This window comes from Cyrtonyx montezumae, unplaced genomic scaffold, assembly GCF_038088225.1.
Source record: "Cyrtonyx montezumae isolate F1298 unplaced genomic scaffold, pur_monq_1.0 scaffold_12, whole genome shotgun sequence".
Classification (NCBI taxonomy): domain Eukaryota; kingdom Metazoa; phylum Chordata; class Aves; order Galliformes; family Odontophoridae; genus Cyrtonyx; species Cyrtonyx montezumae.
Genome location: NW_027071848.1, coordinates 12,873,676 through 13,085,305, shown reverse-complemented (window position 1 = coordinate 13,085,305; position 211,630 = coordinate 12,873,676). Strand labels below are relative to the sequence as shown.

The 211,630-nt window shown below is 40.0% G+C and overlaps 4 protein-coding genes across 7 annotated transcripts; 3 read left to right on the top strand and 1 right to left on the bottom strand.

Moving 5' to 3' along the window:
* The first annotated feature begins 4,458 nt into the window (after window positions 1-4,458).
* SLN (sarcolipin) lies at window positions 4,459-6,390 on the top strand. Its single transcript, XM_065730348.1, has 2 exons — window positions 4,459-4,541; window positions 5,767-6,390. Exon 2 carries the CDS (start codon window positions 5,873-5,875, stop codon window positions 5,966-5,968), a length of 96 nt encoding a protein of 31 aa, XP_065586420.1. The 5' UTR covers window positions 4,459-4,541; window positions 5,767-5,872; the 3' UTR covers window positions 5,969-6,390.
* A 16,878-nt stretch (window positions 6,391-23,268) lies between these two features.
* On the bottom strand, window positions 23,269-63,438 carry ELMOD1 (ELMO domain containing 1). 2 transcript variants are annotated; one of them, XM_065730074.1, is made up of 12 exons: window positions 63,360-63,438; window positions 48,904-48,996; window positions 40,191-40,336; window positions 40,008-40,036; window positions 38,432-38,529; window positions 35,650-35,779; window positions 32,688-32,821; window positions 31,368-31,436; window positions 31,058-31,081; window positions 28,660-28,710; window positions 27,312-27,445; window positions 23,269-24,793 (listed from the first exon to the last, which is right to left on the bottom strand). In XM_065730074.1, exons 2-12 carry the CDS (start codon window positions 48,918-48,920, stop codon window positions 24,621-24,623), a joined length of 1,005 nt encoding a protein of 334 aa, XP_065586146.1. In that variant the 5' UTR covers window positions 48,921-48,996; window positions 63,360-63,438; the 3' UTR covers window positions 23,269-24,620. The 2 variants fall into 2 exon arrangements, with proteins under 2 accessions (XP_065586146.1, XP_065586147.1); XM_065730075.1 differs by lacking the exon at window positions 31,058-31,081.
* An 11,473-nt stretch (window positions 63,439-74,911) lies between these two features.
* Window positions 74,912-119,108, top strand: ALKBH8 (alkB homolog 8, tRNA methyltransferase). 2 transcript variants are annotated; one of them, XM_065730072.1, is made up of 12 exons: window positions 74,912-75,049; window positions 77,146-77,289; window positions 79,928-80,168; window positions 81,274-81,405; window positions 82,070-82,165; window positions 83,197-83,301; window positions 85,619-85,689; window positions 104,188-104,294; window positions 108,278-108,432; window positions 109,160-109,425; window positions 116,769-116,918; window positions 117,956-119,108. In XM_065730072.1, exons 2-12 carry the CDS (start codon window positions 77,155-77,157, stop codon window positions 118,481-118,483), a joined length of 1,986 nt encoding a protein of 661 aa, XP_065586144.1. In that variant the 5' UTR covers window positions 74,912-75,049; window positions 77,146-77,154; the 3' UTR covers window positions 118,484-119,108. The 2 variants fall into 2 exon arrangements, with proteins under 2 accessions (XP_065586144.1, XP_065586143.1); XM_065730071.1 differs by lacking the exon at window positions 74,912-75,049 and adding an exon at window positions 76,101-76,165.
* An 18,041-nt stretch (window positions 119,109-137,149) lies between these two features.
* Window positions 137,150-199,207, top strand: CWF19L2 (CWF19 like cell cycle control factor 2). 2 transcript variants are annotated; one of them, XM_065730067.1, is made up of 18 exons: window positions 137,150-137,233; window positions 141,779-141,889; window positions 142,599-142,721; window positions 143,545-143,652; window positions 144,985-145,104; window positions 146,370-146,463; window positions 147,571-147,686; window positions 149,324-150,027; window positions 153,769-153,865; window positions 154,709-154,798; window positions 167,687-167,812; window positions 170,570-170,707; window positions 189,451-189,663; window positions 190,272-190,388; window positions 194,548-194,703; window positions 195,721-195,801; window positions 197,676-197,777; window positions 198,642-199,207. In XM_065730067.1, the coding sequence occupies exons 1-18, from the start codon at window positions 137,150-137,152 to the stop codon at window positions 198,780-198,782; spliced, it is 2,721 nt and encodes a 906-aa protein (XP_065586139.1). In that variant the 3' UTR covers window positions 198,783-199,207. The 2 variants fall into 2 exon arrangements, 1 of the variants encoding a protein (XP_065586139.1); XR_010621839.1 differs by lacking the exon at window positions 198,642-199,207 and having other exon boundaries at window positions 195,705-195,801; window positions 197,676-197,760.
* The last annotated feature ends 12,423 nt before the right edge of the window (window positions 199,208-211,630 follow it).

Sequence of the window (211,630 nt, the reverse complement as noted above, 5' to 3'; positions counted from 1 at the left end):
AGCAGTTAAAAGACAGTCAGTAACAAAAGACAGAAACTGAGGTCTGTCTCTCTTTCCTACTTCTTGCCTTCCCTGAAGTTTGTGGTGTCTTAGAAGAAATTTGAGGATGTCTTCTTTCCCCACTGCATTCAGGGCTGCATGCAGTCTTTTCTGGGACAGAAGCACTGATCTGGGCTTCCTGCGCTGCTCTGGGGGGTTGTATTCTAAGTGACAGTACTGCAGCTTTTATACAGCTGGAAACACTGGATAAAAATAACTGAAGAGTGTTTTCTGTCTCAGGATTTAATGTGAAAAGAAACCTAGAAATAACAAAGCTAAAAATGAAAATGATAAGCCTAATAAAATGTAATAACAAGTCTAAAAATAAATGAAATCTGACAGAGAACAAGGATCTGGCAACAATTATAAATGTTTATGGGACTTGTGGCCCACACTTTGACTATAGCAATCTTCTTGAAAGCATTTTTTTTCTTATTATCTTGGATTTTCTGCTCATATTCATCTCACATAACTGTAGAAACACAGCAGCTAAAAACTTTCCAGAGTGCTGTAAATATCTATTTTATGCAAAATAAATTGCCCTCTAGAGTCCTGTTTCTCCCCTCTGACTGTAGCGCGATATTTCAACTTAGAAGAGATGAATCCCATTCACAGACACAAAAAATAGTGATACTTCCCTGTTGTGTTCCTGCTGAGGAACAGCCTTGCTTGCAAGTCAGTGTGAAGTGAAGCTGAATATGAATGAATGAATGTGAAAGCATAGTGATGAAATTTGGAAGTTTTATGAACATTTTAGTAGGGAGAAGAGTTGTGAGCAACAAACATTAGCAATATGGGGCAATTCTGCTCTACATGTCCAAAATATAAATCATGAAGATCCTCACAGTGCTGCCATCTCATTCTGGAGACGCTATCCACAGGGGCTTTGCCTTGTAGATAGTATGCTTTGCACACATGCCCCGAGGATGCAGAGAACTGGATCCAGTTCTTCACTTCCCACAAGCACCTGTCACTACAGTAAATGGCAGCCCAGTTTGCTGTGCTTTGGAGAAATGGCACCAGTGATATCTGAAGAAAAGTTCAAAACCTCTGGCTTGATGGAGACAATGAGATAGGTGCAAGTGTAGTTGGGATCTCTGGGCAGGATCATGGCCTGCAGTTGGCTTTGGAAAATGTGAAGTTCTATTCTTCTCATTGGGGAAGGAGCTCAGCACTGCCAACACATTTAGCTTTTAAATAAAAGACTAAATGGGAAGGCTTAAGGCACTTGTGTCTAAGCAAACTGAGTTGTCTCTCTGCAGCAGCAAGACAGGTACCTGGCTCTCAAAGAATGAGCATTTCAGACTTGCATTGGCAAATGTGTACAGATAGAGCATGCTGCTGCAAACTTATCTTCACACAGAGTAAGGGATCAGTGTTATAAGAGGGTCTTCTAAGAACATACAATTACCCAAGAGAGTAAGTGCCAATTTAAAAATGATCTCATTATTGCCAGATTAAATATGAATCTACCCTGATTATGTAAGAAAGGCTTCAAAAGATTATGTATTGCTTGATTATTAGGCTAGGAAGAACTTGAGATAGTCACAGTGACTTTAAATATAGACTAGAGCCTTAAGTTTGAGTATGTGAGGCATGAGAAGGCAGCTTTGGCATAGGGCATGTGAAAGCTGAGAACATCAGATCTGTCAGAAAAAGAAGGAAAAATAAAAGTGTCAACAAGAAAAACATTCAGCACAATATTTAAACCTTTGGGGCAACATTAAAGTAGATACACTGAGTCCATTCTCCTATTTTCCTTCTTTCTATTTTCCTCCTTGGTATTACATCACTTGGCTCTCCTTTTGAGACACAGTCTTTAAAGCCTTCGTAGTTTCTGTTCATAAACATTAGAGATATGATTTGGGGGATGGTTCAGATATTTCAGCCTCTGTCAACTGCAGACTCTAATCCAGAGCATACTGGAGTTAGACATTCCAGGCACTGGTTGAATTGGTAGTCTATATACAGGCATGGACCATAGCTCAGGTGTGTTTATTGGTAACTTCTGTTCAGTGATATGTCTTTTTTTCCTCACAAGTATTTGTGAAGCACATATACATGTATATATGTATACAATCTGGCACGTCTGTAGTTACCTGGGACTAGCTTTGTCCGCCAGAAAGTGTTTCTTAGCTAGGAACATCTCAATTCTAGCTGTTTTCATGTTGCTGGTTGGCTGAGGAAAGTTAATTTCTCTGCTATATAGAATATTTCAGCTTGCTGTTTCTTTTTTGTAGTGTTAAAATATGCAGAACGTTGTGTAGAGAAGCTCAACTGTGAACAGCTTCTCTGGTCTGGGACAATTCCCTGGTGAGCTACAACAGAGGCAGGAACAGACCCTTGTGTCAAACGGGTGTGCTGACACTGAGCAGTGGGAGGCCCATAAGCACAACCCTGCCTGCAGTGCCAGCCTGGTATTCCCAATAGGCTGTATCCCAAATATGTGAAGATACTGTAGCAAAACCACTTTACATTTGCTCCGTTTCTATCTGCTTTCCCCAAATTTCACTACCAGGCATTTTGCTGGGTTAGATGAACTTTTGTTCTGTCTGCTGATGAATTCCTGAGATCCCATATACTCCTTTAGGTTCTGCTGTAAGATTGCAGCCCAGCAAATCTTTGCCTGAAGAGAAAAAGGAAGGATATGCAGGAGTTAGGGTGTTCACTGGTGGTGTTGATTCATGATGCTGGCAGGTTACTTCCCTGCTTCCAAGAAGGGAAGTGTTTCTAGCTGACATGGACAAAGTCCAAGGGGAAGGAGGTGTGCTCGCAGACCATGTGGGGAAGAGAAGGATATGGGGCAGGATCAAGGCAGCTGTGCTCCTGGCTGCCCTCAGGCTGGGGGGAGAATTTTCAATCCGGATTTCCCAAATCCCTTGTAAAGTAGGGGGACACCAGCAAAATGAGGGCACTGGCTTCATCCAAGTTTTCCCAAAGAAGTCAGGCACTGGTTAAGCCTTTGCTCCCTCCTTTGTACCGTTCTGCAGAGGACACCACCCACTGATGTTGGCTTTCGTGACCCTGCTGCCAGCGTGTCTCAGAGGGCAGGAGAAAGACAGCCAGGCCAACAAAAGGAAAGACTTCTGAGGTCCACTCCCTGCCCCCGGTGATTCTATTTATGGAGCTCACCCAGCAAAGCCCAGCCAGCCCCCTCCGCCTCCCTGGTAACCTGCAGTTATTTGTTGTGGTTTGTTTTCCCCCGGGCCGGGTTCCCGCCGGCCAGGCTCCCTCACCCTGCACGGCAGTGATGTCTGAGAGTGCCAGGGGATGGTTAAGCACGGGGAGGGGGTGTCACAGCCTACTCCAATACGCCTGAGTGTGAATGTTCTGAAGGCATGGGGATCAGCAGATAACCTCCATCCTGCGTGCTGGGTGCTGGCAGGGAGGGTGGGGGCCAGATCTGCAGCCAGCTTTGCACACTTTGGCATGGCTGGGACCCCCTATGGCATCAGATGTTGGTCCCTCTATGGAGATACTCAAGCAAAAGCTCCAAGTGGGAGCTTTTTCCCAAGGGGGGATCTTTGGCAGCACAAAGTCAGCTCCCAGCTTGGCCTAGCCTGCCCTGCTGAGACGCATTGCTTTAAAGGAAACAAATGACCATTTCCTGCCATTTCCTTTCGTTCATGTCTATAACAGTTTCTAGCTGTGCCGTGGGCAAAATTAAGGTTAGGGTTAAGCTACTTAGGCTGCAGAGCAGAGCGTTTTCTGGGAGAAAACACCTCAGGACCACAGAAACACTTCTGTGCATGCGGTGGCATTGGAGCGTTGATAGCAATGTGGAAAATCGCAGAGGGAATAGCACACAGGTGGTCGGGGACTCTTCAGTGCAAAGGGTGGTTCTTTCCAAACCTCTTTGACTCAGAGTTTTCTACTCAGAAAATGCTCCTTGAATTTGTTAGGCTGTGGTTAAACACAAAAAATATTTTGCTCCTCTTCTCTTTCTTTTAAACACATACGAACATAAGACTGTAAGAATTGCATAGATTTGTAAGCAGCAGACCAACAGCCATGCTGTACTGAAGAAGTTAACTGTGCAGCAGTTTGAAATGATCATCAGAGCTGCTGAAATCAGCGCATGAGCTCCTGCACTTGGCTCTTCCTTGCCTTTCCTCCATGCTGGGTGAGAAGACCCCCAGGGGCCATGAGAAATGCCCTTTAAAATCCCATTGCCTCCCAAGGGCAGCCTGCAGCCCTGCTCCCACCACAGCACGATGTAAGGAGAGTTGAAGTGAGTAAACCAGCTCGTAGACCCCACAGCTTAAGCAGCCTCAACCAAGCCCTGCAGCCCTGCTTAGCCCTTTTAAAATATTTTGGGGGTGATGTCAGCACCTGAGCTGCCAATGCACTTGTTGCTCTCCTCCCTCAGACTACTTCAGTTCCCACAGTGGGACAGGGCACCAGACTGAGTGAGAGATAGGCAGAAGCCGAGAGGGAAATTGTATCTGCAGTGCCACAAAGCCCCAGAGGGAGAACTGCTGGGATCCATTTACCTTCATAAGGTAAAAAAACCAACAAAACAACTTGGCTTACTTATTAGGTCAGATTTTCTCTTGCCCAGGGGTACGTGAGGCTGGCAGATCTGTTTGGGAATGGAGGAATTTGTTAACTGCATGCAGTAGACTTTTAATATTTAATCTGCAAACTCAAGCAGTTTCTATTTAAACCCTCTGCCTTCGTTCTGGTATGGTCCCAAGGCTTCTCCTGTTTGCACTGTAGGTATGACAGCCCAATCTAGCTTCTCTTCTCTTCGAAGATTTTTGCATGCTGAAATTCTTTGTTTGTCTAGAGCTTATGCCTCATTTGTATAAAGGTTTTATTTTATTTACATGGCATGCAGATAGAATTTGTGCATGACATTCCTCATAAAGCATCTTCATTTCTCTGTATGAACTTAAGAACAAGAAAAATTCATAACTTGCTGTGATAAAGTAAAAAAACAACCAATAACCAACAAAAGAACTTTTGAATATAACCTGAATGGATTGCTAGAGACCTGGAGAGGTTTGAAAGTGCAGGGAAGTCAGAAGTTGCTTGTGAAAATCCTATTTCATCCTCAGGATTAACTCGCAATATTTATGAAGTTCTTCAGAAATGAAAATGTCTAACCTTAAGTCCTCCTTGCACTTGTAGTGGTGCCATCAATAATTCACCGCTTTCTCTTCTAACTTTTACAGAAGAAGTTGAAATTCTTTTTTTTTTTTTTTCCAGCTGTAGTATTTCTGCGCATAATTTCATTTACAGCAAAGATTATTTTAGGAATGTTGGATAAGTGTCCGAGATAAAAACCCAAGAGATTTATTAGCTTTATTAGCTTTAACAAATTCCAGAGATTTATTAGCTTTTCTTTAAAATATGAGATAGGCAAACAAACGTAGGAGTTTAGAGAATGCTGAACAGAAGTATATTTATAGTGTACATCAACTTGAAATAACACATGGGTTCGGGTGTTACTTATTTGAAATGTTTGCACAAAGCAGAGCAAAATTCCAGGGACTGCTCCCCCTTGGGAGAAATGCTTCGGGGTGACACTGAGAAGGTTTCTTGTCAAATGTTGGCAGTCCCAGGAGGCGATAAGCTGCTCGAGATGGCCGGTGCTTTGTAGCACCTTGGTGCTAACTATCTTCTAGGCACAAACCCCAACATTTATTCATGCTGATTTAGACAGCTCTTAAGGACTTGCCTTCATGTATCTGTTCTTCATGTATTTTCCTTTTTCCTTACAAGAGCCTGTGACCTGAAGTCAGAGCTCAAGGACACTCCCCTGCTAAGCCCCTGCTGGCTTCCACTTGTTCTGCTCGCTGACCTCTGCTTACCCCAAAAGTCCCCCAGAATGGAGCGATCCACACAAGAACTTTTCCTCAACTTCATGATTGTCCTCATCACGGTGCTGCTAATGTGGCTTCTGGTGAAGTCCTATCAGGAGTAAAGGACAGTCACAAACTCTCGGAGCTGGTCTGGGTCTCTCTGGGCAGACACCAACACCACTGCACATCTCTGTTATGAGCTTTTGATCTATTCGAGATGCCGTGATTTTTTTTACTCTCTAGCCTCTGTTGCCTGTGTTCATGTTTGTAATGGGTCTGTGATGGTGTAATTATTTTATTCTGCACTGATCCAGCTGTAAAATGCAAGATTCTTGGAAAATGTCCTATGTGGCTGTAAGTCCTGTGCCCCTCTGCCCATGCGCCCTCTTCTTTGGTGTCAGAGTAGGGTATAACCCCTGCAGCATGCAGTGGGGCTGTCCGTTAGCCAGCATAAAGGGTACAGACTTGCTTAGCAGAAAGAAATGTGAAACCCTTGCTTTCGCTTGATCTTGTTTCACCTCAATAAAGAACATGTAAAACTGTTTTTTGTAGCTTGTCTGACTGCTGTTCCCTGGAAGACCCACTGATAGCTGCAGCATGGTGCATCACACAGCTCTGGTGTTTTGTTTGCCTCTCTCACCTGGATTTTTATTTGCACTTTTTATCAAAAATTGCTGTATAGTAACAATTGTGATCCTGCAGGTTAGCTGATGCTCAGCCATACAGGATGAGCCGATTCCAGCAATTTTTATGTCCTGTGTGACTTATGCTACCTGTGATGTGGAGGTGAACTTCCAAGAGAACCTCTATCTCATAGATAATTGCATTTTCTGAAGCTGGATTTTGGATGAGGATTCCCAGAGTCCCATTTAGGACCGAGCTGTGCTTGTTGGGGCTGTGCCTGTACAGAGGACCTGATGCTGCACTGCAAGGGAGTGGAACTAGTTGGTATTTAAGGTCTCTTCCAATTTAGGCCATTCTATGATTCTATGAACTTTTTAAGTCTTTTCCATCTGGACTACTCTACTCTACTCTACTCTACTCTACTCTACTCTACTCTACTCTACTCTACTCTACTCTAATCTACTCTATTCTGTTCTAAAAAGCACAGTTTTCCACAAGAGGGCAGCTGTAGAGGTGCCATGCTGCTGGCACAGATCTCTTAGCTTTGCAGGAGCCTGTGTGAGCTGGGAAAAAACTATGAGGCTGTGTTTAGAGCTACTGAAGTCAGCTCCCTGGGGTTTTTAGGTAGAGCTGTAACTGCTGCAGTAGCCTTAAGGAAACAGAAAAAGTAGTGTGTGATAGCACTTTGTTAAATGTGTCTGGTGCTTAGCAACAACTGGGAACTGCCCCATTGTCCTATTTTATTTTATTTTTTGTCTAACCCGGCGTCTACCCACTCCTCCAAGAAACTTTGTTGCTGGTGCAATGAGAAAAATCAACTGTTGTTTGTTCCTGGTTATGGCTAAGGATGAGGCAACCTCCTCCCAGGAAACAGTGAGAAAACTGAAATACAGAAATGATTTTGAAGTCTGTCTCTGCAAACCACCTTGCCCCATACTGCTGTAATTTAACTAATTTACACCGTCTGTTTGTGTTCACAGGCTATGGCATGCAGGAGTGGCAGGCAAAGGACATGGAAAGATCTATTTTTAAATATGGTGAATACTTGATAATTCAGCATGAAAGACTCTCATCTTTCATAAGCTGTGACTCCTTGCCCCTGCTGAACACTGAGTCTCCAGCCAGCATTGTCAGACCCTTCCTGTGGATTAAAAATAGATCCTCGGGTTCTCCCACACATCACAGCTCTCACCAGGGACCTTGCTACCACGTGGGAGGGCTGAGGCTTTTAAGCCAGTGCCAGAACATGAGAGCATTTCCCGAAGAGAGTGATGTTGTGAGCAAATCAGCTCACATTTGGTCTTGTCACAAGCTAGACATGAAAAAATGGAGGTATGGGTTTCCTGGCTGAGACAGCAGTGGTGGGGACTGCCACAGCTCTAGGTGGCTCTGGTAGTTTTCAGGTAGGAAGAAAGTCAGAGTATGGGGCACCCATAACTTTTAGCCATCAGCCTTTTCTGGAGGCGTCTGTCTTCAGCATGAGTAAGGGTAATTGAACTCGTTAGAATGTGGATGCTGTGCAAGTCATTTTCTTTTCAGGCACTAGTAATTCTTAGCAGATTTTGAATAATATGTTGGATTATTTGCCTACATTAAGTTACGTTATTGTCCTAAAACTGACAGAAAAAGTCAATTCAGCCAACAAAACTAGACGACCTGTTGTGACATAACTGCACTGGTCCATAGACACATGAGCGACAAAGAACATCATCCAAATCACAGAGTCATAGAATCATTAAGGTCAGAAAAGATCACTGAGATCATGCAGTCTAACAGTTCACCCCCCACCACCATGTCCACTAAACCATGTCCCTGAAGACCACATTTCATGGTTCTTGAATCCCCCTCAGGGATGGTGATTCCACCACCTCCGTAGGCAGCCTGTGCCAATGCAGTGCTTTTTTGGAGAAGTTTTTCCTAATATCCAACCTGCCCCTCCCCTGGCATAATTTGAGGCCATTTCTTCTCATCCTATAAATTTACACATACAGGCAAATTCCCCTGTTTGAGGACCCTGATGTAGATTTTGGAGTCTCAAACCCTCTCTGGTATCTTTCTGCTGGCCAAAGGTGTCCTCGAAGAGTGGTGATTCTCTGTGTTTAATGATTTTTCTCACAAGTCCTTTGAAGAATAAGGGAGATTGAGAACATCAGAGCAATTCTGTGCTAGTGGTGATTTGCCCTTAGTTTATTGGTATAATTCTTTTAGGCAAAACATACATTTAAATTGTTCTTACAAGGTGCACTCTGAGCAACCTATTCCAGCGTCTGTCCACCCCACTAGTGAGAAGGTATTCTCTTATGCTCAGATGCAATAGCAGAGGGGCAGTCTGACATGGAAGTACGAAGCAAGAAGTGTCATTGAATTCCTTCATGCAGAAAAATTGGCACCCACTGACATCATCAAGCAGTGCTATTGTGCTCTTTGTATCTGTTGTAGCTTCCGTTGAAATAAACAGGAGGTGTTACTTTTGGAGCAAATTGAATAGACAATGATTGGATACTCCTGAGCTGTCTCATCTCCAGGTTGAGCTGGCCCAACTCTCTCAGCCTGTTCTTCCACAGCAGCTACTCCAAGCCCTGATTGCCTTCATGGTCCCTTCTGCTGCACTCTCTCCAGTATGGAGTACTTGTACTGGGAAATGCAGCACTGGGAGCAGCACTCCAGGTGCAAGGGTTCACTGCTGGCTCATGGTCAGCCTGGTGTCCTCCAGAGCCTTCCCTGCAGAGCTGCCTTCCAGCTGGGTGGCCCCAGCTTGTCCTCATGCATGGGGTTATTCCTCCACAGGACTTGGCATTTCCCTGTATTGATCTCCATGCGGTTCCTGGCAGCCCATTTCTCAAACTAGTCCAAATCCCTGTGCATGACAGGATACCCATTTGGCATGTCAGCCACCCCTCCCAGTTTTGTATCATTACTTCACATCTTCTCATACATAAATTATTTACATACATACACTTATATACTACAAATCATTTTAATAAACCCATAACTGTTTTAAGTTACAGACTTCCTTCTCTTCTTTATGGCTACACACAATTTATAATTACGCACCACCTAATGTACTTATTGTGCAAGTTCTCATTTACATCTGCAAGCTTTTGGGGTTTATATATAACGTGTATACATAGATAGAAGAATTTGACCTGTTCTATGATTGATATAGAGTGCATAGGCACGAACTCAGCTCAGTACCTTCTCCTGGAGAGGACTGAGAAAGTGACGCTGTACTCACCCTCTTACCCCACCTTTGTCAGAAGGCATTGCTGAAACTAACAAATTTAAGCAAATCTGTACCTGCTCTTGAAACTGAACAAGGCACCTTTTAATTCTGGTATCTATGTACAAACTGATTAACCTCATCAAGAACCAGAAGTTCAGTAGTGGCATTTCCATTCATTTTACTGGGCTTTGGACTAGATCTCAACCATCATTTTTTAGATGTTTGGACTGCAGAAATTTGATTCAAAACCAAATATGGTAATACAGAATTGCTAAGGACATAGCACTTCACTCTGCAGAAATCAGAGACACAGGATGTGCAGTATGATCTTGGGAAAAATCAGACTGCTGGTTTGGGAGCCTGGGTAGCAACCCAAGAACCATACATTAGACACCAAGTTTTAAAATCTTTTGTTCACAATAGGATTTATGAAAATGCTTCTATCAAAAATGACTTCAGTCAAAACAGTTTTCTGTCCTGTTCTTTTTTTCTTTTCTTTGTCTTCTCTTCTCTTCTCTTCTCTTCTCTTCTCTTCTCTCCTCTCCTCTCCTCTCCTCTCCTCTCCTCTCCTCTCCTCTCCTCTCCTCTCCTCTCCTCTCCTCTCCTCTCCTCTCCTCTCCTCTCCTCTCCTCTCCTCTCCTCTCCTCTCCTCTCCTCTCCTCTCCTCTCCTCTCCTCTCCTCTCCTCTCCTCTCCTCTCCTCTCCTCTCCTCTTTTCTTCTCTTCTCTTCTCTTTCTTCTCGAATGGTGTTTTTGTTAAGGAAAATTGAAATTCCAGAAAAAAAATCACAAGTTTGGCAGTTCTCTGTCAGTGAAACCACATGCATTCCTTTTTGTGATTCTAACACAACTCTGTGACTCTAGAGTACATCACACACTGCTACCTGTACTGTAAAGGCTGTAAAGAGGAATTTTATTACCCAGAATTTAAGACTTTCCCCATCCTTGAAGAGTAAGACTTACCCCATTCTCTCAGTGGGTGCTGATGCATTGGAACACGTTGCCCAGAGAGGCTGTGGATGCCCCATCCCTGGAGGCATTCAAGGCAAGGCTGGATGTGGCTCTGGGCAGCCTGCTCTAGTGGTTGGTGACCCTGCCCATAGCAGGGGGGTTGAAACTAGATGGTCTTTGTGGTCCTTTTCAACCCAGGACATTCTATGATTCTACGCTATGAATCTAGTGGTAAAGACTGCCAGTTTCAAGCAATGCCATGTTTGAAAAGCAGTGGTGTTCATTTTGCTTCTAAACTAGGCTGCTGTAGACTGTGTGGTTCATGCCCACTTTCCCCTTTAGTTGCCCAGACTCCAAATCAGGGAATGTGTATCCTGGAAGAGATAACCAGCAACTCTCATGAAGCACTCATCACCTCTGCCCTGCAACGAGAGAGAGGAGAGGATGGAAAAAAATAATTGACACTGAGGAACCACAGGTACTGCGTTTCTAAGTGGGCTGACTGCAAACAATTATTTTCTTACTAACATTTTTAGCCTGTACATTCACTCAAAACTAAGTTTTCATAAAAAGTTTTCACAGTATGTGTGTGTTGGTGTGCTTAGAATGTGACAGAAAACAAGGGATGGAGAAAGAAAGGCAAAAAGAAGATTCTAGCTATGCCAAGATGACATTCCTTTGTACACATAGAAATTTTCTCTGGACCAAACCAAGAAAATATAATGCATAAATAACTTCCTTGCTACATAGCAAGTCCAGCACTGTTCTATTTATACAACTGCATTTGGCAGTGTCCCAAAGGCAATAGGCACCTTTGCAATTCAAGAACTTTGCACAGTAATTATCTATATTTTACTGGTGCAGCAAGCTAGGAAGGATCAAGAAGACTGACAGTTGATCACGCTTTGGGATTCCATCGCTAGGGCTCCTAAATCATTCTTCACCTACACAGCTGAGCTAGCCTCCCCCTTGTGAGGGCTTACCTCTCACAAGGCAGAGCTGGAAAAGCCTTTGGCATCCTTCCCAGGGCTGTATACAGCTGCTGCTTGAGCCAATCAACTCTGACCTCTTAGCTTAACAGTTCAGCTGTCAGCTTCTAAAGAGAGATGACAGTATTTTCAAGCAGACTCCATTGTTCTTATCAGCTAATGCTAATCTCTGCTTGCACTTGGCTTTTTGGTGAGGGAGTGTAAGGAAGTATAAACTTAGGCAGAATGAATGGTGACATTTGTTGACAGTCAGTTTGTGTTGATGTGCTGTCTGTATTGCACCAATACTCTGCCAGCTCTTTGCTGCAATGGGTGGGTGAGGGTGATGAGTGATAATAATTTGGCTTTGGCAGCCATTGTTAGCCAAATCACTGAGTCATAGAATCACCAAGGTTGGAAAAGACTTCCAAGATCATCCAGTCCAACCGTCCACCTACCACCAATATTTCCCCACTAAACAACCTGGCTGTACTTTCACCTGTGGACCAACATAAAGATTAAACTGAAACTATTCAATAAGACATAGTCAACTTTATGTCATGATGAGGCTAAGTAAAATTTTCCATGAGAACAGAAAGCAGGAACCTGTTGTGTAGCAGTCATACCCTTTACAGTCTTTCTCTGTTGAGGCTGTACTCAGCTGAACACAGAAAATACCAAAGACTCCCCTACAGGCTTAGGGAAAACTTGTCTGCATAAAAAGCAAGCCTCAAAGCTATACTGCTCATCTTCTAGATGCAAAGTCATGGAGAGATTTGGTTACTGATCCCCTCCACAAAGTGTGCAAATGTCATGCTGGGCTCTAATTTAAGCTCGTTTTTAAAAGAAGTTATCATTTCTTATGCAGTCAAACATCACAGTCATGAACAGCACACAAGACCAGAATAATAATGCTGCTTTTGAAACATGACAATGTGATAATGACCACAGTCCATGAGTGAAATGTTCTTGTGAGAATGTAGAGGCAAAATCTGAAAAATGAAAAAAAAAAAACTATCAGGAAATAATTACTAATAAAATACTGCTGTTCAAAAAGAAATCAGAGAAATTAAATACAGAATCATAAGGAGGGCAAGGAAAAGATGCTGAGTAACAACAGGACAGCTGCATTAAAAGCTAATAATAAAAGACACCAGAAACAGAAAAGCTGCCACAGAGACTGCAGGGTCTGCAAATAGCAGATACAGAACAGGAGTGCTCCGAGAATATAGGTTTACTACAGGAAAGGTATATTAATTATCTGCAGCAGTGCTCACTGTGGAAAGGCTCAGGAGGGTTTCCACAATAGAACTTATCTGCAGATGATGAGTTGGAGAACTGGTCTCAGCTGAAGAGCCAGAAGTCAATAGAATGAATAGTTATATATCACAAGGAGCAGATGATGTTCAACCAGTGATTTTTGAGGAACTCAGATATGAAATTGCCTGTCTAGTTTATGTGGAGTGTAATTTATTGCTTGTGTGAGACTGGTACCAGAGGAACAGAAGGTGATAATTGCAATATCAGTTTTTAGGAGGACTGCAGAGGAGAGCTGGGGATTTACAGACCAGGAAGTTTCATTTCCATATTGACCAAGCAACCAAACAAGAAAAAAAAAAAAAAGCCTCCCACAGAGAATGTATAGAATTCATAGGTATACGAGTGAAAAAAAATGAGCAAGGTTTCTCCAGAGGGAAACTGTACCTTCTGTATCTATTACAGCTCTGAAAGATCAGTGAACATGTCAGTAAAAGTGAACTGATTGATACACTTAAGAAAACCTAAACTTTCCTGAGATAGGAGAAGGTCTCCCTTTAACTGGCTGCAAGGCAGAAAGAAAGTGGGAATGAACCATGAAATTGCCTAGCGCAGGGAGGTCCAGGAGAGACTGTACTGGTTAGCACATTTACAGGAGGAGGAGATAAATACGAGATTGCAAAATTTGCTGGTGGCACAAATGTCATCTAAAAGAGTTTTAGTGTTGTCTCATTGCCAAATGATAAGTAGCAAAATGGTAGATAGCATTCATGATTGACAAATGTGAAGTAGGCCACACAAGGAGAAAATGCCTTTGACACACACAGTAATGAGCACGGCAAATACTGGAATACAGGAAGGACCAAGGAATAACTGCAGAGAGCTCCCTTATTGCATTGGCTCCATGCTCAGTGTTAGAAAAACTGCAGAGAGGAGAAATAATAACAATAAAAACCATTGTGACAACTTCAGTGTGAGAACAAAAGAAGCAGATGAGATCTTTGCTTGGAAACAAAGATGACTGATGAAAGAAAAAGAACAGTAACAAATAAGGCCGTGTGGACCAGCTGTTCACACTTGCTCAGTCCCTCAAATTAATATAAAATAAAGAAAGTCACTCCAGTGAGCAAGACTGAACTGTAAAACTCAAGTTCAACATGTTCTGAAAGAAAACAGTACAGATATGTTTTTAAATGTTTAGACAAATCTGTGGAAGGAAAAATATTACTATCAAGAGCTGTTAAATATGAGGATAGACTTGCTGGCTCCACAGGAATGTTAAGTCACAGACTATAAACACTGAGAAGGCATTTTAAAGATTTATTGCCCCTAGTTTACCTATCATCAGAGCACCATGGAACTGGCTGCAGGAACTGTACTTGTTCAGCCTGGAAAAGAAAATGTTGCAGGGAAACATCATTGCAGCCTTCCAGTATTTAAAGAGAGTTTACAAACAAAAGGGAAATCAATATTTTCAAAGTTAAATAGTGATAGGTCAAGGAGGAAAGGCTTTAAACTAAAGGAGGGGAAGTTTAGATTAGATGTTGGGGTATTTTTTACTAAGAGTGGGTGAGGTGCTGGAATGGATTGCCCAGAGAGGTTGTGAATCATCCCTGGAGGTGCTTAAGGCCAGATTAAGGAGGGTAGGGTCTGGAAGCCAGGGCTCTTCCCACCACTCCAGCCAAGGAAGATCAGGCCAGGAGCAGCCAACAACAGCTCAGCACAGGGCAGTGGAAACCTCACCGAGGATGGGACCACGCCAAACAGAAGAAAATTGTTAAGAAATGCAACAGTCTTTGAATACACATAATGTAACAGCAAAGGAGAGAGCAATAAAATCTTCTTCATGCAAAAATAAAATAAAATAATTATATATATACACACACACACATATAAATGGTCTTGAATGTTAGCAAAGATTTCCATGAAGTTTTCTTGAAGCCTGCCTGATATATGACAAGATACAGTTGAGCACTATGCTACACTGCTGAGGGATGTGAAGCTACCAGTATCAAACTATGCTGCCAGAGTTTTGAAGAATTGGTCAAACGAGACAAGAAATAAAGCTGTCCTTGCTTGGAAAAAGATACCATCTCTTGTGCCACCAAAGCAAGTAACAAAAACTACACTTCATTCAGTGCTCAAAAGGTCACAGCCCCCAGCCAGCTCAATGAGCACGAATGTATTTTAAAATGGAGATTAATGTTGATAGAAAGTTGCTGCAATTTGCCTCCATGAGATAACAATGTGTAGGTGAATAGGTCAGACTGCACTTTTCTCAGTGATATTTAGAAAGTGTTTCAGTGACTTGGAGAAGTGTTTCCCTGCATGGAAAATGTCTCTCACACGTTAAAGGGGCACAGCCTTGGTGTGATGGTCATACCCTGATTTTCACTAGAAACTCAAACATAAAAAGTAGCTTCCATTCTCCCAGCAGTCAACTAGCAGGAGGGGGCTGAAACAAGAGTGTAGATGGGAGAAAGATGGGCTGCTGGAGGGGGAGATGCTTCCTTTCCCGGCCCACCGGAGCCGGCAGCACCGAGCAGCATCGCCGCTCCCCGCCGCGCCTTGTGGAGCTGTCCAGGGTGCTGAAACGGCGCTCCGGCCGCCTCTGCGGTTGTGCGGCCTTGGATGGATGGAGCAGGTAAGGACGCAGGTGAAAGGAACAAATAAAAAGGCAAAATTCATCGAAGGTACTGACGATACGATGTTAACTCATTGTATTTAGGAACTGAGAAACGTACCAGGCATTAAACAGAGGAAGTTGTGCCCTTTGGCTGGAGTATTTTGATGCATTGTTTAATGGTCAGATTTGAAATATTGCAGAATGATGACATAAAAGGCAAGGCAATATCTTCCATGAGTTAAGTATACTGACTAACATAAACTTCAGTTATGTCAGAGAAGTAGCTGTTAAAGTAGATATATTAAATCCGAAAAATCCTACCCAAAAGTTTTACTCACCAACTAAAAAACATGGTATTTGGCTCTCAAAGGAAGTCCCACCTACTTGTTGTTGCTTTGAAATGGCTTTCTAATGGCTGAAAACTGGAAGAAGAAATTCAGGATTTTGCTCTCTCCCACATTCTAATGGAATTTCATTCATTGTTTTCCATTGCATCTCATCTTCTTCAAAGTGATAAATAGATGTTTTTCGTTCATTTATTGTGATTCTGTGAAGCTGAACTCCTAGTTTCTACATGCCTATGGCTATTTCAGACTCTTTTTTTTTTTTTAATTTGAGGACATGATCTTGCACCAAAAAAAAAAAATTAAAACTAAAAACCTATGCTCTGATCAGCCTCTCTGAATTTTAGGCACTTGATATTACTTCTATACTGTTGACTGTATTTTCAGTAGGAATTTAAGCTGAAAAATATTTTAATGTTAGAAATTATTTTCACTCGAGCTGGTTTTATAAAAGAGTACAGATAAAACCTAGTGTGCTTTTTCAAATACATCTTATTTCAGTTTGCACAATATGCACGTCAGAAGGCTGTGTTGCCATTCAGCAAGACCTGGACAGGATGAAGAGTTGGGCAGAAAGGAACCAGATGAGGTTTAACAAGAGCAAGTGTAGAGGCTTGATGCCTAGGGAGGAAAAAATGCATACACTAGGTTGGGGAATGACCTGCTGGAGAGGAACTCTGAGAAGAGGGACCTGGGTGTTCTGGTGCATAACAGGCTGGCCATGAGCCAGCAGTGTGCCCTGGAGGCCAAGAAGGCCAATGGGATCCTGGGGTGCATTAAAAAGAGCATGGCCAGCAGGTCAAGGGAGGTGATCCTCCCCCTCTACTCTGCCCTGGTGAGGCCTCACCTGGAGTACTGTGTCCAGTTCTGGGCTCCCCGGTACAAAAAAGACCACAAAGTCCTGGAAAGAGTCCAGTAGAGGGCTACAAAGATGATAAAGGGCGTGGAACACTTCCCTTATGAGAAGAGGCTGAGAGACCTGAGTGTGTTCAGCCTTGAAAAAGGAAGATTCAGAGGGGAGATCCACATCTATAAATATCTAAGGTGTGGGAGGCAAAGGATGAGACTGGACTCTTCTCAGCAGTGTGTGGTGAGAGGATGAGGGGAAATGATCACAAACTGATGCATAAGAAGTTCCACACAAATGTGTGTGGGGACTTCTTCACAGTGCAGTGACGGAGCAGTGGCACAGCTGCACAGAGAGGTGGTGGAGTTTCCTTCTCTGGAGACGTTCAGGACCCGCCTGGACGCCTACCTGTGCAACCTGGGCTAGGGAGCTGCTTTGGCAGGGGGTTGGACTCCATGATCCCTAGAGGTCCCTTCCAATCCCTGCAATTCTGTGATTCTGTGATCACAAGATGACCTAATTCAAATGACATAGGGTGAACTGCCTCTGAGCTGTCAGTGCTATACCTGAGAAATAATGGATTACTGTGGTGTAGAAGCTAATTACCATTATGCATGAATCTCATAGACAGTGATTATACACATCCAAAAAATAAAAAAAAAATTAAAAGATGACAAAAGATACTGCTGATAGACAGAGATGTTTAATCTGCATGTATAAATGCAAATTAAGAATATAGAATAAAACACTGAAATGACAGTATTTATCTCTATTATTTGCTGTTCAGGCAGTTCTAAAATGATTTGAATTGCTGCAGGTTCCCAAATGTACTGTACAACCTCCCCATAGCTTTTGGATCTCTACTGGAATTAGAAAGAAGTTTAGTACTCCAAAAGCACTGGTATTTCTACCTCATGACAGTCACTGCCCAGTTTTTCAAATAGGCTCCCAGGATATGAATGCTTAGTTTAGTTTTTAACACCAGGGCACTCACATCACTGATCAAGGGAGACTTTCTGACCCACTCAGTAGGTAGTTGATTTTCACAGCTCCCTCAGACCTGCCTTTTCATCCAGCAAATGAAAGGAGAACACTGTGCTGGGACTATAACTCTTTGCTAAGACCCGGGGCCCTCTATTCTTTGCTGTTGCTGAATTTACCGCTTCTGGCCAGATTTGTAAATTTACACAGCACAGCAGGCAGGTACAACTTTAGCTGATCTCAGACGTAAAATAAAATCATAAAGATAAGATCCATTCTGTGAGTCAGAAGAAGCTGATTCTTCATGGTAAGAGCCTGTTGGGAGCCAGAGTGTGCTTTAGAGGCAGAGCAATCCTATGTACCAAACCAGTAGCAGAGCTGGAGAAGGCCTGATTTCCTAATATATATAGCCATTCACTCATGTGTCTTCCCGACAGCTCTCATCTAAGAGGCAAAACAGTTGGAGGTAGCAGCCTTGAGATGGCCAAACTAAGAGCAACCTTCCCACCCTTTTGTCACAGCAGCATTGTGAGCTGAGGCAGGGCAGAATGCAAGGAGGGGGCTCACTAAATGGGCTGGTTCCTGGACAGACCTCTGCTCCCGGAGTTCTTTCCCTGTTCCTTCTGGGCCCCACAGCTTGTGGGAGGAACACACATCTTCCACAAAACGGCTGTCTGCCAAAAGTATGCAACAGAGGATGAAAGGAAAAGTTGAAGGGTCAGGGGGCCAGACACATGGAAACTGAACTCTATGTGAACTGGCTTAAATTCAAACTAATCAACCAATATGAATGGAAAGCTGGGAGAAAGCAGAGAGGCGGATGATGTTTGGATAATCACAACTGCCTAAAGAACCATGCAAGACTATCCAGAACCAAACCAGCATCACAAATATCCCTGGCAGAGAGAGTCTGATCACTACATTGTTCTCCTTGGCATACTCCTCTGCCAACACGTCAAAGCAGGGGAAGCTGCACCCAGGAAAAACAGGCAAATTTCATGGGCAGCATCAGGCTGAGATCTGGGGCAGAAGGTGCAGAACGCATGCCATTCCTGTTGGTAAGGATAGAATTGACACAATAGGGTGTAAAGTATGTAAAACTATCAGAGAGTGTCCAGAAGATGGCCACTATGAAGATGAGGAAGGGTATAGATGGCAAGGTGTGTGAGGAACAGCTGAGGCCCCTGGTGTGCTCAGGCCAGAGCAGAGCAGCTGAGGGGAGGCCTGATGGCGGCTGCAGCTCTCACAGGGAGCGGAGGGGCAGCGCTGAGCTCTGCTCTGCGTGACAGGCAGGCATGGCCTAGGGCGATGCTTGCCAGGAGGATGCTTTAGTTTGACAAGGGCAAGTGACAAAGGCTAAGGAGTTGAACTGATTCACTGCTGTTAGGGATTTTTTTTGTCAGGTTTTACTGGGAGTTCTCACTTCGGGTTGGTCTGTGGTGAGATGGGCACTGTACAAACGTTTTGGAAGGTGAATTGAAAGGAATCTGCTCAGGACAAAACACATCACCAAGAAAACATTAGAGCATTCAGCTGCTAAATGCCTTTAACCCTCATCACCATGGCTGTTTTCTCAATTCTGTGAGCCCTTAGTTTCTGAGGCTACATTCTCCTGCCTCCCTTCCTGGGCACTACAGACTCAAGTCCAGTGGAGAATTTCTTGTTTCCATGCAGCTCTGCTACTGTCTTTATTCTTTTTTCTGTAGCTTCAGCATTTTTTCCTTGGTTAACTGGCACAATCTTGACAGTTGTTGCTCTGTCAATGAGCCATAGAATCCTCTCTGCTCTGAACTTCTGTCCTGATGTCCATATTACAGTTCTATGTTGCTTAGTTTCCTTACTCCACTCTCCTCAGTTTTTTAAATCTGGGCTGTGCCTACCTCTTGTTATTAATTCATGACTGATCTTTCCTAAGAAGCACAGCCTTTCCTATGCATCTCTAGCAGTTGTCCTTAATTTCTTAATGTCCTTAATTGTCCCTGGAACAAGCAGTATTGTCATGGTCAGACCTATTCAGGACACTGCCGTGCAACCCTTACAGTGTTCTCTGTGTCAGCCTGACCAGTCCCCATTAACCAGACCCACCTCTTTATGAACCCTTCCTTCAACACGTACTTCACATTGTGTTTCCTCTCAAGGACCTTCCATGTTGTATCCACCAGAGATATATCTGTCCTAATTTATAGCATGTTACAAAACCGTGCTCTGTTGTCCATTGGTTCAGTTTTTTCACGGTTGTGTCTGCGTGCCATCTTCCTGGTTGCACTTGCAGTTAGGAGAAGGATACCATAAGCACACATCAAGCCTCCCTGCGTCTCATCCTCCAGCTCCTCATTTCACTCTGCTTCACGGAGCTGGCAGCTGTGCTCACAGGTGCTAACCCAGTGCTCTCCTGTCTAGCTCACCATCTTTGTTTCAACATTATAAGCATTTTGGGGCACAGAACTCCTTTGGTGCTGTGGTTTTAAAGTCCTTCAGTACAATAGAGCACAGGTTTAAAAACACAGCACCACAGATAACAAATCCTCTGCCGTTCCCCATAGTTCATTATGATCTAAGCTGCTGTACCCGGTTCTTGCTCAGAGGCTTTATAGCTAAATCTCCTTTTCTAATTATAGTTCCATATAGAGAAGAACAGTTTCCTTTACTAGAATAAGAAATGACCTGATTTCTCCGCATGCTGCTCGCAGGGGAACGCACAAAGCCAATTCTACTATACTTCTACATGATCTTGTAGGAACACTCCTGTCTAATCTTTGGCAAATCTCAGAAAACCTGCACTGCTGCAAACCAAGGAAAACAATGAATAATTCATTTTCTTTTCTTTTTCAGGATTGTTTTCTGCAAAACATCTATTTTAATAATTCATGTGATTTTTAGCTGCACCACACTGTCAGTGCAAGTGCACAGAGAAGAGACATTTTGTTTTTCTCAGCATAGCCTGGAAGATCCATTAGTGCAAAATTTCAGTTTATATTGGACTAAAATCCAGGGGAGGAGTGAGAGGGGAAAGCCAAGCTGGTTTGCAAGCTGCAAAGGAAATAGGACAGTTATCTGGAAATTAAAGATCATGACAGCCAATCTGAGAACTCTTCCTGCAGTGCTCAGATGGTCATATATTGATCATACCAAGCACAACAAGAGCCGACTATAGGATAGAGAGAAGTATACACAGAGATCCCATACATCCCAAAAGCATCTGCCAAACAGGTGAAGTTAGTACGGATAAAGCTGCATGTGATAACAGTTGCAGCCTGCACCTGACTCCTGCCTTGGTCAGATCTGGCCTGGCAGCAGAGCTGCAGACTGAGGTTCCCTGTGGAGCTCACACAGGAGCATCTCCAATTGGCAGCACCCCACTCCTGCAATAAACCTGCAGTGTTGGCTGCACGCGTGGACAGAACAAAACCTCAGGTCGAATTATGACAAAACTGGAGAGGTCAGCAAACAGGACATTAAAAGCTAACCAGAGTTCATGAAGAGCAGAAATAAGAACTAATGATTTGACTGTATAAAGGAAACCTGCACTATGCTCCCACCAATCCTTTGGTTCAGCAGCAGCAGACCTGTGTTCATTTGCCCAAGCACCAGCACTCTGTTCACGTACCTCCTGACTCACCTAAAAGCAGTTATTTCACCTGGAACTGTGCTCACAGTTCTCTACTTGCAGCAGAGAGCCTCAGCCAGCACTGCCATGCAGAGCACACAGTGCAGGCCATAACACGGGTCAGGAGTTTATAAGGATTACTGTTCTATTAATGAGGACTAATTCCCTTCACACCACGGCAAATTTTCCAGTCCAGCTTCAGGAGACAAACAGGGAGAAACATTTCTTCAGGAATAATTGCATGAATTGATTTTCTCTGCTGCTATAAATAGCATGCAGATGTACACTACCACCAGCGTTTGAACAAATACCTTCCAAATGAGATGGTAAGGAGCTGGGCAAAAATAGTTCTTTCTGAAGAGGAAGAAAAAAGCTGCAAGTCAAAAAGACAGAACAGCACTTGCTGTCCTCCCCCCTGTGCCCATGAGCCCCGCGAGCAGCCCCTACCTGAGGTCGCAGCCCAGCCCCAGGGGCTGGGGGAACGTGGAGCTTACCGACCACAAATTGGTGCACATCTACATTGTCAAAGGAGCCCTGGCAAGAAGGTAAATTCACATTAGGTACGATAAAGAAAAGATCACAGGATAAACCATACACAGCTTGGTGTCACCAGTGATGCTATTTTCATCTGCCCACCCAAAGCAAGACATGTTGTGCATAATATATGTACATTATCTCATCTTATTATTAAGTGAACGAGCAGCTCAGACTTCCCTCCACTTTAAACCATTTTGCTTGGTGAATAACACAGCAAACCTGACTGCACTGCTGTGGTGCACGTGCAGATAGATCAGACAGCTTTGGTCAGCACTGATATTATTACAGAGCAGCTCTGCCTTCTTAAGGTGCTTGGGCTGCATAACAAGGCCAACATAAACAATTTGCCTCATAAAACTGCTTGAGAAACTTGTTCAAATTACCAGCATAAATCTTTCCTGTTCTGAATTAAACCCAAACCTGCTCCCTGCAGTGACTGCAAACACTGTCTACTTTCTTGAAACAACCTTTTACACTCTCATTTCTTTACCATTTCACTCAATTTTCTTTTCCTAGCAAAACCAACAACCAGCTCCTCACAGGTCACAATTCAGAGATGTACCAATGGTAGAATAAATTATAACTCTTAAAAGACACATTTCAGTTTCCTCTTTAGGTTTTAAGTTACATCTTGGGGTGCTGCCACGTTGGCAGTCACCAGGGGCAACCTCTTAACCCTAAGTCTGATGACAGCATGGAGAGCCAGGATGCCCACAGCTGATGCAAGAACGGGCAGCAAAATAAGCACCAGCACACAGAGGATCAACGGGAGAAGAAACTTCACACATAGCTTCATTAAACCCATCTCCCTGCAAGACAGGAAAAAAAACACCCACAGCAGCTAGATTGCAGTGACACAACCTGACATGGAGCCAGATGGCATTTGCTGGTTTCATTTGAAGTTGACACCTTGGAACGACTTGGGACAACGCACGGCAACTGAGAAGATCACTGCAGTGAGAAGGTGGCAGGGACCTTCACACCAGCTCCATTAACCCCCATGCAGAAGAATAAAAGTAAAGCAGTGCAGACTAAATAATGTGTCACAGAAGGAAGTTGAGTATGAGAGCCAGGGAAGGAAAGAAGGTGAGAGGCTAAGATTCGAAACAATGAAAACCACTGCTAGAAAATGTTAGAGGCTTCAAGAGTAATAAAAGTCACTGACATTTGATGCATTGTTATCATAGATTATTTACAAGTTAAACACATCTTTTATTCATTATATTTTACTCAAAATATGCAATAGCTAATATCACCAGTGCTGTATTTCTGAAGTCATCAGAGAACACTAGTTACTGCAATGCCTATAGAATTACCTCTGCAAAGAACGTAACTTTTTAGCCCTGCAGAGAAGTCCCGATTCCCAACTCACATTTGAGCTAAGAAATGAGAGCTTCAAACCAAAGCTTATTTATTTTGTGATGCCTAACACCATAACTAGAAATGCTGTAACAACCAAACCCTTCACACAGTAACTAGAAATGCTGTAGCAAGCCTGATCCACATAAATTTAGATCACTCTTCAGACTAAGGAAATACCACAAAGCTGTCATTCCCCTTCTGTCTATTAATCCATTATCTCCAAAATAAAACCCACAGTGCTTCCATTTAGAATGACATATGATTTATTCATATAATTCACAAGTAGTTGGACACTACTCCAAGTTTAATCTCCATATGCAAGTGATTTACACAAACATATAATACTAAAATTGCTTGCTTAGAAGGTAAAAAATACCATGGGTATGAAATGCCATGGTAGATGCTGTTCAATATACTACACATTCTTAGTGTCAGACACTTTCACTCATTTCTGATTTTAGAAAAAATGCAGTTTGCCATTTTTTGTTTTTTAAGTAGTCTGGGAAACTCAGGTGGGTTTTCTCCAAAGCTTCGAGTCAATTATTTCTCCCAGTCCTCATGAACTGAATTGACAAGTGAAGCTACATTTTGAGTAGATCAAAAAAATATATTGATTTCTGCTCCTCTGAATTCACCAAGCACAATGTAATCAAATCACATCGCCTTCCAACACGTGACACAGAATACCAAGCCCCATACAGTCAAAAGAAGGTGCAGGAATTTAAAGTGTGCCTCAGCATGGTGGTGTTGGTGCCGACAACCTGACAATAACATTTTTGGCCCCTACCAGTATCCAGTAGTTGTGAGTGATTGCACTTCACTGGGAATGCATTAGCATCACCAGATCATTTGGTATTCATGCAGCTGCGGAGCCTGATTGTAATTCTGCATAAACTTCTTACTGAAACTTGTATCTAGTAAGCCTCATTAATTCTGCATTAAGCATATATGGCTGCATGGAGGAAATTGGACTTTAATGTGTTTGTCTACACCAGATTAAGTTACACACATTATCTCCTAGACGAGGTCCAAACACGTATTTTGCTTGAAATGCCAGCAGTTATTGTAAAACATACCAAGAAGTTAAAAAGCTTTCACAATACAAGATCCAGCCACATATTCCACATATACAAAACACAGCTAGAGAAATACAATTCTATGTTTTGATGCTGAATTATGAGGAAAGTCTAAAAAAATAGAAAAACTCTGATACTCAGACATCGATTGAGAATGTAACACTGCATAATGCCGCAATATGAGCACCCATTTAAAATGAGAAATCCCCAAAGAGAAGCATAAGGGGATCTAGTACTTGTGACAAAAATAGATGAATATTGCACCAAAAACATGCATACAATTGCCATGGTCATTCAGTATGCGAGTGATGGTCTAAACAGTGATCTAACACAGGAGTGAAAGAGTGTTTCCAAATAAAATCAAGTGAGTAACTACATGTTGATTAAACTTTCTGATGCAGCAAAGTGAGGGCACAGAGCCATCTCGGGGTTCTGGAGCTGTTTCAAGATTCGCTTGTGAAATTTCTCTCTGACGCGGTTGAACTCCATGATATCCAGTGGATCCTCTTCAATCCAAAATTTGTGGAATTCATGCATTAAATAGCCTACAAAAGGATAATTAAATATAAGAGAAATGCAGTAATTCAAATCACATACAATTATATGAGAACTAGGAACTCATAATTACAATGCACACAAAGAATTCAGGTCACCAAGGTCTGACACCTCACAGAACTCTGCGGGGATAAGATTTAGTCCACCTGTAAAACTGTTGCAACATAAAGCATGTACAAGACTCAAGGCTTATCAAACTAAAACAACTGGCAGAGTTTGCTGCCACAGCACTGACATTACTTATGCTGGACACTCAACGTAGCAGCTGGAGATTCATTTCAGGAAAACATCTGATCACATGCTTAGTGAGGTTGTTTGACATAGGAATATTCCTCCTCAATTTCAGGAAGAGTTTTTAGAAGACTCACTTAGAAGCAAGCTTGAGGTTTGATGAACATCAGCAGAACTTCCAATAGCTGAACAAAATTAAGCATCTTGACACGGATGACGAGCTGTTAACTTCATCTGACCATGTTAAATAACACAACTAAAACATTAAATTAATGAGTAGGGGAAGATGATACTGATTACATTCTTGTTTCTATGATTACGTGAGCCATCGAGGATGTGCAACCTACCATTCCAAGGCAGTGAAACATGCAGGTTATGTGCGTCCATGAAGCGATGTCATCTGTAGCATAAGAGGCTTAGTTGCTTTTATTCAGTTCTTTCTATTGCATCACAGTCAGCACAAATATACATACATATTTCTAACTTAAATTTCTCTGTATGTTTGCAAAGTTTCTCATTATGGATTCGAGAAACTCCATTCGAAAGGCACTTTAAACATATTGAACCATAAAGTTGGAAAGAATCTCTAAGATCATCTAGTCCAACTGTCAACTCATTACCATCACACCCACATCGTCGGATCTATACATTCCAACAGCCAGAGGCTGTTTCATTCCAAGAGATGATTCTTTCAAAGAAAAGCTCTGTTAAAACCCTTTAAAAAATTACTATATAAAATGTAAAACATTGGATCTTCACCCCCAAAATCTCAGTTTCCAAAAGGTACCTTCTGTACTTCAGCCAACCATGCCACTGAGCCATACAGTTCTGTGCATAGCTTATACTTTAGTGCCCCATTATGTCACCAGAGACTTGTGCAAGTTTTATCCTACTTAATCTATATGCACATGAGCTGCCAAAAGCAGCTCTCCCTATGGTGCTACCGTGATGGAGAATGCTGTCCCTGCAGTGGACACACTGGTCCTGGGGACCAGACCTATGCTTGGCCAGCAGATCAGTCCCACCTGCAGCCAAGGTTTTGACATGAACTGCAAGACACAGTAGTGGTAGTAAAAAAATGTCTCTTCTCCTAAATTAAGTGGTGACAGTAGGGAAGGAAATAAACAAAAATAAAAAATGAAAAACAAAAAAACAACAACACAGAACCAATAATGTGATATGAAGATATAGGAGTCAAACTGATCATACCAGACACATCCATTCACAAGACTATGAGCAGGTTAGGGATTTGGTAAAAAAGACAGAGTAATCATCCTAATGAAAAATAACAATCTGAAGGTGCACAAGTGGATATTTAGGTAGGTACTTATCTGTTCCTCATTTATCAAGCAGACCACCACCAAAGGCAGAAGTGCAACCACTAAACTGCACAAGTTGTTACCAGCCAGTATGTTTAGGGCAGTAACCCAGAAATGTTAACAAAGGAGTATCTCTGCTACAGCATCTGCCCATATAAGATTTTAGATGAGCGAGTCTTATTAAATAGTGACCTTGAATGCCTTTATTACTTAATAAAAGATGCACAGTCACTAACACTTACTAGTTATCTAGTTAAGCAGTAAGTTTTATAGTGGCAAAACAAAACAAAATCATCTACCAAGACAACCTGCAGAGCTGGTTTTGTTTTGTTTCATTTTTTCTTCTTTTTTTCCTTTTGATTGGTCGGTTTCCATTGTTTTTTTCCTGAATTATCATAAATAGGGAAATCAGTGCATCTTGCCTTCTTGATATTAGTCCCTCGATTACGCTTGGAAGAACATTAGATGTGTGGTGCCTGCTGTTGTACCCTTCTGGCAAAGATGCACAATAGATCTGTGCTACAGAAGGAATGCTTGAATAGAGGGGAAAGGGCTGGAAAAAATAATTAGTCCTGAGGGTGGACAAGTCTACTGAAGGGTGCAGGGAAACATCTGTATCTAAATAAAGAAGTCTTAATATAGATGGATTTATGGGGAAAGTATCTATAGAAGCTCTTTAGAAGCTTAAGCTCTTTATTCTTATTATTTAAAATCAATTTGAGTAGGTAGGAAGGTCACCAGTTCAAACACATTTTTTTCTTGCACTTCGTTTCACTCCATGGTTCGATGGTGGCATGTGTTGCAACTAAGAACAGGATCACAAAGATAGGACAGCAGGACCAGCATGACAGTATCTGAACTGTGTCAGCAGACTTACTATACTCTGCTATCTGCAAGGGTAGATAAAATAATGGTAATAGGAACACGAAGCAGGTAGTTGTCCCCTCTCCGCACTTACAGAAGGTCTGCTGAAAGTGAGTGAGTGTCGGTGCCTCTGGAGCAACGTTGTAGAAATGAGTCTTCAGAGCTCCACTCACAAGCAGGTTATATGCAAGATCTGTTATGTTAATGCCCACAATAGCAAAAGAATAGCTGTAAAAGCAAACAAATGTTTGTTGAGAGCTTGTTTTCTTTCCACAGGCTGTAAGAAATTCTAACATTGACTCTGCAGATGTTGTGATACTGAAGTGTACTCATTCTCTCCTTCAACAGCTTTAAACGGAGGTGAAAAACTGGAAAAACATTTTTCCTATCTCCTTTGCACTCCCTAATGGCAGTGTTTCCCCAGTGAAACATATGGTCACAGTGAAAACAGGAGTTTCACAACTGTGCCAGCACTTTCAGTGGAGCAGCACTTGTTAATTCCTATGGAATAAAGAAACAGCATAGGAGTCCCTGATGTTTCTGACACAGAGTAAGCACTCCACATGGTGGCTGTGCCTGCAAGGTGACCTAATATTCACTATTTTAACCTTTTCTCCGAACTGGAAACCCACAGTTGGAACATCAGGGTTAGACAATTGGTTCCAAAATGATACTCATAAGGCTAAAAAGTCTGTGACAGAAACACAGCTGAGTCACTTCCAATTTCTTCCCAACAGAGAACTAGATATACAGGCAAAAACCTAAATCAGGGCATGCTGGGAAGAGAATTAAAATATCTGACCTATGAAGCAAAACTCTGTCCTGCTAAGAGCTCAACAAAGAAAGCATATTTACAAATTAGAAGTTTTTTCCATTTGTAAACCTGCTGTCTATAGAACTCAATATTTCTGGCAATGGCCATCTCCCATAAAAAAGAAGGCAAAGGAAACTGATTTAATTTTGTATGTTCCAGGAATAAAAAAAAATAAATCTCCTAAGTTAGCTGCAACATAAGGCCGGATGGCAAATCCCACAGAACAATGAAATACAAGTATTAAAAGATGGTATTGTAGATTCTCAGATACACTCATAATTATACTTTCTTGGAAGCAGATTAGAACCTGCCTCTGACAGAGAGAAGAGACACTTGATCATATTATGTACTAAGAAGAATTAAACAGACATTTATAACTGCACTATTCATAGCACATAGAAAAAGTCTTTTCTTTGCAACAAGATTTTGCCCATGCCTAACTCGTACTTCGAAGTAGGTTTATCTGGTAATCTTTGATCAAAATCAAGATGTAATTAAGACAATGCTAATATAGTATGTGTGCTGAAAATTCCTTAAAGAAGGAGCCAGACAACTCTGCTTCCTTCAAATACACAGCATCAGTGTTAACAGCTTAAAGTTGGCAGACACACAAGACTTTTAAACTTACCCAATTGCCTTATCAAACTTTTTCTTCTCCCATTCAACTTTGCTGAACTGACTGGAAAAAATAAAATAAAATCCAGATTAAATCCAGGAAAGTGCTAGTAGAGAAACACCTCCTTTGCATTTCTTTGCTATTGGGACGTTAACAAACACAGACTATATTTTATTCCTGTAGATACTGCTAATTTAACTCTACTTCTGACTGAATGGATTAGTGTGGGGAGACACTGAAATGGGTAGCTTGCTTTGTGGCATCACTGATATCCTTTGTCATCATTACAAAGAACATGACAGCATCACCACTCGTAGTAAAGCCAATTATTTTCTGCACCGACCGTAGACATGATCCACATCAATTAAGTCTGAGCTAAACAAAATAAATAAATAAATAAATAAAAGAAGAAAATGAGTTGACTTCAGCTTTACATATTCTCAAAGATGTACATGGTGACTATCTCAGGAGATGTGATCCACTTGGAGACAAAAAACTTTCTACTGGAAGAATGTTTCTCATGTCTAACCATGTTGGAAGCCACTCAACAGCCAAAAGCAAGGGATTACATTTCTTGTTGTTTAACACAATAGTAGGGAACTACTTTTAATTAAATTTACTTCGTTCAACATGTTCATTAAAACAAACAAACAAAAAGACCTGCATGATGCAGCTATCAGCAGGTGACATTTTACTGACCAGGCTTTAACTGTATCTACATAGTAAGTTTAGTAGAAACCACTGCATTTATCACCAGCTACAAGCAGGTAAGGGACTGACCCTCACCAACAGATTATGCTTTAGAGTCTGGGGACTCTACAGCACTGTTACAGTAAAGTAACACAGATCTTTCAGGTTTTAGGCTGCACATCATAGATAAGTACATGAAAGGGCCACTCTTGGACTATACTGGAACTGTAATAAGTTTATATTACACTAAAAACAATGCCATGGGCTTCACACAAGATAAGTATTTAAATATTTCCTGTAAGTATTAAAGATTCAGAGAGGTTCACACCCATCTTGACCTGTTACCAAGCAATGTGCATGGGAACAAAACTTTGCATCCTAAGTGGCTTGGAAGTATACACCAATGTATACTTATTCTCAATAAAAGTAGTCATTTTTGTAGGTTGTGGCATAAAATCGATAAAAATACCCAAGCAAACGTTTAACAAAGGCAGCACACTTAGGATGTGCACAAGCAATGTAGTTCAACAAAAATAGAAACTACATTGATCATTATCACGTCAGAAATCAGCACTGCTGCTAAGCAACCACACCAGGAAAACACCACAGGCACCATGAGGAGCATCCATCTTCTGCTGAATGCTCTTTCAAAGGGATACAAATCACACATGCTCACGCAGCACTGCAAGACTTGGTAATCACACAGTATTCCCAGCCCAACACTGAACACTCACTGATGGCGCAGCATTGTTCCATTTCCCATGTAACTCTTGTGTTCAGCCAAATTTTTGCTTAACTATTTTCTACGATGCCATTTAAACATCATGACAATCCCTGTTCATCAGCACACATTAATAAAGCATCCATGCACAGCACGATACATAAAGGGAAGACCAAATTTTGGGGGGCGAATTTGGTGAGAGAGTGAATGCCAATATATAAAAAGAAGTCCCAGACAAACTGAATGTGAGGATATAAATCAAAGCTCAAAAGCTATTGTGCTTCCACTCCACCCGACCTTTCTGTGCTTTTTGTCACGGAATTACCATTAGGAACTTCATCACAAAACAGTCAGTTTAAAAGCTTTACGAGATTCACAAGTGCAACTGCTATAGGGGTGTTCAACACTACTGGAAGAAAGAAAATAAATAAATAATAAATAAATAATACCTCACTGACAATACAAATTTTTCGTCACCCAAAGGCACCTGATCTCTCATAAGTCAGGACATTGGACTAGCCAGTTTAGATCAGTCACTACCTAGGGTAGTCACAGTATGTGGATACAAATGAGAGGAGAATATAATGAGCTGATCTTTTTTTTTTTCCAGCTGTGCTAACAAACTCTTGGCATAGACTACTTTTGATTACCAAGCCAGTCACAGCTACTATGAGCATATTTGGACTGCCTACAATTTCCTACTCCCCCTTAAAATTCACCTAAAATTTGTTAATTAAATTTGGTACTAAATGTGCCTAAAACAAAGTTCTTCAGCTACATCAAGCAAAGTTGGTTTCATTCTTTATATATTAGCATGCTCAGAAGGTCCCAGTGTTGCAGTCATATAAATGAATTAACACAACAGCATTTGGAGAAAGGGAATGGGGATCCCTTGGTTTTGTAAGAAAGGTTTTCAGTTTATAACACACTGCAGTGCAGTAAGGTTTGATCTTTATTTACATGTAGTCCCATAAAACTAAGAGAAAAGAAGAAAAATACCTTATTTCCTTCTTAGTGACTTCCCTTCATTATGAGAAGACAAAAAAAGAAAAAAATAAAACAAAGGTAAATAAAAATATAAATTCACTTGAAATTAGAAATTAAGAGAAAAAATTTAACAGTAGGTTTCACTATTTTGAAGATTTCAGTGTACAAGTTTGCCTCTTGAATTTGATCAGCTTTCATGATCAGCACTTGAGAAGAGGTAGCACATGCCAACACCCCACTAAGGGAATATGCAGCATCCTTCCCAGGCCCATAGCCTGCACAATATTCTCTCAAGTTACTCCTTGCTTGCTTCATGCATTACCTGTATTTAGGATGAAGAGAATCAGAAAGAACTTGTTGGGCTACCTCAGTGTCCCATTCAGCAAAATACCTGCAAATGTATAAGGGTAAATTGTTAACAAAAACGGCAAAAGAAATCTTAAGAATCTAGCTATCCAAACACACCAGCCCCAGCCCTTTTAAGTGTCACTACATGCATTATACAGTATGAGTAGCATCTAATATGTGGAATTCATTAAACTCAGATCCACAAAAAGATAAAAGCAGCCTCAAATGACAAGTGCAATTTCATGAGCTGCTGGTGAGCACGGGTTACCAGACTCCTCTTTCTGCCTGCCCTACATAAGATTTGTTGCTTACTGCTAGCACACACTGGCTGCTGAGCTCAAGATAGAGGAGATCAGACTTCTTGATCTGGTAGATTCATTAAGTGAGATAAAATTCATTACAGGAGACTATGAAATTAAATATCTGGGCAGGATTCCTATCCAGTTGGAGTTTAAATCCAGACTCAAGAGTTCAGATCCTTTACTGATCTTAGACACATAATAGCATAACAACAGATGGTAATTTTTTCTGCCTTTCTGTGCAAAAGCAGAAAGGTTTTTTTTTCTTTCCCTCTCATAGGAAGGGGTTAAAACATTTGCTAAAATTAAGTTACATTACTACCTGCAATAGATACGCTGGCTGAAAGAAATAACAGAACTGGATTGATTCCTAAATTGCCAGCCCCAGGTATTAGCAAACATCTGGCAGAAGAGAATACCTGTGTACATTCATTGCTTGATTTTGGGTACAGAAGAAATTTAAGTAGTAGTTCAACTACAGAAGTCTACCATCAGTGGCTGCATTTCAAGTGTTTTGTCTGAGAATTCCTCATGAAATTCTAAAACAAGAAAGCTGAGCAGTAACATAACCCTTTTACACACCCACTTCCAGGTCATTTTGCCTGAAGAGATGTAGATATTGTTGAAAATATACTTTACAGTTACTCTCTTGTGGGAAGAGAGTGTTAACTTACTGTTTCAAAGAGAAAATAAAAGGGGTTTAAATATGTATGTATATATATTTATATATAGGTCTTGGCAAGTGAGATATATTTATATATATATATATATATATATATACCTTGTTGAATGAGGAATACTGAAAGAAAGGAGAGACATTCAAAAAGAGAAACCTTCCTCCATAAATTTGAGACAAAAAATATTCTTTCAAGTTTTTGATATGGAATCCTTAATGCTTTTAGAAGTTATTACTTCAGAATTGCTAAAAGTCAGCACATAATGCTGCTTGTCACAGCTCCAGACACACAAATACATCTATAAAGGAGCATACTTACACCAAGTTATATAAGCCCAGGAGACCCATCCCTCTAAAGTCTGTTTTAGGATCATCACCTTGGAAACCAATTTCACACCACTGCTTCGAAATCCGAGCCTTCAGTGGTGAATTGGGCTTCAAGCATTTCCATAACTAGAAAGATCACAGGTAGAATATAATTACACCTCCACACATAAGTATGACTTTTTCTGCTCTTAAAAGCAAGGTAAGTTTTCACATAATTGTATTGCCATTCCAGCAACCAGAGCATAAGAACAAATGAAATTCCTGGGTGCGAGAAGGGGAGGAAGCAAACAAATAAATAAAATCTCCAATAGCTCTCAAATACCGTGGCTGTTTCAGCCCTACAAAGACCTTCTGACCCAAACATCTTGCACGAGGATTTCTTTTGTTTGTGTTTTGTACCTCAAACTAGAGCCTGCCTCCCTAAGCACTGAGAGGGGAATGGGCTGGAATTTGGCTGTGAATCAGTGTCAGAGAGGCAAGCCACCAGCCCTCAGGTCCCTGAGGCTCTGCAGCAATATTATCTCCAGCGTCTTTTCTAAGTCTCCAGAAGGGTTATAAATTTAGAGTGCTGACTTGGCTACCACAGTACTGAAGAGCAGATCAGACAACATAAAAACAAAAATCCATACAAGAAAAGCACATTCCACCTTCATATTTAACTGGGGAGTGAATCATTCATTGATCTCACATAAAAATTAAGTTAAAAAAAAACCAAGAAAATGATTTAAGCAGTCAGATCCTCAGCTGGAAAAAATCTACTTAGCTGCTCTGTCCCAGTGTCTTTAGTGCTTAAATATCATGTTGCTAGGCACCTAAAAGCAGCCTAAATAGACCTGCCTGACAAATGCATAACTTTCTTATGTGCTCTATCACAAATCCATGTCTTCTAAAGTGTACCGAGAAATCAACTGCTCCCCATAAACCATAGCTGGTGAGTAGGGCCTCAAGACACAGTTAGATGAAGCCTCCTCAGGAAAAAGAGCAGTAAGAACATTTCCAAATAATCCCCTCTGAATCTGTATTAATTCTAGCAATTCAAACTGAATTTTAAATTAAGTGCCTTTGGAAGGTTAAAACTTCTAATGATTTTAGTTTGTGACGACTATATAAAGCATCACAGGTTCTTCAAATCATGTTTGGCATCTTCCTTGTTCACTCCCTGACACTAAATGTAGTAGTTTTTATTAGTTCAATCACATTAACTTAATTTTCATCTCATTCATAAATTGCCCTCTTGGTAAGCATGAATAAATAATAGACATTAGGATCTCAAATTACCCATTGCAGAGATCACTCAGCAGAATACCTAGAAGCGATGAAAACCAACTGGCTTATTCTTCCCCAGTGTGAGCTGGAATCTGAATTAAACCCTTAGACATATTTTTGTTTGACAGAACAATTCATAAAAGCAAAAAGCCTGCTGTAAACAAGTGCTATTGCACAGGTTACACTGGAGACATGGAGTTACTGATACTATTTTCAACACTTAGAATTTTACAGTGTAAGGTACATGGCTTAGCTCCCCCTCCTCTGTCAAATGCTCAGGTTCCATTATGCTTTCATTCTGTTTTTAATACTACATGACTACATATCAGTTACCATTTTCAAAACATCTAAGAACGAGGTCCCCAAAGACCAGGTGGCCAGGAAAAAAGAACCAGCTCCCAGAGCTCCTCACACCCTACTTCCTGCTCTCCAAGCAGTGCAGATGCACAACTAAAGAATGCTTTCCTGGAGCCAAAGACCTTGACATTAGAACTGTAGCCAGGAACCTGGTATTTTCAAAGACCAAGATAGGCTGGCACCAGGATCTCCAATCTCCCATACGCGACCTTCCTCACTGGTAGGTCTGTGTGACCTTCAAGTTAAAGCCCTCTTCAGCCCCAGAAAATTACACTTTTGATTGCACAGCAGAAGAAGTCTATCTGCCCTATTCTGCCTTGTGGCTAGAAGAGGTTCTAGACTGACTCCTTCCTGGCCAGTCTTCCACCTCCCAGCAAGGAGCTAACCCTTGTAAGCTTTTCTGACACCTACAGGCATTCTGCAACCATTTGAGGATGCCCAGTGGATTTTTTGAAAGTGTCTGGAAACCCAAGTCACTACGGTGACATTTCCAGGAGTTTTCACTATAGCTTGTATAAACCACTAGATGACAAACTGTGATATGGAAGACAATAGAATTATCACATGCTGTTAGAAACAAAAGAAAAAAAGTTGTGGGAGCAGAACCAAAAGGAACTTCTCTCAAGTTTTCAGTATTTTTGTTTAAATAACAAAACCATAGTACCTTATGTCTTTTAAATCTCTGAAAATTCTCTCCTCAGTTGCTCTAAAATCTAAGAGCTCTATAGCTGTCTCCCTGCTTACAGCTTCAAGATCACCTTCCTCAAAACATATTTACTTTCATGCAATGGTTTCTTTAGATCATGAATTAAAACTCAGTTGGGATGGCTTTCTTAATTGTTCATGTATTCTGAAGAATGGTCTATTTTCTATTTCTATTGGTAAACAGAAATTTACCAATACACTCGGTATCTCCAATACACAGGTGTTACCTTCAAAAATTCAAGAAGCCAAGGAGAAGAAGTGTTTATTCTGGTTACAAGAGGTAAAAATACCCTTCTCATCTTGAAGGAAGTTGTACGTAAGTAGGACACACTGTTTTTCTAGAACTCACAGCACAGAGCTGTTATCTGCAGTAAGAGCTGTGCATCCAGTACCTAGATATAGTCCAGCCAACTGACACACATTCATCGAGAAGGAACAAGCTGCTTGCTTGGAAGGTGTTATACCCAGACTGTGCTACACCCAGTATGCTTTTTAGACTAAGTTTGAAGCAGGTACACAATGGAGGAAGGTGATAAAACATCAAGAGGTATTAAGGGGTTTATAGACCAGCCCTTTGGAGGTGGAAAGGATAAAGGATGCTCTACTGGTGTCTCTTAAGTAACTACCTTCAAAAGCATTTCCTCATGTTGCAGATTCTCTGAATCATACGGCTCTCGGCGCAGCTTTTCAACCTCTACAATCAGATTTCTGTACCCAACGATCTGCAGCAGGCAGGCCTGAAGAGATACTCCCAGCCTGAGGGTGGAAGGAGACACGATGCAGTTCACTCATGTGTCATGGCACTACAGCATACATACCTGTTTAACGCATGTGTAATATTACATCAACAAATTAATAATAATTTAATTACTGTGGGAGATTTTCAAGAGATGAATATTACATTAAACAAGGTTTTATGAAATGCCTAGTCTTACATAGCATGCTGCTTTGATAAAAAAAAATAACAATTGACTTTTAAACTGAAATGGCAAATTTTCACATACAAAAGTCTCATTATAACAATACACAGCAGCTTTCAACATCTGTTATAAGCACATCACTGGATCTTTCCCCTCATTCAAATGGCAGCTTCACAAACAATGCCCTGAGACCAGAGAAGTGAATTTAAAAAGGGCAGGGGGGAAACTCAGAAAAAAGCTAAAAATAAGCATTTTATTTCTATGCCACAAGAGCCTGTATAAAGAAGCTAAAACCCTGAAGTAACACAGTAGAAAGATCTGCCTGTAGGTACATTTTTTTCTTTTTGTCTCTTGTTAAGAGCCACAATAATGTCTCTTTCTTCTGTTATTATAATGGGGATCAACTTGATGCATCATAAAATAAAAATAAAAATAAAAATAAAAATAAAAATAAAAATAAAAATAAAAATAAAAATAAAAATAAAAATAAAAATAAAAATAAAAGCCAACATGGCTCCTAAGGCTTTAAATTACAATTTATCTAGTTTGAGGTTAAGATTTTATTGTCAAATACAAGTTAGTTAGTATACCACAGCCATGCTTATAAGAATATTTTATCACGTACAGGAATAAGCCTTTCATTTTTATTGGTGGAACTGGGCTGCACTGATGATACATGAGTATTGAGCTGTGCAGGTTCCTCATTTGTCCTGTGGTGCACTGAAACATTTTGTTTATTCCTTAATACTATTTAGATTTTTGAGCAGAAGGATTTTCACTGCTTATCTTTTGAGATTAATACACAGAATAAGGATGTCATCATTAGGCCCTTTCTCCTGCTTCAACTGCATGCTGTCTGTGCCTGTAACCCTTCTGGAACAACCTAAGCAGCATTTCCCCGCTTTGGTGTTTGGTTTTCACATGCTTCACTTGCTATACCCTACAGTTTTGTAGAAAGGCTGCATTTCAAAGAAAGATGAAAAGCCTGATAAAATTGCCAGAGTGCATCACTAAGCCACAGCCATCATGTTTTTAACTACAAAATAGCCAGACTGCATAGACTGCCACCTGGTTACTCAGCTTACTTGCTCCCACCACCGAATAAACACGCTTATTTCAAAGGTGTTGGTAAATGGGAGCTACTCTGGACCACCTCCTTTTCAGATCACAGCTGCCCACAGCCTTCAGGAACAGCTCAGTGCAAACATTCTTCAGATGCTAGCTCTGTTCTGTAAAGATGCTACGTGAACAAAAATGACTGCACACAGATTTATAGAAACACACGTAGTATGACACATGTCCCCTCGTCCTTACCCGAGGAGATGTTATGTCTCTGCCATGCAAGGGAAGGTCAGAGCTTCTGAACAAGACAGTTTGGATACAGGTTTTGTGATGTTTGAGAACAGGCAAAACAATGGATTTTCCTTAATCCTGCCTAAAGAAATACTTGACCTGCTTCTGCTGAAATTTCTCCAGAAGAGTTTAATATAACCTAAGTGTGTCACACATGAAAGTTCACTTCAGATTAATGAAGTTTAGTTATACTTCAATTAATGAATTAAGGAGCAATTTAGCGGCAGGGTTTGTGTCTATGTACACGGCACCATCCCAGCATTTCCTCACTGTTTGGAAAAGGTCTCAGCCAGGGAAAGGGAGCACAGGTATGAAGGACTCAGCCAAATACAATGCTGAGTACACAGTTTTTAGCCTAAACAATTCAGCATTTGTTCTTTGCTAAGTACGTGAACAATACCTGGATTAAATTAAAAATATTAAGGTTTTCTTTTCCTTATAGTAGGACCAAATCATTCAAATGTAATCAGGGCCCTAAGCTGTGGCACCCTCCTCCTTTTCCCACCTAAACAGAGTATTTATGACCACGTCACTACTTTGTAAACCAAGCTTTGGAATTACCAGATGCACAAAATCTCAAAGGCTTGGAGAGGTGCTGATCAACTCCCTAAAATACTGAGATAGAACTGGAAGTTTCAGCAGTCATTCTGGGACAGCAAGGATTAACAAGACACTAATAGTTCAAATCAACAGCATAAAAAAAAAAAGTGTACTGTTAAAGACTATGTTTGAATAACTCAAAGCAGTTTTAAAAATACAGAAATGATATACTGGCTTACTGGTTATGACAGACCGATTTCTTCCCTATAGCCTTGATAAGAAGTCATCACTGTCATTTCCATGACCACCTGCCTTGCCAGTATTTTTTTATCCCTGTGGATGTGGCCCTCATAAATCAATATATCAACAATATATGATTCAGGAAGCAGATACTCAGGACTTGCCTATTGCAGCCCCCATAAAAGGTCATTCATTTTTCTATTGTTTTTTTGACAGCAAAGCTTTACACAGAAAAACAGAATTTATCTTCAAATTGCGTACCAAAATAGCTAGGAAGAACTTGTTCTCTATGGACCTGGGTACTGAAAAGAAATCAATAATTCCCATTTGTTTCATAAAGAAGTCATGAACTTACTGTGGATTTATATCTGGATTAATCTTTTTCAGCTCCATGATGTCATCTATAGTTTTTTCAATAGCATCAGGGTGAACACTTACTGAAGTTTGCAGCCGCTAAAAAGAAGTTTTAGAGGCACATATTGAACAATAGCTTCCATAGGAGCCAGTAAGTTAACAACAGTAAACATGATACCCAACAGTTTCTATATTAACAGCCCAGAAGGGTCAACTCTATACACACACACACACACACCTTTCCAGCCCTATTGACTAGCTGAAGAGCATAATCACACAAGTCAATCACCCATGCCCATGTAGCCAGTCTGCAGGAGATACCAGTGAAGACAGTGTGCACGGAGTCTCCCAGCTGAACAGCAGCTTCAGACCACCAACCTAGTTACACTGGGATTGCTAGCCTGCATTCAAAACCTCTCTTTCCAACACGCTGCATTTACAAAAATATATTTTTTGTTCCTTTTACATATCATTGCCTTTTGAAGTTCAGTATTTCAAAGAAATCATCATACCTTCCAAAAACCAAGAGCTTCAACTCTCTGGTGCTCTGTCTCAAAATTACACAATTGGAATAGCTAAGATGCAGTCTTGTATAGGATCCTGCCTTTCTGATACAGCAAAAATACTTACAGCATGATAATAGGCAATGTGACATTAAAAAAAACAATGCTGAGGTAATCTTTTCACTAATACAGGTTCTCAGCATCAAGGAGAAATAAACAGTTGAGAGATATACATACAAACGCTCTGTTTCAGACGAGTGAGAAGCACAACCACTGTTTTAGTGAACGGATAAAGTGAAAGAGTCCTTCCCATTAGCGTATTTAAAAAGAAAGAACAAAGTTTTCTTTACTATCTTGATATTGCCACCTTCAACCTGTCTTAATCCTGCTTGAAAGGCAAAGAAACTGAGGCATAAAGCGTGTAAGTAACTGTCAGCAGATTACATAAACTCTAGGAAAGGATGAGTTCATATAAGCTTATAAGCAGGAGACGTACCAACTTTACACAAGCAGATAGTGATAAGACAAGGGGCAATGGCTTTAAACCAAAAGAACGGAAAATTAGGTTAGATGTTAAGAACATTTTTACTCAGAGGGTGGTGGGGCACTGGAACAGGCTGCCCAGAAAAGCAGTGGATTCCTCATCCCTGGAGGTGCTCAAGGCCAGGTTGGATGGGGCCCTGGACAGCCTCAGCTGGTGGGTGGCGGTGCTATCCATGGTAGGAAGTTGGAATTGGATTATATTTAAGGTCCCTTCCAACCTGAACCATTCTATGATGAGGAACCCACCTAAGAAACCCGCAATTCCAGAATACCACCCTTGTCTCCACCATGGTCTATTGCCCACTTGATTCCACCAGTGCCACATGTGACTGTCCCTGCAGCAAAGGACACTCTCTTCAGCTTTGCAAGGGCACCTACTATAGTGGGCACAGCTCACTCATTAGTTGGAGATGCTTTTGTGTGAGATTATATAATAACCTATAGTGAGTTTTATGCGGTGAGTGAACAGCCAAGTGAACAAAACCAGACAGGGCACAATAGGAAAGGTAAATTATCTGATCTTGCACTCACCTTACTTTTTGAACCTTTCAGTGATGCCTCTGTAAGAGAACAAAATTTGAAAGCAATGTGTCAGAGAATTTTAAATGAATCCAGTGTAAATGTAGCTTATTATTATTTTTTAAACAAAGTTATACTATTTTTAGCACATGCAAAAACGTACAAATTCATGCAGAATTAGGCAATTAAAAATACCTATTTTCATAGTTCTGGCAGCTCCAGGCTTGGTATTGTAACAGATCCTTTGCAATTCGCATCGCCCTGTTAGTTTCCTGACCACAAATTTCAGGCAGCGCCACAAGCACTTGCAGTAGAAGTACAGACATACCTGGATAAACATTCTGTCAAGAAAAAAAAAATTCTGAAAATAAATCTAGAGCAGAGTTTGTTTAAACAAGGTCACCACAGAGAATGAAGGGCCTTCCTCACCCTCAAAATGCCCATTTCCTAAGGACAGCTTTAAACCAAAACCAGTATTGACACTATAAACATTTATCCTGATGACTGTTAAAGGACAAGAGATCTCCTGAGGCCCCTTATGGTCTGAATTATCCTGTGATCCTATGAAAGTCAGGAAATAAACAAATACATGAGAAATGATCTATTTTCAAGTTGGGTTTTTTTTTTTTAAGCATTGCAGCTGCTATCATCCCCACACACTGCCGACTATTGCAATTACATAAACACACCCCAAAGGCAGGTTTCACAGGCTACAATTGGCTTGGATGCAATGTGGCTTTCTTATTTCTACAGCTATGAAGCCCTAGCCCTTGCCATGTTACCCAAATATCTAACTTGACTGAAAGCACCATGACATGAGATGCAGAACAAATCACATAATGACACTGAGGTCAGAAGCACATTTCAGAAAAGGCAAATTGTGAAGACCTGACAGTGGAAACATTGGCATCTGGACTGGTCTTGGAGATCCTCCTCTAGGTAGTTCCTGCTTGAACAGAAAGTTGGACAAGGCAACTTCTAGAGGTCCCTTCCAATTGCAATCATTCTGTAATTGTATTCCATGAAAGCATCTGTACAACTTTAATAAGCTAACTTGCTGTTACATGGTCAGAAATTATTCGACCCATTATGTTGTAAGTATATGGGCATTCATCATGAGTCCGTTATCTCTTCCACATACTTTTGACATTTTCAAATTAAATTTATTTGTTAAAAGACTCCTTACTATCCTTAATAGTGGAGTCAGTTATTCTGAAAATACTAAATTCCAGATAATTAAATCAGGATAGCTTTAATAAAGCTGGAAGAGCTCCATCATTTCACAGCACATTCTGAAGGGCACGTTGCAGAAGGACATTCAGGAAAGGAAAGATAAGTTAACTCATGTTAAAATCCACACAGGAGTTTAATCTGCTTTATGCTCACTTCAGCTTAATCTCCTTTGAAGAGGGATTAAACTAAAGGGAACTAAAGCCATTTTATGTCTAAATGTCTACTTGCATTCACACAAGTATTTAGCATGCTTTAAAAGCATCCACTTTATCTTCACACTTTTAGTTAATTCACTTAACACTCCTAAATGCCTGTGTATAGGAAACTCCCTTGTCTTTATGCAGCAGAGGCTTCCTGTTGCATAAAGATATGAAGTGAAAGGCAAAGAAAGACTGAAGACTCGAGTTTTTGGAATCGAGTTTTGGACCAGTAAAAAAAGTTTCAGCTGCTGACCTGGAAGTATTTGGGTCCTCCCATCCCAGAAAAGCCAGAACATGCTGTTGTGAGAACTTTGAAAATTTTTCACAGTAGGCAATAAATTCAGTATTAAGAACAATACCAGCTATCAGAAGTCCATCATTAGCTGAAAAGTCAGAAGTGTAAGTCATTTAAAGAGTAAGTCTCAGACTCTCTTAGCTCTATAGAGTCAGCTAATACCTTCAGCTGCAATGTCTAATAGTGGCTTGAAAACAAGCCCACAATGTCACACAAGGCATTTCAGATTTTCCAGTAGATGTTTGGTATCAACCATCAAAGAGTTGACTTAACAACCTATTCTCCCCCACCTAGAATCAAAACACAGCATGTATAGCCATCCCTCAGCATGACCCAACTCTGTGCTCAGGCTAAAGGTACAGAGAAATGCGCGCAATAATTAACATCAAACCAGAAGGTGGAGCATGTCAAAGTTCTGGGCTTTCATTTGTAGCAGAAATTAAAATTCTCTTTTTGGTCTGCTTTGCATTCAATTCATTATCAGAGAGCTTGTTTTTATGGAAAGAAGGAAATGGAATGGAAAGGTTTACTTAACTTCAGCCCACATGAAATTACCTTCTAATGAAAGAAATGAATTGCATTAAAAAAACAAACCATAACAAAACAAAAACTTCCATAAGTCAGCTCATGTCTACACTTAATTACCTCTAGGACTGAAACATCACAACCCACTGTGTATTGCTCAAAACTTTATTTCTTACCACATTGTGTGATGTGGTTAAATTCCCAATAGAAAGAAAAACAGAATGCTTAGGTGCATTTGAATTACACTTTTGATTATATATTGCTGCCTTAACATTCAATGGCAGATTAATAAATCAAAGGAAAAATTTAAATGGGATAAGCTGTGATATTTCATGGTTGCAATCACATTCAGAACTGAAATTTTGCTTTGGCTGAGGTCTGAACAAAAATTAGCTTAGTAAAAATGTATCTACTAAAGAAAGTCACTACAGCACACAAACACGTGAGATTCACTAAAACATACTTAGCAGCTATAGCAAATAAAGCAGACAAACACTAGTTCTGACTAGGTAACTTAGAAAGTTTGCTTTTGAAGATACCTTTAATTTTCTACAACTCATCCATCTCAAGATTACAACAGCTGAAATCTTCTGTTCATAACATGAACAGCACAAAATGTAAAACAAGCTTGTTTTCAAGGAGCTGCTCTTTACAAAAAGGAACTCTTGCTGGCAGAAGTCCTGTAACAAAGCACACTAGTGATTAAATAAGTTTTATCTTAGCTGTTTTGCAGTTCAGTTCAGTTAAGGCACTGGTAGCTATAATACAAGATACAGAATAGTGTTAAGAGCCCTCATAGAAGTCTTGCTTTAAACACGTCTGACTACTGTGGTAGCATTAACTTGTTTGATTAGAGCAAGTTCAAACCTTCCCTCCGCTGAATCTCAGTGTTTTTTGGCTTTTTTCCCTGCTTGGCCTTGAAGGTTTTCTTGGCAAGGAAAACAGCGTGCTTCCTTAGCAGTCTGTGTAGTCATTCACAGTTTTCAGAAGGGTTTGCACAGTGATGCTTCAACTCCTGAGGTAAGCTTCAAGTGCAGGAGCATTACATAAAGGAAGACATTCCTAAAAGTCTTGCACTCTGCCCTTACTCATTCTGACATGAGCTCCTCTTCCTCCCATATGCATGCAACAGCACAGGTCTACAGTTTGTGTTTATACATGGAACACACCTTCAAAGAGTTCACATGAATGTTCTCTCAGGTAAAAATTAAAAAAATCTGTGATGACATGCTAAAGCACACAGACCTAACGAACAGGCAGTTCCTGTGCTGAGGCTGCCATACAAGAGGAAACACACCCAACTGGCCCTCAAGAAGTCAGGTGAGACATTCCTAGTCATTGATGCCCAACACTTGGACATAAGAAGTTTCCAGTTAGGTCCTGAGAAATACCAACGGAGCTTGGCACAGCTCTGCCAGACTGTCTCACAAAAAGTGTCACTGAACTCTCATTTCAATACAGTGGAAAAGTGTACTAGTAATTAGGGTACCAAAACAAAATAAACATGAACAGAAGACTTTGGAATTGAATATGCATACTTGGAAGATACTTATGAAGAGCTAACCAATGTTTAAAGCCACCACCACAGTCTAAACAAGAATCATGTTTCCCTGACATAAGAGGATCACAGAATCATGGAATTGCTTAGGTTGAAAAAGACCTTCAAGATCATCGAGTCCAGCCACAACCTAACTGTACTACTCTAACTCTAACAACCCACCGCTAAATCATGTCCCTGAGCACCCCATCCAAATGGTTTTTAAACACATTCAGGGATGGTGACTCAACCACCTCCCTGGGGAGCCTGTTCCAGTGCTTAATAACCCTTTCTGCAAAGAAGTTTTTCCTTATATCCAACCTGAGCCTCCCCTGGTGCAAGGATATATAGAGAAGAGTTACTGTGCAACATTTTTGTAATGGATAAACACCTTCTATTTTATCCATTTCTCTTTATTTCCCCTTCCTTTCTGTTCCCTTCATTGGTAGCTTCCAAACCTTAGTATTTTCAGAGCTAGTAACAAACTGAGTAAATACCTTGAGTAAAATTAAAAAATGTAACTTAAGATGGGAAATCACTGGGGTTAGAAGGGACCTCTGGAGATCGCCAAGTCCAACCCCCTGCTAAAGCAGGTTCACTGCAGTAGGTTGCACGGAAAATTGCCTAGGGGGGTCTTGAGAATCTCCAGGGGAGGAAACTTCGCAACCTTTCTGGGCAGCCTGTTCCAGTGCTCTGTAACCCTCTCTGTAAAGAAGAGTTCAGATTGTCTCAATTTGTTCCTACCGTGCCTTGTTCCGTCACTGGGCACAACACCAAACCCAAGAGACAAACAAATTAGATAAAAACCACTAGGTCTGCATAAACATCCTTTTGTTTCCTTTGTCCTGTTTTAGGTCCTGTATGGATAGGAAAGGCACCTATGCAATTATTTTTCCTGAAAAGTAGCTCACTGAAGAAAGTGTTGCACAACAGGATAAAGTCTTGAGAAATCAAAAACAAACTGTTTAGCTGTGCACGGACAAGATGATCAAATAAGTGATTAAGCAAGTGATACTACACTGTGAGGATTTAATTAACTTGACCATCTTTAGCATACTTGTGTGACTAAAACTGTATAGAAGCTCAACCAAGGAGTAACTACCAGCCATCATTTCTGCCATACACAAGCATGCTAGTAACTAAAAGAATTTTTCGTTCTGTACTTTTTTAGATTTGACAACTGAAACTCATCTCTTCATAGAGAGATGAAAGCAAGTCACCATGGGAACAAGAGTGCATATAAAAGTAGTTTTTAAACAGCAGCTTTCCACACTCTCTTCTCTTGCTTTATATGGGCTTCATTTTCATTTCATCTGATGCAACTCCAAAAACAGAACTTGTGCTTAAAATTGCTGGTGCTCACTGACTGTTTTGCCATCAGGAAAAGTTTTTAGGTAAAACATCTGCCGCAGTTGGTTCTCCAAGTTGCTACTATTACAGAATTTTTAGGTAAGTTACAAGAGGGAAGTGTGCAAGTGTCACTGAGAGACTCCTCAACATTCTCTACAATTGAAAAATAAATAAATAAATACAGAAGAATTAAACATTCCACTGAGAAAAAAGTTCTCTCATTTAATAAATAATATTTTAAACTTCAGGGATAATTCAGATAAAAGCAAGCTGAAAAAGAAAAAAAACATAGAACAGCTGCTTTCATTTAGACATAGCCTTGGACTAGAGGTATAAACACGGTCAGGAAGATAAGAGCCCTGCAGATTACTGCTCAACGTGTGCCCCTGGGTTTAGCATTATTTTAGTTACTGGACTGCTGATTAAAAAAAAGAAGTTTTTCCCACTGGAAAGCAACAACTGTTGAAAAACAGTAAACAAAAAGGCAAGGAAACTGCAGCTACATTAAAGACACTGAAGTCTAAAAATGACAATCTTATAAAAAATACTCATAGAATATCTAGACATCAAAGTAGCTACCACTTGCATAAATAAGCACATTCTCTTCTTAGCTACGCAGATGTCCAACACTGGAAGTATTTCAGATTTGGGAAATCAGAGCACACAAGCATCTGAGTTGATTTATGACTCATTTTGAGGGTTTTTTTGCATTTTAATTGTTCAAGTGCCTTAGGACTTCAGTTTATTGGAAGCAGTCTTACAACATGGCACCAAAGCATGTATTTTCCTCACATCTTTAAGGCCTCATTCAGTGTCTGAATTTGGTGCTCATGGATTATGAGCCACATTTCTAAGCTACTTCTACACTGTCAAGTTTGCTTTTCAGTTTGAGCAGCGATGGTGACTGTCAGAGAAGATAAGTAACTTCAGAGTCAAGCCATTTTGGACTAGGTAAAGACTACATTTGAGAGGATATCTTAAAAGAAAACAAAGAAAACCAAAATACAGAACTCAACACAACCAAAGACCTCCAAAAAACAAAACCCTCAACTATCCAGCCTACATCTTGAGTAAATATATGAATCAGAAGCAGTAAAACAAAGTGCTGTATTTTTAAGTGATGCCATATACTTGTCTATTATTCTAAACAGAAGTAGGAATAGACATCATCTTCATATAAAACAATTTACCCATGTCAACAGCATAAAGCAAACAATTTCTTACTGTTTTCCTTTCAATATGTGGATGTATAAGTGTTATTTGTACCACACTAAGCCATTGCTGTCTTGGTAGAGTAGTAAACATTTGTTTTACATTTTCCATTGCCTTTCATGTGAGGTCCTTACAGCTTTATACATTTGTGGATCACATGTAGGAAAGGGATCCTTCCTTTCAGCTCAGCCTCGATGAGACATCTGGACTGCTGTGTTCACAGCTGTACTTGCCAGTACAAGAGACATGAACAAGTCCAAGTTGGAAAATTGAAGTTTCATAAACTATAGATGCCATTAGCATCAACTAGTTCAATTCCTGTTCCATATTGTGCACCAAGGAAAGCATCATAACTCTGAGCAGTCCTCACCAGCAGCCCATTGCATTTGATCAGCCCTGCATTTGATCTTAACAAGCAGTTCAGGACAACTGACCAATAGTAGCAGTCAGAGACCTTGCTAATAGACAAAACTACCAAGTATCAAACAATATATGTTAACTTCTTTATTTTCCAGCTCATTTCCAAGCAGGAAGACACATATCTTAGTCTTGCACAGAAATCTCCCTGCAGACCCAAACTTAACTGCTTTATTCATTTATCACAGAAGCCCACAGTTGCAGCAGCCATGCGCAGCAGAATTTGCCAGTAAGCACTCTTCTTGGAGAACGTCCATACTTCATTTTTTAACATCATCATATCTTAATAACATGTAAGAAATTTGAGCAGTATAATACTCATAACAGTCCCATGTTGAAGGATTAATCTCAAATACGGAACACATAGATTATTATAAGTAAACAGAACTGAGTTTTCCCATTTCAACCGTGTTTTCTTGTTTGAGGTACCATGTTTTACCACATGCCCTCCTCTCCCCTTAACCTCACCTTCTGTTCTATATTCAGAATACTGGACTTTTCATAATTAAGTCCTATCACAACTAATTGAACAAGAAATTGCTTTTCATGACCTATGCCACAGCTAATTAAGAGAAGATAACAGCATAAAGACTTCTCAAAACGTATAGAATTCACTTTAGAAATACCATGAAAAGGAGCTGGTTTCTTCAGATGCACCACAGGAACATAAATAATCAAAACCACATGAGCTCTCCTATGTGGAAAAACCACTATGCGATCAGGACAATCAAAGGAGAGCAAAACAGGTAGTTTTAAGGGAAATTTAAGTGTTAACAGAAGTCTTGGAGGCAGCTTGGATGTAGTCAGCAGCTCAGCTTCTCCATAGGGCAGTAACAAAAATACATTATGCTCAAAAGATAACATGCTTCGGAGAGAGCAAATTGTAAAATCCTCAGTGACCTCAGATGGAGGCTTCCACTGCAGCCATAGGGTGGTAGAGGACTATTTATCAATGACCATTGCCTAGATTGCATATGGCACCAATCTGTAACTGCAGGTTATGCTGCTTAAAAAAAATAATCATCATCAAATCTGTACAGAGAAAGAAAGGTAAAAATTACAGAGATAGGAGTACTGAGACAACAGTTGCTATCAGGACTCAAGGAGGAATGTCCCAGCATGGCTGTAAACCATCAGGTCACTGAGACAGCATTCAGAACTCAGGACCATCCAGAATCTGTGCCATAGAAACGCAGTGATCAACCCCCTCACCACACAGGTAAGGTCAAAAGGGAACACGCTAATGCTTAGCCTAATGGCTCATTAAATCTTAGCTGTCTTTTGTGTGTGTTAGCAAATAAATGACTACTTTATACTTTGAACCTGTACACATTCTGTGTACACATTTTTGTGTAGGTGACTCACAAAAAACCCTGATGAAACCAACCCAAACATCCCACAGAAATGCCTGGGGAAAGGCTGGCTTCACAACAGACATTATGGATGATCAGACTGGAGGTTACGATGCTGATATCCATAGCATGTACTGTAAACAGTCTAAAAAGAGAGAAAAACATGGTGACATGTGCTCTATACAGAAGCATATGTTTCCGTCCTCTTGAGAAAGGTTTCTCCCACCCAGACAGAATATGATTGCTTTTGTTTATACACAAATAAAGCTCTTGATATGTATTAATTTTTAGGAGCATTCAAGTCTGTCCACTGAGTGCAGAACAAAGATGGCATGAGTTTTCTGTAGTGAAAGCCAGTTTTGCAAGTTCCCTCTACTACTGCTAGTTTGCAAGTCATACTCAGAAGAAAATAATCATTAGACATTTCTCCCAAATGGAGCACAGCCAGCTTCAAGAATATCTGTATATCTTTACCACGCATCCTCCCTTCTCTGATTTCACAAATGGTTCTCTAGAATTCCAGGAAGCCAAAAACAGGCACACTGAGCACTAGAGATGCTCTATTAGTATGGAGCAATCCAAACCCATATGACATTTCCCACATTGCTTCTATAAAGTACTGAAAAGCAAAATCATTGGTGCAATCTAGGTGAACAGAAAGAAAATCTCATGTAAACTAGTTTACATTTTCTATACTCCCAATAACAGCTAAAACACTTGACTCATGGCAGCATGTAAGCGATTACTATCATCACTTAACACTTGAAAAGATGTAAAGAACAGTTACCTCAGGAAGTGTTTCATGATGGTGGTTTGTGTTACAGCAGCTGTAGTCAACTGATGAGCACCAATAACCTTTTCTTTTCAGGTGATACCAGTGCTGTAAAAATAGAATCGAGATGTATTTACTAATCGAGAAAAAGTGTTACTTCAGTTTTCTATGTTGCCCTTTAAAGAAGATCTTTCCCATGTTTCCACAGATATTAAAGAAATACCACATCAATAAAAACAAAAATTAAAATTCATCTCTTCAGCCTGAATGCATATTTTTATGAGAATACAACCCATGTTTATTTTCTGAAAAATCAAATGGTTTGTCAATGGTTTTCACATATTTGAGTAAGAGCACAAAGTAAGAACATTCAGATTTCCTTCAAGCTGTTTCGAACACCTCCGGGTTCACAGCAGCTTCCAAGCGGCAGTGTCAAGAGACATTCATATCTCTTGAGTGTTAGAAACCCTTTGCTCTCCAGAAGGTACAACAGTACTTGGAGACTTTGGGTAAAAGGAGCTTGTAAGCAAAAAGCTACTAGAGGGTCCAGATTTAATTCTTAGAATTATAGAATCATCTTGGTTGAAAAAGACCTTTGAGATCAATTCCAATCAGTCTGACCTATCACATTCCATCATCCAATGTGGGAGATGTCAGGTGATTGATTACCTTCTTCCCTGGGGTCAAATTTTATGGAATTTTAAAGCATAAGATGCTTTGAAATAAATACAGTTGACAAGGTTGACCATCCATTCTGAGACCTGGTGTGTTACAGTTTATTTAATTGTAATTACCAATTTGTTCAAGTAGGGAAGAAGAACAAAAAGAGTTGAGGTAAAATAAATTAATAAATAAATAATAACAGCACAAGAAAGGCCAATCAACTTAATAGATGTAACCTTGTCCATGTACTGCAGCTGCTCCCCAATCACCTCTGTCCCATTTAGGAAACGACAGTAAAGAATTACTTATAATAATGCTCATATGTGAAGAGATTCAGACTTCTCAGTTTATTAATACTTTATTTATATCCTGTAAATGACAATAAAACTTTTTTTTTTAATCAGTGCCAGAAAGCAAAGGAGTACAGTTTCATACTGTTGGGAAAGCTAATTCTAAGATTTAAAGTTAACAAGACCACATTTTCAATTTTTGTACTAGTACAAAACACACATGCAGGCTTGGATGAAGGCTGCACTGTTAAGAGGTGATTTAAGAGAATTCTCCATTAGCATTTCATGCAGCCCACTGCAGAGAATCTGAAGGCCTTCAAAAATCTGGTCTTGTTTGTCACATAATGGGAAGCTCTAAGTCTAAAGAAACTAATATGTATATATGTAGTATAGTAGATATAAATATATATATGTACACACACACACTTTTTTGGTTTTTTTTTGCTAGATCTATCAGCACTGGTGGGATAAAAATCTTCTTAGCCTACCCTGTTCTTATTTTCTTTCCATTTCACAGGTTTTACACTGTGCTGTTGCCTGTTGACAGGAACAGAAGCAGTGTTTAAGTTCACAAAAACGCAGCTATCTCGTTGGATTACATCACACACCACTTACTAAAAACATATAATCCCTGAACTGTGAAAGCTTCCTTCATTTATATTGTTTTTGACTGGCTGAATCATGTTGCTGTCCCCTGACTACAGCTGTAATTGGTGGTGGCTGCAGTGACACCTGCTTGCAAGGGAAGAGAGAAGCTGACATCAAGCTCCAGTTCTTCCATGAAAGCAGTAGGCAGGCTCCTAGCACCTCCTGATACAGCTTTTGATAGAACTTTGATGGCAGCAGGCACAGGGAACACAGGGGACAGGAAAAAACTGGAGGGGATGTAACCTGCTCCCCTTCTCCAGTCTAATAATTTGCTGTTTAAAAGATACTGTTTGTGAAAGATTCTCACAGCTGAGTCTCAGCTTTTTAGCATCAAAGGGAGGGTGAACAAAGGGAGCTTCAGCACAGCATTCGAACCATGAGGGCAGCAGTGTAAGGAAGACTCCAGAGGTGCCAGGAGCTGTTAGATCAACGCTTCCATGAAGGGTGCTCATCCTCCAAGGTCAGCTCCTTCGTCTTCCTGATCAAGGTCCATGCTGACAACAAAGTGAGAGTAAAGCAGCAGGATCAAGGGGAAAGGAAATCGCTTGCACTCCAGGGCTGTCTCATCCAAGTACATCATGGTGGGAGCTGCAAAGCACTCTCCCTTCAAGTACAGTTAACAGCTACAGCCAATTATAAGTTTGATTTGAATGCTCATTAAAAATTAGACTGTTTCAAAAATCAGCTCTTAAGAAGTTACTGGTGCTGTTCATAAACCTCTGCCTTAACCTAGAGAACTAAACTCAAAGGAAGGATTTGGTTGGAAAGAAAAAGCGTAACTAAGTGAGACAAGTATAAAGAAGTCTTAGAACAAACGCTTTTTAAAAACTCACCCGTAGCTTTATTCAAAAGAATAATTCTTTATTTAACTAAAAGAAAAAAAGTCACAAAAATGAATCATAGAATCATTAAGGTTGGAAAGACCAGTAGGATCATCTGTCCAGCCATCAATTCATCCCCACTATGCCCACTGACCATGTCTCTGAGTGCCATATCTCCCTGTTTCTTGAACAACTCCAGGGACAGTGACTCCACCACCTCCCTGGGCAGCGTGTACCACTGCCTCACTACTCTTTCTGAGAGGAATTTTTCCTTATGTCCTAGAGAAACTCTAGAGCTGAAGTCCTAATGCCACCAAAACCCACATCAAAGCTCTCCAGAGTGGAGAGGAACAGAAGTTCATCTTGCTGAGTTCTACAGTGAGTCCCTGACAGCATGGATCCAGCCCATAGCCACGTTAACACAGCTGCAAGAGCAGCTTCCTTCTCTGAAGCCCCAAAGCCATCATATTCCACCTGACCAGCAAGTAAGCTTTCAAGAGCTGGAGGCAAGACTTTCAGCACAAACAGAAGTACACAGAGCCTACACTGATGTCTTATAACCACAGAATACCCCAAGTTGAACGGGACCCACAAGCACCACTGAATCCAATTTCTGGCTCCACACGGGACCATCCAAAATTAATGTCCTGTGTCTGAGAGCACTGTCCAAATGGTCCCTGAACTCTGGCAGGTGGAGTTCAGCGAAGATTTTTTTTTGTTTGTGTGAAAAAAAACAATGTTTAAACTCTTAAAAATATATATATGTTGCCACGATTCACCGCTGAGTAACTTCAATTATTCATAAATCTCGCCAGCCATAACTCCTAGTTTCTACAAACCTTTTTCCACTTAAAATGTAATAGATTCCTTTTAACTGAAAACGAAAAAAAAATACAGTATCTCAAATAAAATTAATGACCGGTTTATTTTACTTCTGAAGTTGTTACAATACCTGAGCTAGTAAGAAAAACAGATACAGCTTTGGGTTACATTTACACTGTTTTAGAGCAGCTTTCCCCCAAAATTTCAGGCAATTGCCATTAGGTGTGCTTATGGGGAGAAAAAGTATCTGTGATCAGGCAGAGGAATTTAACTCTGTCTTTTATCTTCTTAAGGAAAGGTATACTAGAAGAATTTCCTCACAGATGTCTGTTGACCAGAAAGGCTTTTAAGTTCCACTTGCAGTAAAGGAAACACAGAAGACAAATATTCTGCAAGTGATAGTAATTGAATTAATGAACATTTGTGAGCCTGCAGAAAGAAATAGAAAAACTAGCCATTTTACCCTTCACTGAGAAGTTCACGCTGGTCATGGATTTGGGGAGTTTTGATCAGTTTCTCAAAACTCAAGATTCCTGCAGAAATACTTTTGTCATACTTAGTGGGCACCCAGCGAGGGCAGTCTGGTCACAGCACCCACCCAGCACCCCAGGAGCCATTCTGGCACTTGCACACAGTGTCATTCCAGCCACAGACTTGCATCTGTTTTTCCACAGCCTAAGAATAACATTCCTACTTTGAGCTATACAGACTCACATATGCTCATTGAGAAATCTGTGAGACACTTCCTTTCTTCTCTGTTTGTAGATAGTTTTTAAGTCTTTTGTCTTCCAGTCAGACAGAAAGGCTAAGTCTAAACACAGTCAGGTTTGATTTTGTAAGCTATTTTACAGGATATCCATACCCAAGAATCACCTTACACCAACAACACACAGATTCACCACTGAAATGAGAAAGCAGAATGGACATGAAAAAGGACTTGTGCTCTTAGGCTATAGGTGGGAGGTGACATGACAAGGACACAGGTTTGGATCTCCTATGTGCTCAAGTTTCTTAGTTTGTACAATTTCATCAACACCATTTACAAGAAATTAAACTCCTTTCCCCTCCCACAACATATACACATACTAGCTCACTGTAAATGGTTTCATCCAGTTTATCCTAGAAGAGACAGGAGTTTCCACTCCTAAAACTAGCAGCAAAATTTCTTGGCAGAGATGCAGTACTATTACACAACACAGCATAACTATTTCAAGTTCTTTCTCAAAATATAAATTCCTTAAACAAGCATTAACTAGTTGGACTCTTGTGGCTATTTACAACCTTCTAAGCAGCACAGCAAGACAAGCATCTATCTGAAAGGTTAACAGTGGCTGGAGGCTTAAGGAAGTCGAGAAAGACTTAAAAGTCACATCTTGCTCTGAAGCTGAGGGGCTGCTTTGTCTGTCTTTAAGACAGCTGCAGATTCAGTTGAGGGAAAAAAATGTATTATTAGAGTAAATCACCATATTTGCAGAATAAAATATAATAAAAGGTTCATATTCTAATTGCAAAGAAGGAATAGCTGTGCTGAAGAGATATCATGAGAACCATTAAGATGAGTAGGCTGAATATAGGACTTTGTTAATGTGGATCATTAGATTACCTTTCATTCAAGTTTCCCCCTCACAAAAAGAAAAAAAGAGCAAGGCATGTTTGAAGAAGGCAGTAATTGTACAGTCATCTTAGGTGTAGGAAAAGGGGCATTCATTTATTTTTAGTTATAGTTGCAGAAGAGCCTCCCTTGAACTGACTATCACCAGTACACCATCATGTTGTTGACTTCAGGTTGCACCTTTTGCTTCAAGTAGCATCCTGAATTGCCACCTACCCCTTACTGACCTCTTAAGACTAGAAATATTTATTTGTGAGGGACAACAGTTCCAAGTCCTGTGTCATCAAAAGCGTTTTGCCTTGGATATTATTATTTTGAGATGGAATTATTAATGCTTCTCTACCTCAAGCACCAATGTGTAATGGCTAGGATTAGAAAGGGGCAATTATCTTTGTCATGAAATGTCTCAGGAGGTCCTGGTGGCTAGCAAGCTGGCCAAGAGCCAGCAGTATGCAAAGTAAGCCAACAGTACATGAAGAGGAGCACAGTCAGTAGATCAAGGAAAGGAACTGCTTTCCCCTACTAAGTGCTTATTAGACCACATTTAAGGATTGCATCTAATTTTGGGTGCCAACAAAACACAAAGGACACCAATGAACCGGAGCAGGTTCAACAGAGGCCACAGATGGTGGGGGAGAGGACAAGGCCCTGAGCAGCTTGGTCTGACCTCAGAGCTGAGCCTGCTGCAAACAGGAGGTTGGGCCTGAGATCTTCTGAGCTCCCTCCTAGCCTTTGAAGGCCTAGCCTTTCCTACCATTCCTCAGTAGATGACAGTCACCTGGAAACTAGTGAGTAGGTAAGCCACATTTTATCACAGATAACATTAAACCAAAGCATCCTAGAAATTCATCAAAGGAGGCACACATGAATACACATCTATTTTGTACACAGAATTATGGCAATAATTACTTCTACTGATTTCCATTAGTTCTGCCCTATTAAAGTGTTGAAAGATGATGTGGGAAAAAGAAAATTAAGTCACTTCAGGTCAGTGGTGAAGACTTCAATGGGCACACTTTTTCTAATGCAAAACATGAAGTTAAAAAGCAGTTCTTCACACCCCAGAATACTGCAGTCTTCCAGAAATGCAACCAGATGCTTAAATACATTAATTCCTTTAAGCGTTGTTTCTGTCTTCAATGCTTCCATTCTTAACAATGGAACAATAAGTTTACTTTATTATTTGTTTGAAGAAAGTATACTTGATACAGAAGGGAACTGAGTATGTAACACTTCAGCTAAAAATGAAAAGTGAAATGAAAATGAAGTCTCATGCTTCAGAAGAGCTTTCAACACACAACAAATTGATTATTTATGTATCTGTTACTTCATGCCTTATAAAAAGGCATAATTTCTAGCCATTTCTAATAAACTTTCAACTTGGCCCCTGATGAGTTCACAGGAGAGCAGCAGCCGCATCCAGGTGGCTCAGGTCTGTCTATATGGCTTACAGTGCCATGGTTCTGGCCTACTTGCTCTGTTTCCATACATATTGTACAACAGCTTGTACTGTGAGGCAGCCTGTTCTAAATAAAATATCATACTTTGTAGCAACATTCCTTCAAGCCTAGAATAAATCATATGGGACTAGATGCATAAAATCCAGAAGAGACAACCTGGTTAACTCTATCAGACTTATTACTTCAGGAGCTCCAGGAAAGAAAGGAAAAATCAATTAAAAAAAGAAAACAAAACACAATACCAAGCCTCCCTCCATCTTCCAAAACAGCTGTTTTCAACAGGGAATAAGTTACACCCTCTTGCCTTTCCTGCTTCATTTCTACCTCACTATCTAGATTAGCTGAGGGTATAAGGTAAAGAGTAAAAATGAAGTATGGGCTTGCTTTCAAAATCAACCGAAGCTAAGATTTGTCAGATTTTTACCAATTCCCAGTAAACAATAGCTTTTGTAGGAAAAAAAAAAAAAGAAAAACAACAGAAAACATTCTATCAATGGGTCACCCTTTCTCTGTTCCTTACCCAGCATTTCTAATGTGTTATTTTTACCTGGGCAAGGTAGAATAAACACAGCCATCAGACTAATACTACTACCCAGCAAGTATCAGCCTGAAAGAATGTATAACCATAGACTTTCATATTTAGGTGATTAACTTACAAAAACAAACAAAAAGAAAGCAGAGATGTTAGCCTGAAAGCACCGTCTGATCTATAACCTATGGTAACACAAAGCGGTTGAATTACCCTGGAAATGGATGAGAGTCAAACAATTCATACTGGTCTATCAGAAAATTGCTGTATTTGATACCTATTTTCCTTATCACTGCACTCCGATTATTTTGACATACCACTGACAACTTTTCAAGGAGCTCTCCAAGGTAGACATTTAAGAGTAAAGCATGTGTAAGTTATGCATGTCCTACTATGAATTTATAGGAACAGTTTTCCCTAAAAGACAAATTGAGAGAAACCACTTCCTCTGAAGCAAATCAGAAGATACTGTCAAGAAGTAACTGTGAAGTATTTCAGCATCCTATGACAAGTGTTATACTCCAACCATTAGCTGCCCAAATTAGTGCAATCTGCAAAGGGACCAAATAAATGAGCAATATACTTAATCTTCAGTAAAGGTAACTGAAAATCCCAGTGCGTTTTTTTTTTTATTATTATTACTTTTTTTTCACAAGTTTCACGGCCTACTATTTCATCCAGGAGGTAGAAAACCAGGACAGTTCCAAGTATATGACCTTGCTAGAAGCTCTGGGACTTCTAGGCAGCAAGCACATAACTGGTGCAGGGTTGATTTCTCTGGTTTGACTAATTTTGGGGGCAAGGAGAAATGGAAGAAATAATCTACTTGCCCAAGTTTTCTAAAGTTGCTGCTATAAATAGTGCAAACTCCGTCCTTTGGTTGGAGCCAATCTTACAAAAAAAAAGGAAAAGGGTAACATGGTCAAAACTCACCACATGGGCATCTTCCCAAGTCTGCCAGTCAAACAGGTCTACATACTGGCAGTTACCAGTTGAGTCTTCAGCTTGAAAGAGTCACAAATATCTTTCCAAGTTTTAGTTTCCATTACCAAACACTAATACTAAAAAAACACTAATACTGGTTACATTTAGACTCATTTCACCCTTCTATTCCCTAAGCAAACTCCAAGCAGCACCAAAATCAAGCTCTGCTTTTATCAGTGGCGGAGAACGGAAGCTATAATGGAGTTTGATGACAGTGACATTTGCAGCAAAAAGGGAAACGGTAACACAAATACCCCACTATGATGACCAAGTAAAAGGAAAAGATCATGAGAACCTGCAAAACAAAGACAGAATACTTCGAAAGTCAGTACAGCTGAGAAGATGCTGGCAAGGATTTGATGACAGAGATTGGAAAAGGGGGATAAGACAACATGTGAAGATGAGAAACAAGAAACATGAAGAACAGAGGAAACTGTTCTTGCAATGTTATTATTGAAGTGGAAGAACAAAGCAAAGACAGGAAGAATGCAAACTAGGGCAGGATGACTGACAGCATTGCCGTAACACACTCAATTCTTAACACAGTGCTACACTGAAAGTCTTTTTTCAACATCTCTTCTTCAGCATCTGTTTCAGCTTAGGGCACATACTTTTTATAGTCCTACCCTTTAGCACAAAAGCAAAGTAATAGTTAGAAATATTATTTGAAGAAAATAAGTTAAACACGTTTCTAAAACATTTCCAGCAGACTTGTCTATAATAAATCAGTAATATGAACTGATATAATATCTGAGACGGTAACCTGTACGAAATAGCACAATGCACTGATGCAGATTTCCTCCAGGTTGTTTTTGTTATTATTTGTTTGTTTTGAGGACAGAAATGATGACCATGATTTTATTTTTATTTTCATGCTTCAAAGCTACTCTCAAATTGCTTAGTTTGCACGTGATGTTAAATGGACATTCAGGATGCAGAATACTCCTTGCTCACACTGTGCCACTCATGTTTCCCCTTTGAGAAAAGAAATATCCTTCAGAATTTCAAACCATTCCAGAGGGAGTGAGGGAAGGGAGGGAATGAAAAGCTGAAACAGACTATAGTATCAAAACTTAATGCAGAAACATTTTCCCTTCCAAAGGGAAATCTCAATCTAGCAGTTCCACAGGCATCTCATTTGCACACAGCAGCCTCAGGACACAGCACTGATCTCTGGAAAGACAACAATCTCCATCTCAAAACGCTTGTACTGTCACTGGCCAGGACAAGCAAGGTTTACAGAACATGACTATCTAAGATCCTTGGATGTTCCATTCTGGTCTCCCCACCAAATAGATTGCTATAGACTGTACAGCCTCTTAATTTGTGCCCAGGGTATATCCCACTTCCCCTGTTTTCCTCTGGAAGCACCCTTGCTCCTCCCCCTTCTGCAAGTGGTACAGCAAGAACTCCTCTTTTCCGCCTTCAACCCATCTGTTCTTGTCAGGCTGCCTTAACACTGACAGCATGAAGGCCTAGCAAGCCCAAATTTAACAAATCCCACATTGATCTTCATGCTTCCTAGAGGCACAGCCTGTTTGATGGTATGTATCCAAGCCAATGTTGATATGGATGCGGCTCTGTGAAGTTAAAGTGGGAAAGAGAATAAAAGACTTGCTCTTATAACTGCCTGTTAGAGCTACGGAAAGGGACTACAGTGTCCAGGAAGACAGATTTAGTTTGTACTAAGGTCCCCACTCCTACTACCTACCTGCCTACCAGATTGTGTAAGTATCAATACAGTAAATAAATTGTTGCTATGTCATGGATAAGTCTCAATATCCGAAGCATTCTGGAAAAAAGCAGAAAGTTTGGGTGTTGTTGTTATTTTTGCTTTATATTCTTCATATGAGGAGTACTAAAAATCAGTTGCAAAATTTCTACTCATCATCAGTGCAATCTGGTAATGGCCACAGGGGCCCATATTTAGTATTCTGACCCCAGCAGCATCATAGCTGTGGGGTCTCAAAACTTACCAGTTTACTTTTGTCAGACGGGCACATAATACGTAGTACAAGGAATGCACTATAGTGTAAGTCATGCCTGATAAATCTTGTTGCTTTTTTATAATGGTGTAATTGCATCAGCGGAGAACAGAAGAGCCACTGATGTTAGCTATCTAGATTTCAGTAAGGTCTTTGACACAGTCTCCCCATAACATCCCATAACAGGTGGACTATCCAAGGGAAGAGGAACTGGTTATAACATAGTACCCAAAGAGTGACGGTAAATGGCTCAGTGTCCAGATGAAGACTGGTGACAAGGGGTCAGTACTGGGATTGGTGTTCTTCAACGTTTTCATCAATGACATCAACAGTGGGATCAAATGCACCCCCAGCAAGCTTGCAGATGACACCAAGCTGTAGGGTGCAGTCGACACCCCCAGGGGACAAGATACCATCCAGAGGGACCTAGGCAGGCTTGAGCACTGGGCCCAGGTGAACCTCATGAAATTCAACAAATACAAGTGCACATGGATTGTGGCAATTCCCGTCATCAGTACAAGCTGTAAGAATGGAGCACAGCCCTGCCAAAAAGGACCTGGGTATACTGGTGGATGACAAGCTGGACTTGAGCCTGCACTGAGCCCTTGCAGCCCAGAAAGCCAACTGCATCCTGGGCTACATCAAAAGCAGTGTGGCCAGCATGGTGAGAAAGGTGATCCTGCCCCTCTGCTCTGTACTGGTGAGACCTCTCCTGGAGTACAACATGCAGATGTGGAGTCCTCAGTACAGGAGAGACACAGACCTGTTTGAGTGTGCCCAGAGGACAGTCACAAAAATGATCCATGGGATAGAACATCTTCCCTATGAGGACAGGCTGAGAAAGCTGGGGCTGTTCAGCTGGAGAAGAGAAGGTTCTGAAAACAGTCATTTGTTATCTAGGGGTGGTCATAAGAAAGAAGGGGACAGAGTCTTTAGCAGGGTCTGCTGTGACAGGACAAGGGGAAATGGTTTCAAACTAAAGGAGAGGAGATTTAGATTGGATATAAGGAAGAAGTTTTTTACATTAAGTATGGTGAGGCACCCGAACAGACTGCCCTGAGAGGTGGTGGATGCCTCGTTCCTGGAGACATTCAAACTTAGAACGGGCCAAGTATGGTTGAGCTATAGGTGTCCCTTCTCATAGCAAGTGAGTTGGACTAGATGACTTTAATGGTCCCTTCCAACTCAAACAGTTCTATGATTCTATAACTCCTTCGCTTGTGGCATTGAGAACCAGTTGTACACAGGCTATTTGTGTAAAGAATGCCTATTTAGGGCCTTATGTACCTTCAGAAGATATCAGCTAACTGTAAGTGAATTAGCAGCATGGTACAAAGAGATGAGGAGACAGGATCCTGCATGACTCATTTTCTTGGCCATGATACCTCTGCCTGAGCATCCATCTCTAGGAAGGAAAACACATACCACATGAGCTGCAGCTACATCAGCACTTAGCACAGACTAACAGAAATGGCTCCGCCAAGTTTAAAAAAAAAATAGAAATAGTGCCAAGCATTTGAAATTGAAACTACGTAGTGGAGAACAGGGGGAAAAGGTGTTTGTTTTTAAAACAAAGCACCTGATACTGACATTGGACAAGCTCCAGCCTTGTCTCTGAGACTGGCTGCCTGGTGGCAGGCAGGATGCAGTGGGACAGCTCCCAGAACATATCATCCCGCTTCATTTTCAGGTGCTCCCAGACTAGCCCGCAATATAAACTGAAGAAGGAAAAAAACAAAACAACACAAAAAGGAAAAAAAAAACAAAGAGACAGCTGGGACATTTGCTTCCAAAAGCTGTCTGAGCTAAACCATTAGTGTTTGCATACAGAGTAATGCTAGATGCAGAAACTGATATCAGAAAGAGGATAGCTCACAGGTACATGGCTTCCTGTGGTGACAGTGCTAATGACTATACCTCCCAAATCCTCTCTCACAAGCTGCCATTTCACCTGTTCAATCTGCAAATGTTTTTCAAGTCCCATCTTTTCACCCCCGCGTTTCTCCTATTCTCCATGCTTCTCTGTACATCTGTGACTGTAGCTGGCTGGAACATAACAGAGCACTCAGTCTAGGGACCTGCAGACAGATTAGCACACATTAAAAACACCAAGCCCAGGCACTTGGTTACAGTCAAGCACAATACAAGTACTGGAAACTATCCTCTCGAAGGGCCTCTCAGCTGCAGCAGAAAGCTGAGAAGTGCTTGCTCAAGTCTTGTTGGAAGCAAGAGAATGAACTGACAGCAGTGTTTTGAGCTCACCAAGCTGGTGTGGGGCTCTTAATTGGTTTTGTGTGTGGGTGCATGAGATCTGCTCACTTGATTACAGCTGTGTCTTGAAATCAACATCCTTTACAGGAGACTACATAACCGACTGGGAGTGCTCTTGGAGCAGGACTCCTGGTTTCACTTCTTTGGAGAGTTCAGTTCCCTTGTAGCAAGAATGCTGAGACCTAAACCAGCACAGGGCAACAAGAGAAAGTCTCCAGAGGGTGTTAGATATTCAAGCTGGCTACAAGCCAGCTTGCTACTGTAAACATATCCACAGTTTGTTTCAAGGCAAAGTCAGACTGGTTACCTTACCACCTTCAATGCTTGACTTCACCCTGAAAAGGAGTGCTCAGGGAGTGAGCACTCAGTGAAGTGACTCAGGAGTCTGCTCCTGCACCTCCTGCCATCATACTTCACTTTCCACAGCCTGGCAGGAGCAAGTGTTTCCAGCTCAAGCTTAGGCGCTGCCCAGCTCAGGCTTGGCACACAGCATGGACCACAGCTCAGGGCTCACAGATACTGAAGATGCTAAGCCTGAATCATAGCCTCAGTGCTGTGCTGCCATTCCCTGCATCTCTTCACATTAGTTTTATTGTTTCATTTTATTTTTCCTCAGTTTTCCCCCTTTTCTTACTGGGATTTCACCAGTTGGCTTCCTCCCCAGTATTCCAGCAAGACCTGCCCTCTTTAAAAGACCAGTGTCCCCTACCACAGCCTGCATTCAAGGGAAGTAAATTCTTCCATGCAGCCTTCTGGCCTACATCACAGAGCCGAAGATTCCAAGGGAATGTCACATAAAACAAGCTTTCCAATCAAGAAAGACAAAATGTTCATTAAAAATAAAAAAAAAAGCCTCATGACCCAGAGGACACTAAGCCACAGAAGATCAGATCTCCAGGCAGCCCTGGCTTGCTGTTGTAATTCATCACTAATGCTTCACATAGCCCCTTGGGAGAAATGAAGCTGCCCCAGTTCTGTTTACCACCAGTACCTGTCTGTACAACTGAACAGGTTTTGCTAACATTGAGAGACTTAATTCCAGGGCAAAAGTGACAGAAAGACCTCTGAGCCACAGAAGACCCTTGGGCTCACAAGACCCAGTGCAATTGCAGCCAGTACGATGCTATCCCACAGCTGTCCCCAGCAAATTGTCTGTGGACATTTCAATTATACACTCAGCCCTAGCAGGTTTCTTAGCAAAAAGTATGGTATTATTCATCAGCAAGCCAGCAGGAAAGTTAACCAATGTGTTTTTAGCTCATTTCCTATTGTTTTGTGCTTTCCTGGAGGTATTTTCCACTGTTTTTCTGTCAACAGCAGTACATACAGTATCTGGTGCTGTCACATGATTTCATTCCTGAAGAACCATAGGCTTCCTGTCTCCAAGCATCTATTAGCCCTGCTGATAAGTCTAGTGCCACAGGAATGTGGGTCTGCACTTGTTTCAGCTGAAATACTGCTGAAAGCAATACACAGATTATGAGAACTGAACAAGTCAGGAGATATTTCTAGATGCAGCTCCACCTGTTCAGTTTGGAAATGCAATGTTCCACATAACCAAAAAGTCAGAGGAAAGCAGGCTCTCCCCAAAAGCAGCAAGTCTCTTCCAGATTTGTGTTCCGCTAAAAATGTCAAACTCAGGTACAAACAGACTAACTGGTTTCAGGGAGAGGAGGCGTTCTCATCGCCAGCACACCGCTGCCTCAGCTCCTGGAGGCTCTCCCGCCACCAAACGCTGTTCTTTCGGAACGCGTAACTGTCAGAAGCGGGAGGCGAATCGCGCGTCAGCCGCGGTGCAGGGGGTGATGCAGGTTTAGGGAAGTGATGCCATTTCTCCTGTTTCACTTCGGGATACAGCAGGCTGGCCGGGGGCGGGGACAGGGGAGAGATGAATGAAAGCCCGGGTTTACTAAAGCGTGCGAGCCGCAGAATTAATTTATTTCCAACAGTTGCTAACATGGCTCCTTTGTTCTGAACGTCTTTGTCACAAAACCCAGCTACCTGCCGAGCCGGGCCGGCTCAAAGCGGTGTCCCCGCGTCCCCCCTCGGCCGCTCCGCTTTAACCCTTCTCGCGGAAACGCAGAGAAAGCGGCAGCGGGGAGGACAGATCCGGCACAAAGGCGGCGCGCATCGGTCCCGGAGTTAACTCGGGATCGCGCGGAACTTCGCCGCGCCATCACCGCTCGGCTGCACAACCCCGAGCCCCCGCGCTCCGCTGCCTGGCACGGCGGGGACGCCCCGCAGAGCGGCCTGCGGAGGGCACGGGGTCCCCCCGCGTCCCAAGGGGCAAAACTTCGCTCCCAGCATCGGACCGGGGCCCGGCCGCCCCGCTCGCCCCCCACCCCCCGGAGCCGCCCGCGGGCCTCGTGCCGCGCCGCACACTCACCGCGCCGCTACAGCCCCATGGCGCGTCCCGGGCCGCCGTCGCCGGGCGGTGCGGAGCCGCGATCCGGGTCGCCCTGCTCCGCTCCTGCGGCGCCCGGAGAAGGTGAGGAGGAGGAGGAGGCGGAGGAAGGCGGGTGCCGGTGCCGCCTACCGGAGGGCGAGGCGGGGAGCGCCCAGCCGCAGCCTGACGGACGACCGCACCGCGGCTGCGGCGGGGACCGAGCCCGCCCCGGGGAGGGGAAGGGGCCGGGAGGACGCTGCCGGTTCCCGCAACCCGCCGAAGGCTGTCCCTTCAAGGGCAGGGGCCGGCCCCGGGCGCGTTGTGCAGACGCGGGTTTAGGTGCAGATGGCATCGCAGCAGCCCGGCCCGCCCTCGGGCAGCGCGCGCCTCTTTCCCCCTCCGCCCACCCCCGGCACGAAGCTTTCCCGTCCGCACGCCGGGTACCCGCCTGCCCGCCGCGGTCCTACGGCAGGGCGGTGCCGTCCCGAGGCCGTGCGGAGGCAGCCGGCCGTGCCCCCGTACCCCAGCCCACAGTCCCTTCCTCTCCAGCAGCGTACCCTGCGGACCTCCGATCTTCAAAGTTGCAGTCTGCCCGGCACCCGCATCCGCACACGTGTGCGCTCAGGATGGGGCAGCCTGACAGGCCGCGATCCCATCCCCACAGCGTCCAATAGAGTCGTCGTTTTCAGATGTCCTTTGGAAATGCTAATTAAGGTCTTTTTCAAAGTGTTTTCCGTGTCTAACCTGAAAATAGCACTCTGCGTGACTGTTAAAGGGACATAGTTTAATTTCCTCCAAGTCTCTCTCCTTTTTTTTTCCAGTCATTTTAGTCACATCATCAACTGCAACATTCAAGAAGCACGGTGAAAACGTGAAGGTCATGAAGTTATGCATCTAGAGATGGCTAGGAAATGCTGCCCATGTCTCAGCACTGAAGGTTGCCCATTGCTCCTCCTCCACAGGAGGAATGCTGCCCTTCTTTCACCTCGTTGCTGACGGCTGTTGCCATCTGCAGAGCAACTGCAAGGCTGGGGCAGGCACAGCAGCCTGCTGCAGCCACGCTGTCCATTAGCAGCCAAGCAGCCCCACCAACCAGTGGGCATCAGGCAGCAGTGCTGCCTCACCTCTCACTTCAGTTATGTTTTGCACATCCAAACATCCAATGATTTCAAGCTTAATTCCATGTATGAACGCATCTAGAAAACTGATTCCTTTTCTTGTCTCCTGAATTGTGGTGACAGTTCTATTTGCTGTATCCCAATAAGCTGTTACCCCAAAGTTCCCCATTTCTGAACCGGTCAGGAACCACTCTAGGTAAGAGAAGACATGCTCAGGGGCTTCAGTAGCAGTTCAGTTATGCTTCCCAAAGTCTGCTAACTGAGCATTGTGAGGCACTCATTATGCAAGGTGTGTCACGAGCATCAAAAAACAGATCCATCCTACTCTTCCTACCCAGATGTCATTTGCCCACAGATGTAGAGGCGTTTAAAACATAAGCTGGGAAGTCCTCCTGCCTGTTAACTGATACCAGGTTGCAGTACCTGGCCATCCAGTGGTCATGCAGTGCCATTTCAGCCCTAATGGAATTCTTGCAAATTCCTTGATACCAAATTGTAGTTTGATGTCCTATCTTGGGATGGAATTTACCTGTGCTCAGTGTCAGGTCCTATGCAAAGTTAAAACTAAACTGCATGTTAAAGCTATCAGTGGCACGGATTAAAAAGCCTTTGTCTCTTCTAATTATCAGCAGTTAGAGAACCTTTTTCTACAACATAATTATGCTGTTAAAAGTATCTTTTATTTGCCATAAATAAACTGTGCATTACAGTAGAAGCACAGCCTGTATGTGAAGCAGTACATTCTAATGTACAAGTACATTAGGAGAGAACAGATAGGGGACCCCACGAGTTGAGCAGTGTCACACTCTCAGCAATAGGTGATATGGCCTGCTGCAAGCAATAAAAACCAGAAAAGTCACCTGCAAGACTAATTTATTCTGTTAAAGAAGGTGACAGAAGTGACAAAAAACAAAAAACAAAAAACAAAAACAAAAAAAAAACAACCAGACAGCAACCTAGCTCAGATATTTGTGAAAAAATCAAAGACTCAAGTCCCTTGTTATTTTGGATGGAAGTTCTTGTTGTTGTACAATTCACTGATAAGGATGAGATCAATAAAGAATACACAGCACTGTGCCCTTGTGAAGGACCTGCCATGTTTTGACACTACACAGCACTTTTCTCAGAAGCACCACCCAAGCATTATTAAATGCACCACAAGTAGTTGCTCTTCAGCAAGTGCTTCCATAGTATTATTACGTTTTGTTTTTGACAAGAAGATTTTTCATTTTCTAGTAATACAAATGGTGGCTAAATCTCTTCATTTGTATTTCTTCTGCTGAAAACAGGTGAAAGGAAGCATCTTAACTAACACCAGAATAGTCATAAAAATAGTAAGGAAAGATAAGAAAGAAAAACAACCGCCTATCTGCATGAAGGACTTTCTTCCCTCAATTTTAGAAGCCCCTAGCTCAAATTTTACAAAGGATAAGATGTGCTCCTCTTGGCACTAAATTAAAACTTTCTCAGGCTCTGCTATCAATTCTTCACACCTGCCCTGGCCTTCAGAGGTCCTTTTTGCCAGCTGGGCAGTGTTGCAGTGTGATGAACCACACCTCTGCAGTTAGTCATGCTGACAGCACTTTTCCTGGGAACTGTAGATAGCTGACAGTTTGTATTTTCTATTTCTTAGTGGCTGATCTTCTTGCTCTGTTAAGCTGGGTGTGATTTAAGAGATCATGGTACATTTGGCAATTGGTGACAGTGCTGTGTGTTTAGGAGAAAATTGCTGTAATGGAAGCATGCTGCTATGTATAATGGTGTTTGTGATAGCAAAGGAACAATAATGGATTATGTACTGTAGGACCGACTGTTGTGTTTCTTCATTACTTTGACTGAGCTGATCAAAGTCTTTTGCTTGTGGGAAAAGCTGTGTAGGTGTTGCTTTCTCCTGCTACCTTCACTTGCTGGAACACACCAAGTCTGATTTCAGTTGAAATGGCTGCTTGCTTTCACTCTGTATGAAGGTGCATCGCACCTCTTGTCATTTGAAAATCTGTGTTTAAATGAAACTGTGCTGAAGACCTCGGCAAGAAACAGTGTAACACTAGTATGAGTAGTGGAGGCTTTCCAAAGCTGGCAGCAAACAGCTGACAACAGAACGCTGTAATTAGCAAGACTGATGCTAATGCATTTGTCAAGATGTTCAGAGAATAATCAAGCTCAGATTACCTGAGGTAGAAAATGCCATCCAGCAAACACCCAGTGGTACTTTCTGGGAGGTTCATAGGTTCATAAGTTTGGAAAGGACCTACAAGATCATCTAGTCCAACCATCCTCCTATCACCATCCCTACCCACTGAACTACTAAATCAGATCCCTTAGCACCTCATCTAAACGCTTCTTGAACAGCGCTAGGGATGGTGCCTCAACCACCTCCCCAGGCAGGCCATTCCAGTGCCTGACCACTCTTTCAGAGAAAAAATGTTTCCTCAGGTCTAATCTAAATCTTCCCCGGCGCAACTTGTGGCCATTCCCTCTCGTCCTGTCGTTATTTATCAGGGAGAAGAGGCCCACCCCCTCCTCACCACAACCCCCCTTCAGGAAGTGGTAGAGTGCAATAAGGTCTCCTCTGAGCCTCCTCTTCTCCAGACTAAACAATCCCAGCTCCCTCAGCCGCTCCTCATAAGACTTGTGCTCCAGACCCCTCACCAGTTTTGTTGCCCTTCTCTGAACACGCTCCAGGGCCTCAATGTCCTTCTTGTAGTGAGGGGCCCAAAACTGAACACAGTACTCGAGGTGCGGCCGTACCAGAGCTGAGTACAGGGGGATGATCACCTCCCTGCTTCTGCTGGCTACACTGTTTCTAATACAGGCCAGGATGCCGTTGGCCTTCTTGGCCACCTGGGCACACTGCCGGCTCATGTTAAGCCGAGCATCAACCAACACAAGTCATGTGGTGAGTGGGATGCACAGGTAGAAGTGCAAACAAGAGGGCATTTGTCTGAGCCCAGCTTATTGCTGTTCTAAGCATGTACATTTGGGTGTGAGCTTTCTCCTTGATAAAAAGTATAGTGAGGGGTGGGGGGGATATGAAGTCCAAGAGGCTGCTAGTGGGAGCAGGAATTCCAGGAGAGGCACATTAGCTATTGCAATCTCTGTAGCGAAAGGTGTCCAGAGTAAATAGTTTTCTGTGCTATGTATGCAAGACAGGTGGTCCCAGTCCAGTTATTGATCCTACAACATTGTAGGCAGAAACTTTGAAATGTTTGCCTGAAGCTTTCTAGTTTACATTTAATAAATGAGAAGAGATATAAGAGGTATGGAAGCAGGCCCTCTTGGGGATCCATGCAACTCTAGAAATGGTATTAAACATCTCCAGATTTGCTTATATCAAAGAACTGTTGTACTTTCTGAGCATTTCATCTGAGGATCCTTGTGTTAGACGGGTTAGCATCTCTATTTCACATCTGATAGTGCACAATATACATGTAAGCCTTTTGTTTTCACACTGTGTAATCATCCATGCTAAGATTTTCTATATGGGGCCTGCGGTCTGTGGTTTGTTCCTCCCCACTCCAAGCAGTGACCAGGTAACAACTGTGATCCTAAATTATGCGATGCACTCAGGGCTTCCTTTCTTTGGTCTGCATGTGCTAACACTGTTCCTGGGATGGTGTTTTGTGTAATTGACGGGTTTATGAGCATTTAACTGCAGACGTCCTGCCCCCAGGATGAATTCCTACAAATGAGTTGCAGAACATTATGAAATGTGTTATAAAGAACTGTTCTGCTTAGGTAAATAGAAGGATGGGACAAGAGAATATATTTCCAAACCTTAGGTTCTATAATATTGTTGCTTAGGAAATGTTTCCTGTTAATAAAATCTATTTACTTACTGTGCATGAAATCATTGTGATACTTGATATTTGTGACAACACTCTGCTTTGAAATATTGAACAGCTGTGAATTTCTAGCTGAGGACAAGCATCATTAGGTTGAGGGAGGTGATCCTCACCCTCTACGCTGCCCTGCTGAGGCCTCACCTGGAGTACCAAGTCCAGCTGTGGGCTCCCTACTACAAAAAAGACAGGGATATCCTGGAAAGAGTACAGCAGAGGGCTACAAAGATGATAAAGGGCATGGAACACTTCCCTTATGAGGAATGGCTAAGAGACCTGGGTCTGTTCAGCCTTGAAAAAGGAAGACTCAGAAGGGATCTGATCTAAGGTGCAGGAGGCAAAGGGACGAGGCCAGCCTCTTCTCAGCAGTGTGTGGTGAGAGGATGAGGGGTAATGGCCACAAACTGATGCATAGGAAGTTCTGCACGAATGTGTATGGGAACTTCTTCCCAGTGCAGTGACGGAGCACTGGCACAGCTGCACAGAGAGGTGGTGGAGTCTCCTTCTCTGGAGACCTTCAGCATCTGCCTGGACGCCTACCTGTGCAACCTGGGCTAGGGAGCTGCTTTGGCAGGGGCTGGACTAGATGATCTCTGGAGGTCCCTTCCAACCCCTACAATTCTGTGATTCTGTGAGATGTGAATTATTTGTGTCTGGCTCCAGACAAGCATCAAATACAGAAAAGCCCTGAGGTGAGTATTACGTGGCTCTCATGCACTGATATTATAACAGCTAAAGCAGTCTGCACACAACATTCACGATCATTTCTGAAACCTCTCTTCTAGTTATTTTGTTTATTTACAGTGCCACAATCACTTGTATTCCTTTTACTGAAGATGCTATAAAGTTTAAGATGGGAAGCAATAACAAAAGCAAGTAGATGATAATATGGGAGATGAAGTATGTCAGGCTTACTCATACAGCCTTCAGAGAGATGACAGCTAAGTGAAGCAGCCAGTATGCTCATTTAGTTTACCCATCTCCTGAACCAAAGAATTCTATCAGAAAGGCCTTCATATGAATTAAAAGCATTTAATATTAGAATGTTTAAATTTAAATAATTGTTAATTTTCATGCAGAAATAGAAGGGGAAAAAGGTGATGTAGACAAATATTTTGATTATTATAAACTAAAAGTACTTGCATTTTTATCTTAATAAAAGTGAACAAACTTGAATATACTGATTTGCATCTGACTCTGTTCTAATCTTATTCACTAAGATGCACACCAATCACATTATGCATGCATGAAGAAGATTTATATTTATAATAAAGAATTTCTTTGAAACACATTCTGATCAAGGGAAAAAGAACATTCTTTATTCTTCTTTTCATGTCTCCTTTGCAACTCCTTAGATGAATAGTCTGAATGCATATGCTACATTTCATTCAAGGATTACCAGGTGTTACACAAACAATGATTCATAAAGATTCACAACCCCTGACAAGTTGTGTAAATATTTATCCAAACATCATACTGATTGGCAAATTGAGTCACAGAGAAGTGGTGTTTGAAAAAAAAAATCTAATTTTAGATGCATTTTTTTTAGCTTAACCAGTTGAAAATCTTGTAACTTCCATTTTTTAAGATGTGTTGACTATATGCACAGATCCAGAGAAGTCAATGAAAACTGCATTACAAGAGCAGCAAGTGGGGTGACCTTAATAAACGGTCATGTTTCAAGATATCAGCTTAAGTTGCTTTATGCATGGTTGCACAGCTATTCCTCCAAATAACGTGAATCTATTGCATGAGCAAGAGCTAATGAGACCTCCTAAGATGATGCCTGAAAGGGGCTGAAAGTACAGAGTCCCAGCCCGTGGAACATATGGCAATATTTTCTTCAGTCCCACTGGAGAACTGAGGATCTGATTTATGATGAAAATGCAAAAGACTGATGCAATCTTTAATATTACTTATTATATGTAAACAACACTATACGTTTAAAAATAAACTTTGCAGATTGTGTCTGGATTGCAAGTACGATATTCTTACAGGTGCGCTGACCGATGAAGTAGGCAAGTTCACTGCCTGTTATTCCACAATTGTCCTTATGATTCATTCATACCCTGAAGGATGATTGTACAAATGATGCTTTCCAAGGATATGCAGGAAAGCAGACTGCCTGCCTGCTATACATATCAGGGAGGAACCCCGCGTAGTGTTGCTTTCTGAACACCTACCAAATCCTAAATGCTTGTGACAGAACTGGGTTTTGCCAGGTTAGTGTAAGATTTTGACTGTAGGGTCAGAAGAGAATAATATAATTCAACAAGCAATTCCAAAAAAACAGTGCTTCCTGTCTCATTGAGGGAAACAGCTGTAAAAAGCAAGAACATTGTTTTCAAGGCTAAATGAAATTATGCGTTCAATAATTTGGAGGGCAATCAATATTTTTATCGTTCTTTCAGTACTTCACATTATTCTACACTTTCTAAAGCCTTAGAAATGACACCAGACTAGCACAAGACTTAAACTGCCTGAATTGCATAGAAGGAGGCAGCTGAGCAATGGAAGCAGCATTTCTTATTTAGCAGAGGGCCAACAGAGGACTTGGGAATTGTTTTGAGAAATGTTTCCAGTAGTGATATACGGATTTAATAATCTCCAAGAGATGGTCCATGAATGTGTCATGTGGTACTGCAATTGTACAGAATCTTCGAACAAAAATGTGATGATAGAGGTGCATGGAGCCTGATAAGAAAATAACAGTGGCCTATTGCTTCAAACTGCATGAAGACCCCTGTTCTAGAGCAGCAGAGATAGCATTAGTATTCTTATAGCACAGCAGATGAGGCTTTGGGAAGCTTTCAAACCTTAAGTCTCTAGGACTGCTTGTGGTCAGAGAAAATCCAGAACAATAAAACTGAGGGTAAACCAATTGCCTACGGGGTATGGTTTGATTTGTATTGGTGCATGTGGGATTTTGGAGGTCAGGTGCCCTTCTTGGAGAGGTTTAATGTGAGCAGAAAAAAGCTGTCAGGAGACAGCATTTCAGGAGCTGCCCTGGGAGATCTCAGATTATCTTCATGTATATTATGCTTTCCAGTAGTTGTGCCTAGGGAATTTAAATCTCTTACAGTCTTCCTTAATCCAATGAAGAAATTCTCTGTCAGTATTTGTGTGCACATGCCAGGAACTTCATGAGAGCAGGAGATCTATAGCAGCATTACTGATAATGAAAGTTGTTCAGACCTGCAGCGTGCACATCAGAAATGCAGTTGTTTCTGTCTCGTGCCTGAAAATTCTGAAGAATTTTCTGAGGGCATTCTAGGAAGGGATGAAATATTTTCTGTTTACTGAAGCCTACAGGATTGCGCCCCATTCTAGTGACATGTCACTGGCGACCCAGCAGTGCAGGAACACTTTTGCAGAGGATCCAGCAGTGGAAGTTAAAATGTTAAAATGTTTCCTCTCCTCCGAGTTTAATAAAACACTCACTCACGTTCCATGAAAGCAATCTTATTGCACAGCAGAAGTTTAGTTAACCTCTACCCAAACCTGAACATTTGCTGACCTTCTAAATTCTCTGTATGATGAGATCCATATCTTTTCCAGTATAGAACTAAAAATCTGCCTGCTCAAAAACTCAGAAGATACAAATTCATTATTGTCACAGAAACTTGCTCCACAGGAGAATGGTACCCCATAAAGACTTGCTGGAAGTGAATGTGTGGATAGCCATGCATTTGTAACAGAAAGGTGTTGCCAAATCTTACAATGTTGTTGTGAGATTTATGCAGTTAAAGTTCTCCTTCTAAAGATTTCTGGAAAAATTCAGCTTTTATTAAAGGAAAAAATATATGTATTCCATAGTCTCATGTTTCAGGAAAAAGAAATTTATAGGGATGCAGAGAGTGTAGCTAAAATCAGAAAGTATAGTAATATTATTTAAAGTTTTGAATGTCTTGAAAAGAGCAGTTTTTGTTTGCTAGTATTTGAAAATAAGGATAAGTTCTGCCTTCATGGTAATAACTGGCACAACTCACACTGATTTTACTAGGGCCTAGAATTCGCATTATTTCTGTTCGTAATCTTATGCAATTGTTAAAGAATTCTGAAAGCTGGATTTTTGGGTTGTTTTTCTGTGTTTAGAAAGAAATATGAAATCCAGCATCGAACACCACAAATACAGAATCAGAATGACATGCAGCACAGAGCCAGTCTTGCTATCTTCCTGAAAAATGTAAGCCTTTGGCATTGCAGAGGTTTGTTATAGAGAATTTTACTATTATAAGTGGCAGCAGTGGCACATTTTGAATTTAGGTTAATGGATATTTGTCAAAGTCCCTAACTATTACATGAATGCTATCCTAAAACAATCCATCTGTGTCTCATCACTGACTGTGGTACTCTGCAGTGATGCTTGTAGGTGATTTTGAGGAGGATTTTGTGATAAGAGGTTTCTTATTTCTGTAATAAAATGTTATCCTGAAACGTATCCTATTTGTCATGATTCAGTGAAATTACAGCATCTTAAATCAAGAGACGTAATACAACAAATCCTACATACTACCTTGCTGTGATTTCCTTTTAATTGGGTTTGAAAGTGGTGGAAATCCAGTGCGATCACATTAGGCTGAAGCGTGGCTTGGACTGCATTATTATGAAAGAAAGTCATATTGTCTTTCTGTGTACGGATCACTAACCCCTATTTTGTTGAAGGAAACAGAAGTGTTGTTAACTGTTTACTTACTATCATGTGAAGTGGATAGGGAATAAGGAAATAGCTAACAGCATAGGGAGTACTTTTAATCAGAGACTATAATAACATAAATGCAAATATTTTTTGAATCGCTGTTTCTGTGAGCTTTTTTTGTGGGTTACTCAGTGACAGTAACATGAACCATACGGAGATAAATCTTTACATGTGGTCAATAAGCACTGTGGTATCTGTAGGAGTATGCGCCTGTGTTAACCCTAGAATTAGAGCAGATTGCAAAAAGCTTCAAGGGCTTAAATTGTAAAGGGAATAGAAGTTCTTATTTATCAAGATAAGCTTATAACAAAAACATAAAACCAAAACAAAACAGGGCCACTCTTGAACTGTTTTCCATTTCATTGGTGGTATTTTCTTTGGCATGAATGTTCTTTATGGAGGTAAAATCTTGATGTGTTTACAAAAGAAAAAAGCCAAGGTTATTCCATTCTGCATCCCAAATTCTTTACTCTACTAATCATAAAGAGATATTTAAGAAAAGAAAGTACACAGTAAGTCTGCTGTCCCCCAGAAAGAAATTCTGAAGGGAATAAAGCTGAATAAACCCAAATGGTGGTGGGAGAACACAGGATGAGGCAGCTGCCAGAATCCCTTGGTTTGCTCTCTAAGATGTAACAACCTACTAAGCCTATGTTGTATTTCTCATCCACCATCAGTGCATGTGTCCCAGGGGGATAAAACACACACAGGCAGCCAAGTACAGGAACAGAGAGCCCACGCAATCAGGGCTTTGAATCAGAATGTGGGCACTTGAAAGAAACAACCTTTGGGCAGGTCTTTTCCACTTGTCAGAACAAACAGGTAAGAAGTAGAATTAATTACAATTCTTCTTTCAGTAGCTTTCGGGTTGCAGTTTTCAGAGTTGAGAGCCTCAGAGAATATTCTCATAGAGACAGCAGCTGATGGTACTGTGTGGATTTTCTTTCATTCGTTCTGGCTTGCAAAAAGACCAGATAATATTTACAGTTTGCAAGGATTAGCAAACTTCCTGCAATACTAGGTAGGCATTTAACATGCTATTTAAGTTGCAAAAAAAGAGGAGAGTAAGGCCTGCACTAGAGCGGCGGTGGTATAGTATAAGGTCAGCTTTGTATAAGATGGTGGAGAAAAGCGAAGGGAAGATTTAGCAAGCTCGGACCCACAACGGATCCCCGGGGCGGGGCGGGGCGGGGCGGGGCGGGGCGGGATGGGAGGCCACCCCGCCATGACGGCGGGCGGAGCGGCGCATGCGCGCCCCAAGATGGCGGCGCGCGGGCAGGTAACGCACGGCGGGCTCGCCGGGTGCCGGGGAGCTGATCCCCACTCCACCTCTGTTGGCCTCCTTACACCCGACTGTGGCGGAAGGCCGGGCAGGCCAGGCCGTGAGCCTGTCTTTCAGTTGGACAGCTGGCTCGTGGATGAGCGTGCTGAGTAGGCCTGCAAGTCAGATGAATGCTGGGAGGGGTAGTCCATTCCTTGCCGTTCAGGGAATGTACTTAATGTAAACTTTCAGCGTCTATTTTCATGAGTCTTCTTCTCAGATACCTTTGTATTTATTTATTTTCTTATCTTTTATTCTTCTCGTGCCATTCTGCTTCCTGCCAGCATCCAATAAGCTCCAACAAAGAATTATCAGGTTTGAAGTCTTTCTCAAAGCTGGCAAAGAAATTTAGCAACTTCCTGTTTGTATAACCTGATTTGCAGACTTCCTATAATATTATTTTAGCTGTTTATGGGAGCATGATGAATGGTCATTTTAACTTTGCCCTATGTTTTTCTCTGTTTCTTTCCACTCTGAGAGAGGTATAAACTCACTGTGAATTTTTTTTAATCTAATGAAGTGTGGGATTTCTTGTTCATTATTTAGCTAACTAAGATTAAGTTGACTTTTCCTCCCTGTGTGTTTAAGCCTGGTTGAAGCCAAGGTGAAGAATAGCCAGATAAAAACTGTTTTGAACTACGGGTCTTTGGAAGAAAGTGTTGCTTTTTTGTCAAGGAATAATCTGCCAATTGCATGCATGTTTTCCACTGGTAAGGGAGAATGATTATTTAAGAAAGCACCAAGAAAGTAGATCATATATTCAAGAAATCCTTAGTAAAGGGTATTATTCTGAAGAGAGATGGGAGACAATTGCTAACGGATTCATAGTGAAAAATGGTTTTATAGGAAGGACTTTCTCTATAACCCATTGTGCTTTTCAGCTTCCATGTATTTCTGAAGTCACGGGCAATAATGATTTCAGTAGTTTCCTCCTTTTTTCTGAATCTGTTCCATGTTAGAGGTTGGGCACTGCATTATGTGTGTGTTGCGTATTACTGGGTTATGCTTAAATTAGCTCTGAATAGAGATTGTAGGGACTGGTAAGATTTTCTGAGTGGTAGGATGGATCATTTATTAGTTTCTTTGTCAGGCTTAGATGTATGAGCTGCAGGTAGTCAAGATTCCTGTAAAAATTCAGTAATGCTGTTTGGACAAGGTCAGGGCTCAGACTTACAGCTAAGCAAGTAACATCTCTGGATTATGGGATTCTGAAACAGTTTCAGGACAGAATCATTGGTGCCTACTATGCCACTAACTTGCCAGGTTTGCCAGAAAATATTGTTGTCAGTTCATTTCTTTAATTATTGTTTTGAGTTTGCTGTTTAATTGTGGTTTGTGAGTGGAAGAGTAAGAGTACTAGGAGGAAACAACAGATGGTGAGGAGAGAGGCAGAAGACTTGAATCTTTGTAAGCAGTTTTTATTTTGCTCCTTTTTGAAGTCAGTTATTACCACTAGCTGCTGTTCTCATTCTGATCCCCTTTAAAGGGTTTCTCTTTCAGCCCAGGTAGTAGTTGTGCGTTTTGAAGACAGTGCTGCAGCAGTCGCAAGGAATTTATATTTACAGCTCCTATGTGACTCTATAAGATTTTTATAATTTTATTTGCATTTGTTTAGAAGAATGTATTTACTGAGGCATTCAAAATCAATCTGCATCAAATATTAGTATGGAACATTTTTATTTTTTTTTTACCTTTACCAGTTTCCTGTGATACACTGCCATGTTACCATGATAGTATATGCAGTACCAGGACCCAACTGTGAGTCTTGCAAGCCAGAACATATGCAAATGGATGATAATCTGTGAATGCAGCTGACATTTAAATAAGTAAATATAATGGTAATTGACATAACTTTTTTTCTTAAAAATAAACTGAAAGGAAGCAGTAAAATCCTCAACGTTTTTTGAAATGAAGAGAAGATGAGAATAAGGAAGAGGGTAAGCTTAGAGGGATGTAGGAAGGTGCTGTGGTCTGAGTGATAGATCTGAGTGACAAAAGATGCAACAAAACCTGTAGAAGGCCAGCGAGTGAGTTATACTTAAGAAACTCTTTGTCAGGTAAATGATGCTGTATTGCCCCTAAGTTCTGTAGTTAATTGACTGAGACTATTTTGGGGCGTACAGGTGTGTATGGGGTGTGGAACATCCTGCTTGCTGGTCCTCTAACATCTAAGTGTTGGACACCTGTGGTTTTTTTCTCAAAAAAAAAAAAAAAGGTTTTTTTTAAATATCGTATTCATTTGAAAGTGGCAGTTATGAAAATGGAGACAAAATGGGAACAATTCATCTCCAGCTTGAGCATTCACTGAGGCACTTGACTACCTTAGAAGCTAAGATATTACAAATCTCTTGGCCGTTTCACGTGTGTATTTTTGCTTGACCTGCATAGGAAAGAATTTGTAAAGAGAAACTGAAATTACTGTGTGGAAACAGGAGCATAAAAACTGGAATTGGATATAAGAGATACTGTGAATAAAAGAATAAAGAGGAAAAGAAACTGGAAAATGAAATCTACTTATCTGGCAATCTTTTTATAAAGATTTATTTTGTGGAAGAATCCTCTTGCTGAAAGAGAGCTAACTAACTTCCAAGGTGGGGAAAATTGTGCTATTGACTGAGGAGTAGGGTAGTTTGTGAACTCTTTTGTGTCAGCCTCCCTTAGTTCATAGAATCTGGAACTATCAGAATTCCCATTACTATACTAAAGATGGCTTAAAAGGCAGTGACATCTGCCACATCTCTGAGCAGACTGAAGTGTTACATTTTCTGGCAAATGCTTACTAGGTGTTGTTACTCCTGTTTCCCAGATCACAAGCATGGAAAGTGGCAAAAACACTGAAGATCATTTGAAAGTGCGCAAGATGGAGAAGAAGATACTGAGGAAGCAGATCAGAGCCCAGCATATGTTGATGAGGCATGAGGGCATTGAGTGTGCCTCCCATGCTACACAGGTGATTGGCAGCTCTGATTTTGGTGCTATGAGAAAGTACTGCTTATCTGTGTTTTGCCCTCACATATATGTTGTCTAAGATGCGATTTTTTTAAAAAGCACTTACTGAGATTGAGAGTTTTCTGCTTGATTTCAAAGCAGAACTGAACTTTATCAGTTTAATGCCAGCGGGGAGACTTTGACAGCTTTGGGATATGGGCTTTTTTTTTTTTCAATCTTAAACAGTAACTCCCTGGGCTGGGGAGAACAGGATAGCATGAAAAATGTTACCTTTCTGAAGGAGACAGGGAAATGGAAGGCAGGCCTACATTGTTGTTTTTTTTTTCCTTCCTCTTTGGCCCTCAGCTTTTGTATCTTTCTTTCTGCTATATTTCATCAAGTATAATTTTTTCTTACCTGTTAACTCCTTGTTATAAATCTTTTCCACATTTTCTTCACCTTATTCATTTTAGGCTCTGGTTATGTAGGAGTTGAACTGACTGACTGACTTGTAGCTGTTAAAAAGGGGAGAACTTTGTCTTCCCTCACACAAAAGAGGACAAGAGAGGGGGTAGTTCTGCTTATGACAGTCAGTGAACTTTACTGTTACTTTATTCCCTAACATGACAGAAAAATTGCCCAGCTTTTTGATCAGTTAGTTTTCTGCTGCAGTAGAGTTGCAGCAAATCAGAGGCACCTAGTAAATACTGGTGTAGCAAAACATGCATGGGAAGATCTTTCAGATAGAGGAGAAATTAAAGAGTCTTACTTCCCTCTGTGAGTTGTGGGGAGTTGCTAACTTTGCTTGAAGCATACTGTGAAACTATCATTTACTTCAGCTTTGTTCATCTTGATCCCACAGATTCTTTGCATTCTGTAATGTAAATATGTTAAGTCTTTATGCTTTGTTACTCATTTGTAACAAAATTGGGCTTAAGTCTTCACTCAGATTTCACACCACATGGGCATATCCTAAAATGACCCAACAGTTCTGCAGATTTTGAAAGCTCTTTGGAGTAGGGCAGTGTTCTTCTAGTTTTGCATGGAGATGAGTACATGATCCAGGATTTACTTCCTTGTCACTAGCCCAGATACCAAATCATCTGTCTAATGTATCCAAAAAATAGTTTTTGATTTCAATAAACTCCTCATGGATGACAGCATATTTTCATAAAAGACTTATGAAACAAAATAACAGTGCTAGCAAAAAACTTGTTGAGAGTACACCAACTGCTTTTAGTCTTTGTGTAAGAGTCTGATTATACTGAAATTGCTCAGCCGTGAGAATGTGAACTGTTGCTGTACATGCTGCTGCTGTGTAGTGAAGGTCTGTGTAGGCAGTGTGCCTTCAGCCAGTGAAAGAGCTGCTTTCAGTCTCCTTGTTTCCTTTGTACACCTGTGCCTCCCCATTAGTAAGATTCTAGAAAATAATAGTGATGTGTGATCACCTTTGAAAAATGTGTTCAGTATGAACAGTGTGATTAAAAATGAGTGTTAACAGAGCCATTACAATAGGAGTAATCACAGCAGTATCTCATGTGTGCTCACTTGTTTTTAAATATTTTTTAATAATCCCTCTGTTTGGTGTTAAAACTAATTTTCATCCACTTAGGAAAATGAAGCGCAGTCATTGGAACTTGTGAACACTATATCAGCTGCTTTCATAAGTCATAGAGCATTCATGAAAGCTTTCTAGAAGCATATTACATGTATTCAATCGGAATAAATTGTTCTAGTTTGGAGTCACCAGAGCTCTGTCAAAACTTCAGGACTGCATTCTCATTTAGCCTTAGAAAGAGCCTTAAATTTCCTTCAACCTCTGTGGTTAGACTGAATGTCTGGTTATAGTTTATGGTTGCCTAGAAGGCAAAACAATGTACATTTTTTTTATAAGTGTGGATTTGCAAAGGATTTTTTTTTTTTTTTTGTAAAATAGTCATTTGAAAGTTTTATTTTTGTTTCTGCAAACTCTGATAATTTTGTGCATAAATCACTGTGAAAGCCCTGAGTGAACTAATTAGTCATTGTGCTCAAGGTAATCTGTATTAATAAGGATGGGACATAAATCCCTTTTGTTTATGGAACACAAGAGGGTGAATTCTCAGATAAGAGTGCTGGAGCAGAACTCAATGCTCTGCTTGTAGAGGCTGCTTTATTACTATTTTTTTTTACCTGATGTATGGTGGGATGGCAAGGATTATCCATTGCTTTATGCTCAAAAAGACTCCTTGGCAAAGATTAGGAAGCCTTTCTTAACAAGAGCAAAAAAGAATCACAATATTTGAATGTTTTTCTGTTTGGTTTTGAACTGTAGCAAGGCTCTAGGAAAATCCCATTTTAGGAGACTCAAAAATAATGTCGGCCACCATCTCCTTTTGCATACGGTGCAGTTCACACATATCTCAATATCTCAGTTTGAAGCTGAAGTGATGCTGCAACTGAGTTTGCAAGCACTTCTTCCATAATTTGTGCTGGATTGAGGTTGTGTCAGTCTCATATATCAGGCTAATAAAGATTTGGAATATATAAGAGCAATTGTGGGATTACTTAATTGTGTTTTTTTTTTTTCTTCAGTGTAATGTGAACTACTCTCTTGGTAGTGTTAGTTTTGGATCAGTCAACAATAATCAGTAACTTTAATTTTTTTTCTCTTCAATTAGAGCCTAGTTATTGCCAATGCTGGCCTGGGTAATGGGATGAGTAGACATCAACTGCACAGGATAGCAGAAAACTATGGAGTGGTGGAAACACTTCTAATGCCACCGAAAAAACCATATTCCTTTGTGAAATATGAGTCAACAGAAGAAGCCAAGAAAGCCTTTGATGCCCTGAATGGAAAAGAAGTAACACTGGAAGACTCTGTCCAAAACATTGTTTTGTATTGTAATTTTGTAGAAAAAGGTATAGTTTTTGTACTTATCTTTAAACTTCTTCCATAGCACTTTGCTTTTTTTTTTCTTAGATTGGAAATACAGCTAAAAGCCCACTTGTCTAAGTAGGTAGAGGACGAAAGCCAGAATTTATGATTCAGCACAGGAAAATTACCTTTTGTCCTTGTGTTGTTTGATAAGATAGATGGCCACTGAAGTAGTTTCAAGATCATTTGATGCTGCACATGAATGTTCTGTGATTTGAGGAGATCAGATGGGACCCAAGTGACTTTTGGATTCCTTAGGTTGGCTTGGATTTTGTTGGGCTCTTTGTTTGATGATGGGCTTGCAATCTCTATCTCAGTGCTAACCTGGAAAATAAACAGAATAAGATTTCTGCCTGTTTCTTCTTTCCTCATACATGGCTGACTGTAAGCTAGGACAAGAGCTGTTCCTTTCTCTGTAAGATTTTATAGTAGTTAGCATAAGACTTCCTTGTGGTGGTTGGACTTGATGATCTCTTGAGGTCCCTTCCAACCCCTGTGATTCTATGAATACGGCAGTGTCCAATTTAAAGCAATTGAATAGCTTTAAAAATGCCCAACTGACTAGGACAGCAAAATGAAGGCTTCTACACCACTAGCATTTTTGTTCTTCTAGGTATTGTATTATGGTCCTCCAGAGTTGGTTATAGAGTGTTTCCCTGGATGTAAAATACTTATTAAAAAAAAAAAAAAGATATGTTTTTCTGAGGTTGTTGGTGTAACAGAATTCCATGGCTACTCTGCTTTTCATCTATAAGCAGGGGTAAATCTCTGAAGTTCTAGAATCCCGAAATGTTTGGAAATTTTTTTGCAGTTATTTTGAAGGGAGGATTGCAGGCATTGTTGTGTTTAGTGTGTAGTCTTAAGAATTTTACACAGTAAAATTGAGAAAGTGCTTTATGTGATACAGAATTTGAGCCTTAACATTTTTTGTTAGAAACAGATTCACCAAGTTAGTTCTTAGTGAAGGTTCCTTTATTTTGTTAAATCAAATATTACTAGAGCTGTAATATACTCCCATGTATAGTAAATATTCCCGTAGTAATCACGTGGCTTTATTAAGACAGTCTGTTCTTTTTCCATGGTCTGCAGTTGTCTGGAAGAATTCTGTTCCTACAAGCTTGCCTCCAGACCTCAAAGTCATTGAAAACATTATTTCTCCTGAAGAAGAAAGGGAGATGCTGGAAAGTATCGACTGGAGAGGAGATGAAGATACTCAAAATGGTGGGCAAAACTGATGATGTTCTGACCTTCCATACTTTTATCCTGTTATTTCATACAGTTTCTGGTTACAGGAATTCTGCATGTTCATTAATGTATTTGAAAACCTCGTGTATTTTTTCCTTATATTTTAGAAATGAGTCTTATATTGCATATGATAAATTAGTGAGGGCAAGTGATCTGAATTGATATGCTGATAAATGTTTATTTGAATAAGATTGCCACATCCAGAAGCAAGTAGAATTCAAGTTCAAGTTTTGTTCTTTGAAACAACAACAGTGATTATGTTGACCTTCGTTGACTTGGTGACTGGTGAAAGTCTAGGATCCTGCTCTGTCCCTAGCTTATCAATCAAGTGCTTGTCTGGTAGTTAAGCCAAGGATAAAGATCCATTAGATATGGGTCAGTAAAACTGTACTTCTTGCATGTTTAAAAGCACAGTAAGTTTGACTCTAGGCAGTAGTGAACATGATGTCCTGATGTGTTTTCAGAGAGTAATAAAGTAGAAGTGTGTCCCACGTGGGAAAGGGTCACATATGTTATTTTAGCTGTTAATGAAGGAATGTTTAGGCTTAGCACAGATTAGGTGAGACAGGGATTATGCACAGCAATTTGCCTAAACTACGTATGTCATTTGATCTTTCTTTGAATTGATGTATTTTCACAGCCCAGAAGACTTTAAAGCATAGAAGAGTAAAACATTTTGGATATGAGTTTCTCTATGTTAACAACAATGTTGATAAAGACAAGCCTTTACCTGGAGGTGAGAACTTCCCCATTAAATAATACTTTGCACTGTGATATTTGAAGCATCCAGTAAAGCTGTAAAGCCTGTAAACCTCAATCAGATATGGATGTGAGATTCTAAATAAAAGAGTTGAGATGCTAGCAGAAGGAGAACCATTACTGTATCTTAAGCACACGCTGAACAGCACTTATGAATGGGATTAACTCCAGATTGATGCGAATGCTTGAAGCTTGTTTTCCAGTCAGTTGCAGCCAGGAGATGTTGTCCTTTGCTGAAGTCAAATCAAATGAAGCTTTTGGGATTGTAAATGTCTCTTGTTGTTTTTTTTAATCTTTTGTTACATAAAACAAATTTTAGTGTTTAAATTGAATATTAATTAGGGGTTATGGTGTAAATTGCAGTGTATATTTATCTTGTGCTTGAAACACACCAAAATTTTTCTTTGGATAGAAAGTTATTCTGAAAAAGTTTAGAGCTATGTAGTCAGAGCAAGTGAAGTGAGTCATCTTATGGCCTTACATGTTAGAACAGTAAAATAAATGGCACTGAATTCCTATGGAACGTGAAGGTTGTTAAGGTCATGTGTGATGATACAGCTTTCAGTAGATGGATTCTAGTTACATTGTGGCTCTAGCAGTGCAACTGTGTATTGTCATAAAAACATTGATGCTTGAACTTTTTCTAGTGAGAGAAGAATATAAACAGAAACATTTTATTGGGGGAAAACAAAGATTCATTTCTGTTTTCAAAACCAACTTGACTTCAACAGATTTATTTGGTCATGTTCAATTCATAGCAGACTTTTAGGTAGTACATTTCTTTAGTGAGCTTTCTGCATAACTTCTGACTTTCTGCATAATAATTTTGCTTCTTGTCTTCCAACTCCATATTCTAGTGAATGGTGGAAATTTTGCCTTTGATTTGATATTCTTTTATTTATATGCAGGAATATTTAACTTAGTATAACTTAGTAAGGACAGATATGTAAATGGAAAGGATAAAAATGTAAAAAGTTGTCTTCCTTAAAGCTTTCTTTTTATAAATAGGTCTTCCTGAAATTTGTATCCCATTCTTGGAGAAATGCCTGAAGCAGGGATATATCAAACATAAGCCTGATCAACTGACTGTCAATCAGTATGAACCTGGACAAGGTAAATATATTTATCTTTTAAAAAAAGTGTTGAGCTCTTCAGCCTAATTAAAATAAAGAAGAGAATAGCATATGTTAAGATGGTATTTAAGCACTTGCTTAATGCATTTCCTCTGTGCCCAGAAATGCTTAATCAAGATTGATGTCTTTACACTGGTTTCTGAACCCCTGTTTAGAAATACAATTTTTGATATCAGTGTTGCAGAAATTGGTGGTGTTCCAAAGTGCAAATCCATAATGTGAGAGCTCACCATGAAAAGTTAAAGGAATAAATAATGGTATTTGGTTTTGCACTTAAGTGCACTTTTTCAGTTGCTTTCCCAGTCCCTCCTTGCTCCCTGTACTGTGCATATAGTGTCCAGAAAACATCTTCCGCTGTTGTATACTAATGTTGTATCACTTATAATATGATGGAGAGGCTCTTAAATATGCTGCAAGAGTTCTCTTATCTTAGAAGTAACAAATTACTCTTTCTGTAGTCTTTCACACACTGAAGATAAATTTGCTTTGAATCGTGCCTCTAGGGAATAAATTGTATGTGCTTTTTGTTAAGGTCAGTCATCAAGGCTAACTATGTAGCTTCCTTTCTAGAATAGGTATCTAATTTGTCCTTAGGGAAAAGGGACAGCAACTTTTCTTTCAGATTCAATGTCTGACAGCTAATTTGATGTCTGCCAAACAGGGGCCTGAAAATCTGATGCCATTTGTTTATGTATGTGACAATCTGTTAAATTGAAACAGTTGTGTACTTCTGGTTGGGACTTGAGATTAGCTGAACTGAGGATTTTTATCAAGAATAGAAGCAGTGTTCTAAAAAACAAAAGGAAAGAAAATACAAATTGCTAGTGTATGAGTGAACAAAGTGCAGCCAGATACTCTTAGTGTTAAGAGCCTGATTCTGTCACAGTTGAGATTTTAAAAAGTGACTGATAACTTCGAGTAAAGCTGTAGGGGCCACATTTAAGACTCACTAAATTAATTCCTCTTTGAGGCCACTTTCTTTAGGATCCTAACAGTGTTTAAAGTTGTAGATTTATAATTGGTTAACATCCACTTTTGAATGGTTAGGTGACTGCTGAGTATGTGAAGTGTGGGCAGGAGATAGGCTGGAGTGGTCTTTGTTGAACTGAAGTGATGCTGAAGAGAGTGTTCAAGATTCTTTTGTAGGACAGCAAATTGTGCTGATGTCAGTGTGCATCTGAGGGCAGAGCTTCAGTGCTTCATACTGAAGCAAAGTTATGAGTGAATACAAAAAGATACCAGTCAGACTTGAAAAGCAAGGATACATTTTTCTATCAGATTAGAATTTGGGCCCATAAAATATTTGCACTGCTTTTACTGAAAATAATGGAATTCACCAAACTTATATCTGAAAGTAAAATCTGGCATATTAATAAGGAAGGATGTTTAATAAAGCTGACTGACTCTGTGAGGATAAAATGTTTTCAACCTAGATATTTGGTTGTGTCCAGAGTGAATGTCAGTAGTTTTTAATAAGCAAGCCTAGCTGTATTTGCTTAAAGCAAATATGAATTACTTGTTATCTGTCTGATGACAGAAGGTGTAGTTGCAGTTCTCCTAAGCTGTCTGCAGGCTTTGCTCCTCTGCTGGCTGCAGTTCCCCACCTTGTGGTGAGATCTTGTTGAGGCTTGTACAATGCTTTTTCAGCACTTCTTTGTTAAAATGTGGCTCGGGCTCCAAGGAATAACTGTTTCTTTATCAGAAAATGTCTGTTTGTACATTCTCAGATGTGCACAATTGCTCATACATGTGTATCCCTGGGTAGTATTGAGGTAACCCCAGCAATGCTGTGTAGATTTCTCCTGGGAACTGCAAAGCAGAGGGGACAGGGGTTGCCTCTGACAGTATCTATTTGTTGAAGTAGGTCCTAATTCTGAAGCTGAAACCATGGTGCAGTCATTTGCTTAGCAATGCAAAGAGAATTTGGGGGGATTCCTTTTGGGGGATGAGTCTGAGGGAACAGTATAATATAACTTATTTCAAAGCTGAGAAGATAATGTGATGATTTCAGGTGTTTTCTGCAGCAAGGAGAGTATTAGGAGTCTTTAGAAGAAGAGTGAGGCCTTTGAGTGCTTTGAACTGTCTTGAGATATTTTCCCTGATTAGAGGAAAGACTTCAGTAAACTGTACATCTAATCTGGATGTGTAAATGACTTGGACTGTTCCTGTCCTGAATTGCTTTGGGAGGCAGTTCCCTCCTTTATGCTAAGTTTTGTTTGCTCAGCCACGTGTCCTGTTCTATAAGGCCATCCATATAGATATCTTTCTGTTAATACAGTGTGTTTTTTTGTGTGCAGGAATTCCTCCTCACATTGATACACATTCTGCTTTTGAGGATGAAATAATCTCTCTCAGTTTAGGATCTGAGGTAAACTTAACTTTTGTATGTTCTTTGATGCCTTACTGGGAAGTATCATGTTTGTATTGTTAATACAGTTTTAGTTTTCCATGATGTCTGTTTGCACGCAGAGTTCAATCTCAGGCGTGCAAGGTACTGTGATATGCTGATTAAATAAACAACTGCAATGACATACCAGCAATAAGTCCTATCCTATTTTAAAATTGTAGCAAAAGTTTCTTCATTGACTTTCATTTTGTATTAGTCTCAGGAAGTATCAGAATCCTTAGAGTTGGAAGGGACCTCTGAAGGCCATCCACTCCAACTCCCCTGAAATTAACAGGGATATAACTTCTGTTTGTTTCTACTTCCATTTTTTCTTGTTATCCTCTGGGTTGGAATGTTTTACATGCAGCTCCAGTAAACTAACATAGATGTATTATTTGTAGAGGATCACACGCTGAGCCCTGCTGAGCTAGTCACAATGCAGGCAGAGGTAAACCCTGATCGTGTGAGCTTTCAAAGTATGCAGGTGATGCAGACAAGGAGTAGGAAGGGAAATGGAAGAACAATGAAATAACACAGTTCCATGGAATGTACCAAGAATAGGATTGAAAACAGTCCAGGTATCATCGTTTGGTGTTCTTACTTCTATTCTTTCTTTTTAAATTAATTTGCCACGCCTGTCTTCCATCCCATTTTACATTGTTTTTTTTCCTGCTTTAAAGCTGCCAACCTTGTGTGAGGATAATTTAATCTGCTGCTTCATTCTGGCAGTGGTGTGGAGAGGGTGTAGATGCGTGTGTGGAGTTGGATCTGTATAGCAACAGACAGCATTCTCTTGTTGAAAAGCAACAACTTTGATTATTGCTCTTCATTTGCCTTATTCTTGAGGCAGAGAAGCAATCATGGCTGACTGTTTTGAGCATTTAACCTGTGCTCTGATGTTGACTTCCTCTTTTCTTCTGGTGAGTTTTTTAGTGGGCATTGGAGCTCCTGGGACAAGGGATGAGTCTAAGGTAGAATAGCCTTCCCAACAACATCTGCGGGAGTTGCATCTCTGTGTTCTTGGTTCCCTGAAAGGGGGATGGCATTGATGCCAGTCCTCTCAGGTGTATCACGAATGTGTTTGTTCATTTAAGCCACAGCAGCATCAAAAGCATCCAGTTAGAATATCTGGAACTAGTTGTGATGATTTTACAAAAAATGGCAGTATGAAAAATGTCTATTTTCACTTTTGTTTTGGTATCTGCCAATTTAGATGTCTTTCCCATTTTGCCTCTGAGATTAGCCTTGTTTCTGATCTGTTCAACTGCAGTATTACCTGTAACAGTGTCAGCACTTGTGTGCTAGGGAGAACATGAGAACATCCATTTCTTTTGTGCTAGTTCTCTAGGGAAAAGCTGTAATTGAACTTCTGAATGTTTTATCGATGTTGAGTTTATTTTTTTTAATACATATTGAATATTCAGAGCAATACAGAACAGCAGGTGGTCCCATGTTACACAGTTCCTATGTTGATCTTGTAATTAAAAATGTTGCTTCAGTTTTCTTTATTAAAACTACATTGAATGCTGCAGTAATTCCTCATCCTTTTTTGCCTCAGCTTTCTACTTCTTTCATTTCCATTAGAAGGTTGGTTCTGGCTTGGATGCTCTGTTATACTTCATTGGTGTGATACCATGATTATGTTGCAGCATGCCTTTGTAGTGGCCTTAAAGAGATGGCCAAAAGCATAGTGATTTTAATCACCTGAGAAATGCACACCTCTCTGGGACAAGGACTGCCTGAAGGATTATGGTGCTGTTAAAAATAAATTAGAAAGTGGAATCTATGTATTTCAATCAGGGAAAAATCTTGACTTTGACCATTTGTAGACATTTTAGACATTGGTATTGGACATGGTCTGTTAGATAGTTCCTGAGTTTCAGCACCTTTTCCTAATGTGCTATAAATGCTCTATTCAGATTCAGACAATCAAAGCACGTGTGAAGTAAAACAAGGCAGTGGCACGTAAAGTGCCTCGTTATTTGATGCCTTTGCTTTCTGGTACTTTTATAACATTTGCAATTTCTCTGATATAATTTTTTGCACTTAATTACTTTTCATCTGATTTTAAAATATAAATAGCATTTGCAGTAATTCATACTTTAGTTATTTTAGGAATTTATTTAAAGGCCCACCGCTATTCCCATCACAGTTTACAAAATATGCACTCTATTATCAGAGTTGCACGTATGGCAGCAAACTTTTGTATTTGCCTATTCTCTCTAGTGTGACCTAATATTTTTTTAGATGAATAAATTGGGCTGCAACACAATGGAAAAAAATCAGCTTAGTTGTATGTCTTCTCCGTATTTGTTTTCAAAAGGAGTTGCACACATTTAAATAGGAAGTGGACCTTGCTGTCCAGCTGATTGTATAACCTGTTTCTGTAGTTGACTAATGAGACACCAGAAAAGAAAAACAACAGCTTCACATAGCTTTTTCTTAAGTCAAGTCATTGAAGGAACTTGTCTTTCCATTGCTTGTATGCTTGACCTTCCAGTAACATAGGCAGATTCTAAAAGTAATAACTGAAATAAATGCCTTGGTGTATGAAAAAGGAGTCTGTGGCAGACGAGTGAACTAAACACATGTACAGTCTTAATCTAGTGCCTTAGTGATCAGCATAGATTTAGAGACTTCTGATGATATCTTCATGGAGTGCCAGAATTGTTCAGGTTGGAAAGGACCTCTTGAGAATGTCTAAGGCCCTTCTCAAACAGGGTCAATAACGCCTGTTGTCAAAGACTGTGTCCATTTGTGTTTTGCATATACCTCCTGCTGGGCAGTCAGTTCCCCTGTTTGACCTTAATCCCAGTAAAACAATTTAATTGTGCTCAGATGGAATTTCATGGGTTTTAAATTGTGCCTATTCCCTCATTTCCATCAGTGGGTGTTGTTGGGAAGAGTCTGGATCCCAATTCATTCCCCCTGGTCAGTTGTTTATATGCATAGATAAGTTCCTCTGGGACTTCTCCAAGCTGAACAATCCTAATTCTTTCAGCTTTTCCACATATGAAAGATAGTTCTTAATCATCTTCGTGGCCCTGCACTGGACTAGCTCCAGTAGGTCACATCTGTCATATGGAGGGGACCCTAACCCATTCCCAGTATTCCACAATACTCCAGATGCATCCTCATGGGTGTTTAGTTCAAAGATCACTTCTCTTTAGTTGCTGGTCATTATACAACACAGGAGACTGTTGGCTTTTTTTGCCACAAGAGTGCATTGCTGATTCATGGTCAAGTTGTTGTTCTCCAAGACCCTAGCATCCTTTTTTGGCAAAGTTGCTTTCTAGCTGATCAGCCTCCAGTGTGTGATGTTGCCTGGGGTTATTTCTGACCATGTGCAGGGTTTGGCACTTCCATTTGTTGAATTTTGGGGTTCCTGTCTACCCAGTTCTCCAGCCTGTCCAGGTCCTTCTGAATAGCAGCCCTGGTGTATTGGTCAGTTTTGCATTATCCTTAAACTTGTAGGGGGTCACTTTTTTTTTCCATTGTCCAGATAATTAATGGAGGCATTATACAGTGCTACCACAGTATCAGCTCCTGGATTTATACCACTAATGATGTCTCCAGCGGTCCTTTGTGCCTCTGCCATGTTCAGCAGTACCTCCCTGTCTAAAACACTGTAGAAATTGTCTGTTCAGAATTCAGAAATTCACTGTGGAATATGACTTTATCCAGTAAGAAAGTACTTTAGACTATTCTTTTAGAGGGATCATTGCAAGCATAATTTGTTTCTGCAAAATTTGTGTTGAAGAAGGAATAGTTGTTTATATGTAGAGTATATATATTTAAAATATGAATAATCTGGAGTAAGGCACAATTGGTTTTGTTTTGCATCAGATAACCTACAGCAAAGTTCTTATGCTTACATGGAAGGAGGCAGAAATGTACGTGTAAGATTGTTTCCCATCTCTTTTACTTGTAACAAGTTTCTCTATTAAATGGCTCAGTTTTATTCTAGGTGGTACAGTATGTTGTTTTAGGGAGTTTGAGGTGGATTAACCTTGATTTGAGGGAGAAAGTCTCACTTGGAATTGTCTAACTTATAAAAACTACTAAACAGTCCAAAGGTAAAGCAGTGAGATGTGACACTTCTTGTCTGTAGTATTCCAAGAAAGGTGACAGTGTTAGGACAAGCTAATCACTTTATTTTTATAATCTATTTGACATCTCATGGGAAACTGCAGAATGAAGTGAGACTTCTGGAAGTTCCTGTGGGCTTCTAATGCCTTTTTACAGTCACATTTTCCCCCTTTCTTTCTATGAATTGATACATCAAAAATATCAATGAATACCAGTTTTTAAAAATTTTTTAAATTTCAATGAATACCAACACTGAATACAGTTTTCTTTAATTCAGACATTGCCATAGTAGAGAAGAAAGGCAGTGGTGTAAAACCAGTTCAAAGTGATTTTATTAAGTTTACCAGTAAGCTGTATGTCTTTTTGCTCGTGAATTTGGACAAAGTGCTGCAAAGCAGGGAATAGTCCTTTCTGTTAAGAATTTTCTGCGTTGATTTGAGGTAGGTGTTATTTTCATTGTCTCCATTTGGTGTCTCTAAAGGTACATAATTTTACAATATTTCATCTTAGGAGCCTGGCCAGTTTTGCAGCTGGGAAAATCCCAGTGAAAACTTGTATCCAATTTCCTTAAGCAAACTTGCAGCAGGAGTCTGATCAACTTTGAGATTTGTTTTTCCACTTTTCCTAATGTGCCATTTAATGTACTATCGTGTAAACACTGCTTCAGTAGAGTTTGGAAACATGAATGTAATGTTTCTATGATGATTAAGAGTTACTATGAGGGTATGCAACCCAGAAAGAAATTTTCCCTTTCTGACTGCAGGTCTTGCCCCCAATAAATGTGATAGATCACAATCTTTTTTCCTGTCAGCTGTGCCTCATTCTCTCAGAAACTGCTGAGGGGCACCCTCTGTCTCCATGCCAGAAGGTGAAGTGCAGTCATAATGTTATCAAAAGATGTATCGTGTTGGCACCATGCTTTAATCTGGGTGCTTTAATTTTCTGTCCTGTTTTCCTGTTTCAGTTTCCCTGACGTGAAAAGTCCCAGGTTTGTCTCTTTCCCTTAGTCAAGGAAGAAAAGCAGAAACTGCCTTACTCCCATTCCTTGTGCCTCTCCCTGGCAGAGGGCTGGTATAAAGGCAGAGGGCTGCTCTGATGCCCTGGAGGGTCCCCTGTCCTAACTTCTGTGAAAGGGAAACATCAGGGTCTTGAGTCAGATTTGTGGCTCAGGGCTGAACAGTGAGGCTGAGAGTGCAGATCATCCTTGACTCTTCATCTGCACGCGTTCATCATCCCGCAGTCTGCAGATATTAAAACTCTTGATCTATAAAGAAGAGTTGTGGTTCTCTTAAGCCTTTAAAGCAGAGCAGCATTACAAAGAAATATTCCACTAGGCTTCTTGAAATGTCTGTAAGCAGTGGTATTCATAGAACTGATAGAAGGAGGAACCCTGCTGTTACTCTTTTCTCAGGCTGGGAAATTGACCTTTTATTTCTGCACTTCTTGTTTGTTAATCTATCTATAATCTTTGTAGTTAACAAACGGAAACTTCACAGGAACAGCTAATAAACTGCTTGATGGATTGTATCAGAACCTTCTAGAAAGTGTAGATTGCATCCAGCCACTTACAGTTAACACCTATTTAGTTTCTCACGTGATCGGTGACCGTGTAGGCAGGTACTGGGTGTTACTGTGTTAACTGTACTCTCCCAGTCGCGTATTGCTTATTTTGCTTAGTTGCTGATTCAGTTTAATTTACAGTTTAATTTACTTTAATTTTATTTTAAAAGAAGAAGTAAAGCACCTTGCTTATTTAAGGAATTACTCTCATAGTGACTGTAAGACAAAGTTTTGCCTTTGTATATGTTAGCAGCATAATTGTAGTAGCTAAAATCGTAACAATAGCAATCAATGCTTAAAATGAGATTGGGTTGACAGAACTGAAATGTCTCTTAGCCTGAATGGAAGACATTAATCAGTAAAATCTAATGTTGATTTCAGAGGTTTGCTCAAGTGGCTGTGGTGGGATTCCTGAAGCTCAATAGCGTGGGTTTTTTTTCGGACCTATAAGATGGTTTTCTTGATCTATAACTTTATTATAGTCACGAATTTCATTTCCTTCTGAAGGGTAATTTCTAGCAGTTTCTGCCTCATTTCATTGGAAACACAAAAAGGCTAATTTATAACTATATATCAAATTTATTTATTTTACCACTTAAAGAGTAAATATGAATGTGTTGCTGCTGCCCGTGTCCTACATTTCTCTTCCTGTCCATGTTGTACCACAGTGCACTGTTATTTGAACTTGAATCAGATATAAGAACCATCAAAAGCAAGGGAAAGCCTGCAGCCTTCATGGGAATTTCTGTAATGATCTAACTGTACTCAGGGCAATGTGAATATTCATTAAGTATACTACTCTGAATTTTTATTTCTATTCTGGATATTGCCTCACACTTTTTGTTAGGTTTCTGTCCACAGACATTGATGTGTCTTGCTGATGTTTCCACCTGATCGTTTTCTTTAAGCAAGGCTCTTGAAAGCCCAGTTTTCATGTACATTTTTCAGAGGAAGTCTGTGCTTAGCCCCATCCTCCTATGGCATTGATGGTTTATAGGCTCATTTCTATTTTGGCAAAGGTAACAGCAAGACACCCAGTGTGCAGGTAATGCAGACAAGCATTTGTTTCTTGAGTATTTAGGGATCTGCTAAACTTGGATTGCACTGAGGTGATACAAGAAGAGCTTTCAGACAGAATTACTCCAAGAACAGTGATCTTAGTATTTCTCTAGAAGCTGTATGGTAAGTCATTTGCAGTGAAAGAAAATAACAGCGTGGAGATGACCCTTCCCCTTGGCTACATCAGAGGAACAAAACAGAAGCTAAGCTATGAGAATCTTGCATTTCTATAGAGCTGTTCATTCTGTTCAAGACCTACTCACTCATAAATTAGTTAAAATTCTGTGTTAGGCCAAAAGAGGAGCAGCCTCTAGTTTTTCATGTGGTGCATTATTTTGGTTGCTGAGATTGGAAGGCAGACCTGTAACTCCTCGTGGTTCCTACCACTTCACTTTCTTCTCACCACGTGGTTGCTCTTTTTAGAGTACTGCATTTTGAGTCATTGCTGTTGAGATAGGAAGATGTGGGAAGAACATTCTTGTCCTGTTCTTTGAGTAGCTGCATCAGCATTGTATCCAAGGTGAACGCGAAAAAGGGAGAAACAAAACAAATTACAGTTAGAATGAAATAAGCTGAAAACAAAATTAACTCAGTGTTGCATGGAAAAATGCAGAGTTATGCTATGAGAAACATCCTGTAGTTTCACTTAATTTTCTCACAATCATAACAAAATCCTGCTATAATTGTAACATTTACAAATGTTTGAAGTGTGCAGGAGGGCTTGTGATTTTTTTCTGCCTGCTGTCCTACTTGTTAAATAATGAAGGAAAACTTCTATGTAATTATTTCATCAATAGGTGTTTGAACACCTGTTATCTCCAAGCTACTTCTTTTTTTGTAGTGTGCTTCTTTTGGATGTGGAGGGAGCATCGTTTCATTTCCAGCTCTCAGGTGTCTGTCTGTTATGGCTTTACTGTGATGTACAGTTGTAGAGATTCAATTTTTCAGTTAATGGTGCTGCTAAAAACTGTCTTGTGATTCCACAGGTTTTTTTCAGAGCCTTCTCATTGGTGTACATGACTTATAAAGTATGAAGTTAGCTAAAAGTCTTGGGGAAAAAGTGGATTCAATTACAACTCATGATATTCTTTACAAACTAAAACCTGTTTTTTGTTCTTGCTTCGCTTCACTCTACCCATATACCCTTCGCTATGATACATGAACTAATTTACAGTGGTGGGATAGATTAGCTATTTAAATGTGGAATTATTAATTCTTGTGAAAACTGTAATCATTTTAATAGAATAAAAGTAATACACCACTTAAATTTACATTCCAATTAGTATTTTTGCAGCTGAATTTGAGTCAAGTTTTAGTTTGTTCTTGGAATCTGGTTCTGCCCTGTTTGCCTTTAGAAGCCCTTGTATTGTTTTGACTAGAATTATTATTATTTTTTGTCCTGGTTTCAACTGAGGCAGAGCTGATTTCCTTTGTAGTGTCTGGTGTGATGTGCTGTTTTGGCTTTGGGAGAAAAGCAATTTTGGTAGCACATTGGTGTTGTGTAGTTGCTGAGCAGTGCTGTACAGAACTAAGGGTGTTTCATCTTCTTGTACTGTCTGGTCAGTGAGCAGGCTTGGGGACAGAAGGATCTGGAAGGGAACAAAACGAGGGCAGCTGATCTAACCTGGCCAAAGGGATATTCCTTTCCGTATGGCATCATGGGGAAAAAAAGGCTATAAAACTGAGGGGAGCTGACCTGGGGGATGCTGCTGTTTGGGAACTGTCTGGGCATTGTCAGCAGGTGGTGAGCAATTGCTTTGTACATTACTTGTTTTGTAACGATATAAACATGTATTCTAATCCTTTCCTGTCCTAGTAAATAGCTTTATCTCAACCTATGACTTCTACTTTTTTTTTTCCTGATTCTTTTCTCCATCCCACTGGGGAGGGGGAGATGGAATGAAAGGCTGTGTGATGTTCTTCTGTCTGCTGAGTTAAACCTAAACCACATTTTTGTATTAGGATTTTTGGTTTCTTCAAGAGACTTATCAGTGGAAGTCATTCCTACACCTCATGTTATTTTTAGACTATCAGTACTTGGAAATGGAATCCTGGTGTCTGCCACAAATTAACAGTGAACATACTGAACCTAGGACATTAAAAAGTCATTATCTTTAGCTGTTGCATTCAGCAGTACTTCAGCTCTGGAACTCCATAAAGAAAACTAATTTCATTAGCCATCTCTATCATGTCAGGAGCCTATTTAAAGACTGTGCCAAGTTTCATGTAGAAATGGCAAGTAGTACTATCAGTCACAAGTAGTACGTAACCAAGGAAGCTAACTTAACATGTTGAACTCCTTCTGTGGGGTATTTTTTGTCTCTCTTGGACATTGATAATATCAGCGTAGCAATTGTTACCTGTTATCTGTCTGCCCTTAGACCATCTTTACAAAGCTGCGCATCTTGCATAGCTGTGTTTAGCATCTTTTCAGCTATGCTCCGTGTTTTGAGAGCAGTTTCTCCACAGATCTTCTATTTTGGTGGAACTGACCCTAGGAAGTTTCTCCTGAGGAACTAGCAATTTAGGACACTTAAAGTTGTGCTGCAACCAAAACTATCAAACCTGATGATCACATGCTTGACAGAAAGATTTTGGATCAAGGCAGAGAGAGCTGTGCTCCTAGAGGGACAGAAAGTGGGCAGTGCAGAGGGGATGCAGGGAAAGCACTGTCTATTTGCTGGAGCTGCAGGACAGTGATAGGAGGGAAGAAATGTTGATGGCAGAGGTGAAGGCAGGGACAGCTGGATGTTTCCAAGTTCCTTGTGCCTTGTGGTGCTATTGCTTCTTTTCTCTTACAACCTACATCCCTCTGCAGTGCATGTGTATGTAAGCCATTACTGTAATTGCATGGCCAGATGCTGATGTTCTGGTAGAGCCCTTGCATATAATTTCAGCTGCGGTATGTAAACACAGTTGTTGAGCAGAAGGAGAGTGTAAGAGGAAAAAAAAATTACTTAGGTGGCATTACAGCACTGCTGTAATATGCTATTCTTCTGTTTATTTTACCTACTTAGAAATAATGTGTATATTTCAAATGTGTGGTACTTCCATAGTAGAATCACAGAATGCCTTGGGTTGGAAGGACTTCAGAGATCATCTAGTTCCAACCCCCCTGCTGTGGGCAGAGCTGCCACCCACTAAATCATGCACTGGATCAGGCTGACCAGGGTCCCATCCATCCTGGCCTTGACCAACTGCAGACATGGGGCATCCACAGCATTCTGGGCAGCCTGTGCTGGTGCCTCACCACCCTCTGAGAAAGAATTTCTTCCTTAAAATTATTCTACATTTACTGTTTTCTAGTTTAAAACCATTACCACTTGTCCTATGGCTATACACCTTGGTAAAACAATCTGCTGCTATCTTTCTTAAAGGTCTCCTTTGAGTACTGTAAAGCCATGATACAGTACATGGAAAGCTTCTGGATCTTCTTCCTATCCTTTTCCTGTAAGAAAATACAGCAATTGTGTGAATTTATAAAGCAATTTTGTTGTTAAACTATCTTAAAGAAGCCTTTCATTAGCATGCTGTGTTTTAAATTGTACTTTATGACCCTAGGAGATATCATTTGCCAGGAAGATAAGTTTCATTATGTTTTTCTATTTAATTCTATGCTTTTGTCTGCTAAGGAATGACTCTTCTTTATGTATTTAAGCCATTCTTGTAAATTCATGTCCAGATTCTTCTCCCTTAGTAGAATTCGGTTCTACAGTGAAAATGGAGAGAAGAAGGAGGCCATATGGTGGTTTCTGTAGCAATGTATTGAAAACTGTACCTTGTCAGCTCTTGTTGAGGTATGATGCAGGAATTAGTTTGGAAAGGCAGGATTTGGATATCTTGTATTCAGAACGAAGAATTGCCAGATTGTCTCTGGGACAGCTGTTAGATGGATCCATGAGAAAAACTAGCTGACTTTTCTTTCTGTCTCAGGCTGAGTAGATTCACCATTTTATACAGTTGGAGATATCTGGCACCAGCTTTACTTGCATAACTACTTCCTCAGTATGTAGTGGGCAGGACAAAATAATAATAGTGCAGGAAGAAGTTTGTATTAAGCCAAGACAGTTTTAAACAGATTTGAGTCATCTACTGAATCTACACTATTAACTGCTGTATTTAATAATGTGCTGTCAGTGGCATTTGGTCCAGGATTAAGACACTTAAATTTTAGTGTTTTCAAGCAGGTATGTACGTGTGCACTTCACGCCTGAGCTCCACTGTTATCGGTGTGGATTAAGCCTGTCCACCCTAGGAAGTGATTCAGTTTAAAAACTATGGGCAAATGTAGTAGCCTTCATCTTGAACTGAATCCCACCCTATTACTTAGGGGCACTTCAAGCAGAAAACTCAAACCTGAAGTTGAGAGTAGGTTTAATGAACAACCCTGATGTTTTTGGAGAGTGAGGGAGGATGATTTTCAGTTTTAGAGGATGGTGAATATACAGTTTATTCTATCCATATTGCAAAAGGTCCTGAACTTGTAACGATTTGGACTACAATATGACACCTACTGAGTCCGCATTAGCATGATCTGTGAGTACTACCCTGGAATGTAAGTGTTCCAGGTCCTCTTTCCAAGCAGTGATTTCCTCATGGCTGTAGGTGTTTCCTATCCCCCATTTGGCAGTATTTTTTTTTTTTTTACTGAGCCAAAGGCTGATTATAATTTATGTTATGTGGAGATCGTGTTCACAGTTCCTTACACTGCTTCTGCTCCAGAAAGCTTGCAGTTCAAGATTATTGTGGACAGTGACAGCATGATAAATATATAGGTAGGGCTATATGGGAACAAGATTAGGTGTGAAGAGTTTCTGCTACGTGTATTTGTAACGTCTATAACATGGAAATGGCTGATTACCATGTGTTTCCATAGGGTTATAAATAAGTGGGTTTTTTTTAATTTATATTGTTTTTGAGCCCTGAAATCCTTCCTTTTCTACTGAGATTTCATAAGTTTTTAGTATGCATGGAAAATACTACAGATGTGCCAAAGCAGTGTGTACACAGATGTATGCACTGGAGTGCATACATAACACTGTGTTGTCATACTTGGATATGAAATTGCACTCATTACACAACAGCTGTCTGTGTTGAAAGGGCTCATTCAGTGGTTTCTTGGTAGCCATCTGGTATAGCATTAAACATGTTAATAGGGAGTATTTGCTTTCAGGACGTGGCATAATACATTAAGTACAGGTTTAGAGAGATCTAGTTGAGGATACAAAACTACTTTGTGTCATCTGGGTGTTATATCTTGAACAGATTGAGCCCTGTAGAAATCACTAGCATCAGGGTTTTGGCTTTTTTAGTATGAGTCCTCCTGTTCTCTTCCATTGAACAGTGCTCCACTATGGAGCAAGCAGTACACATCTTACAGTATCAGGAAAAGAAAATGAGAAATTTCATACCCCAAATGTATGCTCTGCCCTACTATAGGTGGGTACAGATCCCTATATATCTGTGCAGTACTAATGCAGATGTGAGGAAAAGCACATGACTACAAGAATGAAAAATACTTCAGAGAGTTGATAAAAGAAATGAAATTAAGGTTAATGGCATTACCCTCTTACTTTTTGTAACCCAAAAGAATTTAAGCTAAGAGCTAGGGAGGCAGTTTATTCAAGACTGAGAACTTGACCAAGTTCTTGTTTCAGGATTCACAAAAGGACATCAAAGTCATAAGTTGCGTTGGATAGCATTTTCCAGAAAGAATTATTTTATATTTGTGGTAAGAGAAACGGGGATAATGTGACTAATCTGTTTTACTGTTGGGACTGGAAGTTTCTTACGTAGAATCGTAGAATAGCCTGGGTTGAAAAGGACCTCAAAGATCATGTAGTTTCAACCCCCCTGCTGCAGGCAGTCACCAACTACTAGATCAGGCTGCCCAGAGCCACATCCAGCCTGGCCTCGAATGCCTCCAGGGATGGGGCATCCACAACCTCTGTGGGTAACCTGTTCCATATGTAATATCCAGTGTTGAATTCTAACACAGGTAGTCATCTGGAAGTGTGTGAGCACCATAGGCAATGTCCTGACAGATTAAAAAAAAAAAAAAAAAGTACTTTCAGAGCTAGTGGGAACTGGCATATTTGATGGGTGATTTTTAATGTATTAGGATCAACGTTTTCATCTTTTAGTCTGGTTGTTTTTTTTTTTATAGGCAAGGTTAAGCAGTAATCATGGATTTATGAAGACACTTTTCACAGAATCACTGAGGTTGGAAAAGACCTCTGAGATCATCCAGTCCACCTGTTCTCCTGCTGCCAATATTCCCCCACTAAGCCATGTCCCTTAGTACAGTATCTCAGTGTTTCTTGAACTCCTCTGGGGGTGGGACTCTTCCACTTCCCTGGGCAGCCCATTCACTCACTCTTTTGGAGAATAAACTTTTTGTAATATCTAACCTGAATCTCCCCTAGCACAACTTGAAGCCATTCCCTCTGTTGCCAGTTATGCAAGAGAAAAGACTTGACCCCTCTTTTGGAACAAAGAAGCAATCAGTTTGAGAAGATGTATAAGGGAAGCATAACATGTTTTAACAGCAGAAAGGGACCTTTGAGTAGGAACAGCAGCAGATGTGACACAGCCAGAAGTACCTTCAGCACTACAGCCTCTGTTGAGGTGTGGCAGAGCAGCTGTCTCATTGGGCACCTTCTGGGACTGGCATGCAGCTGATGGGGTGCCACAGCAGGGTGCCACAGTTGGACCCACGCCTGGAGTGCCTGTATGTGGTCCTGGTAGGGCTTTTGTCACTGATGTGTGTGTGTTGGAGAAGCCCCATGGGCAGGAGAGGAATAAGGTATGGGAGCCCACGTGGCCTCTAGGGAGATGGTGTGTGTGTAACTGAACACAGTGGGAGAACTTTGGGGGATTAGTTACAATGGCTCTTTTGAAATGTGTTCGTGTTTATTAACATGTTGTAGACCTCTACTGTATTTTGTTATTCTGGTACTACTGTTGTTCAAAGTATAGCAGATTGCTGGTTGCTTCATAATTATACGTTGCTAATAAATCAATAAACCAGTTTGATTCTGATTTAACTTAAACCACAAGATTTGAACAGTTTGGCCCTGCTGCTGTCACACTTAATTGATTGTGACACCTTCATTTCCCAAATGGCACAAAATAGCTGGCATATGCCTGAGTTCTTCCAGTATGCTTCCAGAAGGTGAGGCAGATGTATTGTACTTACGCTGCACGTTAAGGAAACTGAGATCCTTGAATGATCAGGTGTTTCGGCCAAGGGTGGAAGGAGCATACCAAGCTGTGTATGTAGACTACTGCATGAATCCAAGCATTGAGCTAATGATTGTCCACCATGCTGCATTGCTGGTTTGCTCCCTGCTCGCTCTTTGATCACCTAAGCTTTTCCAAGACCTTGTCTAAGTATGGTTTTGACATTAGTTCATATGAGGACTATCCACAAAAGGCAGAGTAGATAAAACTTTGTTTGATCCCCTTCAACTGGTACACTTCACGCATATCAGGTTACGTAAGTACCCTAAGACATGGATTGTTTGGGAAAGTTAATCCACTCGCTTCCCTTAAATGTTTAGAATATTCCTAAGTTCCAAATTTTGGATGTTCATATAGTTTTTGCAGTGGAAGGCACTCTGTGGGGTATTATTGATTGCCTGAGTTCCACAGCAGCCAGCAGCCCCTCATCTTCACACAGCTCCACTGTTGTTCAGGTGGTGTGTGGACTTAAAGGCACACAGCTGCCTCTGCAGTAGGCATTCTTCATCTGTTTTACATGTGGGGAGACTGCTATGAGACTGATGATGTGCCTTTTCTCTCTGAAAAATGAGTAAATAATGTCAGAGTCTTGAAATGCATTTCAGATTGTACTTTTTTCCAGCCTGCTACTTTGAGTTTAAGAGTATGTTTCATCTAAGGGAGTCTTTTAATGTCAAATATAAATTGCATTAGAGGCAAAGCTTAGAAAGACAGTACTGTTGTTTCACACTGTAGCAGTGAAGTCCTTATTGACATTGTCCTTATAGTCCCATTGCATCATTTCTGTTTTGCCTTTGGATCATTACTTATTTGATAGACCAGTCATTCACCTCCCTCCTCCTGCACTTCCCTGAAGTACAGTTCAGCAAGGGAAGGCATTGCAGGCTTCTGGTTCCCACAGGAGTTATGAAAAACATACTTTCTTCTCCTACGTTTTTATGCTGATTGTTTTCCATTTTTCGCATTTAGCTGTATGTTGTGCCACAGGAGCAATGTTTACGATGTCAGTGTCACTTTGCTTTGTTGTTCAGCCATCCTTGAAAGCTGTTTACTGTGTCACGTGCTCCCTTGTCATGAGGCAACACGATAAGATATTTAAATTATGAGTAGGTATTATTTGTTGTTTATGTTTCTTTCAGGTGTTTGGTGTATTTAGACTTCTTCTGCAGTACAAAGAAAGAAGGTAGAAGTTGTGTGAGATCAAAGCATCAAGTACTTCTATTCTTGAATCCTGGGTGATGCACTGTGAGCTGGCTGGATATTTGATCTTTATTGACTCTGCTACCTAAGAGAAAAAGAGACAATAAGTTTTTAGGACAAAAAAAAAAAAAGTAATTGGAAATAACTCCTGTGTAGCAGAGCTGTCATGAAGCAGATTGATTCAGCAGTGGCAGTTGCTGTATTGATTGTGAATCCTTAGTAAATTAAAAAGTGGACTGAATGCGTTAATCTTTTGTGTGTATGTGACAGTGACAATTTAGAGTGTTCTGCTGGGATAAAGATATAGGAGTGGGGGAATATTATCTACTTCAGTCAGTAATAGGCTCCTTAGAGATAAGAACAGAGTTCTTAAAAAACCCGTCTGGGTTAAATGTTCTCTACTGTACCACAGACAAAAAAATAAAGTACTTTTGCTCAGTTTTTAAGCCTTTGCATGCGGGTATTCTAGATAAAGAAATGAAACATTAATGGAGAAATCACATTAATTTTATTCAAATGTTCGCAGTAGGTTCCTTAAACTTGGTTTTGTCTGAATTGCAGTGTCTAATTTGTTGCTCACAGGAAACTGCAAAATTGTATTATTGTCCAGCTAAGGATCTCTGTCTGCTTCATAAGCAAAAGTCAGTTCTGAATTTGGATTTTTGATTCTTCCCATTACTGCTAATTACTTAATGTCATTGCTCATTTGCAAGTAAATTAATCTTTTATTTATATTTGGCCCCAAATCATCTCTGTTTGTTGTAAGGGTGACATTTGTTTAGAAAGGGAGTAACCACATGCTGTGAGATAAGAACACAGACTTCTACGGGAGAGTAGGGAGCAGGGACAGAGCTGGACTCTGCTGATGAGGACTAAACTTGCCAGGTACTATGTGCAGTACATAACTTCCTGGTTTCAGCCCTCAATTCTGCACCAACAGAAATTCATTTCACATATTTCTTGTTGGCATAGCATAGCCAATATTGAACCAAGAGCATGTACTGTCTTCTTTTGCTGTTTGTTTTCCTGCCACTTCTGCCTGAAAAAGCTGATTGCTAGGGACTATTTTTTATTCTACGTGTTCTCTGTTGCAGGATACTCTGAACCTCTGCTGGTTTGGATGCACAGCAGAGGCACTCTGGGAACTTTACAGCTGGTAGGGGGAGAGAAAATGGAGGAAATGAGCAGTAAAAGGCTGGAAGAAATATTTGCTGCTGCTTTAAGCAGCGTCCCCAACTTGGCATGTGGAGATATGAAGGAGGCCAAGGTTTCCTTCCATACCCTGGAGAGGTATGAAAGAGACCTCACAGAGCTGGGAATCAACTTGTAGAGAAAAGTGTGGTTCCTGAATGTTATATGCAAGAAGTGGGCTTTGTTGCTGCTGCTGACCTAGAAAACAGAGGGCCTCCAGGAAGGAATTTGGACAGTCTCATTTTCAGTTTGTGCTTCCCCATTTCTGAAGAACTTGATCTCTTATCTCTCACACCTGTCCCTCAGAAGCAGTGGGACAGAGAGGCAGAAGAGCCTGAGATACCATTTCATGCATTTAATCCAGGCGCTTTGCCTCTCAATTCTTTTCTCGTTCTTGTAGTTTAGTCATCCTCTGGTTTCTTTGCCTTGCCAGACAGCTGCTGCTTTTCACAGGGGCTTTATGGCATGGGTTCCCCATCAGATTTCTGAAGCCACTGTTTTTTCTCCTTCCTCACATTGTGCTTCTTTGAGGATACCTGGGAGGAATTACACTGTGCAAAGAAAGCAGTATATTAGAAAGTGGCTGCCAGTCGTTTGTGTAGGCATTTAAGGGTTTCCCAGTTGTTATTTGGAGCTCATAGATAGGTTGTATTCCTCTTCTCCCCTATAGCTCTTCCCTTTTGTGTCCCACTGTTTGTCACGTTCATTTCCTTCCTTAAATTTAGGTAGATCAAGAAGAGTAAAAGCTCTTGCTGTTATGCAGGTGGTACTACAGCATAATTTTTTTTTCAAGAAAGCATAAATGCAATTGTATTTTCTTCTACTGCACGCAGCAGTGAATAGTGAAATCCTGCAAATGATCTTGCTTGTTCAATATGTCTGGTGGGTTTTCTTTTGTTTGTTTTTGTGCTGAATGAATGATCACTGCACCATTGTTTCTTTTGCTAAATGCATCTGTATGCAGAAGCAGAAGTGCTTAATTTGTGTCTGGTAAGGGTAGCAAGTCTGCTTTTAAATTGCGTGCTTAGCAAGTAGGTTGCAGACAGTTGCCACTACTTCCATGGCGCTCATTTTCCATTGTAGCTGAAACTACCACTTGATTGATTTTTTTACCACTTTTCTTTCTTTTTTCTTGCTATGTCTCCCTTCATCCATTTGGCTTGCTTAAAGGACCCTGATACTTATTTTCTGCAGAAAGAATTTTTTCTCATCTGGGAGAAGTAAAAGGGTAACATTTGTAGCCTAAGCAGAAGCAGAATGTAGCACTGCCTTCTGGGCTGTGAAATTGAATTAAAGCTGAAAGCATTACCTCAGTATATTGCTGTGGTTAGAAACCAGGTGGCAAATGAGGAAGGCTGCTCTGGTAGTTGGCATGATAGTCAGGATCTTGGGAGACTTCTTGTGCTGCAAACCTTTACAAATCTGAGCAGGTTAGAAATGATTTCTCTCTCCTAATACTGGTTATCTAAATGTTATGTATCTGCTCTGAGTTAATTGTCTCAGCTCAATCTGCTGTGAATGGATAGGCATTTCCAGCGGGCGTAGGTTCATCCCACATCACTTAACTGCGTTATAGACTAGGATGAATCACCCTGTGGAGGTGCTTGTCTCTCTCTGTGTAAACCTCACAAAAAAAACCAAACCAAACAAACAAAAAAACCAAAAACAAACCAGTAGTCAAATGCCTGCCCAGATGTCTAACTGTAGGTGCTTGAGTTATAGCAAACAATCCCTCTTTACATAGTTACATTTAGTTGAGAGATAATCATTCCTTCCTACATCACAGGTACATAGATTTCACAGTGCTCCCTTGTTCTTGCAAAGGAAGTTACTACTGCAGAAATAAAATGAACTATTATAGTATTTTAATTATTTATAAGGTTAAATGTGAATGTGCATATATATGAATGTCTTTATGTATACAAGTTTTGTGTTCGTCTCAGATTTTTGAACACACGACTGAAAGGAAGAGATCTTAAGAATGAAGGATAGAGACAAAAGCCTTTGCTTCTGTAGGAAATACACATCTGTTTTGTGGAAATATCTTGATTAACACACAAGATAGGACTTGAGAATGCCTGGCTGATACGTGATGCTCTGTAAGTCATGCTCATTGATGGTGTTTTTCTTTCTTTTTAGATTGTGATGGATTTCAAACACCCTGATGGCCACACAGTGGCAGTTATGCTGCCTCGACGCAGTTTATTGGTGATGACTGGTGAATCCAGATACTTGTGGTCTCATGGGTATGTGTAAGAGCCCCTGTGTGCTCATAATAAAGGAGAATGTATGTTATTTGCTTTGTTAGCAGTATTCTGTATTGAAAATTACTCTGAAAGAAGTCAAAGTTTTGAGATGATTACACGAATTTCCTCCTTGTCCAGATGCTGCTCAGATTGCATTGACAAACTGGAGATTTTAGGAAGCTAGTTGTCAATCCCTGAGCTGCAGCCAAACTTGGCAAGGTTTGAGCAACAGTAGTTTACTTCAGAAGGATATGTAAACCCTCATATTGCACAGAAATGCCCATGGCAAATGTTTCTTCCTTTGTTCAACCCAAGAGGTCACTAGTTACAGCAGTTAATTGGTGAGACTAATTATATTGTGTAAATTAAAGATCAAATCCTTTTACTGGCAATTTTTCTGCCTTCTAGTTTTACTGGTTATTTTATATAGTGAAGTAGAGTGAATGAGAACCCCAATGGCCTGTATGTTGTTCATTTTTGTTGAGCACTTACACCACCTGTGTAGTTGCTCATTAAATTAAATGATTGTAAAAAGCAGCTGGTATTTCTGATGTGCATCATTCAGGGCAATGAAGTCCTTTGTTTTTCAGTGTACCAGGCTGGAGATGGATCTCAGCGTTATCAGCTCCTTACTCAGTTCTGTCAAATACTGTCTGCCTTTTCTGGAACGGTTACCTGCAATTCTGAGAACAGTTCAGTTTTCACATCAGTGACCTTGCTGGCTTGGAGTGGTGCAGGGGAGCAGTCAGGTTGACTCCAGCTGTGAGCTGTCTCATTGGCCTCAGCCATGGTGTGGGGCAGCCTGAGGCCACTTGGGGACATCAGCAAGGGGTCCAGGCCTGAATCAGCAGGGCTATGGTCATGCACAGGCAGCTGTGGCACATCTGGGCTGTGGCTTGGGCATGGCAGCAGCTCCTCTTAAAGGCAGCTTCTGAGGGAAGGAGGGACAGCCCTGGCTGAGGACTCTGGCTTTGCTTCTCAAGAGTTTCTCGAGGACCACTAGCTCTGCTCTTCCCAAGCTGGCCCTGCACCCAGGCAGTGAAACCTGTGTGTGTGGGACAGATAATACATTCTGTTTGCAGTGATAGCCAGCCCATTTGGTTTGGGGTAGTATACCTCCCTATTAAGAACTAGGCTGAGATCAGTACTTAATTCACTTTTCCCTTTGATGATGATTGTGTTTTGAAAACCAAGGATGTAGGCTACGTTTTTAGTGAAGATCTCAAGTCTTCCTATGTGTGTATTCCCATCCCCATTGCTTCTTTGCCTTCCCTAAAAATATTTTTTCTGTATGATAAATGTTTTTAAAAACCAGTAGTTGGTCAATATGCTCAACTAGGGTTAATTGGTATTGGGATCTCAGTATTTCAGAGTAGGAAATACTTCTCTATGTGTTTCTCTTATCCTTTTTCCAGTTGTATTCTTTATCTCTGAAGTACCTGCTATTGCAACGTCAGATATTTCTCAAATCACATCTTTGCTGTTGTACCTTGTTGGTAAAAGGGCATCTTCTGAAACTAAGGAGAACAGAGATAACAGAGTAGGACTGCAGAGCTTGCCTGTAAAGAGCAAGCTTTCCTTTATACTGCTGAAACGTGCCATTGCAATCAGTAAGATTGATCATCCAGCAAAAAAGTATAGTCAATTCACTTGCATCACAACGTTTTTAAGATCATTTGTGATGTCTTTTATCTGTTCCTCTGATGTCAAATTAAAAAGCAAAAGGTTAATTTTTTCATTTTTGGAATAATTCTGGACATGTTTTCATTGTATGTATTTGGATGCCAAGAGGATTACGGGCTTCATTTTAATAAAAGTGCTCATGAAAAGCGTTTTCTTTCTATTCTGATAATGTGTATCTAAAAGAAACATATGGTTAAGAAAATCATCAGGTAGACCAAAGGACATGTACTGGAAGTAAAACTACAATTCTAGTGATGTTTTATTTTTGGATGGAAAAAAAAACATCGTTTCTGGTGCTGTAAGAATAAAACAAGTCTGTCCAACCAAAATGATGGACGGTGTTATCACAGAATCACAGAATTGTAGGGGTTGGAAGGGACCTCTAGAGATCATCGAATCCAACCCCCCCTGTAGGTTCCCTACAGCAGGACATTTTTATTTTTGACATTGAGAATCTTGTTCTTAGAACACTAGATAAAAGGCTGAACTTTCTTGTAGCAGGGACAAAAGGAAAGTCATGTAGATTGAAAGTGTGGAACCTAGAAGAAGACTGTCTGAAACTGTTAGCTCCTAGCATACACAACTTACTGCTGCAAGTTCGAATATGGTTTTATGTAAACAGTAAAGTCAATAAAAAATCTGCATGCTTCAGGCTCAAGGTTCAGATGTCAGTGGAATCTTGTCCATCCTTAACTGAGATTATTTCATCATAGTTTGGTTAGCTGAGCAGGGCAGTTCTTTATTAGATCCCATCCTTCCCACAGCTGCCTCTGGGAGCCCTATACCAGAGCCTCTATTCCCGAGGCTGCTCTGTCTTCTTTGTCCAAGAACTTAGCAGAACATGGATGTGCTGGGTCATGACCTTCAAACAGGAGGGACCCACGGTCTTTCTCTGATTGGATTAAAGACCAGCTTCCCTGACAAAAGGAATGATGACGAACAAGTACTGGCATGGCTGCCTTCTCATCATTCAGATAATTCTTTTTCTTGGTTAAGTACAGGCACTGATCAGTAGTTGTGTGTAACCTGCAGAAAAATTCCAGTAGGATCAAGGATTGTGACTGACAGCTCTGCTTTATTAAAAGATGCAAGAGACTTTTTTAATTCCCTTTTATGGCTCAACATGTAAGAGAATCATAGAATCTTTTTTTTTTTTTTTTTTTTACAGATTAAACTCAGATAACCAATATAGAAGTCACTTTTATATTGAGAGTTTGTCCTGCTGGGAATCAAGTACTTTGAAGTCAGCAGCTCCAAGGAGGCCTCACCAAGAGGACAGTTCCTCAGGAGTGGCTTTTTCTTTTTCTTGAGGAATTTTTTGTGTAGTCTCCTTGATGACTGAGTTTGGGAAATGTTTCAGTGTGACAGTAACAGCTTTAAAGTGCTAAACTATTTCCCAAAAGAGTTTATCTTTTGTTCCAAGAGTATCTACTTTAGCCCGCATGCAAGTGATGGGAAACCACATGTGGGTGCAGCTGTATCTTCTCTTGTATTGAGTTTCCCATTATACTTTCACATTTTCCTCTTGCCAACTTTGAGAGAGAACTACTCCAGAGTTATTCAAAATCCTTGGTACCTTTTTGTAATGTAAATCTCTTCATAAAATTACTGTAAACTTTTGTCACTCCCAAGAAAGTTCTAAGTAACTTTCATTTTGAAGTTTATCCTTACAGAAGTATTTTTGTTTTCCATTAGGGTCTGTGCCAAATCCAGAAGCAGCTTAAGAAACTCAGTTCCCAATTTGCTTGATAGATTTTGGTCAGGGAAAAAAAATAATCTACAATTTGCTATTCTGTGGGCATTTTTGCAGATCTCCATAGTGCTACGATCTTTGCAATTTCTCTAGTCGATAAATAGAAAAGCAGTTCTGTTGTGAAGTGGAGTGCATTGAGGAGGCTTGTTTGTAACGAGAAACTTCTATCTGCTAGTTTAGAGCTAGTCAATACTATTCTTTCAAGTCTGTAGCCAACATTTTTACTAGTGTGTTCTATCTTTAAGAAATGTATTTCGGATAAGGTCCTGACAAAATAATCGAACTTACGGAGCGAAAGAAAGAAAGGGAAAGAAAATGTAATTCCTGTCAATTAAATAACACGTTAATTAACATCATTAGTTTGTGTCACTGCCTCTTTTCTTCTCTAAAACTTAATAAGCTGAAAACAGAAGCAGTAGTACATTAAATAATGTGTTGTAATCACACTTGTCAGTGTTTAAGAATCGCCTTCTTTTAAAGATGAATGGCTCTTTTTTTTTCTGATGCAGATTAAATCAATCTTTGATTTTATGTTACTTTGTTTTAGGATTACACCCAGAAAATATGATGTCATTCAAGCATCTGAACTTGGACAGAAAGTTGGAACAATCACTGCTGATGTTAGAGATTTAACACTAAAGCGAAGGGAAACGAGGACATCATTTACATTTAGGAAAGTGAGGAGAAGCTCTTGCGATTGCAGTAAGTGCTTTTCCAGTCAAAATTGCTATTTCCGTATAATCAATATGTAAGCATTGTATGAGCTAATTAGTTTACCCCTTTAGTTAGTTTTCGTAGTTGTGATGCTGTTTGTAAATGGCTGTACTGTATGGCTTGAATTGGTTGCATCCGCATGGCTGCTGGAGTTTCTCAAGGTAGGAGGACATTTGTGTAACACCAGACAGGCAGTCTGGAATCTTGGATTTTACAGGCACATCAAGTGCTAGAATAATCAACTATAATAGAAGTAGCTACTATTCTTTAGGTTTTCATCAATTCTGGTTAATATTCATTGGAAGAGAACTGTAGTTTTGTGAAAATAAGTATGTGAGAGAAGGAAAAGCAATCAGATCTGCAGTAACAGAGCCATGCTTATCTGCAGTGATGGAGCCTTAGGACAGGGCAGATGATAGTTGGTACATGGCTCAGTAGTTATGTGGAACTGAAATCCGTTTGTGTCCTGAGAACAGACCTGTCCTGATCACTTACAGACACCCTCCAGTACATACAGTCAGAATAATTGTTATGAAATCATCAAATACGTGTGCAGTTTGGTCCATGTTTCAGTTTTGGAAAGATGAAGAAGGGAATTACCGATCTGTTGCATTTCAATATTTTACTTTTTGTTTTCTTTTGCTTAAAAAGTTTATTCAGTATAGAATGACTTTTCTAACTTTTTTTTTCCTTGTGTATCTGTTGCTGCATCTAGTTTACCCATCTGTCTGTGACAGCCAGAAAGGACAGCAGAGACAAGCAGAACCATCATTTCCCCACAGTGAGATGGAAGCCTCAGAGCTGGAGCAGGAATACGTGCACAAGGTGTACGAAGAGATTGCCACACACTTCAGTAGTACCAGGCACAGCCCGTGGCCCCGCGTTGCGGAGTTTCTGAGGTCGCTGCCAGAAGGGTCAATAGTTGCTGATGTTGGTTGTGGTAATGGGAAATATCTAGGCATCAGCAGGGATTTGTACATGGTAAGTAGTAGCTACTGTCGTTTGTTTCCATCAGTACTGCTGTTTATTGCATTTTGCAGTTTGCAGCTCATTGGAGATTCTGTTATGGGAAAAGTGCCAAGAACAGGAAGCTGTTGCCTGATCCAAGGTCAGTTACCTATGACATTGGGCTTCCACATTCGTTTGCTACATGTGGTAACCTTTTTCTCAAAGCCATATTTGCTTTGCAAGTCAGATTACATTAATAAAAGAAGTAGTAATGGGTGCAGGATTGAGTAGTTATAATGGATCTTTTTTGCCTTTTTTGCTGATGTTGTAGAGTAAGATTATTAAAAGGGAATCAGCAGGGCAGTTTGAATTCTTCCACAAGTGTTTTATTTGTCTGGTGGGTGGGAAATGTACAGGTTGCTGAAATCTCCACAGACAGTGCTTCTTTGTACACGTCTTCAGATCCATTTGGCCTGGTGCCATCGATTATTTGTGATCTGTAGTGTTTTGTCTTTCCCAACTGAATGTGTGCGTAGGCCACATAAATATGCTAAGAAAATTCCTGCTGGATTTTCTACTTCAGCTCAGATTTTGAACCTTTCTCACTTCTTTTCCTTTGTTTTCTAGAGTCCTGCTGTCATTGTTCATGCATTATCACCACCTTAGCTGTCTCACAATCTGTAACTTGCCCAGTTCTACTTATCCCCCTCCCTATTATGGGGACATAAAGCACATAAAAACAGAAAGCAAAATATTTGTTTTTTATTGCAAATATTTCAAAGACTTCTTTGCAACATCAAACTTCTTATTCCTTTTGCCCAAAATAAATATTTTTGAGGTTTGACTTATGCTCTTTGTTCTAGAATTGTCTGATTCTGTCATGTGTTTGTACTGTGAAGCACTTAGAGATAAATCAGGCTTGAAAAATTCTGTGTAAGTCGAAGCATTCGTTATTAATAATAAAAGTCAGACTTGTCTGTTACAACACAGAAGAGAAGTTTCTGTCTTGCTATTTATATACAGCTATAAAACATAAGTTGTTATTTACAGCCCTGTCTGTATTTGTAGTACATTAATTTCCATTATTCTCTTATAAGCTAGAAGAAGATCAACTGATTTGTAAGTAGACATGTTTGTGCCTGACTGCTGTAGGCTGAAAATAGTTGTTAATGTTTAATACATTTTAGTCTTTTACTCCTGACCAGTTGCTTTCCTGTAAGAAAAATCAGTAAACTTAACTAGAGAAGAAAGAACTTTTCCAGGGCTTCATGTAGGTCATTTGATCCTAGAATTAATTTGGTAAATTGCTTTTGTGCAGGTCTGTGGTAGGCTCGTGTCATGAAATCTTTTCAAGATGCTGTAATAAGAGACTCTCAGGACCTATCTGTTTTCTGTAGCTCACAGTTAATCAAGGGAAAGGTGCATCTCTGGGCGGTTAAATGAACACCAGCCCTTCCCTTTAGTTACCCTAGGATTAACTACTTTCATATGTTCAAGCAGAAGTGTCCAAAGTGTGAAAGCTAAGAGTGAAAGAGAGGAAACTTCTAAAGATACAGTTGAAAATCAGGATCTGCAAACTGTTCTGTTCTGTTGGCCCTTTACTGTGGGCTGAGCGTGGATTTGTGCTTGAGGAGATGGAGTATGCTCATATCACGTGCATTGTTGAGCTAATGACTTTAGACACAGGGCATCATTTTCTTCCCACATTTTCTCCTCTTGACTCGGGGCGTAAAGTTTGGGCAGAAACTTGCTGCAGCCTTTCCTTCACAGCAGTGCTGTGTCTCTTGCTAAGTTTTGATGCTCAGTGAATGGCAGCTGTTAGGCTAAGTCCTGTCAGGAATGAGGCAAAAAGCAGTGCTGTGAAGGAAAGAGTTATTTAGGGGTTGGGTAGAGCACTGTCAGCCAGGCCATGTAGTTTGCAGTGTTTTGACTCCAATTCTGAAAACCAGGCAGGGGGACCTGAGGGCAAGAAATATGCTGGAGAGGTTAGTCTGTATTTATAGGCAGGTGTAAAGGCAAAGGCACCAGCACAAACAAGGAGATGTTACAAAAGGAAGGAAAAGTGGATGCTCTGAGGAGCACTGTGTCTCTGAGGATCTAGGCTCACAGGGAAAGAACTCCAAAGGTGGGATCTCCGACAAGAGATCCTCAGTGGCAGTCAGCCCTTAACTGAGGTGAATGGCCTTCACCTGTGCTCTCAGGGCTGAGCACATCTTTCCTTCAGGTGCCCCATCAGTGGTTCAGGCTGTGATTCAGCAGTCCTCATACAGCAGGATTCAAGGTGTAGCTGTAATGGTGGGTCAAAGTTAAGGTACCTCTTGATGTTTTAATCTCCGTCCTCAGTCCAAAAATATCTCCGCTGTGCGCCATACTGTCATTTGCTTCAGGTTCTTTAGATGAAATGTGGCTGCATTCAATGAAAATGACAGTTCTGTAATGGCTGCATTATTGTGACACAGTCAAGGGATGGCAATTTCATGACAGACAGAAATTGAGGTTAACAGTGTCCAAGAGAGATTGAATCCACGTCTAATGCAGTTAGGGCAAAGACTGGAGAAAGAGTCTGAGACCAATTGTCTCAGATTACTTTTCTTTCTCTGTCACTCTCTCTCAGCTTTTTTTTATTTTTTTAACTTATTGTTGAAAAGAATGTGAAAGGAAAATGTCTGTAGGGTTTTTTGTTTATGCAATCCCCACCCCACCCAACTTCATTTGGAGGAATCACTGTGACAGTTTATATTTCAGTGTTATCAAGCTTAACATCCTTTATAAACAAGGCTTTTATTCTACAGAATGCAATATTTCAGCTTTTCCCACACAGAAACACCATGAGGGTTTCATTCCAGAGCCTGCTGACATCATTGCATTGTTTCTTATCCATTTTTATGAGCTGTAGCTTTGTCTTTACAGTTTCCAGTGTCCAGGCAGGTGTGATGATGTCCACATCCCTATAGTGGCATCCCTGTGGGGCTAAGGTGTGACTGAATGACACCGAAGCCTTTCTGTTTTCTGGTTTACACTTTTGAGTGGATAAACTGATAAGAAATCTAGCAAATGAAAAAAAACCCAACTATTGGGTAGATATTTTTCTTCATATTAAAAGAAGTGGCTCTACTCACCAGAATAGGTATCCTAGGAGGAAAAATGATGACAATACAGGAGCCCTAATGATTTCTTTTAATACAGACGTTCTTATCCTTTTCTTTTTCTTCTTTTTTTTCTTTCCTCTCTGCATTACTGTCCTAAACTGAGATCAGCTGGAACTGCGTTTTGTCAGGGTCCGGGGAGGAGGAATGATGAACTTCTATATTAATGTTGCATAAAATGGATAGAGTGGATCCATGCTGCTTGAGAGCAGGTCCCTATCCAAAGGACATAGTAGTAATTAAAAATAGGAGGGGTAAAACTAACTGGCAAAAGTATACCTGGAGCCAGATCACAGGATGTTTTAGCAATTGAAGGGTGAAGCAGAGGAACCTTTCCTGCCCTTTTTTCTCAGTGAATAAGAATTGTTAAAATGATGGGAGATCTGGGTCTGAAGAGAGCTCAGAAGGCGCCCTGGCTGTATGTAATGGAGAAACAAAACACTGCGTGAAATGAATGCTAAAGGCCAGGCAGACCAACTGGAGCAAGGAGATTTGTTGTGCAGTGTCTGTGCTGGTATCTCTTTTTCTTTGTGTGTGTGTGTGTGTGTGTGTGTGTGTGTGTGTGCTGGAATGTAATTGGGTTCCTTGAGGCTCTGATGCTGTTAATTATAGCTGCAGTGATTCTCTAGGGAGCCACGTAGTTCCATTTGGTGGTTGCATTTCAGAGTTAGATGTACTTTTCTTCATCACTTTCTAATGTGCTGCATCAGTCAGGTTTACAGATACTTAAATGAGTTAATTCAGCCAGATAGAGTTACTAATAATCAGACAACATAGAAAGAAAATAAATAATGGTGTGCAATACTGACCTGTCTTTACCTATCTTTATTTAAGCCTGCAAGGTCTGCAGTACCATTACAAAGCAAGCTATTTGTTTAGTGCTCTTTATCCCTAATGATCAATTCCATATCACTGCATTAAGTAGAATTATAAAACTTAGTTTAACTACTCGTGGATGAAATGGCGTAGCTGAAGTCAACTGGGTATCTGAAGATCAGGATGGGATCTCTGTTTGTGTTATCTCATTCCAAGGAACTCAATACAGAGCTCCAGGAAATTCACACAAGTCACAGCTTTCTTTTTTCCTTTCATCTCTGTCTTTTTTGATACTTCTTTCATTTATCTGAAGGTTTGCTGATGCAGATTTCTTGGCTTAAAAACAAGAGTTGGATGCAGGTAGTGTTTATCCAGATATAATGAAAATGAGTGCCTCAAATCCTTTCTTCTGGGGAAATGCTGAAAGATTCAAAGCAGTGTGCTGAGTAGTGGACTGGCTAAAAGGTGGATTCAGCTGAACAGTCAGCTGTGCTCCGTGAGATAAATAAGAAGCTGGGTGGCTGAAGCAATGGGTTTGATTTAGAAAAATCAGTGCTCAGGTGTATGAAAAGATAAGCGATAAGAAATATGAAACCTTGAAAATATATACAGCTCAGCTCTCCAAGGAATGTTCTAGATTACGATCCTCTTGATTTTGGGCACTGAGCTAATTCCTCTACCTTTCTACGCTGTTCTAGAAGAGAACTCAGACAGTACTCTTTGGTGTAAGCACCAACATCAGCAGTGTGAACTGGTGAAAATTACAGCGGAATGGTTATATTTGAGATTTTTTTATGGTTTGATTTTGTGTTTAACTGGTGAGAGAAAAAATACAGCTATTGAAAAACAAAGCCTCATCATATCAAAGCTTCACTCATGCTTCAGAATTAGAAATCAGCTAACAGCAGAATCGAGAAAAGTTGAGCTTGAGGTTTCTGTCTCTTGCTGAAAATACATTATTAGGAGACAGTCTTGTTCTGAAATGTGCTTTTTACGTTCATAAGAATTATAGGTAGGCTGGCACTGCACTACTGAAATTAGCTGCTTGTTGCCAGCTGGTTGTTTTTTAAGAGACTGAGACCAGTAGATAACTGGTTTTGGATGAATGCGTTTCTTGTAAGCTACAAAATGTGGAAACGCAGCGGTTATAACTCTTTCCAAAACATCATGCAAAGATAATTCCAATAACGATGCTTGATTTGCTTAGCTCCAGCACCAGGCAGGTTTGGGATGACTCCCCACGTTCAGCATTTATGCATACGTATGTAGCACCTATTACAGTGTTTATATCAAAACCAACGTAAAGGTTGACGCACCTATCGTGGAGCAGCTGTGCATTCACACTGATCTGTTTCAGAGTCTCAGTTTTCCTTGCAAAATGGAATCTTTTTGCTTTGGATGTAGATTCACTTCAACAAGTATGACATTACAAGTAAGCCTGACTTCGTAATTATTTGATACAATTTAGATGCAAATGAGGAATTCACATTCTAGCAGTCGTGCCTTTGTTCTTGTTCTCACTTCATTGAATTTCATTAACATACAGTGTAGTCCTTTTCAAGGTCATTTTTGGAGGGGAGGATTGAATTTTGCTGTCCAACCTGTTCTTTACTACAGAAGTGTGGGGCCCAAGCAATTATTTCTGGGAAAGCTTATGAAAGTTGCAAGAACTCTTCTTCCTTCTCTTTCAGCCAGTATCAAATTGGGTCCTTTGACTTTTAATGAGTACTGCATTCTAATGTCTCAATTGCAAAAGTAGTTGAGGGCACTGGTAATGAGGCGTGGAATCTCAGAGCATGCAGGTTGTCAGCTAAATTCATTCCAAGATGAGACTAATTTAAAGACACTTCAGTTGGTATCCATTGTGAAATGATGGGATTTGTGTTTACTTCCAAGTAATTGAGAATTCCTCCTTTTATTCACTCTGTGCTTCAGTAAACCCTGAGAAGAGGGTAGGAAATAAATGGGAAGAAGGTGCTACTGGGATTGATCTTTTCTGTTTAGGTCTGTTTAGAGCTGATTGTCGGGATGATATGTACATACACGTAGTGCTGGCTTTGTGGAAAGTTTTCCTGGGTTGTCAGTTTGGCATTGTCACAATTCCATTTCCTTTGGGCCAAAAGTTAGGGTCCAGAGTCTCTGAAAGTCTCTACAGAGAAGCTGACTTGGAAGCTCTCAGGAAATTTGTCTGGAGCAGAACCCTGGTTTTCTTCAAAGCTAAAATAATTTTAACTAACACAACTGGGGAATGTAATGGAAAATATGTTTATTTTTATCATTTGCTGCGAAAGAGATTTTTAATTTTGGCAATACTGTCATCTCTGCTGAGCTGATGAATAGCAGTTTGCTATACTTCTTGCATCTAAACCAGGGATGGTTTAGTATTCTTTCTGCGTGAAATAAGATAAACAATGTCAGCAGTAATTACTTAGGAATCTGACTCTGCTCTTGGTTATCTGTTTGTTTCTGATCATTGAAAACAAAAATAAATTTAATGTTCTCATGCAGGCTGAGTTTGATATATGACTTTGTAACAGGGCTTTGGTTTGAATATTGTGTTGCTTGGCAGACATAAAATGAGGGTGATGTATGCCTCACTCCATTTATCCTTATAGAAGGGTCTTAATCAGTTTGGATTTATTGTTTCTTTGCAAGCATGTAAAAAGACAACCCTTTTCTCAATGCTATTTCTTACTGTCTTTAACTTGGATACTGGGTAAAGGGAAAAAGGAACATCTGATGAAATGCTTCAAAGTGGTTTCTGGAGATCATTTCATTTGGACAGTACAGGAATTTGGAAAATCCTGTGCTGAACCTTCTGTGCATTTTGGTGCTGAGGTTGAAAAGGACTGTACTTCTTTACTTAGACTGAAATGATGAAACGTGGATGATTAGTGAAGTTGTGTGGCGTACTTCAGAGTCACCACTTTGGCATTTATACTCATAGATTCAGCATTTTTTGGTCAGTATTTGTCTGCTTAAGATGTTCTTGTGTTGTGGGTGGCAACTGAGTGGAGCTGAAAATGCTGGGGCTGGGTTTAGTCTCCTCTTTGTTTGCTGGATCTCTGATCTCAAGGTACCGTTGGAGCCAGCTTTGAAAAATGTTAGCCTGAGAGCTGTTCTGTCTTATCTTGGTTCAAAACTGAGGTGCTGTAATGAGCTAGTAGCCAATCTGCTATCTTTCACTTGTAAGTGAGCATTTTTTCTTCTTTTTGTTGACATCCAGGACTCATCTATTTCTCTTACTTAAGGCTATTTTCTTGTGCTCACTCTTGGCTTTGTTTTGAACTAGAATGTGTTACCTTGGTAGGAGACCGTGATGACTCTATTACTGTAAGTGTCAAGTGAAAATTATTTTTCAGTTTTGTAATTATCCTTCTTTTGAAAAGCTTAATGGAACACTTTCTGTTACAGATCGGCTGTGATCGCAGCAAAAGCCTTGTGGATATCTGTGCAGAAAAAAACTCCCAGGCTTTTATCTGTGATGCCTTGTCAGTGCCAATCCGGAGCGGTTCTTGTGATGCCTGCATCTCTATTGCTGTCATCCACCATTTCTCAACAGCAGTAAGTCACCCCTCTCTGTGCTCTGCTGTGCTCTTGCATTGCTGTGCAGGGCTACTGATATTATTTAAAACAAAACAAAAAAGCAGCAAAACAATTTAGTCGATGGGAATCACTGAAACAAAACAGAACAGCAGTATGAAGTGAAAATCAAAGGGGTGCATTTGGTGTTAAGCAGTTGTCAGAGCAGAACTAAGCTGCTGGACTGCTGCTACCTCTGAGACATTCTCTTCACATTCTCCTTCCCCCATGAGGTGCTCTTGCTCCTCCTGGCACTTTCATCTTCTAGGTGTGTGTGTTTCCTTTTGTTCTTCCTACAGTTAATGACTCGAGAGTGGGCTTTGCTTTGTGAATCAGAGAATGTTAATTTCACTCTCAGGTCTTGAACAGTTCTCATGGTTTTAGTTCTGAGGATTCATTCTGTGTCTGCAGAGAGCAGGGATGCTGCCCATTTGGTTCTGTATCTCTGTGCTGGCAGGAGCCATGCAGCTGTAACAAGCTTCTAGACCATGAAACCATAATACCATAGTGTCACCTTACAGACATGAAGTGAATGTTTCCAAATGCAGGATAAAGAATAGGAAGCAGACATTTCGGAGAAGGGTTATGTGCCTTCATTGGGATAATTAGAGGACCTTTGTTGAAGCTGTGAATTTAACTCCTTTAACTGCAAACTAGATTTAAATCTAGAATTTTAGATCTTAATCAGCTTTATTGATGAGACAGTAATTTCTAACTGGGCTGAAATGTCCAGGAAACCCTGGCTGATACAGTGCTGTTTTCAAAAGGCAAGAGAACAGTGTTCAGGAAGGTGGCTTACCTTGTGTATAGTGGCTTAGATTTTGAGTCATTTCCCACTGCTTGGCTGTAAGAGGAGTATGGCACTGTGTGCTCATACATGCCAGGTAGAAAGGGATACTGCCCACTGGAAAAGAGTCCTCAGACCTTTATTGCATCTTGGGGATGTGCTGCTTCTTCAGCTCTCCTGTATTTTCTGTTTATCAGTATTCCAGCTTCCCACTTTTGTTTTTTCTTTGTAGGAAAGAAGGCTGGCAGCTATCCGTGAACTGGTCCGGCTTCTAAAACCTGGTGGAAAGGCGCTCATTTATGTCTGGGCAATGGAGCAAGAATACAAAAACCAGAAGTCTAAATATCTTAAGAAAAAGCATGGCAGCACAGACAAGGAGGAGGAAAGCAATGCTGGCACATCCCAGGGACTGCCTGATGATGAAACTGATGGCCAGCTCCTTGGTGACTCCAAGGACAAAGGCTGTGCTGTGCAGCCAGGCTCCAGACTGCCTGTTCACACCAACCGGACCGCCTTTCCCTCTCCAGATATGCTGGTTCCCTGGCACCTGAGAGGTGGCATCAGAAAGAAAGGGGCAAGTGTTGGTGAAGTGTCATTTCCAGCTGGCTCTAAGGAATCTCAACAACCTGTTTTTCACCGCTATTACCATGTGTTCCACGAAGGGGAACTGGAAGCAGCGTGCAGATCCTTGGACTGTGTGAGGATGCTGAAGAATTACTATGATCAGGGAAATTGGTGTGTGGTGCTAGAAAAGCTGTAGACCATGGTACTTCCTTGGTTACCATTCTTCTTTGTGGAAGGATTTTTAATGCAGACAGTAGCTCTTACCTCTTCTAGAATATCAGAATAAAAGATTGTAATGAACACCGTGTGCATGTGTTAACAAAGTAATGACCAAACTTGGATAGATAAACACTCTGTGGGGAGTGAGCTGCAGGGAAGAAGATTCAGTGGGTAAAATACTGGCTGCGGAAGTCAGCGGGACCAGGGCTGAGCTTTCAAGGACCAAGGGCCTGATTCTCCATTCTGGTACTCTTTCTGTAATCACGGTGCGTATACTTTCCTCAAGGCCAACTAGAGAACCAGTGGGAGCACCACAGCTATTTTTGCTTTTCCTCAAGCTCCCACAGTTCCACACTCGCTCCCCAGGTTCCTCTGTTTCTTCATTATAGCGGTGTTGGAAGTTCCTCTGAGGTTACAGGTTGCTTGCTTGGACTGTCAGAGCAGCTCTGCTGAATGCCCCCTCCCATGACTGTTCCTCAGGTGTTGCACCAGGAGTGGTTGGGACATCAGTTCAACCAAGAGTCCCCCACTCCTTAATTTGTTCACTGGGGCATTTTCTAGGCTTGTCCCTTGCACTGATTTCTTTTGAGCCACGTGGAAGCAGAGGCATATAAAAGATACATCAGTCTGCTCTCTGCAGACAAAGCAGTACGAATCAGTACAAGAGATGCAGATATTTATGTCAAGGTCTTTTCTCTCTATTTATGTACTCAGAGTGGTTTGAGAGGTACAGAAACAAAGTGTGGAGCTGAGGGCAGTTCATCTTTTATCTCGGGTTTGTCACAGACTTGTTCATAGGGGCAGTGTTTTAGTGAGGGTTTGACAAACACAATCAGCCCAATGCTTATGCAGACAGAAGCCATCAGTAGCTTATGTTGAAAATTTAGGTCCTCCTGAGCAGACAGCACTATTTATTCTGCACGTGCATGATGAGTCCAGGGGAGCATCACTAGGCTGAATAGGACCAGTTCTCTTATGTCTGTTTATGCTATGATTGATGATGACTGTATCGAGGAAAACTTGGTATCTCTGAGCTTCAGGGACACTGAGGAGTCCTGATTTAGTGTGTGGCAGTTTGTTCTTACGGGGCAGCCAAGGCCACAGCTCTCTGTGGCTTGGGTGCATCGTGTAGAATAAAATTACTGAGCCCAAGACCTGAATTTACAGTCCCACATATTCTGTGCTCCCACTGACCCAGAGCCATGGTTTCACAGGACTGCAGGGACTGGAAGGGACCTCTTTAGATCAGCTAGTCCAACCTCTGCTAAAGCAGGTTCCCCACAGTATGTGTCCAGGTGGCTGTGAATATCTCCAGAGAAGGAGACTCCACAGCCTCTCTGGGCAGCAGTTCCAGTGCTCTGTTGGCCTCACTGTTAAAAAGTTCTTCCTTGTGTCTTATGTCATAAGCTTCCTATGATCCAATTTATGCCCACTGCCCCTTGTTCTGTCTCTGCACACCACTGAGAAGAGCCCAGTCCCATCCACTTGACTCTCACCCATTACATATTTATAAGCATTGATAAGATTCCCCATCAGACTTCTCCAGACTGAACAGCCCCAGGTCTCTCAGCCTTTCCTTCTATGGGAGATGCCCCAGGCCCTGGATGGACCAGATGATTATCAAATTTATGATTTATGATTATCCCTCTGCTGAGCTCTCTCCAGCGATTCCCATGTGAGGGGCAGTGATCTATGAGTGCCCTTCTAGAGGAAGGTGAGTGTTGAGAGTTCCGAAGAATTCTTGGGATAGGAGACAGGAACTGTGCTGCTGCAGTGCCTCTTCACAGGACTTCACAGGAAGGGCTTCATCCTGTGGGGCTGTCACAGAGGGCCGCCTTGTGAGGTTTGGGCACCACTCTGAGTGCAGACAGGTTGAACATTCAAAGCAGAACTGCAACTACACAGTGCAAACACTCAGACCTGCGAGGCTACCGTGTGGGAAGTTATCTCGCTGCAATTTTAGTTGTGTACTGTTTTGGATCTGTCTCCATCCTCCCTATTTTCCTGTTGCTAGGAATCAAGATGTGACACGCGCTCGCTAACAGAACAACCTGCTATGGGTTACGTGTCCTTGGACCAGCTCTATTTTTGAGTCTGTCAGAGGTGGCCAAGTGAAAGGCCTCAGAAAGCTCTTTTGGACTCTGGAGTGCAGTGAAATATAGAAAAAAGAGCTCATCGTACTTCAAAACTGGCAGAAGGAAGGGGTGTGTCCATGAGGGGTTTGTGGTGTTCCTTCAGCGTGTTGTTTAAGCGATGAGGATGGTGGGAGAGCTGAAGGAACGTGCATGGGGAGCTGTGCTCCGCTGAGCTCACCGGGGTCTGCGCAGTGCCCCGTGGCTGAGACTGCAGCGAGGTGCATGTGTGGACTGAAATACAGAAACGTGGTGATTATCCATGTGCTGCTTCTGTCTGTGCTCTGTCTGATGGCTGAGAGGGATGTTTGCTCTCTTTCTAGCTGGGATAAAATATACAGAGAGGGCAGGAGGGCGGGGGGATTCTCTGGAGATGAAGGGGCTAGTAGAAAGGGCTGTTAGCTCAGTGGCCTGAGACTGGGAGGGAAGGACTTGCTGGCGTGATTGTGTGCTTGTTTCTTCTGGAATATTTTAAAGATTGAGCTCCTAGCCTAGCTGCCCAAGAGATGGCCAGAGAGCCAGTGGGATGCTATCACTGGGAATCATTTTTTATTTTGGGAAGAAGAGAAACGGCCAACTTGGTATGGAATAATTAATTGGAAAGGCAACAGCTGCTACTGGTAGGATGCCTGTCTTAAAAGCTTCAGTTGCTTTGTTCTCTTATGTTAAGGGAACAGTGGGCCCAACAAGAACTTCTCCAGTTTAGCAAATGCAAATGCAGAGTCTGGATCCTGGCCAGAACAACCTGTGCATTGCTGCAGGTGAGGGACTGACTGGCTGCGTGGACTTATGCGGCAACAAAACTGGGTTCCTGGTAAGCAACAAGCTGTGCATGAATCAACCCTGAACGTGGCCCAGACTGCTCATGCAATATCTTCCTTGGAGATTTTCAAAATTCACCTGTGCAGAGGCCTGAGCCCCCTGCTTTGACTTTGAAATATGCTTTGCTTTGAGCTGGAAGTTGGACTATGTGAGATCTCAAGGCCCCTTCCAACTCAAATTCTTCTGTGACCACAAGCCTCCTCCGTTTTCTTGCTTTTTTCATTCACTGGTTGGGGGAACGGCTCCTGTGGATGGTTCCTCACTGCCTCTCTGCATTTCTGTTTTCCTTGCTTCAGAATGATCCCCCTGCTACTTGCTGCTGGCATTGACTGTTGGCTGCAGCAGTGAGGGGGCTGCATGGGGAGCAGCAGAACTTCTGTGGGTGGGAGTTTCTGTGTGGTTCCTGCTCTGAATCCGTGCAAAGCTCATTTTCTGTGTGCTGGCAGTCTGGCAGAGGATGAGGGGCCAAATGGGGTTCTTCTGAAGTCAGAGGAGCCCCCTGTTGCTAGAAAGGCTAATGGTGTTCTTGGCTGCCTCAGGTGAAGTATCACCAGCAGGTCAAGGGAGATGGCCTCTGCTCAACTCTGGTGAGGCACCTGGACATGCTGGAGAGAGTCCACCGAGATGATGGAGGGACTGGAGCACCTCTCCTGTGAGGAGAGGCTGAGAAAGCTGGGACTGCTCAGCCTGGAGAAGAGGAGGCTCAGAGGGATCCCAACAATGTCTGTAAATACCTGAAGGGAGGGTGCAGTGAGGACAGAGCCAGGCTCTGCTCAGTGGTGCCCAGTGTCAGGATAACAGGCAGTGGGCACCAAGTGGTACACAGGAGGTTCCCTCTGAACACCAGGAGCACTGCTGTGCTGTGCAGGTGATGAAGCACTGGCACAGGCTGCCCACAGGCTGTGGGGTCTCCTCCTTGGGGATGTTCCAGAGCTGCCTGGACGTGGCCCTGGGCACCCTGCTCTGGGTGTCCCTACTGGAGCAGGGTTGGGCCAGATCTACATTACCGTGCAGACAGAAGCAGGCTGCTGCGGTAGACAAACACATCCAACAACCCAAAAACCAAAAAGATGACCCTCAGTGTTAATCTTATGCATTTGAAGGCTAAGGTTAAAGCAGGCTTTCAGAGAGTGTCCATGTGCACATCATTTCCTTAACTGATGAGAGAAAACATCCCTGGCAACTCTCACCAGATGTGTTCAAATGGTAATATGCCAAAAGTTGCTGTGATACCTGCAACCTGTCTGCTGAACTGGATTTAGCACTGTGCATTGTAGTCACTGCTCTGGGCTAGGTGGATCAGTTTTGTACTTGGGCCACAAGCTCTCTGTACAGTTTCAGAGACTGAAAAAAACAAAATGAATGGCTCAGGTATGTACTTGGGTTTGGACCTAGTAGATCCTTACTTAAAATTCTTCAGGCCACTTTATTTCTCCTATTAAGCACTACTAAAGAAGATTCTTTTTTAAAGACATCTTTGAATGGAGACTAAGAATGCACAAAAAATGCTGCTAGTTTACTAGTATCTAGTATCTGAAGTGCAGCAGAGAAGTGGATTACTGCAACTTCAAGGTGAAAGAGGAAAAAAGATATCTATATTTCTTATTACTCTTCTTCCTGGACAAATATCCACTACCCTTTCTTGCTTAATGAAGAGCTATTTTAATCAATTACAAGGTTTTTATAGGACTATGCTTTCTGAATGTCAGTCACTAGCCAGAAAAAGGAGTGACTGTACAGGTGCTGCTGTACTTCACTCCTCTTCCCTTTCCAACCTGGACTGCAGTGGGCATGGATTTCAGTGCCTGCAAACCTTTCTGCACAAGCCTGAGAAAGGAAAGAAAGGGAGCACTGATGAAGAGGATCTATAGATAAATAATTTGGAAAGCAGACCAAGAGAGTATGCCATTAATGAGATTCCAAGTGCTGGGAGAGTTTGAATGAGCAAAATAGTCCTGGGTAGGAGGAATGGTGACAAGGTGTAGAGAGCAGTGTGGTTGAGTGTAGGCAAGTGGGTTCTAAAGAAAGTGGCTACAGAGAATCCCTCCAAATTTGACCAGCAATGGAGCCAGTGAGCTGGAAAGATGTAAAACGTTGTGCTAAGTGCTATGGGCACCTTGTCTTCATGCTTGAAAAGTCAGAGATTGAAAAGAATCAAGGTTTTGGTCAGAGCGTGAAGAGCAATGCTGAACACATGTTAGCAGGCTCTTCTTGCCCAGTACAGTGTGACAAAGGGGAGAGAAGATGAAAAGGAGATGAGGATGGAAGCTCTGAGACAGAAATCAAACCTGTGTAGCTGGGAAGGCAGGAGGTAGAAACGGCAAAGCAGTGCCAGTGGCTGGTGGAGGGTGTTACAAGCTGCTGAAAGGTCAGACTTAGGATTGTATGAATAAAATTGGAACGGACCTCTGCAGCTATGTAGTCCAATTCCTTGTCCAAACCAGGCTTAATTCCCACGTTAGAGCCAAGTGCTCTCAGGGCTTTGTCCAACCAACTTCAAAAGCCTTTCAAAGATGGATGTTCCACAACTTCTGTGGGAATTTGACCTTGGTGCAGTGCAAAGATGTGGTGCTGATAACCATTAATAAAATTCCATGAAAGATTCTGTATTACCAGTTCCTGAAGTAATCCATGCAGCTCAGAGGAAACACATTACTTTTTATCCTAGAAGGTAGCTAGTTTGGGCATTGTGAAAAACAGCAGAAGGAAGGAACCATGTTTGATGCACTTTCTTATTCTGTCCTCTTTCCTTGGAGGTGTGTAGTTCCCTCAAATAGCCATGCAACACTTAAGTGTTGAGTTTCCCTTTTGTGGGAGGAACTATACTGGTTTTTTATGCCCCTAATCTAAATTAGGACTTGCTTTTGTCCTCGTTGAAATAATCTCCCTTTCCTTTACTCATCTTGCTGGTTTTCCTGACTTTCAGTATTTGTTCCTTTGAGATATTGCCTTTCTTCGTGCCTTGGGAAATAGTGATGTTCTGTTCTTATGCCACGACTACTCACTTCCTCCTCTTGGCAAGAACTAAGAATACAAAACTTTTCAATGTGCTGAGCCCTGTAGTCCATATAAATACAAATACAAGCATGTGCTTCATGCATACAAATGGGACTCAAGTGTATGTCTCCCTACTGGCTTTTGAGTGAGAGTTGACTTCCATCATCTCTGCTGACAGTGGTTATAAAATAACTAACTCACAGCCTTTAAAGAAACAAGGCAGTGAAGGAAGTCAGAAAGTTGCTTTATTGTATTAAGAGATTGAAGAGGAGAGAAATTATGAGAATGGGTTATAGAGAAGAGCTTGGAGAATAACATAGTACAGCATGACAGCAGAGAGCTGAGACTAAGAGCGATCACTTAAATGGAGTGATCCCAGTGGGAACAATTAAAGTAAATGTCTATCAGAGATATTAAATATAGGTTAGAAAAACAGCAATCAGTCTGAGTGATAGCAGGCTGCTGGTGTGCATACAGAATGAAGAGAAGTCCTGGAAAACAAAACAAAGACAGCCGTGTAGGTGAGTCTTTCCTGAGCAGAGCTCAGGCATCCTCCACATTAAGTAAATGGCAATGAGACATCTGGGGAACCACATGCCAGAAATTAGTGTCATGCAGCTGCCACTGCATGCAGCAATTGTTCTGAATTTTGCAAAGCATTCCCCTGGCAAAGTATGGGAGATACTGGGTGGATGGGAGCCATTCCAAACATGTATATAATGAGAGATTTAGAGTAATAACATTCCCCTTACACTAGAAAATTTTTTTATTTACTGGTTTACAGATGAAATTTAGTCTCAGAATTTCAGTTGTCTTCTTAGGAACAGTTTCTACTTGTGAAAGGTAAAGATCTGTACAGAACTGTTGATGAAGATTAATAGTTATTGTCTCCAGCATGCTCTGTTTTGTGTATTCTTGCAGCAGCAATTAAGGACTTCTTGTCATTATCACTTTCTATGTGTCACTATGTTGTTCTATAACTTACTGGGGAGAAAAGAAGGGAAAACATTTAATTCATCATAGCAAATCTCTTTTATGTGTGCTAGCGTACTTTATATGAAGTGATTACACTGACAGCAGCAGCATTTGGACCCTAATTTATTATGCAAATAACTTGCCTGGCATTAACTAATACACGTCCTCCTGGGGCAGGATCAAAATTGCATTGCTTTGTTAAAACTGCTCCAAAAGGCCACACCTGGCATCTCAGGTATCCAAAAATGAATCGTTTCCCTTTTCTTTCCTGCTTCCTTATGAGCTGTTTGCTACAGTGGTACTTGTTGGACGCAGCCATCCTCAGCCTGATGTACTCATGTCCACACACTGATACAGCTATCCAGGCTGAGCTGCCTCACTGAAACATAGAAGACATTAGCGTTCATGCCTAAATCTCAGGTCAGTGTCTGGACTCTGAATAATTATCAGAGACAAATAGGGACTTTATGGTTTTATTTACCTGGCTGACTTTATTTTGCACATAATATTCAATGTCACCTGTCAGATGCTGTCTTTGGTGACTTATGCAATTAAGACTTAGTCTCTAAGTCAAGTCTGTGAGGTAGTGTTGCAGTTCCATCTTCACTAACATTCATTTTACCTTTGAAAATGCCACTTCTGTTCTTCTTTTGAAAGCTTCTCCTCCCCTTGCTCCTGTGACACCTTTCTTTTCTGAGTCTCCTGAATTTCTAAACACTTTCTGCATGTCCTTGAGTGAGGTTTTTCTTCCTTCCTTTAGGTAGACTTCATAAAGCTCTGCCCTTGTTCATCTTTTTTTCTTATCATAATGTCTCATCCACAAATACCAATTTAATTATCATTGCTATGCAGGCAACATAGAAGTCAAACTCTTCATTCCACAGATGTTTCCTTATGATATTAAAATCACGGTCCCCCCCAGCTAGCAGACACAACTAACTGACTAAAATAGTTTATTAGCCTCTCTCAACCTGTAGCTTTTCATGAATCGTTTGCTGTGACATTTTTCTTTTTTTGGCCTCAGCAATGTAATATTACTGCATTTATATCTTCATGTAGCTTCCTGCTTTGTCTTCTCACACTGCGTTCCTTTTGTTGACCCTTACATCTCATTTCTTAACAACCTTTGAGGTCTTTGGGATGTACTGTGAACCACAGTGTTGAGTGAAAGATAAAGAAGGTCTGAAGTCCTGGAAATGAAGAAATACTGTATGTGGTGCAGAAGGCCACCAATAGCAGCTTTCTGCAGCTGAGATGCCCAGGAGCACTCCTGCTTTAGCCTAGAGCAGTGGGTCTGTGTGTGTCTGTGAGTTATTCACATCAGTGCTTATGGTCTCTGAAGTGCAGGACTTGTTCTGTTTCAGTGGGAATTTTCTGCACAAAGGTGTGTAGCTTCAGCTGATAGATAGCTGAACTAATGCAACCAGAGATAAGTGCCAAAGAAAAATCATGGGCTGCAAGGTCAACTAAGAAGAGCGAAGAGGTTTAAAGTCGTAGTATCTCTATTGTACTTGTGCATTTGCAGCAAGCCAATTGATGGAATTTAGCAAAGCTTTCAGTACTGATTTTCACAGTATCCATCTGGAAAAAAATGTTCAGCATGCAGCTAGGCAGAAATATTACGTGAGAGGTGAACAACCAGAAGACAGCTCAGGCTCAAAGGGTTATTGTAAATGAGAGGTACATCAAGCTGATGGCCAGCCACAAGTGGGGTTACACAGGACCAATTCTCCGTAATGTTTTCATCACTGACTAGGTTGTAGGAAATGCAAAGGAAATTTGCACTTCTCTAAATTGGGGTTGCTGTTGACTCCCTTGAGGTTAGAATAGCCTTGCAGAGAGATCTCAAGAAACTGGAGGGCTGAGCAACCACCAACGCCATGTAGTTTAACAAGAAAAAGTGCCAGATCCCACACATGGGGCAGGGCAGCCCTGGACCTATGCAGAGACTGGGCAATGAGAGGCTGGAGAGCAACCCTATGGAAAGGGATCTGGGGTCATCAGCAAGCTGAATGTGCAACAGGGCCCGAGGGAATGGCATGGAGCTGTGTCAGGGGAGGGGCAGCTGGGGGTTAGGGGCAGGGTCTGCACCACAGGGCACTGGGCACGGCCCCAGGCTACTGGAGCTCAGGGTGCGTTTGGACAGAGCTCTCAGACACAGGATTTGGATTTTGGATGGTGCTGTGAGGAGACAGGGGTTGGCCTTGATGATCACTGTGGGTTCCTTCCAACTTAGGATGTTCCATGATTCTAAACAAATAGTTGTTTAAATACTGTACAGTTATTAGAAGACACAATGATTTCAAACTGTTTTAAAGGTATATTGTTTAAATTTAATTTAACCTGTGATTTTGTTCTAGTATTGTGTGAATTATCTTCCTAAATAAGTTTTTTTTCCTGTCAAACCACAGCTTTGGCTTTGAGGAACAGAGGGTAACACAAGCAGGAAGCTAGAGACAAGATGGATGGGTTTCTTGTCTTGTCTGCCACTCCTTCCCCTTCACTTCCAGTAAATAAAATGCTCAATGCATTTTATTTTAGGACTTAATCAAGGTGTCCTGGGAGCGGATGGAGTGTTGCCATCCTCACCTCAGTGAGCTCTGGGGCAGGCTCTGAGGAAGGTGCTGCAGCCAGCAGGGCTACACATGCTGCTCTGATGCAGTGTCAAAGGAGTGGAGGTGTTTGTTGGCCTGAGTGCATCAAAACCTCATCATAAGCAGCCCTTCCCTATCACCTGCTCTACAGAAATACACCAGAGTATAACAACTGGATCAGGCACACGCAGTTGGTTATCTGATGTGAAACTTGTTTACCCCTCTTTGGCTATGTCTATGCTTTCCCATTACAAAAGAGCAACCCCAATGACAGCAGTCGTTCTTATGATCTTGCAGAAACGAAGGCAAAAAAAATTCAATTCACAAGCAAATAAGATAGAGAAATGTGTCATGGCAATATTAGTAAATAAATATCTCCTTCAAATGCAGAAGCTCTGTATTAGCAGTCTAACAAATTGGCTAGCAAATCTGTAATGTAAAACTATTATTACTTTATAACTAAAAAAATGGAAAGAATATCAGTATTCTATCACAGCAATAACGGTATCATTTTTAGCTCTGTCTCTGTCTTTAAATTAAAAGGAAAACTCCTGAACAGAAGTGTAAGGCAGAATAAATTAGTGCAAAATACATATTTTTATAAATGGTCTTGGGCTTCTCCATGGGATGCCTTGCTTAGAATCTAGAATAAAACTGAAATAGAAATTCCAAGTCCTAGACAGAATTTAGAAACTAATGCTGAAAATAGTTTGCTGCTGAGCAATTCTGTCTCCTCTGCTGGTTTGACTTTGATGCCTTCTGCAAAGCAAAAGATGGAAAGGTACATTTCTCATCACACTCCACTGCTCAAACACACATCACTCCTTAATGCCAGACTTCCCATATCCTTGGATGAGTTCAAAATACAAACTATCAACTGAAGAACTGCTAAAGCATTCATCTCAGGGAGACAATCCTCTACAGTATGCTGCAGCTTTCTACAGCGATCAGTCAGGGTGCAGTCTGACAATCTCTGAGGATAATTACAGCAACTCCTGTACTACTGCTATTGTAAGGCAAATCCCATCCCCAGGTTTCCATTTTCAAAACTCCCTAGCTTTTCACACCGCTGTGTTCTTTTACTTAAAGAAGACAAGGGTGAGAACAGTTTGTTCATTCCTTTTCCCCCCTTGCCTCTTGTTCAATTGTTCAAAGTGATTTTCATGGTACATAGTCTTGATACATTCTTTTGTTCTCTTTAAATCCAGCAACACAACTCTGCTGTTATCCTTTTTCTTTCTAAATCAATCTTCGTTGCACAACATCCTTGTCTGAGGAGGACTTGTTTGTGCGTACTGTCTGCCTTTTCACCTTGATTAATGTCTGTGTTTCCTCTCCCTGGCCTCTAAACTCTTGCCTGCATCAGATTTCCTAATATACCAGAACAAAAACAATCCTTTGACTCACAAAGCAAGTAATGCCATGTTTGAGTCCCTTGAAAACTCAAATATTTCCCATTCAAAGACTCTTCTCAGATTATCTATTCCTCACTGCAGGGCTCGATGCAATCTTTTCTATATATGCATTAATTTTTGCTTCTAACCACCTAATCTTCTTGTTCTGTATTAATGAAGCAGTAGCTTTTGAAAGGATATTGGACATTCTGGAATTCTTGAGCTTCAAAAAAATTGATGCCTCATCATCAGTTCTGCACTCATCTGGTTGCCCACGAGCCTTGAAGCTGGGCTGCCCAATTGCTGTTTGTGTCCTTGAACTCTCTGCCTTGGGTATCCATACATGACCAAAAATGTGACTTCCACAGAGCTTAAAGGAACTGATCTTAGAATTTAACAATGAAGCTGTAAGTCTTTGTGAACCTTCAGACAATAATTACTGCTTCCTAAACAACAGAACCCTTTTAAGAATCTCAGGTTGTGTAGTTTTGGCATAAAGCCCTTTACTAGATATTCTGTCTGATAATAGCCTGGTACTGTTTTTAATTTGCTGTAAGAACCATTTTATAGCTGTTTGTAGCACAATCCTTTTCTTGAAGGTTTATGCCCTTCAATAACCATGATTTCACTGAGGAATGCCTCTTATCTTTTATTATTATTATTATTATTATTATTATTATTATTGCTACTCTAATGATTTCTGCTGTGTACTCTCTTCAGATCTCACCTCACCCTACATCCCATATTCTAAGGAAGAATAATCAGAGGGTCTTTTATTTAGAGTTCATCATCAGCTCTCACCAGTGCAGCAGAATGAGAGGATATATTTCATCTGGTCCTATTATACGGTTCCTGGTCTTTTGTCAGATCACGTCCTCTCAAATTGCCATGAAGTTAGATTACTGCAAAGACATTGGAAACTAGCATCCACATTCAGAGCTCTAAGAACTATTGTTGAGCCCTCCAGCAGCCTAATATCTTCTTTAATCAAAACAAGTTATGTCCTCCAGTAATAAAGCTCCATACTTCAGCCACCATGTTTTTGGGATTTGAAACTGGCGCTGTAGGTGATGCATTAAAAGACATCTGCTTCTGGAAGGTAGTTAGGTTCAAGAACTTCTATAGCACTTGGTGAGAGGGGGCTGTCACCTGCAACTTCTACCATTGTGGGCCTAAGGCAGTGCCTCTTACAAACAGAGGAAGCCTGATCACCGGGGGAGGTTCCTGGCAGAAAGCAAATGGCTTTTCAATAAAAGCAAATCACTCCTTTCTGGCTAAGTGCAGCCAGCACTTCTGGTGGTACTGACAGTCTGATGGGAATGAAGGAATCCTACCCTGGACTCCTCTTGGTTTCACAGCTATATAGACCAGGGGAAAGCTACTGCAGTGTTTTTCCCTCTGCTTGCTCACAGAATAACACAGTCTTCTCATCTAGATTAACTTAAGCCTGCAGCAAAGAAACAAAATTTCTAAGGGAATCAGAGCATTATATATGCCTGTATTCAGTGAAAATTAAATGAACAGAGATGAGCTGCATACCAAGATATCTATAGCTCATATCACCTTATTGTGCAGTGCAAATATGTTCAGCAAAAGCAGTGATTTATCACACCACTCATTTAAGCAGAGCATTTATTTCCATGCATAGTTCTCATGTCAGTATATAGGAGGTACACACTAGAACACTGGATTGAAATTGTTTCTTGTTTTTACTATAAAAGGTCTTTAACCCATCTTTCTGAAGTGTTGCCATGAAGAAGATAGCCAAAAAGCACGCTCGTTTATTTTGCACTTGGGTCCCAGGCTGTATGTGGCAAGGGTGAAAATTAGAAGGTGATGTACAATGAAACACGTTCACACAGATTCCTTGTAATGAAGCAATGCTGATGAAGATTTGGCTTATCTGTGTGCTTTGAGTTAAAAGGGATCGGTATTTACAGCTATTTCTGGGTCAAGGGCTGAGATGAGGGTTGGATATGAATCTACCCTTCCCTCTTAGCACAGTACTGTAAAATAGAGAACAATGAAAATCAATGTCATGAATTGTAGGGTAAAAATGTGAGAGAAGCAAATTGTTCAAGCTGCTGCCAAAAGAGACGATTATGGACACTTCTGTGGCAGTCAGATTCTCCTCACAGCATCCTTACAGTGCTTGGAGCCCTTTCCATGGAGCAAGACCTCACTGGTGTCAGTACTTTTTTCAATGAGTGTTCACCACCTCATTAGACAAGGACAGGTTCCTATCCCCACCCGTTATTTGATTCTCCATTGCAATGGAAGGAGAACACCCTCCTAGGATGCTTGAGAACCTGAGTCCAGCTGGGAATGCTGCAGCAGCTTCCTTCACTTTGCTGGGTGCTGACCACAGAACTGTGCATTGAAATAAGCAGGAGAGGAGGACAGGCTCAGTTCTGGGAGCAGTCCTCAACTCTCTGGGAGATGGCTGCTGATGGAAGACAGCAGGAGTGGCTGAAGGCTGGAGCTTCGAAGTACAGCGTCTGTAATACCAGGTTATATTGCTGCTCTTGTAACTATAGGGCTGACACAACTGCCTGTGGGCCCAGGCTATGGGCTGGTTTATGTAAGTGGGCTGGCTTCAGAAAGTAAAGATATACTTTAATCTCTCTTTAAACGCACTGCACTGAAGCTTTGCACAAAATTGTTTGTGCTACTGTTGCATTGGTCTGATGCATTTGGGCTGATATCCTGAAGCCCTGAGGTATTCATTGCTGCCCCAGCCAGGTGATCTGAGTCAGTATTTCTGTCTTGCTCTGGAAGCATCTGGCTCAAAGCTCCCTGTCGTGTGCACTGTTGGCTCTCTCCAACTTGAGCAGGCTTAGAAAAGGTCTTTCCATTTCCCCTAAAGAAATGATTTTTGAAAAGATCTATTATCAGACTCAATAAAGAAAGGCCAGGACAGGTGTTATCACTGCTTTGTGTTTGCCAGCTGATAAAAGCCTTTGTTTTCAAAGTCTCAAAAGATAAAAACAGCATGTAAAATTCCCACAAGAAATGAACAGAACAGCTTATCATTTCACATGTGTAACAGCACAATTTGAACTTCTATAGCTTCCTCACGAAACATTTATTAGTAGCTGTCACTAGAGAATTTACCAGATGAACAATTCTCATTATTACAGTCATGGAGCTGGGGTGGGGAAAGAGAAAACAGATGTAACCTCATATCCCTGGTCTGCTAAACCATAGTTGAAGAGGTCACTTGTTTTCAACACAGCTGAGGAAATTAACAGAATAATTTGCTTAGGGGCAGGCCCCACAGGGTTTGCTATTGAAAATGAAACAATGGGTGAATCGTTCTCCAGACTGTCACAAATTCTTGGTTCATTTTCATGGTGAGCTGAATGATTCCCAAGGCAGGCTGCCATGTTTCTCACTGTCACAGGGCTCTTTTGCTGCTGCCAGGAATACTCTTTCTGACGGACTGAAGAAAGCTGTCAATTCAGGCCCTGACTGCACAGTTCAGGCAACTACCGATCTGGGCATTGCTACTACGCTGACTTTAGGGCAAGGTTTTCTATCCTTCTCTAGCACTGAGGTTAGACACAATTACTTCAGTTTTCTGCTGAGGAAACATCATGAGATTTATGTGAAAGAAATATGCATTTTTCCATAATTGTGTCTTTTTTTTTTTTCCCTCTCTGTACTTTCTTAATGGATTTTCATTTTGATTTTTTAGATGAGACACTGAAAATTCCCATCCTGGTCTATGTTACCCATAAGAATCAAATCTAAACGACTGCTCAGAAGACTAACGGCAACCAGGTGGTTTCAAAAGTGAAAAGCATGAGAACTAACTGAAACTCAGTCCATTTTGACTAGAATTTTCCCTCTCTGTCCCCTACCCAGCATTCTACTGGATGCTGTGTTTCTTTAGTATGAACACTTCAGAATGTAGTGCTAAAACTGAAGTGAGAAACTCTCTCCTGTGGCAAGCTGGATTTGCCCATGCACTTACAGCTTCTTCACCACTGCGGAAAAATAGTTTGGTGTTTTCAAAGTAAAGAATCTCTTTTCCCTAGTGAACCACTGTCTTTTGCTTAAAGAAAACTGCAGAGGACCAGTCTGAGAGGAGAGGATTTTTTTCCAGACTTTTTCTTATAAAAATAAAATATCAGAGAGCTGAAGGCAAGTAGTGAAGGTTGCAGTGTGAAGGTTTATAACACAGGTCAGCTGGAGAGTCATCAGCTTCTTTGAGGGAGAGTATAAAATGTGCCATAAAATGGGAAATGATAATTTACTCCACAAGGTCAGTGCCTCCCTGTAGGAGTTCAGTAAGGACCAGTATCTCTGAAGCATTATTGTTTTACTAGTGTGGTTAATTTTGACAGTGTGAATGAGGTGACTGAGCAGAGGTGCCCTGCCGACCACTAGAAGTGGCATCTCAGGGTTCTCAAGGTTTACTGAAGATTTCTGATCATGTTAGAAGTACTCAGACATAGTAATATTTTGAACAAAATGAGACTAAAGTTTTTTTTTTTTTCTTGCTTCCTCTGAAAAAATCTTTCAAGGAGATTGAATAAGATTAAAGTATGTCAACCTTTTCCTGATGTCTGACCTCAGAATTAAAGACAGCTCTCAAAAAAAAAAAAAAAAAAAAAAAAAAAAAAAAAAAAAAAAAAACAAAACCAACAGCAGAATGATCACATTTGTGAAATACTTTTCTAGCTGTAATAGTTCCTTCAGCTTCAGAGATTGCAGAGTACATTGGTAGTGGCCTCTTCTAAAATCAGAAGTATTTGAAACTCGGATTTAAATGAAAATGTACAGTCCTATCTTATTAATGAGGTGGAAGATTATAGATATCAACAATAGCACAAAATACTGCAAAAGGTCAGACACTGCTTGGAGCTCTCTTTATACCTTCTTGCTGTAGAAAACACTGCTTGTTCTCACTATTGCTGCTGGGGGAAAAATTGTCCACTGGTGTTGCAAACCAGCTTCTGTCACAGCTCCCAGGCTTTCTTTTGCAGGTATCTCTTCCAAGCACCTGCTGAACTGATTCAGTCAAAAGCAGTCGGATCAACTCTTGGGCTATCAATTCACCATCTACTGATATAAATCTAATATAAATCTAAATCTATTAAACAGATATGCCTGACTGCCTGGAGTGAATTAGGGAGCACCCACCTATCCTGCTCTTCTGGATGCCTGCAGCCAGAGGTAAATGAGAACCAGTTTGTCAGTAAAAATAGTGCATCAAGATCAGCGAAGAGGATTTCCTTACTGAGCCAAACAGGTGCTTTCCTACCTTCTTCTCTTTCAACCAGTGTGCTTTGCTGCAGGTAGCTATGGACTGAGCATGCATGGCATTTTTCAGCCCTGCTGGAACATCTTTTGCATCCATCTGTTCCCCCTGTAAGTGTCTCCCCAAAGGGGGTTCTTGTACTGCTTTGCCAAACTGCTTATGAAGCTCTATCAGCTATCATTCCCTACCTAGTGGTGATCTTTGACAGTTCTTTCTTGAGATGTCGTTAGCTGTCATAGAATAAATCAAATGCAGCAAAAAGATGCAAATGTGATTTCCACATTTAATACCATCATGTGGATGATGATTAAATTACTATTATCACTTTGGAAATATATTGTCAACATTTTTGTAAAATTTTTGTAAAATGTGTTGTAAACAAATTGTTTACAAATTACCAGAGCACTATGCTCAGACCTTTACCTAAATAATATCATTACTTGGCAACTGTGAACGTGTCTGGTGTCACACACATTAATAACGCTCTGATCTCATCCCGAAGAAATTATGTTTTGGATGCATATTTGCTTCACCTGAGACATAGCAGTCTCATCAAATACTGTTGGTCAACACCAATTTGTGAGTTGCCTTGCTGGCCAACCCTCCTTCGATGCACCCCTGCTCTCAATAAGTTCTTCTCCCAGTGTGTATAAAACTCTGGGCTTACCTTGATCCAGCTGCAGCACAGAATCCCAGAATCCCAGAACTGTAGGGATTGGAAGGGACCTCCAGAGATTGAGTCTAACCCCCCTGCCAGAGCAGCTCCCTAGCCCAGGTTGCACAGGTAGGCGTCCAGGCAGGTCTTGACTGTCTCCAGAGAAGGAGACTCCACAAGTTCTTATGCACATTTGTGTGGAATTTCCTATGCTTCAGTTTGTGGCCGTTTCCCCTCATCCCATCACCACACACTGCTGAGAAGAGTTCAGCCTCATCCCTCTGCCTCCCACTCCTCATATATTTATAAACATGGATCAGAATGTAGGCCCACATCTTAAGCCTGTCCAGGTCCCTCTAGATGGCATCACTTCTTTCTGTTGTGTCAACTGCACCACTCAGCTTGGTGTTTTCCGCAAACTCACTGTGGGTGCACTTGATCCCACTGTGTACGTCACTGATAGAGAAGTTAAAGACTCGCAGTACCCTGGGGGGGCACCACTCATGACCGACATTCACCTGATCACAGCCACTGAGCACAATCCTCTGGCTGCAACAATCCAACTAATTCCTTATCCACTGAACAGTCCAGCCTGTGAAACCATATCTCTCCAATTTAGAGATAAGGATGTGGTGCAGGACTGTGTCAAAGGCCCTGCAGAAGTCTGGGTAGATGACATCAGTTTCCCTTCCTTTGTCCACCAAAGTGGTCACTCCATTCAGCATATACAAGGCCAGCAGATTGGTAAGGCATGGTCTGCCCTCAGAGAAGCCATACTGGCTATCATGGATCACCTGTTTGTCTCTCATGTGCCTTAACATGTCTTCTAGGAGGATCTGTTTCATGATCTTCTCAGGCACAGATGTGAGGCTCACCAGCCTATAGTTCCCCAGGTCCTCCTTCTGTCCTTTCTTATAAATGGCAGTGATGTTTCCCATTTTCTGATCCCTGGGGACTTCCCCTGACAGCCACAACTTTTCAAATATAATGGAGAGGAACTTGGCAACTATACCAGCCTGTTCCTTCAGAACTCTAGGGTGCATATCATCGGGCCCCATAGACTTGTGCACATTCAATCTGATGAAATGATCTCAGACTTGTTCTGCTGTTACACTGAATGAGATTTTGCTCACTCGGTCCCCACCTAGAGGTTCAGGGATGTGAGGTTCACGAGAATCCTGACTGCCAGCGAAGCTTGAGTACTTCATCCTTCCCCATTTCTGCTGTAGCCAGTTTTCTCATTTATCAGAGGGGATACAGACCGTGTGTTATTCTGTCTCTTCTGATCAGCATACATATAGGACCTCTTGATGTTTTTAACATCCCTTGCCAAGTGCAGTTCCATCCGAGCCTCAGCTTTCCTGATTCCATCTCTGCACATCTGGACAGCATCTCTGTATACTTCCCAGGCACCATGTCCTTGCTTCCATTGCTTGTACACGTCCTCCTGATCCCTCAAGTTGGGAAAACTGTCACAAGACCGATTGCTGGATGACACAGTTGGGGAAATTGCCATGAGACGAACAGCTGAGTGTCAGAGCTGGAAAACCATCTCAAGAAGGGTGGCTGGATGACGGAGCTGGTGAAACCATCTCAACATGGACAACCTAATGACGGCAGGAGAGGCAAAACGCAGCTTGGCTCTGGAAGGACCGAGGAACCGGGTCTCCGGGGTGTGCGCCTGTCAGGACGAGGAGCGCTGCCGGGCGGAGCCCAGCTCGGGCCGCCTCTCCCGTCGTTGCCTGGGACGCCTTTCGCGACAGCCGCTGCCTCTCGGTACGGCGGTGCTGCCGTGCGGCCGCCGCAACATGGCGTCCGGATGGGTGAGCGAGCGGAGCCTGGAGGCGCGCAGGGAGCAGCGGCAGCGGGAGCGGGAAGCGCTGCTGGCGCAGGTGGGCGGCCCGGTGCGGCTCGGCCTTCCCCGGCCTCGGGGACTCCCGCACTGCTCACCCGGGCTGGGCCGGTCGCGGTGTGTGCACGGAGCGCGGCCTTGCCCTGCCCGAGGCCTCAGCGGTGTCTGCGATTCGCTTATTGTGTGCGCCCGCTTTTCAGCCGCTGAGAAGAGCCCGCTTCTGTCTTTCTGGGAGCTTTGCTTTGTGGGTTCGTGCGCGTACCGCCCTGAGCCTTCTCAGCCGTGTAGGCCGAGCGGTTTTGGAGCAATGGAGGTGTTAGCTGACAGCCGGCTGAACGTGAGCCTGAAGTGTGCCCAGGTGGCCAAGAAGGCCAACGGCAATCCGGGCTCGGGAGCTGCTTTGGCAGGGGGTTGGACTAGATGATCCCTAGAGGTCCCTTCCAACCCCTACAATTCTGTGATCCTGCCTTGTACCAGCAGTAGGGCAGCCAGCAGGAGCAGGGAAACGATTGTCCCTCTATACTCAGCACTGGTGAGGCTGCACCTCGAGTACAGTGTTCAGTTTTGGGCCCTTCACTGCAAGAAAAACACTGAGGCCCTAGACTATGTCCAGAGAAAGGCAACGGAGCTTTGAAGAGTCTGCAGCACAAAGCTTGTGGCAAATGGCTGAATGGACTGGGATTGTTCAGTCTGGAGAATAGGAGGTGCAAGGGAGACCTTATTGCTCTACAGCTGCCTCAGTGGAGGTTGTGATGAGGTGGCGGTCAGCCTCTTCTCCCATGTAGCATGATTGGATAAGAGAGAATCGCCTTAAATTGTACCAGGGGAGATTCAGGTTGGATATTAGGAAAAAATTATTCTTGGAAAGGGTTGTGAGGCAGTGGCACAGGCTACCCTGGGAGGTGGTGGAGTCACCTCCCTGGAGGTGTTCAAGAAGTGCATAGATGTGGCACTGGGGGATATGGTTAGTGGGCATGATGGGGATAGGTTGACAGTTGGACTATATGATCTTAGTGGTCTTTTCCAGCCTTAATGATTCTATCTATAACTCTGTGATTCTCTCAACCATTTCTTTTACAGTTCATCTCCTCTCCTTGCATTCCCAGCCTGTCTTTCCTGAGGTGCCCATATTGCACCAGTGTAGCACTTTCATCATGGAGCAAGTGACATCTCAGACAGAAGTGAGGCAGCCTCTCTTGCAGAGCTCACATGCTAGCTGCTTGTGTGAGCTGAGACACAGCAGCCGTTCTTTCACAGCTTTCATGGAGTTGCTGTGATCTGGAGAGCTGTCCTTATCCCGACACACTCAGAGCCTGTCTGTCTATAGTGATGGCTGCATGTGCAGGAAGCTGCTGGTTCTTGTAACTTAGAGGCAGAGTGAATGGTGGCACTGAGAATCAGATACTGGTTAGGTAATGTGGCTTGGAATGAAGCTTGAGGAGTGGCTACGTGGATGTGTAGGAGGGAGGATAAGGTACAGAAATAATAGTAGGTTGTGGTGGTGGGCTTGTGTGAGAAGGAAGGCAGCCAAGATATTTTTAGAACAAACGTAATGGGAAAACAGCCTGAGAATGCTTCTGCTTACACAGTAGTGCTGTCTTTTCTCACTTTTCAAAGTGAGAAGATAGCAGAATTTAGGTAATGTTTTACGTGGGTGCCTCCTGCATAGCTAGGGAACTGTTCCTAGGAGACAGGATTTCCGTTCAGTGACATCAAATGTGGAAGTTTTACCCTGCTTGTTCCCTTCTTACAAGCAGCTGAAGGGAATATCCTTTAACTAAGTAATAAGACCTATTATCCTGAAAATGTGCTTTTTTTCCCTTTTTTTTTCTGAAGTTACTAATAGGTTTTTTTTTGCACTTTCAGCTCTATTTGAATTGCTGTTAGGAGTGCTCTCTTGATCAGTTCAAACGTTCAGATAGTCAGAAAGTGTTCTTAACTGGAAGAAAGTGAAACTTCTGTAGGACACTGTTATCCTCTTTTACCTCTTCTCACTTATACAGCAAGTGATTTCAGAGTGTGCAGTTCTATTTGTAGAAGCATTGTACAGTGTCAGGCATTGTTGGTGTATCTTATCAAATAATCATTTTTCTCTTTTTTTCTTTGCTTCTGCCAGCATCAGGAGTGTAATGTGAAATAGAAGTATTCTTCGAGCATGTTGTTTAAAAGTTTTGGCATAATTTACTCTTCAGAGGACTTTTTACTTCTTCGTATCTTTAAAATAGTGTTAACTTTTAAGTAGGAGATGTAGCATTAAATATTTGTGCAGCATCTCTGCAGTCACCAGATCATGGTGTTAAATATGCTGCAATCTATGGAAAAGCCAATGCATTTGTATTTATCTTGTCATCATGTTTAGATAAGTCTCATTTCAGGGAGACATGGTGAAGCTGGGAAAGGTAGTTTGGTTGTAGCACTGTAACAGTATGACGAAGCTAATCCCATTGTGAAAAGGCTGAAGCTGGTGATGAAGGCATTTTTTCATTCAGAAGATGTAGATGGAAGGAGACAAAAGATGCTTTTGACAGAACCTTATATTTTTGCCTCTTATATTTTTGCTGGTTCTGTCTTTATTGTACTTCTTTTGAAGAAACCAAATATTTCTAAACCCATTCATTGAGACTTCTAAATTTTGGAAACGTATCTTCTATTTGTGTAATCTGCCCTCCTAGCTTCATTGATAAAACTGCAGCAGGTGGTAATGCTTATGGATAACGATCAGTAATCAAATAATTAAGTGTTGACATGCAAATTGTCATCAAGCTCCAGAAATAGCATCTTGCTTTGATGAGTATGATCGTTGGTGACACTGCTGTTTCAGTTTTGCACAAAGAGAAAATAATTAGATGTGTGTTTTGGTTAAGTGCAGGGGTGTGCACTTTTCCTAGATGTGAATGCTTTATTTATTGATTTATTTTTCTATAAGCTGTCAGTAATTCAGTATTGAATTAATCCCTGAATCTGAGCTGTGTCATGACAGTTTTTAGTTCCATTGTTATTTTTCGGTGACTTTTTTTTTTATGGACATTGATGAGTTTCACTCTTTGGTCTCTAAGGCTGATGTAATTTGCTTCTTGCTTATGTAGAAACTGTTAGGGATGGCTGATAGACTTCAAGATTCACTTTCTAACAGTATGTTGTTTAAAAAAGTGTTTTCAAGTAAATGAGAGCTCACTCAGTATTTCGAGTGAATAAGATGTGTTCTTGAAACAATATGAATAAAATAATGGTACTTCGAAACAGGTTAATGGTACAAATGAGTCTGTACCTTGTTTATAATTCATTCAAACTTCATTTAACTCAATGTCTAGTTGTAAATTTTCCATCATGAGGGAAATAATAATTGCATTTAAAATACATTTTTTATTACAGACAAGAGTTTAAATCACATGTCTACAACAAAATGTAAAAAAACAACCAACAAATGTGAAGAAGTAATGGAAAATAAGTGAAAGAATTTGTGAAGCAGTGATGAATTCTTGAGGGAGAGAAAGGAGCAGAAGTAAATACAGGAGAAAAGTGAGTGTTGCTCAGGAATGAAGCTGATACAGGAGACAGGAAAAGGATGGGGAGTAATTTTTGGCTTTTGTAATGTGCGAAAGGAGGCAGCCAGTTCCAAATATGTAATATTGTCACTCTTTGTATGCAGTCACTTGGCTTATGATTGAGAACACTTTCCAGTAAAAATGTTCAGGATGAAGACCAAATTCTGCTTTAACTTTAGTAGAACGTGCATGGTTTATCTCACACAGCTGAAAACGTTGCAGGAGTGGAGTTGTAATGTAAAATAACTTCTTCTGCTTAATCGGATGTGATGATTGCATTTTGGGATAATGAGATTTCATAATGGCAGATTCAGTTGGAAGGAACTGGAAGCTGTGCTTCTGTTGAATGTATAACAGGAAACTGCATTGTCTGGAAAAGTCGCTGTTTTATTTACACAGTTTACAGAAATCCTTTTCAGGAGTTGAAACTGCAGTGATTATTAACTCTTGAGAACTAGGATTAAAAGTATTTCTGGTTTTCTCTCCATAACCAGAAAGGGAAGAACCTTCTGCAGCTCAATATGCCCATCCTTTTATATATCTGCTGCTTCCTGGAAGCAGATGCTTCTGCACTTCCAAATTTTGCACCTGGCTGAGGTACTTCTGAAGCAGAGAAGGCTTACTTTTAATATTAATAGATTTTGAGCTGTGCTTGGCAGTGGAGTAATTGCCCAGAGAATGCTTTGAAATAGAAAATCAGAAGTCCACTGCATTATGTACTGTGCTGTTTGTGAAGGCTGTAAGAGAGAAGACTTCACAGAGTGAAGAAAGGAAGGCGAATGCCTTAGCCTTGTTTACTGAGGATGATAGGGTGGAATCAGTGCTAGAGGAGCTGCAGAATTGTAGCCTCTGGAAATAGGGTTCATAATCTTTTTTAGCCAGCTTTCTCATTTAACATGTAATAGTGCATAAGTATTTTTAATGCTGTGACCCTCAACACAATGTCTGAACTGTCAGTTGTGTCATTGTGTCTTAGAAAAACTTCTGTAACTAATGCTACTGAACTCCAGTTGGTTATTTTTCTTCTGTATTTTTCTTAGGCCAAAATTGATTATGAGAAGGAGGAGAGGCGCAAACTGCAAAAGCATCTGCGAGGTGAAGACACGTGGATGCTTCCTGATGTGAACGAGCGTGTGGAGCAGCTGGAGGAGGTGATGCAACTGGAAATCACTGAGTTGTTTTCTTTTATGACATGTGCACATGGTACAGGCAGGTTTGAGGGCTCTAAGGTGGTCTAAAAAATCTTGAAGTTTCTGAATTTTTTATGCTTCAAAATTAGCTTAGTTTAAGTGGAAATAATCTTTTACTCAGGAAGAGAAAAAAAAACCCCTCTGTCATTCAATTCTAGCGTTAATTTCTACCACGTGCAGTGGAGCAAGCACTGCCAGACAAGAGTAGTGCCACAAGAGGAATTCTGGAGGATCCAGTGTTTTGTAGTGAGCTCATTTTGGGCTTATTCAAAGGAAAGGTTGTAATGGAGCATCCAAATATCACAACCCTATGTATTATATTAGAAACCTGTGTGATATTATCATCAAATGACATGTGCATTGATGCAGTGTTGCTCAAGGGAACAGATTTGACTGAAACAAGGGTACTGTAGATGATTTATGTCTAATGTAGTGCCTTAGTTCCAGTGAAAAGAATACTGTGGGGGTGGGATTGGTTATGAATGTGGGGCATAGCATGCTCTTCCCTACCCCCAAGATGAAGAGAGAAAGTAGTAGAAATAAAATGTAGCTATGTCAGCTGCATGCATTTTACCTTTTTCAGTGTGGTTTGGTATGTAGCTTATGATTGTTTTTCTTATGTGTGGCCAATTGAATTTACTGAATCTCATTTACAAACATTTTCTTGTAGGAACATTCTGTGAAGAAAAAAAAGAAAAAAGATAAACGTTCAAAAAAATCTAAGAAAGAAAAGAAGAAAAATAAAAAACAGAAATCTGAAAAGGATGATGATGATGGTGATGATAGTTCTTCAGTAAGTAAGAAACAGAAGAGCTGAAGTGACATTTTAGAAACCTGCAATATTTTGTGGTACTTGAGACTTACTTTTTCTCTTGGGAAAAACTGGCAAAATTTGTCTCTTTAATGTACCAAGTCTCTTTTGTATACCAAATATTTAGTTAGTTTAGAAGATGCTGTTAACTGAGTGTGTCTGAATTTTATAATATTCAATTACGAAATAAGGATTTTCAGCAAAAATCTTGATGTTTAGGGACTTCAGGAAAAATTCATAGATTCTCTGAAGTTACTGGGGTATGGTAGAACAATGTGTCTAAAATTGCAGATGTTTGACTTAGATTTCAAGCATGAATTACTGTTGCCTTTTCCTGTGGATATTCAATTGAGAGCTGTACACTAGTCCAAAGGAAGGCTCAGACCAGTGCATTTGATTCTCTTGACAGATGCCTTCTCATTCAGAGGCGCTCTGGCAAAACAGTTCAGAGACTGTATCAATCTGCTGCTTTCTGGTCAGAGTGTGCAAAACATCCTCCTGGTGTTTTGTTGCAACTGAAGTAGCAGTGTAACTTTTCTTTTGAGAGTTTCTTTCACTGAGGATCTTGTGTTACATACTGCGGAGTTCTTGAGATCTGTCAGTTTGTTTTGATTGTGAAGGAACAATTTCCTTGTGGGTCTGTCAAAACTACGTTTTTATTATCAAATATTTAAAATAATAAACAATATTACATTAGTAGTACTTAGCAACCAGCATCAGGTTTGACCGATGGTATACTTGGTAAGTGGTATAAATTTTATCATTGTTTGTTGATGTGTTATATTGCATTAATCTTTATACTTAGGATTCTTCAGTTGAATGGGTTGAGTCAAATGCTTCACAGTCAGATAACACAGAAAAGGCTTGGAAGGTCAGCAAGCAATCAGATGCTGCCAAAGAACCAACTGTGCAGGTAAGAGGTCAGATAACTTCTCCAGAAATAAATTCAGTATGACCAAATGTAGAATGTGTTTGGAGTTTTTGACAGTTCTTTTGCAGCGTGTTGAATAAAAACTTTTTCACAGAGGAAAGCCTGTGTTAATCTAGGTAAATGTTACCAGTCATTAGTTTGTGACTTCACTACTTCATTGTTACACAGTATCTAACAAGGTACAACCTTTGAAACTAGCACCAGTTTCTTTGAGTCTCTAGCAACTCATCCTGATATTCTTGAAGAGATCAGTTAAAAATAATAACTAGAGATGTTTGGTTTTGTTTTTTTTTTTTACATAATTTAGATGTTTATTCTACAGTTGAATGAATTTTTACTTCTGCAATTATTGAACAGTTACAAGGGAGGGAGGTGCAGAACTTCTCAGCAACAATATTTATAGCCTCAGTCTACCATGGTGAATTAACTGCATGCACTGGTACAGTTTTGGGGGTGACCTGCTGGAGAAGAGCTCTGAGGAGAGGGACCTGGGTGTCCTGGTGGATGACAGGTTGGCCATGAGCCAGCAGTGTGGCCTGGTGGCCAGGAAGGCCAGCATTATCTGCGAGTGCATTAAAAAGAGCATGGCGAGCAGGTCAAGGGAGGTGATCCTCCCTCTCTACTTTGCTCTGTTGAGGCCTCACCTGGAGTATTGTGTCCAATTGTGGGCTCCCTGGTACAAAAAAGACAGGGATGTCCTGGAAAGAGTCCAGCGGGGGGCCACGAAGATGATAAAGGGTGTGGAACACTTCTCTTATGAGGAGAGGCTGAGAGACCTGGGTCTATTCAGCCTCGAAAAAGGAAGACTCAGAGGGGATCTGATCCACATCTATAAATATCTAAGATGTGGGAGGCAAAGGGACGAGGCTAGACTCATCTCAGCAGTGTGTGGTGATAGGATGAGGCCACAAACTGAGGCATAGGAAGTTCTGCACAAATGTGTGTGGGAACTTCTTCACAATGCAGTGACGGAGCAGTGGCACAGCTGCACAGAGGTGGTGGAGTCTCCTTCTATGGAGACACTCAGGACCTGCCTGGATGCCTACATGTTTGACTTACTCCAGGGAACCTGCTTTGGCAGGGGTGTTGGACTAGGTCATCTCCAGACGTCCTTTCTGATCCCTATGATTCTGTGATTTCTTAACAGAAAGATAAAAATTGCTTGCGTACGCTAATATTAAAAGACCCAAGTTCTTAAAATCACTTCTACTTTTCATCAAAATATTTCGTATGTGTTAGTAAAACATATGCTGTTTATTGTAAATAGCTTTTGTCAGTAGTTGTGTTGTTTTTTTTTTGTTTTTTTTTTTGAAGAGAGAAGAATGGATGAATTTAGACTTCATGTCTTTGAAAACCGTATCACTAGCATCTGTCAAAGGTGAAAGAGAGAAAGATAAAATGCTGGAACGACAGAAAGCTCGAGAAATTGAGCAGGTAGGAGGAATTAATGCACCAACTTTTTTCTACATTTTGATACGTTTTACGTAATGAATTGTTCAAGTTCCTAAGTCCTGGTATGCTTTTAAATTATTTACATTAATGCCCGATGCTGTGTATGATAATGGTTCTAATTACATTGATCGGATATTCGTTCTCTTTGGGTTAGGAAGGGTTCATGTGGCAGGTTCATCTTGTAGAGAAAAGTCCTTAGTTACCTTTTCAGTGAGAAAAAAGCCAGTTTAGAGAACACTAAGTTCTGTGATGATTTCAGTGCTTCTAAAATGTTTTGTTTAGTTACACACTACTGGTCTGGCCTTGTCCCCATGGTGTGTGTGAAAGGAGCCATGTTGTTTTGTGTGGTAAGAATTCACTCAGGATCTTTGTTAAAGTGTTATATGCTGATGCTGGTTTTTTTTTTTTTTTCTTTTTCTTTTCTTTTTTTTTTTTTTTCATGAAGACAGAATTCAGAGCAGTTGCAATGCCTTCCATGCCGTAGTTGTGCATTAACATTTGGGAGTGTTGTTCCAACTGGGGAAGGGATTGGTGTCATAAGATTAGTTTTGTGTATATATAAGTGGTTTGTTGCTTCATTTGTTCATTCAGCTCTTTAAATGCAATGGGATCTGTTTTGAAAACCTAGTTGATGATCACAGCCTTTTGTTACTGCCACCCTTTTCAGTAAGTTACATTGTAGTTAAGATCCAGGCTGACCTGGACTGTTCTTTTGTGTTAAGTGGCTCTTAGGGTATTGGCTTTTGAGCAGACTAAACTTTTTTTTTCCATTGTAATATTTCGCTGAACACTTTTTTTGAAGAACCATTACCAGACTGTCAGCATGTATTATGTGGCTTATGGCAACTTATATATACTCTTGATCCTAGGAGAATATGCTCTGTAAAGTCTGTCTCACCCAATTGCTTGCTTTCCATGCAGATTTATATTGTCTATCCTTTATTTGGTAACCCAAACCATCTTACAACAGATATGTATAGCATGATGAGTTGAAAATACAGCAGAGACAAATATAAACTTTTGTTGCTGCTGGAATTTCCTATTAAAAATTTTCTCCAGTGAACTTTCTTGCTTGCTTGCAGAGAAGTAAGTTGACACGATCACAGTAAGCAATCTATTTTGAGATTTCTTGTGGTAAAACAAAAAACTATCATAGCCCTGCTTCAGACATCACTGTGTGTTACTGCTACACTGATAATGAACACAAAACATATGCTGTGCTTGCATAAAAATTCTCTCCATATTAGGCTGTGCTTTCTGAGAGAGAACTCAATCCCTATTGGAAAGATGGTGGTATGGGACTGCCACCAGAGGAGGATGAATCAGCTTCAGTAAAAAAAGGTAAACAGCAACTTATTAATAATCTTAAATTTCTATCTCTGCTCTGTGGTCTCTGGGTTCCTAGCAAGTTAGTACAAGTGTTAATGTAACTGGATTAAGGATAAGGTAGAGTTTAGCTGGAAATTCAGTAGTGAATATTGGGTTAATATCATAGTATGTTTTGCAGAACTTCTCTTTTCTGGTTGTTAGTCTTGAGTGGTTTAACCTTCAGTATCTTCATAGAAGTTCTCCATGTGGAACTAATTAAAAGAAAAAAGCATGATTTAACCAAGACAAGATAAATTGTTGTCATCTCATTTGGTTCCTTTCATTCCATTACACAAATTATAGTTTTAAAACACTCAACTACAGAAATCTGAGTCACGTTAAAATGAAGTACATTACATATGCAAATTGTGAAAAATATTACTTCTGTGACCTTTTTGCTTCTTTCTTACCCTGGGGTTATCTCATCAGTTTCTAGCAAAAACAGCTAGAAAAGTGTTTCTCATAATGTCATGAAACGTTTATCATGTGGTAAAAAGGGCCCATGTATTCTGTTAACAGGGAACACTAGGGTCCCTTACATTTCTGTTTGGAAACCTTTTCCTGTGGACAGTCTGTCCTACAAACCATTAGCCTCATGCACACTCATAGGAGTAGCAGAGATCAGTGCTTCATAAAGGGTGACAGACATTGGTGGGTATGCATCCTGAGTGTTAAGAGTGCTGCTGACTTCTTAAAGGAAAAACAATGGGTTATTCTTCAATTTTCTGAGAAGAAATTGAATGGATCTGGCAAAGAACAGACTTAGAAGGTGAAAAAAATAAGGTTCTTTAAGTTCATTTAGAAAAATCCCACAGCTGCTTCTGTCTTGGAAGATTTATGTTGTGTTCTGTGACAAAATAGAGAAGCTTAAATTAAATCAATAGTATGACTGAACTACACTCGTCTGAACTTAGAAAAGTGTGTAATTGCATTATTATATTCCCTCTATTTTTCTTCTGTATCCCACCTGTTATTACTTTAACTTCACATGAAGGTTTAATGTCACATATAAGACCAAGTTTTAAATAGGAGCAACTACTGAAATATGAAATTATGACTTTTCATTGTTTTCTATTTTAGTTACAGTGATAGAAGATGCTGGTTTAAGTTGGTTACGAAAATCATATCAAAGAATGAAAGAGCAAGCTGAGAGAGAGAAACGAAATATTGAGGAAATTGTAGCTGAAAGATATGGGGTAAGGATATTCGGTTAAATTTTTTTTTATGCTAACAGATGCTTGGAAAAGGTTAATTTCATGTAAAAGCATGAGTACTTAATGTGCAGTGTCAGAAAGGAGCAGAAGGGGAGAAGCAGAAAAAGGCAGTCTCTTAAGCTTCTCTGAAGTGATGAAGAGTTTAATGCCATCCAAATTCATTTAATATCTTTTTTGTTAAATATTATTTAGATTTGCTATGGGATCCCATGTATTGAAATAAATTCCTTCATCACTGGACGATCAAATGATCCCAGTTAAAAAGTACCTGAGTGCTTTCAAAGTTGTGATAGTTATTAGAAAATATAATTTTTTCCTGCGTAAACAGTTTGTGGATAATAATAATTTTGAGATAATTTGGAGAACTGTGTCAGGTTTTACCAGATATGAATCTTCTGTCCACTTGTTCCAGTGTACTGAGAAAGCTGTATGTTTGTGAAATGTTTGAAAATTATTTGTAAAGACTACTGTCTTAAGTCTGTCATTAGAATCACAGTATCATAGAATCATAGTGTCATTACAGTTATGGTGTTGGAGGGGACCTTTAGAGGTCATCTAGTCCAGCTCCCCTGCAATGATCAGGGACATGTACTGCTACATCAGATTGCTCTTTAAGGCCTCTAGATATAGTAATATAGTCTTTAAAAGCACTAGTCAAATGCGTAGGATGTTAGTATTTAATCTTGGCTGTAGTTTTATATTTGAGTTTTGTGTGTGGGGTGTGTTTTTTTGGTTTTTTTTTTGGTTGGTTTGGTTGTAGAAATCTTGAATAAGACTGTGAATTCATGCTGTTGTCTTGTCCCTCCTGAATGATGAAACTGACAAGGTCAACACTGGTGGAAATTAGTTGGAGCCAATGATTTTAAAGGATATTATTTTTAAGAGCCTTTTTCAAGAAACTAGGTTTTGACACATGAACTCTCTATTTGCTGTGGAACAGGGTAGAGATTGAAAGAGATCTTGGCCTGATATGCCTCAGTATGTAATGTTTTAAGCAAAAACTAGATGATCTTTAAGAACCCTTTCAACCCAAGCCATGCTATGAAGAACATGTAATTAGTGGCATTTAACTCTGCTCAAAAGAAAGAAGAGGAATAGTTGGCATTTTCTATTACAGGCTAATATCCTAACCTATTATTGGTTAGGATTTTGATTTTGAACTTTCTCTCCTGTGTTTTTAAGAATTCAGCTGGGTGATGAAATGGTTTAGTGGGAACATCCTTTTGTTCTGTAAAAGCTGAAAATCTGGTGAACGTAAATGTACAAGTTAGAAGAAACCTTTCTTCTCAGCTCTAGCCCCTAATTGCTGAGATAGCTGAGGAAACAGTTCTGAGGGTGTGGTTCCTGTTCCCAGGAGTGTTCAGCACTTTATGGTAGAATCACTGTTAGAAACAGTCCAGGAGAAGGGATCAGCATGCCTTCCCAGTGGAGCGCTTTAGACCCTGAACTGTTAATTCCCTTTTTTGTTTGACTTGGCCTTTGTTTCCCCTCCATGGTTCATGGTTCTGCACAGTGATATGTTTTCACAGAATGGTGCCTTTTTTGTGATATTTCTTAGAGAATTTTACAGTACTCCATGATCTTAAAAGCAGCATGATCTTTTTTGTTCTTTCTTGTAGTCAATGGAGGCATTTCAGTCACGGTTAGAAGAAGCTGAAAAAGCTGCACCCAAGAAGGAAAATGATTATAGAAGCGGTAGATGGAGAAAACGTGACTACTCAGAAAATGAGAAGAAAGAACACCATATGAAAGATGAGACACAGCATGAAGATGGTAGAAGCACGTTTGGGGGACATAAAAGGGAGAAATGTGGCAAAGAATGGGTGCAAGAAGACAGGGGTTACAAAAGAGATGGATCAAGAGCAGACCAGGAACGTGGTCACAGCAGTAGAGACTTGGAATTGAGAGGTTATAGCTCTCAAGTGGAAAAACATTTGGATGAAAAACGAAGTAAAGAAAAGAGTGTCTCTCTAAGTGACATAAAACACAAATTCCTGAAACCCTCTGAAGATGACTTGCCATCTTACAGTGTATCAAGGGAGTACAGGTCACAGGGATCTTCTTCAAAACTGCCTCTTCATAGCAATTTGAGCAGCCGTTTCCAGAAACCTAGTGAGGATACTCCACTGTGGAACAAAACACACAAACAAGATAGCGATGAAAAATCAATGTCTAATCAGAAGTCATCGGATCCTGCAGCAAAAAATGATGGTGAAAGAACTCAAAGTGTTGAAAAAGAGAAATCACGAGAGGAATACCCAACCAGTACCAGTACCCCTGAGAAGAAACAAATGTTGTCTGACAGTATAACATCACGTTCTAGGTATTTTACAAGCACCTTTTCTTGCCTTCAGTTTGTCCATATTGTTAAAGTACAACTAAAATGGTGTCTTTGTAATAGTATTCAGTCTGTCCATGTCACCTCTCTTTGATTAGCTGGATACTTGTCCTATTGTTTCCCAGCTAGGGAATTTAGGGATTTGATTTAGTAGTTGGGTAGGGATAGTGATAGGAGGATGGTTGGACTAGATGATCTTGTAGGTCCTTTCCAACCTAATGTATCTATGAACCTATGAACCTATGAGCTAGGCACAGCCAAAATGAACATGTGTAGAATTATTGAGCACCTCTGTTTTCTCCGTTTCCTTGGCATATTTGAGAATTGCTAGTTACAGATTATTTTGCTGCTTCTTTATGTTAGCTCACTCTGCAGTAAACTTGTCCTACTAACATGCACCCTCTACCAACCATGTTTCATGTTTTGTTTGATTTAGGAAAGACAGACTTTAAATGCAGACTGAAAACTGAAATAGTTATTGAAACAAGGAGTAGGTTTGCCTTGTAAGATTCACTCATAAGCTAAAGCAATAGCATATGAAGAATAGTAGAAGATCATGATTAGAACTTTTTTTGTGAAAATGAGATAAGATGAAAAGGAATGGGAAGGGAGATGCAAGGCAGTATGTGATGAGAATTCAGTTTGGTTGACTTGTTTTACTGAAAAGCAATGGAAAGTAGTAAGGAGAGAGCTGCAGAAAATTGAGCATTTCCTCTTCTTAAATGTGTTCTCTGTCACTGCCAGTTTGTTGGTTCTTCCAGTGATGTGATTAGTGTGGGAATTATTGTGAACGTTTGCTTTGTATCTTCCTGATACTATGTAGACATGTGCAGGAGTGTTTTAGAATTGAGGTTGTGTTATAGAGGTACATAGAGTTCGACTACTTGGGGAAGTTGGGCAAGCGATTTTTCGTGGCCTGTGTATGTAAGGTGGCAGATATGATTTAGTCAGGAACAGTGTTTGATGAAATGTGATCAGGTGTAATTCCTTGTTTCTCAAATGCTCCTGTCAGTTATTTGCATTAAGAATTCTTATAGCAAGGTTATGAATTCACTTTTAATGCTTAAATGTTGGATTCTGGTAACCAGACAGAACCTCACAACTCCTTATTTAACTTACAATTGTTCTTACACATAGCACTTGCAGAAACCCCGCAGTGTAATTGCAAAGGTAAATTGTACATTAAACCAATCCTTTGTGACTAATCAGAGACAAGTGGCTGAGTCAGTACCGTTCTTTGTATTGCACAGGTTGTGTGGTTCTTCCAGATTTTACTTACTACATTTTCTGCTTTGAAGGGAGCTAATGAATTGTACATTTCCTTTTGTAGCAGGAGTAAAAATTATGTTTTCTTTTTTCATAGCAGGAGTAAAAATTATGTTGACTTTTCTTTTTTAAAGGATGGTTTTGAATATATATTGTGGCAGGAGTAGTTTTTGTGCCCTAGCACTTCCTTATTGTTATCTCAGAACAAGCAACTTTGTATTTTTTGTTTTTTGTTTTTGTTCTGTTAGATGATGGTAAATCACTTTTTTGTATGACAAGTACAAAAGCTATATCTTTTACTTCTTGGTTTTACCACATGTAGTAAGTGCAGAGCTGACAGCAACTGGGCAGAATCTCAAATTTGGGAAAACCAGATTGCATACAGAAGTGTCTTGCTTATTCCAGTACACTGAATTAAATTGCAGTGGTAGAACAGATAACTTGATGCAATACTTCCCCTCAGTGAACAGAATTAAGCATAGAAACTATTTAGCTGATACTTTCTTTTGCGTGTTTTCTGTTTTAGTACTCTTAAACCCAACTGTGCATCTTCTTTTATATTATAATTCTGTTTCTTATCCAATTTGATTAGTGAGCTGATTTATCAGTAGAGTGAAGATTATATGATTTTCCAGCCCTTAGTAGCCTTTGCTTATTGGTTTATTTCCAGGCTCTTTTGAACTGACTCTCAACTCCGTGTGTGTGTCTTGTTGCTGTATTTGAGATAGAATATGAGATTACTTCCCATTTTCTTCAGTGATAACTTGTTTATCCTTGCAACTTTCTGGGGTAGAGTATTTGAGGTAGTTCATCTGGGGAATGATTTATAAGCTGCTGCTTCTTTTTTTCCTAAAGTTTTAAGGCTTGTGTTACATGTATGCTTTCAGTGTTGTTCAGTTACTAAGAATAAACCTTCACTGAAATGAAGCCTTAAATTAATAGGTGTTGCTAGTTCAATTCCTCTTGTCTCACACTGACAATGTACCTTTTAGATTTTATCACTTCTAAAACATGGGGAGAGTTTCTTCAGTCTATAAATCAAAGTGTTTTGGACATTTATGACACAGGTTAATTAAAAGTGCTGATTAGATGTCCAAGAGATCTCTCCAGAGGAGAAGTCCATCCAGCAAGTGTTTGCAGGACATCACACTTAATAATGTGACTGCTTCAGAGTCTGATCTGAGACAAAATTAAAAAAAACCAAACAACCAACAAACAGCGAAACGATGCCACTAGTCTCAAAAAGTTTTAAGTGATTGACTCGTGGAATCACAGAACTGTAGGGGTTGGAAGGGACATCCAGAGATCATTGAATCCAACCCCCTGGCAAAGCAGGCGCCCTACAGCAGGCAAATACTAACTTCAGTAGTAACACTGCTCAAAAACACTGCTACTTCAGGTACTAACCCTGCTCCAAAAAATTGTGCACGAGTTGATAACTGTGTCTCGCTCCCTTTTACTCAAGTGCTCTGCCTTGTTTTGAAAATAGAGGTTATATATTGGGAACTTTATCTGTGAAGGTTTTGTTTCTAGAGAAGTTAACGTAAATAATATGTTGCCTTTTGGGTTCTGTTGACTTCTTGGGTTTTGGATTGGACATCTTGAAGGCAAAGATAAAATTAATGGGTAATTTCTGCAAGGGTAAAAATTATGTTTAAAAATCATGGCATCCTCCCATCCTTCAGTTCCTACAGGACTTAATTGTATTGATTTGAGAGTGAATTCAGTCTTCCTTTTAATAGCGGGGATCAGTATCATAACTGGATTTTTATATTGCTTTTATTAACTCTTTTATACTCAGAGATAGTTGTTGTAAGTCTGTTCTAGGGTTAGAGAAAAAAAAAAGTGAAACTTGTTTGATGGCTTTTTACAGTTATTTGTAGAGATCTTATCTGTTTTCCCAAGAAGCTTCTACTAGTAGCTTCCCTAGGGACATTTCACATTTAACAAATGGTACCCCGTAATATTCCACAGAAATTTTACCTCAACATTATTACAAACAGAGATGTTTATTATTATAAACAGATAAATATGGGTGTAGAAGTAGTTTTCAAGAGATGGAAAGCCACAGGAGAACTGGAAAATGGATGCGTGATCAAAGCCAGAAAAGATGGCTACAAAGTGGGCTTAAGTTAATCTTTTTACTGCTTTTTTCCTTTATTTTTTTTTTATTTTATTTTTTTATGCTGGGAAGGCATAGTGCTTTTCATTTCAATGAACTCAAAAGTACAAAATCTCTCATGACATTTCTTGAAGCTTTTTGGTTTCAGAGGCCTTGGTAGCGTTCTTTGTAAGAGAATCATTATAACAATGACAACTTCTGACTGGAAGTGTTTCCATAGTACACTGTTATTATTTTTGACTATAAGGGTGTATGTGCCAATACAGTAGGTATATAATAATTACACAGGTGAATACATATTGTTTTTGTATAGGTTTAGTGCTGATTATATTTTACAGGCTTCTATCAGAGGATGAGCTGCCTCAGGTCCTTAGTGAAGATGAGATGAACAAATTGGGAGCCAGGATTGTGAAAGCTGAGCTCATGGGAAACATGGTAATGTTTTTGAAAAATTGTGACTATTTACTTAATTTTGTACTACCTAATTTTTGTACTACTTAATTTACTACTTAATTTTGCAAGCATTGCTTTAGTCTTAAACAGCTGTGTGAAGAGCTTAAGTATGTAAGTATATTTTCTGAGCAAATGAGAAGTTCTCTGAAATCTGATCACTTAGGATTTTATGATACTACTATTAAGTGTAACTTAAATAGAATATTTAAGTTAAATAGAATATTTCTGTAACAGAAATACAAAGTTAAAAAATGTACTTATGAATTAATGTAGCTCTATTATAGGATTGTGAAGGATTAGTATAGGTGGTCCCTCAGTAGCACTGTTCAGATGAAAGTTTGGGTGAAAGTATGGCTTACTTTTCTTCACCTTGACAGCAACAGAATAAAGAATATTTTGAATGAGCATGCAAGTGTTGTGTGGGAAGAGTGTGATTCTCTAATTATGATACCTTATTTTTTTTTTACCAAAATCATGTAGCAGAAGATGACATTGCAATTTTGCTGTCACTTTGAATATGCATTTTTTTTTTCTGCGTACACACTCTGAATTATTTTTTAAACAAAAAAAAACCCTAACTTTCAGGTTTTTTTTAATTACAATATGTATTTCTATACTGTAGGTACATTGTGTCTGAACAATTATTTGTATTTTATTTCTGGTAAAGAATTGTATGAATTATATTGACATCTTTTGTGTCATTAGGGTTTTTTTAAATGTACTAAAACATGAAGAAATGAAATGAATAGTTTCTTCTCATAGAAAGGAAAGGTTTCTAAAACGTAAAAATGGTTAAACTAATTCAGTACTCCACTTTGTTTGAAGGAATTAGCTTCAAAACTTCAAGCAGAACTTGATAATGCTCGCAAATTAAAGGAGACTCAGAAGCAGATCTCAGGGAATTCTGGCAGAGAGGTAAGGGGAAAATATTATTCGTCTTTTTTTTTTATGCTAATGTGATATAATGCAAGTACCAGATGTATCAGAGAGAACAAGAAATAAACATAGGAAAATTAGGAAGTGTAGCTTGTAAGAAGGGTCAGTATCTTCATTTATAGGCTTGTCCTCATTATGGAGAGGAGATTATTAGGGAATACTGTAATGTTCTTGTCCAGTTGAACCTCATTTCCACAGTGAAAAATCATACATAGTGTCAGAAGAATTTGAGTATTTTTTCAAGAAGAGTTCATCTCAGACCTCTTACCTTTACTAGTATTCTTCTTGTCATTAGAAGGACTGAAATGGAAGTTGATGTGTGGCCTCTATGTCACAACAGTTATATTAAAGTAATAAATTTCAGGTCTTGAATTCACAAGAATTTAAGAATTCAAGAGCTCTGTGTAGATGAACTTGGAAATAGTCACGAATAACAATTTTGAGCAACGTTAAATATTAAATGTAGTCTTATTTTTATCTTAATTTTTAATTAAAGGGTTTTTAAAACTTAACAACATGTGGTCATTGTGTAAATACAATATGTTAATACTAAATGAATTTTCTGAAGGAAGAAATCATTTAAAAAAACCAAACAGAAAGTGCTCTGCAATGCGGAGATTCCAACCTATCTTTAAGAGCACTGAGTTCAGGAATGTGAGAGTTTGGGAATTCAGAAACATAAACTTATGAAGAAGAACAGGTTTGCATCCTTCTGATTAGACCTGACTTGGTTCCTAATAAGTCTTGGACTGATATCTGAAAAATTCATGAGCAGTCCAGGAGGAGTCTTGTTGAGAAAGAAGGACGTATTACAGACTTTGCTAGGCTAGAAATACGAGCTTGCTGCCTGAAAACCTTGAAGGTATTGATTCAGTTATTTCTGTTAATGAATATCACTGTAAGATAGTTATGATTTGGACACAATGATCTTCCATGAGAACAATTCTATATAATTCTTCTTATATCTTTTGTGTGACTATCTTCAGCTTTGCATTCTTGTAACATACACTTCAGTTGGGTCTAGGGACTTAGAGGCACATTTACTCATTGTCTTGTATTCCCTTTAAACACTGGGGGAAAAAACCCAAAACACTTGGCCTCCTGTCTCCCCTGTTCCCCTCTCAAAACCTCTGGGAGCACCACCATAGTGCTGTGATTGCTTCTGTGGAAGATTGAAGTCATTTAGCAAAATGTTTACCCTTGTGCTCTCCATGTTGGCTTTCTCTGAGGCTCAAGATCAGCATCTTAAATAATTCCGGTATGTATGAGCTTGGTTTTCAGGTCTCTTCACCTCACAGTGATATTTTTGTTAGCCCATCTATCTTGCAGATATTATCTTTACTCTGTGAGAGTCAGGACTGCTGACAGTTCTACTGTTGCAGTCTTTCCAAGGTTTGCCAGTGGGAATGGTCCCTTGCAGATGCATGAGGGCTGGTGTCTGTAGTCCTGCTAATGGTTAGCTCCTGAAATGCACTTCGCTTGAAGAAGGCCAGCCACATCACAACCTGCTGTAGTGTTACTTAACTTCTTATGCGTGTTGTAAATTGGCAGACTCTTCCAGCCACTGTGAAAGTGAAGCTGTTTACACAAAGTCTTTGTGGATTTAATTATTTGCTTTCCAGAGAGTGAGTGTTTTCTGTTACATGTAAAGCCTTGCTATGTTGTCTTTATGAATATGCCCTGGCAGTGCTTGTTTCTTGGCTACAAGTAGCCTATAATTGGTGTTTTTTGAGTGTGAGCAGTCTTGCAAAACTGATAGTTGTTCAGTCCTAAGTTCTATCCATGTGATAGTTTTCAAGGTAATCTTACCAGTTGCATAGCTCAAATTGATTTTGAAGTTTTGGGACAGCAGAATGTGTTGGGCCTGCAATATCATAGTGTGTAAACAACTCAGGTTCAGAAACCATCATGTAGCAAGAAGGTGATTTGTGAAAATATATTGATAATATTTGAATCAGTCTTTCTGTAGCGTTGATCATCCACGTGTTGGTCTCAGTCAATTCAGTCAGCTGTTTTCCAGATTAGATACCTGAAACAGTTTCCACTGAAATGGTTTTCCAGGCAAATACCCCAACAGTCATGAAGTTTGATGTATTTGCCTGTTAGCAACAACGAACACAAAGAATCTTGTTTTAGGCAGGACTGTGGTTACCATGGCCAGCTTTGTGCTGAAATGTCCCCAAACCTGGCTTTGCTTTCCTTATTTTCATTTTTGTAAGGAGAATTTGGAAGATAATTCAGAAAACAGTGATGGTAATTCTGAGTGCATCTCCATAGCTAGTCTTTTTCTTTCTTTCTTTGTGATTGAATTGTGAAATTGATCCATGTTCAATTATTTTACTGTGTGACTGAAAGTAGACTCATGCTAGTGTAAGGGGATGCATGGGTGTCTGGGGTTTCTGCAGAGGACAGGATCAATTCTTTGGAAGTGCTGCTGATTCCTTATTGACCACTTTAAAATGATCAAGAAATTAAAATTCACCACAAGAAAGACATTGAGGCCCTGGAGTATGTGCAGAGGGCAACAAAGTGGTGATGGGTCTGGAGCACAGATCTTACAGGGAGCAGCTGAAGGAACTGGGATTGTTCAGTCTGGAGAAGAGGAGGTTCAGGGAGGCGTTACCTTGGATTGGCCTCTTCTCCCATGTAGCAATGATAGGATGAGAGAGAATGGCCTTAAGTTGCCCTAGGGGAGGTTCATATCTAAATATGCATCTATATTCATATCAGAAGCCTAATTTGAGGATGAATGATTTTCAATACTCTGAAGTAGTGTGCTATCATAAGTGTTTTTGCAGTTAGTGGTGTCAGGAAGGCTAAGAGTATAAGGCTTGATTCCTGAACATGCTGTAAAAATGACATAAGTTTTCAGTGCTATGGTAAGCAGGAAGATTCTGAGAGAACACCACTATGTTCAGGCTGCTGTCAGATAGCAAAGCATCTCAGAAATGGCTGCAGAACAGGACACCGGACTAGACAGGAAAGCAGTTAGTACTAAAAGATGGATTTATTAGTGTGTGTTCTCTTCACACCTCTGAATATGTCAGTTTCTACTATCCTAACTCCTCCACAGATTGTTTTCTATAATAGAACATTAAGTAAACATTATGATGCTGTTTTTTCTAGTTTGAAATAGGAAATTAGGTCAGAATAGCAGCTCAAGGTTAAGCACTCTAAACACTGAATAAGCCTGACTTTTGGTGAATAGGATTAACTTCCTGTGGAAGAAAGGACAGGCAACTCAGAGAAAATACAAATAAGTTGTTAGGATATACAGGGAGAAAATTAGAAAGGCAAAAGCCAAGCTTGAGCTCAACCTGGCCACTGGGGTAAAAGAGAAAAAATACCAATTTACAAGTAACAGTAAGAGAAGGGCTAAGGAGAATCTCCAGGCTTTACTGGATGCGGCAGGGAGTGTGACCACTGAGCACAAACAAAGGCTTCTCAAGGAGGTTCTCAGTGCCTTCTTTATATCTGTCTTTAGAAGTCTTAACAGTTATACTTGGAGCACCCTACCTAGTGAGCTGGAAGTCTTGGACTAGGAGCAGAATAAACCCCCCATGATTCACATGGAAACAGTCAGAGACTTACTACTCCAACTGGACTGTCACAGGTCCATGTGGGATCCACCCAAGGGTGCAGAGGGAGCTGATGGACATGATTGCCAAGCCACTTTCCACCATCTATCAGAGTTCCTGATCAACCAGAGAGGTCTCAGAGAACTGGAGTCTTGTCAGTGTGAGTGTCTTTTACAAGAAAGGTCATAAGTAGGATCCAGGGTACTGCAGACATGTGAGCCTGACCTTGGTGCCAGGGAAGCTTATGGAACAGATCTCGTGGCATGTGGGGACAGCTGGGGGAACAGTCCCAGCCAGCATGGGTTTACAAAAGTCAGAAAAAAGAAAAAAACAGCAACAAACTGTGTAAATATGGCAAAGAGGCATTTGGATTAACCTTCATTTTAATTTTAGATGGAATTACACTTATGTTCAAATTCCTGTGTCTCAATTCTTACGGCTCTAAAAGCAAAGATGCACTTTAAACCCTACTGAAGCAGTGTAAAAGAAGACTGCAGTGCTATAGTGATTCTGTTTTAGGATAGATGAGGACAGTGAATGCTTATTGAATGTAAGGATCAGCAGAAAATTGTGAAGGTTTCAGTATTTAAAAAAGAACTTCTGTTTTTTGTTTTTTTTTCACATGTACTTAAGTATAGTCCCTGTATAAGAAAGAGTCAAATCTGCTCAATGAAAAGTATTCTGCTTTTGTGTTGCTAAAAATTTACTTAACTGTGTTTAGTTTTTTTAATCAGAAAGTATATTGACACAATACAAATTTAGGTAGATCTAGGACTCTTTTCATGGTGGTGGATGAAGGAAGTGTGTTTTCATCTTATAAAAATAGTGTATATATCTCATACTTGAAGTTGGAAATAGCTATGCCTTTTAAGGAAATCTCAAATGAATGACAGAACCCCTTCTGTGCCCTAAACCTATTATTGGGTTCCATAGCACTTAATCAGTATGCAGGAAACAGAAAGTAATCTCTTCTGGGTGATTGCTAGAGACAGGTTTTAATAATGATGAATTGTGTTTATAGTACAAAAATGAATACAAAATTGAGTGAGAAGTAAAAGGTGGTTCTTTAAGCAAAATAGCATGATAGAAAATATACTATTAGAGTGTATTTAAAAGATGAGAGTGAAGTTCTGTAACGCAGAAAAGCAAATACTGACTTTTCTATTATGCACTTCAAATAAATTGTAAGGAAAACATGAGTGCAGCATAGTCAGTCTTCATTTGAATAACAGTTTTCTGTGAAATTGCAGCTGCCTTCAGTCTGATATTGATTCATTCAATGACTATATTTAAACTATAAGGAGTAAAGCAGCGTTTGATTTACAAAATAGAGCAAAAAAAATCTATTTTTTTTTTTAATAAAGCATGTGTGGCGCTTCTGTGAAGGCTGTTGGGCAAGGTATCTGTAGAGCAATCGCCTTCAGTTTTGGCAGGCATAGTATTTCACTTTCCCATGTGTGTCTGGCTAACATACTGCTTTAAGGGAGACTGTTTTCTAGGCTACCTGTTGCCTCTGGGCAATGATAACACTCCAGCCCATTATGCTTCTCTCAAATGGAGGGAACATTGCAAAGGAAGGAAAAGTTGCTTCTTAATTTAGCTCATTTTGTCTTGTAGTGAAAATCTTTATAGTATCCAGAACTTAGCATACAAGAGTGGTTTTATGAGTATAAAATTTAAGCAGTAGTTAATACATACGAACAAGACATGAGAGAAAGGTGAAACATAGTCAGTACATCAGATGTGATGTTTAGAAAAATGAGAATGCCCCAGGCCCTTAAAATTAACAGTCAAAATTGCAGTTGTGCTGACATATTTTTTTCATGTTTGAGAATTGAGAATATAAAAGCAATTTATTTTTTTTTTGCAGTAAAATATTTGCTTATCAAAGCATAGTTTTAACATATTTTAATTTTACAGAGTTGAATGGCCTTTCATTATGCTATATCCAGTGTAGGATTTAAATGCAGTTGTAGTAAATCTCTTTGACTTACGTTGATGTAGGATCATTTAAAAATTACATAAAACTCTCAGAAGAATGCAGCTGAAACACCTGTGAGAAAATTAGGATGTTGAGGTCTAACGACCCTTGCTGAATGTATATTGTGATTTTATTTCGAGCTACAGATAATGTGGAGATACATTAACAGATTTTGGCCAGATGCATCTCAGATGTTTTCAGTGCATCTTAATTTCTAATCGCTGCTGTTCAGTCACGCTTGAATCTCCTCTGCAGGACGGCTGTGCCATTCTTTCTTCAGGAAAAGCTTTTCTCCATGCAGCCTGCTGACTAGCTATAACTGGAACAAGGAATAATAAAGTAGGCATACATTTGCAGAGGAGCTTTAACAGCATTAAAGTGCACATTTTAAAAATAATAGGTAAAACTCTCCTGAAAACTCTTGTCCATGTCAGCTACAGAAAATTAAACGATTATTTATACTACAAAAACATATTAAGACAAACTTTCTTAACTTCCTAAATGTAATTTATAGGAAATTGAGTTTTGTATTTGAAAAGTACTGGAGAAATTGTATTAGCAACTAAATGAAATAAAACATCTTACTCGTTTCAGTACATTATCACATTTTGAGTCTTATATTACATTTCTGTCTTTGATAAGATGAAACGGAAATTTGTGGCCTTAATAATCAGCATGCTGCAAGACCTTTCTTTTTTGTGGTCTGAATACTTATGTTTTGTATCTGATGTTCTTGCTGTAGAAACAGTATACCCAATCATTATTATTTTTTTTCTGTTCCCATGCCTGCAGTGGCACTCATGCTCTGTTTACAAGACAATTTCAAAATATAGCTAGCAATTTGAAATATCAAACTGCATCTTTAAACCTTTTGCTAAAGCTATATTTGCAAGGTTATGTGGCTTGCTGACACCTGATGTTGTTCTTCCTAGGCTTAATCTCTTCAGCTTTCCCCGTTAGGCTCTCAGTACAGTACACAGAGCAAACTGCTGTCAGGTACACATTACTAAGTCCTCATCTTACTTCCAGAAGCTGGTAGTAGGAAGCCTTCTGATTTTGATTTTAGATTGTGTGCTTGTCCATTCTATTCATGAGATGTTATTCTGATCTTATCTCAAAGATACTTTAAGTGCTGAGAGCAAATAGAAAAATAGTTGAATGCAGGGTTGATTGGAGGCATTCAATGTCAAGAGGAGACAAATAAGGTGGTCAGGTTGGTTATTCTAAGCAATGAACAGTTTAGAGAAAATTCAATTTTTCAGAATACAGGAACAGAGAATTGAATTTAAAGGGCAAACAGCTTTATATTTATAAGACAAAATTACATTTTTACATAACATGTTATTAACTGATGTCACTAACTGGATTAAAAAAGATAAATTAGTAGTTATGTGTCTAATCCTGTTGTAATAATGAATGTTTTCACTAATGAATTAGGAGCTATGATTTTTTTTTTTCATCTCATGTTTTATATATAAAGCTAGCAGAATCTAATGAGGATACACTTCTGTAAGATACTTTGGTCCTGTGTTTTACAGCCTGCATGGATAAGAACCTAAACCAGAGTTTTATACTATGGTCTGCTGTGTGGATCTGTGACTATTTAAACTTCTTGCTGTGAGATCCAAACCTTGTATTGTAGGGAGAATGCTGTATCTAGCAATTTTTTAGGTATTACCTTTGAAGTGGGTGGTTCAGGTATTCACTACAAATAGCAGACCCTGAGGGGGAGCCTAGGTGCTTTGAAACTTACTTAATGGGAACTCAGGGCAGTGAATACACTGGTGAGCTCTGCTCATGAAAATGTTTACAAATGATGCAGACTTGAGCCTGAGCAGGGCTGCCTCATCTATCTGGAAACTCAAGTGAGCACATGTAACACAATCTGAGGAGTGAGAAAAAGATCAGATGAAAACAGAGAAGAAAGAACAATTGAAAAGGAGACAGAGGATGGAAGAAACAGCATGCTGAGAAATCCTTAGACCAATTAGAGATAATGGATTTAAGGCGTTTCCATTGGCCATAGACTGAAGAAAAATAAACAGGTTATACAACAAATTAGTTCAGCTTGTAATTTATCTGTGAGTGCAGAGCTGGAGTGTGGTGGTTGTGATTTGTCCTTACTGAAGACATTGGCAGGCTTTGTTTTTCTATTGTTATGTTGTGCTGGTACCACTCTAGTGTAGCCCTTAGTAAGGAGGTGCAGACAACTTGTTTCTCACAGTCTACAGCTTTTTGTTTGTTCGGTAATTAAAAAAAAAAAAAAAAAGTTTGTTTTTCCTAGCTTGCATTGCTCTCAGTTCCACACTGCCTCTTAAAATGTGTTTTATTCTCTTTATCAGCTAATACTGAATCCCAGTTCCAATTTAGCAGATAGTGCCTCGGATGATTGTCCTGCTTACTCCCTTTGTTTAGGCACTTCAGTGTCTGTTCCTGCATGTATGGAGACAGAGCTTTTTCCATTTCCTCTTGCTAGATTGTGGAACAGACAGCATCTCTTGAGAGTTCAAAAATCCTCTATGGAACTGCATTTTATTTACTTCTTTAATTTTAAGCGTTTATCTTTCTCATTGTTTTGTTCACTTGGGCGTTAATTACTCTGTAGTGTTTTGTATATTTTTGAGAACTGTTTTTACTTTACATGTTTAATTGTCCTGAACTAGAAATTCATGTTCCTTCATTAATGGCAACAAAGAATTCCAGTCTAGTTCAGTAATTTCACCGAAAGATTGCTTGTTAAGGATGTAAATTATATTGTGTGTGTAGCAGTCATCACGTGGCTCAGGAATGGTGACTGAGCCTCTTCTGCAGTTTCAATTTTAACATATATTAGTATATATAACATTTAATATACTTAAATATGTATTTTAAAAGTTGGTATTGCACTTTGAACTATAAGATGTTATTTATCTGACAATAATTATTCAGGAAAAAATAATATATTGAAATAACCATCTATTTTGTATTTTGTACTGTAGCGTAACAATCACAGTCATTGAGAAAGCAGAGAAGTTTAAAGTAAGCTTTGTAGCAGCATGTAATGAATATGCTTTCTAGATAGTAAAAGCAAGTTAAAACAGAATCAAAATCAATTTTCAAAATGTCGCTCTACATAAAGCACAAGAAGATAATTCATGACACTTTTCTGAAAGATGGTGCAGTTACTGGGAATATTTGTAAAGTCTTCTGGATGGTTTCACAGTGTTAGAAGGAAAGAAAGTCATTACTCCTCCTTGTGCCATGATGAATGGGTCTTATCATATACCATATGAACAGGTCATGTAGTCATGGGAGTGCAAAAAATTAAAAATAGCAGAACATATGAGAACAGGGGGTAAAGAATGATGATTGCTGTTACATATGAGGTTTGATGGCGTGTCCCAGAGTTAATAACTGACAATAGTTAAACAGATAAAAGTTCTTAGCACACTCTTTCAGTTAGGTAACTGCATGCCTTTAAGCCTCTCAGAAAAGACTGGTACAGCTAAGAGGCATTAGTTCACCTTACAAAGGCTCTTTTCTCATTTTCCACACTTGTTAAAGCCTCTTTATCATACTTCTGTTTGTCTTTTACAAACTCTAATCATACAAGGGCTTCTCTGAAAGAAATGTCTCCTATGTGAGGCTGTTGGCCCACAATGTCAGAGGCAGATGTTGGTGGTATGGCAGTAGAGGCTGAACCTTCCCACCAATATTCCATTGCGTCTTGTTGCCATGTGACAGCTGGCAGCAGAGGGGCAATCTGGCAAAAAGTACATGTGGAGCAAAGATGTGCCACCGAATTCCTTCATGTGGAACAAACGGCATCCATTGACAGCACGCAGACTCTTGTTCATAGATGGTGAAAATGCAGAGCTCATGGTGGTGGTTACATCTACTGTCTTTGCACCTAGTCCTATTTAAATGATACAATGAATGCTGATGTATGTGGGTGGATGTTATCTTTTGGAATTGTTTTTGGGAACTCCAGAGACGATCATTTTTTATGTAAGCTTTCTTGAAAAATTTTATTGTTTGGTTTGAAGATGATTATTACATTTTATCATTTTTTTTCAAAAGTAGAATGGGAACATAGAATTCAAATAACCTATTTGTCACCTTTTCATACTGCAGTAGCCACCTGATAATTCCTTTTTTTTTTCCATCTGAAAGCTTTTAGCTTCTGATGTTTAGAAATAGTTTATTTAATATTAGTAAGAGCCCCTTCCAAATTAACTTTTGCCTTTCCTTTTTGTTTGTTAGGTACAATACACTTTTACAGTTTATATTTAAAACTTTTCAAAGTTATATTTAGTCAGGAGTTTGACTTCTGAAGGATGTCTTTACCTCTAATAACTGCTTTAATCTTCAAAGTAATCATGCTTGGTACATTTGATCTATTGGATTCATCCTGGCTCATAATATGCGCCTTTAAATTTCCCTTGGAAGGAGCACTTAACCATTTCTTTTTCTTTTTCTTATTTATTTTTACTTCTATGTTAAAGATTACTGTCTTTTGTGCCTTATCCTATTCTCTGGAATATTAAATCTGAATATACCGTGGTCAGTCTCTGTGTCCTGTGTCAGGACTGTCTGAACAAAAAAACCGTGCAGGTACTGACTTCAGTATGTGTTACACCTTAATGTTTTTCCTTAGCATCATCTCATGTATAAACGGGAGCTGGCTGAAATCTATTGCCCTGGTGGCTTCATCTCACTTCTTTATACTGGTTACCTGCTTGTCATATGCAGAACACTCCTTTTGCATCCATCATCCATTTAAGTTGGAAGTACATCCTGCTCTGTTCCCCTCATTCTGTAGTTCTTCATTCTCTTGTCTTTTTTTTTTGTGTGTAGAAATGCATAGCCTTTTCCCCTATTGCAGCTGATCACTTCTTCCCTGGTCCTCTCCAAAAGAGAGAAAACATCTGTTCTGAAAAAGTAACAACTGATACTGATACGTGGAACAAGTAGTGGTGTATGCAAAGTGCTTCTCTGAATACATCATTATTTGAGGGCCAGATTAGTGTTGGATATCTTGATTTGCACCTCAGAAATGAGGTCTGCCTCTGGTGCTACACTAAATGGAAGCAGTGGTTTATCTAGACATTTGTTCTCCATAGCTTCTACCTTTGTGTGCCCGTTCTGGTAAAATATAAGCTGTTTGAGCCAGCATACTTCAGTATCTCCAGAACTTTCTGATTTCATCGGGGTTTCTGGGACAGGCTTTCATTAGGGAGGAATGGCACACATAAAGTAGACACATCAGTTGGTTAGTGGAAAATCTCTTCAAATTGAGATTAATAAGGTTGTTTATACGACTTGACAACTGCTGTCCTAATATCACCAGATTTAGTGATGTCCCCCTTTTTGCTCTGATTTAATCATCTGACTTACCTAAACATCGTTGTTGTCTATTGTAATCAAGAAGCTCTCACATTTTTATTCTTATTTTTTCTTACTGTTTTTCAGAAAGTTAAGTGCTTATTTTTCAGGTGAACAATTTTTGCCTCCCCTCTTCTTTTATTAATATACAAATGTATTTATCTGTCTATCTCTGTATACCTATGTCTTTATTTGAATTCAGGACATATTATATTTGAATGGGAAAGTACCATCGTCCCAGTGTTGGAGAGTGTTGGGCTGAACTGTCTCTTGACAAGACTTCATCATGAAACTCAGCTGTCAGAGTGGTGACTTCCATCCCTAATGGAAGCCTAGGTGGTGGGAGATAGCTTCTTAAATTGATAAGGCAGTTTTTGTGGTTACAGCAGTGGCTGAAGGTGTATCTAGCCCTCTTGTCTTTTACGTCTAGATAACTGACTCCAGTAGGGTAAGTTACAGCTGTAAATACCTAGAAATTGAGTTTGCAATAGCTGAATTGCAGTCAGATATTTAAGCAGTCATTTGAGAAATGAATACATTCAGCTGCCTGGTATTTTGTCTAGAGGACTGGATTCTATAGGAGTACCTTCAACACTGAGTTAGGTGACAGTGCTTCCTTTTTGGATTTGCTGATAAAGTCAGTCTAGCTAAATAAATCCTCCTTGTCTTCTTTTTTATTCCTGTACAAATATTGCAGGCCTCCTCTTCTTCCTTTCCTCTTTATTTGACGGGTAGAGAAGTCATAGGAGGTGGAGTTGTAATCTCCTTGAGCTGTACTGAAGTTGAATCTTCTACATAAGTGAATTATTTTCCTCCAGAATATTTTCATAAGATAATGTTTTTTTTTCTGAACGAAATCTTATGTCTTTTAGAGTGTTAATGAGCAGCTGACATGAACTAAGACAACTAGGGATAAAACTTCATGATAAAGGTGCTTAGTCCAGGCCTTCTGATTTGACCTCATTTGTAAATAGGTCCTTGATGCAGATATTTGGTACTGGCTTCATAATTTTGAAAATGTTCAGTATAACAAGGAATTAACATTATCTGGCAAAGTGTTTCTACAAGGTATGAAGAGGTCTTCTCTGTGTTCATATGACTGATAGAGACTTCACAGTCTATTTTCCTGTTGCTGGCTGACAGATTGAGCTGAAACCAGCAGTTGGTGTCTTGGTTCTGATAAAGTCAAGTCAACATTACCAGTAGTTTTGGTTTTAAGCTACTGTGTCTATGTCTGATGGTAAGGACCACTTTGTAAATTCTTTCCATATTACAGTGCCAGGTGCACAGTAAATGAAAGTCTGAGCTAATGAGATATATTCAAAAGTAGTAGTCAATGTTTTGGCTATCTTGCTTGCCAAATTGTGGAGAAACAAACTAAAAAAAACCCCAACACCCCCCCCCCCAAAAAAACAAAACAAAAAAAAAAACAAAAAAAAAAAAACAGTCCAACCAATCAATAAATAAAAAAACAAAACAAACAACACCCACCCCCAGAAACAAAAAAAAAAACCCAAACCAAAACCACTCATAAAAAACACAGCAGAAGTGGAAAATTGCTAGAGATTTGCACATATTTTTCAGGAGTACACCGTTGAGTTGCTTGTATAAATTAATTCAGTATTCTCTGCTGAAGTATTCAGAAGCATTGTGTTCCTTTTGGGAATGAAGCTTTATGAAAAAGAGCCAAGAATACAAGTTAAATTATTTTTAGAGAAACATGTTTAGTCTGGACGTGACTAGTTGGATACATTTTCAATATCCTGTTCATTTTCATTGTGTGTGTAATGTTAATAGTATCTTCTTATAATTAAAATAAACATGCAACAAGAAAATAATTTGTTCTTTAATCTTTAGGGTTTAAAATGTTTATTTGATTTGGGATTAGCTGTTTCTTTTGTTTTTTATCCTCTGTTTTAAAGTGTATCTTAAAACCTGTTACAGGCTTCAAGCCATCAAGAAGATGAGCAAGTGATCCTTGTCAGAACAGATCAAAGTGGAAGGGCATGGCCTGTGACTGCATCAGCTGAACCACAGGAGCCTAAAGGAGGACGGAGAAAGAGGCAGATGGTAAGTGTTATAAAAGTGAGTATTAAGGAGTGTAATTCTAAAATGATTTTGTAGATGTAGGGTGCAATAATCCATGTGAGTGTCTTATCAGAATGTCAATAGGTAGTTAAAAGTTCCCGTCAGATGATGATTGCAATTGAGTGATAGAGTACATATTTATTAAGCATATATTAAGTTTATTTTCAGACTTATATTTCCCTAGGGACCATTTTTAGGCTTATTTAAGTGTACTATCAGGTGGGTTTTTTCTTCTTTTTTTTACGATTATCACAGTCTCTTAGCTTAGTAGTTTATATTACATAATGTTTGTAAATAGTAAATTTTATCAGAGCTGAATTTCTAAAATATTCTCAGTGATTAATTTCCTTTTCTTCCTGATAAAAAAAATGCTGCTGCTGATAATAAACATTATGACCTAACCTTAATAGAAAAGTGTTTGGAGGGACAGCGCAAATCTTGGAATCTGAAACAGTGTTTTACTGTCTGGATATTTGCTTGCCAACAGTAAACTATTACTTTGATCTTGAGGCTGGAGGAGCATTCAGTACCTCTGTATTTCTAGTGTGTACTTGACTGGTAAGACAGATCAGTTATCAATAGTGCAGTGACAGCGTGAAATGTACAAGAGGTAAGAAATTTATTACTTTAAAAAATGAACAGTTTATTACTGTCCTCTTTTTGTTTTGGAAAAATGCCACCTTTAGCATATGGTTAATGACCATTTCCTACCATATCCCTCTTCAGTATTTAGCTTACTCCTGCTCTGAAGGACAAACTGTTTCTTTTGCACTCTAAGATGGCAGAGGTTTCACATTTATACAAATTTTCAGTAGTGTTTGTAATTTTCTTTTAAACTACAGTAAATAATGGAAATTACTGTTTGGAATATTCCATCTTTGGGAACTGATCAGCTGTTTTAGTGAATTGCTTTCCATCTTTCCTGAGTGGTAAGCTCTGCCAGCCTGAGTATATAAGTTCATAAGTTCATAAGGTTGGAAAGGACCTACAAGATCATCTAGTCCAACCATCCTCCTATCACTATCCCTACCCAACTACTAAATCAAATCCCTTAGCACCTCATCTAAACGCTTCTTGAACAGCGCTAGGGATGGTGCCTCAACCACCTCCCTAGGCAGGCCATTCCAGTGCCTGACCACTCTTTCAGAAAAAAAATGTTTCCTCAGGTCTAATCTAAATCTTCCCCGGTGCAACTTGTGGCCATTCCCTCTCGTCCTGTCATTATTTATCAGGGAGAAGAGGCCCACCCCCTCCTCACCACAACCACCCTTCAGGAAGTGGTAGAGTGCAATAAGGTCTCCTCTGAGCCTCCTCTTCTCCAGACTAAACAATCCCAGCTCCCTCAGCCGCTCCTCATAAGACTTGTGCTCCAGACCCCTCGCCAGTTTTGTTGCCCTTCTCTGAACACGCTCCAGGGCCTCAATGTCCCTCTTGTAGTGAGTGAGGGGCCCAAAACTGAACACAGTACTTGAGGTGCAACCGTACCAGAGCTGAGTACAGGGGGATGATCACCTCCCTGCTCCTGCTGGCTACACTATTTCTAATACAGGCCAGGATGCCGTTGGCCTTCTTGGCCACCTGGGCACACTGCCGGCTCATGTTGAGCCGAGCATCAACCAACACCTCCAGGTCCTTTTCCTCTCTACATTCTTCAGGCCATTCTGCCCCAAGCCTATAGCATTGCATGGGGTTATTGTGGCCAAAGTGCAGGACCCGGCACTTGGTCTTATTGAACCTCATCCCATTGAGCTCAGCCCAGCTGTTCAGCCTATCCAAATCCCTCTGAAGGGCCTCCCTACCCTCAGGCAGTTTGACACATCCTCCCAACTTGATGTCGTCTGCAAACTTACTGAGGGTACACTCAATTCCCTCATCTAGGTCATCAATAAAGATATTAAACAAGATGGGCCCCAAAACTGACCCTTGGGGGATACCACTCGTAACAGGACGCCAGCTGGACTTAACTCCATTAACTACTACCCTCTGGGCACAGCCCTCCAGCCAGTTCTCCACCCAGAGAAGAGTGAACCTGTCCACACCACGGGCCGCCAGTTTCCTTAGGAGAATACTGTGGGAGGCCGTGTCAAAGGCCTTGCTGAAGTCCAGGTAGACTACATCAACAGCCTTTCCCTCATCTACCTGTCTGGTCACCCAGTCATAGAAGGAGATGAGGTTGGACAAGCAGGACCTGCCCCTGGTGAACCTGTGCTGGCTGGGTCTGATCCCTTTATTGCCATGCACGTGTCGTGTGATCTCCCTCAAGATCATCTGCTCCATAACTTTCCCTGATACCGAGGTCAGGCTGACAGGCCTGTAGTTCCCCGGGTCTTCCTTACGGCCTTTCTTGTAGATGGGAGTCACATCGGCAAGCCTCCAATCTTGTGGGACCTTTCCAGATAACCAGGAATGCTGATAGATGGCAGAAAGTGGCTCAGCAATCACCTCTGCCAACTCCCTCAGCACCCTTGGGTGGATCCCATCCGGCCCCATGGACTTGTGGCAGTTCAGATGGAGAGCTGTAAGAGCTATAGGCGACGTTTTTACTTAGCCATACTGAAACAAATGAAGAAAAATGGAAAATTCTCCTTTCCTTAGGTTAAATAAAGCAGCAAGCCCAGTTGTTTCAGATATGTTTAGCTTGATTCTTCATTCTTTAAACTTGTTGAAATAATCAGGGTCTGAATTTTGTACTTAATCTTTCTCAGTAGGTTAATATTTATCTTCATTGTTTGTTTCCAGGTCACGACTCATGTAGATAAAGAAAGAGTAAGATATTTTCAGGATGATGACAGTATGAGCCTGCAGGATTTAGTCAAAAATGAGAAGATGAGAACAGCAGAAGATCAAAACGCATTGTTCATGCGTATGGCATCAAAGGTAAGATGTGATAATGTATTGGGTTTTGAGCATTTTACTATCAGAATTATTGATAAGACAATGAAGTCTCACTGCTACATTTGTTGCTTTCTATTGAAAATTCTGATTGTATTGAGTAACAAGTCAAATTTGTTGGATGATCTTGTTGACATTCTCAAAGTCATGGAAACGTGTGCATGCAGGAAATACAGTGCATTCAGTTCCTTCCTGACCAGATTGTTCTGCCTGTTTGTTTTAAACTTTTGAAGTGAATTCTTCTAGTGTGCTGTATGTTAATTTTTTTAATGCCCAACATAGTATGTTTTCCCCAAATTAATGATGAATAAGAACAGTGTTTTCTCAGCACTTAAAATCCTGGAGAGTACCATAAAAGTGATTTTGTATTTGTTTTTGTTTTTATATTCCCATTCTTATGGTGTTACTTGAAAGAGTCAGATAATGTCCAGTAGGAAATATTTAATCTGTTGTAATGAACTGTCTGGCAGAAAGTTCTTCTGAAAAGGTTATCAGAGCTTTAGATAGCAAATGGTGGTTTATGCATCTAATTCAGCTGCTTCTGGTAGCTCTCATTCTCTCCCACTATCATACTGAAGGGGAGGGGGAGAAGGAGGGGCAGAAATGCCCTTGAGATCCAGTTTTAAATAGATGTGTTGTTGCCAAAAATGACTTGTTTTGTTCCCTTCTTTACCCTCCTTGCCAAAAAAACACCTAATACCTTATAATTACTTAGGATATGTCTTGAACATGCAAACATGTATAAGTGAATGAAAATAAGGACACAGTAGAACTTCATACTAGTTTTCTCCTATACTAATAATAGTAGCAGAGAAAACTAGTATTTAACTCAAGAAACTTATTCTTCTTCGTATTATCTTGTCTCCTTTAATTATTTTCTTTAGATAAGGTATCTCTAATGAAAATTGGTGGCCCATTGTGTGTTTATGAAGAAAGGTATATACACATATAGCTGGGCTTAAAAATAAATGGTTCAAATCTAAGTATTGAAGATAATCTCATAAATCAGTATTTAAACTGAAATTATCTTTAACATGCTTAATTTGTCATGTGTTTTGTCTGATGCTTTCATGTGACCACTTCTATAAAATAGTTTACAGGCTTGCTTCAATTTTTGTGGACTGATTCTTTTCAGAGATGTGAAAATATAACCAGACTAATTCATTCTTGCTGAGTTTGATAACAGTAGAATTCCCTCTTCAGAGCACCTGGAGAAGCTGTCACACCTTAGTAGAGGTGACTTCTCCCAAAACAAGAAGTAATCATTTGTTTGGATTCTTCCAAACTCAACTGAAAGACCATTTTATGACAAATGTATATATCTGTAGAGAAATATTCTTAGCTTTTGAAATTTCTCAAACTAATAGAAAGTATTTTTTGTATGTGTATTTCCTGATCCCCAGTTTCTTTTTTTCTGAAAAGAACTCTTGCATGTTAAGTTACCATTTTTCTACTTTTGTTGCTGTGCTAGGTAATTATTAATGTAAGGATTAAATTGTATGCAGGGAAGAATGGAAAAGAAGAAGGGAAAAACTTGGAGGGAGATCAAAGGCTTCTGTATTATCTAGTTTTCTAAGTCTCCAAGGGGAAAATTCTGATAATTTTAATTTCTTGTTCTTGCATATTAGGTTTTTTTTTGTTGTGGGTTTTTTTTTCAACTTTGAAATGTTGTGAATCCTCCTAGTTCTTGATGACTGAATACTCCTTATAAGAAAAGCCATACTTGGGATTCACTCAGCACAGTAATCAGTTTTCAACTGTGAGGACCTGAAGTATAAGAACAGGTTACATTTCTAATGATGCATCTATAGCTGGTATTTCTGCTTTTCATTTATAGATTGTTAGCATAACTGGGGACTGGACTGAGAATCTCGTGTTACTTTCTTTCAGTAGCTCCTTACCTCTTTTTCCTATTGTCTGTCCCTACTGCTAAAAGAGTAGGGACTAGAACTATTCAATTTGAAGAAAAAAAAAAATCCTGAATCCTGCGTGTGTAACTTTTTTGCATCTACAGTCTATTCCTTCAGGATTTAAGTTACTTGCATTGCAAGGTTTTCTGGGACATTGTGGAAATTTGATCCAGGTAGGAATGGCACAGAAATGGCTGGGCATTGGCTTGTAGCTTATTTTAAAAATAAAGATTCTGTAGAAGTGATCATGAACTTGGGCAACTGAACTTCTGCATATATATGGTAGAGAAAATAACAGTCTTTATCTTCTGAAGAGAAGCATTTCCCCCTCCAGCCTCCAAAAGAAGCCTTGTTTAATGAGTCTAAAAAAGAAGTATTATATGACAAAAGATGATGAAAGTGCCTTCCAATAGGATACAAACACCGCAGCGCAATAACAGATTAAAAAAAAAATTATCTCACCCCTTCTAATGACCAATGGCAACCCAAGAGGAATGCAGTCTGTATCCAAAGATACTACTTCCTCAGCTGCTAACCCTTAAATGAGGGTGAAGCAGCATGAATCCAGGCTTCACTCTCAGACACTCAGGTACATTGCTTGCACCTGAGCTCCCTGGGCAATATCCATGCCTTCTCACCCAATGCTCAACCACTGGTTCAGACTGTGACCTGGCAGTTCTGCTATAGAGAAAATGCTTGCAGTCTGTTAAGAAGCCTACCAATAAATGTTAACTGCAAATACATGCTACTGACAAAGCAGTTTAAGGGAGAGAATGCCTTCCTGAAATGGAATACAACTTTTATTTAAAAATAAATCCAAAGATGGATGAATAGAAAAGTCAAGTGCTTTTGGAGATTAAAAAGAAAATAAAATCCATAATCCAACCACTATTTTAAAAGTACTCTCCAAATCCAGGTAAGAGGAATGGAAATAGCCTGAGTCTAGCAGGCTATAGAAGTAAGCTTTGCTAAGAAAGACTGAAAAATGATCTTGAGGGAATTATATTGAGTCAATATTTTGAGTTTGCTAATACCAAAAAAACAGAGATTAAACTCACTAGATGTTGCCTGCAGAAATGATGCATTAAAATGAACACATTGAGGTATAAACAGAGCATGTAGGAAAGATAAGTGATTGATAGAAGAACTACTTGAATTTGAGGAGCAGCTGTGGGAACTGGGACTTATTTAGCTTGAAGGAGGTTGAGGGGAGACCACATTACCCCTTGTAGAGTGAATACCCTGAATCAATAGTACCCAAACAGTACAATGAAGATGGACAGTATATTTTTTGGATGGATTATCCAGATTGTATAAAGATGCCCAATAAATTAGGAAGGGCTCACCTGTCACCAAAGGTCAAGGCTTGCCTGAAACTCCACACGGGAGAGATCATAGAATCATAGGGGTTGGAAGGGACCTAATGAGATCATCGAGTCCAACCCCCCTGCCAAAGCAGGTGTCCTACACCAGGTCACACAGGTAGGCATCCGGGCGGGTCTTGAATATCTCCAGAGAAGGAGACTCCACAACCTCCCTGTGCAGCTGTGCCAGTGCTCCGTCACCCTCACCGTAAAGAAGTTCTTGTGCACATTCGTGCAGAACCTCCTGTGCTGCAGTTTCTGTCCGTTCCCCCTTGTCCTGTCTCCACACACTGCTGAAAAGAGTCTGGCCTCACCACTTTGTCCCTCACACCTCAGATATTTATAAACCTGGATCAGGTCCCCTCTCAGTCTTCTTTTCTCAAAGCTAAAGAGACCCAGTTCACTCAGCCTTTCTTCATAGGGGAGATCCTCCAGGCTCTTCACCATCTTTGTGGCCCTCCGCTGGACTCTTTCCAAGAGATCCCTGTCTTTTTTATAATGGGGAGCCCAAAACTGGACACAGTACTCCAGATGAGGCCTCACCAGGGCAGAATAGAGGGGGAGGATCACTTCCCTTGACCTGCTGGCCATGCTCTTTTTAATGCATCCCAGAATGCCATTGGCCCTCCTGGCCACGAGAGCACACTGCTGGCTCATGGTCAACCTGTTGTCCACCAGGACACCCCTGTCCCTCTCTACAGAGTTCCTCTTCAGCAGGCCATCCCCCAGCTTGTACTGGTGCATGCAATTATTCCTCCCTAGGTGCAAGACTCTATGCTTGCTTTTGTTAAACCTCATCTGGTTTCTGACTGCCCAGCTCTCAAGCCTGTCCAGGTCTTGCTGAATGGCAGCACAGCCTTCAGGCATGTCAGCCAATCCTCCCAACTTTGTATGATCAGCAAACATGCTGAGGGTGGCCACTATCCCCTCATCAAGGTCATTGATGAAGATGTTGAACAAGACTGGACCCAGCACGAACCCCTGGGGGACACCGCTGGTTGCAGGCCTCCAACTGGACTCTGCACCGCCAACGACAACCCTCTGCACTCTGCCAGTCAGCCAGTTCTCAACCCATTTCACTGTCCACTCATCTATCCCACACTTCCTTAGCTTTGTTATAAGGATGTCATGGGAGACAGTATCAAATGCCTTGCTGAAATCAAGGCAGACTACATCCACCACCCTCTCCCCATCCACCCAGACAGTGACAACATCATAGAAGGCCACCAGGTTGGTCAAGCATGACCTTCCCCTGGTGAACCCATGCTGGCTACTCCTGATAACCTCCTTTTCTTCCAAGAATCCAAGATCTCCAACAAGAGATTCTTCCTCATTGGTGGTCAGCCCTAAACCAGGGTCTAGGAGAGATGGAGCCTGATTCCGCACCTTCCGGTCATACAGGTGAATTGTCTTCACCTGTGCTCCAATGGTTGACTCAGTGCTCACCTCAGGTGATCAATCAGTGGTTCAGGCCGTGATTTAACGGTTCCTATACACCCCTACAGCTACTTGAAAAGAAGTTGCAGTGAGAAGGTTATCAGTCTCTTTTCTTGGGTATTTTCTCAGGTGATAAGTGAAAGGACATGAGGAAAGAACCTCAAGTTGCACCAGGAGAGGTTTAGACTGGGTATCAGGAAGAATTTCTTCATGGTGGGAGAGGTTAGGCACTGTAGGGGGCTACCCATGGAATTGAAAGAGTTGTGATTCTGGGATGTATTTGAGAAATGTAGATGTGGAATTTAGGGTTGTGGTTGAGTGGTGGAGTTTATCTTGGATGCCTTTTCCAACCTTGATGACTCTATGTTTCTATTATTAACTACAAACGGTCAGAGAGATTCCTTGGCATGAGCAATTATTTATAGGAAATAAATCATTAACTGTATCAGTGAAATGGAATTTAGTTCAATTACATAAATATTCATCATTTTAAACCCAAACTTGAATTTGAGAAGAATAAGAACAGATGACTAAAACCAAGTGGTCCTTGCTCAAGTGATCTGAAAACAGTCAGATGTGATGTTGCTGAACAAGGAACTGCTGAGTGGAGCCTTTATTCTTCCATGTTGCTGAGGAACGTGCCAATGATAATAACAATCCTTAAATAGAAAATAGAGTGCAGGAATAAATGCTTAATCTTTATTATAAAAGGAGTTTACTAGTGGACTCCATAGTAATCTCTTCTGTTTAGCATGTACAGAAACCATCTGGAAGAAGGGATAGTTTATAATCTGATATTTTGTTATTGTTACATAGTTATTCAAGTCTGTTAAAACTAGAGCTCACTATAAAGAATGGAAGAATTTCAAAACAGAAAGTGCTATTAAACTTACGTCTGAACTTATTCTTGAGATTCGCTTTAGAAAGCCACTGGAGAGAAGTACTTTTTTGAGTGGTGTGAGTCATCTGTCCTATTTGGTGTGCCTGTTGAATGATTTTATGTGTATAAAAGGAATTAAGAATATGAGCTCAGATACACAAGATTGTGCTGTAGACCTCTAAAATATGGAGAAAGAGATTCTATCATAGGTATCTTGACAGTAAATTCAGATGAAAGTCAGGATTGATACATATAGAATGGTGATTTGGAGATTATTGAGGTGAAATGGAGAATTATTAAGGTTGGAAAAGGCCCCTAAGATCATCCATTCCAACTGTCAACTCATCACCACCATGCCCTCTAAACCTTACTGCCACATTTAGCCTTTTCTTGAACACCTCCAGGGACAGTGACTCCCTGAGCAGCCTGTTCCAATGCCTCACCTCAGTGCCTCCCCTGCTACAACTTAAGCCATTACCTCTAATCCTAAATGAATGATGATGATGAAGCTGGGTGGAACCCATCTGTGAATGTAACACAACAGGCTGTTACTATTTCATTTGAAGGTAGTTGTGAGCCTGCAAACATCATCTCAGCACCAGTGTGATTGAAAAGATAAATACAATTTGGGGCATTTTGAAAGATGGGAATTTATGATCAGCTTCAAGCATGTAGTACTACTATAGTGTATCAATAATGCTCCCATACTTTGAAGGATACTCAGGAGTGGTTGAAGGCACAGAATGATGGACATTTGAAGAATACCAAACATTTTTTCAGCTTGGGTGGGGATAAGGAAACTGGTAGAACTCACAATTAGTATAAAAATTGTCATAGAAAGCAATTACTGCTGTTTCTAATAATGCATAAAATGGTCTTAGACCAGAGTTTTATGTGGTAGAGGTTTTCATTCAAGCAGAAAATGAAAGAAACTGTATTGTGGAGCACAGGATACTTTGAAGCTGTTAGAGAGAAAAAATACGATTGTTATCAGCAGTTTCGTTGGTAATTATTGAATATGGAAATCTAAATACAGTTGTGTCTCATGCTGAGAGAATTTTCCTCCGCATTGGGAGAATTGTTGCAGATGTGTAGCAGGGATGTCAATTGTAGAGGTTTTTCCCCGAACGTTTCAGCTTTTGCTGGAGATTGATTTTTGCAATGTAAATTATTCAGAATGCAGTACAGTGTACAGCTGAGTTTAGTGTACTTCATCTTATTATTTTTGTTTGTTCATTTGCTTTAAGGTAAAATTCCTTAGTGTTTCCAGGTTTGTGTATCTGCTTTTTTTAGTTTGTGATGGCTCTGAAGTTTGCAGTGACTTTGGATCAGCTGTACTGTGTTTCTTTTTTCTTAATAGACAAAGAGGCACCACATCACCTGATTTTGTTAGAATGAGCTTCATGACGAGCTCTTGGTTAAATCCTTTAAGAGAAAATTGAGAGCAATTGAGTAATTTTGCTCATCTTAATGAGCTAAATGAGCTAGAGCATGTGCTCAAAGTTCATCTTTATGTCAGTTACTGCTCAAGGGGAGGTTATGCTTTCTGCTGTATAAGCGCAATGTGTTTTTAGTTGTCTAATTATAATTTATGGTGCCAAAGACCTGCAGTCTCACATTTAACTTTCAGAGATTATTTTTTGGGGGTTGGTTTTCATAAGAAGAAATATTATAAATGCTAGTTTCTCTCCTTTCTTAAGATCTGAAATGCTTTAGTCATTTCTGTATAGCTCATCACCACAAAATGTGGTGATCTTCATCTGGTGGTAATTGTGTCTTCATCTTAAATTGAGAAACTGTCTCTAGGCATCTTCAGTTTTCCATATCTTTAGGTAGAATGCATTCTTCTTTGCAGCGTTACAAGGTCAGTGTTAGAATAAAGTGTTGGTTTCTGTATTTACTTTATAAACCCATACTGCACTACACATCTGTGTTGTTATCTGAGAGCTCAGTGAGACAATCTTCAAAAAGTCTCACTTCTCTCCTGTGTCGATTAAGCAAGGAACTTTTGTGTTCAGCAGGAACTCTAGCAACCAAACATCTTTTGTCAGTTTTGGTATGATAGCATGGTACACTACTTTGACACATATATATTATTTTCTTCTTGTGCCTTCATTTGGGCAGAAAACATACCCATAAAGTTATATCTGCCATCTTTTAGAAGAGCAATGGGAGGAAACTGCTGAAGGCCTGTAAATGATATCCTACCTAGGATGGGAGGGGGGAGATCCTATCTGTTAAAACTCTGCTGAGTAATTTCATTCATCTTACCCATATGAACTGCTTTTGTTGAGTTATTGTTGTGGTTTTCTTAGGTGTGGCTACTGAGATAGAGGAAGTTAACATTGCAGACAACTGCTTTAGAAGAGAGAAATACAGGGTGTATTTTACTGCAATCCCACTGGAAAATGAAGGTCAATAGGATATTATCTCATGCCTCACTCACGTTCAGCTTAGCAGACTTAACGTCTGTTGTGCTCAAATATGTGTCATAACGAATCTTTTATGCACCCATTAAGTCTCCTTTTTTCAGGAGCTCTCCAAGATCAGACAAAAGAGGTATGCCATCTTCTTGCTGATTTTTTTTGTCTGTTGAGCCTGTGTTTTAAATTAAGATGAAAAGCAGATTGCATTGTATCAGTTTGTTTTTGCTCATTCTTCATATTCTAGATTTGGATACACTGTTTTCTTAGCATTTTGTTGCCCTGCTACTTTTTGGCTTTTGTTTGCAGTATGTAGCACAGACTTCAGTTATCTCAGTTTCTAAGTACAGCCTCTGCCACAGCTGTCCTATGCATGGTAATATGAGAACTTAGAAACATAATGAAAAATCCCCATATCTTTGCTTTTCAGTGGTGAGGAAGCTTTTTTTTTTTTTTTTAATAACAACAATAAAATACCCAACACTAATGTTTTCAATACATGGAAAAAAGCAGGCCTTAACATCTGTTTCTTTCAAATTTGACTGCAGTTCCTAAGGAAAACCAAAAGTTTGAAGTTGATGTATTTTTAGTTTTTAATTTCTTCTGCAAGGAAAGCAGGTTGGCTTCTTACTGAGTAAAGGATACAAAAAAGGTAAATAAATAAATAAATTATATATAGATATATATATATCACTGACAGTTTGATAATACAGAATTTATGTGAAGTATTCAGTCTTTACTACTGTTAGCTTTAAGTAACTTCTCTGTAGTTCCTTGTGCCCTTGACTGTTACAAGTAGTTCATTTTTCCCAAATTCCTGCTGTTAAAACATACGTAATCCTTTCATTTCATCAATAGACGCTCGTGGGTGTATGGAGACTGATTTCTGGAACAGTACCTCACTAGAAATTACTTTACATTTGGATGCAGAAATTCTATTTGGGTTTTTTTTTCTTTGTTATTCAGTTTTACTAAAGGCAAGTGAGAAAGATTAATTCGTGTTGTTCATCAGACCATTTCAATTTTGACCTTAAATTAATTTTATTTAAAAATCTGCAGTAATTTGTGTAATGTGAATTTAAATGCTTAAGACATTTTTTTAGAGTACAAAATGGCATTAGTAATGCTGGCCTTCCTTTACGGATTTACTGAAGAGATGTGCTGGTATTACAGATTTCCAAGGAGGTAATTTACATGTTGCCTTTCCTTGTTTTGAATCTGTAAAATGGAAAATTGCTTTCAGCCTTATCATTTTCTCTTGCTGTGTGAACCTGTCTGTTGTATCTATTTGCATTTCCATCACTGTAAAAATAATGGGCTGCAAGTGCTTTACAAGCTAAACTGAAGAAGTGCAGGATGCTGCTGCTGCTACTGTTACGTAATAAAATGTTTTGTTCTTTCTTCACCTGGTGAAGCCCTTCAAGGGCAGCATTTAATAGACATGCTAACATTCTTACAAAGCTCTGTGCATTGTTGCTTTTTACATTTAATTGAAGATCTAAGTGTGCATGTGTTGTACTGTAGAAAAATTAATATGGGAACCTGAGAGAAAAATTGTTTGTCTTGTTCTGTGTTCCACTAGGCTGCAGCTGAGTGCAGGAAACAGCTTTCTGTGTGGATTGTGTGGACATTGAGTTCAAACTGTTTGTGGGAACCAAATCCAAGCCGTGAGAGCTAGGTTAGAAAAGAAAACTTTGGGGAAAAGAGGAACCCTGTAGGTGCAGCCCATGTTAAATGACCGTGTGAACCTTTTGTATGCTTTCTGAATTATGTTAAAATTACCAGATAAATGACAAATGAAGACTTGTGCAGGACAGCCTGTTTTGTGCCTTAAAATCAAGGACATGGGTAACTGTAAAGTTACGTGCTAGTCATTTGTACTTCTAACACCAATGTTCGGGGGTGGAAGGTATTTTCTTTGGCTTACGTTTCATTTCATTGGCTTGCAGATAAAGTTTTATCTGTCTTGATATCAAATTATAGCAAAACGTATAATATTCATTTCAAATAACTGAAATAAGGAGTGTGTTCCCTACCCACTGAACAGTAAGTAGTTGGTTATTTGTTCCCTAACCATTGAACAGTAGTTGGTTGTTTGCTCCTTGCTTGACTTTCTGCTGTTCAGAGGTGGCCCAAACTACCTTACTCATCAAAACTGTTTGTAATGTTCTCCTGTCAGAGGCAGAGACCTCAAAAATATGGTGGTGACATGTAAAAATTCTTTGATGCTCTTCATTTACTGTATTATTTTACTAGGAAGGGAATTTGGGAAATGCCTGTGTGGAATTTTTTGTTGAATTAAACCTACAAATTCATTTTCCGTGGTTGTAGGAAGGTCGGAGTTACGGCAACAAAATTAACATGGTAAGGTTTTATCTTAATATGGCTTGAGCAAATACAGTTTGAGATGAGAAATACTGATGAGAAAGACTTCTATGGTGATTTTGTTGTAAACAGTATGTTTAAATGTAAGCGTGGTGACATGTTCTTCTGTCACTCAGGTTTATATTCTGAAATAATAGTTTATTCTTTTTTGCAGCTTCCCAAAATATATTATGAATACAGCATTCCTCAAATATTAACTCTGTCCTTTAAAGTTGAAGACGTCAGCGTTGCCATGGCAATTTAAAATCAAACTGATACATTTTATACAATCTATAGAGGTTTTTCTCAGATTTTCCAAGGAGATGCACTTTTATTAGCTTATATGGAAGTAACTTCAAACATGATTGCGTTAAAGAAAAAAACAGAAGCAGTAGCTCAACACTTGGACACAAATAGAACAAGAAAATAAGCTGAAAATAAATCTGAGAAATGCAGGTATGTTGCTACCATGCTAATTGCATTCAATGGAATTAGAGGAAGTTTCAGAGGAAGTCTGAAGAGGAAAAGGTGCAATCAATGTATTATGTAGGAGAGTAGCCCCTGTTGATTAGGAGTTCTGTGACTTGAGGTTTGCTTTCAAATGATATTAAATTCTTTAGTAGGGCTTTCTTTCCACAGGGTGCACCAAAGAGCAGGTATTACCAGCAGAGGGAGAGATAAGAGACACAGCACAGATTGAACACGGACGCTGCCAGCAGCGTGTAAAACTCCAGGGGTTTTACTGTAGCAATAAGAAAAACAGAATCAATATAAAATTAAACTGACATACAGTTCCAGTTTTCTGAACATATGTTGGCAGAAAAATGAGGCTGAACCTGCAGTGAGCTAAGTACAGATCCGTGAGAGTTACTTGCATAAGCAACCCCATGCCAAGATGCCTACTGGCTTCAATAATGTAAAAATGAAAAAGAATAATAATCAAATGTTGCGTGAAATGAATATTATATAATGAAATTACTTATGTAATATAGTAATTAACATCAATAAAAAGAATATGTTAAAGATTTTATCAGCAAATACAGCACAACATTGTAACTTTTCCATCTCAAACCATTCTCATTTCTGCATTGTCAGAAAATACAGATGCTAGTATTTTCTTGAATTCCTGTACTGAATGGTTGTCTCTGTTAAGCCCAAACTGCAACTTTCCAAAACAGATCCAGATCTGGGGGGTTGGACTCGATCTCTTGAGGTCCCTTCCAACTTCTGTGATTCTAGGATTCTATGATCCTCTGTCAGGTGGATGGGAGAAACTTCACCACTGCATGCCATGAAGTGTAGGAGACTGTGTCATTTTGCCTGCTGCTAGGCAGTAAAAGCTGCCTTTGTAGGCTCTTGTTAATCATTACTTGCCAAAAGAGAAGGAAAAGTAGGAAAATAGAGTGCCCCTATGAGGGAAGAATGTTGGCCCATGGGCCCCCCCAGAAAAGTGAAATGGGAAACAAAAGACAAGGGACAGAAATGATGCTCTTTCTTATGAAAGTGTCAGGTTATCTCTAGTTTTTGGCCTTTGTCTGGTAGAAACAACAGCATGAAGTGCATTGTCTTTATGGGTGTCTGAATTTCTAATGCTAACTTTGGGCTGGCCAGTGATATTCTTAAGGCATCCACACTTAAAGTGATTGCCTATTTCTCTATGCAGCACAAAATACAATGTGCTTACATAGATAGCATCAGGCAGAGCTAGGGAACTGAATGCATAACTTCCAGAATGCATTGACTTCCACGTTTAACAGATGTGATTCTCCACTTGTTGCAGCACAGGGGCTTTCCTGCAACACCTCAGCATGGTTCCTTCTTTGGATTTGTACTAGATGTGTGTTTTGTATGGAAAAACATATTTATGAAATAAACCAGTTTTTGAATGACTACTTGCTTCCTTTCTGGCATTTTGCAGTACACTTTTGTTTTTTCAATTCCCAAGTAATGTGCCCAGAGAGATTTTGTTATAGCCAAGTAATGCAATTGGCGAAGCATACCAGACACAGTATTATAAGAGTCTAAATTTTTGGAGTGAGACTTTCCATTTTTTTCCTGAATGCCTTTTTTTTTTTTTTTTAAGCCAATATTTAGAGTAATAATTGAAGAGTACTATGTATTCTGCTGTAGTAGCAGCTGGATTTTATTGCATTTGAGTGCTGTCACATAAGTATTTGTCATCTGCAGCAATTGAGAGAAAATAATTTTTAAGGAATGATGCTTTTAGGTAAAGAAGAATAGAACTTTTTCACTGCTATTGGCAGAGAATGTGTTGATGATGTTAATTGCTACTATTGCAATATGATGAACTAGATATAATTTTTGTTTGTTCTTCATGATTTTTAAGACAGCAAAAGCCTTGCTGAATGGATTTGCTTGGGGAAATTTGTAGCATATCTTATTTCATTAGGAATATGCAGTCCTTGCTGGATGATAGTTTTGCTTGGCTTTATATTTCTGTCCTTGGTTAGTGGGACATTGTTATAATAGAGGATTTGCAAAGAAATTGTTATTCCATTCCTGACGCTTTTTCAGACGTGAAAATATACTCCATATTAGCACTCTTGTAAAATTATCTAAAGGATGCGATAAAATATGACAAGAAGTGAGTATCTGGGGACAGGGTGACCATCTGTAACTGGGTCTCTGTATCAAAACTGCAGTATATGCCACTGTGCATTGGTATGTGTGAATAAAGGTCTTGTAATCTTGTTAAATGTGTGACAAAGGAAAATAGTAGTAGTAATAACCATTCCTTTTTCCATTTCCTCCTTTTCTATTGACAAGTGAAAGCTATATTGCTTGGGGAGGTTGCAGTTGCACATGAATTACTAATGATGAGACTTTTTTTATTGCACAGGCAAGTTTAAATAAGTTTTTTCTTGGATCCTGTTTGTTTCAAACTCTTAATATCTGAAACAGAGGTGCTGGTTTCTTGAACAGCCTTGTATTCCTTAGTTCTTTTATTGTAGTGGGTTCTGTAATCAGTGTACACTCTGGCAGCCAAAAGGGGCAACCAGGCTGAGAAGGGATCTGATAAATATGTAAAGGGAAGTAGGAGGCAAATGGATGAGCCCAGGCTCTTCTTGGTTAGGTGTAGTGATTGGACGAGGAGTACTGGCCTAAAACTTGACAGGTAACAGGATGGGGGGAAGTGGCCTTAAGTTGCGCCGAGGTAGGTTTAGGTTGGATATCAAGAAACACTTCTTTCTGTAAAGAAAAAAAAGACAGAAAAAACCCTGTCTAAAAACCCTTTCTGTAAAGGGTTTTTAACTACTGGAATAGGCTCCCCAGGGAGGTGGTTGAGTCACCATCCTTGGATGTGCTTAAAAACCATTTGGATCTGGTGCTCAGGGACATGAGTTGGCAGAGGGTTGTTAGAGTTAGGGTAGTATGGTTTGGTTGTAGTTGGACTCAATGATCTTTGAGGTCTTTTTCAACCTGAGTGATTCCATGATTCTATGATTCTGTACTAACATGCAGAAGAACTATTTTAAGGTAAGGGTGACAGAGCACTGCAGTTGCTCAAGGAGGTTGTGGAGTCTCCTTCTATGAACATATTCAAGGCCAATCTACACGCTCACTTGTGTGACCTACATAGGGCACCTTCTTTAGGTTTTGGACTCTTGAGGTCTTGATCTCTTGAGGTCACTTCCAACCTGTGCAATTCCGTGATCCTTGTGGGTCCCTTCCTCCCTTCCTTTTGTGATTCATTATGTTTGTTGCTGATAAAGACTCTGTGGTAGAGGTAATCTGAACCTTATCTGTACATGCTCTCTCTAAATATTCCTTTACTATGGCTTCTCTCACCAAAATACTGCATTGAAACCTACCTTTTTTTTTTTTTGTTTCTGTCTGAAAAGCATTTTATAGTTTCTTGACTTGCTTAGCCCAGTCTTGTTCAACAAAACGTGTCACATCTTAAAACAAATTGCATTTTCCAGATTAAGTTTTTTATTTTTTATTATTCAGTTTTTAAAATATATTTGTCTGAAGCTGTTCTCAACATATTAGTTTTCCCTTCTTAATATTTTATATTAACATCCCTGAATTTGCTTGTTGTCATCTCTGTGAAATGAAGCATTGGAATGTAGTCTGGTAAATCTTTGTCATGTAAATGCCATTCGATATTGCTATTCCTCACTGACTGTCATGGCTTTTACTGGTATATATTCTTATACACATATTTTTATTTCCAGAAAAGATCAAAAACTTAGTGGCATTCTACTGACTCGCTGTAGCCTCGTGTACAGGTATACACCTCAAGTGGAATCAAAGCTATAGTAGAAACTTACATTGACACTTCGCATATGTTCACTACAGGAAGTCCTGAAGTGTTGAACATGTTGATCCATGCACGATTCCAATTCTCTATAAAGCCTGCTTTATACTGTTAGAATAGAAGATACTATTTAATCTTTTCTACACTTTTCTTTGAGGACTTTTAATTTTGAATTCTTAACAGCTACAGATCGATTTTTCAGAAGATGCTGAGTCACCTCTCTGGTGCAGCTGGGGAATCTTTCTCACCCATTCTTCTGGTCTCCAACTTTCACCAGCGGTGCTTTTGTTATGTTTTGTTTGTTTTTCCTGTTTTTTTCTTCTTTTTGTTGCACTTATAGCTAATTGTTATTACTAAGTCTCCTCACTTGTTCTGATTTTATTGATATCACTCAAGGTTTTATATGTATTTGACTTCATATATATGTATTTGACTACATATATATGTATTTTGACTTCAGACCTACTCTTAAGTTTGAGTCATTGTGTTTTAAATATTTTTTCATGTTATCATCATCAGACGATGTAGAAAAGTACAGTTGCTGAAGAACAGCATTGTCGTTTCTTTTTTATCTTACTGAGTTACTGTTTGAAATATATCAGTCTTGTGTGCTTCATTACTACACCAGGAGAAAACCAAATCTGGTCTTTAGAGAACAGTGTTTTAGTAAAGGTTACTGCTTCTAACATGAGCCTTCTGTTTTGGGATTGTTTTGTGTCTTGTTGTATTCAGCACTTTATTGATTGTTGAAGAAAGGCATTACCAGCCTGTTTAACGAGATGAGTATTAATTTCATCAGTAGATAGAATTCTTGGCTTGTATTGCTGTTGTATAAGGAAGGAACTTGCTCAAAAGGATCCATAGAGTATTTTTAAGGTTTTTTTTTGGAGAGTGCTCTTACATTAAAGAGGTCATGCTTAGCAAACCAGATATTTCCATGACTTTCCGGGCATTTCTTTCTAAGTACAAGGAAAGCAAAGTAGTGATGGTAGTCTGTTCTTTGTATGGTATTTCTGGTATCCAAGGTTTTTATTTCCATTATGTCTTTTCTTTGTAGTCTGCCATCTGTCTTATTTCATGTCTGTTTGCATTCTCATGGCAGTCTGATTTAAAGAGGGGGAAAAAAAAAGTAACAATGGAGTAGTGCCATTCTACAAGGTAGTATTTATTTGTGTTTCTTTTAATGAAGCTCTAGTTCTACTTTTCTTATCCTAGTATGACAGGAGAACAGAGGCTTGGCTTTTTTGACAACTAAACCACTAAATATTTTTCTGCAGCTCAAGAATGTCCTGTTTATTTTAAATACAGAAGTACAGAATTTTAGTAAGACAACAAAAGCAGAACTCTACTGTTCAACTGTTGATTTTAATATACAGTGGCTTTCAGTAGGAAATGCACATCAGCAGCTGAATGTATTAGAGCTATATAAAAAGGTATTGAGGCGGGTGTACAGTTGCTTGGCACTGAAAGGTTGGTCTGTTTCAGGGATTTGCACTGTGCAGGAAGAGTGAGAGCTGATTTCTATATTTTGTGAATGAGAGCTAGTTATCTAACCTACAAAAATGGTCTTTATTTTTTCTTTCTTAACAAGTTATCTAAACTGAGTACTTACAAGATATATAGATTTTCTTTTATTTGGATAATTTGTTTCAATTATGGTTATTGGCTTCAATGTTACTGTTATCTTAAATAGTGGCTGCATATCAACATTGAAGGTGGGAGACCTTTCCAAGCGCAATATGTGATTTGAATCTATAAGAAAATAGAATGAAACTGCCACATTATGTGTAGTAAGTCACATATATGAATCAGCAGTCCATTGTGACTGGTTTCTCTTAAGGCCTCATTACAATGGAGATGGTTGCAAGGGGTCTATCTGAAGGTTCATTATTATTTAGCTGTGTATTGTAGATATCAAACATTTGAAGTGTAGAGTTCTCAGTGTTCTTAGGTTGGATTTAGTGTCTGTTTTAGTAATGAGGTAAAACGCCTCTAACCAAAATATCTGAGAGACTATTTTTGAAGAGAAGCTTCTTAAATCAGACTTCAGCAGTCATAGTTCTCTATTGACACCCGTGACTCTAAATCTTTTTGAGTCTCCTGAATGTGCACAATATTTATATTTACATTCAGGAACCCTCTGTACTGAGAGGAAGAGACATTTAGCACATTAACTACATGGGAGATTTGTTTTTGTGCTCAGATATTAATATTTTATTTCCAACTCTAAGGTTAAAAGTGTTTCAGATGCAAACCAGCTCTTTCTGGAAGGAAATGCAGCTCTGTAGCTTTTTTCTATACAAGAGAAAGCAGGACTCCAAGTCTTGAAGACCAGTATATGTAATTTCTTTTCTTTTTCATTTATTCCCTGGGCAGGTGTTTCTAAGTGCTTTAAGAGAATTTTCAAGAGGTTTTTCTTTCATTATCTTGACAAAGACACATAATGTACACAATCACAGAAAATAACTTACCTGTTAAATACCTTTAGTTAGCTAATAGTTATTTTTTCTTTCTTAACAAGTTATCAAAACTACTTATGAGATATGTAGAAGATTTTCTTTAATAATGAGTCCTTTGCTAGAGATACCCCCCATCAGTGTTTTAATGTGTATAAGGTTTGTTGCAAATACACTTTTATCATTTCCCTAGTTATTTCTGAAGCAAAACTACTCATACATAAATCTGCTGATGCTCTGAAGGTCTAGCAGCTACTCCCAATATCAAGAGATCTATATAATGTGTGTTTTTTTTTTTCCCCTCTCATTTTGGAAGAAATTACTGAAACTATTCAAGGTAAAATTGCAGTCAGGTATAGCATGAGTTATTACAGCAATGGGATTTCATTTAGAGAGGAAGAACTTGGAAAAATTATTTTGAAAGCTTTATACTTTTGCTTTAGCTGTGTATGCTGAATGTTTAGGGTATTACTGGCACATAATTTTAAAAATGTTTAGAGTAAGCTGAAACAGTTAAGTGGATAAATACTTTCCTAAGTCCTTTCAGTCAGCGTTTGTAATTAAGACTTGCTAAATCTTCATTTCGGTAAGACAATGTGGGATTTATTTGTCGTCAGCAAAGACTGATTAAGACTGATGCTATACACACACCCACACATGTATGTTGCATGGTGAATCTTACTAAAATCTTCTGTCATTTGATTTGGTCCTATGATGCATATACATTTCTTCCTTTCCTTTTCTTTCTATTCACTGTCTCTTGTTGCTCTTGCCCTGTAACCCTGCATCACCTCCATTTCCTATAAGCAGACATGATTCCTTCTAAGTAGTGTCCAGGTGAGATATATGCATTTGGTATGGATTTCCACGTTATTAAGATCCTGTAAGATACCGTTAACCATCAAGCACATCTTCGTAACAAATAGTAAGCATTTTCAGAGCTTTCTTTTAAATAAATGGCACCTACCTGGAATGTAATGATTAATTATCAAACAATCAAAAAGTGAATTAGTCAGCCTTGTTTCTGGTAAACTTGTGTTGGTTATCCCTATCCAGGGACAGATCCATTCAAGAAATGCCAAGTATTGAAAACAAAAACTTTTTCTTCACAGAATAGCTTAGCATTGTTCACTTGAGAAGAACGTTGGTATATTTTCATAAAGCATGATGATGAGCCATAGTTTCATGGTCTAGCTATTTTACCACAGGTGATTTAGTGGGCAGTGATAGTTGTAATAGGAAGAGGAGGAAGGGAAAGACAGAATATATGATAATACATGACCAAAAGAAAATTGTGCATCCTATTTTAAGCTGGAGTTTTGTCAAGGTAATATTGAAATACCTAGTGCTTAACTTGTGATGGAATATAGTGATATACTCCTCTCCCTGTTGTTAAACATCTGTACTTTAATACCTAAGCTGTCTGAAAAAGACATTGCTCTGAGGAGGTGTATCTGATAGTATGATTTTCAGATGCCGTGTAGAAAGCATCAGTGCTGCTTCTGCTACACACTATCCTTTTCTTAGTAAAGGATACTACAAAGAGCTAAGATTGCATCTTTTTTCTTACTTGTTTCTATTTAAATGCAATCTTTTTGGTCTATCTTTTCAGCTTATGGAAAAAACTGACAGAGACTACTACACTCTGGATGACATGTTTGTTTCCAAAGCAGCAAAAAAAGCACGCAGCGGGGAAGAGGAAGAAATACAAAGAAGAAAAGCAATACATGAACACCAGCAGCTTGCTGCACGCATGGAAAAGTGTCCTTTCTGTTTTGATAGCAGTGAACTTTCTAAACATCTTATTATTGCAATTGGTACCAAGGTAAGAAAATAGGAATTTAGTGAAAATATAAATATAAAAAAGAAAGAAAAGAAGGCAGAGTTAATGGTAGAGTGACTGAGTTAAAGAACACAGCTGCTTCTTTCTTTAATTATTCTGCATCTTATATTCCATGCCCTTCCAGTTGATTTCAAGAATTCCTCAAGGATTAGGGAGAAGAAGATATCGATCTGTTGTGAATTAGAAAGCTAGTCTTCTGATTTGTGGAAAACATGAGGCAATAATGGAAGATCTTAGTACAGTCTGTAGGTGGATTTGTGGAAGACTAAATCATACCATACTGGAGGAAATTTGAAATGATTAAGATCTGTATCTCAATGATATCAAAGAAAGCCAAGTGGAGAATTTCATTCTTAAGCTTAAAATCCTTGAAAATAAACAAAACCAAACCTTTCTCATTCTGTTAATTCTCTTAAAATATGTGTAAATATTTGGATTTATACCAGCCCTTGCTGTACATACTTGCTGTAAGTAGAAGATAATGGTTTCTATTGGTTTGAACTTTAGCAGATGTATCTCTTGACCTTAGCAGTGAGAATATTTTTAACACTAGAATAATAGGCACTTCAGTTTTTGTGAACTCTTTACAGGTATACTTGTCTCTGCCAAGCAACCAATCCTTAATTGAAGGTCACTGCCTGATAGCTCCTTTACAGCACCATACTGCAGCCACTCTTTTGGATGAAGAAATCTGGGAAGAAATCCAGGTCAGCTGAGAAACTGTCTCATGTTCTAGCAGCTTTGTAATGTAATATTATTTTGAATAACACGATACATGCTTGAAAAGAAGGTACACAAGAATCTAATGAAGTGTTTAACAAGCAAAGTGCAAGGTGTTGCACTTGGGTCAAGGCAATCCCAGATATGAGTTCAGACTGGGAGAAGAGCTTATTGAGAGCAGCCCTGCCAAGAAGAACTTGGACATCTTGATAGACAAAAATTTGGACATGAGCCAGCAGTGTGTACTTGTGGCCCAGAAGGCCAGTATCATCCTTGGGTGCATCAAAAGAGGAACAGCAGCAGGGAGAGGGAGGGGATTCTCACCGTCCACTCTGCCCTTGTGAGGCCCCATCTGGAGTACTGTGTCCAGACCTGGGGCCCCCAGCACAGGAGGGATGCAGAGCTGCTGAAGTGATTCCAGAGGAGGGCCACTGAAATGATCAAAGGGCTGGAGTACCTCTCTTGTAAAGACAGACAGAGGGATTTGGGCTTGTTCAGTCTGGAGAAGAGAAGGCTTCAGGGAGACCTTATTGCAGCCTTCCAGCACTTGAAGGGAGCTTACAAGGAGAGCCAGCTTTTTATGTGATCTGATAGTGACAGGACAAGAAGAATGGCTTTAAACTAAAAAGAGGGGAGATTTAGGATAGATGTTAGGGAGTTTTTCCCTGATAGGGTAGTGAGCTGCTTGAACAGGTTGACCAGAGAGGTTATGGATACCCCATCCCTGGATGTGTTCAGTGCCAAGATGGATGGGACCCTGGGCAGCGTGATCTAGTGGATGGCAACTCTGCTTGCAACTAGGTGATCTTTACAGTTCCCTCCAAGCTAAGTCATTCTTTGGTATGATTCTATAATACTTTTGTATATGTCTGTTTTAAGTTTCCATCCTGTCAACCCATTTTGATCCAACTAAGGGGTAGAACATGTTTGCATTATGAATGGAAATTAATCGTTGAAAATTGATAAAGGAAGATGCAGGGTAAACACTGAAAAAAGTTTTAATTTATAAGCCCTAGAAAAAATGCCTAAGAACTGTTGCAGAACTTCTATCCTTGATGATCCTGGAAATCAAGTTAGAGAAACATGTCAAGAGTGACAGGTACAGTTGATCCCTTGCAGAAAGTTTAATGACTGGTTAGGAAGCACTATTATGAAAAACATGGTCAGAGAAGAAAGGTCACTTATAATGAAGCACCAGCTAAAGATATATTAAAGATATATTTTTACTTTTTTTTTTTTTTAAGCTAATCTGATTTTGGGTTAGATATTGAGAGAGAACTATTTTCATTCTTACTCATATCGGTGAGGTCTCTGTTAGAATACAGTTTCCTCCTTTTTAAATAAGATTTCTTAGAATAAAGGGCCAAATGTGAAGGGTCAAGCTCTCTTCATATGAAGATATATTAAGGTTTTTTTTTAGTTTTGTTTTATTTGGCAAAGGAAAGTAAAGGGAGAAATATAATAAACATCTGCCTAAAAGATTGACAGTGATGGCCGCTCTCTTAATCCCACCACTAGGACTGTTACAAGGGAAAAACAACTTGCAGACTGTTTTGCTTCAAAACATTGGAGACTATTTCAGAGAAGAGAAAAGATTAATGACTTCCACTGTTGCTTATGATTAAAATCAGGTTAATCCATGAGTTTGAAATGGTTTAGGTAACTTTGTTCTTGCCTCAAGTCTATCAGGTGGACCCTCTGGCTTTCCACAGGTACTCACAGCATTGGATCTCATGGCTGATGTAATTTTTATACAATGTTGCTTTGTAAATTACTCTCCTTCGTAGGAGGAAAAAAAAAAGAACTTTCATATATGAGAAGAAATGCTTCTGACAGTTGTATAAGAAGGGAACAATCATAATGAGTGTGATCAGAAGAAAAAACAAAGCATCAGGGAGAAGTGGGCTATATATATATTTATCCTGTATCCTCTATGTAGCCTATTGTATTTTAGCAAAACAAGGTTGTAGAATAAATGGTTCAAAATAAAAGATGATCACTTTTCTGAATGTATATTGGAAGGAAGGTAGGATAAAGACAAGTAAATGCAGTTTCTGCATTCAATCCTGGACTTTTCCTTGCTAGAAAATGCAGCTTGTTGGTAAACTCATCAATTCTGTGAATATATTAATTGTGAGTTTAAATATTTCTTTATGGCAAAGTACTTAGGAGGTGACGGACAAGTTATTTTGCAGCATCTGTGTAATTCAGTAGGAGGAGTCTGGAAAGTTTCCATAGGAGTAAAACTACACACTTACTTGATGACCAAGCTAACTGAATGGTGTGAGAGCCATAGCTTGTGTTCCTCTTGACAGAAAAAGACTCATCTTTATTACACTGTATTCAGCACGTTTTAGCTCATTTTACTAGTATTTTCTTTTTGAGATGTGTTGGAATAAAGCAAGAAATGTTCTTTTCTAATGTTTGGCTTCAGGTGCTTGAATTTAACATGATGCATGTTTTAAAACTTATCTGCTTCACTTTACAAAGTAAATATGCACCTAATTTTTGTATATAAAAATATATAAATCTTGGCATGTTCTGTTGCCTGAGTTGTGACATGTATCAACATACTATGTATCTGAGCATGAGCCATACCTCACTGATTAAGATATTTAAGAGCACTGGTACCATTGCAGACCTATGAGGGTCACCACTCATCACTGATCTCCATCTGGACATTGATGTGTTGATCACTTCTCTCTGGGTATGATCTTGCAATCAGTTTCTCAACCATTGAACAGTCCTCCCATGAAATCCATATATTGCAATTTGGAGAGAAGAATGTTGTGGGGGGCCTTGCCAGAGGCCTTACTGAACTCCAGATAGATGACATCAGTGGCTCTTCCCTTGTCTGTTGATACAGTTACATCATCAGGGTGTGCCACTAGGTAGGCAAGCAGGACTTGACCTTAGTGAAGCAATGCTGATTGTCTCATATCACCTCCCTCTCTTTCATATGTCATAACATAATTTCCAGAATGATATGATCCATGATCAGAGGTGAAGCTAACTGGTCTGTAGTTCCCCGGGTGATCCTTTCTAGATTTCTTAAAAATAGATGTGATGTTGCCTTTTTTTCTAGTCACCAGGAGCTTCACTTGACTGCTGTGACTTTTCAAATATCAACTCTACCTTAGGACTCTGCGGTGCATATCAGTGGGAAACATAGATTTATGGATGTTCGGTTTCCTCAAGTCATTTTAAACCTGATTTTTGTTTACAGTGGGAGGGATGTTACTTCCCTGGTTCTCCCCTTCCAACCCATCTGCTGTAAGGCTGTGTGAAGATCAGTTGCCAGTGAAGACTGAAGCAAAAAGTTGTTGAGCCTTCTTGTCCATTCTTTACCCCATCCCTGTATGCTAAGCAGCATCCCTATACTACTCCCAGTTACCTGTTCCTGCTTCTACTTCTTGTGCATTTTCTTATTCTCCAGTCTCTTACTTTCCTTTCCTGACATTTTAGACCTGGGGATGGAAAGATCTTAAGCACTATGGAAAGCTTCCTTAAAGATCTGCCAGCTCTGCTCTGCTCCCTTGTCCTCAAGGACAGTTTCTCAGGGGAATTTGTTGTTAACTCCCAGAAGAGATGGAATTTGGCTTTCCTAAAATTTAGCATCCTGATTTTACTTTGTCTGATATCCCTCAGGACTGTGGACTCCACCACTGCATGATCACAACCCAGGTAGCCTCCAATCCTGATGTCACCAATCAGTTCACTTGTATTGGTGAGCAACAGGTCCAGCATTGCATCCCTCCTGGTGGGGATGTCTGTTACTTGGCTCTGGAAGTTATCCCTGATACATTCTGGGAGCCTCCTGGGTTGCCTCATTCTTATAGAACATCATAGTTATGAAATCTAACTTACTTTTAGTCCAAATTGTCCAGAATATAAAAAAAAAAAAAGTGATATTAACTGGAACTGAACTTATACTGTTAAATATAGTGCATATTTAACAATAGATAGTTTGTATTATAGTTTGTATTGTTGAATAAAGTAGAATTTACATAATGTGATCACTGCTGTTCCATTTTATTATTATTTTCTAAGGAATTATATATATATATTAGTGAAATAATATAAAATATTATATCTGGAAGTTTTGAAAAAGCTGATTGGAATTATACATTCTTTTTCTTTAAACAGGTGTTTAGAAGAGCTCTGGTGAAAATGTTTGAAGCTAAAGGCTTGGACTGTGTCTTTATAGAAACAAATACGAGTATGAAGAAACGATATCACATGGTATATGAGTGCATTCCTCTTCCAAAAGAAGTAGGAGACATGGCTCCAATCTACTTTAAGGTATATGAAAAAGCCTTTTCTTTAGGTCATTTCAATGTATTTACCATAAACTATTTCTGGAAAAGTTTTTTCATATTGAAGTGTTACTTCTGAAAATATGATTATTCTTTGTTTTTCTGATGAAGTGTTTCTCAGTCTTTAAACAAATATGCTGTTTTAGTGTCTGAAAAACAGCTTTTATAAGGGTAAATTTGACTGAGTGCACACATACTTCAGTATTAGTGAATAAATTAATTTGTTTGCTCTTTGAAAATGTTCTCTGGAAATAAATAATATATTTGTTTCTTGATGAAATGTAAGTCAGTGTGATAAATAGCAAGGCAGTAACTTTTACAACACATTTGAAACTCTCCACATGGTTGATTTGATTGGTTATGTTTTTAGTGCGTTAAGTATTTTCTTTGAAAAATGACAGAAAGATGAAGTATAAGCTTCAATGCTATGTCTTTTGTGTTAAACTTTTTTAGAAGTTCCCACCATTCAACTACATAGTAAATGAAAATTAAATGTAAATTAAAGAGGTACCTACACTATGCACACTTCCATACTCTGAAGGATGCAGAATCAGCTTTTGGGGCCTTGGAGTGCAATTGAGCTTCTAATTTGGATTTTCCATTTGGAGTTTAAAAATAGAGAAAGGGAAAGAAACATAAAAGAAAAAAGGCTAATATGGCATAATGAAATCAGAGCAGATTTAGTATGGGCTTAGTAAAAAGAAAATGAGACCTTTTAGTCCCTATAATTTGAAAGTTTCTTGTTAGAGATAATGTCAGGCAAAAGAGATTTCAGGAAAAAAAAAAGGAATAGAATTAAGTGAGTTTCAAGATATTAAATTATTCCTCTATAAAGTATGTAAGTTCTTGAAATCAGAAAAATTACAAAAATAAAATTACTTTGTTAAGAAATAACTAGTACTTGCAGTACAAAGTACTTCTTACAATTTGCTTTACTCCATTGCAAAGTGAGTGCTTCACTGCATGAAGGACTATTTTCACATTTAGATAAATGGTTTTACAGAAAGCTATAATGGAGGCTGATGAAGAGTGGTCCATGAACAAGAAGATAATTGATCTTTCTTCAAAAGATGTTCGGAAATCTGTAAGTAATGAAATGTATTGAACACTGAAATTTTCAGCAAATTACTTTCATCTATTTTAGTTATTAACTGTTTCAAAGAGAGGAAAAGGAGCACAATTAAATTAGTGGATTGGGAGATGGCATAGACATGACAAGCATTAGAGTCTGACTGAACTCCTAATTGACATTAGAAAAGATTCCCATTTATTTCAACAACAGATGGACTGAGCTGCAAACATGGCTTGAGAACAAAGCTGGCATTTTGAGTACATGTACCAGCACAATTTTCTTGATTGACTCTAAGAATTAAGATAGATCAAAGATTTGTAAATTACTGTCTGGGCAAGAGTACAGTGTATCTTTTGCATTGACCTGGAACAGCCTTTGGTGTTGCTAAATTTATGAAGTGAAGATGCAATTAGTATTATAAATCTTTATTTCTAAAACAAAGGAGTTGAAACATTCTTGCATATAAATCTTGAAGGAATAATCCTGAAACAGTTAAGTTCAGAAATTGGTCCATAGGTATGCTTTGGCTTTCTTCTGCTTCTTGGCCTTTCATAACAGGGAAAGCCAACACCTGACCAAGAAAACAAAGTATAATTTTCTTGTCTAGTGATGGAGGATCAGGCCATTTATTTTTTTATGAATCATATGCTTTTACAATTGTATTATACGCCCATTTGAAGGTAGATCACTTTTCAAATTAATTCATGGAACTTCATTAAATTAATAAAATGCATTGGTGTGAAGTGTTACATCGTTGTATAACTTCAACATTATTTTAGGATAAAAAAGAAGAGAAATACCTTCAAGAAGGTATGAAAGTATAGTTTAGAAACTGACCTGAGGAAAATAGAGTGCTGTACTATGAGACAGTGGTGTGTGGAATGGGAATCAGATATGACTGTGACATTTAATGGGCTAATTGTGTGCATTAATTGGGACTAGAGGCAGAACCCTAGCAAATGAGCCCAAGCATCCAATGCTCTTGCACAACATCAAAGCCTTTCTGTTTATTACTCTTCTCCTTCCAGTAAGAAAACTTGGGTGAGCAGTGGTCTGGGAGGGGACACAACTGGGACAGCTGACTTAGCAGCAAGCACTCTTCAGCAATAAATAAACATTGTTGTATTATCAACACTAGCCTAGTTACCAGTACGAAACACTGCTTCGTGTGGGCTGCTCTGAAGAAAATCCATCCACAAACAGTATAAGGAACATCTTGGGAAAATTTTCAGTTATTTGAACTGTAGCAGAGAAGGTACATATGAGTTTGAGGCTTTGTAAACCTTACTATACAGGAACAAATTACAAGCAAATTATGAAATTACCCACTTTGGTAGTTAATTGTAATTCCAATCATCTGGTTGGGTTTTCCAGTAATGTTTTCTCTGTAGAGGTGTTTCCTTTCCCCCTGCTACTTGAAGAGTATCAGTGTTTCCTCTCGGTAACTACTTCCTCTTATGACACGTCATCTCGTTCTTAATAAATGTGCTTGTAGCAGTCTTAACATTTGTACTAATCCCATATAATTCAAAGCTGTGGAGTCAGAAAGGCATTTGCTCAGTATGCATGCTGCTTGCTAGCTATTTCCTTGTCTCTGTCCCTGCCAGTCTCTTACCTGATGTATATTGTCCTGTAGGTTCTGCCACCTGGCATTCCTTTTTTTTCAGTTTCTGGTGTCTCACTGACATGTACTGCTTTTTCCCTTTACCTGTTGGCTTTACTGTTGTTCTGTAGCAGTTTTGTACTGAATAAAGTGATTTGAGAAGTGATTTAAAATAAAATGTGATGCTACTAGCTATAAAACCACTTTCTTCAAGAAGTTGTAGGAGGATTATTAAATGCTTGCTCTCTTTTAAACATCTAAAAATGCCTTTTTTTGTATATAGGTTCCCAAAGGATTGCCATACTTTTCAGTGGACTTTGGCCTCCAAGGAGGGTTTGCTCACATCATTGAAGATCAACACAAGTTCCCTCACTACTTTGGAAAGGTATTGTTTTGTACAAAATCAATTTACTAATTGTAATCTGTTGTGTAAATTTGTGTAATTACACCAGTTGCTGCTACAACAGTCACTTTGATGTACCTTATCACAGTTCATTGCTTGCCTTTTCATGGTAAGTCATTACAACTTAGCTTGTGAATAAAGGAATAGTTGATTGTTTTGCTGTTTGATACTCAGAATTGTAGATCAGTTTTTCTTTTGAATCAGTAGGACCTCTAGATATTTGACATATAGTCTGATAGATGAAAAATAATTGCAGCTTTTTAAGGTGTTAAAAAAGGATTTTCATGATGAAGATATCTTCATATAGGTGCTCTGACTCCCACTTGTATGAAAATAGAGGTCATACACACACATAGGCTCACAGACAATTCCTAGTATAATTCATACGTGGTTAAATTATTCCATTATGGCATAGAGAGTATGTATAGAAAGTGCTGCAGCAAAATGTTCCTTTCCTCACTATGTCACAATGATCAACTCTTGAAAGAGTCAGTATTATAAAGTTTTAAGAGGGAGTAGGGAGTAATATGGCTTGAAAAAGTTGAGAGCAAAGTGAGTACTTTTCATCTTTCTCAACTTCCAATTTTTTGACCCAAATATAGAAATGCACCAACAATCTTGTAGTGTTACAATATTTATGCTAGTTTGTACTTACAAGAATATTGGTGAGGCAACCATCTAGCAACTGCAGTTGTAGTTTTTGGTATGTTTTTCAGAATTCATTATTTATAGCTAACACAAATCGTCCCATAATTGGAAAATTAGTGCTTTTATAATGTATGTTAAAATAGCATTAAGTGATGTTATATTTTAGTATTTATTATCTGTCTTTGTTCTACTGCAAAGGAAATCATTGGTGGCATGCTGGATTTGGAGCCACGGCTGTGGAGAAAAGGAGTCAGGCAGAACTTTGAGGAACAGAGGAAGAAAGTGTTGCAGTTTGCACAGTGGTGGAAGCCATATGACTTCACCAAAAAGAAAGAATAAGTACGTCTTTGCAACTGAGGACTAAATAAGCCATAAATTATATTACAGGATATTTCATTTGTGAAATGTAATACCAGTATATTAATACCAGTATGTTATGTATTGCTATGATGTTTTAAACCTGGGGTTGTTATTTAATTGATATCTCTTTCTGGTTTAGACACTGTATGGATCTCATGAACCTGCAAGCCTGACAAAACCAGAAGTATACACTGCTTTTGGTTTTAATTTTTTTAGGTGAGCCAAAACCAAAATATTGATGTGACTTTTGGAATTCTTAAAAATACAGCTTTTTCTTTGTAATTCTATAATATTTGTAACAAATATTTTTTTTATCTTGTAGCATAGAACCTAAGTGCATAATTACTGCTGTTACTTTTTGTAGAAGGTGGTGTAAATGTTATGAACATGTTGATTAAAACAAACACGTTGCACTGCCTTTGAGTCTTTGTTTTCTTTTAGTTGAGACCATTGTAATAAGGTAAGTGTTCAGTTATGATGTGATAGAGCCTTGCTGATCCTGTGTGCAAAAAATCCCATTTTCTGTACTTTCAATATTCTGTAGTATTTTCAATCTGAGTTGTACAAATTATGATGAGCTGGTCTGTAACTGATGGCAAATGATAGCTTTAGTGGTTGCAGTTAATACTGATGACAGTGAGAAATAAAAAGAAAAGAGGGGAGGGAAGGGAAAGAAATTTATGGGACAGATTTTCTCTGATGGACAGCCAAGAAAGGAAATCATCTCAGCAGCTTCCCCAAATTACTCTTCTCCACTGAGCATCCTTGCCAGTGTGACAGATGATCTGTACTTTTCAGATAATAGATTCATAGTGTTCACTGGGACCTGTTCAAACTCCCTCTTGATTGTTCCTGCTTATGTAATTGGAATATTTAATGAGCTAATATTTACCTTGTTTTTTATTATTATTATTTTTGCATAAAAGTTACGAAATAGGAGGGTAGAAAAAAGTGAGTAGGAAAAGGGAGATTCTTCAATCACTGACAATCACTGTCCATGGGAAAACTGACAAAGTAATAATCTCAGGCTTTGCAGGAACAGAGCTGGTAGAACAATGCAGGGACAGAGGTTGAGGATGAAGACATTGCTGTGGTGTCCTCCCAGTGGATATTCTCCTGACTTGCAAACAGAAGACTGAATGTTGCACGGAAAGGCTCCCGAATGGCACATGGGAAGCATAACAGTGGCTGAGACATCGTGCTGGTGTTCCAACCTGCTTCTGTTCTTTTCCTTTTGAACCACTTGTCTCTACAACCTTGTTTCCTATGGTGAACTGCTCGGGTTAAGAAATGGATCACTAGATATTACAGAGCTCAATAAGTGTTCATATCTGCTTCCTTAGTGGTCTTCTGCAACTTTCTGAAGAACTAGGACTTTTTTTTCTTATTTTTTGACATACCCATTGATTTTTTTTTTCCATTTTGCCCAGTTAGAGGTAAAAACCTACTAGGTTGCGAATTATTTTCTGTAGGATCTTTGTGAATTTCTGTTACTACAAGAGAAATAACTGAAAAATAAGATGTCATGATCATTTTGATGATTTAATGTCTGATTTCTTTTGTTTTAAGTATCAAGCCATGGATGAAAGAAACATTTCTACAATTCACCAGTCAATTTTGGTCTCTTTTAGGCTACTGGGGAGGTTAGAGTACAAATAGGTTATGAAATAGTAGCCATGAGTTACCACTAACAATGCAGTAAAGCTGAAGGAAATCTAGGTAAAGTGCAGTCTTTTGTGGTATAAAACATGACTGAAAGGTTTAAATTCTGCTCAAAGTCTCTGTTCATCAAAGGGAATCTGTATAGTTCACATAGGATATGTAGCTCATACATAGAAACATCATCTGTGTGTATTTTTATTATTTGGTGTCAGCAATACTTCTAATCTTTAGACTTGAAAGGACTTGGAAATAGGTACGGGCAACATCCCAAGCTACAAAGGCAGGGAGATGTGTCTTACTCTATCAGAATTTCATAGAATCATTAAGGTTGGAAAAGACCACAAAGTTCATCTACTCCAACCATCAACCCATCCCCACCATGCCTACAAACCATGTTCCTCAGTGCCATATCCGCATGAGTCTCGAACACCTCCAGGGATGGTGACTCCCCCACCGCCCTGGGCAGCCTGTGCTGATGTCTCATCACTCTTTCTGCGAAGAAATGTTTCCTAATATCCAACCTGAACCTCCCCAGCACAACTTACAAAGCACCATGACTGTTACCTCACCGCTGACTACACATGGAGCTCAAAAGCCACTTAGGTATCATTGTCTTTCTACATAACTGCAGTTTGGGGATTGCCTGAAGTCAACTACTGGAGGTGCACTTAGATTCAGCTGAAATGGAGCGCAAGGCTTTCTGCTAATTCTTTCTCTGCTAATTCTTTCAGATAGATGGTTCTCATGCACGTCCATGTTGCACTTGCTTTTCCCTTTTCCTCTTTCCCTTTTCCTCTTGAGTTCTCCATTGGAGTAAGACTGTGAGATGCTACATTCAGTACAGTTCTAGTGCTTTGTACTTATTAAAATTTCTGAAGGGATACAATGTGGATTTCTATCTCTTTTAAAGAAAATTAACATGCAAACCCAGGTCTGTTCGTACTGAGTTATTTATTCATTCAGTTTGTTCAGAACGAATTAGTCCCAGATTCATAATGAAATGTGAGTTACTGTGATTTTACCTACTGAGTTCTACCAACTTGTTTTAAACTGTGTATGATTTCTGACAGGAAAATATCATGGTAAAATAAACAGTAGTTCTCATGGCAGGAGATCACAAATCTCTTATAATCTGAAGAATGAAAGAAGTGATTTCTGGTGTTCCTAAATGATTCTCTGGCTGAAATTTCTTCAGCGTTCCCTGACTTCTGCATCTGTATTTTTATCATTCAAGCATGTTTTCTCTTTATAATTCAAGCTGTACATGTGTAAACACATAAGATGATATATACTTTTGGAAGTAAGATCCTTAATCATAGCCTTTTGAGTTGGAAGGGACCCTTAAAGGCCACCTAGCCCAACACCGCTGCAGTGAGTGGGGTCACCTACAGCTCGCTCAGGTTGCTTACAGCCCCATCCAGCCTGACCTGCTGTGTCCCCAGGGATGAGGCATCCACCACCTCTCTGGGCAACCTCTTCCATTTCCTCACTGTACTTAGTGTAATAAACTTCTTGCTTATCTTCAAAGTCACCCCACTTTTAGTTTGGAACCATTTCCCCATGTCCTATCACAAGACACCCCACTAAACAGTCTGTCCTACCTTTAGATACTGAATGGCCGTGCTCACGTCTCCCCAGATCCTTCTCCAGGCTGAACAGCCCCAATCTCTCAACCTGAATTGCCCAAATGTCAGTTATTTCTTGTATCTTTGACTTTCATTCCTTTTCATAGATTTTATTTCTGATGTGCTGAAACCATTTTGAATTCTGCTCCTGCTCTTAAATGATTTTTTTTCAATCCTTTGAGTCATCTGCAAAATTAAGCAGCATGCCGAATTGCAGCAACTAGACATCCATGCTATATCTGTGTACATCCTGTAATATATGTCTATTCATTTTTTCCTAATATCAGTGTTATTGTTGCTGGTGGACTTCTGATACTGATATTCTTGCAATGGCTGTGGGCAATATATGTAGCAAAAGTAGTAAGAATTGGGGCTCCAAGGGAGCCAGAAACTGATGGCTGGAAAAAGTGACATGAAAATGATCTCCAGGACTGTATTCTGTGTTTCCATGAAGGAAAAAGAGGCTGAAAATCACATGTTCTTCTGAGGCTAAGGTCCACCTTGTCTAAGATCTGTGTGGGTTAAACCCCTGTAGGCAGCTAAACACACCCAGCCACTCACTTCCCTGCACCCTTACTGGGCACAGGGAAGAGAAAAGCGGGAGTAAATGTGAGAAAACTCATGAGTCAAGATAAAAATTGTTTAGAAGCATGAAGGAGAGGGTGGAAAAGAAACAAAACAAGAGTCGCAAAGGCAATCATTCACTGCTTCCCATGGTTGGACTCATGCCCAGCTAGTTCCCAAGCAAATGGCAGTTCCCCTCCCTAAATGCTCTTCTGCACCATTTCATTACTAAGCTTGATGTTACACTGGTTAGTTTGAGCCTGGTTGTGTCCCCTCCGTGGTCTCTTGTGTACCCCCAGTCTATTCACTGAGAGAAAAAGAAAGAAGAAATGAACTCCACTGTGGCAGAACCCAGTTTAGATATGTATATTTTTGTCGGGCTACAGGAGAGAAGAACTTAGAAAATGCAGCACAATCTCAGATTGAGTGTTTGCCCCTTTGCTGCAAAGCAGCACTTCTATTTTCCTCTGTTACCATTTGTCAACCGTTTTGAAATGGGAAGGACCCTTTTTTTTACATGCTGCAGGTGGGATTTGGCACCCTATTAAAACACCTGTGAGCTGCATGTCTAAGGTGACACAGTCAGCACTGTCCTACTGGGTGAAGTTGATGGAGCATTATAGGGGTGATTCATCTCACAGTGGTGCAGGTGACATGATGTGCTATTCGGATCAATTGCTAGGCTCTAGTGACATTGACTAACACTGTATGTACAGCCTAAATTTGACCAACTAGACTCCTTTAGCCTAGAGAAGTGCTTCATGGAGGCACAACGTGGCAACATTTGTCCTTGTTCCACACAGAATTATTCCAAAGTTGCATGATATGTTTACTTGAAAAGTGATTTTGCAATCAGAAGCCTTATGCTTCTCTTGCTCACATTTTCTTCTCTCGAATTGGAAGTGATCAGAGCAATGAACCTTAGCCTATCAGAAGAGGAAACTTACTGAAAATAAATATATCTCACTTGAAACACCTTCCTGGATTAAACATTCTCATTAGTCTTTTCGCTATAATGTGTTGGAAATGAATGTGGTATTGCCATGCTTAGTATTTTTAGCCACCTGCCTTGGGCGCAAGGGACCTCCTGTGTAAACAGATGTGGAAGGCTTGAGGCCGAGTCCTGCCTTGTCTCATGCTCATCTTGGGGCAAGTTACCTGTTCCTTGGCCTTTGCTATGTGCAGGTAGTGAGAGCACCACCAGAAGCATCTCCTGAGAATGCCTGGAAAACGTTATCTGCCATTACAACACAGATCTGGACTTGCAGAAACCTTGAAAATGCTTCAGAAGGCCAGGAGGAGACAGAGATTTTTTAATTACTGTATTTATGTTTATATCTTTATGTAATATTTAATATTCATATTTTTAATGTTAATTATTACTTTTTATAAACAACATATGCTTCTCAAGAGAATTGTCCAACATGTGAAATTGTGGAGGAAGATTTTGCATTTATTTTCTCCACAAAGCAAATGCGTTTTGGCTGGTACCAGGACTGAAAGGTGTTACAGAGGACACCCCTCTCCATTCACATCCCTAACCCCAACCCCAAGATGCAGCCAGCTTCAAGCCACCAGCTTCCTTTGTGAGGTGCTCCTTGCCCATGAATGCTGTGTTTCAGAAGGTGTGTGGCTGTGTGCTCTTTACTTTTAGCTTCTGTGCAAAGATTCCAAATCAGATCTTTGTGAGAACTGCCACCCAGGATAATTTTGTTGTCTTCTCTGGTAATGACAAGTTCAGTCTTGCTGTTAAGCTGTGCAGTTGTCTTCCCTAGGATGCTTTTATACAAATCAAACAGGAATATAGGTAGATGAGAGCAGTAATATGATTCTAGAGTATTAAATAATTAACTTTATAAAGGTCAGCGAGTCTCTGTCTAGTGTAATAGTGAACCTGGATAGTTTTTTAATGACAGGAAGGGAAGACAAGCAGGTGGATCGTGTGGACTACACCATTTTCTTCCTCCTGATCCACAGAAGGATCACATCATGGTCCCCAGCACTCATGGGAAGCTGTGCTGTGAGGATGCTCACTTCTCCCCCATCTTCCAGCTGGGTCTAGTTTCACCATCTGGTTTCTGTGAATTGCTCTGATCAATTATTAATACTTATTTTTAAGGTGTCAGAGATGTGAAAATATAAGAGTTTCTTCTAACCTAGAAAGCAGGGGCTGTTTTTTGAGGTCACTGAATATCTGGAAACAGAATCCTGACTATCTGTCTTACAGACCAGACACCAGTGGCAGCATTACTATGTTCACTTCCTTTGCTCTCCCACTGGCACCTGCGGGCTCGGACTGCAAGGGCTCTGTGTAGGGAGGGGCAGAGATGGAATGAAATCGCCGTGGGATGTTTGCATTCAAGGGCTCTCTGAAGAAGAGAATTTGTTTCTCTGTAAATGTTTGGGGGGATTGTACACAAGATAAACACAAATGCAGTATTGCAAATACATGGCCTGAAATAATCCAGTCAGTAACACTGAATGTGCTGGATCACACGCAGAGTCCCTTGTTTCTCATTGCCCGTCCAGGGATTAGGAGAGACCCAGAAAGGCTCTAAACACTGCAGTTTCACAGGAAATGACCAAGAAAATGAAAGAAATAATTTTTCTTACTTTTTTAGTAGCATGAGCTGATGCTACCTGGAAATAGAGAGTTACTTACTGCACAGAGAGGCAAGGAGTCAGGCAACAGCTTGCCCCAACTGTGGGTAAAAAAGCCAGCATCCATGAGGGTTTGAAGCAACACAGACACAGTATTTCCTATCTCTGCCTGTAGCCTTGTTCAGATCTGTCACAGAAAGTGAAGAAATAACCCAGGAACTGTTTTTACATCAAAGGGGGCCAAACTCAGTGTGATTACTGTGGGTACTGTAGGGTGGCTAGCAACCCTACAAATCCAGCAGTTAATTTATTTTAATTAGAAAACTGTAGGTTAAAGTCCTCCATATGAAAGATGGTTCAATTAACAGAGTATTTTGCTAATAACCATGCAGTATTTCCAAATAAATACTCCTGTCAAATCAAGTCTCAGTGTCTCAATTGCTCATAGAGTTTCCTTTGCTTTTATAACTACAAGCTTCCTCAGTTCTGTTGCTATCAGTACTGTGGCATTTTGCACTCATGGCTGCATTACTGAGGGCAGTAATAGGGGGCTTCACTTTCTTGAATTAGCCTGTGTGTTACTTCAGTAAGATGTTCGTCTCTCTACAACTTCAGGTTAATGTGTTTTTGTATTACTGGAGATTTCTGGCTGTATATTTTCTGTTGTATGTTTTTTCCCCTATTGCCCATGGTAGCTTTGCTAATTTGAAGGTGCAAACAAGGAAGAGTTTATTGAGTGACATTCTGCTTAGCATCTATATCTGAAATCCTCTTATTTGAGTAGATTGGCCTGTCCAAATCCAGGGGAGTCCTTGGTGTCCCCTGCCTTTTCCTTCATAATAGGTGGGTGCTGTAGGAACAGTGTCCTTTTTAGAGATGGGTTTGTGGTTCCGATTGCCATCCTGTTCTGGAGGAGAAGTGCTACATGAAAAGATTGGTCCTAGGAACTCATCTATCTTATTAAGGATATTTACTAATGAAGCCCTAGTGCTGTGACACAGCAGCCAATTATTTTTTGTGTGTTGAGTTCCCACTTGTTCAATGACAGTCAGCAGGACCCTTTTAAAACTGCAAGTCTGACAACCCTGTGTTAAATCTGTTATTTCAGTTTAGTCTTTAACAGCATGTCTAAACCCCAATCTGAATCCTCAAATATAATTACATTACAAGCCAATTAATTTTCTTGCTGAGTCACTTTTTCAGTTTGACAGCTTGCTTGGCAGAAAATTTTGATTCCCTTCAATTCTTTGATTAAATAAATTAATTAATTCAGAGTTTTATTTTGCTTAGAGACATCAGTGTCTGATTCTCCCATTGATTCATAGCCCCCATAAACAGCCGCTGGTGGGTTTCATTCTTTCTCCAGTCCTTTGAAACTGGAGATGTTTCTTTTGTGATAAATGTAATGAACTGACACATTTCTGGGCAAAATCCATCTTACTGCCACACTATGGCACAAACCCCTATGTCTGAAGGCCTACTCCCTGCTTATTTCTTGCAATGACCATTCAGTGAGAGCTGCCATTCAGTGAGACCTGGACAGGCTGGAGAGTTGAGCAGGGAGAAACCTGATGAGGTTCAACAAAAGCAAGTGTAGAGTCCTGGATGTGGGGAGGAATAACTGTATACAGTGCAGGTTAAGGGATGATATTCTGGAGATGAGCTCTGCAGAGAAGGATCTGGGTGTCCTGGTTGGTAACAGGTTGGCCATGAGCCACCAGTGTGCTCTTGAGGACAAGATGGGGTGTTTTGAGGAATGCAAGAATTCTGCTACTGCAAAATACTAAATATTTACAAAGAGACTATCGAGTACAGTGTAATGTTAAGTATGAATCAAATTGCCTGGATCTATGTCCCAGAGTTTTGTTCCTTTCATGAAAGTCTTTCTTTAAAGAATGAAATTAAGAAAACTTTCAAAAAGAATCAAATATTTGAAGTCCTCTTCATGCAAATCTTTGCATTTCCTTCAAAAGTTACCTTTCCCTCTGAGTAAAGCTTGCAAAGTTTCAGCACTGAATTTTCTTTATTCTGTTCTCAGATGAAGCTTTACTGACCAAGAATAAGAGTATGAAAATCACTATCCTCTTGGTGATTTGTGGCACTGAGAAGTAGTTTTGATGTGCAGGAAACCTTCTCTTTCTGTTGGGCTAGCTTGCACCCTCTGGTGGCTAACGCTTCTTTTTCAGTCCCAAATTCCCTGCAGTAGATAAGCACGTTGCAGCAAGGTGTTTGGATCCCAAAAGCCACCTGCATGGCCTTTCCCTATGAGCGAAGAGTCTATGTCTCTTTCAAAATATATTCGAATAGCTATGCATTTTAATTAAGATTTTCTTTTTGCTTCCACTATATTGCTGGAACAAAAATCAATCTTGTCTGTGAATTTATGCTCAAGAGCTACTGTGAACAGAGTTCTACCATCCTTCCTCAGCACTTTGACAAGTTTTGGAGCACCACAAGAAATGTCCCATAGGGAATGAGAAAAACTGATGTGGATACTTGTGTATGTCTGCATCTTCTGGGCTGACTCTGCTCTCATCATGAACACAGCCAAGAAGGTGATTTGATGTGGGGCTCTGGGCACTTAGGCTGCCACTCTGACACTTTGGCTCCTTGTTTCAGATAGGAAATATATCTCTGGAGGTTCTACTGTTCCTAGTTGTTGGCATTTCTGGAGGCACTGGAAGAAACTGAACAAAAATTAACCCTTCCAGAAGATGTTTTTAGTGCGCTCATTTCAGCAGTTTAATATTATGTAAAAATACACCAGAAAATCATAGAATTAGGTGTGTGTATGTATATGTATACATACAAATTTATATAACATACAAATGTAGTGACAAGATTGCCTAAACAAGACTGTTTTTGTTAACTTTTGTAGAAAGGGCTGAGCAGATTCCCTGGAACTGGATGAGCATTCTGGAGCCAGGCCTGGCCACTGGGAAGACCTGAGTGCTGTGCAGAAATGTGAGAACTGCGTGAATGAGAGTGTGCTTGAGAACCTGGAGACTGATGGTGTGTGTTTTCCATGATGGACTACAGTCCTAATCAGCTGGAAAGGAGGGACTAGGCTGAACTATCAGTGCCTGTATGTAGACACTAATACATATCACCTCTTTTCATTGCTGCACAGTACCCAAGGGACCAGATTTTGGATGACTAACTGTAGGAAAGCTAAATTGTACAAGGACACGAACTTGAAGAGCATTGATTAATGCACATGTCCTGTCGCTGACTGTGCCTGTGATTTTTTCTTTCAGTACTTCCACTGAGCCAAGGCACCTCAAATCCTCCTTTGTTGTTGGAATCTCATTAAGTGAAAGACCACAGTAAGCTATGCTAAGTACATACTGTAATCCGGGAGCCCTCTGTGTATTTAAGACATTTGAAGGCTACTTTGTAGTTGACTGATATTTCTAAAGGCTTTAATTATAATAATATAATTTAATGTTGTCAAAGACATGAGCTTAATTGATTGACTCCCACAAAACTGGCCATATGCTATCCTGTTTCCCTTAACTGCAATGGCATCTGCTAACAATATATATATATATTTTAAGTACTTAGGTCAGAGGTTGTGTGTTGTTTCCATAAGTTACAGAAAACAGCTTTCCCTAAAGCTCCCATAACCCTGAATACAATGATTCATTGCCTATGTTTAAAACGTAATTACAAAGTTCCCATGTGGCTCTCCCAGTTTTATGACAGGCAGTCTCTCTGGCATCACTTTAATAATGAGTTTGTTTCACATAGTGTTTCATAGAATCATGGACTGTGGTCACACAAGGACTAATGACTCCAACTCCTGACTCCATATAGTTGTGTCATGCCCAAAATTCAGCTGAAATTTGCTGATAAAATAATGTTACTTTCCTGACTATGGTTAGACTGATGTGTACTCCTACCTGTGACATACCCACGATTAATAGATTTTGGTTATGATATTGCTCCTGTTACAGGAGATCGGACAACCAGAGAAGAACATAACCTCAAAAAGGTTATTCAACCAGAGAAGAACAGAACCTCAAAAGCCTGAGCTGTCCAACGAGAGCTGGGAAAGATGATCAGAGATGAAATGGCTCTGGCAGGCCCGAAAATACACTGGATGACCTGATGTTGCTACTCAGAGAAACTACGTACAAACATGGTGTTTGAGAATAAGAAAGAAAGGGAAAAATGAGAGAAATGGAGAATGAAAGGGTGAGATAGAATGCTGTCCTCTCTCAGTTTCACCTCTGTGCTGAATGAAGATGAGGAGAGATTCAAAAGAGTTCTGAACAGGTTTGAGTCATCTCTTCTAATGTGAGGATGAACTGTTCTTCTGCAGAGTCTTCCCTTCAGTATGTTTCTGGCTCCAGGAATTAGTCTGCTTTACTGTGGTGATTTTAGGTTTTGCAGAGCAAATCGTGATTGCATCAACTGCTGCCTTAATGCAACCAGAAAGAAACAATTTTGGGGTAGCTGCTGAACTTGAAAACAGTCACTTCTGATGATTTTGGTTCCAAAGGTGACACCTCATACAATTGAATGATTAAGACATTATCCCAACTAGTCTGAACCTAAAGTTTTAACCTAAAGTTAAAAATATTATACAGGAATTTAAAGAGAGCTTACTTTAATGCAGATGATTTAGGCAAAGGTAAGCTTTACAGTATTATTTTTATACAAGGAGAGAAATGCTGGAGGAGAGATGCACACTGGGCAGCTGAGCAAACACTAGCTGACCCATAACTCCTACCTGAGCTGTGCAGAGTACCTTGGCTGCCATGCTGAAGGCAATAGCTTGAGTTAATAACACAAATACAATTTGTCCTGCTTTTTATTTTTTCCTCTCAGACTACGATTTTTTTTAAATATATTTATTTATTTTTCCCACTTAACTTCAACATATAACCTATAAATGAGCATGGAATACCAACAGAACTGCTTCACTATCTGGGCTCTGAGCAATTTGGTCTGGACACCAGCTCTACCCAACCCACAGTGTGTGGAATCTCTATGGATTGTTTAATTGATACTGCGAGCATAAACGACAAATTAGACTGAAATACTAAACTTGAAGTCCGTGGGGATTTTCCAGCCCAGTAAAATAACTCTGCTGTCAGAGTGCTTTTATGCTCTTTCTCCCACTCGTAGTTCCTGGGAGCAGATATCTAAACGTGCTACAAGCAACAGAAAGAAAAAGGTTTAATAAAGGCATCAGTGTAGGTTTAAACAATTTTCTGTACCTAAATGGAAGACACATGATGACACTAAGTAATTTTTAGGTCTATTACATTATTACAGATGACAGAGGTGCATTTAGACAACTCTGTAAAAGCAGACAAGCAATATTTAGAGAAGAAGGGGAATTGGGTGCTTAGACAGTGGTTGTTTTATGACAGGCTTTTCTGATGAACCAGAAAAGAAAATAACTGCATAATGAGACTTTGGAATATGTACCACAACTGCAATAGAGGCACAGATTTTACCAGAGCGTTAAAATTGGAGCACTTTCTTAGAGACTTGTTCTCCTCTCTCCTCTCCTCTCCTCTCCTCTCCTCTCCTCTCCTCTCCTCTCCTCTCCTCTCCTCTCCCCTCCTCTCCTCTCCCCTCCCCTCCCCTCCTCTCCTCTCCTCTCCTCTCCTCTCCTCTCCTCTCCTCTCCTCTCCTCTCCTCTCCTCTCCTCTCCTCTCCTCTCCTCTCCTCTCCTCTCCTCTCCTCTCCTCTCCTCTCCTCTCCTCTCCTCTCCTCTCCTCTCCTCTCCTCTCCTCTCCTCTCCTCTCCTCTCCTCTCCTCTCCTCTCCTCTCCTCTCCTCTCCTCTCCTCTCCTCTCCTCTCCTCTCCTCTCCTCTCCTCTCCTCTCCTCTCCTCTCCTCTCCTCTCCTCTCCTCTCCTCTCCTCTCCTCTCCTCTCCTCTCCTCTCCTCTCCTCTCCTCTCCTCTCCTCTCCTCTCCTCTCCTCTCCTCTCCTCTCCTCTCCTCTCCTCTCCTCTCCTCTCCTCCCCTCCCCTCCCCTCCCCTCCCCTCCCCTCCCCTCCCCTCCCCTCCCCTCCCCTCCCCTCCCCTCCCCTCCCCTCCCCTCCCCTCCCCTCCCCTCCCCTCCCCTCCCCTCCCCTCCCCTCCCCTCCCTTCCCCCTATATGAAGTCATGGTTGAGGCTGATCTCTCTTCTTTTGATAGAAAAGTAAAAGGAGAGACAGAAAAGATTAAAGGATTTAAAAAGCTATTAAATATTTAGGTTAAAAAACTAGAGAGAGATGATACTGATTTACATCACAGATAGTACAGCCCTTCTTTATGTAATGGACTTTCCTAAGGTAAGAAATTACAGCAATTCATCTTGAAATGACACTGGACGAGTGGCAAAGTATCCATTATAATTACATTAAATAAACTGT

Coding starts and splice junctions, on each gene's coding strand:
- SLN (XM_065730348.1), top strand. CDS start 5,873: ATGGAGCGATCCACACAAGAACTTTTCCTCAACTTCATGATTGTCCTC.
- ALKBH8 (XM_065730072.1), top strand. CDS start 77,155: ATGGAAAGTGGCAAAAACACTGAAGATCATTTGAAAGTGCGCAAGATG. Junction 85,690..104,187: donor CTCTCAGTTTAGGATCTGAG/GTAAACTTAACT, acceptor CTTTCTTTTTAG/ATTGTGATGGATTTCAAACA. Junction 109,426..116,768: donor TCAGCAGGGATTTGTACATG/GTAAGTAGTAGC, acceptor TTTCTGTTACAG/ATCGGCTGTGATCGCAGCAA.
- ELMOD1 (XM_065730074.1), bottom strand. Junction 28,711..31,057: donor GTCACTAAGAAGGAAATAAG/GTATTTTTCTTC, acceptor TATTTTTTCCAG/TCAGTTCAGCAAAGTTGAAT. Junction 24,794..27,311: donor TCACTTTCAGCAGACCTTCT/GTAAGTGCGGAG, acceptor ATCCTTTTGTAG/GCTATTTAATGCATGAATTC.
- CWF19L2 (XM_065730067.1), top strand. CDS start 137,150: ATGGCGTCCGGATGGGTGAGCGAGCGGAGCCTGGAGGCGCGCAGGGAG. Junction 141,890..142,598: donor GTGTGGAGCAGCTGGAGGAG/GTGATGCAACTG, acceptor ATTTTCTTGTAG/GAACATTCTGTGAAGAAAAA. Junction 190,389..194,547: donor AAATCTGGGAAGAAATCCAG/GTCAGCTGAGAA, acceptor TTCTTTAAACAG/GTGTTTAGAAGAGCTCTGGT.